Raw genomic sequence first — 288,358 nt, 5'->3', positions numbered from 1 at the left:
CACTCTGGGGGGTTTGGAACAGGTGCCTGGGGTGGAAGAGACTTTCCCTGCTGCATTCCTTTGTGTGCCTTCTCTTGGCCAGAACTGCCTGTAGAGCGGATTCCACCTTGGCCTCGAGTTATATATGAAAATATTGAAATGAAGAGGGAAATGTGAAGGAATCAAAAGCCAGTGACAGATTGTTCCCTAGGTGTAGGTTGGGGAGAGGGAAGGGGTCAGGAGGGAGATGGGGATTAAGCCCCCATGAGTTCCATATTGTCTCTGTGACACTGTCTGTGCTGGTGGACCACAGACTATGGTTTAAGAACTATTACACTAGATGTTTCATTTAAATTGGTTACACCCCAATACACAATATTCAGGTAAGCTTCTGAAAACATATTCAAAATGGACCCCCTACATAACTCTGTGGGCCACTCCACTCCATGTTTGTTTGTCCCCCACTCAAGATGTTCTAATTCACAACATCCTAACTTATTCTCTCCTTTACCCCATATGAGGTACCTGGTAGCTCTGCATGCCTTACTTCTTCTTAAGCCTCTGACTCCCTTGTAAAGCTCAATGTCCCAGGTGATGCAGACCTTCTATTTCCCCTGGGTATTTTTTTTTTTTTTTACTGATCTCCTGCCTCCCATTTAACACATCTGCTGGTGGTTGACACAAATGATTGTTATTTGGGGCTACCGCCCCAAATGAGCAGGAGGCTGCTTCCCCATGTGCTGCCCACAAGGCTAGCTATTACAGGGGCTGAGTTTGGAACTCGGGGCAGCAGGCAGACACAGAGGTCAGTGGCTTCAGGGAACCACAAGACATTTTTACCCACTTCTCGGCACATACAGCAGCTTCTTGTAGTAAGGATGGATATCTGGCAGCTCCCTGCAGGTCATCTACTCTCCCGTCTGGTGACCTCTGTTTCTCCTAACTACAGGTTAATCAGATGAGGGGGAGACAGCTCTTCAAGCCTGACTTCTTCCACCACTAACAACAATTTCTCCTGTAAAGACCCTGAATCTGTAGCCCTCCAAGAACCAGAGGCAGTTGGATTAGGATTTATGTTCATATGGGTGGGTAAATGTTTAGTGACATGGACAGCATAAAAGACTAGCTACTAACTCCTTTTTCTTCTTTTGAAAAGGGCATCTCCAGTCTGTGAAATCTCAGAGGGAAAGTGCAATAGCCCCATGAGCAATTTTAAAGTGGCTTTACAGCTCCTCTTAAAAGAGAGGAGCCATTATTATTCTTTGATTCCACTAAATGTTAATTCTCATTTTGCTCCCCAACACGTCACCTATGAGTGGATATATTTCACACAAGTAGGCTTAATCAAGAATCACAGCCTTTAACTGGAAATCAAATACTTTATGAAACAAGATCAAAGGTGTCAAACATAGTTTACATTTTGAAGAGATGACATTTGAAAATATTCCTTTGAACTCATTTGACCAGGGTTATTTGGGTTTTTTTAAAAATCACACCTGTGTACAGACATATACTCTCTCTTCCTTTATCTGGTAAGAACAAGGTGTGGAGACTTGTGCAATAGATAATTAATCTCTATTGCTATCTATAGTTTCATAGTTAACACTGTCTTGGTAGAAGTGTGAAAACACATTCACACCTTAGAAAATGGGTGATTAAATAATCAAATGACAATATGAATCTCAGACACAAACACAGAAATGACTGCAAGCTAGAGCTATTTATGACTATATTTTTCTTTGAAACGTTCAGGAAAAAACCCTAAGACCTGCACTTTTCAGTCATCTCAAGCAGTTTCTCTAACTTTTTGAACAGCATTGTTCCTCAAACATATGGGGAAAATTAGCAGGTTTTTCCCACTGTAATCCACACAGTGCTGAAAATCAGGGCAGCAGCCAGCTGTCTGTCTATACTAGTGATCCTAACATTGCTCCACCAGAGGAGCTAAACTGGTGTTATCAAACATTTTCCTATCATAGATGAGTTCCACGAGACCGATGACCTCAGCACCATCAGACCACCAGCAGGCGGATGCTATTAAACAGCAGTCATTGCCCCATAGAGACTCTGTTAAAACAGTTATGCCTATTAAGTATCATTGATCTTAAATTGGTTCCCTCGGAGATTTCCCAGTTAAGCGGCTTTCCTGGAAAAGTATGTCCCAGTTAAGTGGAGCATACTGTAAAACCTTTATATACGAGTTTTATGCAGCTAGAACCCTACAGCTTTTAACAGGGCTCCACATGGGTACAGAGCTCGTTGGCGGATTCACGCTCAAATAATTATTTACTACATTTAAAATATATACTTCAAATATGATTTTCAAAACAATTTCTTACCTAGTAATGTTCCAGTAGCTCCATACAAATGAATAGTGCTGATCTATCTTAGCAAGAGTTGTCAGTTTTACTGATAATTTCCAGCAGGAAGTTTGGTCTGATGAGATAGTTTGAAACACAGGAAATGCAGGTCACCATTTGGATGCATGCTAAAAGCAAGAAAATTACAAAACTGTTTTAAGGTAAGTTCTGCAACTATTAAGAAACAATTTTTGGTTAACAGTTGTTAAACTATGTAATCAGACTGTCAAGATATCAGTTTGCTATTTGATAATTATTTCTTTTTATACATAATTATTTCTTTTACATACACTTACATTTCTGAAAGTGACTGTGCGTGAATTTTTGATTTTGTGAAAGCAAGGGATCATAATGCTTGGCAACTTTACATCTGACTGCAACCAAGCACCTGGTATAATTGAAACCCTAGGATCACTCTATTACAAACATTATGCTGATGGTGGGGAGAAGTTACAGTTGCTGTGGAAAGCATCTGCTGAGCATATAAAAAAATCTCTCCCATTAATGTAGATTTTTTGTATTTATAGTATTTAAGGAGACATTGTCAACTTGATTTTTTTAAACTAAGTTTTTTAAAATTCCATTTTCTAATAGATCATCCTTTAAATATGATGCATTGATATTTTTAATCCTTAGAATAAAAACTGTAAGTTTCAGTCCCACTGTTATATTTTGTAAAGCTCATGAACAGAGGGAGAAACTGATTCACTATATAGGAGAAACAGTAAAAAGTAATACACATGGGGTGCTGTCAAACAAAGTACAAAACCTGTAGAAAAATATTTTTTCCTGCTAAATTCTTTATGGTAATTGTAGGTGTTACTTGTAACTCTAGTATGTACAACAGCATAAGTTTTCAAAATGATGAGTGAATTTGGGTGCTCAATCAAAGGCTTCCAAAAGGGGCTTGAGTATACACATTCTGAAAATCAGTCTTTGCTAAGGTGTCTCACGTTGGGCACATAAGAATGATGGAATCCAAAATAACCAGACACTGAAAATGTTGGGCCAACATTTTCAGACCAAAATCTGATTTTTCAAATTAACAATGTCCCTTTAACCTATCACAGTGGAAATTCCAGTAGAATCCATAAGACCCTTCAACTGGACTCTTTTGCTTTCTTTTAGTCCAGAGATTCTCAAACTTCATTGTACCACGACCCGCTTCTGACAACAAAAATTACTACACGACCCCGGGAACGGGGCCTGAGCCCGCCGGAGCCCCGCTGCCCCAGGCAGGTGGGGAGGGACATGGGCAAAGTCCAAGCCAGGGCTGAAGCCAAAGCCTGAGCCCCCCACTCCCCAGAGCGGAAGTCTTTGGGTTTTGGCCCCGAGGGGTGTGGCTCGGGCTTTGGACCCAGGTGGCAGGGCTCGGGCTTTGGCCCCGGGCCCCAGCAAGTCTAAACACAAGCCCTGGTGACCCCATTAAAACGGGGTCCCGACCCACTTTGGGGTCATGTCCCACAGTTTGAGAACCGCAGTTTTAGTCTCTGTTGGTCTCTCCAAAGTCTATTAGTCTTCCAACAGAAATGAGCAATCAGTGGACCAATAGATCCATTACTTATCCAAAATGTAAGTGCCAGCTGGAGACAATAGGAACCAGTTGGAAATTTTCAGCTAGCGTTACCACTAGTGTACAGGTGACAATTATCACAATTAACAAGAGAGCTCCAACGTGAGCCACCTTGCCATATGATTCAAAAAGACCTATTGGGTATTGGTAAGGAATTTAGATGTGATAATTCTGAAATGGAGTATTACAATATTATCTGATAACTTTCATATACCTGAGGTGATTATTTAAATTCAGAATGCAATTATTAAAACATAGTCCATTGTTATTTCCAAAAATATTTAGTTGAATGTTATCACCAAGTAGTCTTTAAGCTTTGCTTATATTGTGTTTTATTAAAGAAAGACCTTCACTAAAGCAATCATGTTTCCATCAATCACACACATTTCTTGTAATTAATTTGTCTACCAGGAAATATTGTGAATGCTGAAAAAATAATCACAGTTCAGTTAACTTTCATGTTTTAGTGAGGTTTCTCAATGGATTCAATTAAAAGCTTCCCCCAATCCTGATTATGTGAATCATCATCAGTGCTCATATGGGTTTCTCTGCAAATCAGATTTTATCTAACCTGGGTAGTGCTGAAACTTTTTACCATCTTCTTTATCTGGTTCATCAGAAGTTGGCAACCATTATTTGACCTACTTAACTCAGAGGATAATACACTTGTCATGCTCTAGTTTTTGTATTGCTATTTGAGCCAAAACTGGTAAGTGACATGTTGCTAAAGCCTTGGCTAAACTATAACTTAACCAGTACATAGCCTTTGTTTCAGAGTAGCAGCCGTGTTAGTCTGTATTCGCAAAAAGAAAAGGAGTACTTGTGGCACCTTAGAGACTAACAAATTTATAAGAGCATAAGCTTTCGTGAGCTACAGCTCACATACATAGCCTGTTAGTGACATGTCATTATCCCTAAGCATGGTTTGTGACTACACACAGTATAGTTAATACTCAATTAATTATAGCACCTAATAGTGTTTCATCCTTGCTAGTGACCCTGGCTGGCATGTGGTTGATTCTGGCCACCAGTTAAGCACATTCACTTTTTGCAGTGTAGATGTGACCATTGAATCATGCCTGTGTACACAGTGTGTTTCCTCTTTGTTTAGGCAGCTAAAATGCTTGCCTAGGCCCTCATCCTCTTGTGTCATGATTAAAGCAACCTCCTCCTCTCTGACCTTGAGAAATGCCATATTGTCCTAACTATATCCATTCAAAATGCTGCTGCAATTCTCATGTTCCTGGCTTATTGTTTCAACCATTGCACTCCAATGGCTGCCCCATCTAAATCTAAAACAAACTACTTGTCTTCATTTTTAAGGCCCTTTCTGGCTAATCCCCAACCTATTGCCTCGATATACACTATCGAGATGTCAACCCCATGACTCTGCTCCACAAGTGATGTCAATCACGACTGCTCATTTGTCAAATTTTCTGTTGAGCACCTTTTTACACTTTCTCCCACATTGTCCCTTATGCATGGAAGGAGCACATGGTAAATATCTGCAAAGCTGCTTACTCCTGAGGGCATTCTACACCAAAAAAATTAAAATTCTGTGCCAAAAATTTTAAAATTCTGCAAATTTTATCTGTCAAATAAATGTGGGGGCTCCAGCATGGTATTGGGGAGCACAGGCCACCAGCTGCAGAGGTGGGAGATGACTGCAGCTCTCCCCCTCCCCGCCCCCAGGACATGGATTCAGCGGTGAGGCTGCACCCAACCCTGACACAGTGCAAGGATCCAGAATGCCCTAGAAACACCCCGGGACCCTGCCACTCTGTGTGGGCAGGTAGGCTCAGCAAGGCAGGATCCAAGTGTGGAGGGGCTAAATGTGGGGGGATTCAGGTGTGGGTTGAGAGGGTTCTGTGTGGGGCAATCAGGGTGCAGGCAGCTCAGTGGGGGAATCCAGGTGCAGGGGGATCTGGATGCACTCGGGCTTGTTGGTGGGTTCTGGGTGCAACGATAATGGGGCTCTGCAGGGGGATCCAGGTGAAGGTGGTTGGGGCTTAGTGGTGGTGGGGGGCTGGGTGTGGGGGGATAGAGCTTGGCGGGGGGTCTAGGTGTGTGTGGCTCAGTGGGGGGGTTCAGATTCTGGGGGAGTGCTGCTCAATGGGGTGGGGATCCAGATGTAGCTGATTGGGGCTCAGTGAGGTGAGGATCCAGTGGCTCATCAGTGTGGTCCAGGTGCAGAGGGAGTGGGGCTCATTGCGGGGGGGTTCTGAGTGCAAGATGGTGGTGGTACCATTCTTGGCAGGAAATTCATATTTTACAGACACATGAAACAAAGTCTATTCTACTCAATTTAAGGGACTAAGCTCAAATTTGTGGATGTAGAAAGCATCAGGGCACATAACAGTCTTAAAAGAAATGCTCTAGACCATCAAGGCCATGAGCGATCAGCTGGAAGATTCTGTCTACCTCACACTCTGCTAATTACTGTGAATGCATAAGCATGAGGAATTTGATCCTCAGTGTGGCCATAAAAGTTGAAACAATCTACTTCCAAATAAAAGGACTTGGTTTCTCATAAGAGGAGAATGAATGGGTCTGGAAAAAAAATAAGAGCTGTTCCAAGCCTCAGATCTTTTTTTTCCTTAATGAACATTAATGTTCAGAATAGATAACCCTAACCTTGTGTTCTATTTTTTCCACATGATTCCCCTGTCTGCTCCCAGATCCCTTCCAGAAGCACACAGGGCCTCTAATTAGGGTGTTTAAAGAAATAGAAATGGTTTGATTCTCTCAACTGTGACAAGGATAGAGACAATCCTCCACAGCAAAGATAAAACAAAACAAAAACCCTGAAAACACAGGTCATCACAAAAATGATCCTTCATCTGTATCTATTTTGGAAAATTTTTGTTGGGAGGACTCGGATTTCCTGCTTGCTTGAAAATGTAAAGCATTCAGAAATACAATTCTTCAGTTTGGAATCTCTACGTGGAGCGATATATAAGTATGCAAAATAACGGAAGATGTGCTAAGTGAAAATCCACTTTTGCAGCACTGCCCAAGTATAATGTTTTTTTTCCTGCCAATTGGTCAATCTGCTGTGGGGAGAGAGGTACATGTGGCGTGGAAGGGGAGTGGCCTGTTTTTTATAAGTGGCCAGGATTTTATAAGTTGCAACAGTTCCTGAAGTTTCAACTTTTGCCCTGTATCCCTAATATCTAATTTTTCTGAATTTTGTGGGTGTTATATGGATGCCATGCATAGAGAAGTTGAATAAAAACATAAAATGCTCTTGCTGGAAGGTTGCAAAATATGTTTTGTAGAATTCAGACTTATAACGTTCAAGAACCCAAAACAGAGACATACAAAGAAGGTTTTTCCTTAAGGCTCAAGGGGCACAGCTCACCCCGCCTTGTTTTAGGCTGGCACTTTCTAGACTGCTGAGACTTTGACTACATGCTTCTCTACAGAACTAAGTAGCCTACAAGCAGGACTAGGGAACTCCCTACTTTTAAAATGATAACTTGCAATTCCAGCACACTCTAGGGTCCAGGACCATGCTTGCCCTTAAATGTTATATTTTATAACAGCTTATTGTTCCATATTTCATTCTCTAAAGGTTGGCAATCCTAACTCATGCTTACAGTAATTAAAGAAAGAGCAGTTTTTGTCACTAGCGAGGTCCCTTTCAGTCCTACAATTCTATTTTTCTGATTCTATGAAGACATCTTTTTTGTTTTGTGAGCTACCCACTGTGTCAATATCATTTATCTCTCAAAAAAAACTATGGACTATCCCAAAGATACTTTTAAAAGGCACACTGGTCCAAACTCAGCCCACACAAGGTACATAGAGAGTTTGAACAACTGTTTATCCTTTTTAATAACCTTATTTTTGAGCTCTTGTAAGGGATATTAATGAATTTTTCCAACAAGCATTTTAGTACTATTTTAATATGCCTTCCCATAGCATGGAAGAAATTCCCTTCAAATACGCACATGGTCCACCTTCAAATCTCTCCTTAAAACTCACCTGTGCTATAATGCATACAAAACACTTGACAACGGTTATGACCACTGCTTGAGACATACGGTAACTCCCCACTGAACGTTGTAGTTATGTTCCTGAAAAATGCGACTTTAAGTGAAACAATATTAAATGAATCCAATTTCCCCATAAGTATGAATGTAAATGGAGGGGTTAGGTTCCAGGGAAACTTGTTTTTGCCATACAGTACATTATAGTACTATAGTCGGGAGATGCCCCCGCCTTACCCCACACAGGCACAGCCCACTGGCACTGGAGACAATGAGGCAGGCAAGGAGGCTAAAGGTGCTGTAGCTAGGAGAAGTAAGTTGTGCAACAGCAGCTTCCCCTACTCTGCAAGCACCAGGGGCTGGAGGCTCAACCCTCAGGCCTCCCACTCCACCCCTTCCCCCAAGCCTCTACCCTTAATCTGCCTCTTCTTACCTTAACTTCGCATCCTCACTCCTCCCCCCTCCCTCCTGCCCGCAGCAATCAGCTGGCTTGCAGCCTTCAGGAGGGAGAGGGGAGGAGTGAGGACCGGGCGCACAGGCTCCCCCTCCCTCCCCTGCCTCCTGAACACCGCAAGCCAGCTGATTGCTGCGGGCAGGAGGCAGGGGAGGGAGGGGGGAGGTGCATGGTGTCCTCGCTCCTCCTTGTGGCAATCAACTGGCTTGCGATGTTCAGGGGGCAAGAGGGTGGGGGAGGAACGAGGACTTGGTGTGCAGCCTCCCCTCTCCCTCCCCTGCCTGCAGCAATCAGCTGGTTTGCGGCGCTCGGGAGGCAGGGGAAGCCTGCCGCCACGTCCTCGCTTCTCCCCCCTCCCTCCTGAACACCGCAAGCCAGCTGACTGCCGCGGGCAGGAGGCGGGCGAAGGCGCTGATCCGCAGGGTCAGCCAGCAGGCTGGAGGCATTGTGTAGGAGGCAAAGGGGAACTGATAGGATGGCTGCCAGCTGTGGACAAAGCAGGCAGCCAAACGACATTATAGCGAAGCATTGCGCAACTTTAAATGGAGCATGTTCTATAATGGAGCAGGGGACGTAAGACTGAAACAACATTAAGGGAGAAGACGTTAAGTGGGGAGTTACTGTATATTGATTTTCTCTGTTTCCTTGTCATCATCTGTGCATCCAAGGCTCAGCGTATCCTTAAATTGTAAACTCCCTGATCCTTTCTCTTTTCATTGAGAGACCAATGCTTAGCACAGTGGGACCCCAAACAGTACAGGCATTAAATAACAACAGGGAGGGTGCTCCCAGGCCTTTGTGCTCAGGGGCATGCATTTGAGGGCATCCTTTAAACACAGATTAGTCATAAGTGGTAATAGTTAAACACACTTCAGTAACTCCCTCTAGCTGTGTTATTGTATTATATTATTATTACAACAGTAGCTGTGTTATTATGCCTGCGGTACAGATGGGGTGCTGAGGCAGAGAGAGGCTAAATAAGTGACTTGCCCGCGGTCGGACTGTGAACTGGTGTCAGCAGTGGGATCAGCTCTTTAACGCCCGGACGCTATTCAGAGACACCCCGCCCCAAGGCAACACCGAGGCCACAAGTCCCTTGTACTTTACTGATTCGGACTGGGCGGGCTTCCGAAGGGGCTGAGTCCCCCTAAGCCGAGCACAGCAACCGCCGGGCTGTGGGCGCCGCCTGCCTCCTCCCAGCACGCGCCCCCCCCCGCTTCTCGCGCCTCGGTTGCCTGCCGGCGCTTGCCCTCTTCTCACCAGCCAGGTGGCGGCGCGCGCGCGCTCTCTCTCTCCCCCCTCCCCCGGCCAGGGCGCGTGCTTCTACCCGCCGCCTTTCTCTCGCGGGCTGCTCGGCTCTGTTGGCGCCGCCGCTGGAGGCCGGTTGTCTTCCGCCCTCCAACTCGTTCTACGGGCCCGCGCGCTTGCACCCTCCTCTCCCCCTCCCCCCCGCCGCCTCCTCGGCGGCCTACCCACGTCTTCGCGTAGTCTTCTGCGCCTGCGCACAGAGCGTGACCTCTCGGGAGGGGTTATGTTGTGGTGGCGGCGGCGGCTGTAGTGAGACGCCCCCCCTATGGAGCCTGCCCCGGGCACAGCAGGTAGGGGCGGCCGCATTCCCCCCCCCCCTTCCCTTTCCTGGTGCGGGGCGCCAGTAGTAGGAGCAGCAAGCGCCTGTCGCTGCCGCCTCGTCCTCCGCCCGCCCCTGCCGCTCCGCTCGCACCGCCCCAAGCTGTGCTGTGGGCACTGGGAAACCCCCTGCGCGGGTCGGGGGGTGGGAGGGAAACGTGCAGGTAGGCTGGCCTGCGGTGCTGCCCGCTGGCTTTAAAGGTCACGCTGAAGGTCGCCCTGGGGAGGGACAGTAACCCTGCTGTTTGCCCCGCCCTGGGGCCATGTGGCCCAAGCTGGGTGCTGGTATGAGCTTGCTCCATACCTCCCCCCGCCCCCGCCTGGGATTTCGATGCTGTCGTAGACCCTGGTTATACTAGACCTGTGATTCTCAACCTGTTCTGCAGCAGGAGCCCCCTCCCCAACCTAGAAATGTGGGGAAGGTAGCTCTGGCATGACCTCCTGATACCGGCTTGCGACTCCCCTACTGCTTTCCCCTCTGCTACACGTTCACTTGCTACTGCCAACAATAACAACTGGGGTTACTGTGACCAGATGTCCCAGTCTTCTAGGGACAGTCCTGATATTTGGGGATTATTTTGCCTATTCTTCCCCCCCCCCCCCCAGCCGATTTTTCACACTTGCTCTCTGGTCGCTGTAACTGGGGTCAAGTTTTAGTGTAGACAAGGTGCTGGCAGCTGCCTGCCTCTTAATCTAATCTTAATCTAATCTAATGTACTGTATAAACCAGCTTTGGGCAGGGTTCGTTGGCTAGGTGGCTGAAATGTCATCATCCAGTCTACATTATCATTCCCATTGCTCCCACCAGAAGCAGGGATACTGGGAAATGTGAGGGTAAACACAGCTTATGACTAAGTGCTTGTCTACACAGGAACATTATGTTGATGCAAGTTAAGGTATTAATTTAAACCTATATTATATTTAAACCAATATAGTTATACCATAATAAACCCCCATGTGTATGCTCTTATTCTGGCATAAGAGGGCCTTTTCCTAGTTGAGTTTATATTGCTTCGGAAGGGTTTTAAGATAAACAAACAAAAACCCATTTCTTATCCTGTAATAACTTTCACACAAGGTTTTATTTTGGCATAACTATATTGGTTTAACTATATCCATATAAAGCCATGCCTACATTAGGAGTGCTTTACCAGCATATCGTGTGTGTGGTATATATTGGCTTATTATACTGGCAGAGCAGTCCTAGAGTAGACAAAGCTAAACCAGCAAATCTACACTTTGTACTGTATAGTAAGGCCACCCCCCACAAGTAAAATAAGCTATACTGATAAAAGTGTATCATTGCTGGTATAGCTGTGTTTTCAGTAGGAATGACTATCGGCACAGCTGTGTTGGTCAGGAATCACACCTCTTCACACCCTGCCCTGACTGATGTAACTGTGCTGGGAGAAGTCTGTAATGTAGACCTAGCTTAACTGGCAACATTTCCTGTGTAGCCCTAAGGTCTTGTCCATGCAACAGAATTCATAGTTCTTGCTAGAAGTCTGACTTTCCATGCCCTACTTTTGGTAAACACACAGCTATAAATCAAGTTTAAACTCGGCAGAAAGCACTGTGTAAATGGGTTTTAAGAACATGTTATACAAATTGCTGTCCTCTTCTTGGTGGTGGTAATGTTTCTTGGTAGAGTAATGCTCAAAAAAAAAAAAAACCTTTGCCACACATTGATCAAAGAAAATGCTTTAGAAACTTGGTAGCAATGCCCATGTTTAAGAATTGTTGCTGGCTCAGTTTCAACTATGATATGGTCGATGTATGTGAAACAAGGGCAGCTCCAGGAGTTAGCATTCGGAAGCACTCCACTGCTATTTATATACATAGCCACATCATTTTTAAAATGAAGAATCAATGAAAATGGTGATATACAACTGTATCTTCATTGTTAGGTTAATAAAATTGTTTGTTCTTTGCATTCATCAGTAATAAAAACCTGCATTCGATCTGTCCTTATTCTACTGTTACACAGATTGGATGGCAATGAAACACGTTTTAGAACTCCTCAGGATGCAGTTGGGGAATTGCTATGCTGTATGAGGCCAGGCCTTGGATTCAGCTGTTATGCAGTGTCATTGCATATTGCTATCTCTCAGTATATTGCTATTTTGTTTTCCAGTATCTCTGCTTTCATTTTTTTAAAATAAAACTCAGGCTACGTCTACACTACTCTGCAGTTTGGACTATAGGGGTGTGAATAGCAATGTGGACTAAAGTGCTGTGGTGGAACTCCCCTGTGTGGACACTCGGTGTGAATTAAAAGGTTTCTACTTCGTATTAATGCAGTCCTGTTTGAAGAGGACTGTGTTAACGTGAACTAGAAAGTCTAGTTCTCATCCCCATGGGGAAGTTATGGTGCAGCACTTTGGCCCACACTGCTGTTCGCGCCCCTGTAGTCCAAACTGCAGGAAGCATGGGCAAGCCTTCAGTCACTGTTAGGTTGTGAAGAGAACCTCAGAATGTGAACCAGATATAACCAGAGCAGAAATATCTCTGTGAGTTTGCAAAGAGACTGGAGCAATAGCTGTGAGAGGTGTGAACTGCCCCTTTATTTCTGTGTTAACTCAGATCCCAGTGTGGTACTTTAAATGTCAACATAGTTTAATTATTTAATTTTTCATGTAAAAAAGGGGAGGAATGTTTTAATGAGCAATGTCTCGTTTTAGTGCCACAAGTAGTGGTTGTGATCTGCCTATATCACTGCATATTGTTTTCCTGAATTAAGAAGAAACTAAGTCTAACTTGCCCAGCAGAGCCCACAGATGTATTGGAGCCCCTCTGAGGGGGAGAAAAGCTTGAGCCCATTAGAGCTACAATTGCAGCACAATCATATTTTTGAACTGCATAATCTGTTGTGAGTGACATCTCACTTTGATGACTTCTATGGGTGCAGTTTGTTTTGTATGCAGAGCTTGAAAGAATATCATTGCCATTTTTTCCTCAATTCAATGATCTGCTTACACAGATCTGCTTACACAGAATTTTTTCAAGGGAGCCTCTTGGCTTTGTTGATGGTCGTGCTGCACTTCAGTATTAGGTTCTGTTAGCAAGTCTCCTTTTAGGGACTCAGTTTCTCATTATACACTTACAAAATCTGATTTGTAGCGGGCTGGTTGCAACACTCTAGTACAGGGGTGGCCAAACTGTGGCTCACGGGCCACACATCGCTCTTTTACCATTAAATGTGGCTCACAAGCCCCTGCCGTGCTGCCACCCCCTTCTCCACTTACCAGACTGGGAGGGAGGAGCTCAGGACCACTGCCTTGCAGTGGGGTGGTAGGGTTGGGAACCTGCTGGAAGGGATGGTTTTGATTAGGTGGGGTGGTGTTTCATGGACTGTTTTCGGCACTGCCCTGGGAAATAAGATAGCAATATGTGAAGAGCGGGACGGTCACAACCAAGTGTGTTTAAATGCTCAAAACTATATTACATGTGTATGCATATATTTACTGTGGGCAGCCTTGATTTTTAATTGGGGGGGGGGCGGCTTGTAACTGGCTATTCAAGGTGGTTGTGCTGTAGTGCAAATGGAAGACTGTGTAGGTGCAAGCAAAGCAAAGTGTGAGCTAGTTAGGCACATAGCTAAGAATTTCCCCTCTTAGGCCTGTCTCTTGTTTCTCGGCAGAAATAACAGGGTCGGGTTCCTCTGTACTCGCTTCCTTGCTCTTAATTTTCTAAATGCATGCACAGCACTCCTTATCTATGCTGTGAAAGAATATGCAGTAGGGGGGCTCTCTCATTAAGCAGCATTTTACTGGATCTTGAAAGAAATAGATTCGTGACAAAACTGTTTTAAAAAAAGAAAGCATCCTTGAGATTTTGGACTTAAATTGAAGGGCCTAGCACTCAAATAGTTCTTCAGACAGGATTTCTTTGTACAAAAAGGTATTTGGAATATGGATTAAAAAGTCATCAATAAAAGCCACCAATAAAATAAATGGCATTAATCATAAATAATTATGTATGTTAGGAATGAGGTTCATACAACATTACACGGATCGGATTTATTGTGTGGTGAGACCTAATCTAACAATCCTAATCCCTATTTTATTTATATTTCTTATTTAGTGCTGATGCCATTAAATTGTTTGGTTTCTGTTTCTTGCAAGTTAGTTTTTCTGTTTATCCAGATGCTGTTTGTTTTTGCTTTTCACAGTGATGTTAATTTTATGCTACATTCTCATTTTGTTCCTGTTTCCTTTGTTTTTCATAAACATATAGCATCTCTTGAAGAGTTAGTCACTGATTTAAAAGGCTGTATTCCAGGTTGTCTGTTGAAGCTGTTCTGCTCCTAGCAGGCATGTAAACTGTTTTATGTACACCAATTAATTCATATGATTTGAATATCTCCTTTTTTTTCCAATTATGCTGTCATACTTAGGACGTAGAGCATCTCATTCATATTTTCAGCTGCACTATGAGACCATTGTCTTGTGTTTGGGGAGTTCTAAATACCATGTTCTGCCAAGAATTTCTCATCTGGGGGTGGTGATGACCTAATAAATGCAATAATAACTCTGGCAAATATATCGAGGGTATATGGGTAAGAGGGATGTTACTCTTGGGACTGCTGTTTTGGCAAGAGAAGCTGAAATGTTCAGGTTTGACTTCAGGAATGTTAAATAGTGTTGCACCTGGGATCTAATCATAGAATCATAGAATATCAGAGTTGGAAGGGACCTCAGGAGATCATCTAGTCCAACCCCCTGCTCAATAATCTGCACTGATGCTGTCATTTTATTCTTGCTATTGTATTTATGTATATCTTTTGACTGTAATATCACCTACGTAGAGAGTGTGTCTGTGTCATACGTATAACACAAAATATGTTAAAAGAATTTTAAGTTACAAAGACAAAAGTTAGCAAATGTCAGAATTAAGTTGCCCGTGCTACCTTAATTCTATCCCCTTGTGAATATGCATTATGATAGTATATGATCATGTAATTAAAGATTTGTTTTTTTTCCACAGGGTACTGCCTCATTTGATAGATTTGTTAGCATTTGAGGTTTATTTCTGGTCCCAGTGTACTCCATGGTCCTGCTGTCCAGCCTGTCTCACGGCTCCCTATCTCTGCTCCTCATGGAGGAAAGAAGAGTACAGGGACCAAGAAGGCAGTGTGAGAGTGGAATTACATGGTGGAGACCTGTTCCTCCCTATAGGTTCCCTGCCATATGTGCGGCTGTTAGGCTGGAGGGGCAGTCTTTTTCCAGGCTGTTCATACAAATTTCAGCCAGCCACTTGACCCTCCCCATCACCTCTCCTTAGCCTTCGAGGGAGCCCTGACCTGACAGATCTGAGCAACTCCATCAGCCTAGAACAGCTATTGATTAACCTGATCAGATGGGACTACTCACAGTAGTAACCATTATGCTGTGTAGTAAGTGTTTGCAGGATGAGGCCTTTAATTATTTCCTCACAATTAATAAGAAGTAAATAGAGAGTGGCTTCAGATATGGCAGTTCTCTACTCTCTGGATCATAAAGTTGTCTTCTTTGAAGTATGTTTGGCTGTATTTTGTTATTAAGCAGATACCTGGGTATTTGAAACCCCCATAATTAACAAAAATATGGCACTTTGCCTTGTCTGCCTTTCTATTTCTTTTGTTATAGTATTGCTGAAACTGATTTCTGACTTACTGCAGTGTAGCCATTGTGGATTACTAGCAAACATGCTTGTCAGTATTCTTATAATCCAGTACTGCCATATTGCAAGAACACGAGCCCCAAAGCAAAATGTAAGATAACAAATTCAGCCAGTGAAAAAGGTGAAAATTGACTTCGAGGTGATGATAGAATGGTGAGAAGTTAGAGCTTCAGAAATTTTCCCTGGTGTTGTCATCCTTGTACTCTATCTTAATTTGAATTGATGTGAATATAGGATAGAGAAATCTCAAAATCTGTAACTTTTTAAATACAAAGATATATACTACCATCGGTTTTAAGAAAAACTTAAATATACAGCTGTAAAGAGCAACTGCAGACTGTTTACAATTGTTGTTTAATTAGGATTTCAGGGTTTTCATGTCAAATTTACTGTTCATTTTGATGATTTTATTACCTAAAAATATAAAAACACAATTTCATGAGTAAAGAGCAAGCTACTTAGGAGCCCAATCCTGCAAACATTTATACACAAGTGAGCCTTATGAACTCCATAGGATTACTCACGTGCCTGAAGTTGCTCACTTAGTAAATGTCTGCAGAATCAGATCCTAAGATCCCAATTCTGCAATGAGTTCTTCACAAGTAGACCTCAGCACTCAATGGAGCCCCACCGCTTTCAGTGGGACTGTAGGTAGAGTTCATTGCAGAATTGGGGTCAAAGGCCCCAGCCTTGCAACCGACAGCACATGGGAGCACCTTTGCACCCATGTGGATCCTATCTGACTTCGATGTGGCTCTCTGTGGGTACAGGCTGTAGGATTGGGGCCTCGTGTGTCCACTGTGTATTCAACTAATGTTCATTCAACATAAATGATTTTTAATGATTATCTGTTGTGGGGTGAAAAAAATCCTAACATTGAAAAAGTCATCTTCATATTCTGTATCTTTAAGAATCTGTGTAATCTGTTCAACATTATTCATTTAAAAAAATCTGTTGTACCCCATTTTTCACAATACTAATTACTATCAGTAGCAGAGATTTTTTAATGCAACAATTTACATGTTTTTAAATCATAACTAATATTGTGTGTGTGTGTATATACACACATATAATTATATGAAAATTATAATTTCATAACACCATCGTGCAGTTCCCCTCCCCGCAAAGTTTTAAAACAATTAAACATGGTAAATTCTCCAACATAAAATCTGACACACAAATTGGTAATTTTAAGACTATAGGGATAAAATAGTAAGCAGGAGATTAGAATTTTGGAGGAACGCATTATTTCCCTGGAGGGATAGCAAGGACGTACTCATCCTTGTACATTCAAAAACATTGTAATGAGAATATTAAAAGAAATCTGAGTTCTTTGATAGCTTTAAAATCCCCTCCCCTCAAATTTAAATATGTTGTTAATGCAGATTGTGTTCTAATAAAAATAGAATAGGAAGGAAGTACCCACTAGTATGTCTGTATTTAACATTGTACTATCACTTTTATCCATAAACCATGTATTAAAAGATTTATAACTAAAACATAGTAACAGTGGTTAAAAAAACAGCAAACAAAGCTCAAACTTAATTTTGAGTCTTATGATTCAGGAATTATTGTGACTGAGTCAATTTTCAAATTATGCAAAAGCAAAAATTTATCTAAAAAGCTTGTGTAACTCGGCTAAAAACAGAACAATTTTAACTTAAAGTAATTACTATATTTTATAATCATTTTAAATGCTGTATATACTATGTATTCTTATATATAAAATCTCTCACACTTGTGTGTGTACACACACACACACACGTACGTATCAGTTAAGGGAAATGGAGTGGGAGGAAGATGAAGGCAAGCCCTTCCTCCCAGCTTTATAATCTAGAGTTTAAAATGTGATGCGCGTTTATGGGGAATTTTTCCATTTTTGTTTGTAACCTACAAGTAATCAGGAAAATGGATCTTATTTCTTTTAATGCAGATGTTTTTAAAGTCTGTTGCTTTGTAATTAACCTGTTTAGCTTGCTTTGCTCCTTGGATGGCTGCAAGAATTGGATGCAGCTTTAGGGGGGAGGGATAGCTCAGTGGTTTGAGCATTAGCTTGCTAAACCCAGGGTTGTGAGTTCAATCCCTGAGGGGGCCATTTGGGGCAAAAATTGGGGATTGGTCCTGCTTTGAGCAGGGGGTTGGACTAGATGATCTCCTGAGGTCCCTTCCAACTCTGATATTCTATGATTCTTGTCCTCTGGAAAACTAACTACTGGCAGATGTACATCTTGGATGCCTGCTGATAGGAATCAGGGAATGGAAAGGTGTGGAAACAGTGTCACTTACCTTTGTGCTACAGTATTGCCAAGCCCAGGCATTCAGCAATCCTGACCCAGGTCCCAAAAAAATAATGAAATTGACATAAAAACAGATTTTTAAAACAAATAATGGTGGGTTTCTTTATTATCCTTATTGCTTTTTGAACATTTTAGGGTTCATGTTATCAAGCTTTTCTCTGCAACCCCAAATATTAGAAACTTACGTATTTTTAAAAAATGAAAGCTGAAATTTGCACATCATCAAATGAGTCCAGGAACTGGGGCTTCAAGAAAAGCCTCAAATATTATGACTCATGATAAAATCATGACAGTTGTCAACACTGGCCTTCTCTTTCCTCATTCCTCTTACCATGATACAAAGTCATCTAAAATATTCAAAACACCTCTCTGGTCCTCTTGTTTCCTCCTAGAGATTAATTGACTTTTTCTCCATTCTGTTTATCTTTGTCAGCCATTTTTGGCTGATACTGTGAACTCCAAGTTTCCTTGTGAGTGAGAGAGAGAAATCAGTATTGTTAGAATTTCCCCCCTCTTCCTTCTTCCCCCAACCCCCACTTTTACCCTTTGATACTCTAGTAATTAAGACCATATAAATACTTGCATAAATGGATCAATATTTTCCTCTCATTTGTCCTTTATAGGAGCAAAGGAAAGAAAGATGTGAGGTTACTTCAACAGCAGCTCATGAAGCCAGTTTTAACTAATTAGGAAGAAGACGACAATTAATAGGGTGTATTTTCAATAACACACCTTCTCTTCCACCCCCAAAACCCTTCCAGCTGGAGGTTGCTAAGAAAGGCAGTAGTAGGTTTGGAGGCTACCAGCAAGGTCCAGGGACCACACCGTGGTGAGTTGCTCCGATGCAACCCACAGCAGCCATGAAATGGAGGAGGGTACTGTTGTTTATCAGGATGCTGTTTTAGTAGGGTCTTCATTGTCATAACAGCCTTTGGCTAGTAGTAGTTGTCTAATAAATGTGACAGTCCCCTCTATATTAGCTGCTAGAAGCAAAAAGAAAACTTTTTTTGGTCTCTTCTTCCCCTCTCAAGAGCCTCCTGACTATTGCAAAGGTCCCCTCTACAGTATTCTTTCCTACATCGCTTTCTGGCTTCTGTGAGGAGGAAGGGCAGGGGATGTTACCAGTACTCCATGTTTTGTGAATTCCTTGTGGTTTCTATTCTTTTCTAGAATTTAGTCCTGATACTCTGGTTTTTGTTGCTGTATCTATTTCCTGTCCCCCCCCCCCATAAAAATAATGCAAACCGTTAAACCAAATGGCTATGGCTCTTTGCCATCCAAGGCAATAAATAGCTTTTGCAGCTGAGGCTTTTAATCAACCACAGAAGATTATTATAAATGTTGTCTTGTGCATATGACAAGAGAATTGTTTCAAGCAATGAGATTTGACAAAACTGACAGCTTTTCTTCTGTGAAGAAAGTTATGTGCCTGCTTAGGTGTTTTGCTGAATAAAGTTAGTCCCTGATTCAACAATACATCTGCTTTCCCCCCTTTGATCCCTTCCTTTAATTCCTTATATTGTATTCTCTTCCAGTCTAGGCGACAGTTTTTATGTCTCCTTTCTCCCCTCTACACATTCACTTTGTTTTTTTTTGTCTCCCTTCTTTTGTTTACCTCTCTACTTTTATGCCCTTGCTCTCTCCTCTCTTTCTCTTACCATCTCTCTAGGTGAAGTAGTAGTACTTGGTTACTCTGTTGAAAGAAGCCAATAGCTCCTGCCACACAGTTTCCCTCAGGTGAAGGAGCCAATGGTGCCACTCACCCTGTTTTTGAAGCTCTGGTATTAGTTTTCTTAATTTCTGAGTACATATGGTTAGCTTGCTGCAGTTTGTTTCATTTACACTATTGTGGGATTTCCCATGTCCCTTTTCAAAGGAAACCTGTAATGCAAAACAATAATATGTTGTCATAACATAGTTACGAATGGACTGTTCTGTAATGAACTTCTTAGAATAAAATGTGATGTCTGACTCTCAGTGCTGAACAGTGAACTTGCAGAATAGTGAGTGTTTTCTTTGGGAAGGTGTAATACTGTTGGAAATGGCAAAAGGCATTGGGGACTTGACAGCATGGGTTGTGACTCTACCTTCAGGTATCCCCTTATGAAGTCCTGCATTTCATACATGGCAGCAGTTGTTACTGACTTTCATTGGCTGGATGTTAATTGTCTTCTGAGTAAACAAGACGTAGAGAATGGCTACAGTGTGGGGGAAGAGGTGAAAGGAGTGGAAATGAAGTGATCTCAGAGAACATAACCTTTTTGATGGTAAAGCTCACTGTAGTTATTGCTGGCTATTCTGTGTGATAGATTGTGATCTTGGTCTTTCTTTTTATTGTATTTGTCAGACTTGAAGTGGAAAAGCTATTTACATTATATATCAAGTGAATATTTTTTTAAGCATTGTTCAACTGATTTTTATTGTTCTTAACTGCTATCTTACTTGATACTGAAGTGGTTAGTGTTACCTTTAGGTCACTAACCTCTCTAGAAGTGCATACTGCATCACATATTGGGGCAGATCCTCAACTGGTGTAAATTATCATAGTTGATTTAGGACACCTTATACCAGCTCAGGATCTGCCCCAATAGGTTTACTGTGTTGGAGGGTGTACTATATAATGGGGTAGAACTGGAGACAGAGGTCTGTGTTGTATGTCTAGCTCTGCCACTGACTTGCTGTATGACATTTGTAAAGTTACTGAATGTCTGGTTTGAAGACCCTTCTGGAGCTTAGGAATGAGAGAGGCAGTGGTGTGCATGCCTGTCAGAAACATAGGCGCCTAGGAGACTTTTAACAGTGGAAATTTTGACACCTCAGGACTTTAGGCACCTCTATGGTTAGGTGGCAGATGAATAGAGTTTTGAGGATCTCAGTGTTGGATTTAGGTGCCTAAAGTGTTAATTAGGCATATAGGTCCTTTTGCGGATATAGCCCTGTCCAAGTATTATGACATAATGTGAATAAGATTGGAATAACGTGAATGAACTATGCTTTTGAGTAAAAACAGTTTTTCAAGTGTAATTGTTATGACAGTCTTTTCTCTTAGACCCTGTTACAAAATATTAATTAGGTGTGTTGTCTCAGATACTTTAAACTGCCACCTTTTCTACCTTTATACTCTAACTTAGGTCATCCTTGGTATACACTCAATTTGAACACCAAAACTAAATTGATGTAGGTAAATCAATGCAACCCCTTGGTGCAGACACTCTCTAATTTTGGATAAAGAGCCTCCAGATCTAGGGCTATGTCTATACTACCACGGTAAGTTGACCTGTGCTACACGACTCCAGCTACGTATATAACGTAGCTGGAGTCGATGTATCTTAGGTCGAGTTACTACTGGGGGTTGACAGGAGAAACTCTCCCGTCAACTTACCTTACTCTTCTCATTGGGGGTAGAGTACAGGGGTCGACTGGAAAGCGATCTGCTGTCGATCTGGCGGATCTTCACTCGACCCGCTAAATAGAACGCCTGTGGATTGATCTCAGAGCATCGATCCCAGCTGTAGTGTGGATGTAGTGTGGGGACCTGCTTGGTCTGCAGATTTACTTAAATGGGTGCTCAAATTGTGTGTAGATAAGGCCTTAGGTTTTTGTTTGGAGAGAGCACAGACAAGTGATTTAACTGTCTTTGTGCAATATGTCCATGGAACTTAAAAATATGGAAACTGCAGTTTAACGTCAGGTTGACTTTGAAATGGATAATACCAAGAGAATAAGTTATGTAATCGAGAGAAGCCAAATCCTAACAGAATGAAGGACTGTTATGTAGGGATCATGTCCTAAAAAGGAGGGCGAATAACACTAACATACCCATCATTAGTTGGTACATTTCGTAGTCAGTTAAAATACAGCAGCTATGTTCATTGGTTTGTCCTATGTCTTTGGCTTAATAACTCAAGCCTGTGTGTGTGTTTTACTGTAGTTCTATTTAAAGATTGAATCTATAGATTTTTAGTGATTCTTTGATCTCATGTAGTAATGATTTTAGGATTTTCCTTTTCCTCTTTTCATTCATTTGCAGCATACTCTACGTAACTGTGGTCATTGTATTAAAGTTATAGGGTTTGAATGTAGTGTGTAACAAGAATATTTAACAATTAATTTGATTGCTGGCTGTTCAAAATATTACATGGAGCAAAGCCAGGTAACAAAAGTGGTCCTTAGTGGTCATTATCTCCTCCATGTTTGCTGCTGTGTTAAATTTCATTTGGGGAATCCTAATTAGACCATTTAGCTTTCCTATGGCCTATAGGGGAAAAAAGGAGTTTTGAGTTTTTTTTTTTTAAAGGGAGGGAAAGGGAGAGAGAGAAAAAAGACTTAGAAAGCTTGTAGGGAATACTTGTTCTCCTAGGGTGAAATTTTGGAGCTATTGATGTCTATAGAAGTTTTCCCATAATGCTTCAAGTTACTGATTTTACTCAAATTTGAGACACTGGGCCTTGATTCTCCATTGTTTTGCATTTATATAGCTATTTACAAGTTGCTATCAAATCATAGTACCATTCTCAGCACTAACTGACTTGGTCATATTTTTTGCAAAAGATGCTGAAAAGGGCTATGTTGCTTCATGTATACTTTATCCAGCAGCCAAATGTTACATTGATAGATTTTGATTGGTTGAGCCTTGTCTACACATGAAAGTTAATTGGAATAATATGACATGAATTAATAATGAATAGTTAATTTACGATTAATTCCATGAGTGGATGCTCGTATTATAGAATAAGAGTGCCTTACACTGAATTAGCTAAATCCACTTCCAAAGTAGAGTAGTTAATCACCAATAGGTATTCCAGAATAACTTCCCATGTAGACAAGACCAATATGATTTCTCATGGTATGTAAATATCACTTTTGTAGTGAGTAACATTATAAATGGGCTCTATAAAGAATAATAATGCTGGTATACGAAACAAAGTTAAAATTGAGAATACTGATTTAGCTAAAATATTAGCTGTAATGGTGATCTTTGTCATGAAAACTAGAACATAGACTCAAATCTAAATAAGGGTTTTTCACTCCTCTCTTCACCTTTGTAGAAGGTTGTTTCGGGGTTTGTTTTAATGCCTGCCCTAGAACTCCAAGGTAAGAGTGCTTTTTGAGCAAAAGGATAACTGTCTTTATCTTTCAGAGTAGCAGCCGTGTTAGTCTGTATTCGCAAAAAGAAAAGGAGTACTTGTGGCACCTTAGAGACTAACAAATTTATTAGAGCATAAGCTTTCGTGAGCTACAGCTATAGCTGCCCATAATGCACCGCTCCCAATGCTGCTCCAAGTGCCACAAATGTGGCCATGCCAGTGTGCTTGCAGTTGTCAGTGTGGACAGACTGCAGTGCTTTCCCTACTGCGCTCTTCAAAGACGGGTTTAACTCCCAGCACTCTACATCTGCAAGTGTAGCCATGCCCTCAGATAGAATCCTTGGTTACTTTGTAGATTAAAGGGCAATAGAGAGATCAACATTTGTCAAAAGCTCCCCCCTCATAGCTGTAGCTCACGAAAGCTTATGCTCTAATAAATTTGTTAGTCTCTAAGGTGCCACAAGTACTCCTTTTCTTTTTGTCTTTATCTTTGATTCTGTATATTGCTATATTATAATCCTGTTTTATTGTCAAATTCCCACAGTAATATCACAAATTCAGTACTCTGTAACCTCATGGTGTTAGCAAACTTCAAGAGATGGTAAGATAGGAATGAGAGGGGAGCTTTTGACAAATGTTGATCTCTCTATTGCCCTTTAATCTACAAAGTAACCAAGGATTCTATCTGAAGGCATGGCTACACTTGCAGATGTAGGGTGCTGGGAGTTAAACCCGTCTTTGTAGAGCGCAGTAGGGAAAGCACTGCAGTCTGTCCACACTGACAGCTGCAAGCACACTGGCATGGCCACATTTGCGGCACTTGGAGCGGCATTGGGAGCGGTGCATTATGGGCAGCTATCCCACAGAGCACCTCTTCCCAGTCTGGCTCGGTGGCTTGTGGAAAGGGGGTGGAGAGTACGGGGCATTCTGGATCCTGTCCCAACACCCCGTGATGCATCAGTTTGCATCCCAGCATTCCCTTTGCTTCCATCCACATTTGGCGCCATCTTTCAACTTTTTTTGTACTGCATGCTCTGTCTTCACTTTCAGTCTGTGGGAATGGAGCCTGAACCGTTGAGGAGTATGCTGATGAGTCTCCCCAGCACGTCACTTTGGCAGTCGAGTTACTCCTTTTGATCCAAAGTGACAGTGAGGGCTCAGACTTGAGTAATGCATATGACACGAGATTGCTTCTGGCATTCACGGACATGCTCACCACCATGGAATGGCTTTTGGCCTCGGGGAAACAAGCACTGCATGGTGGGATCACGTCGTCATGCAAGTCTGGAATGACGTGCCGTGGCTGCAGAACTTTCGGATGAGAAAAACTACTCTCATGGGACTGTGTGAGGAGCTCGCCCCTACCTTGTGGTGCAAGGACACGAGATTGAGAGCTGCCCTGACGGTGGAGAAGCGGGTGACTATTGCTATCTGGAATCTGGCAACTCCAGACACCTACCGATCGGTCGCTAACCAGTTTGGAGTGGGGAAGTCAACCGTTGGAATCGTGTTGATGCAAGTTTGCAGGGCCATTAATTGCATCCTGCTCAGCAAAACCGTGACTCTGGGTAACGTGCATGACATTGTGGCTGGCTTTGCGCAAATGGGTTTCCCTAACTGTGGAGGGGGGATAGATGGCACACATATTCCAAATCTGGCACCAGCCCACCTAGCCTCTGAGTATGTTAATCGGAAGGGGTATTTTTCTATGGTTCTCCAGGCGCTTGTGGATCACTGTGGGCATTTCATTGACATTAACACAGGCTGGCCTGGAAAGGTGAATGACACGCATCTTTGGGAACACTGGCCTGTTCAGGAAGCTGGAAGCCGGGGCTTTTTTCCCAGACCAGAAGATGACCGTAGAGGAAGTCAAAATGCCCATTGTGATCCTTGGAGACCCCACGTACCCTTTAATGTTATGGCTCATGAAACCCTACACAGGGAGCCTTGACAGCAGCAGGGAGCGGTTCAACAACAGGTTGAGTTGGTGCAGAATGACTGTGGAGTGTGCTTTTGGCCGTTTAAAGGGCTGCTGGCACGCTCTGTATGGGAAGCTGGACCTGGCTGATGACAGCATCCCCGCAATTATATCTGCGTGCTGTACCCTCCATAACATTTGTGAAGGGAAGGGAGAAAGATTCACTCAGGCATGGAACTCTGAGGTTTAACACCTGGAGGCTGAATTTGAACAGCCAGAGAGCAAGTCTGTTAGAGGGGCTGCAAGGATTAGGGAGCAATTTGAGGCTGAAAGCCACTGGTAATGTCTGGTGCCCTGCATGGGAGTAAAATGCAATTCCTAATGTTAGTAGGAATCTGTGTTTGCTACGCTGACTTGCAGTGCCTGTTTCTTTCCTGAGCTAAGGCATCTTTTACTTTTATGCAATAATAAAGAATGTTTTCAAAGCCAAAAAAGCCATTTATTGAAAAGAGACACAACTGCCTGAAACAGAAGGGGCAAGGGGTTGGGGAATGGTACAATCTCAGATTTGCGTATGTCCTATCTGGAGTGCTGTGCAATGAGTGCTGCAGTTCAGGATGGCTATGCTGCATGGTGATGAGGGTTGAGTGCAGTGGGTAACGGTCATAGTTTTCGGGGTTGGGTGGTGAAGCTACAGGTGTTGAAGGCAGCTGGTGGCGGTAAGAACAGGGATGTTGGGGAAAGTGGGTTGGAGGTGACGTGGGAGCACAAGGGAAAGAGTTTGGGACAAGGGCTGCGGGTGGGAGGGCGCGGTAGTGTTCCGCCTGCATTGCTACGAGCGCCTGTATGGAGTCCGCTTGGTGCTCCATGTTTCTGAGCAGCCGCTCCATGCTTTGTTGCCGACGATCCGCATTCTGCTGGCGAACCCTCCTTTCACTCTCCCGCCACTTCTGCACTTTTTGATTTTCATTACTTGAACGCTGCATCACTTCATGCAACATGTCTTCCTTGCTTCTACGTGGCCTCTTTCAGATTCTTTGGAGTCTTTCGGCCGGTGATAACACGGACGGCTGATATCTCAAGGTTACATCTGTAAAGGCAAAATGCAACACTTAACAAAGGCAGCATTGTTCACACCAGACAGAGCAATGATTGCCCTGTAGTTAAGGGCATGCACAGTCTACACAATAGCATAATTTGCCTATCCCAAAGTGAGCGCATGTAACGCACGGGAGCCCCAAAATGGTGAGTAAGCACAGGGTCAAGCGTGACTGATTGTTTCGCAGCTGTACTGTCCTCTGGGTTTCTGTGCCTTGGGGAGAGCCAACAGCTGCAGGGGGCCCAATCCTGAACACTCTCCCCACATTTTCCACAGGAGTTCGTCCTGGAAGATATCTTGCTGCTGAGGGTGACCTGGGAAGCAAGGGAGGTCTTTTACTGCAATGCGGCTTCCGTCCTGGCCCATATGCAGCTTGCCTGTGTGCAGCAATGGTCCCCCCGCCCCTCACGGCACAGTGGCACGGACAAGTTAGCCTGACTGGGACAAGGACCACAGTGGCTCTCCCGAGAAACCTGGGCAAGCGCATTGCCCGAGTTCTGGATGAGACCTTTGAAGAGATCACTGAGGCTGATTACCGCAATGTGACAGAGCACATCAACGCCCTGTTCCACATCTAGGCACGCATTCAGCCCTAACCCTCCTCGCCCTAGGAGCCTGCACCGAATAATTTCCTTCCCAAAATAAAAGCCGCTTACTGGGAAGCTCCTCTAGTGTTTGTCCTTCCCCAAGCACCGGCCACCGCAACTGGCTACCTTTCTCCTGGCTTGAGAACAACTCCTGGCTGCATGAATCTAAGAATTCCGGGGTGTCTTCCTCCGCCTCAGCGTACTCGCTCCCGCTTTGCTGCTGGTCTTCCTTCTCCTTCTCCTCCTCCTCCTGCCTTGTTGCACTGGGCTCTGAAGTGTCCACGATGATCCCCGGAGTGGAGATGGGGTTGCCCCGAAGTATCGCGTCCAGCTCTTTGTAGAAACGGCAGGTCGTGTGGACAGCACCGGAGTGGAGGTTTGCTTCGTGGGCTTTGCGGTAGACATTCCGCAGCTTCTTCACTTTAGTCCTGCACTGCAGTGCGTCCCGGTTATGGGCTCTTTCCATCATGTCCCTTGATATCTGTCCAAAGGGATCGTAATTTCAATGGCTGCAGTGCAATTGGGACTGGACAGCCTCCTCCCCCCAAACACTGATGAGGTCCAGCAACTCGCCATTGCTCCATACTGGGGCTCGCCTGGCACATGGAGGCCTGGAAAGATTCGCTGAGAGCATTCCATGCCTGGCTGAGCAAACAGGAAGGGATTTTTTCAAAATCCCTAGAGAATCTAAAGGGCGGGTCTGACGGTTGGTCACCTGAGGGCAGTAGAGTTCAAAGTGATGACCAGAGTGGCTAGCACAGTCATTGTGGGACACTTCTGGAGGCGGATCAGAGCGCACTGTAGGTCTAGGGCGTCCACACTGGCGCCACAGCGCTCCAGCGGGGGCACAGCAAACATTATTCCACTTGCCGAGGTGGAGTACCAGGAGTGCTGTAGCTGCGGTGTCAGAGCGCTCTACATGCCTTGCCAGTGTGGATGGGTAGTGAGCTAGTGCACCCGGGGCTCCTTTATTGTGCTATAACTCGCAAATTAGTTGATATTTGAAAATCAATATAATATAATGTTTGATCAAGGATGCCTATTCTTGAATACCTCATTATTTCACTTCAGCAAACTTTGGCTCTAAGCTGCTGGCTGGTAGAGATGGTTTGTTTACCTTGAGCATCCGCAGGCACGGAGGTAAACCTAAGTAAACAAACTGTCCTGGCCTGCCAGCTGCTTACCCTGATGGGCTGGGACAGTAAATGGTGCGGGAAGTTTTTTTTGAGGCGGGCCAGGGGAGGATGTCTCTGGCCTAGCTGGAGTTGCTCCGGCAGCGTGTTCTGGTGGGCTGTGGCTGGGCGGTGCAGCCGCAGCGTGCCAGCCCCGGAGTTGCAGCTACTTCGGAGACTTGAGAGAGAGCAGCGTGGCCAGAAGCAGAGGGACTCTGGCCCCACCTCTTCCCTTCTGGCTCTGCTGGGTGTGTTGTTTCTCCTTGCCCTCTCTTTTGGGAAGAGGGTCTGTGTCCTTCCTCTCCCACTCTATACCTGTTCATAAGCCGACCCCCTTCTCTGATGCTTCCCTTTTTTACTAAAAAAAAAAAATTCGGCTTATAAACGAGTATATATGGTATATATTCTAAATCAGATGGAGTATGAGCAGATCTGGGGAGTTCTGGTGTTCTGAAAAATAATCTATGCAGATTCAGAAGTGTGCATTGAAGGAGACAGACTAGGATGGTCTGTAGAACCATGGTGGACAGTAGGCTGTTCTTGACAAATCTTTCAGTTAAAGTCACTCAAAGATTGAAGAATGTCTCTCTGCTTGTTAGATGAATCTTAATGTCTTTTTTTTCAATTTGGGGATGAAAAGGAGTATAGTATTACTAAACGGTGTATGTTGAATTAATAACGGTCCGAAATGCTATTTTTACTTGGAGATCTGAATTCCATCATCAAAGAGAGTTAAATAAGAACTAGGACAGTATTTTAAACATTGAGTTCCGGTCATTTGTATTTATTTCTATTGATTTAAATTAATCCAGAAAAGGAGATTTTAGGTGAAATAGTCTGTTTAGAAAACTAACATTATTAGAAGAGTAAACATAGTAAACTAAAACACAGTTTAAAGTTGTGCTTGAGTGTGTGTGTTACATTTCTCCACTCTCAATGAACCTGAGTGAAAAATACAGAATATGCATAATGATGAAATGTGGAAGTAAAAGAAAATAATGTTTTGTTTCAGTTTACTATTTTTTTTTTCTTAACTACTGTGCAGTTTATGTCCGGATCATATTGACAAGCTAGCTAATAAGAAACAGACACCAGCCTTACCAGCAGTTGTTTCTGGTTCCTTATGCACAGTGAATAATACCAAAACAAAAAGTCAGATAATATTCATATTTGTAGCTGATAGAACTTTGCATCTTTTGTGATAATCACACTTGCTTGCCTCTTGATTTTAATATCTTCATGTGCTTCTCTTACCTCACTATTCTTTTGATTTTGTGCCAGATTTAGTGTGTCATCTATAAACAGTGTTACATTGTTTCCGCAAATTGAAATATGGCTTTCCTTGAAACATAGCAATGTTTTTGCTCTCTTGCAGAGCTGAGACATGTAGAAAAAGATGTGTTAATTCCAAAAATGATGAGAGAGAAGGCCAGAGAACGATGTTCAGATAAAGTGCAAGGTAAGACCGAAATATTTATCGGACGACCTGAATTTAATCCTTCATCTCAGTCAAATATTCAATGAATTATTACGTATGATTTGCTTCTCATCCATTTGCTTAGAGACCAATATTGTAGCTTACAAAATGTCAGACTGGCTTTAGTTGATTTACAATGTAAACTCTTTACCAACATAATGTTGTAACAAGGCACTTGGATAGAAGCTGAGTTAGGCTGAGGGAAATCTTTCCAAGTCTTTGTCTAGAGGGTGTGATGGAAGAGGAAAACAACAGCAGTAACTTCCCCAAAACAGTCTCTTCACATTCCTTTAGTGAAAGTGGAATTCCCACATGTAATCGGTTTACAAGGGGGCTTCCTGACTGGAGCCGTCCGTCACGGGAACTGAGACAAGCATTGCAGGAAGTGCGGCTACTCCAATGAGACCCTGCCCCACGTCCTGTGCAGCTGCAAGCCCCACTCCAGAGCCTGGCAGCTGCGCCACAACGCCATTCAGAACCGCCTGGTGAAAGCCATCGCACCGCGCCTGGGGGAGGTTGCTGTAAACTGTGCCATCCCCGGTACTGACAGCCCGTTGTGACCTGACGTGGTAGTCACTGACGAGGCCCAGAAAAAGATCATCCTCGTCGACATCACGGTCCCCTTTGAGAACAGGACCCCGGCCTTCTATGATGCCCGAGCTCAGAAGCTCGAAAAATACACCACCCTGGCAGACACCCTGAGAGCGAAGGGCTACGAGGTGCAGATGGATGCTCTGATCGTCGGAGCCCTGGGCACTTGGGAAGCCTGCAACGAGCAAGTGCTGTGGGACCTGTGGGGTTGGTCGACACTACGCACAACTCATGCAGCGCCTCAGGGTTTCGGACACAATCCGATGGTCCGGGGACATCTACATCGAACACATCACCGGCCACCGAGAGTACCAGGAGGTCTGAGCCAGTACAACATCGTGCATTAACTATGGGAAAGGGATTGAGAGACTTTTTCCATTGGACCATATGAACTGGAACCATAAACTCACTGAACATTAAATCCCACCAAATGAGGGTAGATCCAGCCTCATCATCGTATCCGCTCATTGTATTCCACACCTGAACATAGCCATTATATGGACAACATACCCCCATATCTCAATATCTGTACTTTGACCCGTTAAACTTTTACCCCGTGTCATAAATATAAAGGGAAGGGTAAACACCTTTAAAATCCCTCCTGGCCAGAGGAAAAATCCTTTCACCTGTAAAGGCTTAAGAAGCTAGGATAACCTCACTGGCACATGACCACAATGACCAATGAGGAGACAAGATACTTTCAAAGCTGGAGGGAGCGAGAAACTAAGGGTATGATGCTTTTGTTGGGGACAGAACGGGAATGGAGTCTTAGAATTTAGTAAGTGATCTAGCTAGATATGCGTGAGATTGATTTCTTTAAATGGCTCAGAAATTAGACTGTGCTGAATAGAATGAATATTCTTGTCTTTGTGTCTTTCTTGTAACTTAAGGTTTTGCCTAGAGGGATTCTCTGTTTTGAATCTAATTACCCTGTAAGGTATTTACCATCCTGATTTTACAGAGGTGATTCTTTTTACCTTTTCTTATATTAAAATTCTTCTTGTAAGAAATTGAGTGCTTTTTTCATTGTTCTTAAGATCCAAAGGTTGGGTCTGTAGTCACCTATGCAAATTGGTGAGGATTTTTATGAAGCCTTCCACAGTCAGGGTGGTGCAAGGTTTTGGTGAGGATTTTTGGGGGGAAAGACGTTTCCAAACAACTCTTTCTCAAAAAATAAACCCGGTGAGACGTTTGGTGGTGGTAGCGGAAGTCCAAGGGTAAAATAGTTTGTACCTTGGGGAAGTTTTAACCTAAGCTGGTAAAAGTAAGCTTAGGAGGTTTTCATGGAGGTCCCCACATCTGTACCCTAAAGTTCAGAGTGGGGAAGGAACCTTGACACCCCCAATCGGGGATATTACAGATTATGTATTCCCTACGCCACCCGTTCCTAAACCGGATTTCACCCCCCTTGATAATCTGTAGCTTATTCCCTGATAACCAGAAACTTCTGTGCTTGAACTCTGTACCGTTTTCTTTTTACTTAACATTATCTTAATAAAATTATTACATACCTCTGTTTAAAAGAATGTTTCTTGCAGATGTTCTCTACTTTCCATGTGCCTTGGAAAAATTAAGTTTTGGCAGGCATGAGAGAGGGAGAGAGATTTTCTCATGCTAACAGTTGGATTTATTTTTCTATGACAAATATTTTTGAGTGGTAACATTGGCTAATAGTTATAAAGCAAATTTTTCTAATTATTTCTTTTGCTAAATATTTTGAAATTGATTAATTTTCTCTTCCAGGAATTGTAAGGATATAGAGTGGGACACAGTCAACAAGTCTGTCCAAATTTAACTGGGATATATCCCAATGGTAGACTAGTAGTATTAAGTAGTAGTTAAGAATCAGGAAGCCTGAGCTTGGAATGCTTTTGTGAAGTGTCTGAATGATAGCCTAGTTTACCTCAAGCTAAGTAGAGAAAGTCAAAAGAGCAAGCAGATCTTCAATGAGAAAAGACTTTCTTTATGGGTAGGGTGGATTTGATTTAAATCACTAGTCAGGAAGACTCAATTTAATCATGGATTTCTACATAAAAGTGCATTCTTATTGGTTGTTATAACCTTTAATACATATTCTTCACAACTCAGATGTAGGTTTCATTTTTAGAAGGTACACACTATACATTTTTAAAGTAATTTATTCTGAAAACTTTTCAGATTAGTTTTACAGCTATATCAGAAAATGAATGGTCATTTCATTTACCAATGGTACATTATGAAGTCATTGGGAGGTGAACTATCCCCAGTTCAACAGGTTAATCATTAATATTTGGAGGATTTTCTCGCCATGCTGTATTAGGAGGAGAACATCACCAGGCAGACATTTAAATTGTTCTATTTAACTAAAACAACAATGTTATGGCTTCTGGATTTTTTTCTTCAACAGTAAACATATAATATTTTAACAAAACAAGCATATGAATTTTTGAATGTAGTTAAACATTCAAGTTTTTTAGAAAAGGTTTTTTTTTGTTAAAATTGTTTAACTAAAATAGTTTAAATATTTAAAAAAAAATTAAATTGACTGTGTCAGCCAAGTCAACATGACAAACTTAAAATATTGGCTTCTGCAGCTAACTCAGTCATCTTCACCTTCATTTTCCTGTTTGTTCATAATCTGGAAAAGAAAAACAAGCTTTCCTGCTTTTTCAGGTCCCAAACGATTTCTCAATTTGGAATGAATTTGTCCAAAGGAAGAAAATATTCTTTCTATACCAGCAGAATAAGATACTGCTGCTAAAAATCTCTGAATCCAAGTGCTTAAGTGACTTCCATGGTGTGACTTTCTTTAAAACATCATCAATAGACATATATTTCTGGAATGGTTCTTATTCCCAAACTGGGTCTCTTTTATGGCCTGCTTTCATTATAGGTTTTTCCTTCTAGTGAGAGAATGGTATGGTAGATCTCAAAATCAATGAAGGATACACTCAGAAAGACCTCAAGACTTCTGGAATATGCTGCTCAAACAATTTCACTTTTGTTTCTACTGCCTGTCACTCCCTTCTCAATTTATGTCCAGACTTCTTCTCCTTGTCCTGATATATTCTACCCCCAACAATCTTCTATTATTGAACTTTTTGAAACTTTGTTCTTTTAGAGAGAGGTAAGGGATTGACTCTGTACACAAATTTGCAGAGGGTCAATAGGGTTGAAATCTGTTATTTCTCAACTCTCTATATTATTTGTTTATTTAAAACATTTTTTGCTGTTAACAAGCATGTTATCTCTGGAGACACAAATCCACAGTTTGAGAACTGCAAAACTAAGCATCTCTGATGGTGTCTTCTAAACTGAGCACTGAATTCCATTACGTAGATAGAAATATTAACCTAAATAATCCATGCAGAAGCCCCTGGAACCCCATAAGATTGGGTCCCTAATCCATGAACTATTGGAACTCATTTACAAATCTTTTCTTAAACATGACATGAATATATTGTCTCATACTATAGAATTAGAATTTTTATAATCCCTATTCCATGATGAGATACATTATAGCTCAAAGATATCTTAAATAAAACTAGATCGTTTTTTGTCAAAAAGCAGTTTATCAAAAAAACCTGATTTTAAATAAAAAAAAAAATATTTTTTTTTTAAATCATTGATTTTTATCCACCCTGTTTATGGGAGCCTGTGAAGGGACACTCCCTCACCCTGGTATGAAAGAGGCTATCAAGCTCTGCTGGGCCTGTTCCATGCTAATGAGACACACCTACAAAGCTTGCTCAGCCTGGAGGGGAAGGAGCTTAAAACAGGGAAACTTACCACCAGAAGGGGTAGTGAACAGGAAGAAGGTTGCTCCGCTCAGGAATGCTGACAACAGAGGGAGTCCAGTTGAGGAGGGGACAACCGTGAGACGCACTGCTGCCGAAGCTGCCCTGACCGATGGCAATATGTGGCCCCAAGAAGAGGGGTAGAAGGTAAACCCCATGAAGGGGCAATAGACTATGCGAGACTGAACCCTTAGAACTTGATTCTCTAGGGGCTGCCTGAGAGGCTGGTCCTTGTTCCAGCCAGACCTTCTCCCCTTGCAAAGGGAAGAGAAGAACAGGAGCCAAACCCTGGCTTGTGGGTGGTAGCCTGTGGAGAGATTCCGCAAACTCAGCAAACTGCGGGGAAAAGAGGGGATAAATGACAGACCATGAGACCTGGGAGGGAGGGGGTCCAGGGACCCCCCCCACAGAGCCTGAGCATAGCTTTGATATACAGTACATCTGGCATGAGTGAGAGAGCGAGAGAGAATGGATCTGAATAGAGAGCTCACTGTCTGTCATCAAGTTCTATAACAAGAAGGAATTATCTAGGAGGAGATCCAAAGAAGAATGCATTCTGCGAGGAGCCTTGGGGACCCATGAGTTAGAGAGAGGTTACACACAACTTATCCAACTATGCTGGTGGAGAAGTAGCCCGGTCTGATTAGGGGGAGAGAAGTAAACATTAGAATATAAGAAATGAATAGGGTAATGGATATCTTAAAAAACCAAAAAAACCCAAAGCATGCACAGCCACTCTTTCTTGCATATCCTATATACTAAGAGTGAACTCTGAGAACCTGCACTAGTGCTACAAATATATGGACACATCAGCAGAAATATAGCATTGCTTTAGGACATGGAGGATCATGGCAGAGGATATGTGGCCACTCTTGGAATAATAGCTTCTCTGGAGTCCAGTCGATCAAAACAACAGGACAATACTTTCTGAAGTGATGTCCCTTTCAAAGTAAAGAGGTTCCTTTAATAGAGCATGGCAGCTGTGAAGAAAACAGTGAAGGAAAGGAACTGGCACAGGCCTCTCCCTCTGTCAGTTTGGCCAAACCCCTAACTTGAGAAGCTACTCTGCATGTGTTTTGGAATTATAGGGAAAAGGGGAGGGATGCGCTAAGAAGTGCAAGAAGAACCCAAGTTCTGCGAACAAGAGAGGAACTGAGAGTATGTGCCAAAGGGAAGTGGGATCATGTAATGGGTAGGTTCTGAATATGCCAGGATTTCTCTCTGGAAATGAAGAAAAGTGTCACAGAAAGAGAAAGTGAGAGCTCAAAGTAAAAACTTTTCAAACCCTGTTAAAGTACAATTGATGATACTCTCACACCCCCACAACTCCCTGCCGTCAATATAGTAATTCAGTATGTTTGTGTTTCACTCATGAACTGTTGTCATGGGGTGATTTTTAATATGCTCTTCCCAAAGAGGGATAAACAGAATATTTCAAATAGGAGCTGCTTTGCATTGTGTGGGGGTTTTTTTTGTAAGTTAATCTTGAGTGTTGGGGACAAACCAGAGAGGAGATGATTTTGGAGAATTTGCTCTATGTAAAATAAGGCAAAGCTGCAATTACAAATAGGACCCTTTCCCCCGCAGTATAGATTCAGAGCTCCTGTAGTACATACAGCAGCTCCTTCTTTACTTTCTTGCCTTCATAAGTCGTAAAACAAAATGTTAGAAGAGGTGTATTTTCATACTCATCATTAAGCAAAACAAATATAATCTATTTTAAATTAATATTTTCTATGGGGGGCTGTCAAGGTTTCTTCTCCACTCTGAACTCTAGGGGACAAATGCATGAAAACCTCCTAAGCTTACTTTTACCAGCTTAGGTTAAAACTTCCCCAAGGTACAAACTATTTTACCTTTTGCCCTTGGACTTTATCGCTGCCACAACCAAACGTCTAACAGGGATATAAGTGGGAAAGAGCCGGTTTGGAGACGTCTTTTCCCCGCAAAATCATCCCAAATCTTACACCCCCTTTCCTGGGGAAGGTTTGATAAAAATCCTCACCAATTTGCATAGGTGAACACAGACCCAAACCCTTTGATCTTAAGAACAATGAAAAAGCAATCAGATTCTTAAAAGAAGAATTTTAATAGAAGAAAAAGTAAAAAGAATCACCTCTGTAAAATCAGGATGGTAAATAACTTACAGAGTAATTAGATTCAAAACATAGAGAATCCCTCTAGGCAAAACCTTAAGTTACAAAAAGACACAAAAACAGGAATCTACATTCCATTCAGCACAGCTTATTTTCTCAGCCATTTAAAGAAATCAGAATCTAACACATATCTAGCTAGATTACTTACTAAGTTCTAAGACTCCATTCCTTTTCTGTCTCCAGCAAAAACATCACACAGACAGAGAGAGAGGCTTTGTTTCTCTCTCCCCTCCGCTTTTGAAAGTATCTTGTCTCCTCATTGGTCATTTTGGTCAGGTGCCAGCGAGGTTATCCTAGCTTCTTAACCCTTTACAGGTGAAAGGGTTTTTCCTCTGGCCAGGAGGGATTTTAAATGTGTTTACCCTTCCCTTTATATTTATGACAGGGGCTAAGTTTAGTTGTCTTTAATTCCACTGTGAAATTAGTTCTTGGACAGAAGCATGTCTTGTTAGTGCATAAGGAGCGGTGCTAATCAGAGTAAATAGTACTCCTTGTAATAAAAAAAGAAAGCATAAGCTCTGTTTGGACAGAAATTGTATCATTAAGCACGCAAAAGTCCTCATGTATGTATTAGAGAGACAAGGTGGATGAGGTAATATCTTTTATTGGACCAGCTTCTTTTGATGAGAGAGAAGCTTACACAGAGCTGTTCTTCATGTCTGGGAAACTTACTCAGAGCATCACAGCTAATATATCTTGATCTGAATCACAGTTAAACAACCCCATGATGGGGCATCAGTCAGGCATAAACTTGTTGGAGTTGCCATCTTTTGAGTGAGAGAGAAAACAAGCTCCTGATTGCATTTGCTAGTTTAACAGCTTTTTGAAAGAATAGTGGCATCTCACCTGGCCATGTTTCAATTTAGTTAACTACATTTGCCTATCTAAATGTCTCTCTCACCAACAGAAGTTGGTCCAATAAAAGATACTACCTCACCTACCTTGTCTCTCTCATATCCTGGGACTGACACCGCTACAACTACACTGCATATCTAAATGACTGGCATTTCAGTTAGATGAAACTCTTCTAGCTTTCTCTTGAAGAGCTTGGCATTGCTAACACTGTTTTGACTGCTCCGTCTCTCTCCAGAGCTGGATATGTTTCAATGGTGGGTTAAAGTGATCCCTATATATAACTGAAAAGAATGTTTCTAGTGAAAGGTGCTGTATGAGTTAATAAGTAATACTGTTGGAAAAACTATTTTGCAGCTAATATGTTCTGACTGTGAAATATACATAGGTCCATTCTTGAAACCTGGTCACTAATGGTACACTCTAGTCACCAACATCCATCAGATAAAGTAGTTAAATCTATGGGTTTGTCATCACATTGAATAGAAATATATTCATAATGGAACATTATCACACAAGTATTGTATCTTATTTTGAAAATAAATCCCTCTTCATACAAGTACCACTAGGGAAACTATTTTTATGTGATATTTTATTTCACTGACATTGCAAGCAATTGCATGTGACATAGTGTGAAATTATATAAGACCTATCCACCTCTGCCTCAGTGCATTCTGGGTATCATACAGAAATCAGTGATTTCAGAAGACTCTTTATCTAATATGACTGCAGCTATTGCTTTTATAAAAAATGGTTTTCTTAAGCAAAACACATTTTTCTTAAAAATTTAAAATGAAATTCAAAACAACCTTTAAAAGCTAATTCTACAACTTAAAATGTTTAAAATGTTTTTCAAAGTTTAATTACTACAGATTTCAGGAACTCATTAGCACCCAAAATCTGTAAGTGATATTGGAAATGTTATATTTGCTTGTAGCAACTGAAATTGACAGGAATTCTGACAACTTCAGCTGCCAATCCCAATAGTTCCTGGGACTTTGAAGCCTGCTTTTTGTCAGAACAGGGTGGTGTTAAACTTCATAAATTTCAGTGGCTGCAGTCTGTGAAGTGCTACATACCATTTTCTCAAGATCACTTATGGCACAGCTAGGACTAGATTCTGCACTGTTATATTTACACCAGTGCAACAGAGAGCAGAATTAAGTCCTTAGGATCTTGGAGTTCGAAATTCTTTAACTTGGTGGCAGGGATGGACATAGAGAGTTCTAAAGCCAAAAGTATTTGAATAGTTATATGTGCAGGGTATGTATTATATATGCCTACGTTTTGTGATTTTGGTGTTCATCTTGAGAAAACTTAAAGGGGCCTGACTTTCAGAAGGTGGATACACTTAAATTCAGGCCTTTGTTGCCGGAAATTGGGAATCCCAAAACTGTCAGCATCCAAAGTCATTAGTCCCTTTTGAAAATATAGGACATAATTCATATCATTTGTATGGTGTATAAAACAAAATATGGACTTTTTTCTCACCCCCAGTCTCAAGAGGCAAAAGTCAAACTTTGTCCCTGCTTATTCAGTGTTACTGTCTTGTACTATGCCACAGGTAAGAAATAGGACCATTTTTTTGTTGCAATCGTCTTTAAAACTGAGTTCAACAAGCTATTAGATATTGCATATAGGTGACTATGTAATTATGATACATAGGTAATAATCACAGTGTTCAGTTGGGAAACTGAGCTAGAAATAAACTTTTTGGAGGCAGATCCAGCTAGCAACAGCTAATCCATCCAAACCTGATTTCATCTCTGACAAGGCGTTTCTTCCATTAGCAAGATCCACTCACGAATATATGCACACAGTTTGGATGATGTTGGGTCCTACTTGTATTGGCAAATTTTGAAGATTGGACATGCAATTAGTTTCCACTTCAGAGTGTTGCTGGGAAACCCTATTGCATGTTTGACTTGGACTATTGAAATTAGAATTGTCTCTGCCTGCCATGTAGGCTTGGCTTTGTGAACTAGACTTTACATTCATTTTTGTGAGAGGCTAAGAGTTTATTTTTCTGGAGAAGGGGAGAAAACACAGAAAGATGTGAGGATATGTTTCCACCCATTGTAATCTTAAGACTTTCTTGGGACAAACTGTTATGTGAAAAATCTAAAAATGATTTTTGTGGTCAGTAAAAAGTGTATAATTAGAGCAACTGTGGATACATATGGCTGAATAAACTCTTAAAAACACTTGGCAGCGCTATCAAAGAAGAGTTAGGAAAGTGTTGCTGGCAAAGGGCATTTCCTAATTCCCCTCCCCCAATTTCTCCAGTAGCCCTCTTCTGCCCAGGGCCCATATTGATACTTAGCGAAGATGATGGGATGCAACACTACTGCAGGCTTCCCTACAGTAGAGCATGGCCGGTGTCAACCATAGTTTTAGTTCTGTCACTGGGATAATTTCTGTCCCTCTAGGGGCCACCTGCTCCAGACCATGACCCTTGCACCTGACATATCCAAGACCCACAAAAGGAGAGCAGTTCCTAAGCTTGGACAACACTGTGGTGCTGCATATTTAAATGCCCAAGGACACCTTAAGTAGCACTTCCTTCCATAAAAATAAGGGGCTTATTATGTTTCTTACAAAAAATGTAGATAAGAAAATGTGTGAAATACTTAGTAGAGCTCAGCTTAATGCTATTCACTGGCATTGCTCATTCTCTTTTGTAATAAAGAGGACCAAGTTCCATTAATCAATGCAAACACTCTCCAGGTGTTGGGACAAATTAACCTGTTGGTTCCTGCAGTCAGAATACTGAAGCACAGCTGACGTTGGTTGGTTGGTCCATGACTGACAGCACCAAGAGTTTTATGATCAAGATTTGCCCAGTAGCTAGCATGTTTACAATTTTATTGATCCTGTTTCTCTTGGGAAAATTAAAGCTATATAATGACTTTTTAAAGTTAAGGAATACACCATCCATTATCATAAATGGAATTTGCTCACCTGCCTTGTGTAGTGGTGAAAATGCATTACTAAATTTGAAGTGTTCTATAATCATTAAAATAGAAATACTGGAACTATTCAGGATTTAGATTATTCAGTAAACTGAATAACTTGCATAGCAACATCAGACATTGAGGCTTATTAAAAATAAAAATATCTAGATAATTATTTAATGAAAACTGAGCCAGCTGACATTGCCGCTTTTTGATTATGCAGATAGAACTCCCTTGCGCGCGCTCGCTCTTTTTTTTTAAATTTGAAGTTGCTCATTTGTTTTTTGATTGGTTGGAAGATGCATAATTGAGTTTTGGATGCAAAGTCTGGTTGGAGAAATTCGACAAATCATGGATTATATGATTGGTATAGCCTTCCATGTGAAGGTAAAAGAAGTATGCTGCCTTATTATTTGCATTCTGATTTTTATAAGAAAAGAAAATCAATATAATTTGAGAACTTCATTTCAATCCAGCAACAAAGCTGCAGGTAGAGAGAGGGAGAAAATCTTTATCCTATGCTACTTTATTATCCAGAATATTAAAATGCCTGTATTATAATGTTTAATGTGGCCATTCTGTTTATATATGTAGCTACTGTGAATGGTATTGTACATATTGTGTTGGAGTTTTATGTGTATAACTGAGATGCATTTAGATTATGTTGGTAGTGTCTAGTCTTACTTTGAGTCGTTATAAATTAGCTTTTTTCTCTGAATGTTGTTATTGAGAATACGATGCTGAATCTTTATACTATTACTTTATGCAGAATAGTTTCTATTTTAGAAATACTGATTCAACCCCATATACTTCCAATGAGCATTTATTCTCATCCCATTTAACTTGGTGAATTAACACAACCTCTAGAGGGATTATCATTATTGAGTTTTGTTCCAACAAGCTAGGCAAACAGAACAGCTATATGTAAATTACAATTTGAAGAAATTGGACCTAGATCTGTTGATTTCCTTCTGATGCTTTTAGGCCTAGCTCTGTTAAACTAATTAAGAAATTTTCAAGGAAATATGAGAGCATATTGTTCATTAATGAAAATTTTGATATTCTAACTAAATGATAGGACTTCCATGAAGACTTGAATAAAACATAATTTAGGGAGGGAACTTTTCCTATGATTTCTCATGTCATTTCAGCTCAGCTGGTTATAGGAAATGGGTCAGACTGCTAGCTTCACCACTGCAACTTAGGTTGTTTTTTGGGGGGGGGAGAGAAAGGTGGGGGAATGGAACAGCTTTTACCAGGACAAAGAGAAATGAAATCACTTTCAATGAAAGAAAGAGGCCTCATTATAGCCACCAACAGCAGTTATTGACAGCTACACTTCCTATTAACAAGGAGCATTTAAGAGTTTGGCTGTTGGATCTTTGGACTTGATCTAATTTGCTAGCATTAATTAGTTTCTTTTGAGCACAGACACTTGGTTTCACAGCTATAGATTTGGAGGACTAATTAGGACAGAAAAGTGAACAGAATGGGGTAAGGCATTAACCTTCAGCCATTACCAGCTGGGACTCTGATAAAGACCATAGAGTCCAAATGCTCCCTATTCATGCAAAGAGTACCCTAATGAATATCAATTTCAGCCAGGTTGCCATATTCCTACCAGGACTGTATTCATTTTGATTCTTTTACCTTCTATCATACTTTTATTATCTATACCTAATTATCTGTATTGATAGTTTAATGCCCATAGATGGCACATTTGATGTCAGATTATTTACATTCAATTTATTAAATCTTTCATTTTGGCTTTCTTAAGAAGCTGATCTTGGTTTATACTTAAGAATCAGAATCTTACATAATTTTCTCCCTACACAACATACATACTGTAATCTTGGCACTGTAAATAGTTAACAAATACCCTTTACCTAGAAGGTGTTATAGCCTGAGACATTGCTCTAATGTATTTGCATTAATGCCCTGGGCAGGAACTCTGACCCAGCTGACTTAGGGTTAAACAGTAAATTGCTTATGAACGCATTTTCTTCTCAGCTTTTGTGATATACAAGGAATGTGTTGAGGTGTTAACTTGGAGATCCAGTTTCAGGAGGTAAGTTGTTCTTCCAGGTCTGAGCCTGATTAAAAGTGCCTGGACACTTGCAGAACTGATGCATTTTTATTCTATAAAAAAGAGAGGAAGAGAATAGTTGTTTGCTTTTCATACCTTTCCCTAATGGTTGAATTGGTAGAAGACATACACATCAGAGATGGAGTTAACAATTACTAAACCGTAAAGGGAGAATGAGAACTGGGGAAATATTCCTTTCACTTTATTCCTGGGCAGTCATTTTAACTCAACTACTCACACAGCCTCAGCAACTACTTCTATATTGATGATTCACAGGTCTTGCTTCTCTACCTTGATCTTTCTACTTCTGTCCAGTCTCTCAATTCCAACTGTCTTTCTTATCCATCACTTGGATAGCTCACCACTATTTTATACGGTCCTCAGTTTTCACTGTGTTGTTTGTTTCCCCCAAATCACTTCCCTTCCCTTATTTGTCCATTGTTATTGACAATATTACCATCCTCTCTGTCACTTTAGGGTATGTCTACACAGCAACTAGACACGTGCCAGCCGGCTCGGACTGCGGGGCTATTTCGTTGCTTTGTAGACTTTCAGGCGTGGATTGGAGCCTGGGCTCTGGGACCCTCCCATCTCACAGCGGGGTCTGCACCTCCATGTGAAATTTTATAGGGATCTGCAAATGAAAAAAGGTTGAAAACCACTGGCTTATGCGAAGGAATGCTCTTGTGGCCAATTAAGTCCATTTTAGGACAGCTTTGCACAGTGGCGGAGTGATGCACAGCTGCTGGAGGATCTGCTCCATAGTGTGTGTGTTCCTTATTATTTTTTTATTCGTATTACCGTAGCACCTAGGAGCCCTAGTCATGGACCAGAATCCCATTGCTATAGGCACTGTACACCTACACAACAAAGAATTTACAATCTAAATATAAGACAAGATTTCAGCTATCTATAGATAGACAAGGGACTACAAAGAAGCAATGAAACACTGTTAATCAGCATAATAGGAAGTGGTCGGGTTTCAGCACTCCAGTGGCCTAACCTCTGTCAGGTTTATTTAGGCATCACAGCAAAGGAAAGTTTTAAACAGAGATTTAAAGAAGCATAATGAGGTAGCTTATATACAGTGTTGGCTAATTCCTCATAGTTTCCCTTCCCAGAAATTTAGTACTTGATTCAGCTCTTGTTTATATCGCGGATAGTCACTTGTCTGTCACTCTTACCACTTATTTGTGAGTACATGCTTGATTTTCTTTCAGGGTAATTAATATTACACCTTGCATTGGTGGGAATAGAAATCTACAGATACTCTGACATATGAAGCATATGTCACATAGCTACTCTGAAAATAATATTGGAATAATGTGTTACTATGGAATAGCTGCACATGGTAACGCATATTGTTAAGTGCATGCTACAGTACTATGGAAATGCAACATATGACTTCCACAGCTATCTTAACTGCATCTGCTTAACCATTAAAACTGTTCCTTGGCAACTTAAACAGTAATTCCCCCCTTTCACTCTACATTCAGGAATAATGCAGTTGGTACTTTGTGTAAATAAACCTAAGATTTCAAGAGGTCATGCTATATTCCCTATGTATCTGCATAAATATTTACATACTGTATACATTATTAATATTACCCTGGGGTTACTTTCACACTGGAAATAGGTTATTTTTCTACTGTTGAAGTCAATGTGTCTGCTGTGGAAATGATTTAGTTCAACAGTGGAAAATTGACTCTGCTTTTGATCAAAAGAGCCATTGGTTAAGTGATTCTCATTGTGTATTCAAACTACAAACCAATAGCAGAAAAGCTTTCAAATAGTTAACAAGTTGATCTCATAAAGCAGATACAATGCACCCAAAATCAGACTAGAAATAAAAAGGATGCTTCCATCCACAGCTTTTACCTGAAAATCCTGGAATTCTTGGGTACCCAGAAGCATCAACTTGATTGTGAAACCTCCCTTACAAAAGCAGGGCTAAATCCTCAATAACAATGGGAAGATGCTTCACCATTACCACGCTTTTCAGATGTTTCTGCCTCCCCACCAGCATCAGCTTCCATAGCAATGGAGCCATATCAGAGCCTAGATAGATAAATAGATCTCACTTTCATGTAGTCTGAGCTGTGACTGTAGCTCGCTCTTATTCAAGTCCCAATCTCCACTACACGCACACACACACAGCAAAGAGACTCCACCATTCAGGTCAGGTAAAAAAGAATTAAGCTGTGTGTCATCCACTTACTGATAGTATTTCAGCTTGAACTGTCCCCACTCTTTTCCCCTGCAGCCCAGCTCATTTAACAGGATGATGACCCAACAGAACTCTGCGGAATGCCATATTACACAGCCCTTAGGACATTTAAGTAATTGCCCGGCATTACCTCTGGGATTGACTAGGTGAAAGAAAAGATTGGGACTAGAATTGGTTGGGAATGTTCTTCAGGAATGATTTTCCTATGGAAAACCAGTTATCTCAAACTTGAAATTTTGATTTTTGTCGAAAATTTTCAAACCACCACCAGGAAAATGAAGTATTTCATTTCAGGTCTGTTCAACCAAAATTAGAGTATTTCATGTCCTGAACTGCCGTGAAATGCTTGGTTTTGAATCTGTTCAAAAAACCATAAAACTGCATTCCTTTGTGTTGTGCATCATTACACGGCCCTGGGTACATTATGGGAAATGTAATCCAGCCAGGGAGCCTGGCCCATAGGAAAGAATGGGGGTCAGAATTACAGCTCCCATCAGGCAACAGGGAAATGCAATTCAGTCCAGCAAACTGAAGTGAAACATTTTTATTCCAGGAATGTCAGATTGTTTTGTTTCTGTTGAAAATGTTGAAATGTTTCTCTATTTCTAAATTGACAGTTTTCAGAATTTCTGTTCCATCAAAATTTTGACATTTCAACTTTTTGTTTCATTTAGGAGTGTTAATACAAAATACTGGAATTTCCTGTGGGACAGAAATACTGAATTTTGTGCCGTCTAATTGAGACCACTGAAGGGTAAAGCCATCTGCCCCTTCCAAGGTCCCAAAGTGCTTGTCCTTCTTGATATAGTACTTAATGGAGGCCTTGGCAACAAGATAGCTACAAAACTTAATGGTTTATTAAAAAACATGTTCTATATTATTGACTAAAAGCCCATTAAACTCCCATTTATAAAACCTCTGAATACATTTATCATCATCATTATTGTAGTTATTGTTGTTCATATGGTACAGTAGATGTATATGGCACTTTTAAGAAAAATAAAAAGACAGGTCTCTGGCCCAAATAGTGTACTGTCTTACTCACAGGTATGATGGTTAATCAAGGTGGGGGAGTATAGAGAAGACAAAGGTTATAGGAGTACAAGATCCATGGGAGCTTTATGATGCAGATGCATAAACATCTGATTAGTTCATTTTTTATAAAGAATATTAATTTTTTTTAAATTAAGATCAGAAGACTCGCCAAAAATAGAAGGATCTGAAGGAGTGCAAGGCTAGGTGGTGCACAGGATCAGGATGGATACCACCAGCTGTGGGAGGGAGTGTGACAGAAGGTGTGGAGTCGTTTTGGGTGAAAAGGAACCAGGGACTGCCAAGTTAGCAAGATGACATGAATGAGTGGAGGAAGTTGGTCAGGCAAAGTTGGGCTGTGGGGATGAGCTATTACAATATTGGAGTGGGGAGCATGGAAGATAGATTTGAAGGGAATGATGCAAAAATCAGGTTAGCCGTAAGAGGAGGCGGTTGCAGGGGTTGAGATGAGAGATGACTAAGGCCTGGTCTACAATGGGGTGGGAGGGATCGATCTAAGTTACACAACTTCAGCTATATGAATAATGTAACTGAAGTCAGCATATTTAGATCTACTTAATGTGGTGTCTTCACTGCAGTAAGTTGACTGCTGGTGCTCCCCCATCAATTCCGCCTGTGCCTCTCGCTCCGGTGGAGTACCGGAGTCGACGGGAGAGCGCTTGGCGGTCGATTTATCGCATCTAAACTAGACACAATAAATCGACCCCTGCTGGATCAATTGCTGCCCGTCGATCCAGCGGGTAATGTAGACAAGCCCTAAGGCAAGAAGCTGAGGTTTGGAGGTAGGAATGGAGAGGAAGAGAGAGATTTTGGGGAGATAAAGGAAGAGCCCAGCAACATCTAACCTGGATAACAATCAGAGAGTAAATAGAGAGAAGAATCATTTTCTCACTCAAATGAAGCCATTTTAATAGGAAGCCGTTCTGTTCGTCTCTGATTCAGCAAGATGCTTAAGCATGTTCCGAACTTTAAGCATGCGAGCGGACCCATTGTGATATTAAATCAGTTAGATAACTGAATTTAAGGATGTGAGTAATGTGCTCAAATACTTTGCTAAATTGGGATCTTCGTTTATTTGGGGAGGATTACTAGCCTCTACTCCTTGTTGATATTGACACACTTCTTTAGCTTGTACTTAAGTTACTCGTAGACTTCTTTATGCTGATCTGTGTTGATGCCTAATTTTTGTCGTCATCTATTGCAAGAAGAAGAAAATAATTCTGTGCAAACAATACAACTTTTAGTTTTATTACATGTAATTCATAGTCTACATACTATGTTAGTAGTGTATTAATCTTACAGTTAAAATTGGTGGACGAATATTTCACAGTGACAAACAGTTAAAGACAACGGATAGGACTTTCAGAAGTGCTCAGGATTGTCCTAATTGTGCACTGTGCCGTTGATTTCCGTGGGAGCGGAGTTTGTATATGTCTAATATCTGGATTGCAGTGTTAAATAGACTTAAATGCTCTGCAGCATGTTTTAACAGGCAACAGTTTCTGTATTGAGAGTAATGTCCTTACGAGTTATAAAAACTCCACCAGCAGTAGCAAATATTGTCAAATCCCTGTTATACTCTACTGCTGCAACTGAAAGGGCTCTTCTTTGAAAAATACTTTTTTTTTTATCAAAAGAATGAACAGAAGTTTTATTTTCAATGAAAAAGTCAATATTTCTTGAGAGGTGTGTATGTGGGGGAATACGAAGCAGCTATAGTGTGAAAATAAGTCCATAGAATACTTTTAAACATTCCTGTGCACTTGGAGGGCTCCCAATAATGGTCTGAATAAAAAGCAAAAATTTAAAGGAAAAGTTTGGGACAGTCTGTAAAAACGTAAGAAATTGTTCATTTATTTTTGTAGGATGGATGCTGGTGGTGTTAATGCTCATTCCCCACTATTGGTTAAGAGAGGCATATGACCATGTGACTTGAAAATAGAAAAGTTTTAGCAGGATATTTGGATTCTCAGGCTGCAACTTCAAATATTAGACTTCAGTCAGTTACTTTTTTCAGGCTTTGGGGTAGTAGTTTTATGCAGTGAATCTAGTCAATATATTTGGTAAAGGGAGCAATGAAAACTACTCCCCCTCCTCCACCCGTCCTTCAGTTAATCTTTGCTATCCCTTGGCAGTTCTGGTTTCCTCCTTCATTTCTTCCTTCTCTTTGCTAACATTTTTTTAACAATCCTTGCTAACATACATACATTTTTGTGATGGTCTCCTTTCCATTCATCTTGCTGTGGGGGGATGATGACAATGACCAGGTATTTCATTTAGATCCACAGAATTCCCCCAGGAGTAAAATTGTGTGACTGCATGCCTGCAGAAAACACCCCACTCCCAACCCCCGCAGAATTCTTGTGCTTCCCTGCAGAAAATAGAAAAGGAGTACTTGTGGCACCTTAGAGACTAACAAATTTATTAGAGCATAAGCTTTTCTTTTTGCAAATACAGACTAACACGGCTGCTACTCTGAAACCTGCAGAAAATGGCAGAGAAGCTGCGTGGGGCTGGGGGGGGGCGACCATGGAGGCAGTTTGGGGGGGAATGGCCCCCAAACAGAAGCAAGGCATGGGTGGACATATGGGGTTATGTGCCACTGCCCCCCATCATTTCTGCAAACCTAGAGCTGTCTAACTGAAGGGGGCTGCGTTTCAGCTCCACTGACTCTGCAATAAACACCGCCTCCTGGGTCCCAGTGTCAGTTGTGTTCCCCTTCTGTGTGCTGGGAGCCTTCCAGTTTTCTCTACAACTGAGTGTCCATGGTGAGGCTGGGTAATAAGGTTGCCCATTTTGGTTGGAAGTATTCCTGCAGATTTAATCACCTGACATAATCTTTCATTCCTGGAGACTCCAGGCCAATCTTGGAAGGTTGGCAACCCTACTGGGTAAGAGGGGTATGGGGGGAAGGAGGGTAAGGGGGTTGGGGAAAGAGGCAGTGGGAAAGGAAGATGGGTGGAATAGGGCAGGGGGATGTGGGGAGGCGGAAAAAAAGGGGATAGGAGAATCGTGGGGGAAGCGGGAGCCTAGCATGCAGTGTCCCCTTGGCAGCAGCTGGGGCTCCCCCATTAAGCAGGCCCATTGAACCCTCACCTTTCCTCTACATCTGGAGCCTGCCAATGAGCCCCCCCACATCCAGAACCCCACCCCATTGAGTCCCAGTGAGTTGCACCTGGACCTCCTCCCCATCAAGCCCACTCCCCCAGCACCCGGACCCCCCACTGAACCTCCCACACGCAGACCCCCCACCTTCACCTGGATCCCCTGCAGAGTCCCATTGCCCCTGCACCCAGATTCCCCCCCCCTCCAATGAGTCCCTGTGCATCCAGATATCCCATTGAGCCTCCCGCACCCAGATTGCCCCACACAGAAACCGGTCATCCCATGCCTGGATCCCCCTCATTAAGCCCCTCTACACTTGGATCCTGCTGGGCTAAGCCTGCCCATCCACACATGGCACAGAGGAACAGGACCCTGGGGTGTTTTTGGGGTAGGCCCAGCCCTTGCACTGTGTCAGGATCAGGTACAGCCTCACTGCAAAGTTCTTGTACTGGGGAAGATGGGGGGGGGGGGGCTTCTGGGTGATCAACCTCAATGCAGCCAGTGGCCTGTGCTCCCCACTATTATGCTGGAGCCACATTTATTTATTGACAAATTAAAAACTTGCATAATTTTACAATATTGTGCACATAACTTTTATTTTTTTTATGGTGAATTCTGTCAGGAGTAACAATTTGTAGTATGTAATGTTAAGGTCAAGAAATCGAGCACTCAAGCCGTCGAGTTCCAGAAGTTATGTGCTTTGCCATAACATTAATTCAGCCGTATTTTCCTTTCTGCATTTTTATGGTATCGATTAAATAGCGTAAGGCTAGACTCTCTGGTCCTTATGTGAGTGGGAGTGGAGAGCTAATGGGGCCTTCTGTTTCACTTCCACCTGGTGCAGCCTGAAGGGGAAAGCAGAATTTCACTCCCTTTTTGTCCCGGAGTTGCTGGAACTGCCGCATCCCATTTTGCATGGCAGCCCAAATGAGGCAGGCAGTTGGAGGTGGATGACACCCCAAGTGGGGTAGAATGACCGTGACCCAAACCCTCATAACCCCCCTCCCACTTCCCAATGTGGGCAAGCCCACAGAGTGGGAGCAGCACACTATCAACCAGGCCATAGTGGGGTGTAATAGTGTGTGTGCCCTCTGCATCCCAGGGGGTTCAGGGTGATCCTCTGCCAGGGCAGAATGCGTCCTGGTGCTCTCCCTGCAGTGTTACTACTTTGTACTGCCCCATTAACATGGGCTATGTGTAAATGGAATAATGTAATTCATAAACAGTAATATACCCATGGGTTTTAACAAGGCAAGCAAGACTAAAAATGATGCATACTATATGTGCATTGTGGCTAAATATGGAATTTTAACTTTTGGAGTTCCCTAAACCTCGAATGCTTGATTTCTTGTATTCAGTGGCATATTAATGTCTTCTATCTAATATCCTGGATTTTTTTGTTTTGTTTTTCATTTTCCCTTTTCAAATGAGAGGGTGACTCCAAATCATTGTGAACATGCTTCAACTCAATTAAATCGTTTTATCAGTGACCTTTAAAATATGGTGTCCTTAATGGAGGCATTGACTGAAGGAGTCCTTAGCAAAAGTGTCCTTATCTGCACCTCTCAGCTTTGTAAACCACTGATGGTTAAACATGTCGGGGGGGGGGGGGGGAAGCGGGGGAATATAAAATTCCAGCAGACATGCACAAAAATGCTAATTTTAAACATTGAAAACGACTAGAACGGATTTTTCTCAAATCTTGAATTGTTTTTCCTTCCTCAATGGGGACTTTAATACAAACTGATTTTGATGTTTATTTCTTCAGTTATGCTGGAGTTATGGGAATGCAAGAGTTTTGGAACATATGGAGAAAGGGTGATGTTTCTTTCCCCCAAATATTCACGTAACTCAAAATGGCTGAACTGTTTTTGCTTACACTTTACAGAAACATTCACTGCTGGGCTGAGATCAAGCATAGACATTACAACTCAGAAGGAATTCTTATGGCATCACTAGAAGATGTTTACTTAGTGGGGATAGTTTAATTGTTTGTCCCTCTCTCTCAGCAGATTAATAATAACCCTAACCTTCCCTGCTTTTTTGCCCTTCTTCATTTAGGCCCCAATTCAGGAAAGTTCTTAGGGATGTACTTAAGCACATATTTATTCAAGATAGTACGTAAGCACGTTCTAAACTTTAAGCACATGAGTAGTTCCATTCACTTCATTGCAGCTACTCACATGCTTAAATTAATCAAGGCTCTAATTGGACTATTCCACTAGTGTCACTAGTGACAAAAAGTGGAAGATTTTTATTGTCCTGAGTAGGGAAACGTGGAAATGCAAAGATTGGTGTTTTGTTTTTCTTTGTCTTTATTTCACTGATGAAAGTTGCCAGATTGTCAGCTCTGGAAAATGAAGTCTTCTGTTTATTGACAAGAGGTTAACTTTTGGAAACTGAAATGCAAGCTTTCCTAGGCTGTCCCACCAATGTACCTCAATTCTGACTTCAAGGGATCACCTCTAGGGGTTAGAAGGAGTTCAGTCTGTATTTTCACCAATTCTTTATCCTCCACATTTATTCTTTTAATTGTATATAGTGATTTTGGTGATGTGGGCAGCTCTCCATTAGAAATTGGACTGTTTCATCAGTTTGTTTCACATAAGCCATTAAATGGGCATTTGATTTTAATTATTTCTGTAGGGTGATTTATACAGCACAAATGGTCTGCATGGCAGAAACAATACTCTAAACTGTCTAGTCCTTTTGCTATCAAGATCTTTAAAACCTGCACTGATGGTTCAGAATGTAATGAGGATTTTTTTTAATTACTGATTTGGCAATAATTGATGGTCATGAAGTTTTGTAGAGCTCATAGCACCTTCTTCTCTCTTCTCCAATTTCAGTGTGATAACTTCGTTAAGGGTATGATCCAGAGCTCCCTTTTTTGGCTTTTCTTAGACTGTTCTAAGGAAGTATGGTCTAATGGTTATGGCACTAGTGTGGGACTCAGGAGACCCATGTTCAATTCCCTGCTCTGGCACAGACTTCCTGTGTGACCGCTGGCAAGTAACTTAGTTTCTCTGTGCCTCGGTTCCCCATCTGTAAAATGGGAATAATAGTACTTCCCTACATCACACGGTGTTTTGAGGATAACTACATTAAAAAGATGGCAATGTGCTGTGATATTATGGTAATGAAAGCCAGATAGGGTGGAGGAGGTTTTGCCCTCCCGTCTCTTCCGGATCATAGAGCTACTAGGGGTCCGTGAATCTACAGAATCCACAGATGGGCCCTTTAAGCTCTGGCGACATCTGCTGCAGACTCCTCAATGAGCTGCTTTTTTCTTCCCGCTTCAAGGATCTTCCACTCTGTGAAAGATGTCTCCAGTGAAATGTTATGCATCTCCCAGCTACATTAACATATCAGCAGATTCCTTGCAAGATGGATTGAGAAGACATGTCCCCTTCTGGCATGCTTCTCCCTTGCACAGCAAGGTCTGATGAAAAGTAGGGCAGTGCTTCAGAAACTGTTCATGAAGATGGTAGGAGGATTAATTGAAGTTTGCATGTGCACAGAAAGAATTCACCACTCACCAACCTCAGGAGAATGCTCTGCTCCCTAGTCAGTAACAGAAACTGAACTCTACAAAGTGAGGGTATCAGAATCTGACTCTTCATGATCCCAGATCTTTAGAGTTATTTCCCCCAAGTGTTTCAGTTCACCTTTAATGGTGGGACTAGATTGAGTTCACTGTGTGGCTAGCCTCAGTACATCACCTGAGTACCTTCACCAGACCTGAAGAAGAGCTCTGTCTCTATCACCAACAGAAGTTGGTCCAATAAAATATATTACCTCACATGGCTCATCCTGGGACCAACATGGCTACAATAATATTTTATATGTCATCTAAGACAGTCTAAAGAAGAGATTAATCTGTTTTTTCTAGATTTTTATTTTAATACCTGCTGTCCTCTCTTCCCTTTCAGTGCTTACAAAATACTTTCTATATAAAACTTAAACCATGGGTAGTGTGCAAGGAGGGCCAGACAAATATCCCAGCATGTCCTCCATCTGTTCCGCTCAACTGTATCTCATTCCAAGGCAAGCCCATCATTATAGACCCAAATTCACGCTTGTCACAGTCTCAGGCAAATATATTTTAACCCCGCTATTGCCTTTAAAAAAACCCCACAACAAAAGCACAGAATAATCTGAGCTGAGTAATAAATCTCATATTGTGGAAACCTTTATATTAAAGAAATGATGCCAATATGACTTCAGTCTTCTTTTGCAAACATGCTCAGGGTTTAGCTGATTGCCATATTTGGGGAAGGAATTTTCCTCCAGGGCAGATTGGCAGAGGTCATGGGTTTTTTTTTTTTTTTTGCCTTCCTCAGCAGCTTGGGGCACGGGTCACTTGCTGGAGAATTCTCTGCACCTTGAAGTCTTTAAACCATGATTTGAGGACTTCAAAAGTTCAGACATAAGTTAGGGGTTTGTTACAGGAGTTGGTGGTGAGATTCTGTGGCCTGCGTTGTGCAGGAGGTCAGACTAGACTATCACAATGGTCCCTTCTGATATTAAAATCTATGAATCTATGATTCTTGTGAGTTTTTGCTCAAATGAGGTCCTTTATATTGTGGCTCACTGTTGCAGTTGAAAGGAGTTTGTTCCACATTTGAGCTTTGTTAAATTGAGAACTTTAATCACTACTGCCCATCCAGAGACAATCTATATTAAATGGGCAGCTGTAATGTGATTTGAGCATGAAAAGGGCTCACTTCTTTTAAATGAAAAAATAGAAGATTGAAGGAAATAGTTTACATAATCTGTAAACTAGTTAAGCAGCTGAATATTTAAGAAGGTTGAAATTGAAGCTTAGTTGCCCTCTAGGGGTTTTATGTTAATACAGCACATGTTAGGTTTTGATTTTTGAAAGGAAAAGTATGAGAGATCCTTGAAATACCAACCTAGTGAAGAGGGTGTTCTGGTTTTTTGTTTTTTTGTTTTTTAAATAAATAATAGTTCATCTGGTTCAGAGCCTGGAAGCAGTTAAGTAAAGACTTTGTGCTAGATTCTGAGCACATCCACGGTAATTATACTTAAATCAGGGGAGTTATTCCATATTATCCAACTGTAAATGAGTTCAGAATAATGCTCTGTTTTCAACCTCTAATGGGGCCCAGCTATTATTTATTTGTATTATGGTAGCACCAAAATGCTTCAACTATGATTTGGAGCTCACATAGCAAGAGAGCTTATCTAAATAGACAAGATGGGCAAAGGGTGGGAAGGGAAACAGAGTCACAGTTGAAGTGACTTGATCATGATCAATCGATGGGTCAGTGGCAGAGGAGAATCCTGGTCTCTTGTGTCTCCTGTCTAGCGTCAAGTCCGTTAGATATTGCTCGCTCTCTCTCATCCTGCAAAGATCTGAGTACCCTCAACTCCCACTGACTCTCAGAATTAAAGGCTCTCTGCTTTCCACAAGTTCATGTTGTTGAGCAACAAGATCCCCTTTTACCCATGTCTTTTATTTCTGTTTTGGGTCATTCTCCGTCCCCTCCATATTTGCTTCTCATCTTCATCTTTCTGACACCCAGATATTAACTCCCAGCTATAGTCTACCAAAAATTAAGTCTCAGATAAATCTGTAGTGAACTAACAGTATCTTATGGTTTCAGAATGAGGTCATTATGTGAAGAACTTTCTCTGGATCTTGCCTCATAGAAGCCAGCAAACAGTGTTAAAACTGTGATTGAACTTGCAGTCATTTTTGAAGTTTTATTGCAGTATGGACATCATTATGACTGACTTTTCATTACTAAGCTGCTTGGAGAGCAATTCATCAGAGTTGAGCAGTCCTATCTCATTTTTGTCTGGTATAGAATGTTTGTGTTGTGGAAAGAGAAATGACCAGAATGCTCTTCTAAAACAAAGCTATAACTATATAAAAGCTGTATAACTCATCTTTGTCTAAATTATAAACGTGCAGGTTTTGCTAGTAGTTTTCTAATGGGATTCACAGATAATATTTCAATTACATTTTTTAAAGTACAGTTGGATGTAATATTTAAAAATTTTAAATTTTTTTTTATGCAAACGGTTTTAGCTCTTCCTGTCTCATTACTCTTATGAAAAGATAGGTATTCCTTTTGTGGTATATTATTTTTAAAAATTGTTTTTTATTTTTATTTTATTTTTATTTTATTCATTCAAATTAAAAGCTTTGGGGAAAAAAACCACCCTTCATATAAAGCTTTCACAAACCTACTGGAATCCAACATTTAAAACAGGTACTACAGGTGCACTCACAATAACTATGCAAGCACTTGTCTCCTTCCAAACTCTGAATGTGTTTGTATGCAGATGAGGTAACTGTATGTTAATGTGGAGTTTTAAGGGTGTTGCAGCTGTAGGTCCTGATTCTGCTATTGCCTCTATTGGTATAAATCAGGAGTATTTCTATTAGTCAGTGGCACTTCACAGGTTTTATATTGATGAGATGAGACCCAAGTCCACTGTGCCACGATTTGACAAACAGATTTCCAGTCTTTCTGTAATCTCGTTCTTTCACAGTTAAAGTTTTTTTTTTTTGTTTTTTTTTGTTTTTTGGCTAAAGGCTTGTTTTCAACTCCTCCGCTTGTCTAAATGTTTCAATTTACATAACTTTTTTATATAAGCATCTAATAACTGGATTTATTTTGGAGAAGTGTCCTGTGTAGTGAAGTTAAAACCAGGTTTTATTAATAAAGCCCTATACAGATAATCTTTTGGTCGAGTACTAACTGTTTGGTTACTACGCGTATTAATGCCACAGAAGCCACCATTGATAGAATGCGTGGTGGTATTCCACATAAGCCTGGGCACTGTATCACAGCCTCAGTTGTCAGTATCTGTCCACCAGTCACAGCAAATAGCTTCCCTCAGCAACTCTGCTCTGAGTAGGGGCTGTTAGGCTGCAGACCCTTGATTTGGATGGCAGTCTTGCCTCTCCTGCTTCTGTCTTTCCCCTGTCCACCCCCACCTGGCAGTTCATACCCAGACTGTGGCCCTGGGATCGTGATGCAGGAAACTCCTACACCCTGTCAGCTAGGTCCCCAAGGGGATTTGCCCCTTCATCAGAGGTCTTGCTGACCAGGGCAGGTCCTCATCGAGTCACTGAGTAGATGAGCTCAGGCTTCCTCGCTATTTTTACACAAGTGTCTACTTATTAAACTTGTTATAGAGCAGTGGTAACTCCTCCGTAGTGAAGTTGGTTACAAACTTCCATTAATAAACCCCTGTTGATTGGCTTAGAAAATTGCTTTGGCTGAAAATAACCAGATTTATGCTGAAGGAGAATGTTTCTGAAAAGTCTGAAATAAAATTTAAGGTATTTTAGTGACCAGTAACTCAACATTACACTGGTTTGAAATTTGGCTTTGTCTAATGTGTCATTGTCACGCTCTAAATCAAAAATAACTTGTTATTCTTTGAAAATTACGTTTGGTTACATCTTCTTGAAAACTCATTAGCAACCATATTTGAAGAAAACGGGTGGTAACTGAGCCAAGTGCACTGATTACAAGCAGGACGGAGCAGTATTTTGGAAAGGTGATTGAAAGTACTCTAAGAGCACTTTGATTCAGGCATTGATTCAGGAATGTACTTGAGCAAATTGATGTCAGCGGGACAAACGAATGCTTAAAGTTAAACGTGCTCTAAAGTCATTTCCTGAATCCAGGGTCTGAAAGACCTGTGATGTACTGCTTGTATATAGTGCATTCTCACTGTTTTCTATAACCCTTACAAAATACTAATCACTCTTGCTCATAATGCATTTTTTGCTGAAAAAAATATTTTCACAACAATTTCAAAGTACTGGGGCAATTTGGATGTTGGCTTTCAACCATTAAGTTGGCCAATATTATTCATTCTTTTTCAATAAGCTGGCTGCTTCTCCAAGCCATGTATCTGAAATTTTAAAAATTGTACCTTTGTTTTGTGCACGTAAATGAACGAAGGAAGTATAATTTAAAAAAAAAAACCCACCACTTAAGAAATCCCCAACCCACAAGTACTTGTTCAAAGCAGTTCAGTTGCTAAGCTGTGATAGTGTACTCAACTATCACCAAATGTATAATGCCCAACTATTTAAAAAGATGGAAATAAATAGTTAAGAAAATCATAAATCTTATACTGCCCTACATAATCAAACGTACATTATTCTTTTCAAGTACAGATAAATGCATATTTTATCTCAACAGGGCAGCTGTAACAAGACCCAAAATACTCTTTTTTTTTTTTTTTTATGCCAAATTTTTGCATGTAAGCACAGCATAAAAATGCTTCTGAAAAAGAAACATTAAAATATATGATTCCAGAGTCTGTCATTCTTACTCGATTGAGTAGTACCTCTTCACAAGCAGTCCAGCCCACAGCCATGTACATTTGTAAATGGGAGGCTGGTCTTAAATATTTGGCTCTATTATGTTTAAAGCAAGATGTTAAGAATAACATGTTACACATCCTGTACTGGAGATGGAGCCATAACAATTCAGGGGGATGTCCATGGGCTACTCTGACTCTGACACAATCACTTCCCTATAGATAGAAGGAGTTTGCGCCTCTAGGATGGTTCCGCATACTCCACAAAGAGCCTGGTCAACTGTCTGGGGGGCACGCCTTCACTGGCAATGTTAAGCACTGCACGGCAGTGCTTTAACGTGGCTTGTGTAGTCACGGCATAGTGCTGGGAGAGAGCTCTCTGAGCACCTCCACGAGGGGCACAGCTACCAGCATTGGTGCACTGTCTACACTGGCGCTTTACATCACTGAAACTTGCTCTGCTCAGGGGGGGCGTGTTTTTTCACACCCCTGAGCAAGAAAGTTGCAGCGCTGTAAAGTGCCAGTGTAGAGAAGCCCTGGCTGCAATTATGGTCCTACTTCTTTCATGCAACACTTCGGGATGGCTTGTGACCCTGTGAACAAAAGGAGGATTGTGATTGCCCTCTACTTGCATGGGGGTATGTGGTGGCTGGAAGCCAGGTTGCAGCCAGCCACAACTCCCCACTCCTGGCCATCCCTGCACCTGTGCAGGGACACAGGGCATAATCTGGCTCCAACTGTGGAAGGTTTGTTCTTCATTCAGACAAGAAAGAAACACAATATTATATTATCTGCGTGTTCCATTTAATTTTGAATGGAAAAGGTCCTTCCACAGAAAGTACAGTAATTTGATTAAGCAAAGATGAAATAGTCAGTGTTAAGCCACAGCTGCTGTAGCTGTACAAATTTTGGTATGTGACTGCCTCTCCAGAAGAACAAATTGTCTGCTTTATCTCCATCTTGTGGTGGAAAGAAGTTTTCTCTTTAGACTGTGCTCCTGGCTTGTTGCCAGCGTAGCTACTCACCGTGGATCTCTGCTTTTACAGACTGACTTTCTTTAGGCAGGGAGTTCAGCTAAGGAGTCAGTCACTATGAAGTGGTTGTATTTTATCAACTATGTTACACTTGCTTTCAGATGCCTCTGTGCGTGGGACAGCTTCTCCCAAAGGAGATGGGAAAATCAGCACTGAGGCTACATTGCACTACTCAAGTCTGATGTAGGTTGCTTATATAGAACCAGGCATTGACGGGCAGTAGCCACGGGGGAACTTGCATTTGTTCCAGTTCTGCCTCTTCCAGCGCCTGATATTGTAACATTTGATGTCAAGGATTATTAGCTTTGGGTGGGGAGAAAAATTAAATTAAATCTACACTCTTAAAGGTAGCACTTGTTTGAAGCAATTTGGACTAATAGGCTTGAAGATGACTACATTTGTTGCATACTGTATATTTACAACCTGACAAAGCCTATTCACTTTTTACAGCTATTTTGACCTGAGAAACCTATTTGTATAGCAGGCATTCTAGAGAGGACAAAAACCCAATCAACTAAGTATAAAGTAAATTAAAGGAGAGTATGTTCACTTCAAAGAACATAGAGATATTTTCAAAAGCCTTTCTTCCTCGTATTAATGAGCATTAAAGGTTTAATAAAAGTCTTCTTTTTTTTCATTGTAAGGAGGGTGCGGTTTTGCTTTTTACACTGTTCTTTGGTTATTTTCACATCTAGGTGGGGGTGCTGGAACCAACTTTTTTTTTTTCTTCATTTAAAACAATATATGATGGCTTTTTTATTTTGTGCAAAACCCACATACGGAATAAAGGGAAATCAGGTCAAGTCAAATGCTGAGCCTGGTAACTCCTGACAATGCACTTTACTATTGCTTCTTGCCCTCTTATAATTTCTCCTGCCCCAACTCTCTTTTACTACTGTTAAATTGAAATTCTATTGAACATGTAGTGCTATCGAGATATACCAGTTATGCACCTATCACCGCTGCTAAAAGGTGTCTGCCCCTTGAACCATCAGCCTGTAGTCAAAAGGTAAAGTTCGGTTATATTTTTAAGATACAACATTTTAAAAAAATCATTTTATTCTAGTTATGTTATTTAGTAAATCACTTACCTCCACTCATGTTCAATTTTACATTTTGATTTTGAATCAGATTGCTTTTCATAACATTATGTCTTTTAAATATTTTGTTTTTTTAAACACAGGTGAAACTGGGCTATTCCTTTTCTTTCTTGAGAATTTATTTAAAAAGTTAAGATCTTTCATGTTTTTCAGCTCCTATATACTGTGATGGTATGAAACACAGAATAAACAGAGTTTGCAAATAATGTGGGGAAAATAAACATGAATTATTATTTATTAATATTACAGCAGTAATTAATCAGTTGCAATTGTGCAAGGTGCTGCATCAACACAGAGTTAAAAGTGGCCATTATAATTGCCCTACTGGATCACACCTTTAATCTATCTAGGTTACTGTCCAATCTCTGACAGCAGCAGCCAGCACTAGCTGAATCAGAGGAAAATGGAAGTAATCCTGCATAAGACAGTTATGGAATAACCTCCCCCTGCCAAAAGGTTCTTTCTAAACCCCATTAATCCAAGGCTGTATTGTGCCGTGAAGCACTTCCAGAATTTGTTTTAAAATCCTTACTATTTTAACTGTAGTTTTTATCTATATAAATGTCCAATATTGAGTGTGCTTAATTATCGGCCTCAGTGATACTTTGTGGCAATCAGTTCCACAGGCTATGTGCATTGTGTGAAAAAATTTCCTTTAACTGTTTTTAAATTTGCTGCCTTTTGCTTTTGTTGAATATCCCTTTGTTTTTTGTCTTATAAGACAGGGAGAACAGAAATTCATAGATTCATAGATACTAAGGTCAGAAGGGACCATTCTGATCATCTAGTCTGACCTCCTGCACAGCGCAGGCCACAGAATCTCACCCACCCACTCCTATGAAAAACCTCACCCATGTCTGAGCTATTGAAGTCCTTAAATCATGGTTTAAAGACTTCAAGGAGCAGAGAAGCCTCCCTCAAGTCAACCATGCCTCATGCTACAGAGGAAGGCGAAAAACCTCCAGGGCCTCTCCAATCTGCCCTGGAGGAAAATTCCTTCCCGACCCCAAATATGGCGATCAGCTAAACCCTGAACATATGGGCAAGATTCACCAGCCAGATACTACAGAAAATTCTTTCCTGGGTAACTCAGATCCCATCCATCTAATATCCTATCTCAGGGGATTTGGCCTATTTACCTTGAATATTTAAAGATCAGTTAATTACCAAAATCACATTATCCCATCATACCATCTCCTCCATAAACTTATCAAGTAGAATCTTAAAACCAGATAGATCTTTTGCCCCCACTGCTTCCCTTGGAAGGCTATTCCAAAACTTCACTCCTCTGATGGTTAAAAACCTTCGTCTGATTTCAAGTCTAAACTTCCTGGTGGCCAGTTTATACCCATTTGTTCTTGTGTCCACATTGGTGCTGAGCTGAAATAATTCCTCTCCCTCTCCTGTATTTATCCCTCTGATATATTTATAGAGAGCGATCGTATCTCCCCTCAACCTCCTTTTAGTTAGGCTAAACAAGCCAAGCTCCTTAAGTCTCCTTTCATAAGACAAGTTTTCCATTCCTCGGATCATCCTAGTAGCCCTTCTCTGTACCTGCTCCAGTTTGAATTCATCCTTTTTAAACATGGGAGACCAGAACTGCACACAGTATTCTAGGTGAGGTCTCACCAGTGCCTTGTATAATGGTACTAAAACCTCCTTATCCCTACTGGAAATGCCTCTCCTGATGCATCCCAAAACCGCATTAGCTTTTTTCACAGCCATATCACATTGGCAGCTCATAGTCATCCTATGATCAACCAATACTCCAAGGTCCTTCTCCTCTTCCATTACTTCTAATTGATGCGTCCCCAACTTATAAAAATTCTTGTTATTAATCCCTAAATGCATAATCTTACACTTCTCACTATTAAATTTCATCCTATGACTATTACTCCAGTTTACAAGGTCATCCAGATCCTCCTGTATAATATCCCGATCCTTCTCCAAATTGGCAATACCTCCCAGCTTTGTATCATCTGCAGACTTTATTAGCACACTCCCACTTTTTGTGCCAAGGTCAATAATAAAAAGATTAAATAAGATTGATCCCAAAACCGATCCCTGAGGAACTCCACTGGTAACCTCCCTCCAACCTCCCAGTCTCCCTTCTCTGTGCCATTAATTATTTTGTACACACTCTCAGATAAAGTCCTGATCTTTTAAACCTTTCTTCTTATGGAAGTTTTTCTATGCCTCGAATCATATGAGGCCCTATCCTGAAAAGTTTAACGTTTGCTAAAACTTTTTGTAAAAAGAGAAGTAGAAGAGTAGTTGAGTGGTAAAGTCTCTATTTCAAATACGTTGTTTTTTTTGTTACCCAGACTTTAAAAAAAAATGCTTTATGGAAATTGTACTTGGTGCTTAATTTGTAACAAAAGAGGTGCTGGGATCCAGCACCCAGACAATTTTTACTTTCATAACTTATGCAGCAAGCCAGAGGGGCCGGGGCTATGAACTGCCAATCCTAGAGGTGCTGGGGTTCAGCCCTGGCATAAATTAAACACTGATTGTAGTTTTCTCTCATTGTATAGAATGCACATTATATTGTAATGTCTATCTAAAAGCAACTAGTTTTAAGATCATAGTTAAATTTAAAGAACTCTCAATAGTCAAGGTAAGAGAATTCTCCAAATTTAAAAAAAATCTCTTTAAAAACCTAGTGCTTTTTTATTGGGGGGGGGGGAACAAACAGAGGGCTGGTCTACACTGAAAATTTACATCAGCATAACTGTGTCTTTCCGGGATCTGAAAAATCCACACTTCTAAGAAATTTAGGTATGCTAACCTAAACCCTGGTGCAGACAGCGCTAGGTTGATGAAAGAATTCTTCCGTTGACCTAGTTCCAGCCTCTTGGGAGAACCCCTCCCATCATTGTAGTGAGTGATTATGCTGAAGCGCTACAGTGATACAACCGCAGCTGTGCTGCTGTAGCATTTTAAGTGTAGACATGACTTAAGAACAGTGATCTTTGCATGTTTAGAAACTAAAGTAGGGTTTCATTCTATGCAGCAGCTATAAAGCCAGTAAGCAGAGGAAGCAAAAATTAACCAATCCTATTCCCAAAACTATGCTGACATTCTAGATGATGCTGTAAGCAAATAGGGAAGTAAAGAAGAGATGCCATGTTGTCTTATGTCTCTTGTAAAGTATAAAACAAAGAAACAAAAGTCTCTTAGCATGCTTGGAGAGGGCAAATGGCATCAATGGCATGTCAAAAGAGCTTTAAGTTCTTACTTGGAAATGATCAAGCCATTTCAGGAGATTGTTATTGGCCTTGGAAGAAAAGCTCAAGAGGGAAGCAATCTGTCCCAGCCCAGAGGTTATCCAATAATCCAAGTATGATTCTGTCCAACCCTGCTATGAGCTTTTAGTGTAACACTACCAGAGAGACATTAGAGCCCCATCCATAGCTGGTCTCTGAGATTCATAAGGGCACCGTTAGAGTTCAGTTTACTCCTCTACTCAACACTGTTATTTCTGATGTAGAGCCAAATTGGATCCTCATTCCAAGAGGGCAGTCCTTTAGTCTTCAGTTAGTTAACTTCTCAGCCCTCTTCCTGGCAGTTACTACTGCTGCTAATCTCCTATGGTGGGGCTTCACAGAGGCAATTATATGCAAAAGTTTATCAGTCACCTGAAATATTGTGACTGTATAGCCTCTGCAGATCCACATGGGCTGTCTTTCCCTGGCTTCTTTGCCATTGTATAGCTACTTTAAAAACCAGGCAGGGAAGAAGTGAATATGATTATACAGGCAAGGATAGTCTAGAACTTCGACTACATCTTTTAGGCCAAGAGCCTAGCAGGGTTCAGAAAAGGATTTGACGTTGATATGGATAAGGATTTAAAAGATCACCACCAAATAGCCAAGGGCCAAATACTCAACTGATGTAAATCGACATAATTCTATTAATGTTAGTGGAGATATGCCAATTTACAGCATCTAAGGATGTTTTCTTAAGTGTTTTGGAAGAGAGAAAACTTCAGGCATCAGGGCATAAGCCAAGCTGGTGAGTGTTCAGAAGAAATGTCCCCTCGGGAGTGGTTATTCCATAGGTGCCTACTGCAGGATTTCTTGCATCTTCCTCTGAGACAGCTGTTAATAGCTGCTGAGGGAAACAAGTTAATGGAATAAATGGGTCACTGGTCTGATCCAATATGGCAGCATTTATGTCCCTGGCAGTTCAACTACTTCAGATTGGTTCCTGAATTTTGATGCATGAAGTTGCTACACTGTGGATGTGAAGAGGCAGTCTAATTCAGAGGATTCCAGCAACTTTCCTCTACACACTGCAATTTAATCCTGGTTTTCCCTCTATTTCCCTTTCAACTGTGAGACATTTTTCAACATTTCATACTGGAGAATAATAGACCTTCTCCAACTTATTGTTGGATCCACTGATCATGTTGTCACTTCAAGAGGTGGCTGCCATTCCATGCTGAGAGAGCACTGTTGGGATAGGAAAAGTGGCTTTTGATATTGTGAATAACCCCCCTTAAAAGGATTCTTGGTTTTCCCCTCTCCCACTCCTAAGGAGCGTGTTATGATCTAATTGTCTGCCTGTCTGCCACCCCCAGTTTAGAGGTGGTTGTCTGATGAAGCTGGTATATAGCTTCAAATACTTAGGGAGGAAAAGCATTATATAAATAATTATAAGTATGTTATAACAGATGAACATTTGGAAGGCAAATAAAATATTTGATCTGGTAACAGAGATTCATTTTAAAGAATTGGGGTTTATTTTATGTAATTTTTGTTTGCCCTGTATAAGATGTATTTAATTACTTCATTCCATCTTTCTGTATTCAAATTAATCTTATTCTTATATATATTGGTGCCCAAATTAGAATAATTCTTTAATCAGCTGTGTTATGCCTGCCATAGTAGACTAGAAGAGGAAAGCCACTCTTGGCATACTGAGATGCATATATTTTATTTGTTGTTGTAATTTGAAAGTAAAATCAGAAATATTGATTTCTACTTGACTGGAGAGATGATTTAGTTTGAATATCAGTCTGATTTTAATCAGGTGAGAATTAATTGAGTTGGAGGTATTAGATATTCAGTGATGTTAACTGAACCATGATCAATCTACAGAGAAGCTTTCTTTTGTACTGTGTTAGAAATATCAAACAGCTCATGTACTACAATATAAAAACAATCTTTTCATGTTCATCCTACTACCCTCTTGGCTCATTAAATGCACCGGTAAATCCGTTCTGTGCACACTGAGTAATCTTCAAAGTAACTAGCTAATCACAATTTAATACAAAATTAAAAGCATAACTGTCATAAAATAACTATTGATATACAAAGATTTGTATCCCTGTAATATCTTGTACGTATTTTACAAACAAAGGATTTAAAGCCCTGGCTGTATACTCTTCTAAATATCAGCTAGATTCTGCTGTTTTCATAAACACCATTGCTGCTTTGATGTTTTTCCTGTGTTGATAGCGCTAAGACAGTGATTCAAATCTTGAATGAAATATGTCATTTCTTATTTTATTTTCCAAAAAAGAGAGAGAGAACATTAAACCTGGTCTGGATCATGATACAGGCTTTTTTTAATTTTAAGAGTGTGATAGCGGTATCATAAGTGTTGAGAAAATATAAATGGTGAGATAACACCTCAATAGGAGTTGCTCATAAGTAGTAAAATTGTAAAGTCTTTAAATAAACTACAGCCAGAGCTGAGGATCAATTGACCTTGGTCATGGGTAGTACTACATATATTGAATGGATATTAAAAGTGGGTGTACAATAATTTCTGATTGCAATAAATTAATTAGCTTGCACAGCACTTTGACAATACAAAGTACTAGATAAGTGCAAAGTAGTAGTAATATAACAATTTATTAGCAAGGTATTTTAATACGTTCATTGTCATGAACATATTCAACATAATGAATTTTCCAGACACACCCATAATGTAAATGTTGATAATGCCAGTACACTAAGAAGAATTCTGTTGTTTGCATAATTATATATGGGCATAGTATTTCCATGCTGCTTGTTGTCCAGACGTGATAAATTGTAGTAATAAAATAGGTAATCAGCTTAGCATTCACCATTTTTGTACATGGGGAGCTCTTCAATCCATATTATTATTCAAACATGAACACTTTAAAAATGAAGAAAGCAACACTGTTCCCCTCAAATTCACTTTTAGCTTTCTGAGCAGCCTCTATTTAAAGCCAGAGAATGCTAGTCTTCCGTGATTAATTTTAAAATTATTTTTGGGTGGAAAGGATGGTTGACCAACTTTTTTCCTATTAAAAATCCTTTCAATGTATATCTTTAACTGAAACTTTCATAACCTAATACAAAGTGAACATTTTAAAAATAAATTCATACCAAAATTAGAACATCATTTTATATATAAAGTCGTGGGGAAATCCATCACTCCTGAATTTTTAGGACAGATAAACAATTAAAAGAAAATACAAATACTTTGTCTTATTTTCCCTACTGCGCAGTTGGCATTCTCTGCTGTGTTGTTTCTTCAGTAAAAAGAGAAATACCTGTGACAGCAAGATAATCTCACATAAATTCAACCTTTGCTCGGTTTAAAGATTTTTGGGCAGATCCTCATCTAGTGTAATGGAACTATGACAGTTTACACCAGATATGGATCTGCCCCATTAAATCAAAGCCCAGACAGTTCTTCCTCTTAGTAGAGAGCACTTCGGCAAGATCATAGGATTTTTTTTTTCTATATGATCCAACTAAAAAACTTTAAAACTTTATAAAATATTTTAATATTTTGTTTTTGTCCCACTGAATGTGACCATAAATGGAATAAATGTTTGTAATTCAAGTCTGTGTGTTATATAATAGACACACCCATCCACCTCCACCCTTAGTGTTTTAATATGAATTTTTCTGCATCTAGCAAGAAACAAAGGCCCAGGACTTACTTTACTCAAAGTTTAGGAAATATGTTCAAATTTTGTTTAAATGTGGTTCCATTCAAACCACATTCTGATATGAAACCTGAGCTAGGCTATAGCACTGGTTTTGGTTGTGTTTTTTTTGTTTTTTTTTACATAGAGCATAATTTGATCCTACATCAGTTGTCTAACAGTATTGGTAATCAGTTTAGTTGGAACCCTTTTTAAACAGCATTAAATTATATTTAAAGGCTTGTGGAGATGGGACCAAAAGGTCTCATGATCGTATTAATTTTCCATGATATATTATCTATACAAATGTTCAGCATCATGATCTTTTTTTCACGTGTTCAAGATCGTTTTCTCACATTACCTTGACAGATCAATCATCTTTAGAAAAATAATTCAATGGGTAGGTGATTGTGTTACATGCCACTTGTCAACTGTTCACAGAGAGCTTTCTTTTCTCCATTGGTAGTAATTTAAGCTTATAATTCAAAGAGGACTATTAAGACTCACTTGTATGCACTTGTTATTGCATTTACTGTGTGTCAGAAATGTTTAGCGTATCTATACGTACTGCAACAATATGTAACGCCAGCCTTTCATTTTGATGTAGCACTGGAGAAACTGATGCAATTCAAAATGTAAAATTATAGTTGCACGTACTTTATCTCCTCCTACCCTTTAGTGTCACACCAGTCCAAACCATTTCGTATACCAAATCTGTCTATCACAGAAATGCAATACAGTATGTTAACAAACCTCATAAATAATAGTTCAATTTCTTTTATAATTTGTTACTAAAAATAATGATACTCTATAAAGCTAAATAGAATGTGTATCTAAAACACACACACACACACACAATTTTGGCTAGAAATTCGGCTTTTGTATGCATTTCTTTCTGATTCAACTTGGATCCTGGTTCAGCTTTCTGGTTCAGTCCCTACCCTTCTGAAATAAATATACTTGAACTATATACTATGACTATCCATATTGGAATATATTTTCATTCTCTCTAAAGTAAATCACTACATTAAGGACATCTAGAATGGTGTACTAGGTTATCTATTTTTAAAACTGTACGGGAAACAAAATGTTTTAATAATCAGTTAAAATGCTGATTTGTTTCAGTGAAGTAACTGTTGTGTAATAGATGTAATAATGAAATAAGGGAATCAGGAAGGATATTAAATTGGACAGTACATTTATCCTAGCATTCAAGATCATATTCCTCAGTGAGATAAGGGCACAGATGTGAGAAAGAATCAGAATGAGGTATACATAAGAAATGTGACTAAAGCGTTAGTTAATTTGGGTTTAATTTCTTTACAACAATAAAAATGAGGTAAGTCAGCTTTGTCTGAAATGGAGAGAGGTGATAAGTTGGTGTTGAAAATGAGAGATGGCCCTTGTGCCTGTGACAAAGAACTTCTGAGAGTCATATTTAAGAGGAAATACCTTTTATTATTCTTGTATGGCTTCACTACTTGTGAATCAGAGATGTTATCTTTGGATACATATCAGTAAAACTGGAGCTGGTTACAGTTTTAGTAACTCGATTAGCATGACTAAGCAAACAAATGCTACCAAAGTTAATATGTCTCAAAGTGTCTTTGCCTAGGATAGGGTATCACTCTAGAAATGGAGTTTTATATCACATTTAACGATGGTCTGTTTCTGATTTGGTGTTGCCACATGTTGTGAGGCTAATTTTCCCATAGTTTTGAGGCATATCCTTCCTTCCTTTTTGGCAGGAAGTCACACATTTCTGATTACTTACAAGAAGCATCTTTTCTTATATTCTTGTGTATTTTGTGCAGCCCAGGTTCAACAAAGCAGTGACTCTGCAATTTCGCCACCCAGCTACTTGCCAGAGGGCACGGACAGGGGTGAAATTAGATGAATTCACCTTGCTTCAGTGTTCCTCCTGATCCAGATCTGGAAGGATAGTGGAGGGGAAGAGGAAGTAGGGGATTCCTTCCAGGGCTTTCCCCATTTGCTCACTCTTTGCTTGTCCCTCAAAACAGAGTCTTAATTCTGGAGCCGTTGCCTGTATCAACAGAGCCTACATCATCTTCCTACTTTCTTCTTTGAAGGGACAAGATCTGTTCTCTTCCACTTTCCTCCCTGAGAAACTCTCTAAGTGGGCCTCTTCTTCACAAGTTCTCTCAGGGTGGATTTGATTTAAATCATGATTTAAATCACTAGTCAGGAAGACTCAATTTAATCATGGATTTCTACATAAAAGTATATTCTTGTTGGTTGTTATAAACCTTAATACATATTCTTCACACTCAGAGATGGATGTAGGTTTCATTTTTAGAAGGTACACACTATACATTTTTAAAGTGATTTATTCTGAAAACTTTTCAGATTAGTTTTACAGCTATATCAGAAAACAAATGATTGTTTGGTTATTTCATTTACCAATGATGATTGAAGCAGATATTTATGAAGTCATTGGGAGGTGAACTATCTCCAATTCAACAGGTTAATCATTAATATTTGGAGGATTTTCTTGCCATGCTGTATTAGGTGGAGAACATCACCAGACAGACATTTAAATTGTTTAATTGTATTTAACTAAAACAACAACATTATATATTCTGGATTTTTTTCTTCAACAGCAAACATATAATATTTAAACAAAACAAGCATATACATTTTTGAATTTAATTAAACATTCACTCCAAACTGTGATTGACCAGTTGGTGACAACTGGTGTAGGCTAACCAGGTTTGTTTGACAGCTTGGAAGTCATTAACTGGGGATTCTGAAAATGGAGTGTGAAATCCTGCTCCGCTGATGTTAGTGGAAGCTTTACAATAGACTTCAGTGGGGCCAGGATTGCACCCAGTGTGTCTGAAATGGGAGAAGCTTGATTTGCCATCACTTACTCCTGCCTGGTCTTTTGATGTATGGCTGACACCCACAGGAGAGGGAGTACTCATTAGCTACACACACAAACCAGTGGGCAAGTTATAAAAAATATTTTATTGTACCAACAAAAAAGTCAAATTTCTGTCTTTATTTCCATATTCTGGTGCCTCCCATCACCAGAGCTGAGATCATTATTGAAAGAGCAACTATTCCTCACTCAGCATGTAATATCAGGAAACAGGCTGCATTCTGTTGAATGTGAAAGGTTAGACCCCTGGAGTTACAATCTACATTGGTAGCTGTTAAAAATATGAAAATATTAAACTATTATGAGTTTAATCAGATCTTACATATTTACTTTTTTGTCGTAGCCCATTATGTACCTTGAAGTTATTGGTCTGCAGTATGAAAATAGCTAGAACCAGAAAATTGTGGTGATAGCTAAACCTAATATCTGTTTCTGTAGATTTTTTTATTTGAGATTACATCTGAAAATACTGCTCTCAATTTGTGCAGTTATTCCCCAAAGCAGATTTTTAATACTGGAATTTTTGATGTGCAGCATTAGAGATCATAAGATATTTAATGGAAAAATATAAAATTGGAGATAATTAAAATTAGAACAATGCTCTCCTGGCTGCTGGAGAGCGTCTGGCAAATATTTCTAACTAAAATGGTCTTGCACCATAGTCCCTTACACCGTTATCACATGGATTTTAAAGTGCTTAGAAATACAAGGAGAGAGGAGTAATTAAGTAGTGTGTGTTCATGCGGGGATATCTAATATGCTCTAACCTGCTTCTTTTTTCCTTCTGTGTTAAGTGTCAGGAACATTAAAGCTATATAGCTTGAAGCAGTTTTATCACTTTGTAATGATGCTTTCTATTTGCATGGCCATATACCACAAGCAGGGCCTTCTGAAGCTAGGGAATGCTCACTATGCATTTCCAGATTTGTTCATTGGGACATCACGCCTTCGACCAGTCAAGACTGGTGAGCTAACAAGTGTGAGGGACCTCCTGTTGTCTTCAGCCTTTTTTTTTTTTTTTTTTTTTTAACTTTGCAGCTTCCAGAAGGACTGATTATTACAAAAAAGGCCCACAGCACTTTGGCATGACCCTTTGGGGACTAGAAATCAGAATGTTCACTAGACAAGCCTTAAGCTTTAGAAGGCTTTTAATGAGAGAGCCACATTTTATTTTTTTATACTGATTATAGCTATCAAGTTGCTATGAAATGGTGACACAGAGCCACACTGTAGAAATCTTCAAGAAACAACAAAAAAGCTGTACATTTTAATTCGGTAATAGCATTATCTTAAAAAGAAACTAAATAAATACCTGGGTGTTATTACAGCACATTTTGCATATCTTATATTGCTCTGATTTTTACTAGTAACACCATTTTATAATACATGTAGGTCCAGCTGTTCAAAAGCATCCTTAAAAAATTCATTTTTGTGGACTTTTAAGTTTTTGCAACTTGCTAAAATTGAAACTAGTGTACATATATCAAGTAGTCTGTCATTTTAAGACTGTATTCAGTTTCCGCATGAAAATGTTCCTTTGGGCACGTGGCACCTTCTTTTCACTCAAATCCCACTTTAAAATACACTTATTTTGGAAAGCTTTTCAGTGTTCATTCACCTTTAAAAAGTGCATTATATCAGTATGATTTGACCATCTTCTGGTGATATTGGTACATTATATATCTGAACTATATTGTTCATGTAACTTCCTTAGACATGAATACTTTCCCAACTCACAGGGGGATTTTGAAGATAGCATGGTGATGGGTACCGGATAGATAGATAGATAAAATAGTGATTTGCATACGCACTTCTGAGTTTTGCCCAAGCAGAAATTTGCCCCAGGAAAACTACAAAACAACATACTTCGTCCGATGAAGTGAGCTGTAGCTCACGAAAGATTATGCTCAAATAAATTTGTTAGTACTTGTGGCACCTTAGAGACTCCTTTTCTTTTTGCGAATACAGACTAACACGGCTGCTACTCTGAAACAAAACAACATGTAACATTTTAGAAACCAGACTGAGGCCCTTTAGAAAATTTCCCCCAAAATGGTCAGAATAGGGAGTGCATCATTCCTATCTTTTTCATTCACAGGTCTTCTGTAAAGAAAAAGAAAATGTAAAGCTTGACCTTACCTTTTCTCAAAATGAGCCTGTAAAAAGGCTCCCGTCAATATTTTGGGGGAACTTTAGATAGATTCTCTGCTTTCCTGTGAATTGGAGAAGTCCTTCTGATATCAGTACACAAGCAAGCCTGTTCAGATGGCTTGAAACGGTCTAACTGGCAGCCCACTCCCTCTTTAGTCAGTATATAATATGATAGGGCTTCAACAGAATCAGGATCAAACCTACAGCCAGCCCACTCTTGAGCAAAACAGCAAGATTCTCTCTGCTACTTTTGTGGAGACAAATTTCCCTATGTGTAGAGCCCTGCAAATCTGCAGATACCTGCTTTATATCCACGAATATCTGAATTTACAGATGCTTGTTTGCGGATCAGATGTAGATACAAATTTTGTGTCCACACAGGGCTCTCTCTATATTTACTCCTTATGTGCCAGCATCGTGCAGAGCTGAGCCTGTGGAGGGTACATTAACAGCATTGCACTAATAACTGCTCAGTAAGTCAACATGAGCGACTGGAAATAGTGTCCCGGCAAATATACAGGGCCAGATTTTTTAAGGAGTTATGTTGGGGGTCTGCATACAAATATACACCTATATTAAAGAATGTGATTACTGTGGTTATGCATGCAGATGAAGAGGTACTCGGCTACATTTGCACTTACAGTCAATGACTTGAGCCTGGCCCTAGTAGCCTTGAGCTCCCTTTTCTACTAACTTGTTTCCCAGCACCAGGCTACCCAAAAAAGTATCTATATGTACACTAAACTTGTAAAATGTATTTGATCCAGTGACTTGCTACTGTGTAACTACTTCACATTGATCACCATTTGCAAAAAACCATGAGAGTAAAAGCATTAGTGTACATTAGTGAATTTGGGGGAGATGGTTGGGAGATGTCCAGGTAAACTCCACGCCAGATTTTAGCATTGAGAGGGAAGAAGATGAAGTAAGAAAGGGTACAGCCGTGGGTAGGAGAATGTATATAAGGAGCGAGGGCAGTGTGGATACTAGTCTAATAGGTTATACTGGCTGTAGCATGACTGTGCCTAATAGGGTACAAAATGTGAGTGAGGCCAAACAGCAAAAATTAAGATGTTTGTACACCAATGCGAGGAGCCTAGGTAACAAAATGGAGGAACTAGAGCTACTGGTGCAGGAAGTGAAACCAGATATTATAGGGATAACAGAAGCATGGTGGAATAGTAGTCATGACTGGACTACAGGTATTGAAGGGTATGTGCTGTTTAGGAAAGACAGAAATAAAGGTAAAGGTGGTGGAGTAGCATTGTATATCAATGATGAGGTAGAATGTAAAGAAATAAGAAGCGCAATGGATAAGACAGAGTCCGTCTGGGCAAAAATTACATTGGGGAAGATAACTAGTAGAGCCTCTCCGACGATAGTGCTTGGGGTGTGCTATAGACCTCCGGGATCTAATTTGGATATGGATAGAGCCATTTTTAATAAATAAAGTTTTAATAAAGTAAATACTAATGGAAACTGCATGATCATGGGAGACTTTAACTTCCAAGATATAGACTGGAGGACCAGTGCTAGTAATAATAATAGAGCTCAGATTTTTCTAGATGCGATAGCTGATGGATTCCTTCATCCAGTAGTTGCTGAACCGACTAGAGGGGATGCCATTTTAGATTTAATTTTGGTGAGTAGCGAGGACCTCATAGAAGAAATGGTTGTAGGGGATAATCTTGGCTCAAGTGATCATGAGCTAATTCAGTTCAAACTGAACGGAAGAATTAACAAAAATAAATCTGCAACTAGAGTTTTTGATTTCAAAAGGGCTGACTTTCAAAAATTTAAGGAAATTAGTTAGGGAAGTGGATTGGACTGAAGAATTTATGGATCTAAAGGTAGAGGAGGCCTGGGATTACTTTACATCAAAGCTGCAGAAGCTATCGGAAGCCTGTATCCCAAGAAAGGGGAAAAAATTCATAGGCAGAAGTTGTAAACCAAGCTGGATGAGCAAGCATCTTAGAGAGGTGATTAAGAAGAAGCAGAAAGCATTCAGGGAGTGGAAGATGGGAGGGATCAGCAAGGAAAGCTACCTTATTGAGGTCAGAACATGTAGGGATAAAGTGAGACAGGCTAGAAGTCGAGTCGAGTTGGACCTTGCAAAGGGAATTAAAACCAATAGTAAAAGGTTCTATAGCCATATAAATAAGAAAACTAAGAAAGAAGAAGTGGGGCCACTAAACACTGAGGATGGAGTGGAGGTTAAAGATAATCTAAGCATGGCCCAATATCTAAACAAATACTTTGCCTCAGTCTTTAATAAGGCTAAAAAGGATCTTAGGGATAATGGTAGCATGACAAATGGGAATGAGGATATAGAGGCAGATATTACCATATCTGAGGTAGAAGTGAAACTCAAACAGCTTAATGCGACTAAATCGGGGGGCCCAGATAATCTTCATCCAAGAATATTAAAGGAATTGGCACCTGAAATTGAAAGCCCATTAGCAAGAATTTTTAATGAATCTGTAAACTCAGGAGTTGTACTGAATGATTGGAGAATTGCTAATATAGTTCCTATTTTTAAGAAAGGAAAAAAAAGTGATCTGGGTAACTATAGGCCAGTTAGTTTGACATCTGTAGTATGCAAGGTCCTGGAAAAAATGTTGAAGGAGAAATTAGTTAAGGACATTGAAGTCAATGGTAAATGGGACAAAATACAACATGGTTTTACAAAAGGTAGATTGTGCCAAACCAAACTGATCTCCTTTTTTGGAAAAGTAACAGATTTTTTAGATAAAGGAAACGCAGTGGATCTAATTTACCTAGATTTCAGTAAGGCGTTTGATACCGTACTACATGGGGAATTATTAGTTAAATTGGAGAAGATGGGGATCAATATGACCATCAAAAGGTGGATAAGGAATTGGTTAAAGGGGAGACTGCAACGGGTCCTACTGAAAGGCGAACTGTCAGGCTGGAGGGAGGTTACCAGTGGAGTTCCTCAGGCATCGGTTTTGGGACCAATCTTATTTAATATTTTTATTACTGACCTTGGCACAAAAACTGGGAGTGTGCTAATAAAGTTTGCAGATGATACAAAGCTGGGAGGTATTGCCAATTCGGAGAAGGATCGGGATATTATACAGGAGGATCTGGATGACCTTGTAAACTGGAGTAATAGTAATAGGATGAAATTTAATAGTGAGAAGTGCAAGGTTATGCATTTAGGGATTAATAACAAGAATTTTAGTTATAAGTTGGGGATGCATCAATTAGAAGTAACGGAAGAGGAGAAGGACCTTGGAGTATTGGTTGATCATAGGATGACTATGAGCTGCCAATGTGATATGGCTGTGAAAAAAGCTAATGCGGTTTTGGGATGCATCAGGAGAGGCATTTCCAGTAGGGATAAGGAGGTTTTAGTACCGTTATAGAAGGCACTGGTGAGACCTCACCTAGAATACTGTGTGCAGTTCTGGTCTCCCATGTTTAAAAAGGATAAATTCAAACTGGAGCAGGTGCAGAGAAGGGCTACTAGGATGATCCGAGGAATGGAAAACTTGTCTTATGAAAGGAGACTTAAGGAGCTTGGCTTGTTTAGCCTAACTAAAAGAAGGTTGAGGGGAGATATGATTGCTCTCTATAAATATATCAGAGGGATAAATACAGGAGAGGGAGAGGAATTATTTCAGCTCAGCACCAATGTGGACACAAGAACAAATGTGTATAAATTGGCCACCAGGAAGTTTAGACTTGAAAGTAGACGAAGGTTTCTAACCATCAGAGGAGTGAAGTTTTGGAATAGCCTTCCAAGGGAAGCAGTGGGGGCAAAAGATCTATTTGGCTTTAAGATTCTACTCGATAAGTTTATGGAGGAGATGGTATGATGGGATAATGTGATTTTGGTAAGTAATTGATCTTTAAATATTCAGGGTAAATAGGCCTAATCCCCTGAGATTGGATATTAGATGGATGGGATCTGAGTTACCCAGGAAAGAATTTTGTGTAGTATCTGGCTGGTGAATCTTGCCCATATGCTCAGGGTTTAGCTGATCCCCATATTTGGGGTCGGGAAAGAATTTTCCTCCAGGGCAGATTGGAGAGGCCCTGGAGGTTTTTCGCCTTCCTCTGTAGCATGGGGCACGGTTCACTTGAGGGAGGATTCTCTGCTCCTTGAAGTCTTTAAACCACGATTTGAGGACTTCAATAGCTCAGACATAGGTGAGGTTTTTCGTAGGAGTGGTGGGTGAGATTCTGTGGCCTGCGCTGTGCAGGAGGTCGGACTAGATGATCAGAATGGTCCCTTCTGACCTTAGTATCTATGAAATGTGGAGGAGAAACATGAAAAATCAGAGCAACAACATAAGACTGCCCGTACTGGGTCAGACCAGTGATCCATCTAGGCTAGTAATCCAGTCTACCAAGGGTGGCCAGTGCTAAAAGCTTCAAAGGGAATCAGCAGAATAGGGTAACTATCAAGTGATCCATTCCCTGCTGTCCAGTCCCAGCATCTGGCAGTTAGGGTTAGTGACCCCCTCAGAGCATGGGGTTTCATCCCTGGTAATCTTGGCTAATAGCAATTGATAGATCTGTCCTCCATGAACTTACCTAATTATTTTTTGAACCCAGTTTTGGCCTCACAACATTCCCTGGCAACGAGTTCCACATGTTGACTATGTATTGTGTAAAGAAGTGCTTCCTTTTGTTTGTTTTTAACCTGCTGCCTATTCATTTCTTTGGTTGATCCCTGGTTCCTGTGTTATGTGAAGGAGTAAATAACACTTCCTTATTCACTTTTTCCATGCTGTTCATGATTTTATAATCTCTCTCATATCCCCCCCCCTTTAGTCGTCTCTTTTCCAAGCTGAAAAGTCCCAGTCTTTTTAATCTCTCCTCATATGAAAGCTGTTCCATATTCCTAATAATTTTTAAAAAGAACGAGGAGTACTTGTGGCACCTTAGAGACTAACAAATTTATTTGAGCATATTTATTTATTTGTTTTTTGCTGATACAGACTAACATGGCTACCACTCTGAAACCTAATAATTTTTGTTGCCCTTCTCTGTACCTTTTCCATTTCTAAGGCATCTTTTCTGAGATGGGAGAACCAGAACTACACTCAGTATTCAAGATGTGTGTACATCATGGATTTATGTGGTGTCATTATGATATTTATTGTCTGTTATCTTATTAGTCTTAAGGGTTCCTAACATTGTTAGCTTTTTTGACTGCTGGGTCACATTGAACGAATGTTTTCAGAGAACTATCCACAATGACTCCAAGATCTCTTTCTTGAGTGGTCACAGCTAATTTAGACCCCATCATTTTGTCTGTATAGTTGGGATTATTCATTATTTTACATTTACATTACAATACTTTACAATATTCATTACTTTACATTTTTCAACAAAAGAGTATATTTCCAATTTTCAGCTGACATAATTTGATTTATTCTTACTTGTTTAGCTTTGGTAGATTTTGCTGTTAATGAATCAGCAATATATTTATTGTACTGTTAAACAGTGTCCTAAATTAATTTGTCATGAAATGACTGTTCTGAAAAGTCAATTTACCGATTATATCCACTAAAATATCTGCACACATGTAGCTAGGATCTAAAAGTGCATCTAATTGTTGAGCATAAAAATATAGCTTAACAATGGCTTTAATTTTTGCAATCATAGTAGCTTTCTATTTCAGCATTTTAAAAAAACCCATCACCTCTTGTAAGCAACATATTATTAGGCTAGTCATAAATACCTTTAAGCAAATGCCAATTAATTTTAACAAAACCTATTCTATTAAATTCTTTAGATATTTTTTGTAAAGTTATTGACTGGAAAGAAAATTAATTACACACTACACAGGGTAACTAATTAGTAGGAAATTAGTTATAGGCTATGCATTTTTAAATGTTGATTTTTAAAGAACCTCATACATTCCATTTTTAGTTTTTTTGTGTTATACAAAATAAGATACTTTTCTGAAGGCTGGGTGGTTCCTTTCACTGCTGTAAGTAGATGGAACTGGGATCCATCATCTCTCTCTCTCGGGGAGATGTGCCTGCTCTCTTCTATGAGACACTCCTAAGAGTGATTGGTGGGATTTGGGGATAGGGAGCAGAGCAGTAGATTAGCTATTCTCCTTGGCATTTCCCCCTGCTGACTCTTTGGATTTTAAAGAGGAAATGCATTCTGGAGTCAATGCTACTAAAGGCTACTCCACAGTGCACAGGAGATACAGCTAAGTAGTAGCAAGGCTCCTTTGAGCTGTGCTGCTATAGAGAAGAATCAGCAAGGCAGCATATTTTCTCCATGGAACTAGTGGTTTCCTTCTTTGTGCAGTCCAGGAGCTGTAAGAGTGGGAGACTATGCCCGTTGTATGCTCCCAGTACCCCTAGGACCTGTCACCAAGGGGAGGATTGCTTGGAAACTCCATTTCCCAGCTCCTCTTCAAAGGGCTCTTTCACAAGAGGAAATTATCCAGCTAGTGGTATTTAATTGGTTTAGTAATTACTGTCATTACTACACTAGATTGTAGTAATTATTATGCTTAGCAAATTTTGGAAGCCCTAGTCATAGAAGAAACACAATGTTAACAGTCCTAACTTTTATTTAACAACACTAATGAAATCATTGATTTAGTGTTTTTAACATACACAAGCTATTTCACCATAATAACATTGACTTTTCAGTATGAAAGGAAGAGAGTAGAGTTTTAAATGGGATTTGTCACAGAATACACAGCTTCAGAAATTGGTTGGCGGTATTAGCAACATCACTGTATATGAGAGTGTTAATGTGTTATATAGTATGAAGGAAAGATCCTAATTAAAATCTTGTTGTTAAACAAGTGACAAAGACCTTACAAACAGCTTGAGGCTCCAGGCTAGCCATTGTTAGGCTTGAAGATCAGACTCGGTCAGTGAATGAGAAAATGTTTGTAATGTGATTTTTGTTCATAACACACACAAAAATACAACTAAGCAGCATTAGTGGTTTATTCAGCTTAATATACATACTGCAATTTCTGGATATATTTCATAGTGGCTGCGGGAGTGAGCCATGTCATTTAGACATTAGACAATATCAGAACAGGTATGTTTGCATGGCATTTGACCCAATTAAATTATTAGTTGGATACTAAAGGTCTCTCACTATCATTCAGGCTTAGTGTTTGTGAGGTCTACATTTGGCAGAAGACACCCTGGTATTCAAGTGCTCGGAACCAGTCTTTGCTCAAAGAGCACCTTGGCCAAGCAGCACATAGTGCTCCCAAAATGTGTAGTTTGGAATACATAGTCCTCTCACTTCCAGCAGCAACAATGAGGTGTAGCCATTGAAATAAATAGCCTTAAACTGGTGTACAACTGATTTGAGAGGCAAATCAGGCTTTGATTATTTATCATCCACATCAAAGGTAAAGATTAAGTTACATAGGTATGTCTACACTGCACACTAAGCACAGGCTCTCACTCAGTTTTGAGCTCAAGCCCCCCTTCTATCCATCCACACCCCTCAGATTGACATGAGTCAGCAAGCACTCAGGACCGAGATCCTTGGATGCTGCGCGGGGATGGACCAGAGCCTGAGTCTCGCTCTGACTTGGGCCCAAGCCCTGTCATTTTGTAACGTGGATGCAGTTCACATCGCAGAGCTGAGTCAGAAGGTCTGCAAATTTAGTGTGGTATGGCTGAGAGACCTGGGTCCAGCAATTATAAACCTGGTATGGACACTCAAGCGCACGCTTGGAAACACTGAGACCACAAGCCCCACAGACTCTGGTTTACAATGCGGCATAGACATACCCATAGTCACACAGTGTATGTGCTTGCTTTTGCAACAGCTAAAAGAGTAGTAATCTCCTGACAGTTTAGCATCAAATTTTAAGATGCTCAGCTAAAATCAATGAAGTTTTGACTTCTGCCAGACTGCAGTTCTGTCTTTAAAAAAAAAAATACCTGAAGTTCATCACTGACCTAAGTGTAATGCTTGGTTATACTGAAGTTACAAAAGTTCCAAGCTTGCCATAATGCCAGAAACAGGTCAATTTGGGAATCAAATACTCTTTTAAAATAGTGTATTGTACTTGTGCTAATGTGGATCCATAGTAAAAGAATCTAAACTCTCAATTTTTTATGTTTCAGCTTTTACCAAATGCTGCCAAGAGTCTGGTTTTCTTATGGTGGTGAAATGTCAACAGGAAAATGCAGCCTTGAAAGAATGTCTAACTACCTAGTAAGTCAACATGAGACTTTAAAAAAAAACAACGTATATTGCTACAGTCACGATGCCATTGAGAAATGGGGGTGTGTGTGTGTGGGGGGAACAACAACCAGTCCTTTAGACAATGCCTGAGTTCATTATGTAGTTTCAAGGTGATCTCAAAAAGGTACAACGTATCTTCAGATGATTCCAGAAGTGAATGGAGATGCTAAGCCTCTTCAAGCAAGTTTGCAAGGTGTCATGACTTGGCCTTCCATTACTGAATCTAGGTTGGGGTATTTTCTGAAGGAAAGCAATTATATCTTCAGCTTCATGGATCAGGGAAAGCAAGGCATCTTTTACACTAGCATTTTTTCTGAAAAATTTCCCATGGTTGTGAACACTGCTGCAGCACTGCTGGTGGTAGCACTCTTTTAGGCGAAGTGCTGGTAGATACTAATATTCTACCATGGTGTCGGAGACCTGTACTGAGCTCTCTTTTGAAGCTCTTGTTTGTCCAATGAATGTGAGCAATGAGTCTGGAAATTTCTTTAGTCTCTCTCTTGTACTCTATTAGGTGTCATTATCTGCAGCCAGGCTGTTTTGAGGATTAATTATGTCACTCTAGGGCCGAAAGTCTGAAACTGAAGGGGAAAAAAAATACATTAACGTCGTTACCAGGAACTGTAGCAATTACTCTGTTGGTGTTCAGAACAGTCAGCACTGTGTTATAACAACTTTAAATCAAAGGTATGTGTTGCCAGTCACAAGTTAACAGCTCTGTTTATGTAGTGGAAGCGTGCATTGCTGTAAATATTAATCTGTATATTAATTGTGGACTTCCTTGTGGAAGTTGTATAAAATAAATCTTGATAACTTCCTTCAGTGGTGTGTGTGTGTGTGTGTGTGTGTGTGTGTGTGTATATATATATCTGTAAAAGCACTTCATTTCCTGGGGCCTCTGTAGCAGACTGTGGAGAACTCGGATCTGAGTGTTGGGTATACAGCAGATGTGCTACAGCAGGAACCAATATAGAACAAATGTGAAATTCAGATTATTGCTAAATCATAAGTGGTGTTTCTAAAAATTAAAGTAAGGTGAATTGAAAAAGCTAGTTAAATCTTCTGTTTATGGGCCCTGTCTTGTTTGTACACGACCAAACACACTGTGCCCTTCACCATAACTTAGGGCAGATTTGGTTACTTAGGGTTTGTCTACATAATGGGGTAATGTGCTTTTCAGGAATGTGATTGCTAAAGCACACTGAAGTGTTGCACATTAGTTGGTCAGTGTAGACCCTGCTGATGCACACTAAAGTTCCCTTTTGGCCTTTAATATGCTACTGCTTGAAATAGCACTATGTTAAAGCACACCAGCATGATCTACATTGACCAATTACTGTGAGCTTTAGAAATCACACTCCCCAGTAGACAAGCCCCTTAGTTGGGGGGAAAAAAAAAAAAAAAAAAGGGCACAAAATGTGTATTCCTGCAGATATGAAGGGCTTGTTGACGTGGGGAAATAGTCCCCATTAGCGGTTCTGGGGACGCACTTATTTTGCACTAAGAGTACCTTTGTGCAGTTTAGCTTAAATCCACTTCCAAAGCTAAACTACACAAAGTATCTTTGTGTGCAGTAAATATCCCCTGGTGTAGAAAATCTATTGCATTTTGAATGCAGACCCTAGCTTATTTTGCACTGACTCCTCTTTTCGAGAAGCCCTAACCTACCCCCTGATGAGATGATCTGTAGTTGTAATTTTTTAATTAAAACAATTTTAAATATGTAGTGATTAGGTTATTAGCAATAGGTTGTATACATGAATCACAAATCCTACTTACGAGTAAAAAGATGTGTTCAGCTTCTATTCATAGATACTAAGGTCAGAAGGGACCATTCTGATCATCTAGTCTGACCTCCTGCACAGCGCAGGCCACAGAATCTCACCCACCCACTCCTATGAAAAACCTCACCCATGTCTGAGCTATTGAAGTCCTTAAATCATGGTTTAAAGACTTCAAGGAGCAGAGAAGCCTCCCTCAAGTCACCCATGCCCCATGCTACAGAGGAAGGCGAAAAACCTCCAGGGCCTCTCCAATCTGCCCTGGAGGAAAATTCCTTCCCGACCCCAAATATGGCGATCAGGTAAACCCTGAGCATATGGGCAAGATTCACCAGCCAGATACCCAGGAAAGACTTTTCTGTAGTAACTCAGATCCCATCCATCTAATATCCTGCACAGCTATCACACATTGTTTGTTCTCTCGTCCTTTTCCTGGGGGGAGATGTATGTACAGTAGAGTTTCATTGTTTTGTTTTTTTAAAAAATACAAACATACCTGTTGCTATGTGATTATGTTAGAGAAGGCAAGGTCAAAGAAATGAGTCTTGCACTTGGAGCGGAAGGTGATGAAGTTTTTGATGGCCCTTACTTCCTGTGGGATTTCATTCCACATTCTTGGACTGTCCCTAGATGAGATTTATTGTTAGGCTATGCCTATGTTACAGGTGCTACAGTATCGCTTTCTACAGCAATGGAAGGGACTTTTCCATCATTGTAGTTAATCCACTTCTCCATCAATATAGCAGTGTTTATGTCAGCTGAACTGCTTCACTCAGATGTGTGAATTTTTCACACCTTCAAGGGATGTACCTAGGGGAACCTAAATTTTAGGTATAATCCTGGCCTTAATGTAGAGGGTGCCATGGGAGTGCAATTGTTGACCAGTCTCTGTCACAGAGCTTTAGATGGTCTTTTAGATATCCTGGACCCACTTTGACGATAAGGACAAAGATCTTGAACTTGGCTTGAAATTCTAAGGGAAGCCAGTGTAGGGAGCAGATTTGATGAGCTCACAGTAGCCTGTGTTTCTGAGGAGATGCACTGCAGCACTGTACACTAGTTGGAGTTTCCTGAGTGATTAAGTATTACAAGTAAGTATATTATTCCATGGAACACAAGTTATCAGAGTAGTTTAATTTTAAGATAAGCAACTGTACAACTTAAATGTTGAGAAAATAGCAGCTGATATCCAGAGAAAAACGCAGTGGTTAGTGGGATTGTGATATCAGAAGTAGTTCCTCGGCTTTGTTCTTCAGCCATAGTTGCATACTTTAGGTCTGAAAACAACATACTCTCCAGCAGAAGGCAGTGTTAGGGAGGAGACAGATGCAAATTTAAGCTAAGTGCTATTGGAATGAGGCAAATTCAAAATCAACTTGTGTGTGATCATTAAACTCAAAATATAAAGAGTTATTAATGCTGTAGGTAGCATCTCAGTTCCACAAATGTTATTAACTTCTTTGATTAAGGTCGAAGTCACAATATTGTTTGTTTTTCTTGTAGCTATAATGATCCAGCATTTTATGAAGAATGCAAAATTGAATACTTGAAGCAAAGGGAAGAATTCAGAGTTACTGGAATTCCTGCTAAACAAAGACAACAGAAGCTTCCTACAAGCATGTAGTGAAATCCTAAAATGAAGTTTGGAAATTTACTTCAGCTATCGACACGTACATTGATTTGGTGGAATGAGTACGTTAATTGAATAAGCAGACTCAATTTTGTTTAAAAAACCAATTTGTCTGAGGCAGGATTTGATTGAAATAAATGTATCTCATGTTTTATTTTGTGTATTAGGAATAAACTCTTATGAATGAATCCAAAATAATTAGGATATATTTTTGACCTGCTCCAAGGGTTTGCGGAACTTTTGTTGTGTAGAGTATTTTGAGAAAAAAGTTTTTAGACCAATCCATTCTTACTGAACGTTCTCATGATTTACCCTCCCTCCATTAATATTCCTCTCTGTAGAATTTAAGATTTTTTTAATCAAAGGAAGACATTTTGCTTCTGTTTATTCAAGGTAATAAATTCCAGCCACTCTCTCTGTAAAAGAACAATTTAAGGTGCACCTTTATCATTTAATATTGTTATAGCTGCTGTACAACAAAACACTGTGTATGCATGAATCAGTTAAATACAGAATATTTTTTCAAGCCTATCTTGGGAAAAGTGCCCTATTAGGAACTGTTCAAACACAATATTTTTAAAATTCTACTTGTGACTAATTTAACTCTGATCAAATGATTTTAATATCTTTGTTTTTTATTGCTCAGCTAAAGTGAGATAATATAGCTCACTGCTGTAGAGATTATCATTAAAAGGAGTATGTAATATAATAACTAAAGGTGTAGTCAGGCCTGCACAGAGCACTGCTCCTGAGAGCATGCCGTCTCAATCTTCATTACAGTCCCTTCTGCCTAATTCTATATCTAGGGCTACTGCCCCGTTACTCATGAGCCCTTTAGAGTAGTTCTCTGCTCAGGAAGCTCGCATCTTAAGGAAACCTCTTTCAGAGACAGAATGCAACTGAGTCACTCGCAGGAGCATATTTAAGGAACAGGTATTCTCAATGTAACGTTTCTTTTTAGAGAAAGCTGGATTGTGAAAAAAGACTTATGGGAAGAGAGGAAAAGAAACAAGAACATACTAGGCTAAAGAAGCCTCCAGAAGGGAGGCAAGGCATGGAGTGTCATGGGAATTTTAACTATCAATTAAAGAAAAAGCAGACCATGCCCCAATCAAGATAATGCTAGGAGGTAAGAAAGGGTGGGAGAGAAGAGCAAACAAGAGGCATTAGGATTTATTTTGAAGTTTGCATGATGGAATGAATGGTCCAGCCAGTAGAGGGAGAGAGACGACTGGTAATCTCTCCCTTCCTGCCAGGCAGTGTTACTCCATTTCATTCATTTTTAAACTCAGCATCTACAGCTGGAAAACAAGGTGTTAGCAGATCAAGATATTGCTTTATAGAATAAGAAAATGGCTGCCACAGTCTGAAATTGGTCTCAGAAAAATGTAGATCAAGACCAAGCGCACTTGTGTCTTTTGAAGGGGAGAGGTTGCTTACTGAAGTGTCAAAACAGTTAGTTTTGTATAATTCCTTCCCTGCCTTCCTGTTTCAAAAGAAGTGATAATGCTTATATCATTAAAAACCCAGTTTACACAATGGAATTGAGTTGCTGCACTTGTGAAATTATTGTGGATGGTGGTAAGTAAGCAACCAAACAATATGTGTATAAGAAACAAAGCTATGGGTAAGGCAAGGATCTAGTAATAAACCAAGGAAATGAAAGTGATAAAGCCAGAATTGTTTCTAGATATGTTATAGCATTTTCTGTCTTTGCTTACTGTTTGAAAGAAGTTCTCTCTTTAAAATGCTGTCTTGCACGTGGATTAGTGCATCTGAAAAATCCAAGAGGAGTGGGGGGAACCCTACACAGGTGTTAGTTAAAAAAAGATAACACTTGAAACTGTAGTGTCCTGTCTAAGCATTAAAGGTCAGTTTGGGGGTTGCTACGTTTTGGGGAGTGTCTCTCCCGTAAAGAATCCGCTTGTAACTTTATTTTGAAGAGAATAAATTTTGCAGCAGGAGACTTGCATGCACTGTTAAAACCATAAGTTTCAGAGAAGCAGCCATGTTAGTCTGTATTCGCAAAAAGAAAAGGAGTACTTGTGGCACCTTAGAGACTAACAAATTTACTTGAGCGTAAGCTTTCGTGAGCTACAGCTCACTTCATTGGATACATTCAGTGGAAAATACAGTGGGGAGATTTATATGCACACACAGAGAACATGAAACAAAACCCATTGTGTGTATATAAATCTCCCCATGCATCCGATGAAGTGAGCTGTAGCTCACGAAAGCTTATGCTCAAATAAATTTGTTTGTTAGTCTCTAAGGTGCCACAAGTCCTCCTTTTCTTAAAACGATAAGTATGTTTCAGATGAACAAATTACTTGAGTATACAAGGCTCTGGGAAGCTTCTACTGCTTTTTCCCCCACTGAAGAGGTTTGTTCAGTGATTTTTGTATTTAATTGTTGTCTGTTAGTACCTTTTATCACCACAAAGTATGGTTTGCTCCTGAATTATTGAAACGGAAAGTCTACTTGGTCATGTGTGTCCTTGAAATTTGGAAATGTGAATATCTTAAATTATAGGTAGAAATTACAGTCCTATCCTCCTGAAGCCTTTGCCTATTACTTGAATAATCAAGAACACTACCCTTTTGTTTCAGTGGCATTTAGACTACTGAAATCAATGGGGTGTAGGTGTACGCTAATGAAATGGGAAGCCTGAGAACATCTGCAGATCGAGCTAGCAGTGACACCTATTAAGAGTTGCCTATCACTTTTTCTATTTTAACACTCTAGTTTCAGTTGCCAAGTTAAGTATATGCTAAGGTTTTCTACATTTGCTGTCTGCTGCAGGCAGATCTTTTTGGGAAGTTTCAGCTAAAGAAGATAAGCCATTTCTGAGGATAGGAAGAAGAGGTTTTTTTCAATGTTAATTCCAACCATTTCTTTGGAAAAGGAACTTAAAGTTTAGTGGTGGGGTGGCCTTTGGACAGATGCTTTTTACTGTCCCTCTGAAAATCCATCGAGATTTGTCCAGATTATAAATTGCTGAAAATCACCATTTGCACATGCTCAAAAAGCTCTTTAGGGTCTTGCTGCTAAAGTCTCCAGCAATTGACTCCTGTTTGTTCTTTTAAGACCTGTGGGACTTAGCCTCAGCATTCACCAAATGCACAGGCCTTCTACTAACCAGGTGCCCTGGGCATGCTCCCAGACCCCACTCAGCCTCTTGCATAGTAGGAGCTGGAGCTTCAGGGGGGACAGAAACCAGTAGCAGGAATTTCTCCTGCAGCCTAGCAGAAGATATCCCAAGCTGAAAGTCAAAAGATGACCTTCCAGGCGCTAGTTTTAATTCTGTTCACTTTACAGTTCTGATGCAACAAGCCTTTCCACTCCTAAGTTTACCATTCTCCTTCTGTTTTACGGATGTGGTACCTGCGTGGCTGTCCAAGCTCGCTGCTGGCAGAGCAGGCACTTGTATTGTCTCTATGCCGGCAGGCCCAAATCTCATTGATTGAGCTATGCTGACTGTTCCAAACCTTGACTTGGCTGCACTGTCATCCACTAGCTCCTTGCTTCATTCAGTGTCTAGGATGGGATGCCAGCTGGGTTCTGTTCCAGTGCAGTGCACATGCAACTTTAACTGATCAGCTGGAAGGGTGGTGAGGGAGTGCCCAGGCAGCAGAACAAGAGAAGTGCCTTCTTACCATACCTCCAACCAGGGCAGGAGCTGAACTCTGCAGATGCACCTCTGGACTCTGCTCTGACCAAGGATGACAACTGTGAGTGGGGTGCAGAGATGGGACAGGCACATTAAAGGGACTTTTGGTTGATGGACTGAAGAACCTGAGGGAAAAGGACACTGCCCAACTTATTTGGGGATGGGTCTTTTGCTGATGGTTTGTGTTTTTCCAAATTAAAGCCAGGTTATGTCCCTCCTTTTAAGGTTTTTTTTTTTTTTTTTTTACACTCACACTCTGTTTCTGAGAGGGGAAGCATTGCCTCATAGCAGTGCCCATGGGATGGGCTGTAATTGTCCCAGGTTATATGGGGGGGGGCAGGCGATGGGAGGGAGAAGAGAAGAGATGACTCAAGCTGGTTTTGTTGTCTTGTTGGAGAAACCCTTTGATATTGAACCTGGCCCTTGTTGCTGCCAATTCCAACAGGCAAAAGCGTTAAGGCACTATAGTGGAATTCATGCAGGTAAATCCTTAGTGTTTTGAAAACATAGCAGCTCAGGTGAGAGACACAATGGAGTCTGAATATAAAGCATTAAAGTGAAGGAGACTAATACATTGATCTATGTGAGATCAGCAAATCTGGAGTATGTCAGCTCAAGGGTCTTAGGCTTGATTCTGATCTTACACTAGTTTATCTCCCAAAACTTGGCCTAATGAGAAGTTATAAACCCTTCAATTTTTATTTTAATATTGTAGGTGCTGTAAACAGTTGGTATTGATTGAATATGGATACATCGTTCTGTAGTTTTTTTTTTAAAACGTGAGCCAGAGCCCCTAATACTAGCAGAGTAACAGCAGTATAATCAATGGAATTATGCTAACTCTCACATTAGATAAGGATCTGGTTCTATAGTTTGCTTTCTTGTGCCTACATCTTTGCACCATGCCACAGAATGTCTCCTGTACAGGACTGAAATGACAATGCAGCCCTATCCCTCTTTCTTATCCTGCACTGAGTTCAGGATAAAAGGGTGGGAGAGATTCAGATTTCCCCCTTCACCATGGAAGACTTAGTTGTACACTTTTCCAACATGTTAATTCCACTTAGCCCTGTGACATCTTAAGCACAGTTTTCTATCTTAAAGTAAGAGGGAACCATCACATAAAGAAAGCAGTTCTGAGCACTTATAGCAGAGAGATGCAAGCCCCCAATGCCATGAGGGCTTAGGTTGAAATCCTTTTAGGACTGCTTGTGTGGTACCTACTTACTCCTCATCAGGAGGAGTGGTACAGTTAATGTTTGCCTATGAAAGTTTCCCCTCAAGTTTTGATTTTAGTTTGTCCCTTTTTCAATGAATAGTACAAATACAATCAACTTAAAGGGACTTTAAAAAAAAAAAATCTAGCCTTGCACCCACTACCAAGCTTACTGTAACTGGAAGAGATTGAAAACACCCATCTGTTCACTTTATATATTTGACAGCCTGTTAGGGGAAGCTAGTTTTGGTGCTTCACTTCTCTTCCTCCCTTGGCCTGGATATTTCACACAGCAGCAAGGGAGGAGAAAAAAATTACAAAGTCAGACTCAGGACGTCAGTTTCTGAAATTACTACCTTTAGAATTGAAATGGGACAGTGCCTCTAAATTTATACTATGCCAATGTTAATGATTAGTAAAAAAAACCTGGGAAATAAGTGACTTTCCAGATCAATAGTATGCAAGCAACTTGCTTTATGTTCACTTGATATGAATACTAACCATGTTTTTCCAAGAAAAGTTCAATATTCTGTGACACTTTCATACTACTACCATCAAGGATGAGTAGGGCTGTGAGCCATAGCAGTGACCAGTTCACATGGGTCATGAAATTTAACAATTTGATTTTTCCAAAAGACTTGTTTTTAAATTCATAGAATTTACCCATTTTCAGAGGAATTTTTGCTTTCTACTCCCACTTACACATTGAATTTTGATTTTTCTTATGCCAAAAAACCCCACTACAGCCATTCTGTACCTCTTAGGGCATTAGCATGCAATTTGTGAGCATGTTCAATAAGAACCTTTGATTTTTGAAAATGGAAAAATCCTAACCCACAAAAAAACATGATTTAAATTGCTCTTCTTACTCAAGATTTGATTGTAGACTTCAGACCAACAAATGCATTCCCACCTCAGAAACTGGCCAGTTCCCAAATGACTCCAAACCCAGAGCTTCCCTTTTCAAGGGTTATGGTAGAGCTGCTTGTTGCCATTGGTGGACTGCAATTCCAGCCTACAGCGAGCCCCACCTTGTCTCACCTGTCAGAATCTAGCAGTCCCCTTCAGTGAGTACTGCTTTTCCTTCCTCTCCTCTCCCTCAGCACATACCGGTAGTAGAGGACTAGATATAGGGACTTCTTTGCACAGAGAACAGAGCAGCTTCATGCTGAAGTGCAGCCTGGCTGTTTACAAAAGGTGAAGAGGACAAGACTGGAAAGAGGGGAGGAAGAATAAGGGAATATAGAGGAATGTTCTATTGCCTAAGACAGCCAACCCCAACTACCTTCCTGTGCCCAGGAGGAGAATACTCCTCCACATGTCAGGGCAATCTGTGGAGGTGTACACTCCTCCTAAGGGCTAAGCAGGCACCTTGAATTTAATCTTTATATTTTCACTGATCTGTGGTCAGATTCAAATTCTTCCCTGTTTTGCACACACAATCTAAAAATAAGGAATTCAGAGAGCAACAACAAAGGAAACAGCTATGCTTGCCAAAGCAAAAGGACATTTATAAGTAAAGCCCATTTCAAACAAAAATAAATTTATTTAAAATTTTACACAACAGGATTCCTTCCTTGCATAATTCCAACTGTTAATCAGGTTGATGGCCGTTGAAAACATTAAACTTACCAAAAATCTTTGTAACCAAGGGCATAAACCCAGTAAATTACATTAAAACTAGATACAATATATTATGCAGCCACATGAGAAATAGTTTCTGGTGCTTTGTTATTACACAGGTAGTTGGTTCTATCAGCTAAAGCCTAGCGACTTGGATTTGTTTTATGCATATTGGGGTTTGTTCTATTACTTTGCAAGAGCTTGTACTCCCTTGAGTCAGTCATGTTCATTGGTCAGAATAAATTCCAGCATCTGACACTATTTTCATTAATCACAGACAAACCAGGATATGCGCGCAAGATAACAGAAAGATAAAAACATATCTGGTGAAAGGTAGGCATATTATTTATGTATGCTGTTCACTAATAAAATAGATGGTATCAAAGACATTCTTTTGACTTAAAAAGATAGACAAAACTCCAATACATAAATAGGAGATGATATCGTATGAAGTACTGAGTGCATAGGGGAGGGGGAGCAGTGGATCTACATAAGTCACATAGTGTCCACAGTTCATCATGCTTTTAATAGTACATCACTGATGTGACTAATGCAGCCGTAACTTTTACGAAGTTACTGGCTTTTTTTTATATTTTACTGCTCAACTGTTGTGAAATCCATTTTCTCTTTACATTGACCTTAAGGTGAATTGGATGCTTGTTCCCTGTATACAGGGAACAATTACCAGTACTAATCATTTTACTACCAATTAAACTTTACATTCACTCAGAATATGAAATACCCAATGTAGAATTTTCCTCAAAGTATTGTACATTTCAACCATTTCACTTTAAACCTGGTGTAAGAAGCCAAATAGTTCTAAAATTGCTCTACCAAAGAGCAGGACTTAACTGCCTAGAAGCTTCCTTGGTTTAAAGAGAAATTTGTCTTTATACCAGCTAACCACGTACATCAGAGTATGGACAAAACTGTGTAAAAGTTGGCAAATTTATAATTTGAAACACTTTAGTTTTCTACACAACAGATGAAAAACCCTATTGAGATGGCACAGTTGTGTATTTTGAACACTGACACTTAACATCTGAGCTGCTCAAATTAAGGCTTCTGTTCTTGCGATAAAAAAAAAAGTTGATGGCCTTAGAAATCAGTTAAAGTGAAGATTTTGGTGATATACAAATGAGGCACACAAAGATCATTGCATTTTGGTTAGGGTGATTCTATAACATGCACCAATTTCCTTTGTCAGTGGAAAAAAATAAAAACTATGTCCATGAATTACAGCTTTCAGCAGCATCTATTTATGATCTTTAAATACTTACAGTAATGCCAAGAAAAAAGGTGCCACCTAAAGAGTGTATCCTAGCAGTTTTGGTTTATACATGTTACATAAAACATGATTTTGGAAAAAATCCTATAAATCTCACCTTTTCTTCCTGGCATATATCACACATTATAAATCCAGTGACTGTTCCTAAACCAGAGGGGGTAAAAACAACATTCCAATTCCATTCTTTACCTGAGAGTTCCATATCTGAAAGACACTTCTGTCAGAGGTAAGCTCACAGCTTTTAGATTTTTCTAACACAGGATACCAAATGCCTTTATGAGCAGTGTTATGTACATACAGCGAACTGAAATGCGGAGCTGGATTATTTTGATTTATTCCAAGAGTTCAATATTCAGTCTGTGTAATATTTGCAAGTGTGCGTCATGTTCAGTATAAAGAGGACCAAGCATTTAGGGCCTGATTCTGATTTGCTTACACCTGTATTACCACTATAGCTCCTTTGATTTAGTCTTGATCTACAGCAATGAGTGATCAGGCCACCCATCTTGGAACAAGACAAAAGAAGTTACCTCCACATTTCAGCTAACTACTTTTCTCTTTAAAAAAATTCTAGCACTCGGGTGCCTATTCAGAACTAGCACCAGTCTCTCTCAGAAACTACTTAGCTCTTGTGCAGGCAGTTTTGATTACACTGATCCAGGTAATCTATTGGATAGTTTGACAAAGAAGATTTATTTTTCATTTCCCAAAACATTGTCTCACTAGGTTTTGGAGGGCTTGGGAATACCCAGGAATTATCTTCCAGAGAGCTCTTTCCATACGAGTTTTGTTCATGACAGGTGGTGCTCCCAATTGCCATGGGTCTCTCATCTGTCCACGACTGAAGATTTGCCTGTTCAGACAGGATTTTTACATCTCTTGGGAGAGGGGGAGCTATGGCATTGCAGAGAAGTTTGTCATTTTGTGAAAGAGAGGTTTTTTTGTAGACTGCCCCAGAAGAAGTCAAATGTAACTTTGTGAGGTTCTTCTCCACGTCTTCAACACATTGTACTGGTGCACAAGTAGACGCTGAAGAGAGAAGACAACTAAATGTAATTCTTAAATTATGGATCTAGAAGATATAGTGTAAATACATTCAGAAATGTACTGAGTGTAACAGGACAACTTTTCACCTAATGGATCCCATATCCTGCTTTTGAGTGCCAATTAAATCCGAGTTAACAATTTTTATTCAAATATATTTTGCAAGTTTCACCACATCTCAAAAACCCAATCAACTCGTTCTCACATGGATGTGAGGGGGACTTGTGAATCTTTGGAAGTTTGATGAGACAAGTATAGAGTGCTGCACCAGGATGATCTGTGTGGACTCAAATGTCTGATTCACAATGGTCCCTTTTGGCCTTGGAATCGATGAATGTTGCTTGCCTGCAAAGAATCTTGCACCTTATTTCATTGTCTCTGAATGAGCTGCCTCCTGCTGCTGCCAGGTCCTGAACTCATCCTCAGTCCATGAAGCAACAGTGGGAAGATGGCATGGAGCTTACTGCTTCTCTGCTCAAGGGCCAGGTTTCAAACAGGCTAAGGAGGAGAGGATGACCTTTTGAAAACAGGCAGCAACTATCCAGAGGTAGAAATGGGACTGGCCACATGTTGGGTGAGCATATGACAAGGATATGGGGCTAAGTTTCCCATATCACCTCTACTCCTCTTTAGCATTTCACTACAAATTTAATGAGGATTGTCAGATCCTACAAGTTAAGCACTCCATAGGGAAGGTGAAGTTTCCTACAACAGCTATGAATCTAGAATACAAACTCTGGTTTATAAACACAACACTCATAAGGAACAAACAGAAGAGTTAGTGCAGGATGTAGTGTCACCCTGCCAGGGAATGTGAAAAAAATGGTGACCAATTAGCAAATTTCAGTAAAAAGCACTTTCCAAGGGCTGGTTTGTCACATCTGGAAGATACAGTTAGGAAATTTGTGACTCACCTCATCTGTGCTGATAGGTGTAAAAAGCAGTGCTTGAGCAGTAAGCTGTTGATAGGTACAAGGAAAAATAGCAGCCATGTACTATACTCCAAAAGCTGTGAATACTGGGGTTGGTGAAGCTTTAGGGCAGATGAAGTGTTATTCAGTCAGAAGTGTAGAAAGGGAATTGTATTATTACTCCTTACTAGCTATTCATCTCAAAAAAAAAAAAAAAAAGTGTGGGACAATGCAACCTGTCTATTGTCTGTGATTAACAGTCTGGGTTATAACTAGTTAATAAAAATTTCAAGGTCAATATTTCTGATGATCAACCTGAAAGTACTTTACACTCAATAAAATGACCCAAGTTTCTATACTCTAAGACTAAGATTATTTGACAAGAGAAGCATGCAGAGCCACTTAGGCAGCCTTGTCCTACTACTGAGTAGTTATATACACAACATATACTATCTATCGGTTTGTTTTGTAGCAGTGGGTAGGCCCAATCAGGACTGGTGCCCTCTTGTATTAAGTGCTCCCTGAGGAGCTTGCTGTAGTTTGCTTACAAGCATGTGTGAGCTGAACATTCGAGGAAATGGCCTACTGAGAACTAGATGAAATTGTAAGGATGAGAAAATACACCCAAAAAATCATTGCACTTTATGATGATTGAGCCTCAGTGGTCTGGAGCTAGTTCAGGCCAGAAACAAGTGATTGAAATACTGAGATAAATTCTGAGGAAAATTTTTATATTTCCACAGACAGAGGGCATTCTAAGAGACAGCAACAAAAGAGGAATGTTTCATTTCATCCTTCCTATGAGGTATTGAGAGAATTGAATAGTAAACAGTATAAGTTGGCTGTAGTCAAGATTTGACCAAACTGTATCAACCAAGCAAGAACTCAAAACAAGACTGGACTGTCAATTTTTTCCTGAGATAGCAAAAGTGTTCCTAAATAAGGAAGTTGCTTCTAAACACAGACAGCAAAAGTGTGTCAATTCAGACAGTGTCCTACAGTGGATCTCTCTCAACATTTAAAAGAGTTATATAATGCCCAATTCATGCAAGGAGCTACAGCATTATATAGCCTTCAATCTTAAAATTTGCTCATGTTCTACTTACTATATGGTAAGGTACTGAAAAGCATCAGAAAACACCCCACTTTCTCGTTGTTTTTCATCCACCATTACACTTAGAGTTCCAAAATGCTTCAAGAAGCCATGAGCTGCTTTTCATGAACAGTGTCTTGTATGTGGATAAATGGAATCCACATACGTGTTGCAATGGACATTCTGTTGGCAAGATTAACATGTAGCATCAATTATTTTGAACTCTATAAATTGCTTGCTTACCCTCTCCATTCTCTGAGTATGAAACAGAGTGTTGAAAAGTAAAAGGCGCTCTGAAAAAAAGTCTCACTTCTGCTATAGAACAAACTTCAAAGTACTTAGAAATGGAACTTACAATAGTGAATAAAACAGTGTGGGAAAGAGAGGAAATTCATTCTACTCCTGCCCATAACTTTTTGAACAAGATTCAATGGACATTGGAGAAAGTACTGAGCCAAAGACTTTCCAGATTCTACTAGCCTTTTCCTTAATAAAGATACTGCTTGGGAACACACTATTCTACATGTATGAAACATTCTGAAAATATAGTGGTCCTTGTAAAAGAAAGAGAAAGCAATTCAATTCTTTGCTGTTGTCATAGGGTTTCCCTTATATGAATTCACAGTCTAGTCACTTTTACCTCACTCTTTTACTTGTCCAATTTGTGACTCAAGTCAACCCTAAAATATGCAAGGATATCATTTTAGAAGATCATGGAATATTTGGAAACATTTGTTAAAGTGAGGATCATGTTTGTCTATTAGCTCTCTTAATTCAAGAAGTTTCTTTCATCATCACCACCCCCCCCCCCCCCCCAAAAGCCAATTCATGTTTACAATGAGATAAGGAGTGCATGAACACAATTATTAGGCAAACTGATTTTCTCCCATAAAATAGTCCAAGACATGGTTCAAATCAAGGTTATACTCTGCATGTTAACAATGCAGGTGCATCATGACTGCACTGCATTAATACGAGACATTGATGAATCAGTAAGCCAAGTCCAGCTTTAAGATGGGAAGCTTGCAAGAAGGAATAAAGGTAGATCAGGGTAGGCAGCCTGTGGCACTCAAGCTGATTTTCAGTGGCACTCACACTGTCCGGGTCCTGGCCACCCTGCATTTTGATTTAATTTTAAATGAAGCTTCTTAAACATTTAAAAATCTTATTTACTTTACATACAACAGTAGTTTAGTTATATATTATAGACTTATAGAAAGAGACTTTCTAAAAATGTTAAAATGTATTACTGGCACAAGAAACCTTAAATTTGAGTGAAGAAATGAAGAATCGGCACACCGATTCTGGAAGGTTGAGCTAGATGCTTGTATGTGCCAATAAATGATTGTGGGCAAAGAAACCTACAAAATAAGCCTGGCAAAAATCCACACACCCCAGCAGACCAATTTATAATGTCTTCTATATCCCTTGAAGCACAACTCTATTACTTACTGCAGAAAAATGCTGCTGCAATGAGTTTTCTGGTGGGGAAATGTACGGTTAGCACTTGTGCAGATGAGAGAGACAACAGCCCGAGAACCACAACAGCACAGCAAATGCATGCTTCTTTACACTACCATCACACAACCCTGGCCAGAACAGACTTCTTAGGACTAGAGAATTATTCAGAGTCCACACAATCCTTGATTTCTCTTCTGAAATTTGATGTTAAATGTGTCAGTAATGTACCTTTTCAATGTAGACAGACACTCATCCAGTGGGAACTGGACTGAAGCTACCAACTCATTTCGTAGACTACCTCAGATAGTGATCATCAGTCACAGAACAGGACCAAAGTCAAACTAGTGCCCTAGAGGTGAATCCCATTATCAATTCCTTGAGCCATCCAATTCTGTATTAGCTAAGTGTTCCTCTAATATTTAGGCTTTTGGATCTGTCATCTGAGCTCTCTGACCTGTTTATATCCTTTATCAAAGTGCATCATCAGATGTTGTCACCAATCAAACATACTATAAACAAGTGACTGTTGCTTATCTTATTTACCACCTACATTTTGGAATTTCCTACCCAGTGAAAAATAGGGATGCTGCTACTCACTAACCGAATGTTTTCTTATTTAGCTTTCAATCATTAGATCACAGGTGACAGTGCCAAATACCGGTTTTTTATAAAATCCCTGCACTGGAAGGAAATATTACACACAAGAGTTGAAACAGAAATAACTTCAGTCAGCAATGTATAAAATCTGCAGTAAACCCAGAGCAATGGAAATGACCAATTTTGTCAATTGTTTTTAACAGGGTGGTGGAGGTAAACCAGTTTTGCAGCATCAATATTTTGATTACAGGGAATATCATCTGGCGTTCTATTTCACTGGGAAATTTCATAAGTTTTCAGAATGTTTTCATCACTAGTAAGAAAAATTATAGCTACATGGAAAGAGTTCAAAATCTGTTCCTGAATTTTAAAATGCTACCAAAATATTTTCTATATTTGATACTGTTAAAGTAAGAGAATTCATTTGAAAAGTGAAATCTTTGTTTGTTTTGTTTTAAAATATGAAGTAGTTGTGGTAAAAGGTCAAATATGAGTAAACTTAACACCTCAGCCTTGTACACATCAGCGACACTTGACTGAGAAAAAAGCCACAAGGGGAACAGAATACAGTACTGAAGAAAAAAACGCATCAGCAACACCTTTATGTGTGAAGCTGACCAGTATGAGACAGAAGCCAAAGCAGTAAATGGTTAGGCTGGAACTATAATACACTGTCTTATCAACTTCAACTGATGAGATTTTGAGAAGATATGATAACTAGTTTCTCTTTAAAATGGTGTAGCTTGGATCAGTGGTTGTATTTGTAAGGCTTATTCCTGCAAACACTGACTTGCCTTTCTTGGTTGCAGTTGCGGTTTTCAGTTTTCGTAGAACCTCAGCTTGCACTTCAGTCACCAGATGCAAGTTAGACATTTCCCTCTTCAATTCCCAGTATGCTTGCTGCACATTTTCACTGAAAGACATTTTAAAAAGTTAAATTTCTGCTGCCCTTGCAACTGGCCTCCCTGACTCTGTTGCAGTTCTTAAGAGTTACAAAGAAAATATTAACCCCGAACAATGCCTCTTTTGCTTAATGAGTGTATTCTCTTTTCAGTTTTGCTAAAGAATCGTTTCAGTCTGACATTGCCAATGGACAGTATAGCCAGTAAGGCAGAGGCCATCAGAGTATGTGGCTCTTAATGCTGTGCATATTAGTGCTTAAAAACACTGAACTACAGCAATAATTTCAAAACTCTCCAAATGGCAAATTAAGATTAAGAATACTCTGCTAGGTTCACATCTGAAATTAAGTTTAATCTGATGTAAAGCCAATACCCTCAAATATATCCTACACACTGGATACTATGAAATAGATGTGGTAAAGAAATTAAATATGAATTCCTTTGTTTGGAATTTAGCAAATTGCCAGATACAAACTAACAATATTCCAGATCATGTTAATGGATCTACAGTATTAGTCAAAAACTAAGCAGCTGATATTTCCAACTTGGTATTTTAGTCTTCACACCACTCAGTTTGCCACAGTGATTTCAGATTAATTAGGTACTTGATACCCAAATTGCTGAACACATGCCTAGGCCAAATTAAAATAATGCTTTATGTCTGACTGGGCTGCCTCATACTGCTGAGTGTAAATCAATGTGACAAGACAGTGTAAGTTATCAAGAACCAGTTCTCATTTTTGGTGGTGGACAGGGAAAGGGATGGGGGCGGGGGAGGGATGGGAAATGGTGGGCAGAGCTGTTTTGTACTCTAAAAACATTCCTGTTATTTAAAGTAGTTATTATCCATGACTTAAACAGGTAATCAGCAAGTCAAATTTTGCCAAGAGAGAGGTTAGAGAATGTCTAAGCAAAATATATGATGAAGAGCTATTTATTTAGCAGATTATTCAGTCTTCAGAATATTTTTCTGATATTTAATAGATGCTTAGTGCCCCACTGTGAGCTGTAGCTCACGAAAGCTTATGCTCAAATAAATCTGTTAGTTTCTAAGGTGCCACAAGTCCTCCTTTTCTTTTTGCGAATACAGACTAACACGGCTGCTACTCTGAAACCTGTCATTATATCAGAACATAATTCTATGAACCAGATTTTCAGAAATGCTTAGTACCCACAACCAGGGCCAGATTTTCAAGAGAAAATCCGTTTCTGTTTATGCAAGTACATGAAGACTATTTTACGAGTGCTCAGTACCTTGCAGCTCCTACTGAAAACAATAAGAGCAGCTGAGAGCCAACCTGGTTTGAAAAACCTATTCCTATCACTACACTACTTTCAAATGAAATAATTAGATAGCATCGTTCATGCTTCTACACATATTGAACAGCAACTGTATATCAACTACTGTTTTGAAAGACCTACTGGAATATTTTAAAATATGCATGCACTGTTACCTTTGATATAGAGGCATTGGGCTACTACTGCTTTGACAGCAACTGCTGGCCACAGAAAATCCCCAGCTTTTTTTAAATTAAGAATCCTGCTCTAACAAAATCCTTGGATCACCACAAGTTGCTCAGAAAGGAAGCTACACCATTTGTGTTTAAAGCTTTCTTTCAGAACAGAATATAACCCAAAATACCACTTAAAACAGTAAATATACACCCAAGCCAAACTTTTTTTTCAGAATTAATTGTATTATCACAGCATCTTGGAGTCCTAAATCATGGACTGGGACCCCATTGTGCTATACAAGAATCCCCATTATACAGAATTTCTGAATCCACATTCAAAATTGCTTTATAGATGTGACAGCACAATAGTTTTCACTTCACTCCAGCTCTAAGATTGTTGGGTATCACTGATGTCAGTGGGTATGAAACGTTATCAACACATTTGCACTGAGGGCAAAAAAGTGTATCCTAAATTTGTGGGTATCTACTGCAGAATCTGTGTGACATCTGAAAACTCAGGTAGTTTTTTTGTTTTGTTTTTTTAAACAGAGGACAAATCGTATTTATGCTTCATTTATTCAGATGCTCTCAACTTTGAAAATGACTGGATCAATGCTCATTCTACCAAACAAGAACTATCCAGTATCCAAGTTACATAAAACTTAAAACCAGCTCCAGATCTGCCACAGACTAAGAGTAAAATGTTCAGAAGTGCCTAAACGACTTGGGAGCCTAAATCCCATTTTCAAAAGTGATTTAAAAGCCTAAGTCTCACTGAAAGTCAATGGGACTTATGAAGTGCCTATCACTTTTGAATATTTCACCTCATATGTACAATTTCCCTCCAGATGAGAATGTACGAAATGGATCCTTGCATGTATTGGTTAACTATTTAAATTACTACAAACCTTTTCTTCTTGATTATTAAGTATTCTATATACCCAGATTGTAAACTGTAATTACAAAGTAACAGTGGCAGCTGTATTGATATACGTAAACACACCTTTATTTTAATCTTCTCAGATCTGTTAATTATTTAGCACAGAGGTTCTCAAACTGGGGGTTGTGACCATTCAGCGGTTCACAAGGTTATTATGGGTGGGGGAGGGAGTTGCAAGCGGTCAGCCTCCTCCCCAAACACTGCTTGACCGCCAGCATTTATAATACTGTTAAATATAAAAAAAAAGTTTAACTTATAAGGAGGGGGGATTGAACTCAGAGGCTTGCTGAAAAAGTGCTTGCTGTACAAACGTTTGAGAACCACTGAGTTAGCATAAAAACATCTGATCCACTCACTACACATACATCCCACTACTGCAACATCTTAAAATATATGTTTACTACAAACATTTGTGAAATACTACAGCTTATTTTACTAAAATATTCCTCTCACCAATAAAATCATCCACCACTACACAATCCTTTTACAGATACTACTTGGAAAGCTCTTGGCACCAACATAACTGTTTAAGTCTTCAGGAAACTGGATTTGCAAAACAGGTTTATTACAATCACAGAGATTTTGCAAGCAGTTGACAAGTGTGAAATAATTACTTCACAAAAAAAATGAGTTAATGGCATATGCCTTTCCCCAGTAAACAATAAGGTTGTTTGCTATAGTAAATGTTTCACATAGGAACCTGTCTAAGGGTGTGAAAAGAGTGACTGCTCTGTACAGTTCTGTACATTAATATGCATTACAAATAGTTAATTACAATATAAAACCACACTGTACATGTGAAAAAAGAAAAGGAGTACTTGTGGCACCTTAGAGACTAACAAATTTATTTGAGCATAAGCTTTCGTGAGCATCCGATGAAGTGAGCTGTAGCTCACGAAAGCTTATGCTCAAATAAATTTGTTAGTCTCTAAGGTGCCACAAGTACTCCTTGTGTTTTTGCGAATACAGATGAACACAGCTGCTACTCTGAAAACCGTACATGTGCCAATTCCTGCAGAGGGCTGCTACCTGGAAGCTGCTTTTTAAAAACAAATTTACTCTACTAGAGTAAAACAGATAACTACTTTATCTTGAGAACACTTATGCTGTCAGACATGCAAGATTGACTATCCTGCTGCAATTGGAACCACAAGACCAAACAAACAAACAAACCAACCAACCCTGTTTGCTGTGTGACAAAGGTGAGTAGCAGTAGTTCGGATATAGCCTGCCCTATGTTATAGTCATAATAAAAATACTATCAAGTAAATGAAAAGAATGCCGGTAGCACTACTCATTCTTTAAAATGCATCCTTCCCCTTCTCAACAGGCAAAGCAAGACAACGCAATATGATCTATAACAATTTCTTATTAGTAAATACTATTCTCCCCTCTTGTGGAAAACTACGTAAGTACACAATTTGCCTACGTCAGGATGAGAGGTACAAATAAGCTCACACATTTATTGGTATACCCACTACATTCCTTTAAACCCAAATTTTTTTTTTAAAGGGCATTTTCCGAAGTATTTTTGAACTCTCCCCCATACTGCACTGCCGGTAGTCAAGCAGAACAACTTGTATCAGATTACAATACACACATGAGAATAGAGCAAAGATGTTTTGGGGCTATTCCAACAGGAAAAGCAGTCATCTGCTTTGCCAACACTTTTCAAGAGTACCATGTGTTTTAGTCAAGTGACTAGAAGGAGTAATTTGTAACATCATCTTCCTTATTTCCTGTTTGTTGAAGGTAGACAGCACAGCACATACCGGTGGAAGCAAAGTTAAGCTGGGTCACTGCATTCTCCCCTTTTGCTTCCATCTTCTATAATGTCAGCTTGAAGATTTGTCAGTGTTATACATTATTTGAGAAAAGGGTAAATTGCAGCTGGGAGCACATTCACAAACAGCTGTTTTTCTGCAGTACTGATAGAAAACCTTTGAGGTCCTCAAAAGCTTCAACACTACAGCAGGACTCAACTCCTTCCTGTTAGCAGCTGAAAATTCCTTTTACCCTTCAAGCCTCTTCTAGTGTATGTGAATGTCCTGGGAAGTTGGAGAAGAGTTAATTGGAAAACCAGGAACTATTTTAGTTGATGTCTTATGCCCTTGTTATCTACAGGTTGCAATGCACTACAAGGGGCAAGCCACAAAAGGTCAGTTAAACTTCAGCCAATGCAAACTCCAGTGGGACACACACTTAAGTGGAACAGGTCACCATCACTACATTGTGATCCATGAATTTTTGCTGGCTTCATCTCCTTCCTGGAATGATACAAGGTGTTCATCTTTTAAACTCTATATTAGATTGGAGTCTAGCTACCCAAGAATCTTCTACATACCTCACTTGACTACTGTTAAAAGATTTGAGAACTTCCAGATGTAAAATTCTGGCCTTAAGGGTGCTGCGTGAGACTCACTGTTTTTGCTCAAAAAAGTGTTTTACCTTTTGATAAAACTATGGAGATTAAGATCAAGTGGCAGGTTATGGTGGTTGATGGGGGGTAGCTATTGTTGCTCCACAACATGCTCAGTTCTGGCTGATGTTTTAGTTTACGTAACTTGCTTAGACAACAACAGCATTTTGCACATAATTGATATCACCACTAGAAGCATTTAGTTTACTCTTATCTCTGATCACAGAATCCTTTTCTCACCCTGATACCATTATGGCTTTTCAGGTGGTGTTCACTATCCTTTTCAATGGCACTGAACAAGCAGCTAAATTCTCTAGCATGCTCATCTCTTGTCTTGAATGCTCCTTTTCAGGTTTCTAGTGGAGACTTTGCACCTTCCATAATAGAGCAGCACACAGCTGATTCCTTGATATTTTATGTGGCTTCATGTAGTTATGTGTGTTGACTCACATTCCAATGTCATCTCACATCTGCTTGTCTTGAATGTCTTCTAACTACAACAGAATATACCAAAAACTGAAGAACTTCTAGACAAAGCCCTAATCCCATTTTGTGACTCCACTGTTATTCTCCTTAATTAAAAAGGTAACATTGCTCCCAAGTCCAGAAATCTTGGCATCATCCCTGACACAAGATCCTTTCCCTCATCTCCAAGTCACTATTGCCATCTCCAGAATTAATCTTTACTGCCATCTTGCCTCTACTGAATTCCTTTTATTGACTTGATCACATCTGTAACACTGTTGGCTTCCTTTGTCCTAGCATCTATGTCTACGCATGAGGGAATTCTGCACCAAAAAATTAATTCTGCAACAAAAATATTTTAAAATTCTGCAAATTTCATTTGTCAAAATAACAATATAATCACACCAGTTTCAATTATTTTTTGTCATTTATTTCAAAATACCTGTCAGCAAGTATGTCCGTAACAATACCGACAACAAAAGATTCAGGAAATGTTTTTTGAAAAATAGATTCCTTACTAGGCGTATTAATACAGAACTCTGAGTAATAATTCATTTAAATGACAATCCAGAACCGTATTGCCCACTCCCCTCAGAAGCAGTGCAAAGGCTTGCGGAAGTCAGGGGTAACAGAGGAGCCGAGGGAGAGGGAAGTAATTGCTGGGAAAGAGCCTTGGAGGGTTGTTGGTATGGGTATGAAAAGTATGGAACAGGGTTATTTTGTGGGGTGGGAGGTGGGGAAGGATTGTTAGGGAGCTTCCTGCATGCAAATCCTAGCTGACCCCTAGCCTCTCCCATTCAGTCAGGCACATCTGCCCCTGTCCCCATGTGTCCCTGCATCCCCATGTGTCCTTGCGCCCTCTGTCTACATCTGTCCCTCCACCCCAACTCAGGCACGTTCCCCACTCCTCTTCTGGATAAGCCCTTCAAAAGTCTTTTGTATGATCACTGTCAAGGGCCTCACCCAGAACCTTTCCCAAATCCTGGTGTGTCTCAGTCTAAGAAGAAGACAGGCTCTTCTTCTAGCCTATGCATCCAACTTTAATCAGATGACCCTTCCTGGTCACATGCTCCCTCGAATCAGATGCTTCACCCAAGCACATCTCAGTCCTATGATTCAGAAGAAACCAGACCAAGTCACAGCTGGGCCCACTGCATTTAAAAGGGGCAACTCACTCCATGAGTATGTTCCATGTTGGCTACTCAACAGTGTAAAAAAAGGAATTGAAACTCCTGGTCACTAAACTTAAAGGAATCCAGATATACTATTAAGATGTAGACAGTAGAACCATACATCCTGTCGTCCACCACATTTAGCCTTGAAGCCACTACCAAAGCAAACTCAAAACACAATACACGTTTGCAAAAGACTCCATAGACTTGCTACACTATCCTTCTCACATTATAGTCTTAGCCAATTCCCTATTCCCTCAAATCAACTTATCTTGAATATCTGTCTACTCAGTTTACTTGAGTGGGTGTTGAATCTCTAATTTGTACTAACCCACCTCTTTGAAACACATTCATTTCTCTTCCTGATTCTAGAGTATTTTCATCCTTGACCTTAGTAAACTTTTATTTATTTTTTTTTAACTGCCTATTAAATCTGGTATTTAACTTGTGTGATCTGGAAACAATTCAGAAGATTTAGACACTGTTTTCTCTGTCTTAGAGTTCACATAAGTAGATTTAACTTTCATCCTAGTTTATCAACATGAATAAAAATAATAAATTGTGTCAAATATCAAGTGCATGTGAGTTGGCAACTATTTATATAGCAAGCTACTTTGAGTTAGCATATTATTCAAATAAGTTCACGCACAGAACCATCTGCCACATCAGCTCAATGCATCATTTCTAACTCAAACACTAACAAAAAGAAACATAGGAGAACCACAAATCTTCATACCTCTGAATATTTTGTTTTTGGAGGAGGTCTCCATTTAACAGATTTAATTCCTGACCCTGGTCCTGGAAAGAAAAAAAGGAAAAAAAAAAAAAAGCAAACAGTTACTTCTATTTAGTGTCCAAGATCTTTGTAACAAAAATCTAATCTTCTGAGCATGTAGGTCTTCAGTTTCATTAGCTGATGTACATTGGGAAGGGAAGGAGAGATTGATGTGCCATTTTACAATAGAAAATTTGTAAAAATTCACAAGTTTCCTACATAAATTGTGGCTACCTGAATTAATGTGTGAACGAGAAGATCAACTGTGTTGAGAAAATGAGTGAAACGCAACAATACTATCCCTGCACTTTCTGAAACATTCAGTTATGGGGTCTAGAGATTTTCTAGTAAGAAGGCTCACACAAAATGCTCATCTATACAGAAAAAGGCAAACCTGGGCCTCATTAACATTATTTCTGTGTTTACAAAATTGGTAACTAAATAGTCTGGGCTATACTTGCAGACACCACTTTTCAATATATTCAACTTCCACAAGACATGTAAACTCAAGTGTTTCAACCAGGCTATACTCAATCAGTTTTTGTAGATTAAAGTCAATGGGATGTGTGCTCCTATGTTACCTACGCGCTTTGGAAAAATCCCACCTTTAGGTACCCAAGTATTGGTTTAATCTAGATTCGAAAATTCTGGCTTCTGTATAAAAAGTTCACAATAACTAACTAACTTATTAAAAAAGTCTAAAGGACTTTTTTCTATTAACACTGAAGCAATTTTGTTTTCGTGTGACAGATTTTATCCTGCTAAATTTTTTAAAAATAAAATACATTTAAAATAAAATGTTGCATAAGGTAATGTACTTGCTGTACTGTTTACAGTATCAGGGCCTTAATTTTTAAAAAACTGTTTTTTGCTTATAGCAGTTTTGTACAAGTAGGATACCCTACTCGCAGTGGCATTAAAAACAGCATTTAAAATTTAGTTAATTATTAAAACTAATCTAGAATTAGAAGAGCAAAAAAATTTTTTTTTTATTAGATTCTGGTAAACATGCTATCAATTATCACTGTGGCTTTAAGTGGACCCACTCTATTATTAGCATAGCTGTTAGTTGATGCAGGATGAATATTCCATACACCTACCATGCAAAACTGAAACAAGAAAATCTAGAATACTAAAAATATAGAAAAGACAACCAGAATATTACGATAGCAGTCATTTCTCTTTAATTCTAGGTTTTAAACTATGTTTGCTAAATTGGTCTTTGCCAGTTGAAATATTGAGAGCGCTGTGGGATTTCTTAATACAATGTCATTTTCCTCTTCCTCCAAAGCTTTACCGCTCATGTGCAAGATATTCAGTCTCTGTGTATAAAAATAGCTACTCTAAATTAGTGTACACTAGTTTAAAATCTTGTTCATATGTCCTTCCCATCTTGATCTATTAGTGGATTTGAGGGGAAGAAGTAGTTTCTTGTATTTCTTCTTGAAGACAAGTTACAGTAACAATTATTGATTCAGAGTTTGGTGCACCATCTACACAAAACTTGCCCCCTAAGTCTGTTAGATCTCCGAGCATGCATCACACAAGCAATAAATCCCCCGTATGTGAACAGCCATTATTCAAACTAAGTAACTCCAAAATTTTTTGAACAGAACACTTGATTTTGTTTGCTTTTTTTTTAATTCTTTAAAATTTATGAAGTTGGTCAGAAAAGGCACTTACAATAACTAGGTGTAAACAAAAAAAGAACCACCTGCTAAGGAGAGGAAAGTTAACAGTGAATAAACACTCAATTCAAGATAGATTCCCTTTAGCATCATCTAGTGGACAAAATATGTATCAGCATGTAGATACTGAAGAAATAAAAACACAGTAAGAGCGGCTCAAACGCTCTTAAAACATTAAACCATGTCATGTTTGCACAAAGGTGACTGATGACAGCAATCAGTTGATCAGGTTGCCCAACGAAGTCCCCAAAGACTGATAGCCAGTATTTAAGTGTGTATCTTAAAAAAAACATGAATGTTTAATCTTTAACAGCTAGGGCAAACTTAATAGTGTTAGTAAATACTAGAAAAACGGAGAACTCACTCTATTCAAAGATAGTATATCCTCTGTTTTAAGGAAAAAAGTCAAATCATTTCATCTGCCTCTGTTTTCCTTCTTTTTTAAAATTGTAAGTGCATTTTAATTTAATATCTGCAGCATATAGCTGCATTTAGCAGATCAGTAGCTTAAATTTGAGAGCTCACTCATGACTGCAGTGTCTATAAAACAGTGTCTTTATGAACAGCTATAAAAACTGTGTGCAGAAGCAACCACATCCCTTCCACATGAGCTAAGTTTTAAAGACCAAGACAAAGAGTACCTTAATACACCTACAGCAAATGTTAAAAATAATAATTAAGAATTGTGCTCTCACAACACCAAAAGAAATCAGATTCTGGGCTCTGGTCTTAATTCTGGAGAAAAGAGGAAGGTATTAAGAGTATGAAAAATTGTTGCAAGGAATTGAGTGCTTCATGATTCCTTCCTGATGAGATCAGCCAAAGCTTCAGCACCCTTTGGCTGTTTCTGGGATGGTCGGGCTTAAAAACAAGGTCTAAATATTACCATTAGTTCCACAGACATTTCTAATACAGTCCTGCATAAAAAAAGATACTGGAAAGTCGTAGCTTTCAACCCAAGACCTAAAATGAGGCACAATACAGAATACAGATGGAAGTTAAGGGGATGTAACTTCTTTTCTTTAAGATGCACAAGCTGCTTTCTCATTTCATTAACAGGACTGCATTTTTGGAGTCATCTTCAAGGAAAAGATCATTAAGATAACAGCAAGCCTGTACTGAAGGTAATAGTTAAGAAATTATGCTTGCTGTCCCCCCGACTTTGCTGGATGTGGACATGTCTGATGCACGTACTTCAGGACAAGAAATTGGTCTTACTCCAAGAGAGCTGTGTAAATGTATAGAACTGTATAAAACAAACTTTTTAATAAATATACTGCATTATGCACAAAAAAACCTACATTAAAAGAACATTCAAGGTTGCAAAGTCAAGCTCTCAAAAGTTAGGAAATAGCAGAATTACGACTGCCTACGCAATCTTAATTCAGCCTCCTTATGTTTATGTGTCATGATACTGTCTTTAATTACATGATCACTTAGTATCTTTTCCACAGAGCCCCTGCCTGTGGATGACTCAGGGTTGTATGGTGAAGGAGGCTGTTGTCTATGGGACCCTTGCCTCACAGAACTGGAAGCAGTATAGTGAATAGGGTAGGGGATTGCAGGAAGAGAAAGAAGTCTCTTGGTTAAGGCAGTTGAATGCTGTCCTGGAGAAGTGGATTCTATCCTTGCCTTTGCCACAGAGTTCCTATGTAATGCTAGGAAAGTCACTTAAACCAAGCTTTCCACAGGTGGCCACCAACTGTGTTCCTCATTTTTTGCGAGCCAAACTTGAGACTCCAGGGTCTGATTTGCTGAAGTGTGATGAATATGCACAACTGCAACCAAAGTTGCAGGAACAGTGCTTTGAATATATAAAATGCTAAATAATGTTAAGTACTTTGAAAAAAAAAAATCAGGCCCTTGGCATCTCAAATTAGAACCCAAAATTAGTGGAAAATTTTGACCTTACTTTGTCTCAACTTCCCACATGTGAACTAGGGATAATACAAACCCGTCACTACACAGGGATGTTGTGAAGATAAATTTGTATTTGTGAAAAACTCAGATACAATAGTGATAAATACCATAGACCAGTGGTTTTCAAACTTTTTTTTCTGGCGACCCAGTTGAAGAAAATTGATGCCCTCAACCCAATGGAGCTGGGTATGAGGGTTGGAGGGCACTAGGTTTGGGGCAGGCTCAGGGCTGAGGATTGGGGTGCGGGTGCAGGCTTACCTCGGGCAGCTCCTGGTCAGCAGCACAGCGGGGGTGCAGAGGCAGGCTTCCTGCCTGACCTGGCACCGCAGACAGTGCTTTACCCCAGAAGCAGCCAGCAGCAGGTCCAGCTCCTAGGCAGAGGTTCACAAGTGGCTCTGCATGGCTCTTGCCCATAGGACCCCCCCCCACAGCTCCCATTGGCTGGGAGCCTGTGCTCAGGGTGGGGGCAGCACACAGAGCTCTGTGGGCCCCCCCCACCCAGGAGCCAGACCTACTGCTGTCCGCTTCTGGAGCACAGCATGGTGTCAGAACAGGTAGGCATTAGCCTGCCTTAGCCGGGCAACACCGCCTACGGGACTTTTAATGGCCCAGTCGGCTGTGCTGACCAGAGCCGCTGCAAACCAGCACCTTACATTCCGCAACATATTACTCGATCACGACCTGCAGTTTTAAAACCACTGCCATAGACAAGCCCTTAAGGAAATTAATAATTCTGTCTTCAAAGCAGAATTTGAATGGTGTGCAGTAAAACTGGGTATAGGGTCATGCAATAAAGTATTTTACTTCCCTAACCATGAGGCTATCCTTTCTCTTCCTGCAATCCCTGCCTCATACACTATATACCTTGCATACCTGAGAGGCAGGGGTCCTACAGACAACAGCTTCTTTTACTGCACAGCTTTGATTCATCCACAGAACAGGTCCATTCTGTGTACTAAATGAAGCAGGGGCCCGGGGGAGAGGAGGGGGAAGGTAAATCATCATGTAATTAAGGACTATTGTAATTCATACATAGAAGGGGCCAAATTAAGGCTGCACAAGCAACCTTAATTCTGGCATTTCCTAACTTTTTGAGTGCTTAACTTTGCAACCTTAATACTGTTCTTAAAGTAGTTTGAGTTTGTCACTTGGTTTGTTAAAATAGCAAATGAAAAGACATTCTATTTTGTGGCATCATATTAACATCTACATGATTCATCAGCAGGGTGGAACCTTTAGATCCACTGCACAGCCTCTGCCTCTTGAACTAACACAGTAACTGAGAGCAGTAATAGGTCAACAACCTCTCAGGACCAGCACTAGATGGGGATGAAACACACATTTTGCCAGTGGATTTCACAGATGATATTTGCCAACAGAAAAGTAGAGAAATGGTAAAAATCCTGGGTTTCTTTCCAGGCTCTGGAGAGGAGCAGGCTCTAATGGGCAGACTTCTGCCAGGTCCCCCAACCATAAAACCTTCTGACCCATCCTCTCCCTCCCTCTTTCCCATTTCTGGCTCTTTGTCCCAGTCCCATTTTCCTTGAATACAGTGTCCTAGTCTCCACTATTCTAGCTTCTAATCTCAATCCCAGTCTCCTTGCCCTGCCAGTCCCAATTCCCCCCCCATCCCTGCTCCTCATTCAATCTGCCTCCCTCCACTGGTTCCCAGTCTCAGTCTCCTCCCGTCCTACAGACTTCTCATCCATTCTCAGTCTCCCACAAATAGCCTCCCCATCTCCATGTCCTACTCTCTCCCCTTCCCTGGCTTCTTGTTCCAGTCTCTTTGCCCAGAGAGTCCCAATCTCCCCTCTCATTATCAGTGCCTCATTCAATTCCAGTGTTCCTCTTCATGCCAACTGTATCCCACTTCACATACCTCATTTCCCTCATCAGCCTCCAGTCCCAGTTTCACCAGACTCCTTTTCCCCAATTTGCCCCTTTCCTGCCCCCTTGGTCCAGTGTTTGTCGCCTCTGCATAAGAATCAGGTCGTTTCCTACTTCAGTCTACATACATGCCAAAAAGGGTAATTGAGAACACAGGAGAAACAGGCTCCTGGTCTCAGAGTTCAAGTCCTGGACCCACCAGGCCTAGAGCACATGGGAGCAGCCACCTCAGGGAAAGTCTAGCTTTACCCCTTTAGCTCTGGGTTGGTGCATGATCAGTAGTTCTGAGGGAATGGTGCACACACAGTCTGGTCAGCACCAGGAGGTGAGAGACACTCAGGCATACCCAGTGCAATCAAAATCAGTGGGAATTTTGCTGCTAATAAATCTTCAGAAGTTTCTGACAGGTTCAGTCACAGAGACCACCTTGGGACAATCACCTGACGTGCTGAAGTTACCTCTGAGCCAGTTTTCCCTGCCAGCTTGGGACTCCAGAACCCTGCCTTGTTGAGCCAGATATGCTAGCCTGCTGCAACACAGACCCAGGTCTGGTCCACACCCCCAAAGCTGCAGACTTTAATCAAACACTGCTCAGCAGGTCACGTATCTCCAGCACCCAGACACCCAGTTTCCAATGGGATCCAAACCCCAAATAAATCCATACAGAATAAACTCATAAATTGTCCACCCTCTATAACACTGATAGAAGGTATGCACAGCTGTTTGCTCCCCCAGGTATTAATCACTTACTCTGGGTTTACTAATAAACAAAAGTGATTTTATTAAGTATAAAAAGTAGGATTTAAGTGGTTCCAAGTAATAACAGACAACTAAGTAAGTCACAAAGCAAAATAAAGCAAAAATACCAAGCCTAAGCCTAATACATTAAGGAACAGTTTTCAAGTAAAATCTCACCCTCAGGATGTTCCAAAAAGCTGCTTTCACAGACTAGACTCCTTCCTAGTCCAGGCCCAATCCTTTCCCCTGGTACAGTCCTTGATAGTCCCAGCAGACATCTTAGGTGGAAAGCAGGAGTGCTCTCATGACTGGCCACCCCCTTTGTTCTGTTCCACCCCCTTTTATAGTTTTAGCACAAGGCGGGAATCTTTTGTCTCTGTAGGTGCCCACCCCTCCTTCTAAATGGAAGAGGACCAGATTTAAGATGAATTCCAGTATCATGTGACATGGTCACATGTCCTGTGAGACCTCATTCTTCATTGCCCACAGGAAGGCTTGCAGGTAAATAAACCCATTCACAACCAATTGTCTTAGTCAATGGGAGCCATCAAGATTCTAAGCCACCATTAATGGCCCACACTTTGCATAATTACAAAAGGACCTCAGAGTTATACTTCATATTTCTAGCTTCAGATACAAGAAAGATATATGCATACAAATAGGATGAATACACTTAGTAGATTATAAGCTTTGTAATACCTTAAAAGAGGCCTTTTGCCTAAAGCAGAGTTTTTCAAACTGAGGGTTGGGACCCCTCAGGGGTTATTACATTGGGATGGGGGGTGTCATGAGCTGTCAGCCTCCACCCTAAACCCCGCTCATGGTGGGGGGAGGGTCTGCACTCAGAAACTTGCTAGGTGAAAGGGGTCACCAGTACAAAAGTTTGAGAACTACTAGCCTAAAGCATATTCTAGTTGCATTATATTCACATTTATACATATAATTTTCATAAAGTATATGGAGTGCAACATCACAGTCTCTATGAGCAAGTGCAAACTGCAATATTTCAAAGGCTTTGAAGCTTATTTGGGTGGATTTTTATAGGAACAGCACAATTCACCCCTGATACAAGGCCACTGCTCTGCAAGTTTCAAGTCCTTACATTAAGCATGTGGATGATAGAAATATTCAGATAAAAGTAATCAGTTTTTGTGTTTTGTTTTAAAGATGGAGGAAAAAACCCCACATATTTCTCTAGCTTTGTTGTCTGAAACAGCTGACCTGTACTGGCTGAAGTTAAAAAAACCAAATAAATAAATAAAAATAAAGCCCGCAACTTGAGGCAGATACTGGGTGTGGAAAATTTCAGCTCATATGATTGAAGTTTGTCAAAATAATAAGCAACTAAAACAGGGTCTTATAATCAGGTTTTGGGCAACCTTAACAACTGGCAGTCCTACCAGCCCTGCGCATAATTGAGTATTATTTACAAGAGATAAATAATTTCATGGGAAGAGAGTTAGTTTTACTATGAAGAAAAAGGTTTTCATTTTTATATATATATATATATATATATATATATATATATATATATATATATATATATATATATATATATATATATATATAAAAAAATAGTAAATATGCAACTCTTTCATATATAATTTTTTTTTCCCCTCATGTGAACAAAAGAATTGGGGTAAATGTCGAAGTTCAATATTATATATTCATTTTAATTTTACAAGTCTATTAATGTTTCAATTCCATAATTCAACAGTACCTTCTGCAGTTCTTTTCTGAGACCGTTGCATTCTTTTTTCAGCTCTTCTAGTTCCTGTTCCAGACTGTGCACTTTCAGGTCACTATTCAGCTTCTCTATTTCCCAGCTAGATGGAGTAGAGTTTAGATTCCTCATCACTATAAAAAGATAAACAACAGACTGATTTCCACTCCCATTATAAGGTTTCAGAGTTAGACATCATGTCATGGCTCATGATGAGTATCTGCACCAGACAAAATAAAAAGGACTCAGATTCAGTTTGTTTTCATCAATAAAGTTAATTTAAAAATATTTAGTATCACTGTTTTTAATAAAGCAAGACATTGTCAAATATGTGTAATATGGAGTTACTTACGATCCAATACTTCAGATCTCCTTTCCTAAGCAGATTTTTTTTTTTTTTTTTAACTAGTCTTCCTTGTTTAAAGAACACATTCAGGAAGTGAAAACAATCGGTTTCTCAATGGTTATTTATCAAGAGAGCTAACAGAAACTTGTTGACAGAGGAAAACTCAGAAAATAGATTGTCCCTTTAATGAACATAGCCTCATTTTTCTTTTACATAACTTCTCCAAAGCATATTGTAAAATGCCTCAATACAAAAACAGGATTGAAGGAAGGGGGGGGGGGAAATCACTACACCACGAACACCTGAAAACAGATTTAATACTGGGAATGATCAGATCCAGACGTAGAGCTACTCAAGCTGGTGCATGCCCAACTTGCATGCATAGTAAAATATTGCTCCTTTTCTCTCAAGCTAGGTTTACTAGAAGTTTTTCCCAGTTATGCCTAACAGGACTTTTCAAATAGAAGTACACAATAAACTACCATGCAATAAGATTAGCTAAAGAACCTTGAGTCATAGTTACTTCTTAGTTGGGAAAACAAAACAAAAAACAAATATCCAAGGGGGCGTAGACATACAAATAAGACTAATATGCAAGGCTTTTTTATCCCAAGTAGAGATCATCCTAATATCAATGCAGCAGGTGGGAAAAAAACAAAACGTTTTCCATAGCATACAGGCTCTCACTGCAAGATTAGCTATCTGAATAAGTTAACACTGATCCAAACTCAAGATAAATTGAATGATTTAGTTTTTAAATTAATTATCATACAGCATATGTGATAGGATGTTCACTGCACACCAGTCCAAAAGGCGTTAAAGTAGGCAAGATGGGCCCATTAGCCACAGTAGGTTGCTCCGGAGGGGGAGACGGGGATCAATGATGCTTAATTAAGGATGAAGTTCACCCAGGCAGGAACATACAGGGCTTCAAAAGCAGAAGCCAGGAGGAGGCTGCAGTGGGAAGCAGTCTGCAGTCACTCCCTGACAAGAGAGAGGTGTGTTGGAGATGATAGGGTCTGGCAAGAAGAGGAGCCCTGGGAATGGAGGAAGCTCAGTCAGTGGTAAACCCAGAGGTGCCAGAGGATAGTAGGTCAGAGTCCAGGGAAGTAGGAAACAGGTCTGGGGGTATGCAGACCATAGTTGTGGACCCTTATCAAGTCCCTGGGATGGAACCCAGAGTAGAGGGTGGACCCAGGTTCCCCTTCCAGTCACTGTGCAAGTGGCACAGTGTATGGACGGAGACTGGAGTACTGCCCACAATGGCAGAGGGACAGCTTGTCCTGAGAGACTTTGACATATCCTGGAAGGGAAGGACTATAGTGACTTGTCTGCAGGGCCAAGTCACAAAAGTACTTAACAACTACCTAGAGTCCTGAAGGGTCAATGGGCTGAGCCACTGCAAGAGGGGGCATCCGTCCTGGTCAGTGGCGAGCTACTCCCCAGATGAACCACAAGGAGTGAACCCCATTACAGTGCAATATAAAAATAATCCACATTGAGACCCATTCTACACTTGAAACACTGACCGACATAGCTATGGCACTCAGGGGTGTGAAAAATCCACATAGCTATAGCTACCTAACCCCTAATGTAGCTGCAGCTAGGTCAATAGAAGAATACTTCCCTCAACCTAGCTACCGTTAGTCAGGGAGGTGGTGTTTCTATAGCAATAGAAAAACCCCTCCTGTTGTTGTAGGTAGTGTCTATATTCTGGGGTTATGCCAGCATAGCTATGGCACTGTAGCTATGCTGCTATAGTCCCCGTAAATATAGATATGGCTTTTGTAAACAACTTTCTTAGGGAATTATAGTTGAAATCCCATCCTAAGCACCACTTAAAAAAATACTCCAAAATGTTTTCGATTCCCCATAGAAGGTAGCATGATTCAAATATGGAAGAATGGAGCATTCCCTCATTTCATATATATGCCATTTTTATTTTGATATACAGTAGAACTCAAAGATACGAACACCAGAGTTACACTGTCCAGTCAACCAGACACCATATGAAACTGGAAGTAACCAATCAGGCAGCAGCAGAGACGCCCCCCCCCAACAAAAAAAAAACAACCCAGTACTGTGACTGTATTGCATCTTAAAGGTAGGCACATCTGGGCTGCCTGTACCCACACGTGGGCTAGCCACTTACAGTTAGCTAGGAGATGAAGACGCTGGGGCTGCCAGCCCAAGACAGCTAGAACCAGCAGAATAGGAGCAGGGTTGGGGGTCTGCGCAGCTTTCACCCCTCCCACTCGCGGCCGGGAGGGGGAGGCGCTGTTTTCTCTCTGTCACTCACACACAAACACACACACACACACACACACACACCTTGCCCGGGGGGTGGACAAGCTTGCATACTCATGCCAGGCGCTGAGTAGGGAGCTCAGCTGTTTACAAAGCCTGGCCTGGAGTCTCAGCTGCTGGATCTGGAGCCCGAACTGCGCTTTGTTGAGAGTTACGGACAACCTCCATTCTTGAGGTGTTCTTAATTCTAAAGTTCTACTGTAAGTCTTTCAAATGTTTGTACAGGATACATCTTTCCATACCTCCAACTTCTCATCCACTCTCAGCCCTTTTCTTCCTTTCTTCCATGGACATGGTTGTTTCTCTCCAAGCATTGCTCTCCTCCACCTTTATGTCTTTTGCCCCTCTTTCACATCAAAGTCCACCCTGGCAAGGCTTACCCCCAACATCCACCTCCTCCACTCCTGCTGCAAACCATCTCTGGAATAAATCCCACCACCAGGTTGACTTCCTCCTGTTCAAATTCAATCTCTCCTTTTAGTTCTGACATATTCCTAGCGAAACAACTCTACCTCTCCAACTTAACTGAATCCCATGCACACATTCTCAGATAGCTTTGACTCACTCCTCAAATCCTGCCTCCACTTCTTCCTCTGCAAAGGATCTCACAAATTTCTTTCAAGAGAAAACTGACAAAATATAATGTAGCCTTTCCCCTCCCCTCCCCTTCCCCCTTTGCCTCCTACAGCTCTCTACTTCAGCAGTCAAATGCAGAAGATTCTCATCTTCTCTCCTCTAACCCAACCACTTCCTCCAGTGACCCTCTCCCTTCTGCTCTTATCCCTTCCTATACTCTTCTCAACTTCTTGTGGCTCTTTCCCCTCATAATACAAGCATACATTCGTCTCTCCAACCTTAAAAATCCCACCTTTGACTCCACTTGCCTCTCCAACTACTACTATGTTTTACAACTGCTGTCTGGAATTCCTCTCCTCCAATTCCATCCTAAACTTTCTCCAATCCAGCTTTCACCGCTTTATGCTTCTACCCCACTCTACCCTACCCCAACATCTCTAATATCCTCTTCCTTGCCAAGTCTCAGAAGCAGCACTCCATCCTCATCCTCTTTGACCTGTGAGTGCCTTTGATACCATTGACCATGGTCTTCTTGAAATCTTGCCTTCCCTTAGCTTCTGTGATGTTGTCCTCTCCTGGTCTCTTCCTACCTCTCTAATTGTTCCTTCAGTGGCTCCTCCTCATCCATCCACCAACACTTTGTGGGATTCCACAGGGCTCTGTCCTTGGTCTCCCTTCTCCACCTTATCTTTAGGGTAATCTCATCGACCAATACAAATTCAACTACCATCTCCATACAGACGACTCACAAATCTACCTCTCTGTTCCAGACCTGCCTACTGTTATCAAAATAAAAATCTTGGCCTGAAATCTCTTTGTGGAGGTCTAACCATCAGCTCAAGCTCAGCAAGACTAAAACATAGTCTCTTCCTTCCCCACATAAAAAAAGCAGACTCCCTGCTACCTCCTTTCTTGATCATTAAGGACAACACTATCACCATTCAGGCCTGAACTTGGAGGTCATCTTTGACTATGACCCATCTCCAGATCTTCATATCCAGGCTATGTGTAAGTCTTGCTAATTCTTTCCACATAACATCTCTAAGTTACGGCCTTTCATACTGACCCACTCAGCTGAAACTCATCTTGTCTTGATTATTGCAACATTCTTTTCTCTGGCCTTGACAAATGCAATCTTGTCTCAATCCGTATAGAATGCTGCTACATAGATCATTTTTCTAGCCCATCACTCTGACCAGGTCTCAGCTCTCTTTGATTCCTCCACTGGTTCCCCTTCTGTACTGCACCAAACCTAAGATACTTGTCTTCACTGTCAAGGTCCTTCACAATCTATCCCCACCCAACCTTTCCTCTGTCATTCAGTACCAAGAGGTCGACTCCAGCCTTTGATTGGCCCAGGAGGTTAGCCTCCAATCACCTACTTGTTAAATTTTGCAGCAAGTACCTTCCTGCTTTCTCCCATGCTGCACCTCATGCTGTGGAGAAGCTCCCCACAAACATGTGCAAAGTTACCTCATTATCCTTTCAAATCTCTCCTTTGCCATTATGTCTATTAAAAACTAAACAGTTATGCAGTATTTATCTGCCACTGATTTGTTAAACCTGATGGTTTTTTATTCTTTGTAAAAAAGTTAGAACAATGGAGGTGAAAAAAAGTTTGTCAGCCTCAACTCTTTCACACAAGTGACTTACAGTACAACAATCCAATATGAAAATAAACTGATGACCATGTACAGAGACAATATGCAAAAAGAAAAGGAGTACTTGTGGCACCTTAGAGACTAACAAATTTACACGGCTGCTACTCTGAAACCTGTCATTATGGAAGTCAGAGACAATATGCTAACCCAAAGTTCCTCCACTATTATAGTGCACTGCAGTCTAATACATCAAGCCACCACTATGTAGTGTTTAAGCTCTGAAGCGTCTGCATTGCGTATGCCGAGACACTTAGTTACAGTTTTCAGAGTAGCAGCCGTGTTAGTCTATAGCTGCAAAAAGAAAAGGAGTACTTGTGGCACCATCCGATGAAGTTAGCTGTAGCTCACGAAAGCTTATGCTCAAATAAATGCGTTAGTCTCTAAGGTGCCACAAGTACTCCTTTTCTTTTTGATTACAGTTGTATGCTAAGACATTGGGCTTGTCTACACAGTGTGTCAGCCTGCACTAGAGCACTAAATTCTAGTGCTCATTAGTGTGCTGCACACTAACTGGCCCAATGTGGATCCTGATGGTGTGCATTAAAAGTTCCCTAGTGCATGTTAATGTAGTTTCAAATGGGACAACTTTAATATGCCCTAGGAAACATTTACCGCATGCCAGCAGGATCCGCACCAGACAGTGAGGAACAATCCTGTGCACACTAGAATTTATACCTCTCTGGTGCTGGCTAAAATACTGTGTAGGCAAGCAGATAATGACAAAACTGAATACCTTGTTGAGTTTCCACTTCACTTCTTAGTTGTAGGAGCTCCACTTCTTTAGACTGCAACTGCTCACTCAAGATTTTCAAGGACTCTGTATTCTCTTTTATCTAGTTTAAGAAAAAATTTGTCAGGGAACTTTCTGCAGTTTGCTAGTTATAATGCTAACTCTTATTTACAAGACTATATTTAAAGTTCCTGCATTCTTTTGGTGATTAGCCGCAATATTAAAGTAGACCATCAGTAACGATGGCCCTCAGCCAGAGACATTGTTTAAGAACTTTATCTTATTCCTATCCAAAACACCATCAAAATGTATTTAATACATATGCTCACTTGTTTAGATTTTTAAAGCAATACAGGTCTTTAGTGAGTAAAATAAATTCAAGAATTCCTTCTTTATTATATATTTACTCTACAATATACTTGCATGATGCACATCTGTTTTTGCATAATGAATTAAATGGACATACCGTTTTATCCAGTTTGCTTTTCAGATTATCTCTCTCGATGCAGGCCTCTCGATAGGCTTGATAGGCCTTGTTTACTTGCTCACGTCCAACTGAGCTTGTTTCTTCTTCCGAACGGGAGCCAAGCAGCTGTGTTTAGTAGGTGAAAGAAATAATCCTCACCTTTTATATTCGAAATAGCTTTTAAACAGTCAGTGTTGTCTGCTTATCAAATTATTGATATTTTACAGCCAGCAACTGTAAACTTAGTTTTCCAGAATATGAAACTGCCATTAACACATATACATTTATATGTACTGAAATTTTGAGAGAGCAATAATAAAAATTAACTATGACTTCTGCAGTCTATTCCTAGTCAACACTAGTGATGGAAGGAAGAAAAAGAAAAAAAAACCCAAACATGTGCAAGTCTGAATCCCCACTCTGGAGCAGGGTCTTGAATTCAGCTCTCCCCACTTCTCCTGAATGAGCATCCTAACCACCAGGCAATAGGCTATTATGGGATGGGTTGCTCTCAGTCTCTCCTGTTGAAGGTCCTGTGAAGCTAGGCATGAAGCTCCACATACCTTCTCTGAATCTGGCAGAGAGAAGATGTGAATCCATATCTCCTTGCACCTAGATGAGTGAATTAATCACCAAGAGAGAATCATTCACTCTCTTGCTTCAGCCCAAAGAATATTTAAGTATTTATAAACTATAATGGAACAGCTTCAACAGGAAAGACTGAGAGTAACCCACCCCACATTAGCCCACTGCCTGGGGGTTAGCAGGTTTACCTGGCTGGGAGGTGGGAGAGTTGAGTTCAGTTCAAGTATCTGCTCCAGAGTGGGGATTCAACCATGGGTCTCCCACATCTCAGGCAACTGCCCTAATCACTGGGCTAAAGGTTATAAAAGAGGATGGCTGGACAGACTCAGACACACTCTGATGGCCCCAAACAAATTTTTCCAATTTGCTGACAAATTACAAATCTTTTCAGAAAGAAAAAGTGAATATTTTCTCTGATTTTTTTTTTGTTTTCAGACTAAAAAAAGAAAAATCATTTGCCCAGCTCTAGTTATATGAGCCATAACGTCTTTACAGTATAAATTAGACAAAATGAAGTTCAGTAAACACCAATTAGATGCCTTACACAAGGACTTCATTGCTTTAGCTTTTACTCACATGTACAACCCAATGCTTAATCCCTTCATATCTTACATTTTTAATGACTTGTAAGCCACCTCTTCTGGTCAAAAAGGACTTCAAAAACTGTTAATGCAAATGCCTAAAACTAGATTGTGAGCATGCATTTAGTTTCACAATCCTACTTTAAGCATATTCAGCTGATTTTCGTGTGTGTGTGTGCGCGCACGTACACATACACGTACATGAGGAGCCCAAGCAGAGTTAACTCACAATCTATTCTATACCATACAGAAGAGGCTGCTGTGGAGGCAAGAGACAAAGCACTTCAGGGGGCAGTAGCCTCTTCTGCAAATGCAGAGAGAATATTTTCTCCATTTCAGTTTATTCAACTAGTTTGCTCAATAACAAGTTCATTCTAAGTTAAAAAAAAAAAAGGGAGTCGAAACCAAGGTTTCCTACTTTCTCTTCTGTCAATTTATTAATAAAAAACTAGGTAAAAGGATGAAATCAACTAATTCTAAAATCTTCAAGGACATTGTGACCAGAAATAATCAGTTCAAGTCAGCAACTATGGATAATATTGCCTTTGTTTAATAAATCACTTAGTTTCAAATGCAGAACATGTTTTGATTATCTTTTTTCATATGTATCTAGTGCATTAAAGTAATTTCATTTAATTAAAATAAATTTAAAATGCTGTTTCTATGCAATTTAATTGAATTTCCATTTAAGTAGAGCCTAACACAAATCACAAGTAAAAAATGAAAAATGATCTAGTAAATGAACACATCATTCACCATTATCTAATAAAAATGTAAAAATTAAGAATTTGTAGCACTTAACTCACATTTATTCAATTACACTATAGATATAGTGCTAAATCAAGGTGTATAGATATACACCTCCTGCTTAGCAAGAAGCACCAAGTTTAGTGTAAATGTGATATTTGGTGGATAACCATTAAAATATGTTGATTTACAACTAGTGAATATCATATCATAATTAAAATCAGTGATTTAAATCAATCTACCTTGCCTCCCTATAACGAATTAGCACCAGTATGGCTACCTTGTCAGTTTGACAGTGGACTCAGGTGCTATACACAATATTTAACATGACAGAGCTATTGGTACATTCTAATATATGTGTACAAGACTGCATGCCCACAATGGCGGACACCAGGTAGTGTAATTAAAAAAAAAAACAAAACCCAACATCAGTGAATTAGGTATGCATGTGCATTCAAGATTAAACTGTGAATATGCATAGTTTTGATCCTGCAGGTTGCTAGGTAGATGCAGAACATGCTTGAAGTGGAATTGTGCATGCATGCACACATACTAAAGAAATGCCCAGCACCTCACAGAAAACAGTTATACATAAACTGTTATACCATGTTTTCAGAGTTGCACATGGGCTTAGGGCCTTTAAAACCCTTTCATGAACAATCAAGTCTGTTTTTGAAAATGTAGCTTTTTATGGATTACTACAATAGTTTAACAAATTTATTAGAGCATAAGCTTTCGTGAGCTACAGCTCACTTCATCGGATGCATGTGAGCTGTAGCTCACGAAAGCTTATGCTCTAATAAATTTGTTAGTCTCTAAGGTGCCACAAGTACTCCTTTTCTTTTTGTGAATACAGACTAACACGGCTGTTACTCTGAAACATACAATAGTTTGTTTCATGAAAAGTGATGGCACACAAGATAAAAGAAAAGAAGGACTTGTGGCACCTCAGAGACTAAAATTTATTTGAGCATAAGCTTTCATGAGCTACAGCTTCATTGGATGCATTCAGTAGCTCACAAAACTTATGCTCAAATAAATGTGTTAGTCTCTAAGGTGCCACAAGTCCTTTTCTTTTTGCGGATACAGACCAACACAGCTGCTACTCTGACACAAAAGATAGCAATGCATAGTTCTGAACGTTTCTACCCTTAAATGATTTCTAAGTTTCACTAGCATCCTCACGGTGCCGCACAATAGGAAATGGTGACAACATATCTAATACAGATGGCACTGTTGTAGCCAGCATCGCAAGATATTGAATGTTTAGCATATCTGGCACATAATGTGCCCCTTCATGCTTCAGCCCCCATTCTAGACTACATGCTTCCATGCTGCTTGATGATGCTCATTTAAAATAAATAAATAAATAAATGCATTAAATTTGTGACTAAACTCCTTGCGGGAGAACTGAATGTCTCCTACTCTATTTTACCCACATTCTGCCATATATTTCATATTATAGCAGTCTCGAATGATGACCCAGCCCACGTTGTTCTTTTTAAGAAAACTTTCGCTGCAGATTTGACAACACACAAAGAAGGTACCACTGTGAGATTTCTAAAGATAGCTACATCACTCGATCCAATGTTTAAGCATCTGAAGTACCTTCCAAAATCTGAGAGGGATGAGGTATAGAGCGTGCTTTCAGAAGTCTTAAAAGAGCACCACTGATGTGGAAACTGTAGAACCTGAACAACAAAAACAAAAAATCAACCGTCTGCTGGTGGCATCTGACTGACTCAGATGATGAAAATGAACATGCATTGGTCTGCACTGCTTTGGATGGTTATCGAGCAGAACCTATTATCAGCATGGACTCATGTCCTCAAATGATGGCTGAAGCATGAAGGGACATACAAATCTTTAGTGCATCTGGCACATAAATATTTTGTGACGCCAGCTACAACAGTGCCATGCAAAAGCCTGTTCTCACTTTCAGGTGATATTGTAAACAAGAAGTGGGCAACATTATCTCCTGCAAATGTAAAACTTGTTTGTCTGAGCAACTGGCTGAACAAGCAGTAGGACTGAGTGGACTTGTAGGCTCTAAAGTTTTACAGTGTTTTATTTTTAAATGCAGGGTTTTTTGGTACATAATTCTACATTTGTAAGTTCAACTTTCATGATAAAGAGATTGCTCTACAGTACTTGTATTAGGTGAATTGAAAAATATTATCTGTTACAGTGCAAATCAAAAATATAAAGTGAGCACTGTACACTTTGTATTCTGTTGTAAGTGAAATCAATATATTTGAAAAATGTAGAAAACATCCAAAACTATTTAAATAAATGGTATCCTATTATTGTTTAATCACACAATTAATCACTTGATTAATTTTTTTAATAATTTGACAGCCCTATTTTTAATACAACTTTTCTTATACATTCAGCACATTTAAAGGTAGTTTTATTTGACAAAAAAAAAATTTAAATATCCTGTTCTGTGCATTTAATTGAATTTAAATCCAAATAGAGCTTGATTAATTTTGGACTTGAGATTTGTCATCTAGTAAATAAGAAATGCACCATTCACCATTTTCTAACATAATAAAAAAAAATCTAAACATTAATAATCTGAATACAATGTAAATTAGGCTATAAAATTGCTTAAACATGGATAGATATAATGTACCCTCCTGGTTAGCCAAAAAATAAAAAAGCACCAATTTTAGTGTAAAAGCTATATTTAGCTGCAAATCAATATATTTTAATGGTTACCAACAAATAAGAATTAACCTCTCTTTAGAAAAATAACTAAAGTACAAATCCACAACAGGATTAAAATCAATTATTTACATCATGGTTTCCTTCCTGCTTATTTAAAACCAGTGATTTAAATCCACCATGAAATCTGTATAAATAAATCAAGTATTTTACAAGTGCTCAAGAAGTTTACACAAATTCAGGGCCGAATCCCACTGACCTTACTCTGGCAAAAAAATCGCTAAAGTAAAAGTTTTGCCAGTATAACTATTTCAAGAATTACCCCCTAGAGAAAAATTACTCTTTCAATAGCTTGAGGTATTTTCTTTTGTTTTTACGAAGCCCTAAGCACGATTCAGTTCTTTCTTCCAACACAAATCACAGTGACTTGACCCTTCTAGGCATCAGCAGTCCAGACTTTATCCATCTTTTATAAGGCACTGTAGACCTAAAGGTAAATGAGCGTCTTTGAATACATCATCAGATCACACCTAACTCAGTTACAAACTGCCTGTCATTAATTAATGTGAAGAAAATCTTATTAGTCTGTTCAAATCTAGAATCCATCTGGCCAGTGAAACAAAATATTCACTAATGTTTACATTCTTGTGACAATGACATTCCCCACTTGCAATTTCAGAGTTTCATAGGGAGGTAGAAAAATGACTAGATCATATTCGTGCTCAAGTTGTGGGGAATTCATAGCCAGGGTAGTTTAAAAAAAGACGACAAAAAACAAACCCACACACCTGGTGAAGTTTTACATTCTTAAATAAAGTTTTAGAAGACCAGAATAAGAACTATTATTTCCCTCTCAACATCAATTTGTAGCCCTTTTTCTGAGGCTCTGAACTTGGAAGTCAAATATTTTTATTTTATATTTCTGGTTAAGTTTTTTGATTTTGCTATTTACCAACTGTCAAATATTAAGGGAAGGGTAACCACTTTTCTGTGTACAGTGCTATAAAATCCCTCCTGGCCAGAGGCAGAATCCCTTTACCTGTAAAGGGTTAAGAAGCTCAGATAACCTGGCTGGCACCTGACCCAAAATGACCAATGAGGGGACAAGATACTTCCAAATCTGAGCGGGGGGAGGGAAGGCTTTTGTCTGTCTGTGTGATACCTTTGCCAGGGACAGATCAAGGATGCAAGCCCTCCAACTCCTGTAAAGTTAGTAAGTAATCTAGCTAGAAAATGTGTTGGGTTTTCTTTGTTTTGGCTTGTGAAATTCGCTGTGCTAGAGGAAATGCATATTCCTGTTTTTGTGTAACTTAAGGTTTTGCCTAGAGGGATTCTCTATGTTTTGAATCTGACTGCCTGTAAGATTAATCTTCCATTCTGATCTTACAGAGTTGTTCTCTTACCTTTTTTTGTTCTTCTAATAAAGTTCTGTTTAAGAATTTGATTGGGTTTTTTGGGTGTTAAAAATCCCTGGCTGGTCTGTGCTCATCTTGTTTATTCTCAAGTCTCCCCAGGAAAGGGGGTGTAAGGGCTTGGGGGGATATTTTTGGGAAACAGGAACTCCAAGTGGTCCTTTCCTGTTCTTTGTCTAAATCACTTGGTGGTGGCAGCATACTGTTCAAAGACAAGGAGAAGTTTGTGCCTTGGGAAAAGTTTTTAACTTAAGTTGGTAAAAATAAGCTTAGGGGGTCTTTCATGCAGGTCCCCACATCTGTACCCTAGAGTTCAGAGTGGGGAAGGAACCCTGACACCAACTTTGTTCACAGAAAAGTGGAGTTATAGAACTCAAGAGCCAAAGGCTATTTAACAGTAAACTAGGCTGTCAAAGGAAAACAAACTGTGTTTAAAAGAGAGAGAGAGAGAGAGAGAGACTATATAAAAATAAAATTACAAACATAGTATTTCCTCTTTAAAGATATAAGGATTAATGATATTATGAACTGACATCCATCTAGCCAAACTTTAAGGGAAAAAGTCTTATTACAAAGTATCAAAAAAATTGCACTTACCTTTTCTTCTAAGAGTCTTACTCTTTTCTTTAAGAAGGAGTTCTCCTTCTCTGTCTCCTTTAGTCGTTTCTTGATATCTTCATAAGCAGTGACAAGTGCAAAATGTGAAGCAATGGACTCATCCCCTGCATATGCTGGAACAGGAATCTCTTTCTCTCTTCTGTGAGTACCATCTGCTTTTTCATGATTCAAAATATAGATGTCATCTTCTCCCAGCTCATCCATGACAGCTGTTTGAAAAGACATAATAGTGTTAAAAAAATTCTCACCAAGATACATGCCAAAAGCACTACAGTTTAAAAAGCCTTCAGGCATAATGCCATAGACACTTTAAAAAAAATGTCCTTTTTATTTATCTTTGCTATGTCATCGCAAGTTTACAGAGAATCCATGACACCCATTTTTCATCAATGATCAAGTTATACAGTCAGATGTTTCCATACTCTTACACTTCTCATTCCCTATTTACACTCTTCTGTACTTATAAACTTCACCAACTTTCACCGTTTGCAATATTTTCCATTGACCAAAATCCATAATCTCTTATGTGTTTAAATAACACTTACGGAATATAAATCATCAATGCTGTTTTAGAGCTTGGCTTGTTCCAAGTTATATTTGGACCAGAAGGAGAAACAGTCTTCGCAGCTTTTGCAAGTCAATGACAGAAAACAGGGCTGATATCTCTGAACTACATCAAATAATGATCATTTGCAAAAAGGTATACAGTTAAGTCCTCTGTCTCTCTGCATACTCAAGTAGCTCCTAACCTTCAGCTCTGCATCTTCCCTATTCCTTTATTAGCACCAATTCTGATAATCTTTTACTAACTTCAGATATGGTCTCCTGTTTTTCATTATTGTCATTGTGACGCTGGCTGACCAGGTCATACTAGAGTGTATTCAGGTCAATTCACTTGTGTATTAGATCAAAGCGATTTTAAAATGTGTAAGTGTTTTGTGTGTTTAAACTTCATAAAACTAATGGAAGGTAACTTGCATTTTTTTTCTTATCTATTTCCGTCATAAATGTAATAGCAAACATTTACATGGTAAGTACCCTTGCAACTAAGTTACCCATCAAAGAAATCTTGTGAAATGATTATGAAGTACTTAAAGACTTTAGCATTTTCTGTTAATTTCACAGCAAATTGCCATTGTGTACATGGGCAGAGGTCAAAAGTTTAAATGCCTTCCTCATTCGCTGTCATCAAAAGAAAAACCCATGTGGGTAGAGAGACTGCCAGCTTGTCTTCTGTGAGAAGCTATAAATAGGGATTTAAAGGAAGATCCTTTATCTCTGGACCATTGGGATTCTAACAAGGCAGAATAGCTGAATGAGAAGATGGAGAGCCCAAAATTACTCTGGGTAACCGTGGAAAAGACTTTTGGGAAACTAACACTTACATCACTACCACCATTTGGAGTTATAAACAGTGGTTTACCGATTATATTTTACCTGCTTTAACCTCTCAAAAAGCCTCTTTTTTCTTAGCTAATAAACTTTTAATTAGTTTATTAAAGAACTGGCTGCCAGAATTGTTTTTGCTGTAAGATCTGGAATATCAATTGATCTGGGGCAAGTGGCTGGTCTTTTGGGACTGATATGGTGCAATTTTAGGTTTAAATTATCTTTTAATCACAAAGTTCTGTTTCTCTGGGTGGCAAGACAGCCTGGAGAGGCTAAGGGAGACTGTCTGTGACTCCACAGTAAGACTGGTAAAGCAATCCAGGAGTTCAGATATGTTACTGGCTTGGTGAAATCTAATTATAGAACATACCATCAATTTGGGGTGTTTGCCATTGTTTTCTGACAGTCTGTCCCCCGCTCTCCTGCTGGTAATAGCTCACCTTACCTGATCATTCTCCTCACAGTGTGTATGGTAACACCCATTGTTTCATGTTCTCTGTGTATATAAATCTCCCCACTGTATTTTCCACTGAATGCATCCGATGAAGTGAGCTGTAGCTCACGAAAGCTTATGCTCAAATAAATGTGTTAGTCTCTAAGGTGCCACAAGTACTCCTTTTCTTTTTGCCCTGAGATAGTCATCACAGAGGAGAGCCATTCCAGACAGCATGACAGTCCTGTCCTATATGTATTCTCATGCTATTCTCTTAGCGAAAGAAATCTTATTGTTATCTTTGAGCTCTCTTTCAAAAAGTTTATGATCTGACTTTCCAGCCTAATAAGAGATATAACATGTACAAATGCTGCTTTATAAATTCAGGAATTGTACATTTCTTCTGTGCATGTCAAGAGTCTTTTTACTGCACTAAAAATTTATGTTTCAAAAGATCTTCAGTTTAAAAAAAAAAAAGAATTCTCAAAATCCTACACTAGATTCTTCTGGTAACATGGTACCTCATACACCTGGTCTGGTGCTGGGTTCCCCCCCATCCCCCCACTTGATACTGGAGGAGTTGACTTGGACTGTGGGTTCCACCAGATGGGAAGGTCTCTGGCCTGTTCCCAGATCCACTAGGTGGATCAGCAGAGACTGCGGGGATTGTTGTTCTTCCTTTTCCCCATGCTGGCCAGTGATGAGGCTAACTGAGTGAATGGCAGATTTGAGCCACGAAAGTGGCCAAACTGAGGGCTGCAGTGACACTCTGAGGCGAGCAAATCCACCAGTAAGCGCAGGACCCACCAAGGCAGAGGAGGAACTTTGTCACACCACCTTGTCCCTGAAATATTCTGGGACCATTACAGCTACAAAAACAGATCTGGTATGGATTGTTTTAGCTGGTTCTACATAGCATAACAAGACAATCCATTCATGAGAAAGATCCTGCTTATGCTAAGTTAGAGGAACTCAAACTGGTACTTCCCCCTCATTTCTCAAGGTGTTAGGATGGCCAACTCTAACTTCCTCAGCTTCATACCCTTGAGGGATGGGGGCGGGGAGTTTATTAGAAGATCATTATGGGGAGGAAATCTGGTGAGAGGGTGATGAGTAGAGGAGGAAGTATGAAGTTCAGGAGGACAGATGTGATTTTTAGACAGTTTGCTTCTAAGTGAAATTGACAAGGGCACACTGAAGGAAAGAAGTATAACAGTGCCCTGTTTGACTGGGGATTAAGACACTGTAGGTACTAAGGGATAGAAAGTTAGAGTTAGGAGACTGCCTCAACATATACATTGCATGAAATTAAAGGAAAAACATTAAAAACCTAATTTATAATATCTCAATTAACACAAGGTATATTTAACTACATCCCTGCATCATAAAAGACACCAATCCTTTACATTGTGAAAGGAAGCAGCACAAATGAGGTTCCAAACTTGCACATTAATGTAACAACATCACAGTACTCAGTCACATGAACTGGAAACAGAACCAAGATAGCAGATTGACTCCATTTTCAAAATTAGCAAATGAGTAGTAAGTACATAAATAGAAAACTAAATTTGGACTAATGAAATCTGTTTAAGAATTCTAAAAACATCCACATAATACATCTAGATAGATGAAATCAAGTGATTTAAAAGTTGGACTTTGATTTGTAATCTACTGTTGCACTATTGAAACATTTGCATACACTGCACATGAGAGCTCTGCAGGCACCTGTTTAAAGAAAAAAAAAGATTGGTAAGGAAACAAAGTGAGTGTCACAGTTTCAGGGTAACTGCACCTGTATTTCCCCATCTGTGGCCTCTCCAGGGCACTCAAAGGTTTCCAGCTCCTAGCTTTCAACTCTCCTAGATGGAAACTCATGTCTCACTACCTCCTGACCAGGGGTTTTAAGACTGCACAGCCTCCTGGATTACACTGTGAGATCCCAAGCAAGCCAGTCTGCCTAAAAAGGCTAGTGCCTGTGCTTTGACTTTTCTCCGAGAGTGACTAACAGAGAAATTACTAGCAGTTACAACAGAGCGCTTCTTAAGCAAGCGCATTTATTCTTCAGGCAAAAGCATTACAGGTTTTTATGTTGTCTCTGTAAAACATCCCTGTACACAGGCCAACAGCTTACCAGTGTGTCATCCATCAGTCTTATGGGGCCCCAGAAAGCCAAAATCTTTCTAACCCTTCCACAAAGGCTGGGGACCCTGTTGGACGGAAGGCCTTGTCTATTTGCTGGATCAGGAAGAAAGCCCTTAGACAGTTTAACCTTGGGCTATTTATCCAAAAGTCCTTTGTCTGTTGGTCTCTGAAGAATCCACTTCGAAATAGAATATGGGAGCCTCCCCAGGAGGCAGTACCTCTCTCAAGGTATTATAACTTGAGTCATTTGCCTTCATCATCCTCTACTGTTTTCACTTCCTGGAGGTGCTGTGGAAATCCTCCCGCGATGGAGTGCATACAAACATGACCCACAATGATTCATAAACCATTCATACACCTAATAAAATATCTCCTCCCAAAGATACTGCAGGAAGTTGCTCTGTTACAGAGAGTTTTCTGATTTTGAAAATTAGAAGGATACCCACAAAAACTAAAGTCCTCTTTATCCACTGAACAGATACACTACTGACAGTGGTAGCATAAGCCTCCCTGAAATCTCAAAGGAGCCACCTTCTTAAGATATACTTATTGTTTCAATTTTCTAAGCATTGTTAAAAAACAGATCATCAAACACACACAAAGAAAGATGTGGTCACTGCCCCAAGCAGCTTACAATCTAACTTAAGAAAAGATGCAAAAAGCGAGTAACAAATTATAGGCAAAGAAAAAAAAAGAAAAAAATGTGTTTAGATATAGACTAGCAATGGCCATAATGTGATTCCTTTAATTGCAAACGTAGGTCAGTTTCTGTGCTCATTGAGAATTCTCTCTTTACTCAAACTGTCAAAGGTGCCTACTGTGAAGTTGCGTGTGATATGCATTCCTGCCCAATAAAAATGATACTGAAATCAATTATTCATTTTATATTAAACAGCTGTCCGCTGGCCAAGAAGTGCACTGTACCCAGTTTATGTTTCTAGCTGAAGTATATGGTAGTGTGCAATGGGGAAGGAATCATAATTAAGGAATATTCTAACACTATGAAAGATATCAGAATATTCACAGTTAGCAAGATCAACTGCTTATTAATTTAGGTCTACACTATGTGAAAACTTCTAAAATAACTGACAGAAGGAAAAAAGATTTGAGACTGAGTTCTATCTTCAGCTAATACATTAAACTCTTACTAAAGAAGATGGGAACTATAAGCATATACAAGGCCAAAATCTGTCCTTTACACAGTACACAATTAGCTACGTTATAAAGGCTACTTCTGAAACAGCACAATGAAGGGGCAGAGGAGTTGTGTCTCTCAAAACGAAACCAAATCCGTGCTCTGAGGCCGCATCATTTTCATGAAAACAGTTGGGCTGGAGATAAAGTAGTGAGAGAAAAATTAGAAACCTGCCCTAAATGGCATAGAAAGAAAGGAAATTTTTAAAGAGTAATGAGCAAAGATGACAGAGATTAGGTATACATATAAAAAGTCTTTCCACTACAAGTAATATGATCTAATTGAACAGTAGTATTAGTGAAATGAATCACAAATCACCCACAGCTTGAGTACTGCCACTTTGAGTACTGCATACAGTTCTGGTTGCCCTATCTCAAAAAAGAAAAAGATACATTAGAAATGGACAAGATACAAAAAACGGAAACAAATATGATTAAGGATATGAAACAGCTTCCATATGAGGAAAGATTAAAGAGACTGGGACTTTTCAGCTTGGAAAAGAGACAACTAAGGGGAGATATGATAGAGGTCTAAAAAAACCAAACAAACAAACCACACACACATGAAAGGTGTGGAGAAAATGAATATGTGGAGAAAGGTGTGGAGAAAATGAATATTGCTCCTTCATATAACAAGAACCATTTAAAATAATAGGCAGCAGGTTTAAAACCAACAAAAGAAAGCACTTCTTCACACAACACAGTCAACCTGTGGAACTCGATGCCAGGGGATGGTGTGAAGGCCAAAAGTATAACTAGATTCAAAAAAGAATTAGATAGGTAGGAAGATGGAGGATAGGTCCATCAATGGCTATTAGTCAAGTTGGCCAGGGATGCAGTCCCATGCTCTGGGTGTCCCTAGCCTCTGACTGCCAGAAGCTGGATGTGGACAACAGGGGCTGGATCACTTGATGACTGCCTGTTCTGTTCATTCCCTCTGAAGCACCGGACAGTGGCCACTGTCCGAAGACAGGACATTAGGCTAGATGGATCATTGGTCTGACCCCAGCATGGCTGTTCTTATGTTAGTCCAGTTTCCAATTGCCTCAAAAATAGTATTTGAGATAGATTTATGATCTATGAATAGGTGATAGTCACAAAAATGTTTTCTGAAATTTAATATATGTATTATTTCACAAGTCAGGAGTTCTCAAACTACAGTCCATGGACTACTGAGTGCTTGCTCATGGTATGCAGAGAGCTAATTGGTCAGATGGTGTTGATTCTCCTTTTGTTCATCTGCTACATCTCATTAAAATAAGACACAATGCATTACTTTTATTTGGCTATGGCACAGATTTATGCAGTTTATATCAGTTTTCAGAATAGTGTTATTTCATGAAAAAAGTGATTAAATATTAATACTTGGTTTTTTACTCTTACTTCCAGATATAAGACAAAGCAAACAAAATAGAAGTGTTACTGTATATCTAGAGCCCTACCAAATTCACGGCCATGAAAAACGCAAAACAGACCGTGAAATCTGGTCTCCCCCATGAAATCTAGTCGTTTGTGTACTTTTACCCTATTCTGTACAGAGGGGGGAGACCAGCATTTCTCAAACTGAGGGTTCTGACCCAAAAGGGAGTTGTGGGGGGGGGGTCACCAAGGTTATTTTAGGGGGGGTTGTGATATTGCCACCCTTACTTCTGTACTGCCTTCAGAGCTTGGGGGGCAGGAGTGTGACGGCTGTTGGCCGGGCACCCAACTGTGCCCCACTAGCAGGCAGCGCCCCACTAGCAGCAGTGCAAAAGTAAGGGTGGCAATACCAAGCCATGCCATCATTACTTCTGCACTGCTGCTGGTGGTGGCTATGCCTTCAGAGCTGGGATCCTGGCCAGCAGCTGCTGCTCTCCAGCTGCCCAGCTCTGAAGACAACAGCTGCACAGAAGTAAGGGTAGCAGTACTACAATCCCCCCTACAATAACTTTGCGACCCACCTTCCCCGCAACTCCTTTTTGGGTCAGGACCCCGACAATTATAACAGTGAAATTTCAGATTTAAATAGCTGAAATCATGAAATTTACAATTTTTAAAATCCTATGACCATGAAATTGACCTGAGTTTGGTAGGGCTTTATGTATATCCCAAATAAGTTTGTGACTAAAAAACATAGTCCTATTTTACTGTTCTCCCCTCTTACAAGTAATTAAACCAAATATTTCTAAGAGCACATGACACTAAAATGTTGCTCGTATACACCAATAGTTCATGTGCCCCCCTAGATTTACGGTTAGCTTACAGAAAGCATTTATTGTTCTTCTATAATTCATATTAAATAGTAATAAACGGCTTTTGAGATTTAACATGTTACTTGTCTTAGGACATAATCATTTCCCTTGGTTTATTAATAAAACCTGGCACTTACTATTTTCTTGTTCAAAGGTCTTTATAAACATTGCACAATCATCAACAACATGTGAAGTAGTTAAGTGCAATACACATTTTATAGATGGGGAAATTGAAAAAGAGATTAAGCAAGTTGCTCAAGGGCACAGAGGACTCACATGGCAGTCAGAATTAATTTTTTTTTTTTAAAGTTCCTAATCCTGTGCTTAGACTAGACTTCCCTTTTAACAAAGGGTTCCACTTCCCCACCATCAGATCTGAACATCGAACAAGAAACTATCCTCTCTCTCTTTTCTGCACATTACATCACAGAGATGTGATATTAGTGGAAAAACAGAACATTCCCTCACCAATTTCCATCAAAATTTTTGATCTCACACTATATTGCAAAATGATTTCCATATGAGAGCCGGGCTTCTAGTCTCCCAAGTCTCCATTATTCCTCCTCAGAGAATAACTCCAGTGCCTGCCTTGGCTGCTACTGCTTATACCTTTCCCCAAATGTTAGCAGTGACATGGACATGATTCTTTTCAGTTTCATCCCTGCTCACATTATTCTGAAGGGCAGAAAAGGTATCAGACATCCTTGTTAATTTAATTTTCCTGCTGTTGGGAAAGAGTTAGGAGAATTAGTGGAGAAGCTGGAGAGGTCTATCTGCAAACTCAGAACCACACACACACACACACAAGCTTACATTTAGGTGGTTATCTTGGCAGCTAGAAGGACCAAACACGTAGTTGTGCAGAATTTAAATGTTCTGATAAATCAGACAAATTACACCGCTCTCCCCCTTCACACATGCTCATTCCCCACTTGCAAGTGAATTTTTCAAGCCCATGACAATACACATTTCTCTACATTTATGAGTATTAACCCACCTTTATAATGCGCTCAGGACAGTTGTATTTGGGTGTGCATTATAGGACTTCATGGTGTTTGATAACATTTTTCTCCCCCTGAACAGTTTCTCCCTTTCACTACCTATGTTATGGAATTGTGAGCATCATGCAGCCTCATCTGAAAAGGCTTCATTTGCAGGGTTCCTCCTCCTGGTGCCATTCGGAGGAGCGATAGATAGCTCAATGGTTTGAGCGCATTGGCCTGCTAAACCCAGGGTTGTGAATTCAATCCTTGAGGGGGCCATTTAGGGATCAGGGGCAAAAACTGGGGATTGGTCCTGCTTTGAGCAGGGGATTGGAATAGATGACATCCTAAGGTCCCTTCCAACCCTGATATTCTAGGATTCTGATGCAGCCACTTTCCCTGCATAATCCCCAGACACCTGCCCAGCTCCGGGCCACAGCAGCCTATTCGCTGCCCCTTTCCTCCGGTCACCCCGCCACCTTCCTCTGCAGCAGAGGACGTAAAATACTCGCTGGGTGGATTTAAAGGTAACTTCCCTGTGGAGGCCCGGGGCCATCTGGCCAGCACAGACGCCGCTGCCCGTGACTGTGCGGTCCGCGCGGACCAGGGCACGGCGCCCCGCATCGCCTCCGCTAAGTCGCTGGAGGAGAGACAGGAACCGTCCCAATGCGGACGAGCCCCGGGGGGCCCGGAGCAGGCAGCGGGGCGGGCAGGAAGCGCGTGGGCGCAGAGGTGCTCCCGCAGCAGGCCGCTGTGAGCGTCGAGGGCTACGGCTCTACGTCAGCCCGAGCCAGCGGCTGAGAGCGCTTGTCACCGCTCTCCCCCCCCCCGGCCCGGCCCGGCCCGGCCCGGCCCATCTGCCCCATCCCCTCTGGGGAAGGACCGGAGCTGACCTGCCGGGGGGTTTCCGCTCGGCTCCGGTCACTGGCGGGCGGCGGCGAAGAGGAAGCGGCAGCGGCCGCCGCGGTCTCTACTCGGGATCCTCCGGGCTCCCATCACCTCCGCCCGGGGGCCCGGCCTGACGACGCCGTTACCAGGACCTCCCGCCCCCTCAAGGAAGTCAACAAACCCCTCACGTGACACCAACGTCGCTCTTCGAAGGGCTCCGGCGGCTCCCGGAAGACGACGAGGCGGGACTACACCTCCCGGCATACAGTGCGCGGGCGGGACGTGACGTAAGTGTAGCCCCGCCCCCTCATATAGCCACAGAACTTCGGTACTAGGCTCTGTGACTAGGGCCGCCCCTTCTTAAAGGGACCTCCTTCTCTTGCAGGCGCCAGCGCCCTCGCCTGCCCAAGTGCGGCAACAGCGACCCCCTTGCACAGCACACGTGACCCTTGGAAAGTATTGCTGCTCCCTGGAGCATCGGGACCGTTCTGTGTTCCTGTGCAAGAAGCATTGGACGCCGCCGAAAATCGTGCGTGTCCCCTCTGGATGTCTTTCCAGATGCTCCCAGCCTACTTTTACCTGCCACCCCCCTTAAATATTACTCTTCACCCATCTATCACAGGGGACATTACACACATGCATAGGCAGGGGTAAATATTAAAAGGAGATAGATGAGGATATTCATAGAACTAGATAGCTCAAAGAAACTACCTATACATTCAGAAGTATAACAAAATTATTAATTGGCTACCCCAACACGGCCATTTCATACCTGTATTCAAGGGTGCTGGAACTAGGGGTAAAAACAACAAGGAGTCCTTGTGGCACTTTAGAGACAAACAAATGTATTTGGGTATAAGCTTTCCTGGGCTAAAACCCTCTTCATCAGATGCATGGAGTGGAACATACAGTAGGGAGGTAGAAATACACAGCATATGAAAAGATAGGAGTTGCCTTCACAAGTGGGGGGGGGTCATTGCTAAGGAGCCAATTCAATTTAAGTTAGAAGTAGGTAACAGTTGAGGAGAAGGAATGGAAGTCACTTTTGTAGTGTTAATGAGGCCAATGTAAACAAGGGGTTTGGCAACACACCCCTGGCTTGTTCAATGGTTTTCAGCATCCTCATTATAAAATTTGTTCCAGTTCCACTGCCTGTATTCAATGATTACAAAGATTTCTCTCTGATCAATATCCTTAAGTTTTTTTAAAGAAACTGTTACATCCACTTAGTCTCATAGAGTTTAAATGATTTCTAAGTACTGCTCCAGGGCAGTGATCCTGCAGACATTTTATGCAGGTGCTTAACTCTGAGTATGTGAATACACATAATGAAGTCAGGTACACAAGTGTTTGCAGGATCAGGATCTGGTTTTTAGAGCATCTAACATTCTAAAATTGATTGATTATATAAAAGGCCCATTTTTTTGTTTTTGCTTTTGCAGGGAAGCTGCTACTTGACCAATGGGCATTTTGTAAGTAGCATTTCTTGGCTGACTGCTAAAACACAACAGCTTGTGCATTTTTAAAAATTTGTATGCAGTATCTTAATCACAATGATTCAATGTGAACATCATTTTTACTGCTTATGCACAATGTTATAACAATAGAGGAAATGGAAATGAAGTATACAGTACAACAATCACTTCTTTTGTCAAGCAACCACTGAAATATTCCAAACTAAGTTCTGCCTGTTGGTTTGAACAATCAGGTACATTTCTTCATGAAGTGAACAGAAAGTTCAGGGCATTGTTATTAGAGATACACAAGTGTTTTTCTTTGTTCAAAGAAAAAATTACCTTCCTGAGATTTAGATTTTTTTTTTCTCTAGTGACTCAAAATAAAATCATCATGGCTAAGAATCAGAAAGCCATATTTCCCTTTATACAATTAACAATTATTTAACCAAAGAAAAACAAACCACTTAGGTAACAATACATCTAATCAACATCCGCTACTTTCTAATCCAGCTACTCAAACTGTGTAGACCAGGCTTGAGTAAAAACAAGGGGCGTATTCTCCACCACTTTTCACCTTTTGTAATCATTTACATCTATGCAAGTAGGTATAAAAAGCTGCAAAAATCATAGGAGTGGCTTTTACACTCACTTTGCCACAATGTAAATGACTACACAAGTAGAGGTAAAAAAATAATGAGAATCAGGTTCCATGGGTGGGATCCACAAGGGTACTTAGATACCTAAACCCCAGATTTAGGCACCTAAATCTGAGGTTTAGGTGCCTAAATCCCAGTTTAAGAGTTTTGTGATCCAGAAAACTCCTGCCAAACCCTATAGGCACCTAAATTTACGTGGCATCTAAGTTTTTACAGTAAAGAGTTTCTGAGGTGTCTACATTTCTATCTCTGAGCATGCTGACTGTCGTCTCACTCCAGACATCTGGACACATAAGCTTCAGAGCAATCAACAAACTGGGGGAAGACAGGTGTTTGCTTGCCTATCTTGTGTGTGGGGCCTGAATACCATGAAAAAACAACCTCAGGGCAGACTCTAAAGAAATAGAGCACAAACCCCAAACTGGTTGTGTGTTTTATACTTTTCAGAGTAGCAGCCTTGTTAGTCTGTATTCGCAAAAAGAAAAGGAGTACTTGTGGCACCTTAGAGACTAACACATTTATTTGAGCATAAGCTTTCGTGAGCTACAGCTCACTTCATCGGATGCATTTGGTGGAAAATACAGAGGGGAGATTTATATACACTCACAGAGAACATGAAACAATGGGTTTTATCATACACACTGTAAGAGGAGTGATCACTTAAGATGAGCCATCACCAGCAGCACGGGGCGAGGGAGGAAAACCTTTCATGGTGACAAGCAAGGTAGGCTATTTCCAGCAGTTAACAAGAACATCTGAGGAACAGTGGGGGGTGGGGTGGGGGGGAGAAATAACATGGGGAAATAGTTTTACTTTGTGTAATGACTCATCCATTCCCAGTCTCTATTCAAGCCTAAGTTAATTGTATCCAGTTTGCCAATTAATTCCAATTCCGCAGTCTCTCATTGGAGTCTGTTTTAGAAGTTTTTTTGTTGAAGAATAGCCGCTCTCAGGTCTGTAATCGAGTGACCAGAGAGATTGAAGTGTTCTCCAATTGGTTTTTGAATGTTATAATTCTTGACGTCTGATTTGTGTCCATTTATTCTTTTACGTAGAGACTGTCCAGTTTGACCAATGTACATGGCAGAGGGACATTGCTGGCACATGATGACATATCACATTGGTAGATGCGCAGGTGAACAAGCCTCTGATAGTGTGGCTGATGTGATTAGGCCCTATGATGGTGTCCCCTGAATAGATATGTGGGCAGAGTTGGCAACGGGCTTTGTTGCAAGGATAGGTTCCTGGGTTAGTGGTTCTGTTGTGTGGTGTGTGGTTGCTGGTGAGTATTTGCTTCAGGTTGGGGGGCTGTCTGTAAGCAAGGACTGGCCTGTCTCCCAAGATCTGTGAGAGTGATGGGCCGTCCTTCAGGATAGGTTGTAGATCCTTGATGATGCGTTGGAGAGGTTTTAGTTGGGGGCTGAAGGTGATGGCTAGTGGCGTTCTGTTGTTTTCTTTGTTGGGCCTGTCCTGTCGTAGGTGACTTCTGGGTACTCTTCTGGCTCTGTCAATCTGTTTCTTCACTTCAGCAGGTGGGTATTGTAGTTGTAGGAATGCATGATAGAGATCTTGTAGGTGTTTGTCTCTGACTGAGAGGGTGGAGCAAATGCGGTTATATCGTAGAGCTTGGCTGTAGACAATGGATCGTGTGGTATGATCTGGATGAAAGCTAGAGGCATGTAGGTAGGAATAGCAGTCAGTAGGTTTCCGATATAGGGTGGTGTTTATGTGACCATTGCTTATTAGCAGTGTAGTGTCCAGGAAGTGGATCTCTTGTGTGGACTGGTCCAGGCTGAGCTGGATGGTGGGATGGAAATTGTTGAAATCATGGTGGAATTCCTCAAGGGCTTCTTTTCCATGTGTCCAGATGATGAAGATGTCATCAATGTAGCGCAAGTAGAGTAGGGGGATTTGGGGACGAGAGCTGAGGAAGCGTTGTTCTAAGTCAGCCATAAAAACGTTGGCATACTGTGGCGCTATGCGGGTACCCATCGCAGTGCCGCTGATTTGAAGGTATACATTGTCCCCAAATGTGAAATAGTTATGGGTGAGGACAAAGTCACAAAGTTCAGCCACCAGGTTAGCCGTGACATTATCGGGGATAGTGTTCCTGACGGCTCGTAGTCCATCTTTGTGTGGAATGTTGGTGTCACAGCTAACCCACAGTGGCTATTCTTCAACAAAAAAACTTCAAAAACAGACTCCAACGAGAGACTGTGGAATTGGAATTAATTTGCAAACTGGATACAATTAACTTAGGCTTGAATAGAGACTGGGAATGGATGAGTCATTACAAAAAGTAATACTATTTCCCCATGTTATTTCTCCCCCCTACCTCACCCCCTACTGTTCCTCAGATGTTCTTGTTAACTGCTGGAAATAGCCTACCTTGCTTGTCACCATGAAAGGTTTTCCTTCCTCCCGCCCCGCTGCTGGTAATGGCTCATCTGAAGTGATCCCTCTCCTTACAGTGTGTATGATAAAACCCATTGTTTCATGTTCTCTGTGTGTGTATATAAATCTCCCCTCTGTATTTTCTACCAAATGCATCCGATGAAGTGAGCTGTAGCTCACGAAAGCTTATGCTCAAATAAATTTGTTAGTCTCTAAGGTGCCACAAGTACTCCTTTTCTTTTTTTGTTTTATATTTAGGTTTCATCAACCAAGTATCCAGCGTGAACTCCTCAAGCCCTATAACAGCCTTAACATGAAGTCACAAACATATTGGAGTACCCAAGAGGACTATCTTGCCATCCAGGCAAGCTTACCTTTGTGATAGATGGTCCCTCACACCAAAAATCACAACAATATTCAGGTTACTCCCAGTCCCAAAGGATGAGTCACTTAGCCCAGGTCAAATGCACCTTAGATCCTATACCAAAGACAATGCTTGAAACCAATCCTATAAGAAAAGCTATCTAAAGATTTATTAACTAAGAACAATAAGTGAGAGTTACTTCCAGAGTTAAAGCAGGTAAACATACACAGACAAAAAGAAAAGGAGTACTTGTGGCACCTTAGAGACTAACAAATTTATTAGAGCATAAGCTTTCGTGAGCTACAGCTCACTTCATCGGATGCATTTGGTGGAAAAAACAGAGGAGAGATTTATACACACACACACACACACACACACACAGAACATGAAACAATGGGTTTATCATACACACTGTAAGGAGAGTGATCACTTAAGATAAGCAATCACCAGCAGCGGGGGGGGGGGGGGGGGGGGGGGGGGGGAAGAGGAGGAAAACCTTTCATGGTGACAAGCAAGGTAGGCTAATTCCAGCAGTTAACAAGAATATCAGAGGAACAGTGGGGGGTGGGGTGGGAGGGAGAAATACCATGGGGAAATAGTTTTACTTTGTGTAATGACTCATCCATTCCCAGTCTCTATTCAAGCCTAAGTTAATTGTATCCAGTTTGCAAATTAATTCCAATTCAGCAGTCTCTCGTTGGAGTCTGTTTTTGAAGCTTTTTTGTTGAAGTATAGCCACTCTTAGGTCTGTGATCGAGTGACCAGAGAGATTGAAGTGTTCTCCAACTGGTTTTTGAATGTTATAATTCTTGACGTCTGATTTGTGTCCATTCATTCTATTACGTAGAGACTGTCCAGTTTGGCCAATGCACATGGCAGAGGGGCATTGCTGGCACATGATGGCATATATCACATCGGTAGATGCGCAGGTGAACGAGCCTCTGATAGTGTGGCTGATGTGATTAGGCCCTATGATGGTATCCCCTGAATAGATATGTGGACAGAGTTGGCAACGGGCTTTGTTGCAAGGATAGGTTCCTGGGTTAGTGGTTCTGTTGTGTGGTGTGTGGTTGCTGGTGAGTATTTGCTTCAGATTGGGGGGCTGTCTGTAAGCAAGGACTGGCCTGTCTCCCAAGATCTGAGAGAGCGATGGCTCGTCCTTCAGGATAGGTTGTAGATCCTTGATGATGCGTTGGAGAAGTTTTAGTTGGGGGCTGAAGGTGATGGCTAGTGGCGTTCTGTTGTTTTCTTTGTTGGGCCTGTCCTGTCGTAGGTGACTTCTGGGTACTCTTCTGGCTCTGTCAATCTGTTTCTTCACTTCAGCAGGTGGGTATTGTAGTTGTAGGAATGCATGATAGAGATCTTGTAGGTGTTTGTCTCTGTCTGAGGGGTTGGAGCAAATGCGGTTATATCGTAGCGCTTGGCTGTAGACAATGGATCGAGTGGTATGATCTGGATGAAAGCTAGAGGCATGTAGGTAGGAATAGCGGTCAGTAGGTTTCCGATATAGGGTGGTGTTTATGTGACCATTGCTTATTAGCAGTGTAGTGTCCAGGAAGTGGATCTCTTGTGTGGACTGGTCCAGGCTGAGGTTGATGGTGGGATGGAAATTGTTGAAATCATGGTGGAATTCCTCAAGAGCTTCTTTTCCATGGGTCCAGATGATGAAGATGTCATCAATGTAGCACAAGTAGAGTAGGGGCATTAGGGGACGAGAGCTGAGGAAGCGTTGTTCTAAGTCAGCCATAAAAATGTTGGCATACTGTGGGGCCATGCGGGTACCCATCGCAGTGCCGCTGATTTGAAGGTATACATTGTCACCAAATGTGAAATAGTTATGGGTCAGGACAAAGTCAAAGTTCAGCCACCAGGTTAGCCGTGACAGTATCGGGGATACTGTTCCTGACAGCTTGTAGTCCATCTTTGTGTGGAATGTTGGTGTAGAGGGCTTCTACATCCATAGTGGCTAGGATGGTGTTTTTAGGAAGATCACCAATGGACTGTAGTTTCCTCAGGAAGTCAGTGGTGTCTCGAAGATAGCTGAGAGTGCTGGTAACGAAGGGCCTGAGGAGGGAGTCTACACAGCCAGACAATCCTGCTGTCAGGATGATAATGCCTGAGATGGGGTGTCCAGGATTTCCAGGTTTATGGATCTTGGGTAGCAGATAGAATACCCCAGGTCGGGGCTCCAGGGGTGTGTCTGTGCGGATTTGTTCTTGTGCTTTTTCAGGGAGTTTCTTGAGCAAATGCTGTAGTTTCTTTTGGTAACTCTCAGTGGGATCAGAGGGTAATGGCTTGTAGAAAGTGGTGTTGGAGAGCTGCCTAGTAGCCTCTTGTTCATACTCTGACCTATTCACGATGACGACAGCACCTCCTTTGTCAGCCTTTTTGATTATGATGTCAGAGTTGTTTCTGAGGCTGTGGATGGCACTGTGTTCTGCATGGCTGAGGTTATGGGGTAAGCGATGCTGCTTTTCCACAATTTCAGCTCGTGCACGTCGGCGGAAGCACTCTATGCAGAAATCCAGGCTGCTGTTTCGACCTTCAGGAGGAGTCCACCCAGAATCCTTCTTTTTGTAGTGTTGGCAGGAAGGTCTCTGTGGGTTAATATGTTGGTCAGAGGTGTGTTGGAAATATTCCTTGAGTCTGAGACGTCGAAAATAGGATTCTAGGTCACCACAGAACTGTATCATGTTCGTGGGGGTGGAGGGGCAAAAGGAGAGGCCCCGACACAGGACAGATTCTTCTGCTGGGCTAAGAGTATAGTTGGATAGATTAACAATATTGCTGGGTGGGTTACGGGAACCATTGTTGTGGCCCCTTGTGGCATATAGTAGTTTAGATAGCTTAGTGTCCTTTTTCTTTTGTAGAGAAGCAAAGTGTGTTTTGTAAATGGCTTGTCTAGTTTTTGTAAAGTCCAGCCACGAGGAAGTTTGTGTGGAAGGTTGGTTCTTTATGAGAGTATCCAGTTTTGAGAGCTCATTCTTAATCTTTCCCTGTTTGCTGTAGAGGATGTTGATCAGGTGGTTCCGCAGTTTCTTTGAGAGTGTGTGGCACAAGCTGTCAGCATAGTCTGTGTGGTATGTAGATTGTAATGGATTTTTTACCTTCAGTCCTTTCGGTATGATGTCCATCTGTTTGCATTTGGAGAGGAAGATGATGTCTGTCTGTATCTGTGCGAGTTTTTTCATGAAGTTGACAGATTTCCACTCTATACGGCTAAATTCAGTGCCTTGCATAATGACATGTTTCAGAGTAGCAGCCGTGTTAGTCTGTATTCGCAAAAAGAAAAGGAGTACTTGTGGCACCTTAGAGACTAACAAATTAGACAAATAAGCTACAGTGTTAAGTCTCAAAAGGTAATAGAAGTTGCTGTAATATGCAAATGCTGTAAGTCCTTTAGAGCTAACCCCAGCCAAGCACTGGGGAACTCTTGCTCATGCTTAGAAATTTTCACCCCTAAGAGTTCAAGCAGCATAGAGCGATCCAGTTTCTTCTAGTCAGGGATTTTTATTCCCTTCCCCCAGAATTCAAACTGATGGGACAAGTCATCGTGCACGTCTTCATGGCAGACATGCCAAACCCGTGGAAAAAAACGCAGAAATTGGCCTTGTTTTTCGCTTAATTGGCTTGTGAGTTGCTTGTTGGCTAGTTTTTGGCTTGTTGCTTCTTTTTTTTATCAGCTCCTGGCCAGGAGGGGAGGGAGTCAGGGGTCACAGTCCCAGTCTGCACGCTGGGGGGATCTAGTAACAAAGTATTGGGATTCTTAGGGATTGGCATGTTTGGCATTGTTTTGAAATGGGATCAACTTGATTTTTGGCTTATTGTGAAAGTCAGGGGGTGCTTATTTAGGCCGTGAAAGTTGGCAACTCTGCTTCAAGGGCATGCATATGCGGGTCAATCAACAAAGTTTTTGTCCTTTGATGTTTCACAATGGTTCACTTGGTTTCAATGGGCCTTGTGTGCAGAACCTAGCACCTTCTATAGGAAACCAGCATTTTACATTATTTAATGCTTCTTTCCTGTTTAATGAGTTATACAAGTTAGAGGTTTACAGTTGAAACACTTAATATAACTTTATAAGGTGGGGTACAGATGTTAAGTGAGATTAATTCATGCAGCACCCTACAAGCATTTTATAAAGTCTAAACACATTTTTATAAATCTAATGCCTATTTTAATAATACTAACACACAGGTGAGCCAGACTGGTTTAGAGCTATACATTCATCAGTGTTCCACTGGGGCACCTGGTCTTCCAGCATCACAGGTGTGCTCAGATACTGCCTACTAGGTCAGGTCCTAATCAAAGTCTAGCTGCCAGAGGAGGTAGAACTGCTCCCCATCTTTTAGTCTACTGGTTAGAACATTCTCCTGAGTGACTTAGATGCAATTCCTTCTTCCCCATCAGGATGGGGAGAAAGGATTTGAACAGGGCTCTCCCACATTTCAGGAAAATGCTCAAAGCACTGAGGTACTGGATAATCTGATACAATCTATCCTGTTGAAGCTGTTCCACTGCAGCTAAATAGTGAAAGAGTGATTGGAATAGGGGAACTGGACCCTTGCTCTTCCATGTCCCAGGTGGTTGGTCTAACCATTGGACAATAGAAGCGCTCTCTCTCTCTCCCTCTCTGAATAACTGTTCCACTGAGTATAAATACTTAAATAATCAGGAAAAGGCACTTGCATACAGCCTGACTTTAGATGCCTATCTCCATGATAAGGATGGGACAGTCACCGGCATCTCCCATTGCCTAGCTTAGGCAGCTCCCGCCTAGCGCCATGGCTTTTGTGAATCCCCTTCTAAAGCACTTGTCTCTCCCCAGTGATTGTATAGGGACCTTAAGCACCTCATTCAGACTTTGTGGCTTGCAGTGTTGTTCCTGTGGTTTTTTTTTTTAGGCACCTAAAAGTTAAATGCCACAACACCAAGCATTGCAATATCTATGTCCCTTTGTGGAGCTGGACGCAGGTGTTTATATTTGGTGCTGAGTTAGTTTGTAATATAGTTCACCTGTTCTGACTAACGATGTCAAGCAGAAACATGACTACTTTTCCTCAGTCCAATTCAAGATGAGAAGGGAATAATTCCCACCTACTCACTATACAGGAGTTTCCTTCCAGGTACCAGAAAGCCCTTACTCAACAAACCCAATCCACATAGATTCCCTGGGGAGGGCAGCTGGTTGCCTAGATCACCACTGTTGTCCTGTACTATTTAAAAGATAGATGGGAGGTTTTTTTCTGTGTCAAAATCAAGGCAGAGTGCTTTTGTCCCTTTTGAGTTCTCCAACTGAGGCCCAAAGGGACTGTATACCATGTCACAAAGTGAACTGAAGAAATGAATCAAAAAGAAAAGGAGTACTTGTGGCACCTTAGAGACTAACAAATTTATTTGAGCATAAGCTTTCGTGAGCTACAGCTCACTTCATAGCTCACGAAAGCTTATGCTCAAATAAATTTGTTAGTCTCTAAGGTGCCACAAGTACTCCTTTTCTTTTTGCGAATACAGACTAACACGGCTGCTACTCTGAAACCTATCTTTATTGTTCATATATCTCTAAGACAGGTTTCAGAGTAGCAGCCGTGTTAGTCTGTATTCGCAAAAAGAAAAGGAGTACTTGTGGCACCTTAGAGACTAACAAATTTATTTGAGCATAAGCTTTCGTGAGCTATGAAGTGAGCTGTAGCTCACGAAAGCTTATGCTCAAATAAATTTGTTAGTCTCTATGATATCTCTAAGAAATGTCTTAATGTTGTACAAGAACAGTTCAAAATATTTTGTTATATTTGAGTTAGAAATATTACCAAAAATTTAGGTCAGAACAATGCTGGCTTTTATATAAGCTCAAAGAAGAACAGACCTCTATTTTCAGCTACATCTAGAATCCATTTTTCTATGCTATTAAACCACTGCACCAAATCCTGAGGTCAGTTCTTAAGCTCCTATCCTTCAATTTACACTGTACATGCAGCTGTACTAACTTCAGTAGGGCCCTGTGCAGGTGCAGCAGTCCATCTATATGTTCTAAATTGAGGATCAGGGCACCATCAGGCAAACTACTGTTGACTTGGATGGGAATTAGCCAGAATTAAATCTGAGTAAAGACGTAAGGATTTGACCTGTCCATTTTAATATGCAGCTATTTAAAAAAAAATAAGATTTTCAACATATAAGACAGTTAACTTTACAGTATTTCCCCTCACCCTGCCTATTTTTTCTGTGTATCAACTTAGCATAATATTATATCTATTGTTACTTTCACACACTTTTTTAAATTTGCCATCTTGCTTTAAAAAATGAATCAGGAAAACATGTTGATAGAGTGGGGACTAAGTGCCAGATTTTTAAAGATATTTAGGTGTCTAAAAATGCAGGGTTTTTTTTAATCGGCAGTTAGTGGATTTTCAAAAGCACCTAGGTGTGAGGGAGTTAGGGATGTAGGTCTGGATCCACAAAGGGTCTTAGGTACAACCTCCCACCTAAATGCCTAAATCCAAAATTTAGGTGCCACTAAGGTCCTCAAAACTCCTGCTCACCTGCCACCTAACACTGTAGGCACTTAGAATTCCTCGGCACCCAATTTTTGCCATGAGATCCCTGGATGTCTAAGGGTATGTCTACGCTGTAGTTAAAAACCCAGAGCCTTGGGCTAACGGGCTGTTTAATTGTGATGTAGAGGCTCGGGCTAGAGCCCAGGCTCTAGGACTCTGTGAGGTCGGCGGGTCCCAGATCTCGGGCTGCAGCCTGTGTCTGAACATCTCCACCACAATTCAATAGCCCCTTAGCCTGAGCCCTGCGAGCCTGAGTTAGCCAGCGCAGGCCAGTTGTGGGTGTTTAACTGCAGTGTAGACATACCAGAAGTTTCTGCCTCAGGGCATGCACATCATGTTTCACTGCATGCCTAAGCCTCAGAGGGACCCACAAATCAGGTGAAAATAGATTTTTTCCTTCCTAATTCACTTGTAGGGCCTGATCTGATAGGCATACTCAAAACATTCCTATCAAATTGGACCCTCCACAAAATCCAGGTGGAGGAGGGGGTTCTCGTATAACTTTTAGCCAGGTGGTTAGAGTACTCACCAAGGATATTGGCGACTCAGATTTAATTGCCCCTTTGTGTAAGAAGGAGAAGGGAGATCCCTATTCAGATCCTTTCTTCCTTTCAAGCAGAGGGGGGAATTGAACCTGGATCGCAAACATCCTGGGTGAGTGCTCTAATGACTGGACTAAAAGTTGTAAGGGAGATGCCTCCTCTACTTTTTGCAAGCAACCCCTTTACCTCAAACAAAATAGTTTTGGCCCCTAACTTCAGGAGGAGATGCCTACCTCCCATCCATATTTACATGCCTAACTCCATGAAAGGGGCCGTGCTTATGACACACCCCTCTTATTGGCATCTGTTATTGGCTAGCTTAGGCAGCTGCCTGCCTTACATGTAGGCTTTTGTGGATCCAATTCTTAGACAATTATCTCTCCCCAGACATTGTATCGGGAGCCTGGGGGCCTAACTCAGGCTTTGTGGATTCCAGTGATTTTTCTAGATGCCTAAGTCCTTTTGTGGATCTAGGCCCTAGATACTTTTGAAAGTCCCATGAGGCTCCTGACTACATCTTTAAGCACAAAATATTTTAAAAATCTGGCCATAGCCGACTCAAGGTCATGGGAATCTTTCACTTCGTCATTGGCTCAGAATCAGCTCTGGTCTGATAGGGTCAGACTGTCAAAAGCTATGTGGGCACCTAAGAATACATGTTAAGAAATAGGTTAACCTGCTTAAGTGCTTTTGAAAATCCCACTAGGTGTCTGTTTCTGTACCTTTAGGTGCCTAACTACCTTGAAAATCTGGCCCTACTTGATGAAAAGTTACTAAAAACTGATGTCTGTTCAATAGCCTATATAGTTTAAGTTTGGTTACAAATGGACATGAAGGACTGTTCGTTTCTTTTAGAATCAGCCCCTCTCGCTGTATGAGGCAGGCATACTGATAAGGCAATGTGATGAAGCTTGCACTGCTGCTGCCAATGTTGTCCTTATATTTCGACGTGTTACTTCAGTTATTATGCATGATCACTAAGTTCACTGTAAAGAAAACCCATTTTAGATTCCTATTTTCATTCAATTATATTTTCTAAAAGACCTCATCACAGTCATAATGAATACTGCTTGCTGAACACCATGCTGAACACAGATGTTGCAGTTGGGCAAAATAATCCACCATCTGTGCAATCTCTCCTCTGCAACCAATGAAACGGTTGCATGCAATTTAGCTATGGCCTGATTGGTTGAGTTAATTCTGATATCACAATGGTCTACACTACTGGCATAGATATGTGCTTTATTGTAGCTGTACACCACAGAAGTGTAATTTGTAAAGTCAAAATTACTGAGAATTTAAAATATTCACAATAACAGACCATCAATCCCAGCAATAATTGAACCTGGTGATATTCTAAAGAAAAGGCGCTCTCAACCATGTTTATAGCTGTTTCCATTGCTTCACACTGACTCAACAGACATTCTAGGCTTTGGAGTGACACACAAACAGAGTGACAAGCCTGGAATCTTATTATATCAATATTTTTATCAACTAGAGTATAAAATCTATGTCCAATTTGGAATCTGAGTTTGGCCAATACTGGCAAAAGTTGTGGTAGAGGAAAGATCTGTATGAGTTTAAAAACATCCTAAAGGAACTGATCTATGTAGGGTGACCAGATCACAACAATAAAATATCGGGACACATTGGGGTGCCATCGGCCCCACCACCACTCCACCCCAGACCACACCTTCTTGTCCTTCCTCACCCTCCCACCCACTGCTGGCTTGCTGAGTCCTCCTCACTCCCCACACCAACCGCCCCTCCCTCCCTTGCCCCATGAGACAATATAAGTGATTAATGATAATAATCCCTTGAATGGCCTTTGAGTCAGGCCAATGGAGAGTCCTGGCTTTCCCCTAATACACTCTTCCCTTAGCCATGTCCCGTCCTGGTATCCTTGAGCTCCACATGGATTTGAACAGGCTATATTGTTTCTAAATCACAGTATACCCTGGGAGCCTAATCATGCTAGCAGGTTACTACCTGTGATCCCAAGGGAAGACTGTGTATCAGGATTTGGCCCTAAATATCTTGACTCAAGCAAAACCCACAGAGCAAATCCCTACTGCTGACAGTCACACCCCAGCCTGTGCCCTGAGGTCAGGACAGTGTGTTAGAAATATTTACCTTCACTGGGAAGGACTTTCTAGGAGTCTGTAGTGACCCTACCACTTGTAACTTCTGAGCTCATCTTTTCAGTGTCATAATGTGTCTTTCATCACAAATCCTGCGCTCTGCCTAGGCTGGGGAATCAACTAGAGGCTGAGAATCATAGAATCATAGAATCATAGAATATCAGGGTTGGAAGGGACCCCAGAAGGTCATCTAGTCCAACCCCCTGCTCAAAGCAGGACCAAGTCCCAGTTAAATCATCCTAGCCAGGGCTTTGTCAAGCCTGACCTTAAAAACCTCTAAGGAAGGAGATTCTACCACCTCCCTAGGTAACGCATTCCAGTGTTTCACCACCCTCTTAGTGAAAAGTTTTTCCTAATATCCAATCTAAACCTCCCCCATTGCAACTTGAGACCATTACTCCTCGTTCTGTCATCTGCTACCATTGAGAACAGTCAAGAGCCATCCTCTTTGAAACCCCCTTTCAGGTAGTTGAAAGCAGCTATCAAATCCCCCCTCATTCTTCTCTTCTGCAGACTAAACAATCCCAGCTCCCTCAGCCTCTCCTCATAAGTCATGTGCTCTAGACCCCTAATCATTTTTGTTGCCCTTCGCTGTACTCTTTCCAATTTATCCACATCCTTCTTGTAGTGTGGGGCCCAAAACTGGACACAGTACTCCAGATGAGGCCTCACCAGTGTCGAATAGAGGGGAACGATCACGTCCCTCGATCTGCTCGCTATGCCCCTACTTATACATCCCAAAATGCCATTGGCCTTCTTGGCAACAAGGGCACACTGCTGACTCATATCCAGCTTCTCGTCCACTGTCACCCCTAGGTCCTTTTCCGCAGAACTGCTGCCGAGCCATTCGGTCCCTAGTCTGTAGCGGTGCATTGGATTCTTCCATCCTAAGTGCAGGACCCTGCACTTATCCTTATTGAACCTCATTAGATTTCTTTTGGCCCAATCTTCCAATTTGTCTAGGTCCTTCTGTATCCTATCCCTCCCCTCCAGCGTATCTACCACTCCTCCCAGTTTAGTATCATCCGCAAATTTGCTGAGAGTGCAATCCACACCATCACCCACCCCTGAAACCCCTGAGGCATCACCCACCCCTGAAACTTCAGATTCTACCCTCATTTACACCAGTGCAAATTTGGAGTGACTCCACTGAGGCCAGGGTGATAACTGGAGCACAGATGGAGCCCTTCCTCTGGAATGGAGCATTCAGAAGGAGACAGCAGGAGTTTGTCAGTGGTGATCACAGTAAAATTATTCTGGGAAGGGGGCTAATTTCTGAAAAGTCTGGTTCCCTTTAGAGCAGCCGCGTGTGCCCAGAGAGGCAGTGTCTGGATTGCCACTCAAGATGTCAAGGCCATACGATTTGTGCGCCTTTGGGAATGGCTGGGGTCAGGGAGCTAGGTTAACAGCAAGGCTGCCATGTGCGGGGCACTCCCACCGAGTTAAGTCAGGTGCACGCCCCCCAGGGGCAGCCCCTGCTCACCAGTGTTGGTAAGTGACTTGGTAGCAGCTTAGCAGCACTCAGCCCCAGCCTGCCCTGGGCAGAATCAGAAAGTGCAGAGCTTCAGCAGCAGCCTCTGCGGGCCTGGCTGCACATGATCTGCTGGGGGCAGATGCAGCTATTACTTCTGCAGGGCACCAGCTCCTCTCCCCCGACCCTCCCTCCCCCCAGTTGCCCATGTAAAAACAGGCTGGGAAAGAAAAGCTTGGAAATGGCAACACTCCACTTCTAGCAGCCTCCCCAGTGGAGCCGCATCTTATTTTAGAGCTGGCGGTTCTAGCCCTTCTGCTGCATCCACAGAGCTGGCCCAGAGGGACTCCCTGCCCGGCTCTGGGTGCGAGCTGCCCTACCCAGCCCTTCTTAGGGGCACCCCAAGCGCAGAGAGGTCCCGCTCTAGGGCTGTCACTCAGCCCTGGGTGCCAAGAGCCATTGGAATGCTCCAGCCCTGGGGCTCGGCTGGGAGTCAGCAGCGCCCCGGGCTCATTTGGCTGGGGTGGGTTTTCCTCTCTGTTGTCACTGCAGAGTGAGTCTCCCGGATGGCAGAGCTTTCAGGGGGGTGCTGCCCCCACCCCTTAAAATAAATGGACAACTTCAGTTCACTTTGGATTGGATCCCAGAGCTCATTCACAAAGAGTGGGTTTGGATCCAGTGCAGTGCTAAGCCTGGTCACAAAGAACTGGCAGGTGACAGCTGAATTGAAATGTGACTTCTGTTCACAGCCTCAAGGAAAGGCTCAGTGATCGCCGGGAGGGGTGGGACTCTGGGGGGAGGGGAGGTGCTCTGGCCTTGGGGGGAGACCTTCCCCAGCCTTCTCACCCCGTGCCTGCCCTCTGCTCGCCTCCTCACTCCCCCGCCAGACCCCCTTGCCTGCCACGAGACTCCCCCCACTCGCTGCTGGCTCGCGGCTCACCTCCTCACCCGCACTGACTTGCTGTGTCCCTCCTTACTCACCTTCTCACCTGAATATCGGGACAAATGGCATCCTGATTGTACAACAGCTGGGAAGTGGGACAAAGGGTTAAATATCGGGACAGACCCAATTTTATCAGGTCATCCGGTCATCCTAGATCTATGCTAAATTAAAATCAAATCTTGTTCTGTTTAATATGATAGGTTAGCTCAGTGATACTCAGACCTCAATGGTTCAGGAGTCACATTAGCGATCAACATTACCTAAAAGAGCCACAGTAGTGTGAATTAATTGTTTCATTTAATATATATATATATATATATATATATATTATTCTGACCAAGTATTATTTCATCAACTACAATAGGTTAGTAACATAGTAAAAGCAGCCTGATTGGTTTATAATTAAATCGCATAGTGTTTTAATATCATGTGCTGCAAAGAGCCACAGGAGGCACATTAAAGAGTCACTTGCGGCTCCCGAGCCTTAGTCTGACTATCATTGGGTTAGCTAATTTGGTACTGTATACTTTTCTGAAAAAATACTCTGCCAATATTGACTTATGAACCCATATATTCAAAATTAAAAGAATTGACCAGTTATTGCTCCAGTATGCAAGAGCAGAGATAAATGCAAACTACTGGAGTGGGATATAGATAAAAACCGTACAAAGCAATAACTGGATTTAAAATCAGACATAATGTTGCTGAAAGACTACAGTATATTCAATTTAATTACAAACTGAAGCTTCCCATTTATCCCAATTGTTTTTCAACTTTGATTTCCAATAATGAATGTGCCTCAGAAATTTAGAAAATCAGCATAAACAAATCAAAATTCCAGGACTTTTATGTTGTAAGGTGAGAAATTATCAGTAGACTACTATATAGTTTTCATGTGTATTTACATGCATTCAGAATGTCATTATCCTTGCCACCCTGTAGTTTGTTCATTGACACCTCATTCTTTTTTTAAAATATATTTTGTTCAATATTTATGTATCCAATCTCAGAGTCAATAGCACTAGATACACACAGCAACATGTTATGTTGACGTAGGGTCTCACAATGCTCTTTGGGCTTGATCCAGCAAGTTGTTTAACACTCTGTCCTGAGTAACACAACACTTAAGCACATGCTTAATTTTAAGCATGTGAGTAGCCCCATTAATTTCAATTGGTCTTTTTATTGTTTGAAGTTAAATGTTTTAATAGATTAAAACCAGAGTATTCAGCACTTGCATGATCAAGGCTTATTATTTTAATTAAGTGGAACTACTCACATATGTAAAGTTACTTATGTGCTTAAGTGTCTGCAGGACCAGGTCATAATTCTTATCCAAAGATAGCAACTTTATTTTTTTATCTTTTAAACAAATACAATAAGTCATCAATATACTCAGATTTGAGTATGAAATTAGGGACTTTAAATACAACAATAAGCAGTTAGGGCCCAATCCAAGTAAGACATCTTGGGCCAGGACCTCAACTTGTGTAAATTGTCATAACTCAGTTGAAATCAATGGAGCTATGGCACTTTATACCAATTGAGGATCGGGCCCAACGTATATGTATTGCTTCACAATTAAGAGAATACAAATAATGCAAAGTATAAGATTGAAAAAGTAAACAGGAAGAAATTTGCATTCCAGGTTTTGTACAGGAAGGTTAGGAAATATCAGATTTTATGGCTAACAGCTATAATATCTGAACAAGGCTTTGTATTCACTCATCAACAACTGTTCTAGAGCAAAAACAAACAATTTTTGGGTGATAAGAGGGTCAGAGATTTTTTTTGTGTGATTATTAGAGCTGGCATAGGCTCCAAAAAAGATCTCTCTCATTCTTACTGTATTAGATTTCATAAAATAATTAGCAATGAGCATATTAAGGAACATAATTCATAGAAAATGTATAATCATTATAAAATTGTGCACATATGTTAAAATTCTAAATTAAAGTCTTTATCTTAAATATGTCAATAACCCAAGCAACATAAATTGTAACTGAATCATACGTGAGGATTGCATGCTCACAAATGCTACAAAATTAGTTTGGAGTAAAAACACCATCTTACTATGCCTCCTAATTCATTTTTAAATAAAGCAGCTAAAATATTTACCGTGCATTTCCCTAGGCTTTTCCTGGAATACTTAAACATCTACAGTGTTTAATGTTACCTCACTGTACCCTTGCTCTGCTGTGTGAAATACAGGGTTTCTGCAATAACACTCTGTGTGATCTTGTGCTAGTGCAAGAAAATGGCAAAACTTCCATTAATTTCAATGGTACAGGATCAAGCCCACTATGAGGCTTCTATAGCCATTAGCACAGACCCTGGGAAGCCCACTGACTTTAATGGGAATCTACATGGGAACAAGGGTACATGCTAGCAGTTCTTCATGAAGGATTGGGGACTAGAGGTGGATTCTTCAATTAATTAGTTTTTTTGTTTTTTGGTTTTTTTTGGTACTAACTGCTTTCCAGCCAGATGACACACAGTGGAACATGGTATACTAATAGAGACTGACACAACAAATGAACTGAAAAAGAGCTTCCATACTACTAACCAAACGAGCTGCAAGGGGCCCCCCATCGCTCACAGTGGCTGGGAGTTGCAGGGCCCCCGCCACCAGTGGCGGGTGAAAGTTGCAGGGCCACCCCACCAGCCACCCTTGGGCTGAAGAAGAAAATGTCCTAGAACTCTCTGGAAGTCATGGATTCCGTGACTTCTGTGACAAAATCTTAGCTTTAAACATAAGCAACATTTAAATAGTAAGTATATTTGATGATACCTGATTGTGCACTTACTATTTAGTGTGAAATTAAATACAAGTACTGCTGCAAAACAAGGAACACATTTGTTTTCTAAAATATACTACTCAAAATGACAAACTAAATACAAAATGTTAAACTTAAATATCATTTTTCCCCAAATCTTCGTTAGCATTCAGTTAGTGTAATGTTAAATTTCTCCCAGCCATCCTGTAATTTACAGAATATTCACAGTGAAAATGTAGCAAATGAGTTTCACTGTCTTAGAGATAAATGGCATACATGTAGACCTATGCAAAATGAGAGAGAGCAGTTCTATTAATTGTTCAAAGGCAAAAAGGAGCATTGAGTAAATGTGATATAATGCTTAGAGCAACGTTTTGGGATTACAGTCTAAAGACCCCATCTTCCAATAAGTAATATGTGAGCATACCCCTGTATCCCTGAAGAGCTCATTACAGGATCAGGATCTAAGTGTGTTGGGATATTTTTTTAAAAATATCAAAGCCAACCAAGTAAAGTAGTGAGATGTGGAGGAGTGTATGTCTGATGCTCTTTGTTCCATTCTTAGACACACCAATAATTTTGTTAGATATAAAAATAAATTCAAACAAGATATCCAGAGTTACACTCACAGTAAATATAGGTTTTAACATGAGTGGGCTCATACGCCTTGTAAAAAGGTGGACATAAGAGGGTGGCATGGTTCTTATGTTGAATGAACCTATTAGCTGGAGTTATAACACACCACTGAAGCAGATGCATCTTGTTATAAGTAGATATAAGTGAGAGGAGAGCACCCATGTAACTAGGAAAAAAAAAAAAAGGTTGGTGGGAGTTAAATAGAGTGGTTGAGGGAGGAAAGTCATATGGCTGGTTATGATTAGGAAGATATTTTAGGATGAGTTTATATTTTAGTGACATAGTGACTTTCTGCTGTTTAAGGATAAGAATGGCAGGACTCTGCTCTAGTAGCAACCAGTAAATTTTAATATTAAAATAGAATAATGCAATATTGTTATTACTAAAAAAAGCAAATAGTTATGCTGAAAAAAGGAAAATGACATAAAAGCTGAAGATTTAAGAATTAACACAAGTTTTGAAAGATGATACTTATATTATTCCAAGTTACGGATACTCATGTATTCCCTATTAAAACATAGAAGTATAGGTGGCTTCATCGAGACTCAACTGGGGTCATGTTGGCTCATTTTTAAATTTTGTATTATATCACTCATTAAACTGTAAATTGTGAAATACAGCATAAGGTTTAGAGCAATTACTATAGCTACCAAATCTTATATCTGAGTTTCAGATGAATTAGTCATGAATATGTTTCTAGCTTGTAAAAAACTGGTAAATTGTAGAAGTGTACTTTGTCTCTTTTCAAAGTGCCTATATTTCTTTTCACAAAGGCCCATATCCTCAAAGGTAGTTAGGCATAGCTCCACTCTGTGGTGCAATGCCTAACCTCTAGGAAGTCTGCTGTCTAGTGGAATCTTCAGTCCCAAGTTAGGTGTCCAGGTCCCCATACAGTATATGGGGAATGTTAAGTGCCCAAGGAAGGTATTCTCAGAAGCCAGCAACTGGAGTGGAGTGAAATGCTGAGGACAGCAGCTTAGGGGCCACCTCAGAGACAGGCACCTCTCTGTCAGCTTGGGATCCTCAGTTGTGAATTCTGTCCTACAATTAGGTATCAAAACCAGGTCAGCTGCTTAGGATGCCTATGCTTTAGCAACTTAAACCCATTAGGATGAAACTGATACCTTGAGTTTTTTGTGCAAAATGAGAGTCAAAGTGGTTAGAATAGCCTGGTGGTTAGGGTACTCAGGCTGTGAGAGAACTGGATTCAAATTCCTGCTCTATCTGAGTTATAGAAGGAATGTAACCCCACATTGCAGGGAAGTGGACCGTAGGGTCAGTTTTTCTGGCATGCTGAATATTTAATTATTAATACAAAGTTGAACAGCTCCAAAAGCAGAGATGCAGAAAGGTCCACCCCAGCATAGCCTGCTGGTTAGGCTATTTGAACTGAAAACTGGTTCAGATCACTGCTTCGAATTAGGCAGGGATTGTAAACCTGAGTCTCCTGCATCCTAAGTGAGTGATCTACGCTGGGAAATGAACGGTACAGCTCATTACCTGTGAAGCAGCCTCAGCATTTAGGCAGCTTTGCAAATGCTGACTGGTGGAAACTTAGATGCTTACAGGGTTAGGATGGTCTCTACTCTCCTCGGAGAGTTGTGCTGTGTACATAAGACATGACTATTCTTGGACTGTTTTAGAATTTAGCTGTCAGAACCAGGGATGCTTCCATTTAATCTACTCTCTTGTCATGGATACGAGAATTTAGTCCTTGTGCTATGCATCCTGGCATAATTTCAGTCTTCATTACTAAAGAGAAAAAGATCAGTTGCAAATATGTATAATTTTAACACTACCAGAATGAAAGACTGTAGCTGAGGTTCATTTTTTGGTAGAAGTAAATTGTGAAGCTTATGGTCAGGGCTTATTTTTTTAAAAATAAATATGGGTAAAACCCTGGCCCCATTGAAGTCCATGGCAAGCAACTTGCTTCTGTACTCAGACCTCTTCAACCATCTACCAGTTTGCCTGACTTCTAGACACCCTTTATGGTCACTTATGCCACCACAAGACATGATGGTGGAATCTGGTGTAATGAGTGGTAAGCAACAACAGTCATTAATCACTCTCTTGTCACCGACCCAACTATCTGCCCACCAGGTTTTGACCTACCAAGACACTTGTTGTCATCCCTGAACTGATGTCAAACAGGACAGAGCAACTGTGTGGCCAATCTTTTCAAATTAGGTTTCTCTAACGACCCGGTGTAGATACGGTCAACTTCAGACTATATTGTATATCCTTGACAAGTGCCGGCTAACTTACATCAATGGCTGGCTACCGGCTTTTCACCTGGCTGATGACAATGCTATCAAATGGCTAGGCACACTGTGCATGTGCTGAGAGACAGACATGGTTTATAATAGCTATTCCTGTATGTCCTCTAGTCATTATAAAAAACTATTCCTGGAATATATGCTTCATACAAACACCCACAAAGGAATAAAGTGAAGGATTCTTCCCATCCATATTCCTCTGCAAAATGATAAAAGCTATGTTGAATTTTTACCAAATTATTCACAGGAGCAGTCTGGTAAAATAATGTTAATTTATGTAAATATTCCCATTTAGCCACTGAATTGTTGCTGTGTGTGGTATAGACTGTAGCACATTTCTTAAAGGGCTGGTGGTTAAAATGGCAAATAATGCCCACATCCTACAACCCAGAGGATAGATAGTTCCTAGCATGTCCCTAAGTGGAATCAAACTTTTATACATTATTATGCTAGGAGGTTGGATGAAACTTTACTAAAGCTGGTGGGCTTCATCAAGATAAATGTAAGGAACAACCAAGCGCCTTTATGGAACCAGATAACTGAAACAATAGAAGCCAAAAAACGGGCACATTGCAAGGCTTGAGTAGAAGCCGAAGCGTGCCCCAAAGAGTTTCCCTGGAGACTGATATACAAAATTTCAGGGGTAGGGTATTGGTTGGTGGAGGAGCTTGCATTGCATGAGAGAAGCAGACAGAGATGGAGTAAAGAAGCCTATATCTGGTCAAAGAAGCCCTGGTAGCAAGACCCTAAGAAAAAAGCTACAAGAGAAAAAGCACTAGGGTAAAGTGCTGTCTGAAAGAGGCTTAGTTTTCTGTCTCAGAGTTACATCTCCTGCTGTTTGATTTTTACTGTGTTCAAAGAAACAGGACTTTGTAAATAAAGAAGATTGCCTCAAAGAACTACCTGACTAGGAGCTTGCTCAAGGCAATCTGCTACCCTAGACAGCAATTCAGTATGCCATTCCCCATGCCACTCAAATTTGGCCAGTTGGCTGCCCTTCTTCTGTCACAAGAGAAAGGCAGCTGGGCCAAGTCGGCTGCCTTTGGCAGCTGCTTGTGGCTGGAAGACCTCTGACTTGATTCCACCCTGATTGCCTCCTCCTAATGGAAACAACCTGCTAGATCCTGAAAATTAGCTCACCTTTCAGGTCAAAACAGGATTACCACAGTGCTGCAGGCTGGGTAGGCTAGTAGAACACAACCAGGTGAGCTTCCTGGCAGGGGAGGTGCCCTACGCACGTAAGCGCCCCCAAGAAGAAGCTGCTTGTTTTGTGTGCCCTTAAAGGTCCTGTTCTGCTTTGTGCCTTAGGACTCTTGCGCAGGTCCCATCCGAAGCTTGTCTTGCCGGAGCTGAAGGCCAGTCAGGCCTAGGTAGGACAGTGGGATCAGCGCTAGAGATTTCAGGTTCTTCCAGCTTGGCGTGTATGGGAGCTGCAGGGACGCGGCGGCGGGTTTCTCCCGCTATCTCCCGGAGGAAAACTCCTGAAGCCGCTGGGTGGTTACAGCGGGAATGAAACGCCGCCGGGGGGGGCGGACGCACGGGCAGGAGGCGGCGATTCCCGCCAGGGCGGGAGGGGGCGCTCGGCTCGGCTCGGCTCGGCTCGCTGCTTCTACTGGGCAGGCCGCTGGCTGAAGAAGCGGGAGCAGGGAGCGACGCGCTCGCCGCCTTAGAGTTGCCTGGCCGCCCACGCGGAGTCTCGCGGCCTGCGCCGCCCTTCTCCCGCGCGCCGTGGATGCCCGCTCGGGCTACAGTCAGCGCGCGCTGCCTAGCTGAAGCCCTGGCCAGAAATTCCGTTGGTCGGTTTGCCCTTTGGGCTTGAGTCCGGCGCCCCCTCCCGGCTCCTTTTTCGGCGAGTCACACCAACGTCCCCCCCCCCCCCGTGCCGGGGGCTGTGTGGGGGTGAGCGGTGGGACTGTGGGGGCCGTACGCTATGGGGGTGACTGGTGGAGCAGAGGCCGCATGGTATGAGGGTGGCAATGGGAGGCAGGCAGTGTGTAGGGCAGTGGCAGGTGGGTGGACCCCGTGGTAGTCCCTGCGGGGTGGGCGCTGGTTTGGGGGGAGGAGGCTCGGGCTGGGCAGAGCTGAGTGACGGGGGCGCACGGGTGGAATGGGCTGGGCAAGAGGCGAACGTGTGTGCAGCAGGGGGGAGGTGACCCACGAAGACGCAGCGAATCGCCCTTTGCCCCCACGCGTTTTCATCCAGTCTAGGTGTCTGTGCGGGTCTTATGAGTCCGCTAAGTTGCACAGACACAAAATTTGACGCTTACTTCTGACGACTTCCCACGGCTTCTTCTCGAGAACGACGTGCCATCTAATGGATCGTATACCGTATGTTTAATAGTAGCGCTGCTGCTTGGAAGTGGCAGATTGCAGAGAGTGGTTGTTTCATGTCTAAGTCTAAAATAAAGGGAAGAAGATATTCCGTTGATTATAATGGAACAGTGCATCTTTATGGTACTTTTAAAAACTCCGTTCCCTACCACCTCATAACTAAACAATTACATTTCTTACAGGGCTATCTCTAGGTGTTTTGCTGGCCAGGGAGGAAAACGTTTTCAGCACCACCCTAGGGCCCCCATCCTGGGAGCAACAGAGCAAAGAAAAAAACAAAACCAGCCAGACAATCAGCAATGGCACAGCAAAACAAAACAACCCCCCAAAAAGCCCAACAACAAAAGCTGAACAGCACAATGGTGTGGTGCTGCCCTAGAAAAAGGTGGTGCTCGGGGCCCACACCCTGCTTGACTGCCTCTAAACTGATAGTTATTTCTTGGGGAACTCATTGCCCCATTGAAATTAATAGCAAAACTCCCACTGACTTCGTTCCTTGTAGTAGTCACAATCCAAAGTTCTGAAAATATTGTTTTGAACATGTCAGCAAAATTGAATGAACGTTGTTGTGAATTAAAATACGTGGCTTTTTAAAATAGTGAAGAGACCATGTATAGAAAATTTCAGTCTAAACACTTAAAGTATGGCAAACTTATAAACTTGAAAACAGGGGTGTATAGTTAGAAGCATTAGCTTTATTATACAGATTGCTACAGACTCTTACATTATAGTATTTCCTAATTGGGAATATTAAGCAGCCTGTTTGTAGCTTTGTCTTTTGGCGCATTAGATTCAAAATCAGAAAAGAATGGCAGTGTAGTTGCTATCATTGTCTTGCAAGTGGAGAGTTTAACTTCAACCATCTGATGGGATTTAATAGGCAAGGCTGTTGTCTGTATTTGGTAAATCTCATTATTCCTTTTAAACAGACATGCCTATTCCTACAATTGAAGGTAGGTTCATGCTGAAACAAGTGTTAATTATAGAACACTTTTACTTTGTTCTTTGTATTTTGAAATATAAAACATTAGTAATTAGCACCTATGCATCTGTCTGTAGTATAAAATTATTTATTCATACTCGAAACGTTTTACTAACAATTTTTATTACTTGCAGCACAACATTTACATTCACGAGTTTTGACTAGATATCATGCTATAGCAGACTGGAAAAATGTTTTCTACTTTGAGAGTTTGTGCAATTCTGTCTTCATGCAACACCACAGTAATACAAAGGAGTGAAGAATTCTACTTTCACACAGAGACATCTGATTTATTAATTAGAGAGATACAGAATAGGAATATCGTTGAAACCCAGATTGATTTAGGGAATTTTACAAGTATGGCAGTTTTTACAGGCGATGATCTGGAAAGATTCTTGCAAATTAAATTTTCATAAGTTTTTATGATACCAGCAGATAAGCATGGAATGTGTGGGCTTCTGCACCAAATTAATCCAGCGGTAAACCTTGTGCTAAAGAAAATTCAGTCTTTTTGGAGGAAATAGTACTCTGAAAAATAAATTAGAGCTAGACAACAAAACACACAGGGTTCATAAGGCATTACAGTATTTCCACCCTGCAATTAGTATTCATGCTTATTATTATTATTGTACTTAGGGCAGTGGCTTTTGAATACAAAGATTTTAGCAGAAATTAAGATCTGATTCTGCACCATTGAAGTCAATGTGAGTTGTCAGTGTGGTCCCTTACTTAACATTCTGCTTTGTCTTGCCTCAATTTTCCTTCTTTCTCTCTGTGTCCATCAGTTTTTCTGTGTAGTGCAAAAGTGGGACGAGAAGGAAGATAGGCATTTGAATTTTGGTTCAATACAATAATTAGACAAATAGTCAGTTTAGTACTTTTAAGGATTTAATTTTTTTAAAAGAATGTGTGTGTGTTTTCTTGCCCTCCTTTGTCTTTAACCAGTTAGATGATGAGCTGTTGCAGGCAGAAACCTAGCTTATTTGATGCCTGTAAACCATCTGTCAGAGTTTTGGATGTGTGTTCTGTGTAAGCAATATGAATCACAAATTAGATAAACTAATATTACCCCTCACAAGATGGTAGGTAGCTTTGGCTCCATTTTTTAGGCAAATAATATGTCTTTTAAAGGTATTGCCATCTTTTTACAATTACTAGAATTTCTTTAAGGAAATCTTAAAATAGAGGTGATGCAGAAAAGTGTAACAACCTTCTTTGGCAAATTATTCTATTGTTTGACTGACCTCACTGTCAGAATTTTTTTCTGCTGTCTAATTACATTTGTTTTTTCTTAAAACAGTACCCTTATTTACTTAAGTAATTATTTTTTTCTTTTATGATAGTTATATCAACTGCAGTCATTTTATCTCTCATTTTTTCTCTTAAGCTGTCTTTTTTTTTAGGTCATACACTCTGAGCCTTTCAGCATTTTTTGTGGTTGCTCTTGTCGTTTCCAGCAGCAAATTACTCTCTAATAACATGCACACACAAATAAGGTGCCCTTCTTTAACATGATAGTTAAATTCCCAGAATTTGATAAGTGTAACATCCTGAACCAACAGCATTGTCTTTACTTAGGTCTAATGCTCTAAATCAATCAGTGTCCAAATCTACCTATTCAGCAGGCCAAATATAGAACAAGAGCTCGTCTTTCACTTATCTGAGTACTTAGACTTTGAAATTTAGCTCACTTTTCAGCCACAGGGCTCAAATTTACTTGCCCAAATTTAGGCTGTTCCCACTTTGTATCTCGTACTGAGTTTTTCCTTTGTCACAAAACGTAGGTGAAGTCTTACGGATGGCTGAATGGAAGAAGAATTTCAGATATTCTGGGGGGCACTGTTCTGCCTCTTTCCATAAGTTTCCTCTTGGTGCCATGATAGCAGTTGACTTGTGCTACTCAGCAAATGACATCCCTTTTTCTGCCCTGGCAGCTCCAACTGGCCTGTTTCTCCCTTTCTTAATCGGCAGACTCCAGTTAGGTGATACAAGATTTTGTTGACTTTAACTCCTCAGAGGGCAATCCTCATTAACCATTCTTGTCTACTTTGCAGTGATCAAATTCTTGAATCAGTTTCTCAGTTGATTCTAGGTACTGATGGGTCCTCAGAAGAGGGGACTTGTAAGCTGTTCTTTGGAATAGACACGTTATGAACTTTGGCAGGCAATGTGTGCCTGCTCCTGCTGCTTAAACACCTCCCCTTTCAGGGAGCAGAGAGCTTGGTTCCCCAATAATAAATATCAAGAGAGGCACGTGGCTCATGCTAGATCTCACAAGGAGGATAAGGCCCACCACCCCAGGAAGTATAGACAGGAGAGTAAGGAAGCCACCATCTCCTCCACAGCTGGACCTGGAAGAAGGTTGGTCTCTGGAGGGGCCCCTCATCCTGAGGAATGAATTGATAAAGACAAAAAATAATAATCCTGATTGGTGCTTCTTGAGTTTTAACATATCCTGATTGACCTGATTTTGGTCCTTTCTTGTTGTTTGAAGTGTCTCTGCCGCCTCTTGCCATGAGAAAAGCGCGGTGAAAACTTTGACATCTTCGCTAACCTGACATTATATGCACAAGGATCTTTTGCCTATCTGAGAAGAGAGTAATTTAAGCTGAAATAATATCACCACCGTTCATTATATAACTGGCTTTAACAGTGCTTTTTTCCTCCACTTAAGTTTTCTTTTTTGGTTTAACAAAATCAAAAACTTTGTAAGTAAGCTAAGAACATTTTCGTTGCAACCATGTTAATTCTTCCATCATTCAAAAAACAAAATTGCATTTGTAACTTGCAGTTTTCCTACACGCTTGAATTCATGAAGTAGAAGGTTGTTACTCAGTGTTAACCTTAGCCAGTGAAATGGACAGGAGATCAAATGTGTTTACTATGGAATGCCCAGGGAATCACAACTATAATATTCAAAAATAAGGGTGGATCAGAGTCAAATCATGAACCTTAGCCTTCTCTGAATTAATTTAGGAATATACAGTCTAAGTACGACTATGGAACAACAGCTAAGTTGAACTAGCAGTCTTGCTCTTTTAAAGCTTCAAATTCTTTGTAGAGATCTTTGAAAGGTGATCAAGAAAGCTGTCAGCATCATGGTGTTGCCTTCTTATTCTCCAGTCTATAGTTTTTTATGTTCTTACAAGCTAGTAAGAGAAGAGATGTTGTCTGCCTTCTCCAAAGGAAAAGAAGAAATGGATGAGGTCTGAGGAACTTGCTCTTTTTCAGGCTCATTTCACTTGAAAAGTAGGACAAGTTCTGTCAAAAATCTTCCAACTATCTTCCCAGTCAAACCATTCTATTGAAGAATTCCATGGCTGGGCCTCTGGGCTCCTACCTTTGTAGCTCAAAAGTAGAGTCAACATTATGTATTTCTCATCAACACGACCTCTGTTTTTGGTTTCTATTTTGTTTAGAATGTCCTGGGAATTTCAGTGTTTCCTCCAAAAATACACAAGTGAAAATCAGTGTAAAAATTAGCTTCACAGTGTTTGGGGTAAATATTGAGATTAATATTTTGGGACAAGAGGACAGAAAAGAGCAACAGAGAGGAAAGTAAGAATATTGAAAATAAAAGCAGTTTAATGCTGTGGTTTATTTCTGGCACTGTGTATTAACAATAGGTATACATATGTGCATGCATGTGTCTATATCTTCCCCTCCATTGCCTTACGTTTGACAGACAGCCTTTAAATTTACACTTAGACTAATTATTATTAACATAAGCACATCCCATAATTAATGTATGGATTTTCTTAACATAATCGGGATTTTTATGAACTTGAAATGGTATAAAATGCAGGTGCACAATCAATAAAAACTGACTAATACCCTTTGTAAAACCTGAGCGTTTTTCAGTTAAAAACTGAAACAAGGGCCTTACTCATTGAACATCTGGGTACTTCAAGTGATATGAGAGGCTTTAGGCTTTATTCTAGTTCAAAGACACATCCTGACTCCTCCGATTCTTTTTAGTGCCTAGCTTTGGAGCAGGTATCTCAAGCCAAGAAAATCAACTTCTTTTCTACTGACTATAGCAGAATAAGATTTCTCTTCCTACTACTTCCTGATAAGATGATAGGACCTTCCGACCCATAATCAATCTACAAGTGCTGAACAAAATGTATCTGGAGGATCTGATTTGATTTGAGATTTTCAGTATTTCTTTTTTGTGAGCATTGATGTGCTCCAAAGGTCTTCTCATAATACACATTCCATGTGACTGAGAGATGGTCTTTTTGTGCTTCTCACTAGGAACCGACATTTCCAATTCTGCACTCTGCCTCTGGACTGGCCTCTGGTCCGTAGGTCAGGCATCATAATAATTCTGTATGTTAAAAGTATTTTTTTCTTTCAATAAAAGATAAAAAGAAACCATAAAAAGTGTATGCTGCATCTGGTTAGTAAAGGAGGTGTGTTCATTCATGTATCTTTATAATACTAATTTTCTTACAGGATGGATGTGCTTTCAGGCAAAAGCATATTTCAACCGGTCTTTTTTAAGAAAACCCACCTCATGTTTATTATGTTTACTTCAGAATGTTTCCTTTGCAGGATGGTGAAGAGGAGATGTACAATCAGAAAGAAATATATTTGGTTTGGTCATCCTCTTTTTCTCCTTATTACTTCCTTGTCTTTATCCTTGCTTCCTTATCTTAAGCCTTAGATGTTTATTAATGGAGAAGGAAGCAGTGGGGTTAACTTTGTCTTTTGGCCTCTGTGTTTACTAGTAGATGGAGACAGAGTGCTGTTTGTTCAGAATGTTTCCTTCCTTGAATGGGAAAAGGACAACTCTGGAAAAAGTTTATTTTTCTTCATGAGTTGTTAGTTTATTTTGTTTTGTACTGATCTGTATAATTTTTTTTCTTTTACATTTCAGAATAAATAAAATTACCAAAATTGATCCTTAGAAGACTGGAAAAATCTGGAGGTTTTGCTATGGATACTATAAATGAAAACCATTTTATCTAGACAAAGTGTGGGTTCAATGTGAGATTGGCAGTTGTTTGAAGTGGAGACTGCTATCAAGTGATGATGCTGCACAAGTTGATCACAGTGAGCCATGGTACTGTTATATGAATACTGACCCATGGTTTAATATTGTTGTGTTTCTGAAGAATATTTTCCTGAAGAGTCTGAGTTTAATAAAAAGGGATTGAAATACGTCTACTCAGACATTCCTATAGGAAGTCTAGTTTTGTGAAAATGCGCGTTGGCCAAGGTAGGTTAAAATTGTTGTAAGACATCTGTTCATTTGTAAGGTGCACTTAATTTAAGTTCAGTTCTCCTTTGAAAATAAAAAGGGGTAGAAATATAATTTATGGTTTCTCAGTGACTTGCAGATCTAATGTTCTCAGTTTATAGGTAAGATGATTTTTTTACCCCTAATAGTGAGACCTACAAACACTACTTGGATTTTGAGAAGCAATCTGGGTTCTTTCCTTTTTTTTATTCATAAGCAAAGTAGCTATGGGGGAAAAAAGTCCTCCATTTACATCTGTTCAATTTTATAGTTGTAAATTATGCACTCAATGGCACCTGTGTAACCCCATTGCATTCAGTAGGTTTGCACAAGTGTAACTGATTAGCACTTAGTAAACAATATTGTAGATGATGGACAAGGAGAATAGAATTTAGCTTACTCTCTCTCTTAGCTCTGTTGGCTTTGTATGGCTAATAGGAGTAAGAAAAATATCTAGTAAAACCTGTTCTTTTTACTTAAAGTAACTAGTATCTCGAAATATGCCCCCCTCAAAAAAAAAAAAAAAACCAAAGAAACCAACAACCAGATGTGCCATTTTTGCACAGTCCATTCTTAGAATAAAAATGACGGTTTGTTTATTATCAGGACTTTGGTTTTTACCAGTTTTTGATGTTATCAATTTTTAAAGTTACTTCCTTGCTAAAAATGTATTACGGGTAACAGTTTTAGTATCATTAAAAATGGACTCAATACTACAGCTCACAGAATGGAAATAATGATTCACCCCTACCCTTTTCTCAATAAACAAGCAACAGTTCCAATATATGCTGTCCTCTTTTGTTGCTGCTTCATCCAGATTTTCTCCTTTACAGTAAGTAGCAGCAGTCTCCACTCCTCGCCTTTGTATTTGATGAAAAGAAAAAAAAAATCAGAGGTAGCAAGCCTAGAAAGTGTAGATAATGTAGGGAGTGTAGATTGCAGGGTAGATAAAAATCTCGATCTTTTTAAAAAAAATTCAATTTTTTTTTAAATTTAAATCAGATTTTTTGATCAAGTGCTTTTTGAGGGGAAAAAACCTATCTAAATGTAGTTTTAATTAAGATACATTATAGTTCAAAGATATCTCATCATGGAATAGGGATTATAAATTCTAATTCTATAGTGTGAGACAATATATTCATGTCATGTTTAAGAAAAGTTTTGCAAGTGAGTTCCAATAGTTCATGGATTAGGGACCAATTTTATGGGGTTCCAGGGGCTTCTGTATAAATTATTTAGGTTTATCTATCTATTTATCTATCCATCCAGTGGGGCTCAGTGTAGAACAGAGGTGGGCAAACTTTTTGGCCCGTGGGCCAAATTGGGGTTGCACAACTGTATGGAGGGCTGGGTAGGGAAGTCTGTGCCTCGGGAAACAGCCTGGCCCCCGCCCCCATCCACCCCCTCTCACTTCCCTCCTCCCTCAAAACCCCCGACCATCCAACCCCCACCCACTTCTTGATGCCTGACCGCCCTCTCCCAGGACCGCACCCCCTAGCCAACCCCCCCTCCCCAGTTCCCTGTCTGCCACGACTGCTATCCACACCCCCGCCCCTAACTGCCCCTTGGGATCCCACCCCTATCCAACTGCCCCTGCCCCGTCCCCTGACTGACCCCCCCCGAACCTCCGCCCCATCCAGCCTCTCCCTGCCCCCCTACCGTGCCAGAGCCAGCAACACTACCGCACTGCCTGACAGGAGCGGCGGGCCAGAGTATGGCTGCAAGGAAGGGGCCGGGAACTAGCCTGCCTGGCCAGGAGCTGAGGGGCCGGGCAGGACGGTCCTGCGGGTCGCTGTAGTTTGCCCACCTCTGGTCTAGAAGATACACCATCACAGACGCTTAGTTTTGCAATTCTCAAACTGTGGATTTGTGTCTTCAGAGAGAGCATGTTTGTTAACAGCAAAAATGTTTTAAAAAAATAGAGGTGAGAAATAACAGACCTCAACCCTATTGCAAATCCCTCTGCAAATTTGTGTACACAGAGTCAATTCCTTACCTCTCTCTAAAAGTGCAGAGTTTCAAAAAATTCAATGAATAGAAGATTGTTGGGGGCGGAATAGATCTGGACAAGGAGAAGAAATCTGTAGATAGATGTGAGAAGGGAGGGACAGGCAGTAGAAACAAAAGTCAAACAGTTCGTTGGAGCAGCATATTCCAGAAGTCTTGAGGTCTTTCTGAGTGTGTAGCCTTCAATGATTTGAGATCTACCATGCCATTCTCTCACGAGCAGGGAAAACCTGTAATGGCAGCAAGCTGTAAAAGAGACCCAGTTTGGGAAGGTCTCTATCTCTGAGTTGTGAAGAATATGTATTAAGGTTATAATAACCAACAAGAATGTACTTTAATGTAGAAATCCATGATTAAATCAAGTCTTCCTGACTAGTGATTTAAATCATGATTTAAATCAATTCGATTTAAATCAAATCCACCCTGGTAGATTGCCATAGTAGCTAGCTTTTTGATGCACTTTCTATAAACTTGCTGTAAGTTACTGTAGTCCAAGAACAGAACCCCAAAAATGACCATGATTTTCACACACACACACACACAAGGTGCTAGAAAGACCATAAGACCTTAGAGTTACATAAACTTTGATAATCACAAAGGCCCCCTTCAGGCCCCCAAGGTAGCGGTTCTGACTGCCAGTCCATTGTCTGAATGAACACCCTTATTAAAAGTGAGTTTTAACAAAAGTGTCCAGGTTTTCTGTCCCACACAAGATTGTCGGAGCTGCTGCTGTTCATTACTTAACCAAGAATGTGTGACGTACGGGCTTACACTGTACAAGGAGAATGCTTGAAATGTAAGATCTTTAGAGAAAGAGATGACTTAGATGACTGCTTCTCTTCTGAGATTTAAAGCTGAAAGAAGCTGTCAAGAACTATCTTAATACTACAACCATGAAAATTTGAAGAAGGCCTTCCTAAGACGTTACTAAGGACACTAAACCCTGGTCTACCCTAGGAGTTGAGGTCTAATTTAGCAGCGTTAAATCAATTTAAACCTGCAGCCATCCACACGACGAAGCCCTTTTTTTGACTTCAAGGGCTCTTAAAATTGATTTCCTTACTCCACCCCTGACAAGGGGATTAGCGCTGAAATTGACCTTGCCCGGTCAAATTTGTGTGGTACTGTGGACGCAATTAGACAGTATTGACAGCAATCCCAGAGTGCTCCATTGTGACCGCTCTGGACAGCACTCTCAACTCAGGTGCACTGGCCAGAACTGAAGGGAGGAGGGGAGGGTGGTTCACTTACAGGAAAGTAGAGTGAACCAAGGGGTGGAGGGTTTCGTCAAGGAGAAACAAACAGAACTTTCACACCATAGCCTGGCCAGTCATGAAACTGGTTTTCAAAGAAAAGGCCTGCGAACTTTTGAATTTCAGTTTCCTGTTTGGCCAGTGTGGCAAGCTGCAGGTGAGTGCAGAGCTCATCAGCAGAGGTGACCATGATGGAGTCCCAGAATCACAAAAGAGCTCCAGCATGGAGGTACGGGATCCGATCGCTGTATGGGGAGAGGAATCTGTGCTGTCAGAACTACGTTCCAGTTTTTGAAATGCCAAAACATTTTGTCAAAATCTTCCAGGGTATGAAGTACAGAGGCCATAACAGGGACCCAAAGCAGTGCTGCGTGAAACTTAAGGAGCTGAGGCAAGCCTACCAGAAAACCAGAGTGGCAAATGGCCACTCCGGGTCAGAGCCCAAAACATGCCACTTCTATGATGAGCTTCATGCCATTTTAGGGGGTTCAGCCCCCACTAACCCAGCCATGTTGTTTGACTCCTTTAATGAAAATGGAGGCAACACGGAAGCAGCTTTTGGGGACGAGGAAGATAGCTCACAGCAAGCAAGCGGAGAAATCAGTTTTCCTGACAGCCAGGAACTGTTTCTCACCCTGGACCTGGAGCCAGTACCCCCACGACCCGCCAGGTGGAGAAGAAACCTCTGGTGAGTGTATCTTTTTAAAATAGTATACATGGTTTAAAAGCAAGCATGTTTTAATGATTAATTTGCCCTGGCATTTGCGGCTCTCCTGGATGTATTCCCAAAGCCTTTGCAAAAGGTTTCTGGGGAGGGCAGCCTTATTCCGTCCACCATGGTAGGACACTTTACCACTCCAGGCCAGTAGCACATACTCAGGAATCACTGTAGAACAAAGCATTGCAGTGTATGTTGGCTGGCATTCAAACAACATCCGTTCTTTATCTCTCTGTGTTATCCTCAGGAGAGTGATATCATTCATGGTCACCTGGTTGAAATAGGGTGCTTTTCTTAAGGGGGGCATTCAGAGGTACCCGTTCCTGCTGGGCTGTTTGCCTGTGGCTTAACAGAAATGTTCCCCACTGTTAGCCACAGGGAGGGGCTAGCTACATGGTGCGGGGAGGCAAAATGCAACCTTGGAACGAAGGCACATGTGCTATGTATGTAATGTTAACAGCAAGGTTTACCATGAAAGAGTGTACCCATTGTTCTATAAAATGTGTCTTTTTAAATACAACCATCCTTTTTTTTTCTCCACCAGCTGCATGTGTTTCAAGGATCACAGGATCTTCGCTAACCTCTGGGAAGTAGAAGATTAGAACGCGAAAAAACACACTCGCGATGAAATGCTCTCTGAGCTCTGGCTGTCCTCCCACACTGACAGAGCACAGACGAATGCATGGAGGCAGACAGTGTCAGAGTTCAGGAAAGCATAAAATAACCAGGAGGAGAGGTGGCGGGCTGAAGAGAGGGCTGAAGCTGAAAGGTGGTGGCAGCGTGATGAGAGGAGGCAGGATTCAGTGCTGAGACTGCTGGAGGATCAACCTAATGTGCTCCAGCATATGGTTGAGCTGCAGGAAAGGCAGCTGGAGCACCGACTGCCGCTACAGCCCCTGCGTAACCAACCACCCTCCTCCCCAAGTTCCATAGCCTCCTCACCCAGGCTCCCAAGAATGCGGTGGGGGGGGGGAGCCAAGCAATAGAAGGCTGGCATTCAATAAGTTTTAAAGTGCTGTGGCCTTGTCCTTCCCTCCTCCACCACCCCACCCGGTGCTTCCCTCCTCCACCACCCCTCCCAGGCTATCTTGGCAGTTATCCCCCTATTTGTGTGATGAATTAATAAAGAATGCATGAATGTGAAGGAACTTTATTGCCTCTGCAAGCCTTGATTGAAGGGAGGAGGGGAGGGTGGTTCACTTACAGGAAAGTAGAGTGAACCAAGGGGTGGAGGGTTTCGTCAAGGAGAAACAAACAGAACTTTCACACCATAGCCTGGCCAGTCATGAAACTGGTTTTCAAAGCTTCTCTGATGCACACTGCACCCTCCTGTGCTCTTCTAACTGCCCTGGTGTCTGGCTGCGCATAACCAGCGGCCAGGCGATTTGCCTCAACCTCCCACCCTGCCATAAACGTCTCCCCCTTACTCTCTCAGATATTGTGGAACGCACAGCGAGCAGTAACGACAGTGGGAATATTGGTTTCGCTGAGGTCTAACCGAGTCAGTAAACTGCCCCAGCATGCTTTTAAACATCCAAATGCACATTCTACCACCATTCTGCCCTTGCTCAGCCTGTAGTTGAATAGCTCCTGACTACTGTCCAGGCTGCCTGTGTACGGCTTCATGAGCCATGGCATTAAGGGGTAGGCTGGGTCCCCAAGGATAACTATAGGCATTTCAAATCCCCAACAGTTATTTTCTGGTCTGGGAAGAAAGTCCTTTCCTGCAGCTTTTGAAACAAACCAGAGTTCCTGAAGATGCGAGTGTCATGTACCTTTCGTGGTCATCCCATGTTGATGAAACGTCCCTTGGATCCACCAGTGCTTGCAGCACTATTGAAAAGTACTCCTGTGCAGCGACACAGGAGCTAGCAAACAGAGCTGTAAACGGGGGAGTTTGAGTGGGAGTTCTGTTGGAGGAGAAGGTATTTGTACTTGGTTTTGTATTTTTAGTGTGTGTGTGTGTGTAGGCTTGTAGGGGCTTTGTGATGGGAGAGAAGCTGAGCCCTCATTAGGGCGTGGTGCTTTTCTGACTAGGGGTCCTATAAAGGTAGCCAGCCGGTTGTGCAGCGGCACAGGAGCTAGTAAACAGAGCTGTAAACGGGAGTTTGAGTGGGAGTTTGTAAGGAGAGTTTGTATTGTGGTGCTTGTTTGGGGTTTGTTTTTGCTGTGGGGGGTGGTCTTTTTGGTGTGGCTTGTGTTTCCCAGATTAACAGGATTTAGGTGGGAAGGCTATGACGGATACAGAGGCAGCTGTGGGAGTGACTCCTGTAGTGGAAGACACAATGAGGATGACTGGATGTGGAAGCTGTGGTATGTACATGATCCTGGACGGGGGACCTGGTAAGAGGTTTTTTTCTGCATGAAATGCCATCTGATAGACCTGATGGAGGAAAAGATCCAAGGTCTGGAGATGCAGGTGGAAAGTCTGGTTGAGTTTAGGAAGGGGTTTGAGCAGATGATGGAGCAAAGACGTGAGGTATCTGAAGGGAAAAGCTCAGACTTGCAGATGGAAGTAGGGCTGGGGAATTTTGAGGGGAGACTGGGTGAGGAAAGTGGTCAGTGGAAGCATGTGACTCAAAGAACCAGGCAGAGGAAAAGACGGGCTAGTGAAGGAGAAATAGAGCTTAGGAACAGGTTTGCAGAGTTGGAAAATGAAGAAGGGGTTCAGCAGGTACTTGTTGAAGGTGGAACGGTAAGGGAGAAGAGAAGAGAGGCTAGTCCTATAGGAAAAGCGGAAGAGTCAAGGGAGACTACACCAAATATGAGCCCCAGGAGGATACAGGATGGGTTGAAGAGGATTATAAGGGAAAATAGGAATGGAAAGAACTTGCAGCCAGAGGGAACGGGAGAAACTGGAGAATAGCACTGTCACCAGGAAAAGGCAGGTCTATGTGATAGGGGACTCTTTATTGAGAAGAATAGACAGGCCTGTAACTAGAGCTGATCCAGAGAATAGAAGGGTGTGCTGTCTTCCGGGTGCTAAGATACCGGATGTAGACCTGAGCTTGAAAAGGATCCTAAAGGGAGCGGGAAAGAATCCCCTAATTATCCTTCATGTGGGAACAAATGATATAGATAGATTCTCGCTGGAAAGTATCAAGGGAGACTATGCTAGGCTGGGGAAGACGCTTAAGGAAATCGAGGCTCAGGTGACCTTCAGCGAGATTCTTCCTGTTCCTAGAGAGAGGCAACAAAGGTGTGACAAGATTATGACTGTCAACAGATGGCTTAGCCATCTTAGGCAGTGGTGCTATAAGGAGGGCTTTGGGATGTATAGCCACTGGAAGGCATTCATGGACAGAGGACAGTTCTCTCAGGATGGACTTCATCTGAGTAGGGAAGGAAATAGACTTCTAGGATGGAGGCTGGCACAACTGATAAAGAGAGCTTTAAACTAGGAATTTGGGGGAGATGGTTGGGAGATGTCCAGGTAATCTCCACACCAGATTTTAGCATTGAGAGGGAAGAAGATGAAGTAAGAAAGGGTACAGCCGTGGGTAGGAGAATGTATATAAGGAGCAAGGGCAGTGTGGATACCAGTCTAATAGGTTATACTGGCTGTAGAATGACTGTGCATAATGGGTACAAAATGTGAGCGAGGCCAAACAGCAAAAATTAAGATGTTTATACGCCAATGCGAGGAGCCTAGGTAACAAAATGGAGGAACTAGAGCTACTGGTGCAGGAAGTGAAACCAGATATTATAGGGATAACAGAAACATGGTGGAATAGTAGTCATGACTGACTACAGGTATTGAAGGGTATGTGCTGTTTAGGAAAGACAGAAACAAAGGTAAAGGGGGTGGAGTAGCATTGTATATCAATGATGAGGTAGAATGTAAAGAAATAAGAAGCGAAGCAATGGATAAGACAGAGTCCGTCTGGGCAAAAATTACATTGGGGAAGAAAACTAGTAAAGCCTCTCCTACAATAGTGCTTGCGGTGTGCTATAGACCTCCGAATCTAATTTGGATATGGATAGAGCCCTTTTTAATGTTTTGAATGAAGTAAAAAGAAAAGGAGTACTTGTGGCACCTTAGAGACTAATAAATTTATTTGAGCATAAGCTTTCGTGAGCTACAGCTCACTTCATCGGATGCATTTGGTGGAAAATACAGTGGGGAGATTTATATACACACACTCTCCTTACAGTGTGTATGATAAAACCCATTGTTTCATGTTCTCTGTGTGTGTATATAAATCTGTTTTGGGACCAATCTTATTTAATCTTTTTATTACTGACCTTGGCACAAAAAGTGGGAGTGTGCTAATAAAGTTTGTAGATGATACAAAGCTGGGAGGTATTGCCAATTCAGAGAACGATCGGGATATTATACAGGAGGATCTGGATGGCCTTGTAAACTGGAGTAATAGTAATAGGATGAAATTTAATAGTGAGAAGTGTAAGGTTATGCATTTAGGGATTAATAACAAGAATTTTATTTATAAGCTGGGGATGCATCAATTAGAAGTAACGGAAGAGGAGAAGGACCTTGGAGTATTGGTTGATCATAGGATGACTATGAGCTGCCAATGTGATATGGCTGTGAAAAAAGCTAATGCGGTTTTGGGATGCATCAGGAGAGACATTTCCAGTAGGGATAAGGAGGTTTTAGTACCGTTATACAAGGCACTGGTGAGACCTCACCTAGAATACTGTGTGCAGTTCTGGTCTCCCATGTTTAAAAAGGATGAATTCAAACTGGAGCAGAGAACAGAGAAGGGCTACTAGGATGATCCGAGGAATGGAAAACTTGTCTTATGAAAGGAGACTTAAGGAGCTTGGCTTGTTTAGCCTAACTAAAAGAAGGTTGAGGGGAGATATGATTGCTCTCTATAAATATATCAGAGGGATAAATACAGAGAGGGAGAGGAATTATTTCAGCTCAGCACCAATGTGGACACAAGAACAAATGGGTATAAACTGGCCACCAGGAAGTTTAGACTTGAAATTAGACGAAGGTTTCTAACCATCAGAGGAATGAAGTTTTGGAATAGCCTTCCAAGGGAAGCAGTGGGGGCAAAAGATCTATCTGGCTTTAAGATTCTACTCGATAAGTTTATGGAGGAGATGGTATGATGGGATAATGTGATTTTGGTAACTAATTGATCTTTAAATATTCAGGGTAAATAGGCCTAATCCCTTGAGATGAGATATTAGATGGATGGGATCTGAGTTACCCAGGAAAGAATTTTCTGTAGTATCTGGCTGGTGATCTTGCCCATATGCTCAGGGTTTAGCTGATCGCCATTGGGGTCAGGAAAGAATTTTCCTCCAGGGCAGATTGGAGAGGCCCTGGAGGTTTTTCGCCTTCCTCTGTAGCATGGGGCACAGGTCACTTGAGGGAGGATTCTCTGCTCCTCGAAGTCTTTAAACCATGATTTGAGGACTTCAGTAGCTCAGACATAGGTGAGGTTTTTCGTAGGAGTGGGTGGGTGAGATTCTGTGGCCTGCGTTGCGCAGGAGGTCGGACTAGATGATCAGAATGGTCCCTTCTGACCTTAGTATCTATGAATCCTTGCGGTTTATGTACTCGCCGGCTTGTTGTTCCGGTGCCAAGATAGGGATATGGGTTTCGTCTATGGCCCCACCACAGTTAGGGAATCCCATTGCAGTAAAGCCATCCACTATGACCTGCACATTTCCCAGACTCACTACCCTTGATATCGGCACATTTTTTTATTGCATTGGCTACTTGCATCACAGCAGCCCCCGCAGTAGATTTGCTCACTCCAAATTGATTCCTGACTGACCAATAGTTGCCTGGCGTTGCAAGCTTCCACAGGGCTATTGCCACTCGCGTCCCAACTGTGAGGACTGCTCTCATCTTGGTATTCCTGCGGTTCAGGGCAGGTGAAAGCAAGTCACAAAGTTCCATGAAAGTGCCCTTACGCATGCAAAAGTTTCGCAGCCACTGGGAATCGTCCCAGACCTGCAACACTATGCGGTCTCACCAGTCTGTGCTTGTTTCCCGGGCCCATAATCGGCATTCCACCGCATGAACTTGCCCCATTAGCACCATGATGCCCACATTGGCAGGGCCCGTGCTTTGAGAGAAGTCTGTGTCCATGTCCTCATCACTCTCCTCACTACGCTGTTATCTCCTAGTCTCCCAGTTTCGGTTTGCCAGGTTCTGGTGCTGCATATATTGCTGGATAATGCGTGTGGTGTTTAGTGTGCTCCTAATTGCCAAAGTGATCTGAGCCGGCTTCATGCTTGCCGTGGTATGGCGTCTGCACAGGAAAAAGGCGAGGAACGATTGTCTGCCATTGCTCTGACGGAGGGAGGGGCGACATGGCTTACAGAGTTGGTTTACAGGGAATTAAAATCAACAAATGGAGTGGCTTTACATCAAGGAGAAACAAAAACAACTGTCACACAGAATGGCCCCCCTCAAGGATTTAACTTAAACTCCTGGGTTTAGCAGGCCAATACTCACCCACTAAGCTATTCCTCCCTATGGTATTTCAGGCAGGACTGAATCTCCATTAAAGTTTTAAAGTGCCCCTGACAGACCTCACCAAAACGATTGTCGGCCATTGATTTCATGCAGGGAGGGAGGGGGGAGCAAATAAATACAAAACAAATCTGGTCTATTTCTTGTTTTGATCCACTCCATCTATCTTTTACATCTTTGGCTGGCAGCAGACGGTGCAGTAGGACTGCAAGCCATCCAGATCTCCTGGCTGTTCGGCAGAAGATGGTGCAATAGGACTGCTAACCATCCTCATCTCCTGCCTACCCCGCAGAAGATGGTATAATAGGACTGCCTGCAGGACTAAAGAGAATGACCTGGTCAAGTCACTCCTAATTTAGTCCCTGCACCCATGTTTGCCTAGGTGCTCCTGACGGACCTTACCAAGGCGGCCAGGAGCACCTCGGACATGATGACGATGTCAGATTTCTAAGGCACATAGGAATGCCAATTTTCTAATCGCTGAAAACTGAACACCCTTCCCTGAAGCCCTGCCCCAGCCACACCTCTTCCTCTGAGTTCCCGCCCCACCTTTCCCCTCCCCCTTCATCGCTGAGTCCTCAATCCCCCAGGACTCACCTGTCCCCGGCAGAGCTGGGCTGGGAGTAGCTGACACAGAGCATGCCCACTTGCCACTAGGGACACGGCAGGGATCAGTCCGTGGAGCAAGGGAGTGGGGTGGGGAAATCTGAGCACAGAGGGGTGGGGAAATTGGGGCACAGTGGGATAGGAGGGCCCATCCTGGGAGTGAGGAGCTGGGGGGGGGCATCCCTGGAGTGAGGGGCTGGGGTGGGGAAATCGGGGCATAGTGGGGTGGGGTTGGTCCCCAAAGCGAGGGGCTAGGGTGGGGAAATTGGGGCACAGCAGGGCAGGACAGGGGCAGACAAGTTAACACAAACACACACCCCTGGATGGCGTCAGTACCTACTTTGGAGCCCGGTCCTGGAGTCATTCAGTTCTCTCCCTCAGGCTGGGGGGCAAGAAGAGCAGCAGCTGCTAAGCCCCCACAGTGGTGGAGGCTGCTGGAAGCTGCCAGTTTCCCTTTCGACCAGACGTTCCAGTTGAAAAACGGACACCTGGCAACCCTAATTAGGCACCGTAGTAGGCCACCACGTTGAAAGCCTAGCCAAACATAGTACTGCTTCCCTGACTGTTATGGCTTCTAAAATTTATGGCTTCTCATATGTCACTTTGGTGTAAGTTAATGTGAAACAGAGAGAGATGAAAGGTTCCTGTTCTAAAAAGTTGAAGTCTTGCTACAAGATTACTGCAAGGAAAAAGCTTGACGTCTTTCTCTATGAAGGCCAAAATCTTTTCTTCTCTACCAAATGTTTCTAGTGTAATCTTTTTGATTTAAACATTTTCAATTAGCATTTTAAATATAAATATTACCAAGAACTAAATTAAATTCCTTAGATTTGAGTCTCTGGGAAAGTTACAGATAAATTTAATGTAATGGAGGACTGAATGACATAAGTGATAAAATTAAAAACTTTATTTAAAATTAATTCATTAAAGTAAACAGACATTACAGTATAACCACATACTGCATTTTATATTTACATTCTAAGATGAAATGGTGCATCCAGGGGTGATCAGTTCTTGAATGAAAAGAATGGTATATCTCTTCTCTAATGGTATTTTGATGGTGGATGAGCATGCTAATCTATAATTAGCATACTGCCCTTTTTATATTCAGTTATAACAACACTCTTTAATTAGCATTAAGCTTGCCTTTTACCATATCTGTATTTCTGCTAACGTAATTAAAATACCTTCTTCTCCCTCACTGGCTATTATTTAATACTAAATATAATTAACATCTGTGTAAATGCAATTTCAGTATCTGTCAGTGTAGACAGCATTCTTCTAAAACATTCACATTTTGTTTAAAATTCTTGTTAAAACCAGTTAGGCCCAAGCATGTTATATGACTTGGGATTATGTACTAATTTATCTCTAACTTGCCTCTGAAATATCTCATTTTATTTCACCCACAGTTTAGCAGGCCTTACTATTGACAAGCCAAAATTTATGCTCCATAACCTATTCTCTACTTACATTTCTATTACATTTTTATTTAACGTAAACAAACATCACTTTGATAGGCTGCACGAGTCAATTAAACTGTTCTGTGTAGTGAATCTGGACTCCTACAATTGAAAATAAAGTTGACAGTTTGCTCTGAGGACTTTTCACGTACATTTTGGTTAAAATCAGTGTGTGTGGATTGGAGTTTTCTGTTCTATAATATCAGAGTCCTGTCAGATGGAAGCAAATGCAGTGTGACATCTGACTGAATTTCAACCTGTTTTGCTTGCTGTGGTTTTGGAAGCATGTGGACAGTTGTAATCTGCAATCTCAGGCAACTCACAGTAAAGGCAAGTGGGGACATTGGGAAATTTTCTGGCAAAGATTGATAATGCTTTCCTATGAGAGGATCAGGGTTGGGATTTCCTTGAAGAAATGCTTATTCATCCCTTTTTCAAGAAATTGTTTCTTGAAGTGCGCAGTTTCTAACCTTCCTTTTTAAAAGTTGTGGCAAAGCTTTAAAAGACTGTTTAAAAGTTTGAAAAGACTATTGATTCTTAATACCTGTCTTTAATTCTAGGAATTGTGTGGAGACTGTGGTGCTTTCATTGGCTGATGGTCTAGTAGTGTAAAAGGCTACTTGTCCACCTTAAGTATTTTAGACATGATCAGCCTTTCAGATCACTGGTCAGGAGATAAAGCTGACTCGTCTATGGATCTGGAAGAGAGTGGATGTAGTTGCACTTCAGTGGCTCCATTCTGGCCTTTTGAAGATGGCTGCTGAACAGTTGCTTATCTGCTCCAGCAGCTTTCTCATGTAGGGAATATTAGGGCTCTACTGTCCATTCTGTTGAATGTGTATATAAGGAGATAGAGAGAGAAGCAATATGGACTTCAGTGCCATCTGTGTGCAGATGATTCAGTGCTACATCTCCTTTTCATTGGAACTATATAATGCTGTGTCTTTGTATTCTTGATGTCTGGCCAGGTAGAATCCTGCACGGGAACGAGTTAAGTAGAGATTAGGGCTGTCGATTAATCGCGCTTAACTCAAAAAAATTAATTGTGATTAATCGCAGTTTTAATTGCACTGTTAAACAGACTATCAGTTTTCAGAGTAGCAGCCGTGTTAGTCTGTATTCGCAAAAAGAAAAGGAGTACTTGTGGCACCTTAGAGACTAACAAATTTATTAGAGCATAAGCTTTCGTGAGCTACAGCTCACTTCATTGGATACATTCAGAAATCTCTCCACTGTATTTTCCACTGAATGCATCCGATGAAGTGAGCTGTAGCTCACGAAAGCTTATGCTCTAATAAATTTGTTAGTCTCTAAGGTGCCACAAGTACTCCTTTTCTTTTTGAGACTATCAGTTGAGATTGATTAAGTATTTTGGGATGTTTTTCTACATTTTCAAATATATGATTTCAATTATAACACAGAATACAAAGTGTACAGGGCTCATTTTATATTTTTATTATAAATATTTGCATTGTAAAAATGATAAACAAAAAATAGTATTTTTCAATTCATCTCATACAAGTACCGTAATGGAATCTTCATAATGAAAGTGCAACTAACAAATGTAGATTTTGCGGGGGGGGATTTGTTACATAACTGCACGCAAAAACAAAACAATGTAAAACATAGAGCCTACAAGTCCGCTCAGTCCTACTTCTTGTTCAGCCAATTGCTAAAACAAACATTTATGGAGATAATGCTGACTGCTTCTTATTTACAGTGTCACCTGAAAGTGACAACAGGTGTTTGCATGGAACTTTTGTAGCTGGTATTGCAAGGTATTTACATACCAGATATGCTAAATATTCATATTTCCCTTCATGCTTTAGCCACCATTCCAGAGGATATGCTTCTATGCTGATGACATTCATTAAAAAATGAGTTTATTAAATTTTGACTGAGCTCCTTGGGGGGAGAATAGTATGTCCCCTATTCTGTTTTATCCACATTCTGCCATATGTTTCATGTTACAGCAGTCTGCGATAATGACCCAGCACATGTTGGTTGTTCAGTTTAAAAACACTTTCGCTGCAGATTTGACAAAACGCAAAGAAGGTACCAACATGAGCTTTCTAAAGCAAGCTATAGCACTCAACCCAAAGTTTAAGAATCTGAAGTGCCTTCCAAAATCTGAGAGGGACGAGGTGTGAAGCATGCTTTCAGAAGTCTTAAAAGAGCAACACTCCAATGCGGAAACTACAGAACCCAAACCATCAAAAAAGAAAAATCAACCTTCTGCTGGTGGCATCTGACTCGGATGATGAAAGTGAACTTGTGTCGGTCTGCACTATTTTGGATTGTTATTGAGCAGAACTCGTCATCAGCATGGATGCATGTCCTCTGGAATGATAGTTGAAGCATGAAGGGACATATGAATCTTTAGCACATCTGGCATGTAAATATTTTGTGATGTTGGCTACAACAGTGCCATGTGAATGCCTGTTCTAGCTTTTAAGTGACATTGTAAACTAGAAGCGGGCAGCATTATTTCCTGCAAATGTGTTTTAAAAAAAAATTGTCTGAGTGACTGACCAAGAAATAGGACTAAGTGGACTTGTAGGCTCTGTTTTACATGGTTTTGTTTTGAGTGCAGTTCTTTTTTTCTTCATAATTCTAAATTTGTAAGTCCAACTTTCATGATAAAGAGATTGCATTACAATATTTGTATAAGGTGAATCAAAAATACATTTTTTTACAGCACAATATTTTTAAAAAAAAATATAAAGTGAGTACTGTACTCTTTTTTTGTTCTGTGTTGTCACTGAAATCAATAAAAAAACAAGGAGTACTAGTGGCACCTTAGACTAACAAATTTATTTGAGCATAAGCTTTCATGGGCTAAAACCCACTTCATCAGATGCATGCAGTGGAAAATACAGTAGGAAGATATATACACACAGAGAACATGGAAAAATGGGTGTTACCATACACACTATAAAGAGAGTGATCAATTAAGGTGAGTTATTATCAGCAGGAGAAAAAAAACAAACAACCTTTTGTAGTGATAATCAGGATGGCCTATTTCCAACAGTTGACAAGAAAGTGTGAGTAACAGTGGCGGTGGGGTGGGGGGAATAAGCATGGGGAAATAGTTTTACTTTGTGTAATGACCCATCCACTGTCAGACTTTATTCAAGCCTAATTTAATGGTGTACAGTTTGCAAATTAATTCTGATTCAGCAGTCTCTAGTTAGTCTGTTTTTGAAGGTTTTTTGTTGTAATATTGCGACTTTTAGGTCTGTAATCAAGTGACCAGGGAGATTGAAGTATTCTCTGACTGTTTTTTGAATGTTATAATTCTTGACATCTGATTTGTGTCCATTTATGCTTTTACGGAGAGACTGTCCAGTTTGGCCAATGGATATGGCAGAGGGGCATTGCTACATGATGGCATATATCACATTGGTAGATGTGCAGGTGAATGGGCCTCTGATAGCGTGGCTGATGTGATTAGGCCCTATGATGGTGTCCCATGAATAGATTTGTGGACAGAGTTGGCAATGTAATCAATGTATTTGAAAATGTAGAAAACATCCAACATTTTTAAATAAATGGTATTCTATTATTTAACAGTGCGATTAATCATGCGATTAATTGCAATTTCTTTAAGTGTGCGATTAATCACAATTTTTTTTTAATCACTTGACAGCCTTAGTAAAGATCAATCCAGATAAGATGATATGCTGCTGTATAGATGAAACTACCAGAGAAAGTGGGGAAGATGATAATAGCTTCCTCTCTGGAGGGGAGTGTGAGCCCTTTATTAGTGAGATTCACAATCTCAAGCTATTTTTGATGCTTGGCATTGCTGGAATCCCAAGTGGCTACAGCAGCTAGAAGTATATTTATCTGTCTTTCTTTGGTGAAGAGATTGAAATATTTCCGCTGTGATGTGGATCTTGCTATATTGCTTTTTTTGATGTATAAAGAAGGCTTAAAAGGTGCGAGGTATAGTTTTGGTTCGTTTTTTTTTTTTTTAAATTTGGCTTGTTTTTTATTAGAAATTCAGTTATTGTCTGACCTGGAAGACTCTAATCTTGGAGAAATAGTGAAGTGAAAGCATCATAAAAGCCAAGAGAGAAAAAGCGGAGCAGTTTAAGTTCCTAGACAAGGCATGGGCAAACTTTTTGGCCCGAGGGCCACATCGGGGTTGCACAACTCTTTACACTAAGCCATAGAAGACCAGTATTGACATTTCTGATATTTCTAAGCTTAAAAAAAAAAAGGAAAATCTTTTGACTTTTTTATTCATCATAAAGAAGCAAAAAAGAGCAGAAGTTCAGTTTTTCAAAAATCCTTTGTAGTTCATTTTTAATGATGATTTTCATATACAACATTTTGTACTTGTGTTATTGATTTGCTTCAGTTAATTTTTTAAAAATCTATAAATATTCATATTGTTTGGGTCCTGGCTACCCCAGAGACTACTTATCTATGCACTATCACTACAGTTGAGATCCATTCAGGTTCAGTAGCTGACAAAACCCTAAATGTGAATCTCAGTGTTTGCACAGGAGGGGTCTTTTGCTCTGGAATTTCCTTCCACTGTTGGTCCAGTGAAGTCCCAAGTCCACTAACCTTCAGTGCATAATGTAAAGGGCATCTCTTTACTTACGGCTTGAGTCAGTTACCTTCACTCATACGAAATAGTACCTCACTCTGTAAGTGGTCTGGTTGATTTCAGTAGAATTGTTTGCAGTGCATTACTCATTCGGAGTAAAAGTGGAAGATTCTGGTCATTGTGCTTTTCATCTTGAGGGATAGTACTTGGCTCGGATGAGTGTTTGTTGTAAGAGGGTCATTGTACTCTTGGGTGTGCATGTCTCAGTTTACCCTTCCGTGCCTTTGGGTTAACTACATATCACAAAATGATAGTTCTAAATAAAAATGTACACTTCTGGGGTCTGATTATGAGTTATCAAAATTTGTTTAACTGTTCAGCCTTGTATCAGGCTTCCCAAGTTTAATTGGCTCTTTTCCGAGCTTCAGAGTGACACAAGGGTCAACATAAGGGTTTCCCATGTCTCACACCATATTCCTCTTGTTCGTAGGTATTTCTTCTAAGACTATTCCAGACCCTTGGCTGATGCTATACAGCCAGCAGCTGTCCTCCTGCTGTCTCTCTGGAGAGCCCCACACAATACATTTCTCATTTTCCTGGCCTCCCCGAGTCTGAGCCTAGAGCCCTGCTTTATATAGTCCTGACAGCCAGTCACATGCCCCTCAGTCACAATCCTTTCTCTTGAGTCTGTTTGCACTGTTGCAAGAAGCTGTTGTCCTTCCTGAAGTAGAAGGTTAACACTTTTCCTGCCAACTCTGTGGTGGGGTCTTCCTTTATCCACATTCTGATTGACTGTGAAGGAGTTCTTTCCACTTCTCAGTTTTGTTTTTTTTAATTTGCTTTTTAACGTTTTTCTTCAATTGTATATACACGAAGAGGTTATCATGGGATGAATAAAAAAAGAATTATTTCACAGCCATGTTTCCCATGCTTATTATGATGGGTGTTTCTCAGTCTCTTAATACAAGTACCTTACCATCATTTTTTTTGTCACGCTGAACAAATATCTGGTCATCTCTACCTGAATGAAAGAAAGTGAGACTTTCGGACGTGTAATGAATCAATGTAACATGGCATGCAGATTTTCAGTGCTAATGAGGAGCTTTTTCAAAACCATAGCATGGAGGAGGAACCCAATAAATTCAAGTGTTCATCAGGACAATTGTAGTTTGAAATCTGATACTGCAGGCAGATAAGAAGGGAGATTTACTATCTGTCCCTTTCACGTTCCTCTTATATTTTTTTATAATTATATTTGACAAGTTGGCAAGGACAGTTTCAAGCAAAGAAGACCTGAAGGTGATCTCTAACCCCAGAACTACACAAGATGACTAGGAACCTAAATGAAATGAAGAACTAAACTGGTACAATTAACAGTCTTTAGGATCACCAGATATTGCTGTATGCGTTTATCTGACCTTTGTGACAAAACTATTGTTACTATTATATTTATTATTTATAGCGCACTAAAATATGCTAGACACTTTAGGTACTGCAGATAGGAAGAAATTTAAATATTTGGTGGTAACTGAGGTATTAATAACTGTTTTAAAATATACATTTAAGTGTCTCAATTTTTTTTATTTTTAAAGATGGCCTGGCATACTTTGTCCTGATCCTCTTAATGGACAATATGTGACACATGACTTGGATGGATATGTTGAAAGCAATCATGTAGAATTCTTAGGTGATCCCCATTCCAGAGGATGGGTTGCTGTGAAATATATTAGCTGTTACCCTAGCTCAATTAAGGTAGGTAGATTAACATATTAACATTTCATAATACTGGCATTTTGTGTGGGTGGGTGGGTACATGTTAAATATTCTAAAATAATTTACTTCATATATTTTACTCTTAAAGTGAATGAAAATGGATATATGATCTGAATCAATAATAGAATATTGGTTTAGGTATAATAGCTATCATGACAAAATTCCTTCTCTACCTTGGTGGGTCTTGTGCTTATTGGCAGATTTGCTCGCCTCGGAGATTCACGGCAGCCCTCAATTTGGCCGTTTTCGTGAACCCACAGTCCAGGTCAACTCCTCTGGTATCAAGTAGGGATTTGGAGGGATGGGGGGAACCCGGGCCCGCCTTCTACTCCGGGTTCCAGCCCAGGACCCTGTGGATTGCAGCTGTCTTCAGTTCCTGTGACAGTTGCATGACCGCTACAACTGCCTGGGCTACTTCCCTATGGCCTCCTCCCAGCACCTTCTTTATTCTCACCACAAGACCTTCCTCCTGATGACTAATAATACTTGTACTTCTCAGTCTTCCATAGTACGCCTTCTCACTCTCAGCACCTCTTGCTCCCAGCTCCTCGCACATGCATCACAAACTGAAGTGGGCTCCTTTTTAAACCCAGGTGCCCTTATTAGCCTGCCTTAATTGATTCTAGCAGCTTCTTGATTAGCTGCAGGTGTTCTAATCAGCCTGTCTACCGTAATTGTTTCCAGAAAGTTCCTGATTGTTCTAGAACCTTCCCTGTCACCTTACCCAGGGAAAAGGGACCTACTTAACCTGGGGCTAATATATCTGCCTTCTATCACTCTCCTGTAGCCATTTGGCCTGACCCTGTCACACATTCCCCCACTCCCCTCTGCTCAACACCATGAGGACGTCAGGCAGTGTCCCCATGACAAGCCATCTGCATTACCATGGTAGCTTCCAGCCTGGTGTTGTATGGTGAATTGGAAAGGTTGTAGGGACAGGAATATCTGGTCACCCTTACGTTCTTCTCTTTATTTCGCTACATCCACTGAGGGGTGTATGGTCGGTCACAAGGGTAAACTGTCATCCCAGAAGGTGGTAACGTAGTGTTTCCATGGCCCATTTCACAGCTAGGCACTCTTTTTCAACCACAGCATACTTCTGCTCTCTCAGGAGGAGTTTCCTGCTGAGGTAGAGGATTGGGTGTTCTTCATCTCTGACCATCTGCGATAGGACAGCTCCCAATCCTACTTCAGATGTACCTGTCTGAATTCTTTGTTGAAGTCTGGGGCTATAAGCACAGGGTTACTGCAGAGGGCTGTCCGTAGATCAATGAATGCTTTCTCTGTGGCATCTGTCCACTTCACCATGGCTGGACCCTGGGATTTTATCAGGTCTGTCAGGGGACTCGCTGTGGTAGCAAAATGGGGAATAAATCGTCAGTAGTACCCCACCACACCCAGGAATGCCCAGACTTTCTTTTTCCGATTCGGCCGGGGCCAATTTTGGATAGCCTCTTGTTTGTTTAGTTGGGGCTTGACCATGCCCCTTCCTACAATGTAGCCAAGGTATTTAGCCTCATCTAGCCCTATAACACACTTGGCTGGGTTGGCTGTGAGGCCAGTCCATGTTAGCATGTCCAGAACCACTTCCATCTTTTCCAAGTGGGTTTCTAAGTCGGGGTTGTGAATAATCACATCATCCAGGTATGCCACTGCATAACTGTTATGGGATTGTAGGAGCTTGTCCAGAAGACGCTGGAAGGTGGCAGGTGCCCCGTGCAGTCCAAAAGGAAGAACAGTATATTGAAACAGACCATCTGGGGTAGAGAATGTCATCTTTTCTTTTGCATCTTTGGCAAGGGGAATCTGCCAGTATCCCTTTGTTAAATCAAGGGTGGTCAAAAATCGGGCATTGCCCAGGCGGTCAACTAACTCATCGATATGGGGCATGGGGTATGCATCGAATTTGGATATCTCATTCAGCCAGTGAAAGTCATTACAAAACCTAGTGGTGCTATCAGGTTTGGGCACCAACACAATCGAGCTTGACCACTGACTGGGACTCTTTGATGACTCCCAGCTCCAACATCCGTTTTACCTCTGCCTTGATCTCCTCCCTTTTTGCTGCTGGGACCCTATAGGGCCTTAAAGTTACCTTTGCCCCAGGGTCTGTGATAATGTGTTGATATGCTTCGGTGGTCTGACCTGGTTTGATTGAAAACGCGTCCTGGTATCAGTTGATCATCTCAGTTGCCTCCTTCTTCTGGTTTCGTGTCAGATCAGTGGATATCCTGATTTGCTCCTGCATGTTACTTCCCTGGATCGGGGTCTCTTGGGCCACTGCACACACCTCTCATTGGGCCAAGGCTTTAAGAGGTTAATGTGATAAATTTGTTCTTGTTTCCGGTGTCCTTGCTGCCACACCTTGTAGGTTACTTTCCCCACGGATTCAAACACCTCATAGGGCCCCTGCCATTGGGCCAAAAGCTTGCTTTCTGCCATGGGTACCAACACCATCACCCAATCCCCTGGTTGGAACTGTCGGACGTTTGCCAGGCGATTGTAATGGGTTTGCTGGGCCTCCTGCACCTTTTCCAAATGTTCCCGTACAATAGGGGTGACCCGGGCTATCCATTCTCGCATCTGCAACATATGGCCAATTATATTTTTCCCCTTATTGGGTTCCTCTTCCCAGATTTGTTTTGTGATATCTAGTATGCCAAAGGGGTGGCGTCCGTATAATAACTCAAAGAGGGAAAACCCAGTTGAGGCCTGAGGTACCTCCCGGATTGCGAAAATAAGGTAGGATAGTAGGGTGTCCCAATCCTTCCCATCTTGACTTACTACTTTCCTTATCATTGCCTTGAGGGTACGGTTAAACCTTTCTACCAGCCCATCCGTCTGCGGATGATAGACCAAAGTTCTCAGGGTATGGATATGGAGCAACGTACAGAGGTCCTTCATTAGCTTCGACATAATGGGGTACCTTGGTCTGTTAATATCTCCTTTGGTAGCTCCACTCGGGCAAAGATCCCCACCAATTCTTTAGCTATCATTTTAGAGGCTGTGTTTCGCAGGAGGAAGGCTTCTGGGTAGCGAGTAGCATAATCCAGAACGACAAGTGTATATTGGTGGCCCCGGGCTGTCTTCTCCAGGGGTCCCACTAGGTCCATGGTTATTCGCTCGAAGGGACCTCTATGATGGGAAAGGGTACTAAAGGTGCCCTTAAATGGGGATGGGGACTGTGCAGCTGGCACTCTGGGCAGGACACACAGTACCTCCACACTTCTTCATGTACTCCGGGCCAGAAGAATCATCACAGACCCCTGCCAGGGTCTTCTCTACACCCAAATGCCCCCCAAAAAGATGATGATTATGGACCAGACTTAATACAGCATTCTGGTGTTTTTGAGGTACTAGGATCTGCTGTACCTTCTGCCCCTGTACTAGTGCAACCTGGTATAAGAGATTCTTCTTCATTATGAAGTAGGGTCCTGGTCCCTGGGTTTTCCCTTCCATGGGGTCCCCATCTATTTCAGGGGCATTGTACCTTGGGTCTTCAGCCTGGTCCTGTCTAAAATTTCCTCTCCCGGGGCTAATCTGCCTGAGATCTAGGGGGCTAGTCTCTGTTGCCTCTACTGGTTCAGAGGCGTTAGGGTGTGGTCAGACTCGGGTGCTTCTCCCTCCTGGGTGGCCTCCTTTTCAGCTGCTCGGGTCCGCCTACCTACGAGAGTGACCCTCTGGCTTTGGGTCAGTATTTGGGTTCCCAAGGCCTTAGCTGCCCTCCTTTCCCTTTTTGACTTTCTACCCTGTCTGGGAGTGGAAAACAAATCTGGTGATATTTCAGAGAAGATTGAGGGGTGACATCTACTGTGGATGCCTCACTCACTTCAGGGTTTCCCCCTTTCTCCAATTCCCCTACTGGGAATAAGTCTCCAACCCCTGGGAAGTCCCTCCCTATGAGCACTGGGTATGGGAGTTTAGGGACTACACCTGCTGCTACCTCAGTAGTGTTCCCATGAATCTCTGTTTTTACTTGGATGATAGAGTAATAACCAACTGTCCCATGGATGCATGTTATCCCCGTACTCTTAGCCCACAGCAGCTGATTACGCTTCACAAGCTTCCCTGAGACAAGTGTGATAGCACTCCTCGAATCAACCAGTGCCGTGCTTTCTACCCCATTTAGCTTCACTGGTCTGGTGTACATATGTGGGGTTAGTGAGACCCCCCACAAGGTGGATTAGGGAGCATGGGTCTACCCAGTTCCCCAGGTTACACTGCATAGGCTCCTCAGCATTTGGACACTGTGCAGCTATGTGTCCCCACTCCCCGCAGGCGTAACATCTGTATGGAGCCCTAGGCGTTCCCTGGTCTCTTGGTTTGGGCAGTCTAACATCACAAACCTCTTCCCCCTTAGTGCTCCAACTCTTTGTGGCTTCTGGTGGGCCTTCACCCCTCTCTTTTTCCACCTGGGCTCTCCTGGCGGCCCAGTCGCCTGAGCTCTGGGCCATGGTGCTGCTAGTTTAAGGTGCTCTTCTTAACTGGTCGGGTCAGCTCCCTTGTCGTCCTTCACCTCTCTACCAGTGCGACAACCTCGTCGTAGGTGGAGCATTCGCTGTGGCTTACCCAGGTGCAAAGGTCTGGCGGTAGTCCCCTTATGTACCGGTTGATGACCAGAACCTCTAGTATCTCTTCCGGACTCTGGGACTCAGTTTGCAACCACTTTCATGTGAGATGGATGAGGTCAAACAATTGGGACCGCGAGGTTTTGTTTTCCTGGTACCTCCACTCATGATATCGCTGGGCCCGCCCTTCGGTCATTACCCCAGATCTGGCCAGGATCTATGCCTTCAGCTGGGAGTAGTCTGCTGCAGCTTCTTCAGGCAAATCATAGTAGGCCTTCTGGGCCTCCCCACACAGGAATGGAGCGAGGATGCCAGACCACTGATTTCGAGGCTAGGCCTCCCGTAGGGCTGTCCTCTCAAAGGCCAGGAGATATGCCTCTATGATGTCCTCCCCTGTCATTTTCTGCAGGCAATTGCTGGCCCATATGATCTGCTTCCCATCATGGCCATGGTTCAGCTCCGTAAGGGCCTTCACTTGATTCACCAGTTCCTACAACATAGCCTGGTCCATCAGCAGGAGATTAGTCCCTTGCTGCAGCCACACTGCCTCCTGTTGGGCGGCTGCCTGGACATGGATAGCCTCCTGCTGGGCAGCTGTGGCTTATATCAATGCCCGCACTACCTCCTCCATTGTGGTGGGGAAAAAAAAATAAACCTGCTCCCCTTTTTTTAAATAACACCCTTCTTCCGCCGCACTGTGCGCACCAAATCCCACTCCTGACACCAGTTGTGACAAAGTTCCTCCTCTACCTTGGTGGGTCTTGCGCTTATTGGCAGATTTGCTCACCTTGGAGATTCACAGCAGCCCTCAGTTTGGCCATTTTCGTGAACCCACAGTCCAGGTCAACTCCTCTGGTATCAAGTAGGGATTTGGAGGGATGGGGGGAACCCAGGCCTGCCCTCTACTCCAGGTTCCAGCCCAGGACCCTGTGGATTGCAGCTGTCTTCAGTTCCTGTGACAGTTGCATGACTGCTACAACTGCCTGGGCTACTTCCCCATGGCCTCCTCCCAGCACCTTCTTTATTCTCACCACAAGACCTTCCTCCTGATGACTAATAATGCTTTTACTTCTCAGTCTTCCAGTAGTATGCCTTCTCACTCTCAGCTTCTTGCACCTCTTGTTCCCAGCTCCTCGCACGCGCATCACAAACTGAAGTGAGCTCCTTTTTAAACCCAGGTGCCCTTATTAGCCAGCCTTAATTGATTCTAGCAGCTTCTTGATTAGCTGCAGGTGTTCTAATCAGCCTGTTTACCTTAATTGTTTCCAGAAAGTTCCTGATTGTTCTAGAACCTTCCCTGTCACCTTACCCAGGGAAAAGGGACCTACTTAACCTGGGGCTAATATATCTGCCTTCTATCACTCTCCTGTAGCCTTCTGGCCTAACCCTGTCACACTACAAATAACATTGTATTAACTGTTTGGAATCTTGGGTTCACTTTTAAGAAATTAAGGATGTAAAATTTAAAAGTCAGCTAATAAAATTTTTTTTATTCTGATAGATGTAAAAAGCAGATTCAGATGAGACTATGCAGTTGCATTTAAAAACACATTTCTGTTCTCTAGCAATTTCTATATATTTCAGAAAAAGTAAACTTACAGTAATAGCCTCATGCAGAAAGACATTAAGGAGAGTAACCAGTTTTATAACTTTCATACAGAGTATTCCATTTTTCTTACAAATTTTTTTTTTTTTTGCACTATATACTTACAGTCGCAGGCAACCTCAAAAGCACACTAGTAATTACTGGTTTACTACTGATTTAGCGAACCTAAAAGACCACCACCTATTTCTAAGTTATTTCCAATTAGTTGTTTTTGCTGAATTTTTAAAAATGAGCCTTGAAAACAGAAAATGTGCATTTACTGTCAATGTGAACTAGAAAAAAATGTAGTCACAAATATTTGCCATAAAACTGCCTCGCTCAAGGCTACTCCAAACCTGCAGCTTTTTCACATGTAAAATGCCCAGTGGAATAATGTACTCTTTCTGTTGCCAAGAGAGGGCATCATAATAGCCTTGTCAACATGTTCATATCTGCCCTCCCCACGCTTCCCTTTAGGCAAAGATGCCACTTTGGGGGTTGTATTGCTTGTCTGTGGTCACCTGGCAGAGGTGAGATTGCAGCTGCAACTTCCTCTTGGTACTTCATATGGTGGCCTTGTGGACTTGTTTACGCTAGCAGAAGTCTGGGTAAAGACCTCTCTTCTGCAGTATGTAATTTAAGAGTGAATCTTGATTATCCACTTTTGTAAATTAGATATTCCTCTTAAGTAAACAGTCAAATAGCTCATTTGCCATGTGGTGTCCTTGCACCACAGAGTGTACCTTTTCTCTATTTTCAGACTTCTACAGACAAAGAGACTGAATTTGTCCCCTGGACCCCTGGAAACTGAACAGCTTTCTCAGAAAATTAAACTCTAGCATATTGACACCAGCAGCAAGGCTTCAGTCCCTTCCCATCCAATGCTCTCAAGACTGGAGCAGGGCTCTCAGTTTTAAAGGATTTCTACGTTAACCTAGTTATCAGAATGGCTCTCAGAAAATACCTGTGTGTGTGTGTGTGTGTGTGTGTGTGTGGTGTGTGTGGACAACCATTATCAAGATATTGCCCTTTGTCCTTTCTACCGCACCAGCAGTATTTACCAAGGGCCTAGCAATGGTCACAACCCATCTCAAGCATTAAGGTATTCCTGTATGTAGAAGTCCAACATAAAGGACATACAGTTTCAATTTTTAAGTCTCTTGATAAATTGGGACACGTCCACACTTGTACAAGCCCAACAAATCTCCTTCATAGGGGCTATCCTGAACTTGTGTTAGGCCAAGGCATATCTTGTAGCACAGAGTCAGGGAAATTTATTAAGCAACCCTACAAAAGCAGTGATAATTCACCTGAGGCTTTAGGTCTCCCGGGCTGTTCCATTTGTCACTTTATGCTTACCTGTGAATGAAGCTGGTACAATACTGATTGGCAGCAAAATTAACTCCAAACATGAACTACATGGGAGCTTTCCAGAGCATGTTTCCAAAAGTCTTCAGGATTCTCTGCTAGTGAGAATTCCCAGACACTGTTTTGCAGGAGTTTATTTCAATTTTCATTCTCAACTGTTATGATCATCACAGATGCATCTGGTGTGTGGACTGGAGCTCACCTTCAGGAGGTTGATATACCACATAGTCTACTCCCTTGTGGACTATGAAGCTCAATATAAGTGTTCTGGAACTCAGTTAATTGTGGGCTCTAATACATATATTTCTTGCAGCTGGCCAAAAGCTGTATTATTCAAGTGCTGAGAGCAATATGCTAGCTATGTGTTTATATCAACAAAAAAGGACATTCTTACTCAGCAACTGTCAGCAGCCAGTGGTCCTGTGAGACTGGTGCCTGGCTCTTGAAGTATACCTGATACCTCTACATCTGACACAAAGAACATTTTCTAGCAGGTTCAGGATTCAGACACAATAGAAATTGTCACTGGAAAGACCATGGTGGATCTGCTGTTCAAAAATTTGGGTAATTTGTCCACAGACTGTACTGCTGCTCGATGGGAAGAGACATATCCTTGGTTTTGCTTCAGAGCAGGGAGATTTGATCACAGATGCATTTCTGTTGGCTTGGAACAAAGGAATTCTTTACATCTTCGCACTGATTTCATTGATCCAATGAGTAATCAGAAGAATGCAACAAAACATAGTTCAAGTCGTACTGGCTGCTGCAGCAGGGGCCAGACAATATTGGTACAGAGATGAAGATCTCTTACAGGAGTCTCCATTTCTTTAAATGGTATTAACTGATTTTCTCTTTCAAGAAGACTCATCCTGCATCCTAATCCAGAATTGCTTCACCTTGTGCTTTGGTTCACAGAACAATGAGCACATCTGCCCTCATGTGCTGTGGAAGTGCAGGAGATTCTGCTACTATCTAGAAATCTATTTACTCTGAAATGTTACACTTGGAAGTAGGAAAGGATTTTCCTCTGTGGGTAGAGGAAAACAGTCCATCTCCTCTTGCAGCATCCATATAACTTATTTGGAGTATTTATTGCATTTAAAGTATCTCAGCTTTTCCTTGCTGACATCTCACGGTGACATCTCAACATATCCTCTGCCAGTGAAGGGCTCCCCATGTCAGTTATCTCACCATCACAAGATTTCTAAAAAGAATAATATTAATAAGCCTCTGACTACCAGGGGATGGATCACTTAATAATCACCCTGTTCATTTCCTTTGATGCATCTGGCATTGGCCACTGTTGGAAGACAGGATACTGGGCTAGATGGACCATTGGTTTGACCCACTATGGCCATTCTTATGTTCTTAAATCTCCCTTCTAGTCATAGAACCCGTTCAATCACAGGGCTTTACTTTGGTATTGTAAAGTTGATAGACTCTCCTTCTCAAACCTTGGGAATGTGCTCTTTGTTTCACATGTTGTTAAAGACTGCATTTTTAATCAAAAGTACATCTGCAGTGAGTGAGTGAGTTGCAGGCTTTAATGGCTAATCTTGATTTAATCTAATCTGTGTTCTTTTAAAAAAAATTTGTATCTGGGAAAAACTAGATTCAATAATTCAGATATAAGAGGACATTAACTTTTTATTTGGATGGGACTACAGCTTTGTCTAGATAAGGAAAAGTGCTTTTTTAAAGTTGTTACCAAAATTGAGTTGGCTAATATGATTTGAAACACTTATCACCTAGTGTTGACACCGTTTTTAATAATTTTACAACTGTGTTAAAGTAATAATGGAAGAAAAAGAAACTCCCCGTGCCCAAGTAGCAGAGAAAAATTTGTATGATCTGTTAAAGATTTCAACAACCTTTTGGTGCTTATAACAGAAAAAGCAACTTGACTTGCGGAAGATGGAACAAAGCCAACTAGTATACATCTCCAGAATAAACTGCACCTCCATGGTTGCCTGTAACAAGCAAAAACCCATATGATGCTGGCCTTTAATCTGACACCATCAGCTCCTAGGAGGCGGACGTCTACTCTTCTCACAGGAACATCCACTACCTCAAATAAGTGGGTCATGGAAATATTGAGAAGAGATTTGCTCTACAAACCTAAAACATCATAAATACTTGATTTATCTAATCCTTCATTCCAAAAAAATCACCAGAGATGGTGATGGAATGGCATGGATGAAGCCATCGCTCATTTCATGTGGAGGACTTTATATTTAAATACACCATGAACACACACTTCCTTGTTGAATTTAAAATTGAGATTCTTCTTAATACTTTACTCTGTTTTCTTAAGGAATCTTTTGTGGCCCATGGATATGAAGGAAGCATACTGGAGATGGAAAAACCAAGATGTCATAATGACTGAAATAAGAAAGCACAAATTCCTAATGTTTTCATGAGCTTTTAGTCAGTCTAATGACATTAAGGTCGCATGGATTAACCAGCTTGATTTAAATAAATTCAAGAGGTGTATAAAGAAAAATAAACAAATGCCAGTTATATTAATTTCTAATTATCAGTGATATTCAGAAATGCAAGTAGTATCAATGAGGATTGAGAAATAGAAGCAGCTTACTCATTTTACTACGAAGTGGTCTTGTTCTACTATTGTTACCACAGACGATACATTACTCAGTATTTAGTTTTTGTTAAATTTATAATTTATTTAAGTGAGTTTTCATGTGAAAATATTAAATTGACGTTATTGGGGGTGTAAAAAGTAAAGTACTCTTGACATTTTGATCCATATGATTGCTCCCAGAAATGTTGTGTTAAAGTAATATCCTATTAATTTTGATCGTTTTAAAATATTCATTTGAAAAAATTAACTTACTAAAATAGATGTTTCAAATGTAAGATAGAACATTGTCAATTTCATCTTATTTATGTTCATAATATTAACTTTGGCATTGTCCATCTAATATTTGAAAGTATTTATTATAAAATAGAATAGTCAAATCAACTCAGAAACCTAACTATTGGTAAATAAAGGTCTGTTAGCATTCACTTAGAAGTTTTGAATTATATACCTGACATTTAAAAAACTTTTACTAATTGTTATAAAGATCATAAACTCCTAAAAATGTTCTTTTAAATAGTTTAATAAAAATACAAAAACTGAATAATTTTTTCTTCTTGCACTGGTACACGTGCAAAGGTATTTTTGTCAAGATGTTATTTTGGCTTGCTTTGGTTTTTTGGCAAGCCCTTAGCATCTTTGTGTCTCAGTTTTCCTCATCTGTAAAAGGGGATGATAATTATTACTATACTTCTCATGCAAGGGCGTTGTGAAGCTTAATCAAAATGTTTGAAGTAGTTTGAAATCCTGGAAGATTCTGTAAATGTAAGGTTTTGTTATTACTATTGCTTAATTTCAATTACCTGCTCAGATTGATGTTTGAAACTTAGAGCTTGCTACTTACTATCAGATCCTTTAGCAAAGGTACTCAAATTGGATTAATTTTGAACAAGTTCTGAAGACACATTTAAGTCATAAAAATTGAGCTTTGTAATGTCTTTCTCACAAATACATCATGCCCAAAAAGTAAGGTTACTTGAAGTGTTTTACCACAAGACTCAGAACTCTTTCCAGTTCACAACTCTGATATTCTCGGTCTTTTACTTAATCTTTTTAAGGTATGTCATATTTTAGTTCCTGGAACTGGGAAATGTTCTTGGAAAACTGCATCCCAGGGAAATTGGAAAAAAGTAGTGTTTCCCAATTTTAAAGTGTATATGGATCTATGAACTGTGGCAATTTTGCAATGTTATGTACTATGTTTGAAAAATATTTTGCAGTTTATTAAAAGCTTGTCAGATGATTTTCAGCCACTTTTAAAAAACCTTGAGACAGTTCAGGCTTCAATCCAAAGTGTTCATTGTAGGGGAAATTGTCTTAAAATTTCTTGCAATACAGTTTCCATCTTTTTATGTTCTGACCGATAATTTGACTTGGTAATAAAACAATTATCTGATTAAAATTTTTCCAAAGAAAAATTATTGTGAGTGAGAAGAAAACACTCTCAGTTCAAAGATTCTCCCAAGTGCTTTTCAGCCTGAGAGCCACTAATCGATGGCATGGGAAAGTTTCAAATTGAACACAGGTCTTATAAAAATGGTTGATTTCTTGAAAATTTAATGGCTTGCTGCTTATGCCCGTTTATCATGTTAATTATTTCATTAAGCACAGTCTTCAGTTTATTACTTACCTACTTTACTGTGAGATCATAAACCCTCGGCTGACCAATCCTGAGGATGCTCTGGCTCTGTACATGATGGGATAGTGCAACTGTAGAGCTGTTGGGGAGGGGACAGAAACTTATGCATCTCTCCTTTTTTTAAAAAAAAAAATCCTGTCCTCATCTCCTAGGGATTGTGATTTCCGTGGAGGGAAAGAGAAAAAGCCGGAAATGGGGTCTGATGAGTCTCTTTGCAGAGGATGTTGGAGGAATGTCATGAGGTTTCTTCTTGCTTCCCCAAAATCACAATGGGAGAGGGAGAATCTTTTGCTCAGTGGTTCTGCCCTCTCCCTGACTGATAGCCATTTCAGACACAGCCCACCAGAATACCTATACTGATCATTCAGATTTTCCTCAGCTATCACTCACTCCATTTCTCCCCTACTGGACTGTTGTGGAGCCACTGATTACCCCTATCTGTCGCTACGTAGACCTTGATACTGTATCCATGCCATAATATCAAGGTGCCTCTGTAGTGTCAGGATGCCTAAAATCATTCACCAGCTTCTTAACTGCTATTTATGGCATCTTGGAGGTGTAATCATGGACTTAATCCTTGGGCAGAGTGTGGAGTTAAATGGCACTAAATTGTTGAGGTGTAATCTGTATTATCTTTCATGGCTCCAAAACCAGACAGTTTTCAGATAGCCTTCAGCTCCTTGTAGACTCCTGAGCCAAGATTAGGCCCACAGTTAGTGAATCTCTATTCTCATCAGTATTTGGAATCCATAGTGGGTTTTTTGACATTGCTGCAAATATGTCTCTTCAGAGCTTAATACAATATTTTGAACACTCCATGACTTTCCCGCTGTTATATTGCTCTCCAGAATTTGACATTGAATGAAAATTGGCAGTTTTAACTAGTGTGAGCTAACAGGCACTTGTACTAAAGCACTTCATTAGCAATTTTAGAAGCAGAAAATTAAACATACATAAAGTACCACTGGTATCCATAAATACTCTAATGTAACATATAGTCATGATTTAAATCAGGCATCTTTCATTCCTAGATTACAAATAGTTTGCCATTGATCCGCACTTTAGGTTTTCTGCACATAGTATATATGACAGATCTAACTGCTCCATTGCATAAAGTTTTAAAAGTGGTAAGCTGTCTCAGCACTTGAGGACACACATTTATTCATTGGCGAGGCACATTGATTAACATCATCAGTTTTCTTTCTAACCAACTTGTGAAGAATTCTATTTTGGAATTCCAGTATTGCTCTTAGGAAAACGTTTTTCTCAACTTTTAAATATTTTTCCAGATTTTACAGTCCTTATCATTAGTTCCTTGTGTGTAAACTATGTAGTTATTTAAAAAGTATTTTATTCTGTGAGAGAGCTCCATTTGAGCAGTCTCCAAGGCTATATTACTGTTTTTTATATTACTATATTACTTTCTTTTGGGTAGTTTTTCTTTATTCTTGTATAGGTAATTTCTTCTTTTGGAGGTAGGGAGAGATACTAATGGTAGAGCTGCTCATGATGTCATTTTTGAGACCTTTCCCAAAACTTCTAGCCAATAAGGTACAGTTTATGCAGAAAACCTTGAACAAGAATTTAGGGCAGAGTTATTTTCTTCCCAAGAGGCAAGATTTTGTTTCTAAAGCCTTAACCTTAAGAGGCTGGGCTGGACTGGTTCTTCAACACAGTTCTGAATTCAAGGAGATCCAAAACATTGCAGTTGAAAGGGGAGCACTGGAGAGCTCTTTAGAAAGCGCACTTTCCTTATGATGGAAAATGTTAACTCTACGTTCCGAAATTTCTTGCTAACTGGGAAACTTCCCGAGAGCCGAGAATAGTCAGTGTTTCTGAGAAATCTGCAAACTGCAGCACTAACCATATCCTGATTTGTTAAAGCACATCTAATGTTCAGTTGACAGTTGGATGTGACATCAAAGTCCATGAAACCTACTTCAACAAAACATTTCAGTGTCTTGGATTCTCCGGTTGCACTTAACCATAAAAGGGTTGCAGTGGTGCCATATTTTCTTGGTGTTCTGTGGACGCGTAAATACTAGAAAAATTCTAAAGTCCAGAGGTGTTTTCTGCATGCACAGGAGCACTCTTCCATTCATAGGCAGCAGATCTACTTTATGCCTTCCCTTAGTTTCCTTTGCTGCCCCCAATCAGTAAGAAACATCAGACAGGAGAAAGTCCTTTTCATTAGTGGTTCTTTGCTAGATTTACTGGCCTTGGTTCTTCAAGTGCTTGCTTATGTCCATTCCAAAGTAGATGTGTGCTTGCCCTGAGCATCACTGCCAGAAGTTTTCCTTCAGTGGTATCCATTGGGTTGGTTCTGCCCGCTGGAGTTGCACGCTCATAACACTGGTACAAGGGTCATGCCAATCTACAGCTCCCCTCAGTTCCTTCTTACCACCCGTTATGGTCACTGGAACTATCTCATCCTTGTGTTCTACAAGAACCCTGCCAGTGGATTTTTCCAAACTTCATTGTGTATAATTTATTTCTTGTTCTTAGTAGTTAGTTAGCTTAGCGGAACCCTGATAAGCAGGGTTAGTCTCTGCCCAGTACTGGACCATGCGTTGGCCTCTAAGTTTTAAGCCTCATGCCATAAGCCTGTGCCTGTGAGCAACCCCCATTCCAGCTGCCTTAAGGGCTTGGGGGAAGCTCACATGCAGGAGAGTTGTAAGATCTCCAAAGACTTCAGGCCCTGCCAAAAAGGATAAAACACACTAAACTAAAATTTATTCTCTTGGAGCAGTGCTAAGATCTTCCTCAGAGCTGGGTCACTCAGTCTTAGTAGTGAGCACTTCAACCTCAGTAAGGAGCAACTTGGCTACTCTTTTGGATCCTTGGCATTCTCCATCACCGGCACTGAGAAGAGATGCTCCTTCCAATTCTCGAGAGCCTTGGCACTATCCACCATCCCTGATGCCAAAGAAAGGCGCTCAAGCAGGAGAACCTTGGCACTGCTCTCCATCACCAATACTGAGGAAAAAACAGAAGTCAGACAGAGGTCAATCCCCAATCCTGAGATTGGAAGGCCAGGGAGACACTAGTAGAGTCCAACTCATGTTGGGTCACTGTGCAGCTCCAACAACTCATGTGGTGCCATTGAGTCGGCCCCAGAGTGGGTACTGTTGAGTCTGGCACCAATAGATTCACTGCTACTGGACTTTCACTGCCCTGGCAGTACTGTTGACATCAGAGGCGTTTGCCATAGTAAGAGACTTACTCTCTGCCTCATCTGTGGCACCTTCGGGAAGGATCTGTGTGGCACGGAGGCCCCAATTGCCTTCAAAGGGGAAACTGGCTGTGATGGCCCATCCCTAGTCTCCTCTTTCCTGGCACCGATCGGCACCACTCCTCCCTGGTCTTCAGGAAGGGAGTCTGAGATAGACTCATAGGCAGAGTCATATGCCTGCCACTGGAGCTGGTGCCCTCACTCCAGTTGGCACTATCCTGCCATGGAACCCAGCCAAGGCATCCCACCCATGACGTGGCTCCCAGGAACGTGGCAGATGCCTCCTCTTCTTCTTCTCCTGATGAGGCTGTCACAGGAACAGAAGTTATGCTTTCTCAGGATGATTATAAATGATCAGGAGCTCCTCAAGAGAGTGGCTCAGGACCTGGGGATCCAAGCAGAGAGATCAGGGAGTCCTCCCATGCCTTGGTAGACATTCTGATGGCAACGGGCCTTTCGAAAGTGTCATTACCCCCTGAATGAGGCCATTACAGAACCCATTAAGACATCGTGGCAGACCCCAGCGTTCCTTCAGCTGATCGCAAAGAAAACTGAAAAGAAGTACTTCGTCCCAGCTAAGGGTTATGAATTCTTACGTATGCATCCACTACCGGGCTCTTTGGATTGTGTCAGCAGCCAATGAGTGGGAACTACGGGGCCAGCACCTAAGGTCAAAGATGCCAAAATTTAGACCTTTTCAGTAGAAAGGTCTATTCAACACGTAGCCTCCAGCTCAGGATTGTAAACCAGCAGGTGGTACTGAGCAGGTATGATTTTAATCCTGGGACTCCATGTTGAAATTTAAAGAGTTGTTACCCCAGGAATCCAGACAAGAATTTGCAGCTCTTATGAGAAGGAAAAGTGCCAAAGGCATCCCTGAAAATAGCCTTGGTGGTGGACTCTGCAGCCCGATCTGTGGCCTCAGCAGTGGCAATGCATAGAACTCATGGCTTCAGTCCTTGGTCCTGCTGCATGAGGTCCAACAGACCTTGCAGGACCTTCCTTCTGAGGGTATGTCACTCTCTTTTCTGAGCAGACAGTCTCTAAATTGCACAAACCAAAGATTTCGAGAACCACCCTGAAGTCCTTAGGACTTTATATACTAGGGCCTGGTCTACACTACGAGTTTGTCGGATTTAGCAGCGTTAAATTGAATTAACCCTGCATCCGTCCACACAACAACTATTTTTTCCGACATGAAGGGCTCTTAAAACCGATTTCTGTACTCCACCAATGAGGGGATTAGTGCTGAAATCGACATCACCGTTTCGAATTAGGATTAGCATGGACGCAATTCGAAGGTATTGGCCTCTGGGAGCTATCCCACAGTGTACCATTGTGACCGCTCTGGACAGTAATCTGAACTTAGATGCACTGGCCAGGTGTACAGGAAAAGCCCCGGGAACTTTTGAATCTCATTTCCTGATTGGCCAGGCGAGCTCATCAGCACAGGTGACCATGCAGTCCCAGAATCGAAAAAGAGCTCCAGCATGAACCGAACAGGAGGTAATGGATCTGATCACTGTAGGGGAGAGGAATCCGTGCTACCAGAACTACCTTCTAAAAGACAAAATGCCAAAACATTTCAAAAAATCTCTGAGGCCATGAGGGACAGACGCAAGGATGCAACACAGCGCTATGTGAAACTTAAGGAGCTCAGACAAGCGTACCAGAAAACCAAAGAATCAAACGGACGCTCCGGGACAGAGCCCCAGACGTGCCGCTTCTATGCTGAGCTGCATGCAATTCTAGGGGGGCCACCACTACTACCCCACCCCTGTCCGTGGACTCCAATGATCGAGTACTCTCCACTATACCTGAGGATTTTGCAGATGGGGAAGATGAGGAGGAAGAGGACGAGCTTGAGGAGAGCACACAACACACCATTCTCCCCAACAGCCAGGATCTTTTTATCACTCTGACTGAAACACCCTCCCAACCCAACGAAGCCGGAGAAGGGACCTCTGGTGAGTGTACCTTTTTAAATATAATACATGTTTTAAAAGCAAGCGTTTTTTAATGATTAAGTAGCCCTGAGGACTTGGGGTGCATTCGTGGCCAGTACAGCTACTGGAAAAGTCTGTTAACATGTTTGGGGATGGAGCGGAAATCCTCCCGGGACATCTCCATGAAGCTCTCCTGGAGGTACTCTAAAAGCCTTTGTAGAAGTTTTCTGGGGAGAGCAGCCTTATTCCGTCCTCCATGGTAGGACACTTTACCACGCCATGCTAGTAGCAAGTAATCTGGTATCATGCATGACAAAGCCTGGCAGCGTATGGTCCCGGTGTCTGTTGGCTTTCAAGCAACATCCATTCTTTATCTCTCTGTGTTTATCCTCAGGAGAGTGATATCATTCATGGTAACGTGGTTGAAATAGGGGAATTTAATTAAGGGGACATCAGAAGTGGCCATTCCTACTGGGCTGTTTGCCTGTGGCTGAAAAGAAATCCTCCCCACAGTTAGCCACGCAGTGGGAGCAGGGGGGGCCATTGGCATTGAGCTGTTTGTGTTCGGCTAGCAGGGATCTTCCCTGATACCAGCCTCGTGGTGGGATGAGAGGTAAGCAATCATCCCAGGAATTGGATTGGGGGGGTTAGTTTGGTTTCTGCTGCTGCACGTTAACAGGAAAACCGCAGCACTAAATGGCCAACTCAACGTGCTTTGCTTGGTATGGGAGAGGAGGGTGCCTGCTGGTATGAAGGTTATAGAAGCCGAAAGACTATGGCTACCATGGCTGCCTGTGAGCTGAATTCTGTTGCCCGGCACTGCGTGTGTGTGATCTTAACACCAAGCTGCAGGCACTCAATACAAGATGCAAAATGCGACATTGTACCAAAATCACATGTGCTATGTAATGTGAATAGTGGTGTTCACCATGAAAGAATATAGCCATTGTTCTGTAAAAAGTATCTTTTTAAATACTTCACCCCCCTTTTTTTTCCTCCAACAGCTGCAAATGTTTCAAGCCTCCCTCCTCCATCCAAAGGCTATCTCAGATAAGGCGGCAAAAAAATGCACGTGCGATTGAAATGTTCTCTGAGCTCATGAAGTCGTCCAGCTCTGACAGAGCTCAGCAGAATGCATGGAGGGGACACAATAGCAGAGTAAGGAAAGTGGCCGATGAACATGAGGAGAGGTGGCAGCAGGAAGATCGGAGGAGGCATGAGGCAACACTGGGGCTACTGCGGGATCAAACGGACATGCTCCGGCATCTGGTGGAGGTTCATGAATGGCAGCAGGATCACAGACTGCTGCTGGAGCCCCTGTTTAACCGCCTTCCCTCCTCCCCAAGTTCCATAACCTCCTCATCCAGACGCCCAAGAACACGGGGTGAAGGGAGGCTCCAGGCACCCAACCACTCACCCCAGTGGACAGCCCAAGCAACAGAAGGCTGTCATTCAACAAGTTTTGAAGTGGCCTTTTCCCTTCCCTCCTACCCTCCTCCCACACCCCACCCAGGCTACCTTGTGAGTTATCTCCCTATTTTTATAATCAATTAATAAAGAATACATGTTTTTTAAACGATAGTGACTTTATTTCCTTTGCAAGCAAGCTGTGATCGAAGGAGGGAGGGCGGTGGCTTACGGGGAATTTAGAGGCAACAAGGGGGCGGGTTTTCATCAAGGAGAAACAAACAGAAGTGTCACACAGTACCCTGGCCAGTCATGAAACTGGTTTTCAAAGCTTCTCTGATGCACAGCGCTTCCTGCTGTGCTCTTCTAATCGCCCTGGTGTCTGTCTGTGTGTATTCAGTGGCCAGGCGATTTCCTTAACTTCCCACCCCAACATAAATGTCTTCCCCCTTACTCTCACAGAGATTGTGGAGTACACAGCAAGCAGCAATAACAATGGGAATATTGGTTCGCTAAGGTCTGAGCGAGTCAGTAAACTGCACCAGCAACCCTTTAACGTCCAATGCACACTCTACCACCATTCTGCACTTGCTAAGCCTATAGTTGAATAGCTCCTTACTACTGTCCAGGGTGCCTGCGTACGGCTTCATGAGCCAGGGCATTAAGGGGTAGGCTGGGTCCCCAAGGATAACTATAGGCATTTCAACATCCCCAACAGTTATTTTCTGGTCTGAGAAGTAAATCCCTTCCTGCAACTATTTAAACAGACTAGAGTTCCTGAAGACGCAAGCGTCATGAACCTTTCCTGGCCACCCCACGTTGATGTTGGTGAACGTCCCTGGTGATCCACCAGTGCTTGCAGCACTATTGAAAAATACCCCTTGCGGTTTATGTACTGGCTGCCCTGGTGGTCCGGTGCCAAGAGAGGAATATGCGTTCCGTCTATAGCCCCACCACAGTTAGGAAATCCCTTTGCAGTAAAGCCATCTAGTATGACCCTGCACATTTCCCAGAGTCACTACCTTTGATAACAGCAGCTCAATGATTGTATTGGCTATTTGCATCACAGCAACCCCCACAGTAGATTTGCCCACTCCAAATTGATTACCGACTGACCGGTAGCTGTCTGGCGTTGCAAGCTTCCACAGGGCTATTGCCACTCACTTGTGAACTATGAGGGCTGCTCTCATCTTAGTATTCTTGCGCTCCAAGGCAGGGGAAAGCAAGTCACAAAGTTCCATGAAAGTGCACTTACGCATGCGAAAGTTTCGGAGCCACTGGGAATCATCCCAAACCTGCAACACTATGCGGTCCACCAGTCTGCGCTTGTTTCCCAGGCCAGAATCGGCGTCCACGGCATGAGTCTGCCCCAGTAACACCATCATCTCCAAATTGCCAGGGACTGCGGTTTTAGAAAAATCTGTGTTATGTCCTCATCACCGTGCTGCCGTTGCCTCCTCACCTGGTTTTTCAGATGCTGGTTTTGCATAAACCGCATAATAATGCGCGAGGGTGTTTACTAGGTCATAACTGCTCCGGTGAGCTGAACGGGCTCAATGCTTGCCATGCTATGGCATCTGCTCGGGCAATCCAGGGAAAAGGGCACGAAATGATTTTCTGCGGTTGCTTTCATGGAGGGAGGGTTGACGGACGACATTTACCCATAACACCCATGACACATTTTTGGCCCCGTCAGGCATTGGGAGCTCAGCCCAGAATTACAATGGGCAGCTGGGACTGTGGGATAGATACCCACAGTGCAGTGCTCGGAATGTCGACGCTTGCTTTGTGGATGCACACCGCCGAATTAATGCTGAATTAATGTGCTTAGTGTGGATGCATGTACTCGACTTTATACAATCTGTTCCCAAATCCAACTTCTTAACATTGGAGTACTTTTGTAGTGTAGACATGGCCGAGCATGTAGGAGGAAACATTATAAGAAAGCTTACTTCCATATCTCAATCTTTCAGGGACCAGAAGATCCTCAGGTTCATCATGAACCATGTGCACTACCAATTTTTGGTTCTCCTTGTTCAGCCTGTCACTGGCCCCTTGGGTTTTCACGCAGTGTATGATAGTCGTCGCAGCCTTTCTGAGAAGACAAAGGGGTTCAGGTCTATCCTTACCTTGATGACTGACTGCTGGACAGAGGTTGGACCAAGGTCAGGTGGAGTCCAATATAAAGTTAATCCAGTCAACATTCCAGGACTTGAGCCTCCTGATAAATGTGCAGCAGTCTATTCTCTCCCAGGGATGAAAGTGGGCCGGTATGGTGTAACGGTAAGAAGCCAGTACTGCCCCCACCACTCTGTTCGTGGCCCTGGGGGAGGTAAAAGGGGCAACAACATTAAAGCGCTGCCCCCTCCCCCCACCACACACTCATAGACCTCTCTGTGGAGATGCCAGTTCTATTTCTATAGCCCAGACCTGATCTCCCAGGACCACAGCTGCCTGCCTTGGGTCCCTTCATCTGATAGCTGGAAGCTTCATGGCGGAACCCAACAGAGCAGCATGCTCAGGACACGTTTGTTAGGTACTCTAGAAAGCAAAAAGCTATCCACCAAAGCTATTACCTGGCAAAGTGAAAAAGGTTCTGAATCCAGTGTATCGCAGAAGGGCATCTCACTTATGCAGTCCACAATACCATTTATTTGGACACATTACTACACCTGAAACAAGTTCTAACCATGTCATCTCCTAGGGTTCACCTGGCCTCAATCTCAGCTTTTCCCCCATGGGTGAATGGCCATTCCGTGTTCTCAAACACCATTGTAATTGGTTCTTAAGGGCCTTGAGGGATTGTACCCCCAGGTATGGCAACCTGGTATTGTGAAAACTGAGCTGCTGGCAACATATTGTCTGCTCTACCTGTCCTGGTAGGTGACCTTCCTGATGGCCATTATGTCTGCCAGAAGGGTCTCAGAGATCCAGACCCTCACTTCAGTACCACCATATTCTTCAGAACCATGGTATCCTTCAAGGACAAGGTCCAATTGCGTACTCATGCAGCTTTCCTTCCAAAGGTGGTTTCACAGTTCCATATAAGTCAGGATATTTTCCTACTGGTCTTCTATCCAAAATCACATGTCAACAGAGAAGAACAGAGACTCCACTTGCTAGACATCAGACGACACTGGCTTTCTACATAGAAAGTACTAAGCCATTTTGGAAACTACTCAGCTATTCATGGCCATTGCAGACTGAATGGAAGGTCTTTCCATCTCAGCCCAGAAAAATTCATCATGGATCATATCCTGCGTCTGCACATTGCTATGACCTAGCAAAGGTACCTGCTCCTCCTCCTGCCCTGATAGCACATTCCACAAGGGCATCTTCGGCAGCATTCATAGCACAAGTTCTTGTCCAGGACATTTGTAGAGCAGCAATGTGGTCGTCAGTTCACACTTTTGCTTCTCACTACACCATCACCCAGCAGGCTAGAGACAATGTTGTATTTGGCCAAGCGGTGATGCAATCAACATGTCAAACTCTGAACCCTCCACCTGCACCTGTTTAGGAGTCACCTACATTGGAATGCACAAGAGCACGCATGCAAAAAAGAAAAAAAGGTTACTAACCTTTCCGTAACTTGTTCTTTGAGATGTGTTGCTCTTGGCCATTCCAAGACCTTCCTTCCTATCTCTGTGTCAGATTTGGCCGGCAAGGAGATTGGCAGGACCCTTTATCCTGGAGCTATGACCGCGCGACTCCAGGGGGAACCAGAGCTGACCCGATGGATACTACTGAGGGAAAACTTTCTGTCGGCTGTGCTCGGGGTGAGCATGCACCTTCATTGGAATGGACATAAGAAGCGTATCTCAAAGTAGAAGAGTTACAGAAAGCTTGATAACCATTTTTTCTCAGACCTCATAATATTGTCTTTTCAATCACTTCTGCATATTCCCATTAAAGAAAATCTGTTAACATAAAGAGCCCAAAAATAGTCAGGAAGCTCCAGTAAACAGCTTAGATGTTGGTAGAAGATAAGACGTTCATTAGCAGTATTCAATACTCTTTATCACAGAGAGAGAAAAACCTACAACTTCTGAATATGCATGGATAAGATGCAGATTTAAATACTGGGGCCTAGTAACAAGATAAATCATTTTCTTCAGGATGGATTTTCCCTGCCACAAATGTTCCTTGTAAATGTGTTTCAGCCATATATGGATATATTCATTATGGGACTGAGGATAGTAGCCAAGAATAAATTTCACTTTACATCAAACATTTCAAATTGTTTTTTCTTCTAAGGTATCCGTTTCCTTTATAGTAATGAAATTTCAGCTGATATGTCTCATTGCATATTATAGAAGAGCTAAAATGCTATTTTAAATGTTCAGTGTTTCCATATATACCAGTATTGCAGCTTCTATTCATCCACAGCAAATAAATTACTTGAGCAGTTGAGTAGAATCTAGTGTTTAATCTGTAGACTGTGCTGCCAACTCTTCTAAGAGCTGCCTTTAGTAGCCCTCTCAAAATGCAGTCATCTGTACTCTTCTTACTGTTTCATTCTCTTCCTAGAGCTCTGCATTCGGAATCTAGGTGAGGATAGATCAAGGTTGCAAAGAGCTGGAAGAGGAGATCCAGAAGCCCCAAGAGAGTCTTCAACAGACCTGCCTTAATCATGTTGTGCAACATCCTTTTGGTGCCTCTACACTGTACCCTCCCCAAGTGGCAGCACTCCTTCCACCATCACCACATCCTCCTTCCATAAAAGCATGTTCTCTCTTCTTCCTTCCTTCCGCCTTACCCCACAGTCACCACATCATCTCACTTTCTCCTCTCCAAATAACTAGCCCAGAGAGTACTTTCCATCTCCCACTACAAAGTAGGCTACCTTTGCAAAGTTTACACAAATCTTACAAACACAGACTGGAATAATAGGTATTTCCTGGTCTAGTATGTTTTTGCAAGACTGCATAATATTGTAGTCAGGTATTTCTTTCAGATGAAAATAAATATTATGTAGTCGCATCTGTTATAGATCAGGATAAACTTTCTCTAGGAGTGTTTCATAAAGGTTTATGAATGATATTGTAAGTATTCTGGTGAATGAAGATCATTTTGGGGTTTCATTCTGCAGTCCGTATAGACTCGAAATGTTGATTTCATTAAGAAGGAAATTAAACACAATAAAGAGCTACAGAACTGGGCTCTCTGCAGCACTTTGGAATTCACATTCTATGTTGAAAGGGAGCCAATTACAAAAAAAATACTGTAAAATTTTTATCCTTTACACCAGAGTAATTTACCAGAATAGATACAGGAGCATTTATCTTGAACTGAAGCCCTCTGAGTTAATCTAAATGCTTCGCTGTCTAGAATTCTTTTCTAGTCATTATTAAATATTTCTGAAGTACTATTTTTTGTTTGTTTTTTTTTAACTCATGCAAGTGTAGAAAAATGGAGTAACAGTAAGGTATTTAGTAAAAGTTCTCTTTATTTCTATAGCCAGAACAATGCAAGAGAAAAAGAAATGGTATAAGAGTGCATTGGAAGAAGCAAACAAATTACTTGCATTTTCTGCTCCGCAAAGACTTGAAATGTGCCAGCTATCAGAAAATGGTATAATTCATATTTTTCAGCATTGTTTGTAAATAAAGTTATAGTCATGTGCAGAGAGGTTTTTTCAGTCATAATGATGGAAGATTTCTTTTTAAGAATATGCTAATATTATAATAGGAAAAATGTAGTGTGTATAGTATAGTATATGTCTCACTCTCAATGGATTTCCTTCACAGATGCCCTTGTATCGAAAGGAGATGTTGGTTCACAAGTAATTTTATAATTGAGTATTATTAAAATAATTACTTTTGCATGGCTACCTGAGAAAGTGATGTGCAATTACTCTTGTCTAAGATATTAAAAAAAAATTGGTTGGTTTAAAAGGACCTTGCCATTCATAAGGCGAAGGTTATGACAAGCCTAACCTGTTTTATCTAAACATAAACCATAAAAGGCAAAAAAAGACAAAGGAAGTATACGGTTGATATTTTTTTCCAGGACCAGTCTAGTCTATAACACAGTTTGCAAAGAGATTGATAGCACAGTTAGTGCTAATCTGGATAGGGAAACTGAGGAAATCATTTTAGCATCGTTCTGAGAAAAACAATACTTAAATCATCTTTTTAGCTTGCTTTTGTCTTAGATAATTGATCTAAACTTTTGTTTTAAAGTATAGCGTTAAATACATGAAAACAACCATATGCTCTTTTCTTCTTTTGGAATATTGCAGACAAACATCTTCATAGTTAACCTTTAAGTTAGCTTTAATTTTTTATTGTTCTGTAAGCAGTAGAGGTCTGTTGACTTTCAGAGCTGGGGGAAGTAAGCTATTTTGCCATTTTTTGTTTTGTAATGTGGGTTGGTGTGCCTAGTGCTCTGGATGAGTGCTACTTTTTTATTTTTCTGTAATCCAGAGAAATAACATTAACCATCGCAATTAAACCAACGAGTACAATATTAATAAAAAGATAATGTGCTAAGGATACATGTAGTTGATAGCTAAGAGTAGTGAGGCATGTTCATCAAAAATAGGAATCTTGTGCATTGTAGCTGTATTTTTATATTGTGTATCCTGCATTATTTAATCCCCTAGGAGCTCATCAGACTTAAAATTATGATGTAAACACGTGTTGCTTTTACAAATTGACAACATACTTTGAGGTTATCCCAATGTAATTCTAAGCCCCAACCCATGCTAGACAACTATGAAGAGATTTACCAGTGGGAACCTCAGGTAATATTGTTTTTCAGGTGTGTATATAGTGCCTCCTAGAGTGCAAATACTGCAGTACTGTTTGACAAGATGCTCACTTCTGCCTGAACTGGGCTAGCAGAGTGGATAAACATTGGAGGACCTGGATTCTTCCCATCCACTCTGGGAAGCTAGCACTATTAGCAGCATTATCTTAGAATAGTCTTTGTATTCATCCTCAGACCAGGGACACTAGTAAATGAAGGGTCCTTGTATTCTGTCTCCATCCCCCTGTATACCTGCACAAAGCTGGGCACAGTCAAGCACTGTTCTAAACATTCTATATATGTATTTGTTCCCTAAGTATTCTACTCAAATGCAGAATTTCAGTTTGTGTAATATTAAATGCACCACAGCATCTCTCCAGTCTGGCACTTAGAGACTTACCTGTACTCATTTACCCCAAAGTTAGCCATAGTGCCATTTATTTTGTCATGGGAACTTTTCTTCTATTACTAAATGTTAACATCTCAAAACCTCACAGATAACATTTCCGCTGGGTTTTGCACAAACAGCCTTTCCCAAACGCTCCTTGAGTATCTTTTTCTCTTTTGGGACTCAGCTTAGCCAAATTAAATAACTTTATGGAAGGGAGAGCTTGTGTACCTTCTACACCAGGAAAAGGTTCTGTAATACTAGTAAATTAAATCTGCTCCTGTTTAAAAGCCAAATCTAAGCAATAATGCTTAGTAAGTATATGAAGATAAAAGATGGTTACTACTTTCTTGTAACTGTTGTTCTTCAAACTGGTGTTCTTCGAGAGGTGTGTTGACATCCATTCAAATTAGGTGTGCACGTGCTGCGTGCACGGTCATCGGAAACTCTTTCCCTTAGCAGCTTCTGTTGGATTGGCCAGGGAGCCCCTTGGAGTGGCTCCCTCATGGCACTCAATGTATGACCCTGCCAACCCGATCCCCTTCGATTCCTTCTTGCTGGCTACTCCGACAGAGGGGAAGGAGAGGGGTATTGGAATGGACGTGAACAGCACCTCTCGAAGAACAACAGTTACAAGAAGATGAGTAACCGTGTTTTCTTGGAGTGATTGTTCACGTCTATTCCAATTAGATGACTCTGAAGCTCTCCCATGGGGGTGGAGCGATGGTATGTGCTGCGGAGTCGGTTGAGTGAGGCCTTCAGGGATGTCCTGGCAATTGCCTTCTCCTCCACGACTAGATCCAAGAACTCAGCCTTTGAGTCAGTGAGAAGTAACTCCTTATATTTTGACATGGGGTCCCACGAGTTAAAATTATACTTGCTGAGGATAGCTTGCTGGTTAGCTATCCTGAGCTGTAGACCCCCTGTGGCATAAATTTTCCTGCCAAAGAGGTCCATCCATTTGGCCTCTTTGGCCTTAGGAGCTGGTGCTTGTTGACCCTGATGCTCCTTCTCATTCACCACAGAGACCACCAGGGAGCAAGGGTGTGGGTGGGAGAACAAAAATTCATAGCCCTAAGAGGGAACAAAGTATTTTATTTCCATATCCCTGGCAGTTGGTGGAATGGAGTCTGGAGTCTGCCACAAAGCACTATAATTATTGCCAATAGTCTTAATTACTGGCAATGCCACTCTGGAAGGGCCCTCCGGTGTAAGAATGTCCACCACTGGGTCCTCTGGCTCAATGACTTCCTCCGCCTGTAGGCCCATATTACGGGCGATGTGGCGGAGTAGGTCCCGGTGGGCCTGTGGTCGATTGGCAGAGGACCTGAAGTTGAGGCCACTGCCTCATCAGTTGAAGACAAAGAAGAGGACAGTGGAGGCACAGGGTCATCATGGCCCACCATGTGCTCAGGTTGGTCCTGGACCACGTTGGTGCCAGTTTCGATTTGCCCTCTGTAGTATGCGGGGGCAGTCTGGATAGAGCCGCCTCTGAGGGGTGGTTCTGTCCACTGGTGACCGTGCCCGGTGATGCCCCAATGTAATGGACCTAGAAACCCTGGAAGGGGTACCATGGGCCTAATGCTAAGCTCAAGGGGTCCAGAAGGGCCATTGTGCAGTGAATGGCCATTGAGGTTGCCAGGATGAAGGAGCATGTCTCCTGCGCTTGACTGGCCTGTGCCTACTATGCTGTGAGTAGTAGGAGCCGTCCTCAGAATCCAAGGATCCTGAGGGGGACAACAATGGCGGTGCCAAGGATCCCTGTGCTGGCAGTTGGTGCTGAGAAGAGGAAGTCAGAGATCGGTGCCGCAACGACTGTGTAGATGAACGATGTTGACTTTCCTGCGACTAAAACTCATTCCGCAAGTCGGATGCCGGGACGCAGTTCCTATGTTCCCGATGCCACATCATGGTCCCAGACAATAGCGGGTGATCGTGCCCGGTGCTGATTTCCCTGGTGCTGGAGATCCCAAGTGATGCGCTTCCTGGGTCTTGCTGTCATGTACCAGGGCTGGGGGTGAAGAAGACCGGGAACTGTGCCATGAACAGTGCCGGTCTGGAGAGGAAGGTGGCCTCATCAGTGGCGGTTTGCTTCTAGATGGCACCATGTAGGTGGTGCCATGGGCTTGTTTCTAACAGCAGGGGGCTGAGATAGAGTACTTTCTACAAGGTCCCTTGCTGCCTCAAAAGTATTTGGCGTGGAGGGGGCTTCCAACTCCTCCATCAATTTGAGCCCGCCGGAGAGTCACTGGGTGCTGGACTCAATGGTGCTGACTGGGTCGCCGGAGTTGATGTCACGGGGTCTTGCTGTTTGGAAGTTAAGTCATTCCTCTGGGGCAGTAAGGTCTCCCCCTGATAGTCTCGCTTTCTGAGGAAAGCTCCCTCTGTTGGCTTCTTATGCACTTAAGGGCACTGGGGATGTTGACTGGTGCCGGGGATCTTCTACCGAGGGTCTCTAGCACCAGACCCCTTCCTCAGTACCGGTTCTCGAACCGACGCCGGGACGCTGCACACCGAGCTTGAGCCCGGGACTTGGCGGTCAGGTGCCGCAGGACGGAGTACGGCTTCCATCAGTAATTGTTTCAAACGGAAGTTGCTTCCTTCCTAGTCCTAGGCTTGAAAGCCTTGCAGATCTTGCAACGCTCAGACTGGTGCGCCTCCCCAAGACACCTCAAGCACAAATAGTGAGGGTTACTGTTCGGCATAGGCTTCTTGCATAGACCGCAAGATTTAAATTCTTGGGCTTGAGGCATGCCCAAGGCAGGGTGAGAGGAATGATCCACTCACTGACTACACTACTACTAATAAGTAACACAAGAAAATAAAGAAATATTTAAAAAAAAACCCCTAAGAATGGATAAGGGAAGACTTGCAGGTGACCAAGCTAATGCAATTCGAATGCTACCACAGATTGTAAGAAGGAACTGAAGGGGGGTCGGATCAGCAGGATCATTTATTGAGCACCATGTGGGCACCAGTCCAGGGGGCTCCCTGGCTGACCTGATGGGAACTGCTAAGGGAAAAGGTTTCCAATGACTGGGCATGCAGCACGCGCACACCTAATTGGAATCAACTTGAAAATTACTCGAAGAAGAATATTGGTGCTTTGTAAAACTCTAGTGGAAAGAGACTGGAGGCTCGGTGCCATAATAACGTTGCCCCATTGAGAATAGGTTTTGACACAACAAGCATTAGGCTTGCCATAATTTGTGTTTTAGACCCATATCTTTCCTGGCCCAATGGGACAAAGACTTCTAATAGAGATTGTCAATGCTCCTTTTAAGGATGGCAGAATGAAGAAAGCTCTGAAACAGGATTTTCCAATCTTTCAGATTTTTCCTTATGAACATTTTGCAACTACATGCTGTTAACTTGGCAAGGACTGCCAGGGACATTACAAGACAAACTGATAGGGCTCTCTCACAGGAGAGGACTGCAACTGGCTTTCTCTAGCTAGTTACTCAGTAGATTTTGACTGTCCCTGAAGAAGGAATACACAGTTTTTGTTGCAGAAGTCTTAAAATTCTTGTTCCATTTTCAGACTCCTATCTCTGTGGGCTCGTCTACACATATATTTAGTTCACAGCAAGTGGAGATGTAAATCTACTGTACACTAACCTGCTGCACATGTAGGTGTTTATGTGGACCCTGCTGCTGTGCTCTATAATCTAGTCCTCACCTAGACTAGATTAAGCAGGCCTAGATTAAAGCACTAGGAAATAGTTAGTGTGCAGCAGCAGGGTCCACACATCCATCAATGATGGACTCACTAAGTGCCTCTGTCTGGTTGAAGCACATATAATATACAAGAGCTGTGCATGCTGCTCCTTTTAAAGAAGGACCCAAATATCCAGAGAGTCTCGCCTAAGCTCTTACTCCTTGAGAGATCCATGAAGGCTTCTTCAGTCCCAAAGATGAGAAGACTGCTTGAAAAGACCCTACCATCTCTGAGTGCTCCAGGAAGCTGATAGTCCGCACAGGGTTCCAGAGCCCATTTGTCATTGAGGAAGTCCCACTTGTCCACCATGAAGGAGAGCGAATCCCAGGTCTCTGTTGAATGCTCTTCTGATCACAAGGTCACTTGGTGTCACTCATGAGGTATAGGCGGTGCAAGCTAGTAGTTGGAACAGGAGACAGAATAGAACTGAAGTCGTGGTCAGGAGACAAGCCAGAGGTTGGAGCCAGTGGGCTCCGAAAAAGGTAGAGGCTAAGTCTGGAGTGGGAACAGCACAGTCTTGGAGCAAGGACTAGTACAGGAAGCAGATCTGGCACAGCTGCAGGTGTAGAACTCATTGAGTAGATGCTGTGTTGTTTTTGCTACAAGGCTTAAATGATGATCTGCTGGCTTTTCTTTCCACTCAGGGAGCATAGTCACTTAGTGAAGATTTATGGGGCCCAGCTGGTCTCACTGTGTTGCCAGGCAACTGTGACCAGAATCAGCTGAATTCCTGATACCAGGGCTTATGTATGCCTACTCTCCAATTTCCTTGATAAAGAGAGTCCCCAAGAAGATTATGCAGGACACAACCTAATAATGACAGCCCTAGCATGGCCCAGACAATTCTGGTATTCTGACATCATGAAGCTGTCAACACGGCCCTCAACTACACTTCTAATTCACACAGATGTGATCACTCAGTCGAAGGGACTAGTCCTGTATCCAGACCAGATGCTGAGACTCATGGCCTGTATGCTGTTGTATCTTACTAATGAACAGACTGGTTTCAAGGTAAACTCTTTATTATGAAACCGGAATTATGTACAGAAATGAGATAACAAAACTCTACTGTTCTGTGTAGCTGCAGACTGCATCTGCCCTATCCTGGGCTCCTTTGTTTCTGCCCCAGCGGAAGGTATTTTCCAGGAAACCAAAGACTGCCTCTAGAGCATACAGGAAGTGGGGCATCTCGACAGTTCCTGGAGGACTTCTCTATAGCACATCTTCCCTTTTTAAAAATTTCCCAACAGAACTAAAACATTTAAATTAAACTATCAAACTATTACAAATACAAGAAGTGACAGCTCTTCTGGTTGCTTAAATATAGCACTAATATGTTTCGATCAATCTCTTAGGGCATTTCAGCAATCTCCCTGATCTGTATTGTAAACCTGTAGGCAAACCTTGTCTGTAACCGACTGTTTAGGTTTATGGTCAGTAACAGGATCAACTGTATGTTTTCAACTTGTATGTCTGCTCTCACTTCATTTGTCTCAGTCAAGTTGTCAAGTGTCTTGAGCAGATGTTTACGATTCTTTTGTAAGATTTTTGTTTTCATCTGTGATCACTGATTATGATGATCAGTGCAGCATTGACTGGTCAGTGCCCGTGTTAAGTTCTCAATGAGTCTTTGTATTTAAATTGTGGAAGAGGTCTTGCTCCTTTATTGTAATATTTTGTCTGATTGTACTTTCCCAGTCTTTTCTTCACTATCAGAGACTCCTTATTCATCCTGTTTTTGTCTCATATCTAGTCATTGAGTATTTATATGTCTGTAGAGGAGTTCAGAAGGTGACTTCCCACATTGCAGCAGTGTAGCTCTATATTTGAGTAGTGCTAAATATGGATTTTCTCTTCCATCTATTGCCTTTTTGAGCATGTTCTTTCCTATACATACTCCACGTTCAGGTAATCCATTGGCTTGGGGATGCGCTCTAGATGTTATATGTTTTAGCAAAGTCCAACAATTCCCTATTCTTGAAATGTTGTCCATTGTCAGTTATCACTATTTTTTGAATTCCACTACATACAAATGCAGATTTAATGTGCCTGACAACTGTTGATGCTGTGGTATCTTCAAGTGATGACTACTTGAAAACTGGTATAATAGTCTATTATAGCCAGGTGATTGTGTCCTTCTTCTTCGAGAGCTGTCCCTTTGGGTGCTCCACTCTAGGTGACGGTGCGTCTTGGCGCCTTTGATCGGAGATCATCAGTAGCAGTGCCTGGTCAGGATGCATGCACTCAGCTGGTGTCTCGCTGTCTCTTTAGAATCTGCCTGAGTGCGCACGTCTCAAACCCCCCTCAGTTCCTTCTTAACCATCCTCGGCTGAAGATGGCACACGGGGCAGTGCTGATTCTCTTCCCTGGTCTCTCTAGGAAACAGTTGCAAAGAGCATAGGAATAGTTGTTAGTAACAACCCAGTTGTTTCCCTTCTTTTAGAATAGTTACATAGTTTAGTTACTTAGTTTCAAAACAAAACAAAACACTTTTTCACCTCAGGCTTGTCTCCTGCTGAGACACTCTGTCCTGCCATTTTTAATTCATAATGCCAGGGACTTCAGGATTTAAGTAGTGTGTTTCCTGTCAGGACTCCATGCCAATGTCTGATGGGCACTCATGCTGTGTAAAGTGCCTCGGCGAAACACACGTCCCGGCAAAGTGCCTCCACCATTCTAGCCTCAAGACTCAAGGCTCGTCACGACAGGGACCTGTGACTTAAAATGCTATTAATGGAAAAATCTCTACAGCCACCTTCAGAGACAGGGAAAGTGAAATCCTCTCCCTCACGGTCCCCGGCCAGATCTGAACCAATTGGGAGCATGGCTTCACCCTCTCAGGAGTAGAGGCAAGAAGCGCAACAGTCTCCGAGGAGAGATTTTAACAAGGGTAAAGAGTCTCTCACGAGATCCTTACCCTCTATATTGACAGCACAGAAGGCAGATGCCTCAGGCTGTCACAACGCTTCAGCTGTGGCTCCCACAGAGCGCAGAGGCAGGGACCCGATCTTCCGTACCGGGAAGGTCTCCTCGGCACCAATCCACTCGGCACCAAAACAAATGCGGTGCCGACAGTGCTTTCTGCCCTGGTGCCGAAAAGAAGGCTGGCATCGAGCCTGCCTGCTGCTCCAGTACCGGCAGTGGACTCCCTGCAGGGCACCTCCAAGCGACCCGTAGCACTGGAAAAATTCAGACTTGGTAATGCGCCTGAGCACAGATCATGCTCAGTGCAGCCCAGGGAGCAGGAGCCACAGTTTCTCAGTCAATGTGACCTCTCAGTGGCACCTGAGCCTAACTTCCCGCTCCTGGATACACAGGGCTCACTTTTTGAACAGCAGCTCTCCCCACCTGACCTGGCTACCTTTACTGAGAGCAAACCTGATATGCAGCAGCAGGCGGAGTTCTCCCCACCTGCCCCTCTTCCTCCACCGGAACCTTTTCCACCTCAGGTCATGGCTCACAACCACCAGCTTCAGTTTCCCTACTTCGCCCCCACCATGGGCAGCGCCTGGGTTCTCCTACCCTATGCCTTGGCCTCATGGTACCCTTGGCCACCTCCTACTGCCACTCACCCTCAAGCCTCTTCCACCAAACCTCTACCTCCTTCTGCACCTCGATCTCAGCTCCGTCTACTTCTAGAGCCCCTGAACACTCTCCCCCCCGTGAGAATGTGAGCTACAGACCATATCCTGACTCACTGACCCCTAATGCTCCATCAGCTCCAGACAGAGCCCTCCACCTCCACAGAACGTGGATGACTATAAACAATTTCAAGAACTTTTCAAGAGGGTGGCACTCAGCCAAGACATCCCCTTAGAAGAGGTTCAGGAGACACAACACAGACGCCTCAAAATCCTCCAACCTTCTGCGCCCTCAAGGATCACACTCCCGATAAATTTCAGAGTAGCAGCCGTGTTAGTCTGTATTCGCAAAAAGAAAAGGAGTACTTGTGGCACCTTGGAGACTAACAAATTTATTTAAGCATAAGCTTTCGTGAGCTACAGCTCACTGAGTGTATGTATGTAATGTAAATGGCTGAATGTAAATACTATGTTCCCGCTAAGGATGCTGACTTTATTTTCTCATCCACAACTGAACTCTCTTTTTATGGATGCAGTGCACAAACAGCCACACCATCGACTCACCCCGCAAGACAAGGACCTTAAACGCCTTGATGTCTTGGGTCACAAGGTTTATAGGTCTTCTACTGTACAATTCAGAATTGCGAACTATTCTGCCCTCCTTGCAGGCTATGACTTCGATAATTACAATAAAACTTTTTGAATTTGCCTTCTATATTCCAGAGGATAGGAAAGCAGATTTCAAGTCAGTCCTTGTTGAGGGCCAATTGATTTCAAGAACAGCCCTACAAGCATCTCTAAACACAGTGGACACAGCAGCCCGTACTACTGCAACTGCTGTGATTATGCGCAGATCTTCATGGCTCTCTGCATCCGGCATCCCTAAAGACCTGCAGACCAAAGTGGAGGACCTCCCCTTTGATAAAGATGAGCTCTTTTCCACAAAAAACGATGAAGTCCTTCACGCCATGAAAGATTCTAGAGCGACACTGTGCACCCTGGGCATTCATCCATCCTTTCCCAGGAGACAATGATACCAACCTTATCAAAGACCGCGCACACAACTGTATTACTGGCCTCAACCCAGACCATATGATATAACCAGGAATCGCACTAGACCTCCTAAGCTCAGACAAAAATCAAGCAGAAGCAATCACCTCCCACCCATCAGGAAATAAACAACAAATTTGAAGCATTGGTCGAGGGTCTGCACAACCACCCCTTGATTCCATCACCTACTTGCCCATTTGGCCACCGCCTCCAGGGTTTCCAACATGCCTAGCAGCAGATTACACAGGACCGTTGGGTCCTCGAAATAGTTCAGTCTGGTTACTCCATCCCTTTTATATCCTACTTTCCTACCCTTCCCCCTTCCCCATCCCTCTTTGGGGACCCTTCCCATGAGCTCTTACTTCGCACAGAAGTGGCTCACCTTCTACAGCTGGGTGCATTGGAACCTGTGCCAACACAACATCAAGGGAAAGGGTTCTACTCTCATTGTTTTCTGACCCAGAAAAAGACCGGGGGATGGAGGCCTATACTAGTTCTACACCGACTGAACAAATTCATGAGGATACAAAGATTCAAGATGGTCACACTGGGCACAATAATACCTGCACTGGATCAAGGGGACTAATTCACCGCCCTCGACCTACAGGATGCTTATTTTCATATATCAGTTAATCCAGCCCACAGACACTTCCTATGATTCACAATCAGACACAACCATTTTCAATACAGAGTTCTTCCTTTTGGACTCTCCACAGCACTGAGAGCACTTTCCAAGACTCTAGCCGTAGTCGTGGCTCACCTCCACAGACATGGGAACACGCTTTTCCCTTACCTAGACAATTGCCTCATTAAGGGCAACTGCTATGGGAAGATGCTACAAGCTACCCATTTCACCATCTCCCTCTTCCACAGCCTAGGTCTCCAAATAAACATCCAAAAATCCACCCTGACACCTACACAGGAGGTGGAGTTCATTGGAGGTCATCTGGACTCAATCCAAACCAGACCCTCACTCCCACATCATAGATTCCTAGCTATCACACAGTTCATACGCACACTCTCTGTTCGTCCCAGGATACAGGCAAGAATTTGTCTACAGCTCCTTGGTCACATGGCAGCCACCACCTTTATGGTCAAATACACCAGGCTACACATGAGATGTCTTCAGGGCTGGCTCAACTCCAATTTCAAACCCAACAGACACCCCTTAGGTATGCTGCTAACTATTCCAGCCAATGTTCTAGCTTCCCTACAATGGTGGAGAAGACCAGAAAACCTCTGCACAGGCATACCCTTCCAGCAACGATCCCCAATGCTTATGCTCACTACGGACTTTTCCCTAATCAGTTGGGGAGCACATCTAGGGGGACACAGGGCACAAGGCTGCTGGTCCGCATCAGAGACGCACCCTACACATAAATCTTTTAGAGCTCAGACCAGTGAGACCAGTTTGCCTTCACTTTCTTCCCCTCATAAAGAACAAATCTATTCGGGTCCTAACAGACAACATAGCATGTATGTTCTACATCAACAGACAGGGGGAGCCTGATCACATTCCCTATGCATGGAAGCCATCTGGCTATTGAATTGGTGTATACAACATCACATACAAATCATCACTTCCTACCTACCAGGCTGCCACAACACAATTGCCGATGCGCTCAGCAGACACTTCTCGACAGAACACAAATGGGAACAGCACCCCGCAATTCAACAGCTCTTCTCCCTCTGGGGCACCCCGTCAATAGACCTCTTTGTCACAACCCAGAATTGCAAATGTCGTCTATTTTGTTCCAGAGCGGGACTTGGGACTGCATCTGTAGGAGATGCGTTTCTCATCTTGTGGAATAACTCTCTCCTATACACCTGTACCAATCCCTCTGCTACACAGGGTTCTTCGCAAGATCAGAGACGACAAAGCCCATTATTGCCCCGGCTTGGCCGAGACAGATGTGGTATCCATACCTTCTTCGCATGTCCTCCCATCATCCATGGACTCTCCCGAGCAGATCAGATCTGCTTTCCCAGGACAATGGACGGGTTCTTCACCCTCAGCTCCAGAAGCTCCACCTGACAGCTTGGTTCCTTCATGGTTCCAAACCCACAAACTAGCTTGTTCCAAGCAAGTTCTATTCATCCTCCTTCACAGTAGAAAAGACTCCATTCATAAAACTTACCTGCAGAAGTGGAAATGTTTCTCCCTCTGGTGCTCACATAACACCTCATATGGTAACCCTCCCTAATATCCTAGACTACCTTCTAAAATTGAAACAGGATGGCCTCTTGCTCAGCTCCATCAAAGTACACCTGGCGGAACTTACCAGCCTTCCATGACTTGTTAGAAGGCTACTCACTCTTTACTCACCCCACCATAAAATGATTTCTCATGGGCCTACAAAATCTCTACCCAGAAATTTATCTAATGGCAGCTACATAGAATCTTAAGCTCGTTCTTCGCGGTCTCATGAAACCTCCATTCGAGCACTTGGCTACCTCCTCTCTTCTTCATATGTCCATGAAGGTAGCTTTCTTAGTTGCAATAACATCAGCAAGGAGAGTAGGAGAAATAAGCACCCTGATGGCCTATCCTCCCTACACAATCTTCTCCAAAGACAAAGTCACTCTGAGACCACATCCTAAATTTCTTCCACCTTAACCAACTCCTATACTTGCCTACTTTCTATCCAAAACCTCACAAGGCTCTGCATGAGGCAACAGTGCATACTCTCTGTCAGGCGAGCAATTGCCTTTTATTTAGACAGGACTAAACCATTTTGTAAGTCCCTGAGACTCTCTGTCTCCATTACCGAAAGATCGAAAGGTACGGCTATCTCTAGGCAATGCTGTCCAAGTGGATCTCTGTCTGCATCAGATCCTGTTACCGCATCCAAAATATTCAACTGCCTGAAGGTATTAGAACTCATTCCACTTGAGTCATGTCAACGTCTGTTGCCTTCCTACATAACGTACCCATTCCTGACATCTGTAAAGCGGCTACATGGTCATCTGAACACACGTTTGCCAAACACTATGCTATCATGCAGAATACCACAGCAGACACCATAGTGGGTCATACAGTACTCTCTACAGCAGTGGTTCTCAAAGCCAGTCTGCCGCTTGTTCAGGGAAAGCCCCTGGCAGGCCAGGCCGGTTTGTTTACCTGTTGTGTCCTCAGGTTTGGCCGATCGCGGCTCCCACTGGCCGTGGTTCACCACTCCAGACCAATGGAGGCTGTGGGAAGGGCGGCTAGCACATCCCTCAGCCCACGCCGCTTCCCGCAGTCCCCATTGGCCTGGAGCGGTGAACCACAGCCAGTGGGAGCCACAATCGTTTGAACCTGCGGATGTGGCAGGTAAATAAACCGGCCCGTCCTGCCAGGGGCTTTCCCTGAACAAGCAGCAGACCAGCTTTGAGAACCACTGCTCTCCAGTACTCAGTACCGTATCTCCAAAGTCCCACGAACCATAATGTGTACTGCTCCACATTCACCTAGAGTGGAGCACCCACAGGGACAGCACTCGAAGAAGAAGAGAAAGTTACTCACCTTGCAGTAACTGAAGTTCTTTGAGTTGTGTGTCCCTGTGGCTGCTCCACTCCTCGCCCTTCTCTCCTCTATTTTGGAGTACTAGCATGATTTCTCCACGGTAAAGAAGGAACTGAGGTGGGTGCGGGACACGTGTGCTCAGGCAGATTCTAACAAGACCGCGAGACACCAGCTGAGTGCATGCATCCTGACCAGGTACTGCTTCCAAAGATCTCTGATCAACGGCACCGAGATGCACCGTAGAATCATAGACTATCAGGGTTGGAAGGAACCTCAGGAAGTCATCTAGTCCAACCCCCTGCTCAAAGCAGGACCAATCCCCCACTAAATCATCCCAGCCAGGGCTTTGTCAAGCCTGATCTTAAAAACCTCAAAGGAAGGAGATTCCACCACCTCCGTAGGTAATGCATTTCAGGGCTTCACCACCCTCCTAGTGAAAAAGTTTTTCCTAATATCCAACCTAAACCTTCCCCACTGCAACTTGAGACCATTATTCCTCATTCTGTCATCTGGTACCACTGAGAACAGTCTAGATCCATCCTCTTTGGAACCCCCTTTCAGGTAGTTGAAAGCAGTTATCAAATCCCCTCTCATTCTTCTCTTCCACAGACTAAAGAATCCCAATTTCCTCAGCCTCTCCTCATAAGTCATGTGTTCCAGTCCCCTAATCATTTTTGTTGCCCTCCGCTGGACGCTTTCCAATTTTTTCACATCCTTCTTGTAGTGTATTTTGTAAGGTAGAGCATGTGCTCTTGACAGTATGCCTGCCATTACTAAGGGGTATCCATGTTGGAACTCCAGAATCTTATCATATTTATGTATTTTCAGAAGTAGTCATTGTATCCTTAATGGTGCTTCTCCAAGTCCATCTTTGTGTATTGCAATGAGTGGTTGTGATTAGCTTCTGCTTTGAAGCTACCACCAGAGAGAAAGTCATGGAATCTTGTACATCCATGCACTAGACCTAGAGTATCTTTTCCAAATTGTGCATAAATCTTTTCTATAGTTGTCATAGCCCTAGATGCATTTGAGACTGGCAACCAATCCATTCTATGAAACTAATAGTACTGCTCCCAGCCCTCCTTTCAAAGCATCTGTGGAGAGAGTGATGTCTTTTAATGGGTCAAAAAATTGCACATTAGAGCTAATAGAATGTGCTTTAAATCATTTAATTCTCTTCCATGATCTGGCATCCATGCCCATTCGGTGACCTTGTGGAAGAGGTGTCTTAGGTGAGTTGTGCAAACTCACTATTTCAGTATGAACTTGCTGACATAATTCAACATTCCTAGCAGCTTTTGAATTCCCTTTTTTTCCCCAGATATCTGCATGATCAGTCTTGCTTGACTCTTTAATTCATCAGGCAAGAATCCCTTGGAATCAATGTCTCTCCCAAGTATGTTATTTCATTTGTTTGAAATTGACATTTGGACTTACTCGGTTTAAGGTCATAAGTGCTTGCAATTTCCAGGACTCTTCTCAATGTTCAATGGCTGTGCTTCCTCAAAGTTTTATGTCATCAGTGTACACTTTAGCACCTGTTTGACCTTCTTGCGTCTGGTTTACTGTATGGTAAAATAGTTCTGGAACTTAACATATTCCAAAAGTAGTCTTAGGAAGCAGTGGTGCCAAGTGGTGTGTTGAAAGTATAGATTTTGGTGTTCATAGTGTCCAAGGAGATCTGCCAAAATCCAGCTGATGCATCTAGTTTGCTGAAGAATTTGTCTTCTGTTGTCTCAGACAACAGTTCACTTCTTGGGGTCAAGTGAAAGCGTTCTCTTTTTATGTCCTTTTTTCAGCTTCTTACTGTCCATACACAGCTATGGTCCCACTCCTTTTTTCTCTACAGTTACAAAGTGAACCCAACTGTTGGTTCTTCTGTTATCCGGATGATATCATTTGTTGTGATGTTTTGTATTCCTTCTTATAGCCTCTTCCTTAAAGCTTGTTGAAATTTTCATGTAGCAAGTACCACATGTTTTAGATCTTCTCTAAACTGTATCTTGTATGTTAGTTGGAAGGATCCATTTCCTGTGAGTACATCTTCGGATGATGCTATTAATACGTGCATATCTGGTTCTATATTTTCTGTCTGTCTATGGTATACATCCTTTTAACTTAAAGACCAAGCACCTCATGTGTGTGGACCCAAGTCTGATTGCTTGCCTCTGTTTACTACCCCAAACTCTGTTTTCTTCTTAGAGTGCTTGCCTTAGCAGTATCTGTAGGGTTGGCTGTGGTGCGTCCTGGAGTGCTCTGCTCATGTGCTGGTATATTGGGTACCACCAGCCCTACGCCCTCTCAGTTTCTTCTCACCGCCCGTGATGGTTGGGTGGAGCAATTGCATTGCATTGCATTGCAGGAGCATTAGTGGTTCTTTACAACCCATTATTTATCTTCTTTGTATATGGTTCATAGGTTACTTAGCCATTAAGTGAAGTATTTGGTTAGTTTGGTAGTTAGTCCCAGCTTGGACTTTGCCCTGGAGCGGGGTATGCCCCATTCCCCCGGCTTTAAACCATCCTTGTCATGCACCAGGGATTAGCTATTAGTGACCATGACAGCTGCTTGAAGTGCTTGGGGAGTCTCATATAAGGGACAAGTGCAAGATTTGTAAGAACTTTCGCCCTAGATCCCAGAAGGAGCAGGGTATTCACTTGAGGACCCTCCTCATGGAAGCTGCGCTTTGTCCTGCGTCGGAGCCCTCCCGCTTGGCCTCCACTCCTAGCACCTCGGCAATGATGCAGAATGCACTACCAGTATCTGGCTCCGCCTGGCACCGTTCCACCTCGCCGGTGCCTAAGAAGCAACAAAAGAAGAATGGCTCCCTGGTACCAGAGAGGAAGGGGGCTTCAGGCAAAGGACCTATGTCAGGTCATGTGCCCACACCAGAGGTTCATGGAGGTACCACTGCAGTTGGACCCCCTAGCCCAGCCAGGGATCCGACTGCAAAACCTGGGCGCAGCAGTGGACCCCAGCTTCTCCTAGGGCTTTCGTTGCCCAAAGCGGCTCTGGCAGCTAAAGAGCAAGTAGGCCAGCGGGCACTGCAGATGCCGCACCAGGTATCAGACTCAGCTAAGACCCCAACATCCACAGGTAAGCTGGTCATGGGACCACCCCATAGGGCGGTGGATTATTCTTGATCCCTGGATGGCAGGCATAGATTCCCATAGTCATGGCCTAGGACCCCGGCACTGCAGCCTCGGTCTCCAGTCAAGACCCTGGTCATGTTCTCTCCCTACGAGGTGTGGATCACTGGAGTCGAGACACCAGTCCCCCTACCCTCGGTACCAGCAAGCTTCCTGCCAGAGATCACCACAGTGCAGGTTACCATCGACTAGGCATTGGTCCCCACTGGGGCAGGATCGCTCCTAGACCCAGCACCGGTCTCCATCTCCCTAGTACTGCTCATCAGGCAAGCACTGATCCTTGCCGGTCACCAACAAGAGTTAGTCGGCAGACTCAGGCCTCCACGGTGCTGCTCTTGTCACCAGAGGGGCAATGGTCCAAGTTGCAGCAGGAGTTCAGCCCCTGGCCAAGGAAGGGTGAATCACTGCTAACCCACGAGACTGACATGGCATCTGCGGTGGCGGCGGAGGAGTGGCAGCAGGGACTGTAGCCCTCTTGATGGCCATACTGGAATCTGTAGGACATACCCATGATGCTGGTCCCATGTTCCCACCATTCCTTCCTGGCCGCCTTAGACAAACTGCCCCCTGCACTGAATCCAATGCAGGGGCAGCACAGCAGGCTCCAACACCTAAGGAGTCATCCCCAGAGAGGAAAGGGAAACCCACCAGGGCAATAGTCACCATTGTCATAGTCTCCGGACAAAGTGGGGCTGGCCGCTCCCAAACGGGCAGTGTCCCCCACAACTTCAAGGAGCACCAGCCCCTCCTTAAAAGGGTGGCTACCAATTTGAACTTGGAGATTGAGGAGTTGGTGGAAGACTCCAACCTCTTTAATGTTATATTCTCCACATGTCATGTCTCAGCAAGCAACTTTTCCTCAAAAGCCTTAGGACCACCTTATAGTGTGGCCATATGAATTGCAAAATACCAACAAGCATACACCATTTTTGAGACCCTTCTACTTCCAGCAGTAACAGATGTGTAGAATTATGATTGGGGAACAAGCAGCCATGGCACTGAACACCATTACTTTGTCAAATAATACCCTTTATTGACACATAGATGGCCTTGCAGAAAACTTCCTGAACAAGATGATAGAACATGTTCTAAGAAGAGTCAGTATTTTGCACTGCACCTTGATGAATCCACAGCCAGCCAGCTTCTGGGTTATGTGAGGTTTGTCAAAGCAGGTATAGTAGTTGAAGAACTTCTATTTAACAGGTCCATTCTTAAACTTTGTCCGAACATGCCAAAATATTTATTTTTCAGATTATAGTTTTACAAACCAGGATTAGAGAGAATTATATAATTAAACTGTATGTAGTTGAATAAAGTTGCAAAACCATCAGAACTCTAGTGTCCTGAACCCAAAAAAATCAGTACTTGGTTGTAGGGAGCTACTTAGTTTTAAAATATCTGTAGGAGTGCCACAGTGCCAAAAAGCTTGAGAACCACAGCTCTATAGCACAGATGCTGTTTGGTTAATATCTAATAACTGATTCTATTCATTAGCAGTGCAATATAAATAGAAGAGGTTCTCTGTCTGGGCACTGATTTCCATCCTGGACTACCTACTCTCCTTAAAGTGTTCAAGACTCCTCAACAACTTTTTAAAAGTGCCCCTGATGTTTATCTCTGTTCATCATCCCCCCTGGAAGACTACACCACCTTCTTTCAACTAACAGTAGTTAGATTTCCAATAAGACTCATTAATGTCTGCTTTCCAGTCAGAGACCCTGACCTCCTGAGACCTTAACATTGTTTTAACAGGATTGGTGAGACCTCTTTTTGAACATTTGGTGACCTGCTGTTTGTACCACCTCCATGAAGATCACCTTCCTAGTGGCTATAAACTTGGCCAGAAGGATAGTAGAGATACAAGGTCCCAAAGCAGGGCCACCTTATACAGTATTGTACAGTATGACTTTGACTTCATCTGTTTTCGGGGGGGGTTGTTTTTTTTTGTTTTTTGTTCTTTTTACAGGAAGTGGTTTGATTGTCATCTTAATTAGATGATCCATCTACCAGCATTCTTCTCCAAGCCTCATCCAAGCTTCCACGTAGGGAGAACCTGAACTTCACATGTTGGATATTGTCAGGGGTCCTTCATACTATTGGTACAGAACAAAGCTGTTCCAGAACTCTCCTAGATTGTTCCTAGCAGTTGCTGACAGAATGAAGGGTCTTCTCTCAATGACTGTCAAAATAGTTCTCTGACTGTATTAAACCATCCTGTGTGGTGGCTTATGTAGATCAACCTGGACAGGTTAGGACCCATTCCACCAAAGCTCACATAGCCTCTAATGCATCACTGCAAAGCTTCCTAACAGCAGAGAATTGTAAAGGAGCTATCCGGAGTTCAATTAGCAGCTTCATTCAGCATTATCTTAGAAGATTAGGGTTGCAAGAGACCTTGCATGGTCATCTAGTCCTGCTCAAAGCATTACTGCTTAATATAAGTTATAGATCCAATGCCCATTTTGGCAGAGCTGTCCTGCAGTCATTATTTCAGAGCTCTAATCTCCAGGACATGAGTTACTTCTTGTGAGTCACCACAAATACACTCAAAGAAGAAAGAAAGTTACATATCCTGCAGTAATTGTAAGATGTTTTGTCCACATATATTCCACAACCTGCCTTTCGTCCCTGTTTCTGTGGTGTCCTTGTCATTGTGAATTCTGTTCTGAGGAAAGAACTGAAGAGTGGCTGTGGCCGCTTCACCCCTGCCCTTTACAACATCAGCTACAGAGTGCTTTAAATCATACAGGGCATGGGCGCAGCTACAATTGACACTACTATTCAAAAGATTCTGATCTCATGTGCATGGGGCACATACACCAGAGATATCAACATGTGGTCCAACATTTCAAAGAAGAACAATTACTGGAGGGTAAGTAACCATTCTTTCTTCTCAAGGATCTCCTGTGCATTTGCAGATTTGGTTCCGCTGGGGTCAAGCTCATGGAACCTCTGATGAAGTCAGAATCTTTTGAAGCTAATGACTTGGGTGTTTGATATCTGAGGCTGTGAGTGCAGCCTCTAATCAATTCTGTTCCTTCTTCTCCACGGTGAAGAATGTTAGGAACCCACTCTTTTAGGTCCACCTAGCAGACACTCTGAGCATCTTACTTTCTTTAGACCTCATCTGGATGCAGGCCACAGTATCACTTAGAGCATGTCCTCGACCACTGTGTGCCCTTGCTCTGACTCCTGGCACTTTTTCTCTTCCTGACCCTTATGAGGCCTTAAAAAGAAAGAAAGGGAAAAAAAGAGGAAATGGCACCAGCTGCCTTATGATGCCCTGGCATCACTGGGGGGAAGAGGTCTCAATGTTCAATCTTCCTTTGCACTGCAGAAAACCTGTATTTAGTATGTTTTCCCACTCCATAGGTACCTAATTCCTAAATGTCTTGTAAACATCTTTTCAGTGTAAAGGAGCCTGTCCCCCATGAAGGAATTGAGGACTACATGCTGGACACTCTCTCTTTCAAGACTATATTCCTTGTACTTATTACCTGAATTTAGAAAGATTAGTAAATTGCAAGTTCTGATGGTGAACCCACATGTAACAGAATCCTTGATAGTTCCTCCCTCAGAGAATGGGGGGAACCTGACCGACCCAATTAGCTACACTCTTAGTGGTCACAACCTAGACTCCAGTTCCCCACCATTTGCAGAAGGGTGTTCTGCCTTGTGTGGGCATGCTTAAGTCTCTCTGGCTGGCGTATCAACATGCAAGTCACAGACCCTCACACTTGCAGGGATACTCTGTGGTCCCAGCAAAAGTGAGGGGTGGCAAGTCTGTGGTGCTGCCAAATCAGCCCAATGGGTTTGGAGACATCACTCTGGCTGGGTCTCTGAGATAGGCTCAGCCTGTCTGTCTTACCCTCTGAGTCCGCTGTACTCTCTTTAGGAGAGTTTTCTGCCTAGGAGTTCTCTCCCTGTCTTCAGGAGTCACTCCTGCGGTATGCTGCTTAGGGCAATCCTGCCCATTCCCCCTCTGCTGACTGCAGTTTCCTCCTTTTTAAAGGCCTTCTCCTTATCATGCATGCTTGACAGGGCCAGAAGAGCACCTCTCTGGCCCCTTCCTTTTCTGTGTGAGGCCTATACGTTTAGTCACACCACTTTATGTGGTTATGCACAAGGTGGCAATGGACTTCCACATCAGTCAATCAGTCTCTTTCTCACTGTTCCCCAAACTTCACTCTCACCTTGGTGAACCCCACTTTCATACATTGGATATAGGCAGAACTCTGTTATACTTAGGACTAAACCCTAGCATATTTCTAACAGATTGTTTGTGGTCTAAAGGAAGAGAGTGATGCCAGGGACATGGACTATTTATACTCAGAGGTAATCTAAACTGATACTCCTGGGGGAATTCAGTGCCCCTGCGCATGCTCAGAATTTATGTCCCTTGTAGATTTCTTTGCTTTCCCTGCAGAAAAAGACTTTCTGAAGGGGAAGCAAAAGGGAAGCCACAAGAGCTGTCATGTGCCCCTCCTCAGCAATATGTTTCAGATGCCCAGGGCAGCCGGCAGGGAGGTAAATCACTGTTGGGGCAGGACTGGGGAAGACCTGGCTGGTGGCTCCTACACTGCGCCTGGCTCAGCTGCTACTCCTAGCTGGGCTGGGAAGGATGGGACGACTTCTTCCCTGCACGGCATCCGGGGCTGTGTCAGACCCATCCCCAGATTTCTCCTCTGGCCGTAGGAAGCTCTGCAAACTCTCTCTCTCACACACACACACATATATATATATCGCTGTGCAGGGAGCTGCACACTTGCCACCATCCACCCAACCCCTGTTCATCCAGACCTCCTCATACCCAGACCATCCTGACGAACCTCACTCCCCCCTGCATCCAGAACCCCCCCCCAACGAGCCTCACTCCCCCTGCACCTGCACCACCCCGGTGAGCCACCCACACATGGACCCCCACCCCACACATGGATCCCCACTGGCAAGCCCCAGCCAACTGCAGCTGTATCCCCACCCCACCGAGCCCCATTCCCACACCATCTGGACCCACTGAGCCCTCCATACCCAGACTCTCCCCTGCTGAGCTCTATATCCCCACACACACCTAGACACCTCCCCCGCTGAGCCCCAAACCACCTCCACCTGGACCCCCCTGCAGTGTCCCATTACATTGCACCCAGAACCCCCCAACAAGCCCCTCTGTATCCAGATACCCCCGCAGATCCCCCACTGAGCCACTCCACACCCAGATTGCCCCACACACAACCTTCTCAATTCACACCTGGATTCCCCCACACTAAACCTCTCCACACTTGGATCCTGCTTTGCTGAGCCTGCCTGCCCTTACCTGGTGCACTTGGCATGGAGGGGCATGGCCCTGGAGTGTTTCTAGGGCAGGCCCGGTCCTTGCACTGTGTTAGGGCTGGGTGTAACCACACCACTGAATCCATGTCCCACCTCTGTGCAGCCAGTGGCCTGTGCTTGCCAGTGTGATGCTGGAGCCTCCACATTTATTTGACAAATAAAATTTGCAGAATTTTAAAATGTGCGCAGAACTTTAATATTTTTGGTGCAGAATTTTTATTTCTTTGGAGCAGAATGTCCTCAGGAGTAAATGGATTACTTTGGGCATTTGTATTCTAAGCCTAAGGTTTCCTTCCCAGTAGGAGTTGATCCCATTCCACACCAGCTACTTCTGCCTTGATGGTAGTATGTTTAGGAGAAATATTGAAAGGAGAAATATGTAGGATAGCCACATTTCGCAGCTAAATTAGCACTAGTACCTCACCTCCAACTCAGATGCCAGGTGCAGGCAAGCAGTGCTTCAGTCCTTGTTTAACTAAAGAACTCAGCCCCCCCCCTCCATTTTGAGTAGTATTGCTCACTACACTCTCGCAGGTGGGAATGCACTCAAAGAAGAAAGTAAATTTACTCGCTAGTAACTGTTCTTTGAGACAACAAGGAGTCCGGTGGCATTTTAAAGACTAACATTTATTTAAGCATAAGCTTTTGTAGGTAAAAACCTCACTTCTTCAGATGCATGGAGTGAAAGTTACAGATGCAGACATAAATATACTGACACATGAGAGAAGGGAGTTACCTCTCAAGTGGAAAACCAATGCTGACAGGGCCAATTCGATCAGGGTGGATGTAGTCCACTCCGAATAATAGATCAGGAGGTGTCAATTCCAGGAGAGGCAAAGCTGCTTCTGAAATGAGCCAGCCACTCCCAGTCTCTATTAAAGCCCAAATTAATGGTGTTAAATTTGCAAATGAATTTTAGTTCTGCTGTTTCTCTTTGAAGTCTGTTTCTGCAGTTTTTTTTGTTTAAATATAGCTACTTTCAAATCTGTTATAGAATGTCCAGAAAGATTGAAGTTGTCAAGGTTCCTTCCCCACTCTGAACTCTAGGGTACAGATGTGAGGACCTGCATGAAAGACCCCCTAAGCTTATTCTTACCAGCTTAGGTTAAAAACTTCCCCAAGGTACAAACTTTGCCTTGTCCTTGAACCATATGCTGCCACCACCAAGTGATTTAAACAAAGAACAGGAAAAGAGCCCACTTGGAGATATCTTCCTCCAAAATATCCCCCCAAGCCCTACACCCCCTTTCCTGGGGAAGGCTTGATAATAATATCCTCACCAATTGGTACAGGTGAACACAGATCCAAACCCTTGGATCTTAAGAACAATGAAACATCAATCAAGTTCTTAAAAGAAGAATTTTATTTAAAGAAAAGGTAAAAGAATCACCTCTGTAAAATCAGGATGGTAAATACTTTACAGGGTAATCAGATTCAAAACAGAGAATCCCTCTAGGCAAAACCTTAAGTTAGAAAAAGACACAAAAACAGGAATACACATTCCCTCCAGCACAGTGAATTTTACAAGCCAAAAAACAAAAGGAAATCTAATGCATTTTCTAGCTAGATTACTTACTAACTTTACAGGAGTTGGAAGGCTTGCATCCTTGATCTGTTCCTGGCAAAGATATCACAAAGACAGACAAAAACCTTTTCCCTCCTTCTCCAGATCTGAAAGTATCTTATCTCCTCATTGGTCATTTTGGGTCAGGTGCCAGCGAGGTTACGTTAGCTTCTTAACCCTTTACAGGTGAAAGGATTTTGCCTCTGGCCAGGAGGGATTTTATAGCACTGTATACAGAAAGGTGGCTACCCTTATTTTATGACAGAAGTGTTCTCCCACTGGCTTTTGTGTGTTACCATTACTGATGTCCGATTTGTGTTCATTTATTCTTTTACGTAGGGACTGTCCGATTTGGCCAATGTACATGGCAGAGGACATTGCTGGCACATGATGGCATATATAACACTAGTAGACATACACGTGAATGAGCCTCTGATGGTGTGGCTGATGTGCTTGTGTCCTCTGGTGGTGTCACTAGAATAGATATGGGGACAGAGTAGGCAACGTTGCCTACTCTGTCCCCAGATCTACTCTTGTGACACGTTGCCTGCTCTGTCCCCGTATCTACTCAAGTGACTAAACTATAGATATTTAAGTAACATACCTATTGATGTAACATTGTACCATGTAACACATACTTACTGGCACACCTTTTAAATTACTTAGAGGTCTGACAGTAGTGACCACATCTGAGATGAAATGTTCATATAATGAATGCTTGCTGTAGGGAAGAGAGACAGTGCTCATAATGAAATCTTAATATCTATATCAGATTGCATACAGATATCCTAAAAGGATGGATATTTGTACAATCCATTAAGAAACTATAGAAATTATAGTTACACAAATCGATTCCTTGTTAAGAAGAAAGTTTCTATATGGCAGTTTTGTAATGTATGGTATGTTTCACATCTTGGTTCATACCTTTATTCAAGAAGAATCCACCTTTGTTTCTACCCTGATATTCATAATCTATTTTGTAGTAGTAAATATGTAGAAACAGTGTAAAGAACTCAACATTTATTTGGGTAATATATTGTGGATACAAATTGTTCCCACAAGAAAGGCTCTTTTTTGAAAATCAGAATCAAAATGATTTCATACAAACCCTTTGATTATTGGAATGTTAATGTGACCTACTAAAATCAATTATGACTGTACTGTTCTATATTTCTATGGTGTAAATATGTTTATAAACAATTACAACAATTTATATTTATTTGCCAAGAATAATAATCTGTATTTATTTTGTATTGGTTTCACAATGTTTTTCAGGAGCAGGAGTGTTAGAGGATAAAACAGAAGCCAGCAATGACACAATAGTATCCAAGAGAAGAGTAAGACCTTATCTTTTAAAATACAAGCTTAAACAATCAATTCCCATTTTCTTTTTGATTAAAAAGCCATAATCAAGACATTTTTTTCAAACTCATTTTGAAATATGTCAGTTTAGTCACTGTCAACTATTTTTACGCCCTCAAATTTTCATGTACTTGAAAAAAATGATTCTTTACTTTTTTGGTAGCAGTAGTAAAAGTATTATTTGCAACTCATACACTAGTGCAATGATTCAGGTGTTCTATTCTCAAGTAATCTACAAGTGAATATTAAAAACAGTTGTAATATGATTTCAGTCACGTGTTTTAGTGTCCATAAGGTGAAATTAAAGCTTCTGGTTAGTACTTTTATGTCTGTTTTATAGGTTTCATCATATCACAGAAATGTAGGACTGGAAGGGAGCTTGAGTGGTCATCCATTCCAGACCCCTGTGTTGAGGCAGGACCAAGTAAACTTGGACCATCCCTGACAGTGTTCGTCCAACCTGTTCTTAAACACTTCCAGTTATGGGGATTACACAACCTCATTTGGAAGCCTATTCCAGAACTTAACCTTTTATAGTTATGAAAATCTTTTAAATATCTAACCTAGAGAGATCTCCCTTGCTGCAGATTAAGTCCGTTACTTCTTGTACTACCTTCAGTGGACATGGAGAACAATGGATCATCATCCTCTTTGTAACACCCCTTAATATATTTGAAAGCTTTATCAGGTCCCCCCTGAGTCTTCTTTTCTCAAGAAGAAACATGCCCAGTGTTTTTAACCTTTCCTCATAGGTTAGGTTTTCTAAACCTTATCATTTTTGTTGCTCTTATCTAGACTCTCCAATTTGTCCACATGTTTCCTAAAGTGTGGTGCCCAGAATTGGACACAGTACTCCAGCTGAGCCTCACCAGTGCCAAGTAGAGCAGGACAGTTGCCTCCTGTGTATTAGGTACAATATGCAAGTTCCTACACCCTAGAATGATATTAGCCTGTTCCACAACTGCATCACATTGTTGACTCATTCAGTTTGTGAACCACTATAACCCTAGATCATTTTCAGCAGTACTACATCATTGCCATTTATTCCCCATTTTGTAGTTGTGCCTTTGATTTTCCTTCCTAACTTTGCACTTGTCTTATTGACAATCTTACTGATTTAAGACCAATTCTCTGATTTATCAAGGTGCTTTTGAACTCTAATGCTGTCTTCCAACCGTTCTCACCGTGGTGTCATTTGCATATTTATAAGAATACTCTCTATTCTGTTGTCCATGTCATTAATTAAAATATTGATTAGTACTGACCCCTGCAGGACTCCACTAGATAAAACCTCTCAGTTTGACAGCAAACTATTGATAACTACTCTGAGTACAGAGTTTCAACCAATTGTACACCCACATTACAATAATTTCATCTAGACCACATATGTACTCCCTTATATATTTATTATTTGGAGTTACTTTCACCCCTCTGAGTTGCATATGAATATGTTCTAACAACTGGGATGTAAAGTTCCTTATTTATGAATGTATATGCATGGTTGCTTAACCTAGCTAGCCCAGTAGTACAGAGGGGGTTTTTTGGTTTCATCTGTTAAAATTGATTATACTATGTGTTACAGGTTGCCTTTCTAGCATTTGATAAATCTTTACCAAATGGTAGAAAAATAAATCCCTAACAGTTCAAAGCAAAACACTGAAAAAATTAAACAATGCCCTATGCATATGCCCTGCCTCCTTGCTACAAGCCCCACTATGTAGGCCTCCAAAGCCTCAGATTTGAGGCTAGTAATTGTGAAAAACTCCACTAGATACAGTCAAATATAGATGGAATTTTAAAAAAAACCAAACTCCAAGATCTAGAGTAGATTTTAGACACACTAGAATGCGCAGGAACTCTCCTGTGCCTACTAGTGAGCCCTGATAATTCTCAGACAGACAATCAGATGTTTAAAGGCTAGATTTTTGAGAGAGTTGAACTCCCATTTAGGTTATGTCTAGACTAGGAAAATAAATTGTGTTTAAAAATGTGTTAGCTAACATGTTTTAACTATTTTCTTAATCTAGCTATGGCTTGAAGCTGTGAGCTATTAACATTTTCAAAAGAACTTAGAGCCCAACATTCCAGTCTTTTGGAAATCTGGTCACTTATTTTGGTGTCCATGGGTATGTCTGTCCTGCAGTTGGAGGTGTGATTGCCATGTGTAGTCATAACTGAGCTAGCTTTAATCCAGCTAGCACAGATACCACTAATAGTGAAGTGGTAGCAGCATGTGCTAGCTACCCAAGTAAGTATTCAGGGCCCTGGGCAGGCTTGTACAATTACACTGTAGCACCTGCTCCTGTGGTTTCACTTCTGTCGGTACCTCGGATAGCTAGGGCATGCCTATCTGTGCTACAATCACACACTCAAGCTGCAGAGTGGACACACTCAGACACCAAAATAAGTGGCCAGATTTCCAAAAGACCAGAAGATTGAGAGCTGAGCTCTCTTAAAATTATGGTTGTAAATGCAGGTGGTGAATTCTTTGGAAAATCTGTCCTTCAGTTTTTATTGAGAACAAGTGACGTTGCCATATTTATTTAGACTATATAAATTTATTCAAAAATGCACCTACCCAAAGCTCCAAGTGCCTTATTCTATAAAATCATTGTTAGTAAAGTTTCCAGATGACAGAGACATTGGTGGAGTGGTAAATAATGACAGGTACAGCTCAATAATAGAGATCTATCTCAATCACTTGGAAAGGTGGGCTTTTTTGAACAATTTGAGTTTTAATGCAGCAAAATGCAAGGTCATACATCTATGAGGAAATAATATAGATCAGGCTTAAAGATGGAAGATAGAATCCTGGAATACAGTGACATTGAAAAGCACTTATGAGTAACAGATAACCACCTGAACATGAGATCCCAGTGTGATGGAGTAGCTAAGAGAGTGAATGTCATCTTTGTTCTTGTAAGCAGGGAAATACCAAGTAAAAGGCAGTGTCAGGATCCCAACAAAGACAGTCAGGGCCACACCTGAGGCTGGGAGTAGCAGAGGAGTTCATAGGTTCCAGGCCAGGGTCGGAGTCCTAGTCAAGTTTCAGGATCCAAGTCAAGAGGCAAAGTTCAAGTCAAGTCAAGGTCAAAGCCAAGCATTCAAGAACAGTGATGGCAGTTACAGGAAATTCACACTGTTTCCTGGACACTTTTTCTCTGACACGGGAATGCCTCTTGAGTTTATATAGGGCAGGGAGCCAATCAGGAGCCGTGACGCTACTGTCTGTCAAACCCTCCACAGATCATGTGGAGCTACCCAAGGTTTGGGTCCACACTGGGTCATGGGAAGTGGAGAACAAATGGATTACAGCTGCTGCTGCTGGGTGGCAGGCAGGAGAGGTCAGATGCCTAGTATTTCTGCAGGTCTGGGTTCTAGATCTGTGCGGACCTTCTAATAGGGAGGTGATACTACCTCTATAGATGGCATTAGCAGCATACAGTGTCCAGTTCTGGTTTCCACCCTCAGAAAAGATCTTGAAATATTGTAAAGGGCTCAGAAAAAATCTTCAAGAATGCCTTGAGGTCTGGAAAACATGTCTTGTAATGAGAGATTTTAAAAGCTCAATTTATTTAGTATATCCAAGAGAAAGTTAAAAGGAGATTGATAAGTATGTACAGGGGGAAGAGATGGCTCTGTAGTTTACCAGAAAAAGGCATAACACAATCCAGTGGTTAGAAAGTAGAAAAAATTAATTTATTTTACTAATTATGTTTTATAATACCAAGACTATGGAAACAGTTAATTAAACAGTCCTTTCTTTTAGACAACATAACTAGAGCTTGAGTCAATCCCTCATTCATTCCGTCTTCAAATAAGTCACTTCCTTTTTTCTGCACTAGGATATCTTTCTTGAAGATAATAAAGGTAGTGTGATATTTGTAAAAATACTAGAGCCAACCACTTGATTTCCTGGTTGTGGAAACATAAGAGCCAAAATGCGGCATTTCTACTGCATGTGGGAACGCAATCACTGGACAGTACAGGGAGATATTGGACTTTTTGTGGAGCCAAGTTTTGTGGGGACTGTGGGCAATTCTGGAGAGTGGCAGGGAAGTGGCTGGTAGGACTGTCTCAAACCATAGAAAAAGGGAACGGGATGTTGTGCACCCTTCCCCCTCATATCTTGTCGTATGCATTCCAGTTGCTTTTTGAGGCTAACATTTCCGTTTCTCACTCTCATTTTTGAGCACATTTGTCTTCGTACACAGCCCATTTACTTGGAGAAATGGAGCGTATAAAACCTTTTACTGGTTAGGCTAGGAAGGGATTAATGGTCTTCCTGGAAGGCAGGTGCTCAGATCTGCTCTACCCTACAAGTGCTGGCAGAAGTGCCAAACCTGAAGGGAAGGTTGTCTGGCTATATTTAATAATTGGAGAAAATAGTAAATAAAAGGAAACAGACCTTAGAAATGGCTACTTTGATAAAATGAGAACACAATTCCTTTAGGCCTAAACAATTCTAGTTTTATAAGTCCTGGAGAGCACAGTTATCTAGGGAAAACTGCATGTTCCTGGAGAATAAAAACTTTAGTAAATGTATTGTTTAACCATCTGAAGAGTTGGATTGACTGTCTAAGTTTCCTTGAATTAATCAAAAACCAGGGAACAAACTGGGTTTTGTTTCTCCCCCCCACACACACACACTTCCTGGGTCAATTTACAGTAGGGGTTCTCAAACTTTTTTTGCTGGGCCCCCATTTGAAAATATTTCAGGCTGTGATGACTTTCCCCTTACTTCTGTGCTGCTTTTGATGGCAGCACTGCCTTCAGAGCTGGATGCTTCTTTTCCAGCCTCTTATAGACTTTTGGTGTTGTGGGTCTGGGTTCTGTTTTTTTGGAAGCTATACGTAGTGTACACTTGGCATCTAGAAGTACAGCAGCAAATCATTTTCCTTTCCTCATTCTTTTTATCTTTCTGTTTTTTCTTCTAGTGCTTTGTATGCCATGGTGAACAATTTTAAATTAACACATTTATTGAAAAAAATCTAAATAAAAAGATTTACATAGGATCTCATGTTTGGGAACACTTTCTCTTGAAAATAACAGAACTTCTAATCACTTTACCATGGTAGCATTCCTTGTCATTATGCAGAATATCAAGAACCAGGGGATTGAGCTAGCCGGGTTCCAACTTAGAGAACTCTTGGCCTAGAGGACAAATAATACTTTTATACTGACTTGATTTCATAAAGTGATATACCTTGAATAAACGTAGGACTAAAAATGAAAGCTTGTCAAAGCTGGTGACTCAGGGTCTGCATTTCAAGCTCCATCAACATTCTCGTCACTACCACCATTACTAAAAACACTGAAATAATTTTTGTCTATGTATTTATACCACAATTGCAACTATGGTATTTGTGTTCCTGACAAGTTTTTGTCAGATGGATCAATAAATTGCCTCCTTGGAGACTTTTAACTTTTAACACAAGATGGATTAATTAAAATTTTCTATTTCATTGATAGAAATGAAAATAGAAATTTTAACATCAAAGGTGGATAGTTTAGATTATCAAGTGGAGTCCATTAAAATAGGACAAAACACCCTGAATAAAGACTGAAAAAAACCAAACCTCCCCACCATATAATGCAGTTCTGATAGAAGTGATTTTCAGAACTAGATAAGAAGAAGAAACTTAAGAGTTCAGTGAAGTTTCTGAATTAAATAATTTCAGACTCACAGATAACTGATACAGGAAATGTTTATTTTTAATGTAGTGTAATGTTGTAGAATTCCACTGCAGAAGCCAGTCATGAGTTCAGAAGGAAATGGAGGCCCATAATAAGGCAACAGTGGAGTTCTCCTTATGTATATTATTCAGTAGCTTACTTATGTAGAAATATTATAAATGTTATTTAATTTGTATTATCATAGCTCTAATCATGGACCAGGACTCTGTTGTGCTAGGTGTTGTACAAACCCAACAAAAAGACAGACCCTGTCCCAAAGACCTTACAAGATAAGTCTATGACAAGAGACCACAGATCAATATAGACGGATGAGAGAGTACAAGGAAACAATGAGACAGTTTTGGTCAGCAAGATAGGAAGTGGTCTCAGCATACCAGCACCCTTACCCTTATTTTTTTTGTAAGCATCTTGACTGTGGAGAATTTTGAAGAAAGATAATGAGTTAGTTTTGTGGATGTTTATGGGGAGTTCCTCTGAAGTGTGAGAAGCAGCATGGGAGAAAGCATGAAGGTCATTATTTGAGTATTTAACAAGTAGGTGGTACAGGGTAGCATCATGGGTCAATTAGAGGTGAAAGTTGACCTCTTAGGGTATGTCTACACTACGAAATTAGGTCGAATTTATAGAAGTCGGTTTTGTAGAAAGCGTTTTTATACAGTCGAGTGTGTGTGTCCCCACACAAATGCTCTAAGTGCATGTAGTCGGTGGACTGTGTCCACAGTACCGAAGCAACAGTCGACTTCCGGAGCTTTGCACTGTGGGTAGCTATCCCACAGTTCCCGCAGACTCCACCACCCATTCTGGGTAGAATTCTGGGTAGAAATCCCAGAGCCTGATGGGGCTAAAAGATTGTCGCGGATGGTTCTGGGTACATATCGTCAGGCCCCCGTTCCCTCCCTCCCTCTGTAAAAGCAAGGGCAGACAATCGTTTTGCACCTTTTTTCTTGAGTTACCTGTGCAAACGCCGTACCACGGCAAGCATGGAGTCCGGTCAGCTAACCGTCACCGTAAGTCTCCTGGGTGCTGGTGGACATGGCACTGCATTGCTACACAGCAGCAGTTTATTGCCTTTTGGCAGCAGACAGTGCAGTATGACTGGTAGCCATCGTTGACGTAGTCCTGGGTGCTCTTTTAACAGGGCGCCTGGGAAAACATGGGAATGACTCAGCCAGGTCATTTCCCTTGTTTCGTCTCATGGCAATTGAGTTCTACCGGCAGTGCACTGTCTTTTAATTTGCAGCTAGCAGAAGACGATGGCCAGTAGTCATACTGCACCGTCTTCTGCCGAGCACCCAGGAGGTGACGATGGCTAGCGGTCGTACTGCACAGTCTGCTGCCAGTTAGATGTACAAAGATAGATGAAGTGGCTCAAAACAAGAAATAGACCAGATTTGTTTTGTATTCATTTTCTCCTCCCTCCCTCTGTGAAATCGACGGCCTGCTAAACCCAGTTTTGAGTTCTATCCTTGAGGTTTTGAATTCTATCCTTGAGGCGGCCATTCAGTTTCTCTCAAAGCCACCCCCTTTGTTGATTTTAATTCCTTGTAAGCCAACCCTGTAAGCCATGTCATCAGTCGCCCCTCCCTCCATCAGGGCAACAGCAGACAATCGTTCCATGCCTTTTTTCTGTGCAGACGCCATACCACGGCAAGCATGGAGCCCGCTCAGATCACTTTGGCAATTTGGAGCACACTAAACACCACACGCATTATCCAGCAGTATATGCAGCACCAGAACCTGGCAAAGCAAAACCGGGAGAGTAGGCGACATCAGCGCAGTGACGAGAGTGATGAGTACATGGACACAGACTTCTCTCAAAGCACGGGCCCTGCCAATGTGGGCATCATGTGGGCTAATGGGGCAGGTTCATGCGGTGGAATGCCGATTCTGGGATCGGGAAACAAGCACAGACTGGTGGGACCGCATAGTGTTGCAGGTCTGGGATGATTCCCAGTGGCTCCGAAACTTTCGCATGTGTAAGGGCACTTTCATGGAACTTTGTGACTTGCTTTCCCCTGCCCTGAGGCACAAGAATACCAAGATGAGAGCAGCCCTCACCATTGAGAAGCGAGTGGCAATAGCCCTGTGGAAACTTGCAATGCCAGACAGCTACCGGTCAGTCGGGAATCAATTTGGAGTGGGCAAATCTACTGTGGGGGCTGCTGTGATGCAAGTAGTCAACGCAATCAAAGATCTGCTGATATCAAGGGTAGTGACCCTGGGAAATGTGCAGGTCATAGTAGATGGCTTTGCTGCAATGGGATTCCCTAACTGTGATGGGGCCATAGACGAAACCCAAGCCAGCGAGTACATAAACCACAAGGGGTGCTTTTAAATAGTGCTGCAAGCACTGGTGGATCACAAGGGACATTTCACCAACATCAACGTGGGATGGCCGGGAAAGGTACATGATGCTTGCATCTTCAGGAACTCTGGTCTGTTTCAAAAGCTGCAGGAAGGGACTTTCTTTCCAGACCAGAAAATAACTGTTGGGGATGTTGAAATGCCTATAGTTATCCTTGGGGACCCAGCCTACCCCTTAATGCCATGGCTCATGAAGTCATACATAGGTAGTCTAGAGAGTAGTCAGGAGCTGTTCAACTACAGACTGAGCAAGTGCAGAATGGTGGTAGAATGTGCATTTGGACCGTTAAAAGCGCACTGGCGCAGTTTACTGACTCGGATAGACCTCAGCGAAACCAATATTCCCACTGTTATTACTGCTTGCTATGCACTCCACAATATCTGTGAGAGTAAGGGGGAGACATTTATGGCGGTATGGGAAGATGAGGCAAATCCCCTGGCTGCTGGTTACGCACAACCAGACACCAGGGCAGTTAGAAGAGCACAGGAGGGTGCGGTGTGCATCAGAGAAGCTTTGAAAACCAGTTTCATGACTGGCCAGGCTACGGTGTGAAAGTTCTGTTTGTTTCTCCTTGATGAAATCCCCCGCCCCTTGGTTCACTCTACTTCCCTGTAAGCTAACCACCCTCCCCACCTCCCTTCGATCACCACTTGCAGAGGCAATAAAGTAATTGTTGCTTCACATTCATGCATTCTTTATTAATTCATCACACAAATAGGGGGATAATTACCAAGGTAGCCCAGGAGGGGTGGTGGAGGAGGGAAGGACAAGGCCACACAGCACTTTAAAAGTTTAAAACTTATTGAATGCCAGCCTTCTGTTACTTGGCCAATCCTCTGGGATGGAGTGGCTGGGTGGCCAGAGGCCCCCTCACCGCATTCTTGGGCATCTGGGTGAGGAGGCTATGGAACTTGGGGAGGAGGGCGGTTGGTTACACAGGGGCTGTAGCGGCCATCTGTGCTCCTGCTGCCTTTCCTGCAGCTCAACCATACGCTAGATCATATTAGTTTGATCCTCCAGCAGCCTCAGCATTGAATCCTGCCTCCTCTTATCATGCTGCCGCCACCTTTCAGCTTTAGCCCTCTCTTCAGCCCGCCACTTACTCTCTTCAGTCTGCCACCTGTCCTCCCGGTCATTTTGTGCTTTCCTGCATTCTGACATTGTCTGCCTCCATGCATTCGTCTGTGCTCTGTCAGTGTGGGAGGACAGCATGAGCTCAGAGAACATTTCATCGCGAGTGCGTTTTTTTCGCGTTCTAATCTTCGCTAGCCTCTGGGAAGGAGAAGATCCTGTGATCCTTGAAACACATGCAGCTGGTGGAGGAAAAAAAAAAAGGGACAGTGGTATTTGAAAAGACACATTTTATAGAACAATAGGTACACTCTTTCACGGTAAACCTTTCTGTTAACATTACATACATAGCACATGTGCTTTCGTTACAAGGTCGCATTTTGCCTCCCTCCCCCCCCGCGTGGCTAACAGAGGGGAACATTTCTGTTAAGCCACAGGCAAACAGCCCAGCAGGAACGGGCACCTCTGAATGTCCCCTTAAGAAAAGCACCCTATTTCAACCAGGTGACCATGAATGATATCACTCTCCTGAGGATAACGCAGAGAGATAAAGAACGGATGTTGTTTGAACACCAGCAAACATACACTGCAATGCTTTGTTCTACAATGATTCCCAAGTACGTGCTACTGGCCTGGAGTGGTAAAGTGTCCTACCATGGTGGATGGAATAAGGCTGCCCTCCCCAGAAACCTTTTGCAAAGGCTTTGGGAGTATATCCAGGAGAGCCATGAATGCCAGAGCAAATTAATCATTAAACATGCTGGCTTTTAAACCTTTTATAGTATTTTAAAAGGTACACTCACCAGAGGTCCCTTCTCCGCCTGGTGAGTCCGGGAGGCAGCCTTGGGTGGGTTTGGGGGGTACTGGCTGCAGGTCCAGGGTGAGAAACAGTTCCTGGCTGTCGGGAAAACCGGTTTCTCTGCTTGTTTGCTGTGAGCTATCTACAGCCTCCTCATTGTAGTCTTCCTCGTCCCCAAAACCTGCTTCCATGTTGCCTGCATCTCCATTGAAGGAGTCAAACAACACGGCTGGGGTAGGGGGGGCTGAACCCCCTAAAATGGCATGCAGCTCATCATAGAAGTGGCATGTTTGGGGCTCTGACCCGGAGCGGCCGTTCACCTCTCTGGTTTTCTGGTAGGCTTGCCTCAGCTCCTTAAGTTTCACACGGCACTGCTTCGGGTCCCTGTTATGGCCTCTGTCCTTCATGCCCTGGGAGATTTTCACAAATGTTTTGGCATTTTGAAAACTGGAACGTAGTTCTGATAGCACAGATTTCTCTCTCCATACAGCGATCAGATTCCATATCTCCCGTTCGGTCCATGCTGGAGCTCTTTTGCGATTCCGGGACTCCATCATGATCACCTCTGCTGATGAGCTCTGCATGGTCACCTGCAGCTTGCCACACTGGCCAAACAGGAAATTGAAATTCAAAAGTTCACGGGCCTTTTCCTGTCTACATGGTCAGTGCATCTGAGTTGAGAGTGCTGTCCAGAGCGGTCACAATGGAGCACTCTGGGATAGCTCCCGGAGGCCAATACCATCTAATTGCATCCACAGTACCCCTAATTCGACCCAGCAAAACCAATTTCAGCGCAAATTTACTTGTCGGGGGTGGAGTAAAGAAATCGATTTTAAGAGCCCTTTAAGTCGAAAAAAAGGGCTTCGTCATGTGGACCGGTGCAGGGTTACATCGATTTAACGCTGCTAAATTCTACCTCAATGCCTAGTGTAGACCAGGGCTTAGTGCAGAATGAGAGACAATAGATAGGTTGGGGATAGGTTGTGAAGGACCTTGAAAATGAAGTTAAATAGTTTGTTTGATACAATAGTGAAGAGGGAGCCAGTGGAGGGATGCAAAGAGAGGGGTGACATGGTCAAAGCAACAGACTGAGAAAATTGTCTTCGCAGCAGCATTCTTAATGGATATGATCAGGGCATTTGTCAAGGCCAGAGAAAAGAATGATGCAGTAATCAAGATGTGAGATGAAAATTTGGATGTGTGGATGGATGGGAAAGGAGTTATCTCAGAGGTATTGTGCAGCTAGAACCAGCAAGACTTAGACATAGTCTGGATGTGAGGTCCTATAGAGAATTAAGAGTTGAAGATGATGTCCAGGTTATGGGCTTGAGTTATAGTGGTGTCTGCAGTGATTGAGAAAGGAGGTAGTAGAGATGGCTTGCGGGACAGGAGAGGAGAGATTAAGCGTTCTGTTTTAGCCATGTTGAGTTTGAGCTGACAGCTAGACATCCACAAGGAAATGGCAGAGAGACAGAGCAAGATTTTAATTTGGACAGGAGAAGACAAGTCTGAAGTAAAGAAGTACATTTGTGAATTGTCCACATAGAGATGGTAGTTGAATTTGTGGATGAAATTACTCCAGAGATAAGGTATATTGAGAGAATAAAAGATTACCAAGGATGGCCCCCTGTGGAACTCCCAGAGTTGGAGCAGGGGCAATGAAGTCTAAGCTGAAGGAGGAATTAGAGTGGTAGGTGGAGAACCAGGAGAGGACATTGTTATGGAAGCTAAGGCAGGACAAGATTGCAAGAAAAGCGTGACTAGTGGTGTTGAAGGAAGCTGACTGGTCAATGAGGATGAGATAGAGCCCCAGTTCTGAGCTTTGGTGACAGAGGTCATTGTAGAATTTTAGGGCAGTTTCAATGGAGTGCAAAGAGCTGAAGTCAGATTGAAGGTCTAGGATGGAATTGGAGAAGAACTCTAGATAGCAATTATTAATAGCATGTTCAATGAGTTTACAGATGAAAGGGAGCTGGAGAGACAAGTAGGGTCAAAGGTAAATTTTTTAAAGATGGGTGAGATTAAAGAAAATTTGTATTGTTGATGGGAAAGAATCAGAGGCCAGATCTTCATGACTGGCTGTTTGGCCATAAAGGTTTATTAGTGTAAATTGATTTTAGAAATCAGCTATGACCAAACATCATAATATATCGCATAATATCATTCTGTAAGAGCAGAATTTACAGCAACAGACACAAAACAAGAGTTGTTAGAGCTGATGACCAAGTGTGAATACAGGTTCATATTAGGCCTTATGCATAGGGTTTTGGGAAGCTCAGTGATCTGTGATGCAATAAAGTGATCTGTGATGCAATTTTTTGTTTGCTTAAATTGTATGTGAATTTGATGCTCATTAAAGTAATAGTACAAGTAGGCACTGTGCAAGATACATTACATTCTGTACATTATCTGTCCTTTACTCCCAACGTACAACACTGTTGCTGTTTCAGTCACAGCAGAATCTTCCTATCATGCTGAATTGTGCCACATTGGTGTTTTTTGACAACTATCCAGTAGGAACTAGAATGCTACTGTCAAACTCATTTTAAAAGTTGAACCTTTATACAATAGAGAAATAAGGCTACAGCAATAGCTCACTGCAGCAACTACGAAGGAACATCTTAAGAGAAATCCATTATACTTATGCAAAAGTAGTATTTTTCATATTAATTGTATCTAAAATATATGCTCAAGAGATTTTTTTTATTTAGTCTCCTGCAATGTGCTACATGTAACTATAGATGCATTCTGTTCCATTTCTGTTCCTTATTAATAACATTTAATTAAAACTAAAAAATACCTTAATTTACTGTAGCTGCTTCTATTCTATAATTAAAAAAATGAACAAGTTCTTGGCACACTATCATTTTAGCAAACCTGCTTTGAAAAAAATAGTTTAAAAATTCTGTTGTTTGGGCAGCAAAGCCTTACCATTTGTACTTACAGAGAACTCAGTTTAAAGGTCAGTTCTACTCTGAAAAATGATTCAGTAAAATAACATTGAGAGATTCCTTGTTTATATCTAAAAGATTTCTAACACGCATGCACTCAATTCACAAGTTTAGAAAAACACTTTTCTAACAGCCAGTCTTTCAAACTCAACACGGGAACAGAAAGTCAGGCTGGGTCATTTCTATGATCATCAATAAAGAAAAGTTTGGAAGACCAAATTATTCCCTCAGTAGCACTCATAAAAGACTATTGTCTTTGGTGGCATTGAATAGATATGAGTGATGAGAACCTAATAAACAATTCTGATGATGATGCAAGAAGGAAGAAAATCCAGCTCATGCTCTCTTAGCTGTGTTGTTCTGCAGTGCTAACAGGATATATGACATCCCTTGTCAAGTTCTCCCAGTTTTGATACTTCAGGTTGCTGTGTTTGGATCTCATTTTTTAAGCTTCCCTTGTTCTGGGTAGGCTGCAGCACTGGCTCTGGCCTCTATGGCACTCTTCCTGGACGTAGCCTCTCTGATACCTGCTCTGGGCTCATAAGACGAGTGCTGAACCTCCACAAGATACTCCAGTAGCTTAAGCATATCCTTTTCCAGAGCTCCCCTATTGAGGGTTTTCTGTTTATAGTTTACCTCTTTAGGGACATGTGGTAGTTGAAACAAACAGGCATAGGCTTTGCAAAGGATTTGTGAAAACAATCAATTCTTTACTTTAGACAGCACAAAAGAAAAACAGATCTAGGTAAAGCAATAAATGCCGTTAAGTGCCATTCCCTGCTTCAGTTACCTTACCACTCTTGAGCATTCTTTGGGAATTGGGTTAGGGTCTTTTCAGTATTCCAGGTCCTATCTGCTGGGCCGTTCTTCACCAGCTCAAGGCTTCTCCTCTGAATCAGGGAGTTTATCTGCACTCAGCTGCCTTCAATTTTGGCTGGTCCAACAGTCAACAGAACCTGTCTCCCTCATATAGCTGTCCCTTTTGTTCCTCTCTGTCTCTGAATCCCTCTTTGTCTTAAAAGGGCTATAACAGCACATCAGCCTCTTTATTCCCCTTTTGGGGAAGTTCCACTGCTTGTCCCCTTCTTCCCTGAAAACAAGCTAGGTTAAATTGGATCTCCAAGGCTTCAGCCATCCCATTGTTCTATAGTGCTTCCATTGAAATAGGATCCATTCAGGTTACTGATTCTCTGTTGTCCCTAGTCTGGGAGAAATGTGGCACAAGCCCTGGTAGCAGATAGCACATATACCGAGGCATTTAGTAATACGGCAATTTCATAAAATCAACCAGAATTCATAAGCTGTATAATTCTTCAAATTGTCACAGGAGTGAAAAGTAATAAAACTTTATTAGCCACTAAAATAAGCAGATATGACTGACAACTCACAATAAGCAGATCTGTTGAGTAAGAATGTATTTTTACACAGTCATCTTTCAGAGTAACTGTATTTTCAGCTTTCAGAGTAGCAGCCGTGTTAGTCTGTATTCGCAAAAAGAAAAGGAGTACTTGTGGCACCTTAGAGACTAACAAATTTATTAGAGCATAAGCTTTCGTGAGCTACAGCTCACTTCATTTTCAGCATTTCACTTAATTCTCCCTCAGACTTCCCAATAGGAGGAAAGTCTGATGGAGTGTTAAGTTTCCTCTTTGATCACTTCTGACAAATATACAAAGGATGAAATTTTCATTTTTGGAAATCTTGTCAAATTTCCCATTTTAATAGTGATAAAGGTCTGAAATTAATTGGGGAAAAAGATTAACAAATAATTTCTTATATGAAGGCAAAATTCAAGGGCCAAAGTGAATCCAGCTAACAAATCTGTGTAAACCACCAGTGTATTTGAGATAATTTCAGAGTTAGAATGAATATATATATACAAATATGGGTAAAAGCCAAAAGTATTTACATTTAGTGTAGTAGCACAGTACTTACATAAAAAGTTATCTTTTGACTTGTGTTACTTAATATGGGATCTTAAACTGATTATCCCTAAGAAGTACTGATGTTTTAGAATATTATATTATCTATCAGTTATGGAAAGCATAAAAGTAATTTTGCATATATAATATATATACTCATTTAGAAAATTCTAATAATTAAAAATGTTATTATTTGTATTACAATAGGGCCCCAAAGCCCCAACTAATCTCTGAGGGCCCATTGGGCTAACCACTGTACAGACACATAGTGAGAGGCAGTCCAGAGTTATCTTATAAATAGAGAAAGCATTTGAAAAGTCAGAAGGGAAACAAAGGCACAGAGAATGAAATTACTTGCAGGTCAGTAGCAGAGCCAGCAATAGAACCCATATCTGCTAACTTGTACTCCAGTGCCCTGTCCAAAAGAGCACAGTGTTTGCTTTCCTTTTATCATCATTAACCTGTATTTAAAAAAAAACCCAAACAGAGTCTTGATGAAGAACATATATAATCTTTTTGAGATGATAGTCTAATCATCCTTTCAAGAGAACTGTAGCATGAATTAATCTATCATTTCTTTTTTCATATTCATATACACAAAACATACACTCTACATATCTGAAGAAGTGAGGTTTTTACCCACGAAAGCTTATGCTCAAATAAATCTGTTAGTCTTTAAGGTGCCACCGGACTCCTTGTTGTTTTTGTGGATACAGACTAACATGGCTACCCCCTGATATTTGACACTACACAGTTCAAGATATTTTTAATATAAATTGTGTATATATACATGCTTAGAACATGTGACATACCTGTCTTATAAATCAATCTATAAAAGTCAGAGAAGAAGTCTACTAATATTTAGTATCATAATGAAAGCCTGAATCCACTTAAGGGATCTACAAAACATTACTTGAGTTGGTATAATTGTTTTATTGGATTTTTAAAAACTGTTTTGATAAATAATTTGTCATATTTGTAATTATAAGTTTAAATTTGTCTCCTGTAAAAGTTCATGTAGTTACAGAATGTACTAATATATAGCAGAAAATTACTTTAAAATGTTACAGCATATTAAATGTTACAGCATATTACCACTCACAAACCAAGTTTTATTATTTTTGTGTCTCAGATAAAAGCTCAGAAAAAGCAAGTTGTCAAGAAAAATAGAAGTGGAATTCGACAAACAAGAAAGTAGGATTTGGGTAGTTCTTTTTAAAAGTTTTTATTGTGTAATTAAATAACTTCCAATGACTTAGTAGCACTGTGATTAGTATATCATGCTATTATGTGAGACTTATTCTGTCGTTTCTGAGAATGTGGGTTCTGGAGAAGGAAGAGCACCTCCTTGTCCTCACTAACAATATCCAAGTCGGTGCAAGAGCACTGCTGAACGTAAGACATTTAGCACTCTGTGGCCAGAAGGGTTGCAACAGCAAATCCTGAAGGGGAGATGTATAAATCAAGAGTGATGCATTAGTGGAGAATTCAGGAGGACCATCAAGGAAGAAATATAAACACTGTTTTTTTCAGAGCGTAGAAACATTTTTAAGCATGATTTCAATCGTCTTTCACAAATTCACTGCTACTTACCTTGCTAAATAATTTACTGTTAGTGATAATTGGCTAGATTTTCAGCAGGCTTTCATTTTTGTTCCTGCAATTATGCAGATTCAAATAATAAAAGCAGTTTATTTATGTGGAGGAACAATTAGGTCACTTAGATGTTGGAGTACCTGTTTTGTGAGTACAATAAGGTACATAGATATCGATATTAGCTAAATGTAGCCTGGACAATTTTTTTGGGTTAGAGTTTAGAAATTTGGCTCATTTTGTGTCTATATTTGATTTTTTTCTGAGTATAAATAGAAATTGCTTCTCATAATACATTTCTTCTTACTGCTTATCCAAACCCTGGGACCAAAACTCTGTTAATAATACGGGATAAACAGAGGATTGTACCTATAATAAATATTATTACCAGGAAATGAATGAGAGAGACAGGTCTTTTTCACAAATCAATATGTAGCAACTATTGTCAAAAAGAATCTAGAAAAATGTTGTTGTATGAATAAATATAATATTTTAAAATGTCCTTTAACTCTGCATCATTAGTGATTTGTATTACATGTGTGAAAATCTTTTTCTAGGAAAAGTATGTTAAGATGCTCTCTTGAAACAATGGTTTCAGATGACTTCCTGTCAAAAGAAAATCTGGGTATGTATAAAATATCCGTTGTTTAATTACAAGTGTCCAGTGACTTTGAATAATATTTACATACATTTAGCATCTTAAATATATTTAAGCTTTTGATTCTCTTTTGTGTTGAAAAGATTGTCTTTGATGAACAATAATATTTTAGCATACAAGCTGTACATATACAGAACAAAAAAAAATTCCAAGACACCTGTTGCTGCAATGTTAAATTCTCCTTAGAGTCATTGTGCACATATACATTCCATTGTCAGAGATATGTCAGAGACTTTTGCCAGCAGTAGTAGTGGGTGGCTCACGCACCCCTGCCATTTTGTGCTCCAAAGGGTTGTGGCTGTTGCCTCCCTTTCAGTCCCTTCTTACCATCCATGTCAAGAGATGGGGCTTCCTGTTTTGAGCTTCGATTTTCTTTACTTGCCGGATTTTAAAAAATATATTGTACATATTTTTTCATAGATTTACTGTTGTAGGTTAGTTAGAATTAGTTAGATAGTTCACTCTTTGTGCTCTGGATGTCTCTTATCATGCAGAGATCCCCAGGTCATAAACAGTGTGCCACCTGCAGGGCAGTAACATCTGTGAGTGATAGGTACTCGAGCTGTCTTGGAAGAGAGACATGTTAGGGACAAATGTCCAGACGTACCTTTTTCCCAGCAAGGACCAAAAAGTTGAAGGAATTCCTTATCAATATTCATTTGCTTGAGAAGTCGATGCACCCCACTTCAGAGCCTAACCCTGACTACAAAGGAAGGGAGAGTTCTTCTATGTGGAGTGCATCTCTGGTTGCTCAGGCCCCAAAAACAAAATCTGGATAAAAGAGATTGTCGTCTTCTTCTCCTGCAGCTTCCTCAAAGCAGAGGAAGTTTCCTTCGCCATCTGAAGCTGATAGACCATCTAGGTCTTCTATGTTGACCCACAAATGGGACAGATCATCTAAAAGTCCTTCGTTACTGAATTGAAGTCTGGTCATAAACACCGTCTACCAGTACTGTTTGACGTAGCACTATCAACTCTAGTGGGGCCATCAAGACAGGTACCTTCATCATCTTCTACTCGAGCACTATCAGGTGCTGTCTGTGGAGCACTTACCTCCAATTACAGTAATGTTGATGTCACAAGCATTCTTTGTGACAAAAGGCTTATTGTGCCTTTTTGTGCCTAATTCACTGTCTGGTATCAATGGCAGCAGTTTCATCCACATCAGCACTGTCCACCTTGTCTGCTCAGTCAGCACTGTTGGCACCATCTGTAATGCTGGCCCCATTGGTGCAATCCATATACCAGTCAGCATTTCGTCCTCTGCTCTAGGTTCCACCTGAACAAATAGAGTCCGCTTTGACACTGGTAGTATTGCCTGTGCAGCAGCATGCCTCACCAGGGCTGAAGCATCTGCTGACACCCACTGGAGCAGCTTCTCCATTTCTTGAAGAGAGCTACATCATCTTCTCCTCAGATTCGAAGCATGACCAACGCATTTCTCCTGCAAGGTCTTTTAAATCATCTTAGAGATCACATTCTAGCGATACTGCTCAGACCCGTGGGATGGAACAGGAATACTACACTTATAGGGATATTGCAGTTTAGTGTCCATCACTGTGGGTAGTACAGAGATTGGATTACCAGCCCTTGCCATACTGGGCATGCTGGACTTCTCCCAGAGCTTCTAGATACCCATCTGCAATGTGGTCCAGAAGAAAGTCTGCATCTCAAGCGCCTATTCCTGTTAGAGAAGATCCAGTCCATCAGTCATCCCCAACATTGGGATTAACTAAGGAAGAGGAACACAGGGTGGAACCCACAGATCTAGCTCCTCATGTTTCTTCCTTGATGAGGTTGTAACACCAGAATCTTCCTCAACGCCTCCTGAAGACTTTAAGATCTTAACCTACCTACCCCATCCCTTTTCAGGGTCCGATCTCACAAGGCTGTTTTACTTCAAGAAGTATAATCTGTTCTGGAATTGGGAGCAACAGAGGAAGTTCCTCACCAGCACAAAGGGAAGGGCTTCTGTTCCCATTACTCCCCACACACACACCCCTACACCCTGGGCTCCAAAAAAAAAAAAAAAAAGAGGTGGCCTAAGGCCTGTTTTGGATTTGAGAAATCTGAATAAATTCATCAAGAAAATAATATTTCAGGGTGGTCATCCTCTCATCTGTTATTCTTTCCCTGGAGATTGGTATGCTGCTCTCAGTTTGCAGGACACTTTCTTTCACATAATAATACATCTAGGACACAGAAAATTATCTTGATTCATTGTCGGGAATGCAGACTGACAGTACGCAGTGTTGCCCTTTGGTCTGTTGCAGGGTTTGGTTCCTGGGTTGGTGGTTTTGTTCTTAAAACTACAGTACCCACCTCGATCACAGACCTAAGAGTGGCTATACTTCAACAAAAAAGCTTCAAAAACAGACTCCAACGAGAGACTGCTGAATTGGAATTAATTTGCAAACTGGATACAATTAACTTAGGCTTGAATAGAGACTGGGAATGGATGAGTCATTACACAAAGTAAAACTATTTCCCCATGGTATTTCTCCCTCCCACCCCACCCCCCACTGTTCCTCTGATATTCTTGTTAACTGCTGGAATTAGCCTACCTGCTTGTCACCATGAAAGGTTTTCCTCCTTCCCCCCCCTGCTGTTGGTGATGGCTTATCTTAAGTGATAACTCTCCTTACAGTGTGTATGATAAACCCATTGTTTCATGTTCTCTGTGTGTGTGTATATAAATCTCTCTGTTTTTTCCACCAAATGCATCCGATGAAGTGAGCTGTAGCTCACGAAAGCTTATGCTCTAATAAATTTGTTAGTCTCTAAGGTGCCACAAGTACTTCTTTTCTTTAGACCTAAAAGTGGCAATTCTTCAACAAAAAAAATTCAAAAACAGACTCCAACGTGAAACTCAGACCTGGAATTAATTTGCAAACTGGACACCATCAAATTAGGCCTGAATAAAGACTGGGAGTGGTTGGGTCATTACAAAACCTAAACCTAATTTCCCCCATACTAATTTCTCCCTACTGTTACTCACAACTTCTTGTCAACTGTTTGAAATGGGCCACTCTCATTACCACTACAAAAGTTATTTTTCCTCCCTTGGTATCCTACTGTTAATTGAATTGTCTCATTCAACTGACCTCACACTTGGTAAGGCAACTCCCATCTTTTCATGTATTTATACCTGCTCCTGTATTTTCCACTCCATACATCTGATGAAGTGGGTTCTAGCCCATGAAAGCTTATGCCCAAATACATTTGTTAGTCTCTAAGGTGCCACAAGGACTCCTCGTTGTTGTTGCTGATACAGACTAACACAGCTACAACTCTGAAACCTTTCCACTAGAGTTCATTCCACTTCATCAGCCTTTTTGAACAACATACCTATAGTGGACATTTGCAAAGCAGCAACACGGTCATCACCTACCTTCTCCAGACACTACACTTTTAGTTAAGCTTCCTGAGCTGAAGTGAACTTTGGCAAGGTGATGCAGCAGGCTCTCTTCAAATAATTAAAGTTCCACCGTCCTCAAGGGTAACTTTTGCTGAGTCGCTTACAGTTGAATGTGTATGTGCACAACTATTCAGAGGAGCAAAAATGGTTACATACCTGTACAGTTAACTATTGTTCTTTGAGATATGTTATGCACATATACATTCCATGTCCCTTCTGCTTCCCTGTTACTTTGAGTCTTTGTGAAGGAATGGAGAGGGCAGCAGGGCCACAGTCATTTTATGCCCTCAGCTCCATGCACAAGTGTGGGAAGGGGCACATGTGCCACCCACCAGTACGGCTGGCAAAAGTCTCTAACTTGAATACATTGGGCACAGATACACCTACAGTGGAATATGTATATGTTCACCACACATCTCAAAGAACAATAGTTATTGTACAGGTAAATAATTTTTTAATCATTATTTTAATAGTTTTAACACAGTGTGTATTACAAAACCAAGTAAAGATCTTAACAGTTAGCATCCACATCTGAGTGCTTTAGTCTCAATGACATATTCAGCATGATATAGGAAAGTTGTGGCAGATCAGGGACAGAGTCCATTCTCCTCAGTCCCAGTCAGTGTCTCATAGCATCTGATCATGTAATTAAAGACTGTATCATTCATCTGTGTTTCTTAGTGTTTTGTTGAGGTGGCTGTGCAAGAGTTGCTCCGTTTTACAGAGAGAATAACTAAACACATACATTTGGCTTAATCTAATTGAGAGACAATGTGGCTAAATTAGTGAGATTTAGATCTTCCATAGGAGAGATCTGGGTCCTATTCCCAGCTCTGTCAGAAATTATCTTTCAGGAATGATCACGTGCAATCTCTCAGATCATCAGTTAACTCATCTAACCTCTTAAGGTAATGGCCTAAGTGAATATGGGCTGTGAAGGATACAGTTGTTAACAATGATCAGTGGAAGGGGGGAGACTCAAATCATCATGTCCTGGGTTCCCAGTCCAGTACATCTTCACCTAAGCCAAGAAGTATTTTGTCTGTGTCTTGTTTTGAGCTCTGGCTTTGTGCATTTCATATGTAGGAGGACAAAGAAAAAAACAAAACAAAACAAAACAAAGGGTTATATTAGAAAGTGTTGGAGTACCTGAACTATATGTGTTGTTAGTTGGGCTGGGTTAATTTTTTCAGACTAATAGTTTATTACACACACACACACACACACACACACACACACACACATATCTATCTCCTGGGAAAAAAAAAACCACAGCAGTTTGGTTGACTCAAAACTATTCACAAATTTGATGTAAATAATTCCAACCAAAAATATTTTGGTGGTGGTAGCAGTGGCTAATTACTTATAATATTTAGCCCAGTGGTTAGGGAATTCACTGGGGATGTGGAAGACTGAGGTTCAATTCCCCACTCTGCCTGATGTGGAAAAGAGATTTGAAAATACTCTCCTATCTCTCAGTAGAGTACCTTACCACAGCATTATGGGATATTTTGCAGTGGTCTCTCTTAGTCTTTCCTGTGGAAGTTCTAGTTTTTATTGGAGCACAGATGTGAATTTGCCTCTCCCATGTTCTAGGTGAGTGCCCTAGCCACCGGGCTACAGTCATTCATTTGCTCTGTCTTTCTGATCCAATGACTATTCATTGCCATTATGAATAATTGTGAATTGACATTATGAATGACATTGACTGCTATACCATAGACTGATATCACCATCACCTCTTCCTCTTCTTCCTCCTGCTGCTTTGTGAATCTAGCCCTTTAAAGATGTCTGAAATAGAACATTCAACCAAAAGCAGTTTTTTTTTTCAATTTTGCCAAAACATTTTGCAATTTTTGGATTCAGTTAATTTAGAACTGATTTTTATTTAATTGACAGCAAAAAAAAAAAGTCAGTTATTCACCCTATGCCAGTTCCTACTGCTCCATCTATAATGAATGTGTCCTCTGAATAAACAAACAGTAGGCAAAGTAACCTCAGAATTACAAAGAGTGTTTTTCAATATGACATGAAAAGCATTACAAAGAAAGAATAATTACAACAGCCCGATGATTATACTGAAATCACTGTAGGTGGAGTCCCAGTAGTTTATTTGTCAACAATTTAAACCTTTTATATCAGTTCTATATTCTATTCTGATTAGACTAATTATTCATGTGCTTTCCAGTGAAACAGTTGATAGACAGAACTAGGATATCAAAATAGCTGCTTCACTTAATGAAATACATTAAAGATTGCTTGGACTACTGGAAACACTTCACAGCTACTTCCATATGGTATATTATAGAGCTAAAACTTAATATTTTGGATTGACTCAGTTATATAGTTTGTGTTCTCACTGGTGCTGCACCTGGAATTACAGCACATAAACATATAAGAAAATATGTCTAGCTCTGGAACAAACTCTGCATTGCATTGTTACAGCTATAAAATAGACTGAATTGTGATTAATCTGTTATTTGCCCAGATTTACTTGTCTTGTATCCCAGGTTAGGCTAGATACAGTCTAATATGAAAAATGCTCCAGAATATTGGCTGGAAATGTCATTTTTATAAGCACATCTTTCAGAAGAATTCTCCTGTCCTCAGCTATTGTCCGGATATATGGTCTGAAATGCAAAAAATAAAATTCCTGACAATTCTATACCTACTTCACTTGAGCACACTAAATTCAGAATTCCCCAGAGTTTATCAGGATTAAGCTTTCAATTATTGGGAAATTCCTGGCATCATACATTTCTTTGATTTAAAAGAAAAAAAATAATGTTTAGATAGGAAACATTTTGGATCCCCAAAACTCCTTTTCTACAATAGGCTCCATGGCATTATAGTTAACACAGATACTCTGTTTGGGCCTTTCTCAGCCCAAGAACAACTCCTCATACAAAGTAGAAAAGGAAAGGCCTTTCATCTTCTCTTTGCTCAATCCTACTAAGGTCTCTATGGGACAAAAATCTTCATTTATGTGACTGGACAGTATAAGGTTTTGGCAGAATACTAGCAAACAGTACACTGTATAAAATGTAACATCTTGTATTTTTCAGTTTTGTAAAACAAGTTGGGATACAGTTCATATGAAAGATTATATAAAAATGTATGTATGTATCTATGTAATTGTAAAGTTTGTTACCCTTATTCCTCATAAGCACTACTTACATCGGGGTGGCCAACCTGAGCCTGAGAAGGAGCCAGAATTTACCAATGGACATTGTTAAAGAGCCACAGTAATACGTCAACAGCCCCCATCAGCTCCCCACCTCTGCTCCCAGCGCCTCCCACCGGCAACTCTGCTGATCAGCGCCTCCCTCTCCCTCCCACACCTCCCAATCAGCTGTTCTGTGACGTTTAGTGGCGTGCGGGAGGCTCGGGGTGGGGGAGGAGGAAGGGCATGGCAAACTCAGGGGAGGGGGCGGGAAGGGGTGGAGTGGTGGCAGGGCCTGTGGCAGAGCCAGAGGTTGAGCAGTGAGCACCCCCAGGCACATTGGAAAGTTGGCGCCTGTAACTCCAGCCCCAAAATCGATGCCTATACAAGGAGCTGCGTATTAACTTCTGAAGAGCCACATGTGGCTCCGGAGCCACAGGTTGGCCATCCCTGACTTACATGATTAGTCCAAGAAAAACACATATTAATGATTGGAAACACATTAAAATGTTATACTAAATTTATTGAATAACATATAAACTACACCTAGTGAAAATGATGATTCAGCTACCAGCCAAAAACACTGTGGTAATATTGATGATATTCATTACATGAGAAGAGCTGAAGAAGAGTTTTGTGAAGCTTGAAAGCTTGTCTCTTTCATCAACAAAAACTGGGCCAATAAAAGATATTACTTCACCACCTTGTCTCTCACATATCCTGGAACCAACATGGCTACAACTGCAATATATCAGTAATGTCAGACTTTCCATGAAAAAAGAAAAGGAGTACTTGTGGCACCTTAGAGATTAACAAATTTTTTAGAGCATAAACTTTCGTGAGCTACAGCTCACTTCATCGGATGCATTTGGTGGAAAAACGTTTTTCCACCAAATGCATCCGATGAAGTGAGCTGTAGCTCACGAAAGCTTATGCTCTAAAAAATTTGTTAGTCTCTAAAGTGCCACAAGTACTCCTTTTTGTGAATACAGACTAACATGGCTGCTACTCTGAAACCTTTCCATGAAAAGACATTTTTAGGGTTTATGAAGCTGGTACTGTTGTGCAGACATCCATGTGGGCTTTACTGCACATTTTGACCAGAGAAGTTGGTACAATTATTGTTATAGTCATTTATGAGGGTAGCATGTAATAAGTTTATTTGAGAAGGCCTTCTTCTGGCAGCGTCTAAAGCCTCAGTAAGGTGAGATGAAATGGTCCCACCTAGAAATTAAATTGGTTCAACTAACCTTAAACCTGAGGTTGCACTTAATACTTTATTAGCACAACAGAATCTCGTTATAATCTTATCAAAGCTGTTTACAGAATATCTTGCTTTAGAACATCTTCCTGCATTCTTTTTTCTTCCAGCTTCTCTTTAAAAATAATTACATTAAATAAAATGTTTCTAACATTTTTCACTAAAACCTACAGTGTTGAAACAAAAATAAAAGTTTTGCGCCAAATACTGTTAATTGAATTTACTTAATTTCAAATCAACTTTCACAGTGAAAAACTTTTGTGTTACACACTGGAAGGAAACAAGCTGGTCAGAAGGGACTGTTTGAGCTTTCTCATGGTAGCGTTGTGTTGTGTCCATTTATGGAAAGATGGGAGATGACCTCATGTGGCCTCCTGCCCCTATATTCCTGCTGCCTTTGGAAAAGGCTGCTTGCAGCTGCCATCATCCTATTTCTGTAGGAAGGAGAAAAAAGACGACCAGTGACCTGTCTCCAAAGAGCTCTGCTTCAGCAGAGCTTCTGGCGTTGTGAGTTATGTTGCATTTTGTATCTCCTTTCAGAGATATTCTATCCAGAAAGCTCAAGATATATTTTGTATATTTTGTAAAGTAATTTAAGAAGCAACTTTTTATTTTTGTTTAAAAAATGTTCAGGCAAGTTTCTACCCATATCTGGTATAACAGTGCTATACAAATTGCAAGAATTTTGTATAATAAGATAACTCTCTTACTATTCTTCACTTAATCTTGACAAGTTGTGTTGATTTCAAATCATTAAAGATCAAAGGATAAATTGTTCTCACATTTGAAGCCAGTAAAGTTACTTTGGATTTTCACCAGTTTCAGTGATAGCGGAATTTAGCCCCATATGATTTTACCACAGGAAACCCATTTTCTTTCCATATTTGGAGTAATGATTTCTCTGTAGATTCTCTGTATCTGTTCCCCACTGTTTTAATTGACTGAGTAATAAATACTATTTCATTAATAATGTTGCATTAATATACATATATATTTTAGCTAACTTATGTATTTTGTTGTTTATTAGTTGTCTCTGAGACAGAAGTTATATTAAAAGATCTTGAACAAATTCTCAGGCGTGTTGCAGACCCTTTAAAAACAGCTTGTGGGTTGTATGGAAATGGAGAGGGAAAAGATACAGGAGAAAAGGTATGAATTATACATGGTATTGCTAACTAGTTCCTGGAAACATTTTTAATTTTAGTGGAATTTATGCTAGTGCTTAAGAAAGACACTTTTAAATATGTTTTAATGGCTATATAATGTATTTCTGAAAACAATGCATACTGCCCACTTTTGAATGCTATATATTTAATTAATTTGTAATAATGATATAAAATAAAATTGTTTAAAGAGCATATTTAATACAAACCAGTTTCACTGTATCCTACATTTAAAACAGAAGATATATGAAATTAATATTCATGATTGAAATCCCACTCTCAGGGAGATGCATCCACTGATATCCCCATTATTAATTATACTGCAGATGTCTGCATGTGGACAGACAAGTAGATCTCGCTTGAAATACTCGTATACGTATATTTCAAATTTGGGTGTAGTATATCTAGCTAGGAGATGGCCTCTAGAGATCCACACTCTCCCTATACATGGTCCAGGATCACCAAATAGCTAATCTTGTATCTGCAACACACTTAATAAGTTACCTTCTTTATTCAAGGGCCCGTTTAGCTAATGTTTACTTTGTTTCCCCTCTATTTAAGTGTTAATAAAAAAAGCATCTTATCAGATTGTCTTTGAGTGATTGTCCACATCTGTTGCATTATTGGTGCACATACACAACATGTGTGTGAGAGGGCAATCTTTTAAAATAGCATTGTCTTTCAGGGTCATGTCTGCACCCTCTGGTGCTCCATATCTGAGGTCATAAAGGTGAGGTGACAGCAAGCAACCTTCAGTTCCTTCTTACTGCCGAGGGCTACAAGATGGAACATCTTCAGTGTCTATGCTCAATGTGCAATTGATATTCTAAGTTAGTTCTTAATTAGTTCTCTAGCTATAGTTGGTTTTGTTTAAGCCCATTGGCGAAAAAGAAAAGGAAAAAAAGAAAGGGCGAAAAATCCTCTTCAAATTAAGGATATGTTTTGGAACCAGACCTTGCCCCAGACATAGTCAAGTCAAAGTCTCCTAGATTCAAGACCTATCTCTCTTGGGAGGCAGCTGTTCTTATTATGGACACCCTAACTGCCTCTTCTGCCTTGGGGAAGTACCTATATCATGCAAGTTTCTCTATGCTGCTTCTTTTCCAAAAGGATCCAAAAGCAAGGGAATCCCACCTGAAGCTTTTCCTCTTAGAGAAGCCCATGATGGCCTTGTTGTCTCCTGAAGGAGAGACCAAATTACTGGATCACACCAGCTCTGTGAGTTCTCCGGTGTCTACCCCAGGCACTAGTGGTAATTTGGCACTGAGGAAGTCCCACTCCTCTACTGTGGAGTCAACCAGAGCTTCCCTACCCTCCTTCACTCAACACTGAAGAGAGAGGGCGCTTACTGGTGACCACAGACACAGATCTCTCTCTCTGTCACTGAGCAGATCTACCTTAGGAGGCAGTTCAAGGCCCAGATTGGAGCCTGCTGATGCTTCGACACTGAAGGGTCACCCAATTGTCTTAATGCAGCTTGGAGAAACTACTTTCATGCCTGGTACTGACAAACAAGAATCAAAGCATCTGACACTAAAGCAACTGGAACTGAAATTTTAAATGGCAGAGTTTCCCATGCCAGCACCAAAGCTCCTTGCACTAAAGAATCCAGTCAGTCCTGGTATCACACTTCTGGTACCTGCAATGGAGCACCTAGCACTTCACTTTATTGTACCAACCTCACTCCTCAAGGTGGAGGGAACACTACCCTCTCTTTTTGTGGTACCCATAACATTTATAGTACCAGAATACCTAATGGTCTCAGACTAATCAGAGTCACCATTTCTGGCCTCCTGGAAGAAACTACTCATTGACCCCAGCCCTGATACTGATACAAAAATTTTTTGGACCCTCATGAACTCTTGAAAGATAGTCTCTGCCAGTGAAAGATTTATATTCCTTCTCCTCCACTTCAGAAGTGTCAGAAGTGATGTCACCAATATATTTCCCTCAGTAGATGCCCTGTGAACCAGACAGAGAATCCAATGGGCACACTTACAGAAGAGGGCACAGAGACACTTGAGAAAAGCATCTCTTGTGGTATCCTCTTATGGCACTGCTGTACCAGCAGAGCGACAACTAGCTACAAAGACCTCATTACAAGCTGCCTCAATGTCTGTGATACAACAGCTTGTGGTATGGTGACTGCAATAATGATGCACAGGACCTCCTGTTTACAGTCCTTGGGAATTCCAGAAGAGGTCCAAACAAACATTGAGGCCCTTCTCTTTGAGGGTTGTGATCTTTTCAACAAGAACTGACAAAGTCTTGCACACACTAAAGGACTTGAGAGCCACCTTATACTCCTAGGCATGTACATGCTGGCTCTCAGAAGGAAACAGCGTCAGCTTCAGAAATATCAGAGATGGAGGCAAGCTTCCCAATGCTATTATGGATACACAGATCCAAGCCTGAGAGGAAGAGAGAGAGTTTTCAGAGGCAGAGACCCTCTGCCTCTTCCTCTTCCACTGCACACCCTGCATTCACACTGTGCCAGCAAGTTTGATGGTAGGGTCAAGAGTCTCTTAGAACATCTAGCTTCTCCTTCTCACTCCCCACCCCCTTTTGGAGCCACCTGTTTCTTATTGAGAAGCCTGGAAGCAGATAACCTCATACCAATGGGTCCTGGAAACAGTGAACAAAGGTACTCCATTCAGTTTTAATCCCTCCCTCTACACATATCCCCTTCCTTATCCTCCTTCAGGGTTCCATTTCATGAAATATTGCTAAGAAAGGAAGTGAGGCAGTAGAAGAAGTGCATGTAGAATTACAGGGAAATTTATTCTCATTATTTCCTACTCCCAAAGAAGAAAGGGGGCTGGCGTTCTATTCTGTAACTTAGATGACTCAATAAATTCATCCATTGTTTCCAGTTCAGGATGGTGACTCTAACATTTATAATTCCTACCCTAGATCCTCAAAATTGGTTCACAGCTCTCAATTTAAAAGATATCTACTTCCGTATTGCTATTCACCCAGCCCATAGGTATACCTCAGGTTACTAAAGGAAAAAATTCATTATCAGTAGAGAGTGCTCTCCTTTGGTCTCTCCATGGCTTCAAATATTTTCACCCATTATCTAGTAGAAGTGGCAGCACACCTGAGAAGACAAGGGATTCAAGTCTACCCATGCTTAGATAACTGGGTAATTTGAGGGCAGTCATCTCAATAGGTGCACAGCTCAGTCCAAGTAACCCTGTAACTCTCCACTGCTTTAGGCCTCAGATTCAACAGAGGAAAATCTACTTTTAGCTTTACTCAAATAATTGAGTTCATAGGAGCAGTACTGGAGTCCACAGTGGCAAAGGTCTACCAACCACAGGATAGGTTCCTCACCATTCTAAGTCTCATTGATCAACTTCAGGCCCACCCAAAGACATAGGTCATGACTTGCTTCAGGCTCACGGGACACATGGCCTCCTGTGTTTACATGACATAATTTATGAGACTTCACCTGTGCTCCATGCAAGGATGGTTGAGAGCAATATATCTTCCCAGCAGACACCCCATACATGTTGGTCACAATTCCTCAGGAAGTCCTCACCTCATCAGATTGGTGGAAGGACACTCTAGACATGTACAGCAGAGTGCCATTCCCACCACCTCTTCCCACTGAAATGTTGGTGTCCAAAACACTCACACTAGGATGGGAGTGCACTTCAGAGTCAGGGACTCTGGTTCCCTCAGGAGTTGAAACTTCACATACATATCCTGGTGAGAACTGTTCATCTATCATGGTGACAGCCAATGCTATGTACTACATCAAGAAATGAGGCAGAGCATGCTAGTTGCCTCATTGTCATGAAGCAATCCACTGCTGGGACTGTTGTATCAGCCCTCAAGTCACACCAGTGGCTCTATACCTCCCATACCTTGAAAATACACTAGCAGATCAGATCAGCAGACAATACTCAAACAGTCACAAATAGTCAATCAAGAATTCTATTCTACAAGATATCTTGCACAAATGGGAATATCCAAGAAGAGACCTTGCTTCAGACCAGAACAAGAAGTGTTAGAGATTCTGGTTCAGAATGGCAGCCATTCCAGGCTCTCTGTCAGATGACTTCCTGACTTCATGGACTCTAGGACTCATGTATGCCTACCATCCCATTCCTTTGATACTGAGGGTCCTGAGGAGGCTCAGATAGGACACAAAACTGGTGAGGATGATAACCCCAGCATGGCCCAAACAATTTTGGTATTTGGGCCTGATGACGTTGTCAACACAGCTTCCAGTCATGCTTCTGATACACCTGGGCATCCTAATGCAGACAAAGGGCCAAATCCTGCACCTGGAACCTACACCCCTCCAGCTCACAGCCTGGATGCTGGCTGGTAACCACAGATAGATCTTGCTCCACTGCAATCCAGAATATCTTAGTTTGCAATAGAAAAGACTCAACAAGAATGACTCGTGAATAAATGGAAAAGTTTCTCTATTTGGGTGACACAAAATCATTGACCACCTTGGAAGGCTGCAGCAGCCTCCATTCTCAATTACTTGCTAGCCCATAAGCATTCAGGTCTCTCCATCAGGTCCATAAGAGCATATCTGGCAGATGTTATTCTCTTGCTGAAAACTACACAAACTGGTCACGTGCAACAATGGCCAGGTTTCTCATTCACTTCTTCCCATCAGTCAGAGACTCTGCCTCCTGGGGCCCCCTTATGGTAGGACCACCCTATACGGTATTCCACAGGACAAAGGGACATAAAGACGTCATTTGAAAATTTTACCTAAGATAGTCTATGACTTTAAACTCAACTTGCCAGTTTTCTTTCCCAAACCTCATACTACTCAAGGGAAAGCCAAACTTCACACCTTAGTGTAGGTAAGCCTGGCCTGACATGAGTAATTAAACACATGGGGGGGGAGCCTCCTTTTTGGATGATAGTATTAGGGAGATAAATGAATCATCAGGCTGAAAACAGGACATTTGAGCTAAATAAGATGAGTAAATAGATCAGTAGGCTAAAAAGACAGAATGTCTGAGCCAGCTAAGATAGGAGAGAGAACACCCAGGGAACCATTTACTATGAACAAGATAACAATGGACAAGATAAATTAGGAATGTAGAGATGCGGTAAGGAGTATGTCAAGCATGGACAATGCGTGGACAGAGCATGATGCACAGGGATTGCTTCCTGCAAAGTAACCGAGTCAAAGTGTGGTGCAATGTATAGTAAATGCAATGAGATATGTAACGTATATAAAGGACAAGGTTTCGGTGTAACTTTGGAACTGTGATGTACTCTGCGTCCACCCCCCTACATTTGAGACTGATCAATTCAGGGTAGTGTTGCTGTATGCCAAATAAAGATACCTGAGTGATGAAGTCTGGAGTCAAACTGAGTTCTTGGGAAGCTGAGTGGAAAGAGGTCTTGTAGGGAATTCCAACACTTAGCTGTTGTCAGGTCTCTTGGCAGCCTCTGCAGTTTCTCTTTTGGTGTTCCAATTTCAGAGACTTGTAAAGCAGCTACTTGGAGTTCAGTCCACACCTTCATTCATCACTACTTTTTAACAGAGGGCTCCAGAACTGGTGTCTGCTTTGGCAGAACTGTATTACAATCATTGTTTCAATCAACTACCCCTATGGGACGTGAATTACTGCTTGTGAGTCACCAGAAGTGGAATACATGTGGATAATCACTCAAAGAAGAAAGAGCAATTACTTACCATACAATAACTGTAGTTCTTTAAGACGTGTTGTCCACATGTATTCCACAATGCACTTTCATTTTCTGCTGCTGTGGAGTCCTTGTCAATATGGATTCTGTTTTGGCAAAGGAACTGGAGTGGTTGCATCCATATCACCCTTTATGCCCTCAGCTGTGAAGTCCCAAAGGGCATGTGGAGCACTATTCAAAAGATTCTAGTCTCATTCACATGGGGTGCATGCACACCAGAAGTGAATACATGTGGGATAACAGATCTCAAAGAACCACAGTTACAGTAGGGTAAGTAACTACTTTATGTGAGTAATCCAAAATAATATAAACCAATGGGAAAACTGGCTGATTAAATCATGGTAGTATATCTAAGGAAGCATTACTGAATCCCTTATTATCATGTAATTCTATCTAATGTCCCGTAAATCTACTTTAATTTCCTACCTAAATAATGGAAGAGATGTCTAACAGAAAAATCAGCATGCAACTACAGGATAATAGAAACACATGCAACGAACAGCATATATTTATAAAGAAAAAACAAACAAATTTGATAACTTTTTTATCAAATTATAAAATCAGTTGTAAAAGAGAATTGATTTCATATACGATATCTGAACATTAGTTAAAACATTAGACACTGTTCCTTATAAAATCTTACTTGAAAAATTAATCCAAATTGGATTGAACATGAATGTTCTCACATGAATTGAAAACTGTCTCAGGGATTGTAAATAAAGAGTAATGATAAACTGCATAGGCTAGACATCCATTGGGCTGCTAAAGTACAGAGCCATAAGAGACAACAGGGTATGTGAGCTGATGGCAAATTGATAGAATTACTTACATCTTCTTATAGTTCCATGGTAGTTACAGGCTTACCTGTTAGCAACACAGACCAGAGTTTAAAGGTAAATGTTACATCTGACAGAGAAGTATGTTTTCCACAGTATCTACCCTATTGGCTTGCCACTCTTGTGCTTGTGCTTCCAACCTACTACCAGGAAGGAACCTTTCAAATATTTTGAGCTGTTAAGAATTCATAATGAGTCTTAATGTCTTTTGAAGTGTCTTACTGTCTAACACAGATCATTTCTGATTGTTTTTGGAAACAGAACTTCTTGCACTTCAATAGGCAAGCAGAAGACAACACAAATTTGGTCATCTTAATGTACCCTCTCTACATCAGGGGTGAAAGTGAGCTGGTATCGGCCCGTACGCAGCCCACATTAACATCCCTGCCCCTTTTGCCTCCCCCATCGATGGCCCTGCTGATAGGGTCCGTACCGGCAGGGCTGCAGATGGGAGGGGGGAAGGCGGGAGGGGCAGCAACTTTAAAGTGCAGCTGCGGCAAAGGACCTTGCTTAAAGGCCTACGATGGGGTGGGCAAAGGGATTAGCTGCCCGGGGGCTGGCGATTTAAAAGGCTCTGGGGCTCCGGCCACTGCTGCTGCTACCGCAGCAGCGGCCAGAGCCCCGGGCCCTTTAATCACCACTGGAGCCCCGGGCGGCACGGGCCCGGCAGCCTGGAAATGCTGGCTGGGGGATACTGACCCCCCCCAGTCCCGCCCCTCCCATCCGAGGCCCCTCCCTTACAGGGTCCAGAGGCGGAGCTGGGCCCCAGCCCCCATACCAGTAGTCTTCAGAGTTACGTTCACCCCTGCTCTTCATACATGCACATGATACATCATTTGAAAGCTTATTATGTCTTAAGATGAGGTATGATGTGGATCTGTCAAGTGGTGCCATTACCATAGAAATGGGGTAAACAATGACAACATCAACACGTAAAAATTACCTCTTTGAAATACTTGCATTTGTTTCTGTTAGTTTAATGACTCTATGTAGTATTCAACCTATTGCATCCATCTTTAGATTCTGTCCAGTGCTGGTTTTCTGCAGTTTCACTTATTGTTGTATTCTGTCAAAGACTTCAGTTTTAGTTTTAGCTATGTCAAATCCTTTTAGGACCTGCCTCAAGTACTCAGCTGCCAGTTCATCAAATCTGTGGAATTTGTCTCCAGCCATCATTGTATGACAACCTGGCATCTCTGATGTACACTGTGGTTTCTTTGTTGCATGCTCTTAGCTTATGGATGCTTTCAGCTTGAGCTTCCACCCTGATGTCCTAATTCAGCTTTTCTGTTCTTCTCTTTGTTCCATTAGCATGCACGGGGGACATAGACACAAAGTCTATTGGGAGAGCCTAAGAACAGTTATCATTTAATATATTTGTGTCTTGCTAAGGGTAGGGCTCTGTGGAAAACAGGATATGGCCTGAAAGCTGCTGCGATTGTCCCTCCCTTGCAAGACTTAAATTTGGGTTTCTTGGACATGTGATCAAAAGTTTTGATGCCAGATTTCTGACTGGGCTGAAGAAGCTATGTGTCCCATGAGAATCAAGTGCTCTTCTCACAAATTTCTTCATTTGTTCTTCACAATATCTGCTATTTTCAGTAGAGACTCTTTACATCTGATATTGCCTGCAGTTCAGTAGATATGTTGATAAGCACCTCTTGGATGTGATTCAGGATTAAATGAATTTGTCATATTGTTGAGACATTGTTTGTAAGAGCAGTAATATGCTCTTCATACCTCTTCAGTGCAGGCAAGGACTCATTTGTAAACTTTGTCTTCACTACTTCTTGTTAGGCCATTTCTTTCTCTCTTAGCTTTTGCATATTCCTTAATATGAAACTGTGCATTGCCTATCTGACACTAATTCTGACATATGCTAAGTGTCACTGTATTAAAAGTTAGTTTCTAGAATATTTCAAAGGCTAGTACTGCAGGCATATGGCATACAAGTTAAAACCTTCTAACCAAGCAGATACTACATTATATGTCAAAAGCATACAAAGGGAGAATCATTACATTAGGATTCATGTACATTTATAATTACCGGCTATGCAGTACAAACTATGGGCACACAATCTATGTTACTGGTGCACAAACTTAAGTATGAGACTGATATTTCAGAAAATTTCAATTGAAAATATAGAAAATTATTATAATCACTTGTGAGATACTTTGACAATTAAGATATGCAATGTGAAAACATTTAATGTTAGTATATTGCAAAATGTTGATATTTGCCATTTTTGCCCTGCTAACCGTGTCATCGTTATGGAAAAAATTAAAATTAAAACCAACAAAAAATTTTTTAATACATTGTCATTTGGTAGCTTTGACCAATAAAACACCACATTAAGGGGTTGAAATTTACTTAAAACAGTAAAAATTGTAGTCAGAGTCATGTTGCAGTGTTTCTGGAAATATGCAAAAAATGATACTCATTTTGGGTACCATTGTTTCTCTGTGCTTACAGGCTTATAGCACAGCTTGGAAGTTCCACATCCAACCTCATCTAAACATATATAAAATAAGCTTTCAATTGATATATGATGTAGATGTGTAGTGTGGTACATTAAACACCAGAAATATGGCCCTTTTTGGAAAAGTGCCACCTGCCTACAAGAGGATTGTCTCAATTTATAGCAACATACTCGTAAATCACAGCATCATACTTCTTCATCCTTTACTGTTGTTATACCTAGTGTTAGTCTTTTTTTTTGAAAAGAAATAGTTTTGCAGGATGTTTTATTCTCATGGGCTCTTCTTCAGTGGGATAGCACCTGAAGCCCTTTGAAGCTTTATCCCTGATACTCCATTCCCTTCATAGCCTTTGGAACATTAGTTCCATGCATTGCCACTGCATTCCATGCATTGCCACTGCATTTAAGGTTAGAGTCCTTCTACCCACGCCTTGCAACAGTATCCGGGTACTCCAGTGAACACAGGGCTTAATTAAGTCTTGTTTAGAGCCCTCTTTTTAATTCTAAGGTTGTTTCTCAAAAAACATTGTTCCTTTGATTCTCTTGGGCTGTGGGCCTCTTAGCTCCCCTTTGCTGGGCTTTGTTTTCTAAGTTTTGATTCCATATGCAAGATAAGATGATTCTTTAGGTCAAAATGGTTTCAGAACTGGTAAGGCCGTATTTATTAGCTCTTCCTCTGGGAAAAGTGTTGTGTACCTGTTTGTACTTTAAATGATGGGATTGCCTAGTGCCTCACATAGACTTTTATTTTAGCCAAAGTTTGGAAGCAAGGAATTGGGATAGGCTTGCACTGCCCAAAAATTCTTAGTTAGCCTTGTTACATCCTTTTTTTCTTTAAAAACTTTGTACTTCATGGGGATATGGTGTACAATTATTTGTTGATCCTTGTGGAAATTTGCCATGAGAATTTTGCAATGTGTATTTAATAAAAGTTTCAAAGAATAACTGCTATGATAGGAAAACTTTCAGATCTGTTCAGTTCTGACATAAACTGAATGTCCTTCTAAATTGTCTGTTTTAATTATTCTTGCTAATTACAAAATCATTTGTTTGCAGACAAGGGCTTTTTCCCTTTTTAGCAATTCTCCTATTTACTCTTGCAATAAGTCATAGTACAGGGCGAAAGGCTCTCCCCACTGTGAGATAAATATAAATAGGCTTTGAAAATGGAATCTGGAAGGATGAGTGGCCTCCCTCCTCCAACTTCCTCTTTCCTGTTTATATAGACTCAGTAGAACTGCTACATGACATGGGTAGGGAGGGATTTGACTGGTTGGCTATATATAGCTTTAAATTCACTGGCCATATCCATGCACTTCTCCCTGCACATCCCTCCACCAAGATAGTCACTCCATACTACTGAAGATGAAAGATGGAGTCCCCCAATCTCCCCCCCCAGATAACTATTTCTTAGGAACACAGGAATTGATCAGAGGTCCATTTAGTCCAGTATCCTGACTGTTGATAGTGGCCTAGACCAGATGCTTCAGAGGAAGTGTAAGAAGCCTGGTCCGATGTGGGATAATCTGCATTAGGGATAGAAAAGAGCCCTCTTTTGTGTTTATAAAAGCACATAAGTAGGTTAGCCACCTAACTCCCACCTTATCTGCTTAGGTGCTTTTGTAAATTCCTCTAGGTTCCTATATTCATCTTTAGGTACCTAAATACCTTCGTGAATCAGGCACCTGGTCTCATCCTGATCCTGGAGCTTGACAATCCCTGAAGCACAACGTTTAATATCCTTTCCCAACTTTTATAATTAATTATGAAAACTCTGGATATCCATATAAATATCCAGTCTTTTTCAATCTCATGTTCTTGACCTCAGCTTATTCCTGTGGCAATAAGTTCCAGAAGTTAGTTTATAAAGTGCTTCCTTTTCTTGATTTTGAATGTTCACCTTTTAATTTAATTATCTCCATTGTTCTTAATTATATATTATTATTTATATTATTATTATTATGAGACAAGGAGAACAGAAATTCCTGATCTGCATTCTCTATACCATTCATTGTTTTACATACTTTTATTGTGTCTCTGATCATTTGTCTCCTTTCTAAGGTAAACAATCACAGTCTTTTCAATCTCTGTTCTTGACAGACCTAGATCATTTTTGTCACTCTTCTCTGAACTCCCTCTTAATTCTGCAATATCTTTTTTGAAATGGATAAGGCTGCATCATATATATATACACACACACCCTGAAAGGTGTATCAATACTTTAAAATTTCCCCTCTAATATGCATTATTTTGCATTTATCAACATTGAATTTCATTTACCATTGTGTTGCTCATTCATCTGGCTTGTGTAGGTCTCTCTGACGTTCCCAATAGTCCTTTCTGATCCTGATTAAACTTTGTGTCATCTGGAAATTTTGCTACCACACTGCCCACCCCAACTTTCCAGATCATAAATGAGTATATTGACAAAGGACCTTGTATAGAACCTTGAGGCATACCATTGTTAACTTTTTGCCATGATGAAAATTGACCATGTCATCCTGCATTTTGCCTTCTGTCTCCTAGCCAAGTTTCGATCCATGACAATACTTTGTTTTTCATTCCATAACTACTTAGTTTATTTAGACTTCGAAAAAGCCCTTGACAAGGTTCCTCAAAAGAAGCTACTAACCAAGCTGTCAAGTGGTTCTTTTATCCACTATTTTATTGACTCTTTTATTCACTAAATTATTCATTCTAAGAGTTTAGTGAAACACACTATTTTCCTTTACAGAAAACCTTTTAAAATATAGGTAAATCATTTGCTACCCTCCAATCCTTTGGAACAGTGGCTGTTTTTAATGAGAGCTTGCATATTTTTTAACAGCTCATCTACTTCACACTTAAACTTCTTCAGAATTTCTGGATGTACTCCATTGGGCCTGGTGACTTACACATTTTAAATGATCAGTTTGCTCCATTTCCTCATCTGATACCTCAGTCTCTGAGACTCCCTCATCTTTAGTAGCAGAAAAGAGCAGGTGAGGAGTAGATATCTCCCCAGAATTCTCAGCCATGAAGACTGCAAGAAGACTGCAGTGAGCTTCTCAACATGCATGCATCTTCCTGAATTGCTCCCTTAATTGCATACCTACCAGTTCTTCATCAGCTTCCTGCTTCTCATGTAGTTAAAGAGTTTCTCATTATTTTTGTTTTATGCCTTTAGCTATTTGCTCTTCAAAATCCAGTTTGGTCCTTCTAATTTCCTTTACACTTGCTGCCTACTGTAGTTTATGCTTCTGTTTATTGGTTTCACTAGGATCAGATTTCCAAAGTTTGAAGGATTTCTGTTTGGATTAAAAGCCTCTTGAGCCTTGCTATATAGCCACATTGATTGACTTCTTGTTTCCCTACTATATTTATGTTCTTACAATTTGCATTTGTATTCCTATAGATTCAGCAGTCTGGTCTTAGATTCATCAATGCAAAGATGAAGGGACCATTGTTATCTTCTAGTATGACTTCCTGTATAATACAGCTATAGAAGTTCCCCAAAATAATTCATAGAGCAGATCTTTTAGAAAAACATCCAATCTTGATTTTAAAATTGTCAGTGGTGGGGAATCCACTAAAACACTTAGTAACTTGTTAATTACTCGCACTGTTAAAAATAGCCAGTCTGAATTTGTCTAGCGTTGACTTCCAGCCACTGGATCATGTTAGACTTTTCTCTGCTAGATTGACAAGCCTATTGTTTAATATTATTCCCCATGTAGGTACTTATTGACTGTAATCAAGTCACCCCTTAATCTTCGCTTTGTTATGATAAATAGATTGAGCTCCTTGACTCTAGTTTTTAATCCCTTAATCATTCTTGTGGCTTTCTGAACCATCTCCAATTTTTCAATATCCTTCTTGAATTTTGGACACCAGAACTGGACAGAGTATTTCAGTAGTAGCAATCACACCAGTGAACAGTACAGAGGTAAAATAACTTCTCTACTCCTATTCAAGATTCCCCTGTTTATGTACCCACGGACTGCATTAACCCTTTTAGCCATAGCATTACACTGGGAGGTCATGTTCAGTCAATTTTCCACCATGACCCTCAAATCTTTTTCAGATTCACTGCTTCACAGGATAGAGTCGCCCATCCTGGAAGTATGGTCTACATTCTTTGTTGATAGATGTATACATTTAGCCACATTAAAATACCTAGTGTTTGCTTGTGCTTCATTTACCAAGAGAACCAGATTCCTCTTTATCAGTGACCTGTCCTCTTCATTATTTACCACTCCCCCAATTTGTATGTCACCTTCAAACTTTATCAGTGATGATTTTATGTTTTATTCCAGGTCATTTATAAAAATGTTAAATAGTATAGGACCAAGAATAGATCCCTGTGGGAGTCCATTAGACCACACCCATTCAATGATGATTCCCCATTTAGAATTATCTTGAGAGCTATCAGTTAGCCAGCTTTTGATCCATTCAACAAGTACCATGTTAATTTTGTATCTTTGGGGTTTTTTTAATGAAAATGTTGTATGGTACCAAGTCCAATGCTGTACAGAAGTCTGTTACATCAACACTATTACCTTTATCAATCAAAATGTAATTTCATCAGAAAATATTAAGTTAGGATCTATTTTCCATAAACCCATGTTGATTGGCATTAATTATATTCTCCTCCTTTAATTCTTTATTAGTTGATTGCTATATCAGCCATGTCACTATCTTGCCCTCAATCAATGTCAGACTGATAGGCCTATTATTACCCTTTTTAAGTATTGGCACAGCATTAGATTTCTTCCAGTCTTCTGTAACTTCCTTTGTATTCCAAGATTTATTGAAAATCATAATTAACCGTCTTGTGAGATCTTCACACAGCTCTTTAAAAACTCTTGAATACAAGTTATCTGGATCTCCTGATTTTAAAATGCCTGACTTTAGTAGCTGCTGTATGACATCCACCTGAGATACTAGTGAAATAGAACGAGTCTTCTCCACTCAGAACTTTTATCTCACTGGATTCTATGGAAATCTTTATATGCAGTGCTATTCCCACACCTCTAGTTTGACTTTCCTATATTGTTTACAACTTGGATGCAGAGGATATGCCTTCCCCTTCCATCCCAATGGATAGACTCATCATTGTCTGCTCTCTTTTATGGGAGTATGGTTACTTTCTTGGGCAGGCGGCTTTTTTTTTTTCATTCCATTTGTGAAGATTCCTGGGCCATCTGCTCAGCTGAATTACTGAAAAAGACCATGGGCTTTTAAGGACGCTCTAGGACCTGGTAGCATTTAGGGAATCTCTGAACAGATCTCACATGTTAGCTATGCTTGGTCCTTACCTGAATGGACAACACAGTAATTGTATGTGCATGTTCACAAAAGATATCATAGATTAGACTGTGCACTTTCTGAAGCCTCTGGGACATCTTCTTTTCTGCCTTCTACAAAATACAGTGAATTGTCTATTTGTGCAAACACGTTCTGATGAAAGGCAGTTTGACCTAAAGCATTGCCTCAACAGGCAAATTTCCTCCTCCAAAATATGGACAAAATGAAAGTCATGTTGTGGGGTACTAAACATCATTTTTCTGAACACAATACCTTCCATAAGATGTGGAGCCAGTGGTTCTAAAGGCATTTTGACTTAAAGCATTGTCCAGCATGTGGGGCCAAAACTCAGGAAAAAAAAAGCCCAGCAAAGGAGAGTCTTTCATACTGTACTCACTCACAAACAGAATACAGGTGAAAGGATTAGCTCTAAAATGCTGAATTTGTGAAATCACAATAATTTCTGTGGCAGCAGATTGTGTTATGACAAACAAAATATATTTTACTCTAGAACAAGGGAAGGGAAGGAAGTTGGGAAGAAGAAAATTTTCATTTAACCTCCACCCCTCATTTTTCAATATGGAAAGCTCCATCAAAATTTTAAATACAAAAAGAAGAGAAAAATATTAACTAAATACATTGCTTCCTCTATAAAATGTTCTCTTCTTTCAGTTTTTCCCTGAACTGCCTTTTACTGAATACAAAATTTGTACCCAAAAGGAAAAAGAGGATTGGTTATATGATGAGCCTGTCAAATGAGTATCTGATAAAAGTATTGAAGCTATATTCTCCTGTAGTAATGTTATCTCAGCTTTTGGCATAAGTCTTCAAGAGTAGCATAAGAGCATCTTATTGAAATTACTTAACATTTTAGTATTAAAAAAATTAAGCTACATACCTCAGGCTATGTTCATGCTTTCCTGAGAATGAGTATGCAAATGCAACAGTAGGAGGAAAGGTCACCTAAATTTTGTTTAGAAAGTTGGCCACTCCTTAAATGCCTCTGATGAAACTGGAATAGGTCAGCATTAGCGGAAGGTTCTCCTACCTTCCTCTCATGTCCTACACTCATTTATCCAATGTTTTAATATTCTCTTAAAATGAAAAATGGGCTGTAGAATTATCATTTTGTTTATTGACCTTCAGCATCCTACAGAATGCTGTTCAGCATTATAAATGTGCTACATTCCACAAATCAGTGGCCTCTTTTGTTCTTGCCCATCCCAGAATCTCTCATTCAATAATGTTTTATATCATTCTGTTCCTGCTATAGTTTTGTGACATCAGTTTGTGTAGCATACAAGAAAATTTTACATTTTGTTTAGCCTCCCAGTCTACAAGTTTAAAAGATAAGAAACAATTACCATGAATAAACAGTTTGAAAGCATTTAAACATTTTTATGATAATCAGCATTTATGAGCCTAATAGTAGTCCTAGTGGAGCATATCATGCTTAAATCTCACTGGAAATCTGGAAGCCCTGAGTTGGGGCTGTAAACAAAACAAATGTCCATTCTGCTTTAACATTGGTTGAAAAATCTTAAAAATCAATGGCTTGAAATTATATATTAAATATTAAAATTAGTTGTAGGATTGTTTAATACTAAAGCAAGGTGAAAACTTGTTTTCATTGAAATGTTATACTGTCTGTCCTACAAAATTGTCACTTTGTAGGAAGATTAATGTCACTGAGAGTCGACTCAGGTATGCCCATTATAATTTTGTTAATGACATGAGCGCTTTCCAAATCGTTCAGTTAGAAATGGGAAAAGGTGCGGGCAGATAGCTTCTATTTGTGGAACAAAGTGTCCAACCCCTTGACACTACAGGTGTCTTGATATCCATATAAATCTCAGGACACCCTTGGGGGACAAGAACATCTCACCTTGTCTGCTGTTCCTTTGGCTCCTTGTTTCCAGGGTCAGCTCCACTCCTTTGCAGTGGACTGTCACCCAATTTAGAAGTATGAAGAAGGAGCCCCTTCTATTACAAATCTATCTGATTCCCAAGGACTATGTCATACACAAACAGTTGTTCTCACTTTGGGGGTTGGGTCCATAAATTCAGTAGTGATGGGTTCTTCAGTCTCCATTTTTCAGTAGCAGTCAGATGGTTTGATGGTCAGGCTGACTCTAGATAGTTTTTCCACTTCCGAACCCCTCCAGAATTTTCTTTGCCTCCACAAGTGAAGCAGGTGAAAAGTTAGGGCATCTGTAATTTGGCCATAACCTGATTATTTTTTTCTTCTTTTTCCTGTTTTCTAGGTTCTTTTCCCCTTAGCTCTTTTTTTTTTTATTTGTACAGGGTTATTGTCTTTTTAAGGGCTATTAAAATTCACCTCATAGAGCTCCAATCTCTCCCCACAGATTATCTCTTATATTGGCTGAAAAAGCTTGAAAAAAAGGGTCAGGACCAGGGCTGAGTGTATTGAAGGGGAAAAGTTTCTTTTGTTTCTCCAAACTTGGTGCTACCAGGATTGAAAAGCAGCTGTTGGCCTGCCTCATAGGATAGTGTGGTGGTAGCCATAGGCAAATGAGGGCCCCAATAAGACACAGATGCTGAGAAAGTGTCACAGAACACTAGAGCCCAATCCGTGCTACTGCCATGGACCAGGCCACATTGCAAGGTATCCCGCTGCAGGAGTGGTGCACTGTGGAAGCCACCAAGAGCTGAAAAACAGCCCAAGGACACCGGGGCTCAATCTGCAGTCCTGATGCAAAGTAGGCTCCATCGCTGGTGAGCTATGGAGGCCCCAGGAGCACCAGTCAACAGAACTGGTACATGGTAAAACTGCAGGACTCCAGTCACCTTCACTCCATCCTCTCCCCTCCACTAGTCAAAGGGATCATGACAGGGAGCTATGAGTGTTGCAAGGACCTCCCCTTTGTCCCCTGCCAGTGGATGTGCTGTGGTCAGGACAATCCCTCTGTTCCTTAGGGGTCTCAGTAACCACTGGTGGCACTGAAAAATAGTAATTCCCACCTCTGTCTCCTCTTCCCTTTGTAGAGGGTTGCAGTGGCCACAGGCTGCCATTTTAGAATAGGCTCTGGGCCTGCCTTCTTAGTAACCATCTAGAGTCTCTTCAGTGGAAAGTGTAGGCTTAGGCTGTCCTAGCAGACTCTTATGACTCCAAAATCCTTAGCCATCTCTTTTTGCTACTCCTCCCTCTGGAGTTAGGATCACACATGCAGATATAAGCAATAGATATAAAGATATAAAGAAATCCTAGAATATCCCCAGAACTATTATTCCAGCACATTTTTCAAGTCTATTCTGTGCAAGACTGTTGCTCTTCTTCGGATATCTCCCATGAGCACTCAGCCATATGAGATTAAAATGGGGATGAAGATGAGGTTAAAGAGACAGAAAATACCTGAAAAATATTTTCTAGTGGGCTCAAAACTGACCCTTACAAGCCCATCCTGGCAGACCTGCTTAAGACTGCAAGGATGGAATGGTAAACTCAGCGAAAATAAAGCATCTGATTTAGAAAAAAATCCTGTTCAAAACTTGCATTAGTAGAATCAGCTGTCTGCAGAGACTATGCAGCAGTCTCAGCAGCCTTTAAAGCCTCAGTGGAGGCCACTTTTTTCAGCAAAGCCATACTTGCTGAGACTGAGTCCCTACTCTCTGAAATTCCTGAAAAGGGACAAGGGATCAGGATCTTCCTTAAAAAGAATTCCCTAAATCTGGTCTAGTTTCAGAGGCCTCACTTGATGCTTCAGGTCCTCCACCTGATGAAAGGATATCCAAGGTGGTCGCAAGAAGGCATCTATGGCTATGGACATGGAAGGCAGATATTTCTGAAAGACAGGTTTCAGGTAGCAAATCCATACGCAGGAGAGAAATTTGGTGGGGGGAACAATATAAAAGCCACATCCAAAGCACAGGACAAAAACAAAAATCTCTCTTCTCTGTTAACGCTCAATAGAGAAATGTTAAGCTGATTTTCTAATCTAGGCAGCCTTTTGGGGTGATGGTGCTTCATATAGGTAGTGGGAGAGAGGAAATATTCTCTAAGAATAGGTGGGAGAAAACCAAGCTCATTAAACCCACAGATGGGACTGTCAACAAGTAAAAAGAAAAAGAGTACTTGTGGCACCTTAGAGACTAACAAATTATTAGAGCATAAGCTTTCGTGAGCTACAGCTCACTTCATCGGATGCATTTGGTGAAGTGAGCTGTAGCTCACGAAAGCTTATGCTCTAATAAATTTGTTAGTCTCTAAGGTGCCACAAGTACTCCTTTTCTTTTTGCGAATACAGACTAACACGGCTGCTACTCTGAAACCTGTCAAAAAGTAGATTCACTTCCACAAGTTCAAGTGGACCCCATTCATGTCTACTAGGGCAACTATCACCTAGGGTGATAATCTAACCTCTGTGGATCGAAGGAGGCATATCTCCACATTCCCTTCCTTGCGACCACAGACAATATCTTAGGTTTCCTTATGGTACTCTGCACACGGAATACAAAAGCCCTTCTTTTTAGCATTGCCACTGCCCTTGCCACTGCCCTCAGGGTAATCTGGTGCTAAGGGTAATAGGGGCATCTCTATGTCAGAAAGCTGTATGTCTGTACCCTTTTCTCATTGATATTCTGATAAGAGCTCCCTTCCTCTAGAAATCAATCAGACACTCAACCTACAGTACACATCCTTCAACAACATGCATTTATACTCAATTTGGAGAAAAGCCAGCTCATCCCTAGACAGACAGTAGGACAACTGGAGGTTTGGCTGGACATCACACTCTACAGAACCTTTCTCTCCAGTAAAAGACCAGCATGGATTGTGGGAGCAAATATAAAAATTTCTTCCTAGTCTGTGTTCCCTTATGAAAGTCTTACTATGACTTCTAGTCATCTCAAGTTCATGCATATGCCTACTCTCATGCGCAAAATTTCATCTCAGGTGCCTGCAGTGCTACCTACTGAGCTTCCTACCCACATTCACAATTCCAACTCACACACTGTAACATTTTTCCTCCACAGTAAAAGGTCCCTCAGATGGTGGTTACATCTGACAAGATTCACAGACAGTATCACTTGGCAGAACCACTGAGAGACACCATAATGATGGATGCCAGCTTGGAAGGATGGGGAGTTTACACATCTCAACATGATACAAGGACAGTGGTCACAGATGGAATCTCATTACATCCTAAACTGCTTCAAAGTGCAGGCGATTCACCTAGTCCTTTCAGGCACTTCCTCCCCACTTAAATTCCAGACCATGTATTCACAGCACAAATGCATAGCATATATAAATGGGTGAGGGGCACAAGGTGAGCTCAATACACATAACTTTCTTTGGGTGGGCCACGAGAAATATTCTGTCAGTTCTAGCCATTCATCTCAAAGGGAAACAATTCCACAACGGATTGGCTCAGCCACAAAAGGGGAATGGGGTCTCCACTAGGGAGAGTTTTACCGCATATCCCAGACCTTTAGGAAACCAACATGGGATCTCTTTGCATCCACTCAATTCCAAGACGAACAACTTCTATGCCAGGAGGGGAGACTGTTGGCCCAGGGAACTTGATGCTTTCTCCTAGGTATGCAAAGTGCTCTCCTATATGCGTTACCGTCTTTTTTCATGATAATATGCACCATCTAACAGGTATGCAGACAAGAGTGGAGAGGTCAGTGACCCTTCACTAACATTACAATCCATGCTGGATCCACTGTCATGGGATCATCTGTTCCATCACAACCTGGCATCTCAACCTGACTGCCTAGTTATTGAGAGGTCACCTTAAAACAGAACACAACAACAAAATCCAACAAACCCTCAAACTAAATAAATAATAAATAAAAATAATCCAGTGACATGGTTTCAGTCATATTGAAGTCAGAAAGTTTTCCACCAGCTCTTGGTATGGCAATAATATTGAGAAGATTCGATTTTTGGTGCTCATCAAAAAGATACACAGAGGATCAACACTGGTTAAATTGCTCCTAGAATTTCTTACAGGAAGGCCGGTCTCTGGGGCAACTGTACAACTCACTTACATCTCAAGCATTGCTTATAGCCTTAGTTCTGGCAGCCCAGGGTCAACCTATGCTGACCCCATCACCAACACATAAAACTAGATACATAAATAAATAAATCATCAACGCTTCTGCCCTTATCAGACCTCCTTCCATTCAAGGGTAGCTCCATGGGATCTTTTCTAATATTAAATGCTTTTGGGGGGGGAGGTGTCAATTTTTGACTCACTCTCTGAAGTGTCACTATATTTCCTGACAATTAAGGTCACCTTTCTAGTGGCCATAACATCTACATGAAGGGTATCAGAGTTGAGAGCCTTCTCTGACCTCCCTCAAAATTACGTTTTTTTCTATAATGAAAGAGTGGTTTGACAGACAGACCCATCATCCATTCCTGAGATAATTTCCTTCTTCCCCTAATCCCAGGAGATTTCGCTCCCCTCTTTTTGCCCAAATCCAGACCATCCAAAAGAAAGGGTTTGGCACATCTTGAATGTCTAGAAGGCAAATTAAGATTTATGTTTACAGTACAAAATCCTTCAGTAAAGCTTCCACTTTGTTCATTGTAGAATACCACATAGGTAAGGGACGGAAAGCTTCCAGGTCCTCCATAGCAGGTATATTGGAAGGGGGGAGATTTTCCAAGGAATGTTAAACTATGGTAATCTCTCTCATTCAAGTTAAATCCCATTCAAGAAGGCAATGGCAGCTTCACGGGACGTTTAGTCCAGTGCACCATATGGACAGTTTGCAGGGCAGCAATCTTGGGTGTCCCTGCATATGTTGGCTAATTTCTATAAGATTAATAGACTTCAGTTGGGTGAAGCAGACCTATGCAGGAGGATTTTCTAAGCCATAGCTCGCTCTTAGCCAACCCAACAATTGTAGTGATGGGGGTAGGTTGGTAGTATTGCTACAAAAATTGGATGACTACTGAATTTATGAACCCATCTTCTCAAAGTGAGAATGAAAAAATTGTCTCACCTGGAACTTTTGTTCTGGGGGCAGGGGGATAGGTCCATAAATTCATCCCACCCTGTATTTTTTCATCTTCTTCTTTTGGGAGGTTATTGCTCAGTAAAGTTGCATTGTTTTCTTCCCTTTTTAGGGAGAGCTGATGGATAACAATGACCCTTGGGATTATCCCAGTTTATATGTTTTTGTCAGGTTAGACAGTTCTACTTCTTAGAACTTCAGGCAAACTTTTTGGCCTGAGGGCCACATCGGGTTTCAGAAATTGTATGGAGGGCCAGTTAGGGGAGGCTGTGCCAGGCTGGGCCCCTGCCCCCTATCCACCCCCCATTGCTTCTCGCCCCCTGACAGCCCCCCCTGCCCAGGACTCCTGCCCCATCCAAACCTCCTTTTCCCTGATAGACCCCCAGGATCCCTGCCCCATCCACCCTCCCCCCCTTCCTTGTCCCCTGACCAGCCCCAGAACCCTGTCCCTTGACTGTCCCCCACTGCCCATCCAACCTCCCCTCCTTCCTGACTGCCCCCCTGGGGACCTCTTGCCCTCATTCAGTCCCCCTCCCATTCCCCACCCTCTGACACCCCCACCCCCGACCACCACCCTGAACTCCTCTGCCCTCTATCCAACCCCTCCTGCTCCCTGCCCCCTTACCGCGCAGAGCAATGGTGACTGGCGGTGCTACAGCTGCACCGCCCGGAGTGTTGCGCCGGTGTAGTGTAGTAAATTGCTCTCCATACTGCTACCAGTAGCACATTCCTACGCGGAGCAATTTAATACACTACACCGGCAGCATGGTGCACAGAGGCTGCAGGGGAGGAGGAGGAACGCGGGGGAGGGGCCGGGGGCTAGCCTCCCAGCCTGGAGCTCAGGGGCCGGGCAGGAGGGTCCCGTGCACTGTAGTTTGCCCAGCTCTGTCTTAGAGGCCAGGCAGATTTATGCTATTGTTAATATGTGAAAGAGTTTTATTCAGATTCGATAGCAGCTTTGGAAGCAACTCTCTGGAGGGGCTATTCCGTGGGAGGAGTTATCTAGAGAGTCAGCTCAGCCAATCAAAACACCTGACTCTACCTTCTATAGCAGGGAGACTATAGAACTCATCACTATTGAATTTATGGACCCATATCTCTACCTAGAATGACATTTTATGGGTAAATGAGACAAATTTTCTCACTTAACTTGTCTACCTCTTTAGTTCCCTCTTAAGAACCATAGTGCCTAAGACTTAGAGAGGCTTCTGTATCTGGAGTTGAGGAGAATACCGCGGAGGCAGTGCCCTGACACATACATTCATTTGGGGGTCTTTGTCCATAGTTTGATAATCTACAGGTTGCATAGCGAAGAGTAGCATTGCTTCCCTTTGGTTTGAAACATTTCACAATATTCTTGGTAGAAAGTGGTTCTTACATTAAGCTTCATATATTAAGGTCTCAGTAAAAATGACAATATAATAGAAAAGATTCTGGTTTATTAAGGGCACGTCTACAGGAGGACTTACTGTGCAGTAAGCTGCAGTGTAAATCTACAGTGCTCCAGCATGTCATGCACAAAGTGTCCATGGGCACTAAAATTTTCAAGTGGATTGACGTGTTGTGATTTGAAACAGCAGTACATCAAAGTTCATTAGGGAATTTTTACTGTACATCAGTAGGGTCCACATAGACAGTTAGTGCATGGCCTACTGGAAGTGCTGTAGATTTATACATCAGCTTACCGCGTATTGCTCATATAGACATACCACTATATTCCTCCGGATGCTTACATTTACCAGAAAGTATGTCCAGATAAATTCACACTTTGACTGCTTGTGATGAGAGTTTTATATATATTTGGACTATGGATTGTTGACATGTTGACTGAACTTGATAACAAAGCATATTGCTTAATGTTGTTTTTAAATTTAATGTAATGCATCTAGAGAATGCATATTTGCTTTTCAGGTAACTAAATGCAGCACAGAGAGTACTGAAGGAAGTCCAATGGAAAACTACACCCAAGAGGATTGTATTATTATTGATGGGATAGCTTTCAGGTTTGGGGAGTGTATTGAGAACATAACCAACAAGTTTAAAGAAATAGATTCTTTAATGGCTGAATTCCAAGATAGCTTGTAGCCATTAAAAAAGAAAAAAGGAACCACTCTATCCACTTTTCTATTTAGTCATAGATTCTTAAGTGAATAATTTGCATAGTTACAAAGGCAGTTATTTTAATTAATGTTAAATGTTATCTGATAACATTGCTAACAAAGTAAAATATATGTTCAAGTTGATAGGAGAGATTTAAAAGTAAATACCCATTTATAATTTTGTTGTTATTTACATGGAATATTTTATTAAGGCTTGAAACAAATTGTAATTAACTGACAATGATTTAAAAATAAAAGCAGATAAGCTTGGTATAGTGATTCTGAGCACATCTTGAATTCTGGAGGGATTCTGGCAAGATGGTGGATCTTCAGATGTTCAGAAGGAATTGATTAAAGTAAATCCTCTAGTAGTCATAATTGCATTTCAACGTTATAAACTTAACTACATGCCTTTCTCTAATATGCAACATTGATGGGGTTTGTTAGTCCTTTGATCCACCTGTGTAATTCCCATTGGGTTCTATTCAGCTCAGATTCACCTCTTGGTAACTCACCTGTGGAGGCTGCATACCATTCCTAAGAATACTTCCTTCTTCTTTGAGTGGCATCTGGATATTCACACTTGTGGTTCAAGGAGCCTGCACCATGAGCTTCCAGAACCTTCTTGAAAGCAATGTTCACTGGGCCAGTTGCATCTCTCATCCTGGAGAGTTCTGAAAGGGGAAATGGCCACAACTGTTCCTCAGTTCCTTTCTAACCACTGTATGTACAGGAAACTCAGATCGCACACAGTGTGCTCAATGCTTCCAGCATTTGCATTTCTTTTCTCTCCCTTTTTTTGTTCTTTTGAGGCAAAATTTGTTTATAGTTAGTCTGTCAGTTAGTCAAGTTTTTCTTTTAAAGAAAAGAGGAGATGCTATGTGCTTAAAGTGGCCTTCTGGCCATTGGAGCCAGTTTCCAAAGGATCTATATCCACAGACCAGATCCGGATCTGGCAGCCAAGCATGGATTGGGGGCTGAAAAACCTGAATCCAGATCTGCAGCCAAGATCTGGAGGTACCAACCTCCCCTCCCCAAACCAAAACAAAAAACAAAACCCAAACTGGGTACAGATCCATGGCTGACAAGTATGGATTTGGATCCAGATGGATATGGGATCAGAACCTGGATCCAGATTTGATAGCTAAACATGAAGTACTGGCCAAGCATGGAATCTGGTTATCTGGGATCCAGCCATCAGGAAGATCTGATATCTCTGACTTTTGAGAGCCTCTGTCTAATAGTTCCGTACCTCTCTTGGATCCAGCCCCATGTCAGTGGAGTATGTTACTAGATTTCCAACACCATGATCTTTTCAGAATTATTTGCCTTACTGATGCTGTTCCCAACATTCACTCCCAGCTTTGGTGAATTCAGTGTGAGATGTGGCTCCTTGTAAAGGCACTAGAGCTGAGATATGTTTCTCTGACTTGCAAAGGTTTCTACACTACATGAAGTTAAAATCTGTCTAAATTCTGATGGGCAACATTTTTGGAATATATTGCACAGACCACCAAAGAGGGATTTGCTCTAGCCAGTTGTGTCAGGGAAATTACCTGTTCATAAAGTTAAGTATCCTCATTGTATGGATCCAGGGAAAGATGATGTATTGATAGATTCTTTGAGACGAATTTTCACTCAACAGTACAAATGCGGTATCAAGGGTTCTGTCATGTATTGTCTTGTTTGTACAAATGGGGTAAATACCAGTTATGTCCTTTCCCTTAGGGAGAATGTGCTTTTCTGTGGTTTTGATCCAAATGTGGGATCTGGGGATTTTCCCAACTGAGTGGGTCACGTGACTGCTGTATAGGTGACAGTGGAAGTGCAGGGAAGTGCTGCTGCTTCACTCAGTATTCACAAGAGCTGCTAGAAAAAATTAAGGATCCCAGTTTGCAAATATTTATGCATGTGCTTAATTTATACTACTGCAAGTAATTCCACTGATGTCCTTGGGACTATTCCCAGGAGTAAAGTTAAGCACATGCCTAAGCTCGATATTGCATTCATTTTCTGCACTAAGAGCAAGAGCTTCTCTACATATTGCCCTTGATTCTATTAAATTACAGGTTTCAATGATGGTTCAGTTGATACCAAGTTACAGTCAGTAGCCCTGGTAGAGATTGGCAAGTCTTTCTGTGATGGGTTCCGCTCACCACAGTGGTGCCTCCTGTTGACCGTCACAGGGATTAGCTCTGCCAGCTGGTGCACCCTCTCCAGATGGTGCCTTTTCTGTCATTTTCTCTGGCTGCAGACCCACCTCAGTCCAAGGACCGCAACATCCTCTTCATGACTCAGCCCTCCAGCTGGGTCGCTACCTGTATTTCCCTCTTCTGGGGGTGGATACCACTGTTCAATAGTCAAAACACTTCCCCAGTGGTGAATAGGGATGACCTGGGCCGACCACTGCTCCAGGTCCCGACCCAGGGACCCTGTAGATAGAAGCCTTCTGCTGTGTCTCCTCATCTTCCTTCAATGCTGCTTCAATTCCCTGGTCCATTTCCCCGTGGCCTCAGCCCCTTCTTTGCACTATTCTCGACATTCAGTCAGCAAGTTCCAGCAGCCAGCCAAGAGCTCCCTATTGCTTTCCTGGTCCCTGCCATCAACTGCTCTGTCCTTGCTTCTAGGAACACTTTCCTTACTCCTTGGGCTTCCTGCAGCAACTGACCCTGTTCTGCCCACAGGTCTTTTTGTACTAACCTGCTGGGCCTGATTGGATGCTCCATGCAGCCTCCCTCCAATTGGCTGCTTCCTGCTTAGCCTCTCTATGCTGCTAGAAGGATTCACCCATGGTCTTTTCTGGGACAAGATGTGGCAGGCCCCCGAGGCCTCCATTAACCCCTTCCACTTGAGTGTGGGGTGAACACCCATCACACTTTCATTCAGTATCATGGGCATGTATAAAAGGGGAGCCATCATCTCCCAAGCACTCTCTTGAAGGTGAGTGTGGCTCTCCTGTGCCTGCCTCAACTCCCCCCCTTAATGAGGTACAAATGAAATGACTTAAATAACCTGGTCAAGGAGAAGCCAAACTCTTTACAAAAGTATCTCTCCCTTTAATAAAGCCTTCTGAAAGGAACATTTGTACAAGGGTTTAAAGGCTGTTACCTCTGAGCCCAGATAAAACTGAAAAGTCCCAAAAACTAGACTCTAAGTTCCAGCAGCAGATTTGGAGTGTTTTCCCTGCTTGTTCAGAGTCTCTCCCAGGCCTCCTTACCTGGAAAGTTTTTGCCTAATTCAGGCTTGCTAGGAGCTCCCCTCTTCTGGAGCTTCCTTTCTTCTTCTTCTTCTGTTTTGTGGTGAAGGAGACACACCCACTGATAACTGCCAATTACTATCTTGCTTGTACAGTCATGCCAATATACTCTCTTTACCCTGTGCTATATCCTTAAAACATATTAGAGCTTTTTGACTGTTACCTTACTTTCCCAATACTCTTCCTAAATCCTCCATAATATATTCTGTCAGCTTAAAGCATCTACATTCTCCATAAAAAGCCTTTCTTTCCTGGGAAAACTCCCTGCATTCCCATACCAGATGATCAACTGTTTGTTTAATCTTACATGTGCTATATAACCTATCTTTGTGTTCAGTAAATATAAATTTACAAGGGGTGATGGGGTATACCTGCCCTGCGCCGGAGGGGCTTGACTTCACTGGCCCATTCTTTCAGTATTTCATTTCTCTGAACTCTGCACTGAACTTAAAGAGAAGTGAATTTCACCCTGAATTACTTGTTATGAAAATGAATAAATCTAAAATATAAGTCTTCACTAATTTTAACATACATTTTAACTGCCTCATTTAAGCCTCTGCTAATATAACTCATATTTGCCTCATGTTCATGTTTAAAAAAGTGAAAATGTTGCTAACTCACTGCTATGTGCTTATAATTAAAATGTAAAAGCACTTAATTCAAGAATGCAAACAGAAATCTAAACTAAAAGTGGGACTGCAAATATTGTACATTCCTTAAAATAAAAATTGTTGCTTAAGATTGGAGGGTAGTCTACCTGATGCTCATCTTTTAAGAGAAATCAGAGATGACCACAGGCTTGCAGACTCACCTCAGCATTAGGAAAACTGACAGAATGTAATAAAGGTCAGAGTAATGAAATGCTTGAATACGTATATGCTGATAAGATCAAACCAGCTTAGTTGCAGGAAGGGTAAATTTTGCCTCTCTGACCTGTTAAATTCTTTTATTCTATAACACAATGGATAAAGGGCATCTAGTGGAAGTAATTTATTTGGATTTCAAAAGGTTTTCAATAAAATCTTTCACAAGAAACTAGTAAAGAAAACAAGTAACCATGAGGTAAGCGCTAAAGCTCTGTCAAGGATTAAAAATGAACTAGCAATAAAAAACAGGATTCTAGCAATATAGAGGAATTATTAGCTATGCACGTGAGGCACTTAAGAACAGTCAGGTTTCAGTGGTTTCACCCAGCAGGTAATGTTTCAGCCTGAGTCATTATGACTGTATCTGTGCTGGCAATTTTCAGGAAATCTCTCATCATTGTATTTCCCCCAGCACTAACAATAGTTGGAGCACTGATGTATTTTGGGCACAAGTGTTTTTAACCACCATGTTTTCTAACTCTGCTCAGAGGAGGTGATAAAAATGATTGTGCTCAGTCTACACTCACATTCAAGTTATTGTTAGTACAGGTGAAAATACATTGGTGAGAGATTTCCTGAAAAATGCCAGTGCAGACAACGTCTATTACTACCATTATGTGACCCTGAGGAAAATCAGCATCTGCTCAGTTAGCCTTGCTATGAGTCATTAATCTTTACATAACCTTAAGACACACAAGACCTGTCTATTCTACCAAAAAGTACAACTAGGAAATCTTATATTAAAAATAATTTAAAACAATTTGAGCTAGCATAGTTTTGCCTCCAGTGTAGATAGGTCATAGTGAAGTTAACAGATTTTAACACTGCAACAAAGGCAGTAATCTACTCTTAGTAATGGTTTTCAAAAATCATTTAACTACACTATGATCTGTCCACATTGAGAACTAATCTGTCAGAGCTGAAACCATTTTTTGAAATGATTTTCTATCACCGTCTTTTTATAAGATAGACAGGGCCAGGTTGAGCTGTCTTATTCTCCCACTCCAACATATGGTAATTTGAAAGTTCTCCAAGTAAACAAGATATGCTCACAAGACAAAATTAAAAAATAAATAAATTAAAAACCAGGTACAGAAATTAATTACAATTGGGCTTGGTTGATTTATTAGAAATTTTAAAAATACTAAGTTTAGAGGTTAATCAAAAGCAAAAACTAATATTAATGCAACAATAAAAGAGAAACCAAGCACATAAAAGTCTGGTTAAGGTTTACATAGCAAAATTATATTGAACTCCCTGGATATTTTATAATTGCACATTAAGCAACGTAAACAGCAATGTACTAAGGCAGCAGTTCTCAAACTGTGGGATCACAGATTACTTGTGGTCTATACAACCATTGCTGAAGGTCTGTTTAGAGCTGCATGGTCACATAATGTGGGCTCTTCTTGTTCTCCTTTAAGTGGTTGCAGGTGTGTATTCTGCTGAGGTGTCTGTGAGCCCAGCATACCAAAGCTGAAGAATTTTGCCTCACAGTATCCCTAGTAGCTGTGCTTATGTCCTTTCCCTCATAGCCCATACCATGGCTATATAAGGGTGGTGCCACCTTGACTCCCCTCAGTTCCTTCTCACTGCTTATAACTTCATTTGGAGAGATTAGTGTGATCTGATCTCACAATTGCCTTCACAGTTTTCTGTGAGTTCTTTTGTATTTAGTTATAGTTATTCATAATGCCCTTTGTTAGTTAGTAGTAGTAGTTAGTTGGGTAATTTTTCTTGGTGGGATGCCCTCGTCAGGGTTTAAACATTGTCCTTGGTGTGGAATAGCTATCCCCAATAACAGCCCCACATTAAATGTCTGTTGTGCCTTGGGAAGGGGCTCATTAAGGAAAGATCTCCACCTATAAATCCTTTAAAAAGAGTATAAAGAGATTAAGATTAAAGGCAGCACATTCTTGAACAGGCAATGAGTTATGCCTCAGCACAGGAGATCACTGTAGAACATCAGGCGCCACAAAAAGCTCCTGAGCTAATATGGACTGGGACTTCTCCACCAAACTCAGATTCCTCACCCAGAAGGAACAGGGATTGCTCTCCTTCATTGGGTCCCCTGAGAAAAGGATCCACAAAATGGACCAGGGCCATTCCAGAGCTTGGGGAGATTTGTCTTCACCTTCTAGGGCAAGTGCCAACAAGCACTGTGAGTCTTCAGGTACATGGGATAGAGTTGGGCCACCAACCAGCTCTACAGTACTGATGTGGGACAAGGGGGACACTGAACCATCAACTCTGGTACTGCCTCAGGGGTATCTGAGTCGGTGTAGGACTCAGTGTAGGACTCGAAGAGTCGAAGTGATGAAAAAAACAGTTTAGGCCTTTCTAAATACTAGAATACTAAGCACTGCCTGACATTTAAGATATGTAGATGCTGCTCGTCCGCATTTGAATGTTGTCTGGGAAAAAATATAGATAAGTAAATTCCCTTAAAGTGAAACTGAGATACCACTTTAAACAAAAACAAAAAAAACCCTGCCATCTTGTACTTGAAAAATTGAGTGCCCGGAGGATCTGCCATTAAGGCTTGGAACTTGCTAACTCTTCTTGCAGATGTAACAGCCACAAGGAAGTCTGTCTTCTGGGAGTGGATAGCCAACAAGCATGTTGCTATTAGTTCAACTGGCAAACCCATCAGCATCACCAGAACTGAACTAAGGTCCCACAATAGCACCATTTCCTTCACTGGTGGAAAAAGGCACACAATACTCTTAAAAAAACTCACTATCATAGGGTTTGAGAATACCAACTTTCCATGAATGGAAAGAAGGAAAGCTGAGATTGCAGTCAAGTGAAACTTCAGAGACAGGCCTAACATAGGCTGAATTTGTTTTGACACTCCCCCAACTCGAGAACCATTTCCATTTAGACAAATAGGTGGACTTTGTAACTGGTTTTCTTCTACTAAGCAGAATATCTCTAACCACTCCTGAGCATTGCCCCTCCTCTTCATCTAGCCACACAGCATCCACACAGTAAGGTGTAGACTGCTCAATGCCAGATAGACACCCATCTGGGTGGTGTTGAATGAGCAGGTTGGGAAGAAGAGGGAGAGGTCAAGAGGAGAGGTCAAGCCAAAAGAGTGAAGAGGTCAGAAAACCAATATTGCTTCATGCTGGTGCAATCAGAAACAGTTTGACATGATCCAGTTTGAGCTTTAGGATAACCTGAGGGATCAGAGGGATGGGAGGAAAGCATACATCAGGTCCCTTCCCAATTCAGATGGATCTCAGGAGCTATGCCAAAGTTATATGAGATTCATCTCAGTGTTATGACCAAGGCCATAAGGCTGGACAAAGCAACCACTATGTGCAGGCTGACTGTAAAGACGTCTTCGTCTTCTGTAACAAAA

The 288,358-nt window shown here is 41.5% G+C and overlaps 3 protein-coding genes and 1 long non-coding RNA gene across 13 annotated transcripts; 3 read left to right on the top strand and 1 right to left on the bottom strand.

The window, feature by feature from the left end:
* The first annotated feature begins 9,498 nt into the window (after positions 1 to 9,498).
* On the top strand, positions 9,499 to 82,317 carry CMC1 (C-X9-C motif containing 1). Of its 8 annotated transcripts, none has more exons than XR_006279310.1 (6): positions 9,565 to 9,956; positions 29,181 to 29,264; positions 38,155 to 38,221; positions 78,598 to 78,688; positions 79,233 to 79,405; positions 82,003 to 82,101. XR_006279310.1 is itself a non-coding variant. In XM_038392735.2 (6 exons), the coding sequence occupies exons 1-6, from the start codon at positions 9,932 to 9,934 to the stop codon at positions 82,121 to 82,123; spliced, it is 510 nt and encodes a 169-aa protein (XP_038248663.1). In that variant the 5' UTR covers positions 9,641 to 9,931; the 3' UTR covers positions 82,124 to 82,317. The 8 variants fall into 8 exon arrangements, 7 of the variants coding, with proteins under 7 accessions (XP_038248668.1, XP_038248663.1, XP_038248666.1 ...); XM_038392735.2 differs by having other exon boundaries at positions 9,641 to 9,956; positions 79,284 to 79,405; positions 82,003 to 82,317; XM_043508997.1 differs by lacking the exons at positions 9,565 to 9,956; positions 38,155 to 38,221 and adding exons at positions 44,599 to 44,678; positions 52,015 to 52,129 and having other exon boundaries at positions 29,180 to 29,264; positions 79,284 to 79,405; positions 82,003 to 82,317.
* Positions 82,318 to 88,538: 6,221 nt separating this feature from the next.
* Positions 88,539 to 133,251, bottom strand: AZI2 (5-azacytidine induced 2). Of its 3 annotated transcripts, none has more exons than XM_038392732.2 (8): positions 133,077 to 133,251; positions 123,791 to 124,020; positions 117,202 to 117,327; positions 116,739 to 116,838; positions 111,113 to 111,249; positions 103,121 to 103,182; positions 95,827 to 95,945; positions 88,539 to 90,955 (listed from the first exon to the last, which is right to left on the bottom strand). In XM_038392732.2, exons 2-8 carry the CDS (start codon positions 124,013 to 124,015, stop codon positions 90,549 to 90,551), a joined length of 1,176 nt encoding a protein of 391 aa, XP_038248660.1. In that variant the 5' UTR covers positions 124,016 to 124,020; positions 133,077 to 133,251; the 3' UTR covers positions 88,539 to 90,548. The 3 variants fall into 3 exon arrangements, with proteins under 3 accessions (XP_038248660.1, XP_043364930.1, XP_043364931.1); XM_043508995.1 differs by lacking the exon at positions 133,077 to 133,251 and adding an exon at positions 132,696 to 132,924; XM_043508996.1 differs by lacking the exons at positions 123,791 to 124,020; positions 133,077 to 133,251 and adding an exon at positions 118,509 to 118,532.
* LOC122458945 lies at positions 133,239 to 154,194 on the top strand. The gene is made up of 3 exons (XR_006279311.1): positions 133,239 to 133,358; positions 134,514 to 134,543; positions 152,080 to 154,194. It is a non-coding gene; the product is annotated as an uncharacterized LOC122458945 (long non-coding RNA).
* Positions 154,195 to 156,017: 1,823 nt separating this feature from the next.
* Positions 156,018 to 280,935, top strand: ZCWPW2 (zinc finger CW-type and PWWP domain containing 2). The gene is given in 13 exon segments (XM_043509000.1): positions 156,018 to 163,564; positions 163,567 to 163,701; positions 163,704 to 163,803; positions 164,424 to 164,440; positions 178,491 to 178,497; positions 182,507 to 182,666; positions 206,492 to 206,504; positions 206,507 to 206,605; positions 231,343 to 231,404; positions 247,367 to 247,428; positions 248,385 to 248,452; positions 257,355 to 257,476; positions 280,682 to 280,935. Coding segments are annotated over 13 exon segments (1,041 nt in total). The 5' UTR covers positions 156,018 to 163,542; the 3' UTR covers positions 280,856 to 280,935.
* The last annotated feature ends 7,423 nt before the right edge of the window (positions 280,936 to 288,358 follow it).

The sequence above is a fragment of the Dermochelys coriacea genome, chromosome 2, assembly GCF_009764565.3.
Source record: "Dermochelys coriacea isolate rDerCor1 chromosome 2, rDerCor1.pri.v4, whole genome shotgun sequence".
In the NCBI taxonomy this organism is placed as follows: domain Eukaryota; kingdom Metazoa; phylum Chordata; order Testudines; family Dermochelyidae; genus Dermochelys; species Dermochelys coriacea.
The sequence above is the reverse complement of the archived record's forward strand: the minus strand, read 5'-3'. Positions and strand labels throughout refer to the sequence as shown.

Bases quoted from the DNA above. Each gene is read 5' to 3' on its own strand.
- CMC1 (XM_038392735.2), top strand. From the start codon at position 9,932: ATGGAGCCTGCCCCGGGCACAGCAG. The intron at 29,265-38,154 runs GTAAGACCGAAA...TCTCACCCCCAG, and splicing joins ATGTTCAGATAAAGTGCAAG to TCTCAAGAGGCAAAAGTCAA. The intron at 79,406-82,002 runs GTATGTGTTGCC...TTTTTCTTGTAG, and splicing joins ATAACAACTTTAAATCAAAG to CTATAATGATCCAGCATTTT.
- AZI2 (XM_043508995.1), bottom strand. From the start codon at position 132,807: ATGCGGGGCGCCGTGCCCTGGTCCGCGCGGACCGCACAGTCACGGGCA. The intron at 116,839-117,201 runs GTATGTCCATTT...TTCTTAAACTAG, and splicing joins AAAGCAAACTGGATAAAACG to ATAAAAGAGAATACAGAGTC. The intron at 103,183-111,112 runs GTACTGTTGAAT...TTTTCTTTCCAG, and splicing joins TCAGAAAAGAACTGCAGAAG to GACCAGGGTCAGGAATTAAA.